The sequence below is a fragment of the Gymnoscopelus microlampas genome, assembly GCF_963454915.1.
Source record: "Gymnoscopelus microlampas genome assembly, chromosome: 10".
In the NCBI taxonomy this organism is placed as follows: domain Eukaryota; kingdom Metazoa; phylum Chordata; class Actinopteri; order Myctophiformes; family Myctophidae; genus Gymnoscopelus; species Gymnoscopelus microlampas.
The window spans coordinates 5,546,183-5,783,814 of NC_139947.1; the positions used below are offsets into that span (position 1 = coordinate 5,546,183).

The 237,632-nt window shown below is 41.8% G+C and overlaps 4 protein-coding genes and 1 pseudogene across 5 annotated transcripts; 1 reads left to right on the forward strand and 4 right to left on the reverse strand.

Annotated features, from left to right (window-relative positions):
* Nucleotides 1-2,260: 2,260 nt before the first annotated feature.
* Nucleotides 2,261-140,648, reverse strand: LOC311054056 (acid-sensing ion channel 1-like; the record flags this gene model as incomplete). Its single annotated transcript, XM_084069936.1, has 10 exons — nucleotides 2,261-2,388; nucleotides 13,511-13,590; nucleotides 15,592-15,683; nucleotides 17,217-17,370; nucleotides 18,271-18,327; nucleotides 19,626-19,776; nucleotides 22,923-23,050; nucleotides 23,357-23,507; nucleotides 121,955-122,150; nucleotides 140,311-140,648. 10 exons carry the CDS (start codon nucleotides 140,646-140,648, stop codon nucleotides 2,272-2,274), a joined length of 1,464 nt encoding a protein of 487 aa, XP_083926062.1. The 3' UTR covers nucleotides 2,261-2,271.
* LOC311053222 (zinc finger protein RFP-like) lies at nucleotides 7,925-9,229 on the reverse strand (the record flags this gene model as incomplete). Its single annotated transcript, XM_084068680.1, has 1 exon — nucleotides 7,925-9,229. The coding sequence occupies one exon, from the start codon at nucleotides 9,227-9,229 to the stop codon at nucleotides 7,925-7,927; it is 1,305 nt and encodes a 434-aa protein (XP_083924806.1).
* LOC311053223 (thimet oligopeptidase-like) lies at nucleotides 86,902-88,784 on the reverse strand (annotated as a pseudogene). The gene is made up of 2 exons: nucleotides 88,606-88,784; nucleotides 86,902-88,367 (listed from the first exon to the last, which is right to left on the reverse strand). The product of its transcript is annotated as a thimet oligopeptidase-like (transcript).
* A 3,650-nt stretch (nucleotides 140,649-144,298) lies between the features above and the next one.
* spryd4 (SPRY domain containing 4) lies at nucleotides 144,299-155,229 on the forward strand. The gene is made up of 4 exons (XM_084069122.1): nucleotides 144,299-144,447; nucleotides 149,396-149,461; nucleotides 151,443-153,925; nucleotides 154,322-155,229. The coding sequence occupies exons 1-3, from the start codon at nucleotides 144,312-144,314 to the stop codon at nucleotides 151,922-151,924; spliced, it is 684 nt and encodes a 227-aa protein (XP_083925248.1). The 5' UTR covers nucleotides 144,299-144,311; the 3' UTR covers nucleotides 151,925-153,925; nucleotides 154,322-155,229.
* Nucleotides 155,230-158,409: 3,180 nt separating this feature from the next.
* LOC311053544 (glutaminase kidney isoform, mitochondrial-like) lies at nucleotides 158,410-222,646 on the reverse strand. Its single transcript, XM_084069150.1, has 18 exons — nucleotides 222,321-222,646; nucleotides 218,012-218,099; nucleotides 200,097-200,215; nucleotides 189,340-189,469; nucleotides 187,634-187,713; nucleotides 185,482-185,645; nucleotides 181,367-181,425; nucleotides 177,925-177,957; nucleotides 177,774-177,832; nucleotides 176,511-176,577; nucleotides 174,899-174,949; nucleotides 174,621-174,797; nucleotides 173,207-173,338; nucleotides 172,870-172,959; nucleotides 163,404-163,465; nucleotides 162,032-162,108; nucleotides 160,910-160,973; nucleotides 158,410-159,065 (listed from the first exon to the last, which is right to left on the reverse strand). The coding sequence occupies exons 1-18, from the start codon at nucleotides 222,500-222,502 to the stop codon at nucleotides 158,849-158,851; spliced, it is 1,851 nt and encodes a 616-aa protein (XP_083925276.1). The 5' UTR covers nucleotides 222,503-222,646; the 3' UTR covers nucleotides 158,410-158,848.
* Nucleotides 222,647-237,632: the final 14,986 nt, after the last annotated feature.

A 237,632-nucleotide genomic window follows, 5' to 3' on the forward strand; every position in this document is an offset into this window, starting at 1 on the left:
ACACTTTGAGACCAGAATGGAACATAGCCTTAATTAGTATTATATATATTGGTAACACCTGTTAAGGAAGTAAGAAGAGGCCCAATTTCTTTCTAATATGCCTGCTATGCATAGAGCCTATTTCAAACAAGATTTGATCTTATATTAATGCAAGAACAAGGGCATCTATATCAGCATTAGGGATGGGATGATAATCATTATCCTTTATGGTGATAAAAAATCCTATCGCAGAGATTTTAAGTTATCGTGAAATTGTCCTCCTTCACACACTAGGAGTAATTCTCTTTTGTTGAGCTGCAAATTCAGTAAAACTTCCAAAAGTAGCAGATCTACGCGTTGCAACACGTTGTGAGCTTGTAAATCGGCTATTTTTGGCGAACGTGCCCCCCCTCAGAATGGGGATGCTGGGGGGGTTCAAGTGGTTTAACAAAAGTGGCATTTTAAGTTTTAAGCATATTTTGATTATCGCGATAATATCATTAATCACAATTATTTTTGCCACAATAATCGTGACATCATTTTCATATCGTCCCAGCCTTAATAGCATGTTAACATGCTAACAGGAAGAAAGGCTGTGGAATCGTAATTGATGATGTCACTGGTAGGCAGGTTTCAGCCCTCCTCTGAGACACAGGGTGACTGGACAGAAATTGTACCACCTAATGATGAGCATTCATTTTGATTATGCGCACCAAATATCCTTTCGGGTCCATTTGTACACCCAGAGTTAACCTATAGACCTGTATAGGTCCATTTGGTTCCTAACTATCAATCGTTTTGCAGGGGACCCCCTGGAATCCTCTGGGGGTCCCCGGGCCCCACGTTGAGAACCACTGCTTACAGGGCTGGTGCAGGGTTTCTACCAGATGAAGTGTGGTAGTTGAATGGCACAAATGGAGAGAGGATCATTGCTGGCAAACAGTGAGAAAGTAGAATGACTACAACTTAAGGAGAAAAAAGAGATTTGTTTAGTTTTATTAAAGCCGGACAGATCATGCAGTACAGTCATGCAAATCCACCAAGACACCTAATGACCTTAAATAAAAGGAAATAAGGATATTCTCTAAGGAAAAATATATTGACCACACAACTGTTTCATAGATGACACCATAGATGACACCAATTACTGTTATTACATGGAGAGCCTGTCGATTTATCGGTTTGGCGATATTGGCTATTATTTGACTTTTTTGAAGTCCTCAGTGACCAGATTTTTAACCGTTAAAAATTAAAAAAGAAAAAAAAAACTTGCAAGCTTGCTACAGTATGTTTGAGCTTGAAGATTGACTGTTTTTAATTTTTGAATAGGGCTTAAGTGGTTAAATAAAATAAAAGTTCAGTTTATGTATGTACTTTTTTATGTGCTTGTTCATTGTATAATGAACAAGCTTCTATAATGTAGAAGTAAAATATTTGAAGTCTAATATCCTAATATCTTAATTAAAATATCAATCAAAAAAGTATTCATGATTTATTTACTTGTTTGCCTATGAGTTGATTTTCTCAAAATTCAAATTGATTTCAAGATTTTGCACCTTTTTCCCCCTATTTTTTTCTTCTTCTTTTATAAAATTGGATCGGCCCCAAAACTGTGTCATCTGTCAGGCTCTAGTTCTGTGTTCTTATGTTTACTGACCACTATGGAGATATTCTGACGGTGTGGAATGAACACTAACATGAACGAAATCCATAATGAACAACATGTGGATAAGGGCTGTCCTCTTCATCACAGCCAATGCCTTGTCACTCACAAACCATGTAAACCACTTAAATCTGGAGTTCCCCCAGGCAAGAGTCTATACTAGGCCCCCTCCTTTTGTCCCTTTACATCTATGCTGAAAATCACTGATTCACAAGTTTGTGTTGCGACGCGGCTATTTTCGTCGAATGTTCAACCCATTTGATTGTTGGCATCATCATACATAGAAAGTTAAACGACAATCTAGGATAAAAAAAAGAAAAAACACAGTAAAGTCATGGACTTATTTCCACTGTGGTCCCCTTACGCTGAATTAAAAAAAAAACATAGACATGGGTCCATTTTTGACGCTAATAGGGTTGATGTGATTAATCCAGGCACAAGTAGGACACATTCTCTTTTGTACCAGCCAACATTAGGGTTAATGCAACGCCACTTGCATGAAGAACAGAGATGAAGTTCCATGGCAGTCCCAGTCCTCTCCACATGGCAGGAGCAGGAGGCTCAGTGGAAGATGAAGTTCCACGGCGGTCCGGTCCGCTCCGCTACACACGGCAGGCAGGGCAGGAGGCTCAGTGGAAGTTGGTGACGTGACATTTGACGTCGTCCAGGCTCAGCACGGTGCCCTGGTCATTGTTGCTGCTGTGCGGCTTCTTCTCTGAGCAGCGACACAGCTTGTACTTCAACACCTGATAGGACAAAACGTACTTGAGACCAGTGGTGTAAAGTAACTAAGTACATTTACTTAAGTACTGTACTTGAGTAAAGTTTTGAGGTATTTGTACTTGACGGGAGTATTTCCAATTTCCAGTACTTTTACTTCTACCCCACTACATCTCAGAGGCAAATATTGTACTTTTACTCCACTACTTTTATTGTAAGTGTTACCAATTATACTAATTACGGTTGTGTTCCATTCATGGTCAAACAGAGTCAGGGTGCTGATATTGTGCATGTTCTCACTTGAAACACTCTGCTACACCAGTGGGTCTCAAAGTGTGGTCCAGGGACCCTTGTGGTTCATTGTGGTGGTTCCAAAGGGCCCCTTACGGTTGTGTAACTCTGAGAGTGTACACATGGAACCAAATGGGTCCATTTGCACACTCTGAGAGTTATAGTGGTTCTTGAAATTAAGAAGTCTGAGAACCACTGTGCTACTCTAAATGGAACAGAGCCTTCATTAGTGTCATTGGTAACACCTTAGAAGGAAGTAAGGAAGAGGCCCAGTTACTATCCAATATTGCCGGATGGTATCAAATGGGGATCCATGGCCTAATGCATATCAGGGGTCCTTAAAATAAAATGCTGGTTGCCTGTTTCTCTCCCGACCTGGCAACCTGGGGCTGCCATGCAGAGAGATAAGCAGCCCCAGCATTAGCTCGTTCTGTTATTAGCCGTTAGCTTCTCGGAGTTTTAGCGCCTGTTACATTATCATGGGACTCAACAATGAGTACTAGAAGCAAAAAAACAGACTTTGCATTTGTTAAAATAGGCGAATTTGGGCTATCCAGCATCCTACTATCATGCCAACGGTGGGGGTCGATAGGGGGATTTGTGGAGTCACACGATTTTCATTTCTACGTCGGTAAGTGATTTGACGCACATCAAACATAACACTTAAAATGACCGGATGTCTCCTTTAAAGGAGACACACCATGAATTAAAAAAAATATATTTGATATTTAATATATGGTGTACTGTATGTCCCTCAAACCATTTTCAAAAGGTTTGAGCCTAAATCAACACTCAGATATACTCATCCCAAGTCAATTCTCTCAGGCTTATAAAGCACTTTCAGCTGCAATAGCAAAACGTCCTGTTGGGCAGAGGGGTGCTACTGAGCAATTCTGTCTGTCAAAATACATGGGCAGAATGTTTCGTGATGTAAGCAAACATGCCATTCTGAGATGGCCTGTTCAGACACGCCCATTCTGAAAATCTCTGAAATGAGAATGAATGACTGAATGTTAAAAAAAAACAATTTTGGGGGGTACAAGAGACACTGGGGAGCCCAAAAACTACAAAAAAAATAAAAATAAAGTGAAATTCATGGTGTGTCTCCTTTAACCAATGAGCTAGACTGGCTGCTTGCCTTGCAAGGTCTCATAGACACACACGGCCGGAAGCGGAAGGCCTACAAATTCACGCCCACTTTTGACACTCGGGGTCCGTTAGAACGATGAACTGCAGCTCTCAATGCAATCTCTATGAGAGGCATTGTAAAATACCGTAATTTCACTGGTTAACTACTGAAGCTGTAGCGATTTTTTTTGTGTTCTAATAAACTGTCCCATTTGTTTAATTTATCCTTTTTAATGTCCCATATCTGTCATCTCGATATACTACCCACAATATACTATAATATATTCCATCAGTATGTCAAAACCGCTAGCATCGGAGAGTTAGAGTTTAAGTGGTCGCATGGTATATACGTCACGGACGCATCCCTTGAGGTTTTCAATACCCAGAAAACTGGCGAAAGTGTCCGTTTTCAATATGTTTTGGTCATTATCTCTGGAACAGAAGGTCCAATCTGCTCAATTCAAAGCTTGTTGGATGCATGACTTTGAGGACATTAAGCACACAATGACGGGAGGCATGCGTTAATCCGACAGACCTTTTCTCCGACTATGTGGCATCCGCGTGCGGTTAGGGTTAGGGTGCGGGTTTGGTTCGGGTTTACTGTTTAATGTCGGAGCACTGCGCTGTCGGAGGAATGCGCTGTCGGACTAACGTATTGCACCCCACAATGACACATTTTCGGGTTATTATTTTTTTTTAGGGGAGGCGAGCCTTAGTTGGGCAGGCAACCGCCTGTCCTGTCTCTACAGTGGGTACACCACTGGTCAGCGCTCGGCGCGCTCCGGGCTCGTAAAGGCAGTGATGTCACTGAAATGCGACAACTTGTCTGTCTGCCGTCTACCCTCTGCTGTGTTAACATTATGGGTAACTTGTTAAAGTGGCAAATTAAATGTGAAACACATCAACTATTAAGAAAACAAGAAGATATGTTGACAAAGACACTCCATACATTTGGAAACAATTTTTTATTTAAATCAATATCGTCTCCAGTTAATGTAGGAATATTTTAAAAGTAGGCTAACTCTCATATCCTCTCATAGGGAATGCATTGAGAGCTGCAGTTCATCATTCTAACGGACCCCGAGTAGTATCTCAAAAGTGGGCGTGAATTTGTAGGCCTTCCGTTTCCGCCCGTGTGTCTCTATACTCACATGTACAAGATGGTGGAGGGGGCGGAGCTATAGGTGATGTCCATTACAACCCAACTGGCACATTATTGATTTGGTTCACTTTCATTTAGGTGACATCATAAAGCAGGGGTCTTCAGCGTTTTTCATCATCAGGGGTTTGTGTAAAAAAAAAAAAAAACTCCCCTCAACACCACAATAAGCTCACAACGCTCTCAACACTATAATCTCACAACGCGTCGAGCTGAGACACGTTGTGAGATGGTCTATTTTCGGCGAATGTTCCCCTCCCAATACGGATGCTAAGGTTTAAGTTGTTAATGTAAAAATCACACCCAGTGTGAAGTGGGCGGTGTGTGGTCATCACAACATGACTCACTTTAAAAAAAGGATCGATGACTTTTTTTAAAGTCCATACTGCTATTCATAGGGCTGCACATGTGTCATGTGTTTCGCTAGCCAATCACAGTCCTGAATTTGCAAAGTCAGCCAATCACATTACAGTTAGTGGTGATGACACTAGCTGTAATGTGATTGGCTGATATGAAAAAAGTATCGATTTGCATTAACAATGGAAGGGTTAGGGGGTACACAAATTTTTTGGTCGGTGTCCAAAACTCACTTATAGGGGGCGGCTACACCGCCCCCCCCCCAAAAAAAAAAGTTCCTTCTAACATATAAAGCATCCTGTAGTAACTTTGAGGACCTCCTAGGGCTCCCGGACCCCCTGTTGAAGACCCATATGTTGGAACCGTTTTTTTGTGATTGCATATTGACTAAGTCCTTGGCTCCGTTTCATCATCAGTGTTTTGTGTAGAATGTATGTTTTTGTGCTGTTTGTTTGTTTGTTTACACATTATCTTTTCTATTAATATGTTGGATTTTCATATTAATGTGTATGTTCAGACATTTAACCATGTAAACCCTCAATACTTGACCTTAGGTTCTGTACTTGTATAATACTAGAGGGTCGGGGCGCTGCGCGCCCCTCCCCCCTAGCCGCTGCGCGGTGCTTTGTGTTTGTTGGTCTCTATAATATATAAAGCCATAATAGGAGATGTTCCCAATGGAGCTATGCCCAAATATGGAGTGTGTTGTCTGACCTCACTTGGGTCTCGTTGGTGAGCTATGCCCAAATATGGAGTGTGTTGTCTGACCTCACTTGGGTCTCGTTGGGCGGTTATATAAAGCCATAATAGGAGATGTTCCCAATGGAGCTATGCCCAAATATGGAGTGTGTTGTCTGACCTCACTTGGGTCTCGTTGGGCGGTGGTCGGCGATGACGCTAAGGAACAACATGGCCGACTGTAATGTTGTGAGTTTGTGTTGGCCGCAATTAATTATGCTGCGAGGGGGCAGATGTGTGCTGAGCAGTATGAAGTGGCCTACAGACTGCGCGTAGTAATTCTGCACGTTGTGGCGTGTCTTGTTAGTGACATTGATATGTTGTTTTTGTGTTTAGTCCCACACAGTGGCAGGGTTTTTTTGGGGGTTTTGGGTTTAGAAATGTATATAGTTTTTAGTGGTCTCCGTATATGGGCGTGTTAAGTTTGTGACGCCCATCCATGGTCCACACACCGTCCACAAATGTCAAAGTGGTCCCATATATGGGCATCTTACGTTTTTGACTACAATCGTCCACCCACCCACAAGGAAATGTTAATATGCTAGTCGGGCTTCTTCTGTCATTGACCATCTAATTATATAAACGACAAGTTACTTCCGCGCGCCGCTGACGCTATAGCCACAGCTCTGTAATCGAGTAAACACAACACGGACATAGCACATGTCCGTGTTGTGGTAGCCACGGCCGACTTTCACAATTTACGGGTGGCGTAGGGCACCCGTCATTGCTCACTCCACAGTTTCCACGTCGCAACATAATTTATTACACTCACCACATTTCGGACAAAACGGAAGGTGAATCACTTTCTTACCGTTTACCGTGCGCACCAGCGGGAGGCATGCGTTAATCCGACAGACCTTTTCTCCGACTATGTGGCATCCGCGTGCGGTTAGGGTTAGGGTGCGGGTTTGGTTCGGGTTTACTGTTTAATGTCGGAGCACTGCGCTGTCGGAGGAATGCGCTGTCGGACTAACGTATTGCACCCGCACCAGCGACACCGAACGGCGACGGGTTTCGCCGAAACAACACGAACGGCCGCCATTGAAACTCCACAGCTCTCTCCGTTGCCAGAATAAAACAACAGCAGCGCCTCCTTCACCTCCCCTTCACCGTGTCTTCTGCTTCCACGCTCAATTAAGGTGTCTACAATGCTAATACATTCACGCTCAACCTCACAATCATAAGCTTCTCCGTTTAGTGTTTCATTTGCGCGAGCGTGGAAAACAACTACAGCGCGCACCGTTACGGCATCTGCTAAGGGTAAACATCAGGGTTGCCAGGTTCAGGTTGGCATGCCAGGTTCTCTAAAAACAAGCGGCAGAAACAAGCAACCACCTTCATGAAAAAAAAAAACACCGAAGGGGTCCGCCATGTTACAGGGGGGTCCCCGCGCGTCCCAACACTCCACAGGATCCGCGGACCCCCTGCGGACCCCCTGCAACATAACAAATATAATTTCTTCTAATTTTTTTTTTCATTTTTTTTTCACTTTTCCACAGTTTTACTGCGGCGATTTGGGTACCCCAATATACACACGCCCACGCTGGGCCCCGTGTGCGGCTGGGGTTGAGGGGGGCATAGCCCCCCGAAACTCTAGTGTTGTAGAAACGTCTCGCGAAGCTCTGTGATCCAGCCAATAACCTTAGCTTAGCCAATAATAAACCCACACACACGTGTTGCCAACCACGTACATATTATGACCTTTTCCATGCTCCAATTAGGCCTCTTCCCTGCCTATCACTCAAGGTGTCTGACCTACCAGAGACGCCTATAGAACCGGTGCCATATAGAATGATGATGAGGAGTATATTTTTTAAATTACATAATTTAAGGTGGACAAACTTCATGTTTTTCTGGACAGGGACACCGTTCCCATCAACCCCCCGAGATCAGCGCGTCATGTTGACAGGAGAAATGATCAAAGGAGCAGAGTTTTCACTTTTGCATGTGCATGGACTGAAGAAAGGATAGAGTTTCTCAGTGAAGGTGCAGCCGGTGAAAGAGTAGAGGTGAACTCCGGTCTCCACGTCATAAAAGGAGACCAGACCCTCCTCATAATCCACAAACACTCCCACTTTCTGGACCTCCTCTCTTATAGGGAGGACGACATAAGGGTTAGCAAGAGCCTGGTACTCATTTCCTTCGCTCAACCTTATAGTCCAGTTCCCATTGTTGGGGCTCAGTGCAAACTCCTTCCTGTTCATGGACTCTCTGGCCACTCCTAAAATCCAGTTAGTCTTCCCTTTAACCTGAACCTCATAGTAAAACCTTCCTGAGAAGAAGTCTTGTTTTCCTAAGACACAGCCATATTTAGAGAATCTGTTGTTGTTGTCTGGGAGATTCTTCTTTACGAGTCCATTACTCACTTGTTTTCCATCCTCAGACAGGATGAGATTGGGATGTGCTGTATCAGGGTCCAGAGTTACATCCACTGAATATTTCTGGATCCATCTCAGATCAGCGTCATCCCACATCTTCATCTCTTGACTGAGTTTAATCTTCAGTGTCTCATCCAGCTGAGCCACAGCTGTCCTCACAGTTCCCACATGTGAAAACTGATGGACATTGACCGTTGTCCAGTCCTTGGTGGGTGGAGGGGTGTTGATGGATGTGAAGTTCTGGGGGAGGTGGTCTTTAGTGTGTGAGAGCTGCTTCAGCTCAGAGATTCTCTTCTCTAACTGAGAGATTTCCTGTTGCAGCTCTTTGATGAAGCCTTCAGCCTGTTTCTCTATTGTTTTCTGCTTCTCTTCAATCACACCAATGAGCTCAGCATGGCTTCTCTCCATACAGCTGATCAGAGCAGTGAAGACCTGCACGCTGTCTGCTATAACTCTGTCTGCTTCTTTCTTGCTAAGCTCCACTGAGTGTTTGACATCCTGAATCTTCACTATGCTGTCCTGGATCATCTGCTGAACCTCAGTCTCTGTCTTTCTTTCAAATTCCTCTTTCAACTTGTGCCTCCTGCACTGATCAGCCATCTCAGACATAACTTTATTAACAGAGAATTTTGGTCTCTTATTGAAGGTTTCCGTACAGAGTGGACACTGACACACATCCTTACTGTCCCAATAATGTGTGATACAGGTTTTACAGTAGTTATGTCCACATGGAGTGCTGATTGGATCAGTGAACACATCCAGACATATAGAGCACAGGAAGTCTTCTGCAGACAGGAGAATGCTGGCAGAAGCCATTTCTACACACAATAAAAGTGAATGTGTAAAACACTTCAACTTTGCTTAACTGTACGTTTCACAGTATCAGCAGTGGTGCTGGTGTGTCCTTCAACCGGTGATGTCTTGTTTTATGATCAGGGATGTTTAAGATGAGACTACATACAATATTGTAGATATCCTTCTACCTGTGCCCTAATAGTATCACTTTCAATCTGATAAAGACTCTTATCTTTGACCAAAGCCCCTCCCACTCGGTGTAATCAGTTTTTAAGTCAAGCTGACTGAAATCTCGCATCATTAAATATGTCAGTCTTGTCCAAATATGGAGTTGGCCTCCAAGTAAATCGTCACTGTCGGGCAGAAATCTTATACCTACATGTTTCAATGACAATGTCCTCACATCTATTTCTCACCTCCAATCTGACCGATATTTCTGAGTCATAGTGTCGGGGCTTTGTCAAACCCGTTGTACCTGTCCGTCTGTGTCCCTTTTCTGCCCATAATGGAGATCCCTAATGTCATTAATATATGCCATACCCTGTATATTGGCATGCCTATATATGGGCATAGCGGTCGGATCTGTGGCTCTGGACTACTGGATCTCCCATATATGCCTATATATGGGCATATCGGGCTTGTTTATGGTTATGTTTGAGCCATAGTGACATGCCAATAAATGGGCGTATCGGGTTTGTTAATGGTTATGTCTGAGTCAGAGTGACATGCCTATATATGCCTCAATTATGACTAAAACTAAATCAAGATTTGCTGTCAAAATCAACACGGTCTCCAATGTGTAACACCCATCTCTAGCCCACACAGAATAAGACTTGGGCACAGATCTCTGAGCGTCTGGCTACATGAGACTACAGGTAACAGTTTGGGTCACTTTATGTTATTGGAGTGGGCGACCTGATTCTAGTATGTAAGATATACCACTGCTTCTCAACGACAGGTCTGGGGACCAGAAGGGGTCCAAATGGTTCCTTATGGCTGGGTTAAATTAACACTGAAGATTTTGCAGTGTAGATCAGGGTCCCGGTAGTCTCGCGTGGCCAGACTGCTGCCTCCCACAATTTTCAAATGTTTCCAGTCATACAGTCTGGGACTCGGAAGCTCTGATCATGATTAAAATATAAAGTGGATGTGAAGCCTCCTCCCCACTTCTGTTTCGTCTTTACAGTCGCACAAATTTTGTATATTTAGCTTGATGCTAAGCAGAAATGGAAATTAAAAACATAAAATGTAAAGATATTTTAAAATATTTTTTCCTGAACGGAAGTGCCAGTTTCCTCTCTCGGATTTTGTGTGTGTGTGTGTGTGTGTGTGTGTGTGCGTGTGCGTGCGTGCGCACACAGTTTCATGTCAATCGGGCCAACGGTGCCGGGGATTAGCTTCTCACGGACAGACGGATGGACAGGGTGCAAAACATAGTCTCGGCCACGCCTTCGGCCACGGAGACAAACAAAAAAGGTGTCAAATGGGGGTCCGTGGCCTAATACATATCAAACTGGGGGTCCTTGAAATAAATAAAAAAGGTTGAGAATCACTGAACTAAACTATACCGGAACCCCAATCCACACTGTAAAATCCTCAGTGTTCATTTCACTCTAAAGAATGTAGAAATGTGTACACTCTCAAAGTTGCAGACCTGTAAGTGTCCATTTGGACCGCCTGTGGGCCCCGGACCAGACTTAGAGAACCAGTGAGCTATACAGGCTACTTGCCTTGGAAGGTCTCCTACTCACAAGTACAAGCTGGTGGAGGGGGTGGAGCTATACTGCCCTACAAAGCCAAAGTGCAGTAACTACGTTTTTGGACACACAAACTTATTTGTGTATCCCAAAGGTCAAATTAGCCTTTGTGATTTTGGGGGGTAAACAATTACCTCAAGAACAGATATACAATTAGTGTAAATATCATCCGATATCTCATTTGGCTGACCAGTTGAAACACTTTTAAACCCATGTATGTAACCCAATACATTTTACTGCACTTTGGCTTTGAAGGGCATTATAGGTGATGGTCCATAATGTCCATTACAACCCAGCTAGCACATTATTGATTTGTTTCACTTTCATTTAGGTGACATCATAAAGCAGGGGTCTTCAGCGTTTTTCATCATCAGTGTTTTGTGTAAAATATATGTTTTTGTTTCTGTTTGTTTACACATTATCTTTTCTATTCATAGAAACCGCCCTGTTTTCAGACCGTCATAATATCTTCCTTCACAGGTGTCACCAATAATACTAATTAAGGCTCTTTTCCATTTTGTGTGGCATAGTGGTTGTCTTATTTTAAAAGGCCCCCATAACTCTGAGAGTGTACAAATGGACCCTTACGGGTCCATTTGGTACACACCCACCATAAGGGGCCATTTGGGAACCAAAATGGTGTTTCTAGTGAGCCAACATGCACGATATTAGCACCCTGATCAGAATGGAACAGAGGCTTCATTAGCATCATTGGTAACACCTGTGAAGGAAGTAATTAGAGGCCCAATTTCTTTCCAATATGGCTGCTGTGCATAGAGCCTATTGACATTTATGTAATTTCTTCTTGTTAGGAAAGTAGACCACTGCCTGTTGGACACGGGCCTACTCGGGAACGATGCATAACAGGAATGTTTGCCCCACCCGGTTATGCAATACCTGTTATACCTGTCAGTTGTTGTGTGTAAACACACAATACAGTTTCAGTTAGTTATTGTTTTTTTTTCGGAAAGACTTGTTTTTATTTTAATATCGGTTAAAGGGGCACTTTATTTTCATATAATTGCTCCTCAATAATGCTTATTATAAGATGGCACCATTTCTGTCTACCCACTCTTTGTCTCATCGGTGGGCTGTGGACAGTTCAGAAACCTGCCCACCAGTGACATAATCGATGGGGATTCCAAGCTAATACAAATTGTTCTCGCATTAATGAAAATATATAATCATTTGAAACAAGATTTCAGAACATTTGAAATCTTGTTTGAAATGTGCAAACCTGCCCAGTGAGTAGACAGAAATGGTGCCATATCCTACTATAATTCTAGTAACCTCTGTGCGTTTGTAGTGGTGGTGGTGGTGAAGCTACCCGGTTCTCCCCACTGGCTGGACCAATTGCTCTGATTTTGCACACAGCCATTGACCATTACCATCTGAACTGAACTGTGAAGCCCGTTTTTCAATTTAATCAAATCTCAGCTTCTTATTAGCGTTTTTGTGTCAAAGAATGTCGTCCCATAGCTGCGGCTGCCCAGCTATGGGACGAACTGCCTCCCGGGTTGCCAGATCATGTGCGCATATCCCCCCACGGATGCGCTGCGCCGACCGGGTATGGTCTAGTTATAATAATAATTAGTGAGGACCAATTATATGAAGATAGGTTGAAAATGGGTGAAGTGGTCCTTTAACATATTGACTGCCAATCGCGTAGAGCTACGCAAACCTATTTAAAGCCGCCACGTGCCAGTCGCGTAGACCTACGCGAAGTGGTGTTTTTTTTATTTTTTCGGATATAAGTTCACATTGCACTTTTTAAAATTTTCGATACGGCACATTTCATTGTAGCACCACCGGAAACGGAATTATCCGGGATCCGGTTTTGCCGATCCCGTCGGCCTCCGTTCTAATGACGAAACTGAAACGCCATTTTCTCTTTGTAGTTTTTCTCCTCGCTGATCACTGTTTAGCCTAACATAAACCGTTCTAACTACAAGATGGCGACCGTGTTTATCACTGCTCGACGCAGACACATCGCGGATGTGTTTACAAACACTTTAATGATCGATCTTAAGGATTTTGACGAGGTCTATGGCGACGTGAAAAAAACAAAAACAACAATAAAATGTTGGCACTGGTGAGTACATTATGAGATTAACCTCTGGCATGGAATGTGTTAACTAAAATATTGTATTTTATTTAATTTTTTTCAATTCTATTCTTAGTTATTTAGTTAGTTTTAACTACAATAACCCTGTTGTATACACATCATCATATCTATATTAAAGGGATAGTTCACCCAACAAATGACTAATTTTCTATCAATTACACTGTGAAGCCTTGAATTCATGGAATCTTTTATGTTTTTGTTGCATCCCTAAGCCGGCCGAGTCTCATGGTTGGAGACTCAATGCAGACTCTTTGAGTCTCCTACCGGAGACTCCGCCGGTCATCAAATTATTGGCTTAGGAATGCGACAAAACCAAAAAGATCTCTGTGAATTCAAGGCTCCATGGTGTGAGTAATAGATAGAAAAAAAGTCAATTTGGGGGTGAACTATCCCTTTAACACATTCTCTATGAATCCTTACCTCATAAATGTAGTCAAACAGCTCCAGAATAGTGAGTATACTTGCTCCAATGAAAAGGCCCATCTGACCACCAATGTCCCCTGAAATAAGACAACTGTGTGAGCTTTGTGAGGAGCAGGGCTTCTCAACCTTCTGTCTCAAAGGTTCAACTGAACCCCCTAAGACTTTTTATTATAAATATATTTTCTTTTTGCACAACAGGATTACATTTTTTAATTGCAGTTTTAAAACATAGGCTACACATAGTGAACAATTACAACTCTCATTCTCACTTTAGACTTTAGTCTCACTTTTTATTAAAGAGGTGGTGCCATGGTTTTGCACTTTTTCTGTTTTTCATGTATCTATGAGGTTGATAGAACTTCATTAAGCCCCCTGGTGGTGTTTTTATTGTGTTTTATGTCTTCTCTGACTATTTTGAGTTTCTACCTGGAGGCTGAAACCTTGAGGGTCAAACGTGCCAATAGAAAAACAGGCCTCCCCCTCATTATCATAACACAACAGGTGTGGGCATGAGGAGGAGGAGCGACTAAGACAGGTGGGTGGTGCTAAGGTGGCGGAGGAGGAGCTAAGTTGACCAGTTAACCAGGTATACTTAATGAACTGGAGGCGTGTCCACATAAAAACATAATTTTAACAATTTCTGTACACTTTTTTGAAAAAAAAACTTCCTCCTAGTATAACCATAATACCTGATGATTATGTTTTAGGGGGGGAATCACTGAAAATCACGGCACCCTGTCTTTAAGGGGGGGGGGGGGAGGTTCCTCAACAAAACATTTCACCTGTGTTTACCTGCAGAAACACATTGCTGTTTTGATAGAGATGCTTTTTGACAACCAAAACAAACAGTGAAAACATTAAAATACAGCAAGAGGGCAGTGTGTATCTGCAGGTAAACACCACCACACTACTCCAGTGGCTGACGACTGCTGGTACAGTATAGAGCAGCGCTACTCAACATGCGGCCCCAACGCAGCGTCTCTGCGGCCCTTCATGGTCAACCCAAAAAAAAAAAATAATAATAATAATAATATATATATATATATATATATATATATATATATATATATATATATATATATATATATAACTAAAAGGAAAAACATAGCACCTTAAGAAGCAAACAAGCGAAACGCGTTGTGCAAATAAAGAAAGCAAAATCAGTCCTGGAGTTGTGCGGTCCCTTCTTTTGAAGGTTTTTCCTTTTAGTTATATACATCTCTTGCACTGACCTGCACCTCCAGTCGAGGTCTTACAAAGATGTGCACGAGTCTTATTTAGTTTATATATGTATGTATATATATATATACATACATACATACATACATACATACATACATACATACATACATACATACATACATGCATTTCCGTTCAAATATATGGGTTGCTTCCTCTTTTTTTCCAAAAACAAACAGACATACACAGGGGCGTCAATTGGGTATGGCAAGGTAGGGCAGGTGCCATACCTTGGCTCCAAAACATTTTTTTTTATAAAAAAAAAAGAAAAATCATGAATAGTAACCTAATGCAGGTGTAAGACCATTGTGTTTCTATTGTGTTATAACTGTTATAAACTATGCATTATACCATAGTTTTCTATGCATTTCGGGGGTTTTGGGGGGTTTGACCCCCCAAAATGTTTCGGTGTCCCTTATATTTCAATCTCTGGGAGTTGGCAACCCTAACCTTGCCATGCCTTAGATTTTGCTGTAACTGACGCCACTGAACATACACGCAAAATAAACAGGTACAGTGAAAAGAATATGATGTCAAAATGTACATTTTCTTATAACAATAGCAATGTGTAGTGTGTTACAAAATCCAAAATAGGACCGACATTTTTAGCTTGCGGCCCTTGGACTTTTGGTATTTTGCTGAGTGGCCCCTGAGCCATCTTAAGTTGAGTAGCCCTGGTATAGAGGGAGACGATGTGTAAAACATTTTATTCATGTTTTGCCATGTAAACACAGGGCAAAATGACTTATATGTCGTTTTCATTCTGAAGATGCACTCCCATGCATCTTCAGAATGAAAGCAGTTCATTAACACACTTGTCACAAACACGGCTGTGTTACCTAAAAGTCCGGCTACTTCGTACGCCTTCCTCTGCTCGATGGTCTCGTAGTTCAGAGCCTCGAAGAAGATGTCTAAGACCAGGATGTTGTCTCTGTTGAGAAAGAGTCAAGAGATTAATCCACTAAGACCGGGAACGCATCCGTGTCATTTTACGATGTCTTTGGCTATTCAAAAATAGCAGATATACAAGCAGAATACTACACAAGTAAGACGCGCGAACGCGGGAAGCGAACGCAGCTTGAAAATAACAATAAGAAGAATAGAAAGGAATGAGCAATTGTAGAGAAGTGGTGTTTTCAACTTGCCATCCGGCCTGAAATATGCACAAATTACATGTGCATTCTTAGATATCCCAATAGATGAACTCGTGTAGATGCTTTTAGATGTGTTATTTTTGACTGTAGCTGCTATATTTCTCTCAGAGGAGTGTAATTAGTCACCCAGGGGCAGGCGGATTTCAGTCACACTGTAGCACTCTGAGATCTGTCAGCAGCCAATGAGAGCGTGAGTCACATGGGGGCGTGGCTGCACACAGGCAGTGCACACAGACAGACACACACGCACAACCCGAGCAGGGTTTCATAGTAAGCTCCACTTGCGCGGAGGCGCGCCTTCGGCGCGTCTCCTTCCGCTGCGTTCGCAACCATGCGCTCATAGCACGGCACCACCGAGTGCCGTGCTATGAGCGCATGGTGTAGTATTCTGAAATGAATGATGACACTTGCGCGATCGGTATTCTATCACTTCTTTGTCGTTTGCAAGTCACATCACTGTTTGCATGAGTGAATTAACCTTGTGATACTGCCTGTCTGTCTGTCTGTCTGCTGCTTGGAACTGGTGGAGCTGTGGAGGGGGGAGGGGGGAGTAGGCCTGTAACAATTATTGCATAATCGTCTAATCGCAATTATTTGAGATGATCGCTATAAGTTTTGCACAATCGTCATGATCGTTTCCATGTTGAAAAAATTTCACACATTTTCAAATATTAAAAAGGCAGAAATGGCAGATCTGCAAGCTTACAACGTGTCACAAAGTGACGCGTTGTAAGCTTGTAGATCAGCTATTTCTGCTATTTTTTACATGTATAAAATTATTAAATATGTCAATAATTTCTTTGTATATTTCAGTTATTTGTCATATCTGCCCCAGGTGTGCATTTTTTTTATTACAAAGCCTAAAAGGCTTCATATGTTCAGCTCACCTCTCTGCTCTCCCCTATTGTTGAACAGTCAAGTTAATGCAAGTAAAACCAGTCAGACACACTACAAAATGCTACCAAATAAACCACCATCAGTGCTGCAGTTTTGAGGAAATAAGGTGATAAATGCGTGCTATTTTGTGTTATATGTAGCTGTTGATATTTCATGAAGGCAAAAAAAGGAGCTATATAAGGAGCCATTTGCTTGTAGATCTGCTGTTTTTGAAAACATGTGAAAGTGTGTGCAAATCTTATATTGTTTTAAAGCGAACATCTTTGCTCCTGACTGGAGGTCACTGGAACAAAATATTTTGAGATGGGGATGTGTACATCAGTTTTTTGAAAAAACTTCAGAGAAAGCTTGCCTGCATGGAGCGGCAATTGGGTCTGCACCGGCCCTGACCACTGCTATGAATAATAACTCACGCGATGTACTGCTCTGTCTTGTTGTACTTCTTGGCGAGGTACTTGGCGGAGGCCTTGCTGGGGATCTTCACGAAGCTCAGCTCCTTGCTGTAGCGGGTCATGTTGCACGGAGTCTCACACACACAGAAGTCGTTGTCTCTCTCCACCAGGAAGTCTGTATAGGCAGTGGTGGAAAAGGTACTCACATTACTTTTTTACTTACGTAAAAGTATCAATACTGCAATGTAGAAATACTCCGTTACGAGTAAAAGTCCGGAATTCAAAATCTACTTGAGTAAAAGTACAAAAGTATTGGCATCACTTCAAGTACCGAAAGTAGAAAGTACTCATTATGCAGAATGTCCCGTTTCACAAGTTTTCAAATGTATGAAATCTATACAAATGTTTTGAAAATAGTGTGCGTGCGTGAGGCAGAAACCTTCGTCGGGCAGAAATGTTCATATTTTAACTTTTTGTGCTTTTTAGTAAATCAACGCCCTATACTTGATCATACTACAGCGTCACACAAAAGTAGCAAATCTACAAGCTCGGAACAACCTAGCCCTGGTTCAGAGCGTTAGTGAGTAAGTGGAAGACCCAGGGCCCACCTTCTCTGTAAAATACACTTTTTGGTTAGAAAATAAAATGTCAGCGAGACGGAAATTATTTGTATTTACTCCACAGTGCCCTCTACAGATTTTGGTTAATGGTAAGTTCAAATCCTCCAGATCTGTACAGGGCACTGTGGAGTAAATACAAATAATTTCCGTCTCGCTGACATATTTTATTTTCTGCCCAAAAAGTGTATTTTACAGAGTAGGTGGGGTGCTGAGAGGCTTCCCACCTCCGAGAATAGACTTTCAACAACACAAAACAGCCTTTGCTTCGGTGTGTAGCGAAATGGTTTTGTTTATTTTCACTACTCTTGAGCACTCGCAGGGCAGTGGAATTCCTTGTATAAGCGCAGAGCCATGGGTCTTCCAGGGCGTTAGAGGGAACTCACTAACGCTCTGAACCAGGGCTAGGAACAACCCTGACAGAGACGATAGGCATTCAGTAGAGATGGCTGCCTTACCGAGAGCAGGATCGGCACACTCTTTGTAAAGCTCGGGGGTGCAGTAAGGTGCATCACCTGAACAAACACAACAATGAGGGTTCATATCAGAAAACATGTTCAATAACAGAGTTTACACACCAAACACAATACCTCAACAATAACCAAAACTCTCTCTAGCTCTAATTAACCCATTCAATCCGGGAACACATCTGTGTCATGTTAGATTTCTTTTGGCTATTCAAAAATAATAGATATAAGAGCTGCGGCCATAGCTGAGTAGGGGCGGCCATAGCTGAGTGGTTAGTGAGCCCGCCTGGGGAGCCAGACCCCTAGTTGTCCCAGGTACGATTCTGGGCCATGACAGCAATGTGTCGATGTGTGTTTCCTTGAGCAAGACTCTTCACCCCTAATTGCTCCCCGGGCGCCAATGGAGGGAGAAGGCTGCCCACTGCTCCTACTGTAGTTGTTATAGGATGGGTTAAAAGCAGAGGACGAATTTCACGCTATGTGCATATATATATATACACATAATGTGACAGAATAACACCCCAAAGGAGTGGGGACTATTCTATTCTATTCTATTCTAGCTTGTACAGTAGATCTGATATTTTTGAAAAATAAATAAATAAATGTGCAAATCTAATGTTTTGTAAATCCTAGCCGTTTTTTGAAAAAAAAACGTATGTTTGCTATATCAGTGGTTCTCAAAGTTTTTCATGTCAAGGACCCCCAAAATGATATGTATTTGAACAATGAACCCCATCTCAAAATATTTTGTTCCAGGGACCCCCAGAAGCAAATATTTGAATTAAAGCTGTGATACAGCACAAACTAGTGAAACTAGAAATGATGAAAAAAAACAAAAAACGAGCAGACACAATTTGAATGGGAACACTATAACATTGAAGATAGACTCGTTCCGAGCCTTTTCTCATCTCCGAGGAGAACAGCCTGTTCACAAGCTAATGCAGAGCGTGTCTATAGGGGGGCGGGACTTCTGTCGTACATATTTGCCCCGGAAACTATATTTTTCAACCAATCACAACACTCGTTTCATTCACAGTGAATGTAAACAGATTTGTAAAGCGTCAACGTCATTTCCTTGGGCAATACTTCTGCCACATTCTGGTACTTCCGTTTAGACACTCAACCGGCTATAGTCTTGCCCAGGTGACGTTGAAGCTGAAAATGGGTTGTGTGTGTCCTGATTGGATGAAATTGGTGTTACACCTGAAAACATATTTTCTGTTTAGTAACGAGCTGGAGAGACATGGAGAGACCCCTGTTACTGAACAAACAGTCAATTATAACTATCAGAATATAGAACTTTTTTAACAACAAATGTATAACTTTTAAGATAACAGCTTTCTTACCAGGCATATGCACCATGCGACAGTTGCAGTTGTCCACCAAGTAGCGCGTTTCACAGTCGATGCGGCACGCTGTGATGCTGTACGTCTCAAAGAAGTCTGAGTCCATTGGAGTCACTTTACAGTCTCCCCAGGGTGGGGGCAGGTATATGAGCTGGAACAGAGAATATTTGTCAAATATACTGTACATCATGTTCTCCAGGGTGGGGGGCAGGTATATGAGCTATAGAACACACCATCAACTGCATCATCAAATATACTGTATCCGGTAGGGTCGGGGAAAATAAATTAGCCGGCCGCGATCCTCCATTCCAGAGCTATGGCCGCTTGAATGTGGCTTTTACGTCCTTGGCAGAATTGTCATTTGGACGAAGCATTGGAAAGGTATAAGCAATGGCTTATGGGAGAAGTATTTCCTTCATTCTTAAAATATGTACACAGTCTTTTTTTGAGTTTTCCAATTATTTTTATAAAACAAGTATTAAAAACCTAGCAAGTTGCAACTAGTTGCGTAGGTGTGCACTGGGCTTTAATATGAGGATTGACGGAAACGTGTTTCTGTAAACGTTTGCACAGACTTCTCACGACGTCCCCGCTTGTTGATATCAGGTTGCCATGGTTACGCAATATTTCCAATCCGAGTACTTGGGCGGGGCGGAGCCACATATTTGGGCAAGAAATACGTCACTGGGACAGTTCCTAGTTAACCTGTTTGAAGTTGTTTTTACATTCCAGTTCTCACACTTCATTCTCAGTGCGTAGAAATGGCGTCTGCCAGCGTACTTCATTCTGAAGAGACGTTCCTGTGTTCTATCTGTATGGACGTGTTCACTGATCCAATCACCACTCCATGTGGACACAACTACTGCACAACCTGTATCACACATTACTGGGACAGTAAGGATGTGTGTCAGTGTCCACTCTGTAACAGAAGATTCGATAAGAGACCAGAAGTTTATGTCAATACTTTTGTTTCTGAGATGGTTCAAGACTTCAGGAGGCACAAGTTGAAAGAGGAATTTGAAAGAAAGACAGAGGCTGAGGTTCAGCAGATGATCCAAGAGAGACAATCGAAGATTCAGGAGGTCAAACACTCAGTAGAGCTCAGCAGGAAAGGCGCAGACAGAGTTATAGCAGACAGTGAGCAGGTCCTCACTGCTCTGATCAGCTGTGTTGAGCAAATCCAGGCTGAGGTCACTGCTGTGATTGAAGAGAAGAAACTGGCAGAAGGCTACATCAAGGGCTGCAACAGGAAATCACTCAGTTAGAGAAGAGAATCTCTGAGCTGAAACAGCTCTCACACAAAGACCACCTCCACCTTCTCCAGAACTTCACATCCATAAACATCCCTCCACCCACCAAGGACTGGACAACACTCACTGTCTGCCTGCCTTCATATGTGGGAACTTTGAATACTTTGTTTCGGCTGGTGAAGATGCTCAGTCAAGAGATAGAAGCTGGGAGGGGCACGGTGGCACAGTCGGTAGCACGGGGGAGCAGTCGGTAGCACTGTCGCCTCACAGCTAGAAGGTCCTGGGTTCGATTCCCACCGGGGACGCTGTGGGCGCTGGGGTCTTCTCCTCCGCGTCATAGCGCCCATACCCTAGGTGGGGGTGGCGAAAGGGCCTACTCTGTGTGGAGTTTGCATGTTCTCCCCGTGTCTCCTAGGGTAGTTAATACCCTCACAAAAACATGTAGTAATCCTGGTCGCTATACCTCCTCCCTCCCCCATGACAGCTGGGGCGCCTGATGGAGGGGAAAGGAACTGGTTGGAATAACGTGTTCCTTCCACGCGCTACGTCCAACCAGGGGAAACTCTCCCCTGTCAGGTGACAAGAAGGTCAGATGGCTCTCATGCATTGAAGGAGGCATGAGCTCGGCTCTGGGCTCCCTAGGCTGGCGGGGGGGGGGGGGGGGGGGGGTGTAGTGCCTAGGATTATTACTTAGATAATTGGCACCGGGTGAAAAAGGGTTACAGAAATCGTGAGATAAAAAAAACAAAACAAAAAAGAGATGTGTGATGTTGAGCTGTGGACAGCCGCCTATCCAAACAACCCTACGCTGGGCACCGCACTCCCTCAAGTCCTCACCGATACACATGGCGAGTTTGAAGTCCGTCGGTCCCACATATACAAATGTCCATATATGGGCATAGTGGTCGGATCGGCGGCTCTGAACAACTGGATCTCCATATATATATATATGCCAGAGTCAGAGTGCCCATTGTACCAGTCTGTCTGACTGTGTCCCTTTTATGCCCATTGTCTATGATGTCAAATGAATGACACCAGCATACTCCATATGGGGATATGCAGATTCATTGATATTCATTGGAGATCCGACCGACTTCCCACTCGGCGCATCACGTCCTTGGTCCTCGTCAATACGCATTTAGCCTGGAATCCAGACTGATTCGCTCCATTCAGCTGACTTTTTTTTTTTGCTCAGACTAGCCTCTCAAGAACAACTTTCCTTACGTCACCTGTGACGTCGGCACGTCATAGCTGATTGGATAGTGCTCAACGAATCACAGTAAGATAGGAAGTGGTTTGAATTTCACATTGGAAGGCTCCGATCCGTCCCACCCATAGACCAATCAGAAACCGTGGCGACTTTGCTTGTAGATCTGCTACTTGGCTATTTTTGTATTTGAATCCTTAAAAGTAACAGTTTTGGACATATGAGGTTCAATGTTTCTCAGGCCAAGATGAAGCAGGGACCCCCACTACATATTGATAAAATTGTGTTGCATATTCAACTTTTTCATTGATTTCATAGAAATCAAGAAATACAAACCCATCTGTTCCTATTGTTTTCTACAGAAAACAGGGTACAAACCCATACGCACCCTCTGTTCCTGTTAGAAAACAGGGTACAAACCTGTATGTACCCTCTGTTCCTGTTGTTTACTACAGAAAAAGGGGTAAAAACCCATACATACCCTCTGTTCCTGTTGTTTACTACAGAAAAAGGGGTAAAAACCCATACATACCCTCTGTTCCTGTTGTTTACTACAGAAAACGGGGTACAGACCCATACGTACCCTCTGTTCCTATTGTTAGAAAACGGGGTACAAACCCGTACACTTACCCTCTGTTCCTGTTGTTTACTACAGAAAACGGGGTACAAACCCGTACACGTACCCTCTGTTCCTGTTGTTTACTACAGAAAACGGGGTACAAACCTGTACACTTACCCTCTGTTCCTGTTGTTTACTACAGAAAACGGGTACACACCTGTACACTTACCCTCTGTTCCTGTTGTTTACTACAGAAAACGGGTACAAACCCGTACACTTACCCTCTGTTCCTGGCAGGACACAAATGTCTGGAAGCCGGGTGCCACTCCGAAGCCCAGCTGGTCGATGAAGGAGGGCTCGTCCTGACTGTGGATCTGAACTTTGATCCCAGCTTCAAACGATGTCTCATCTGTCAGGACAGCAAACACAGACCTGGGATCAGCACATGATTCCTCCATGGGTTATTCATTCATCCAGGGTCGGATTCATCGATATTATACTGTACATGTACGGTAGATACCAGTGGTGGAAAAAGTACTTAAGTAAAAGCATCAATACTGCAATGTAGAAATACTCTGTTACAAGCAAAAGTCCGGAATTCTAAATTTAGTTGAGTAAAAGTACAAAAGTATTGCCATCTACAAGCTCACAACGTTGTGAGCTTGTAGATCTGCTATTTTCAGAGCTCAAGTCTGGTAAACTGGACCAGACTGACCTGTTTCTCCCCAGATGGGCAGGTATTCATCCTGCTGGATGTCCAGCATGAGCTCCAGGCCGTTCCCCATCCCTCCCTTGGTGGTGATGAGTGGAGGCCGACCCTCTGAACCAGCGTTGAAGGTGTAGCATTTACCATAACGAGTGAACACCTGAAAGAACAGTTAGGAACATCAGTCACTGAGCAGTTCAGTTAGAACTGTGTTTCACAGTTTTTATGGGTTTTTATGGGTCACGGGGTGAATATCCCTTTTTTTGGTTTCCTAAATTCTATTGCGATTATTTCAAATGATTTTTTTTCCCATACATAAAAACGTTTTCCCAAATAATTTCATGAATAAAAGAAAAATAAAGGAGTGAAAATAGTATAGCAGCCCTACAGCTCACAACACGTTGCAATGTGACCCCTTGTGAGCTTGTAGATCTGCTATTTTAGATCACTAGTTTTGGCCACAGGGAGACGATCACATTTATTTCTTTTGTGTCTTGAGCTAAAACGTTTAGGAACCACTGAGTTAGAACATCAATCACTGAATTGATTTTTTTCCCCAGAAAACCTTTCTTTGGTTCATAACCGTCCCATCCACTGGGGGTCAGTGTTAAGGTGTGTGTGTGTGTGTGTGTGTGTGTGTGTGTGTGTGTGTGTGTGTGTGTGTGTGTGTGTGTGTGTGTGTGTGTGTGTGTGTGTGTGTGTGTGTGTGTGTGTGTGTGTGTGTGTGTGTGTGTGTGTGTGTGTGTGTGTGTGTGTGTGTGTGTGTGTGTGTGTGTGTGTGTGTGTGTGTGTGTGTGTGTGTGTGTGTGTGTGTGTGTGTGTGTGTGCGTGTGTGTGCGTGCGTGCGCGAAGGAAACAGAAAGACAGTGTGTGTATGAGAGAGAGAGCTAAATTGAGAGATAGACAGAGAGAGGAGAGCGAGAGAACGGGGAGAGTCGCCTTACGAGAGAGAGAGGTTCAGTGAGGGGACAGAGACAGACAGGCAGATATATGGCAGTGAGACAGGCAGGGGAGGTGATTCCTCATTCTCTAGCATGTTCCTTATGCCACTTATAATGGACCTGATGTTACCATGGTTACCCCACATCCCAGTTAGCGGAGAGGAGGGGAGGAGAGAACGTTAATTTTTAAGGAAGATCAAGAATCAGCTTCAAGCAGCAGCATGTTTAAACAGCCAGGACCTTTGGACTCCCTCTGGCGTGTTTAAACAGCCATCCAGGACCAGACAGTTACTGTAATTAATAATCAGTGTCTGTATGAAATGTCTCAATATTGATGGTTCTTTGAGATAATTCAAACAGGAGGATCAAGGCCACGGCCTGAAGCGTTTGGGAACGCTTGCAGTAGTCAATAACGTTTCTACGGTAAGAGATGTACACAGTTATTCCACCAGAGGGGAAGACTTTGTACTTGGCAGATTCAAAAGCTGTATGGGAAAGGACTCCGTTTTTATCTCCGCCAGGCCGGAAGGGCCAAAGGCAAGGGGTTTTCGGCAGTGGTGGAAAGAGACTAAGTACAGACTTAGGCCTAAGTACAATTTTGAGGTATTTGTACTTTACTTGAGTATTTCCAATTTCCAATACTTTTACTTCTACTCCACTACATCTCAGAGGCAAATATCATACTTTTACTCCACTACAATTATTTGCAAACCTTCGTTACTAGTTACTTTTCAGATATAATTATGAAACATACATTAACCACTTTAGCCCTAGTTTATACAAAGGCTATTTGAAAATAGCCGATCTACAAGCTCACAACGTGTCGCGATGTGACGCATTCTGAGCTTGTAGATCTGCTATTTTCAAACATTCTAGTACTTTTACTTTTGGTACTTTAAGTATATTTTGATGCCAATACTTTTGTACTTTTACTCAAGTAACATTTTGAAAACAGGTCTTTTACTTGTAACAGAGTATTTTTATATTGCGGTATTGCTACTTTTACTTAAGTAAAATATCTGAGTACTTCTTCCACCACTGGTTTTCGGTTCTATGAGTCTGTCTGTCACTTTCCTATACTCTCTCTCTCTCTCTCTCTCTCTCTCTCTCTCTCTCTCTCTCTCTCTCTCTCTCTCTCTCTCTCTCTCTCTCTCTCTCTCTCTCTCTCTCTCTCTCTCTCTCTCTCTCTCTCTCTCTCCACGTTTCAAATGAGGCACAGTAGCGACCACACCAGAAGGGGAAACCCTTTAGCACACCGTTTAGCGTTAGCCAAAAATGTGTAATAGTACTTATACATTATGTCTTTGCAGTCACCGCGGTAATGTCCCTATTCCCACCACCGTCATGCTAATATGTCATTTTCTTGCCATGTACATCCCAAACAAAACATTAATACCCATGCTATCGCCTTAACGTCTATAAACAACAATTCTGCGTGACCAAAAGTGAGGTTGCCAGATTCTGCGAGAAAAACAAGCAACCAGGTCTATGAAAAGAAGCTCAAAAAAAGGATCCGTTAAGCGCTAGAGTGGTCTAAGAAAACTATCCCTAAATAGGCGAGCAAATAAGCCCTAAATCGCTTACAAAATAAGCACTCTGGCAATGCAGGCTAAGCCAATCACGTGCGACAAACCTCTGCTGTGTGTGTGTGTGTGTGTGTGTGTGTGTGTGTGTGTGTGTGTGTGTGTGTGTGTGTGTGTGTGTGTGTGTGTGTGTGTGTGTGTGTGTGTGTGTGTGTGTTAGGGGTGTGCCGATATATCGTCCCGCGATATATCGCGATACGTTTTCGCGACGATATGTATCGTTTTGGGGAAAAAAAATATCGTTTTGAATTTTTTTTTTTTTTTTTTTTTTTTCAACCAATCAAAATAATCAGGCATGCAAACAGCCCCGAGGTGAAAAGGGTGACAACATGTTGTTTTTTTTCGGCTCAGGTGTCACACTATTGCCCTATTTGGATTCAAAACGGCTGAAAAGCTACAAGTTTGCATGTCTGAATAATGCAAAAACAGAATTATTTGTTTGCATTTCCTTTTTTTCTCCCCTATTTATTTTCATAATAAAAAAAGTGCGTATCGTATCGTATCGAAATCGTATCGAAGTTGTGAGCCAAATATCGTATCGTATCGTTTCGTGAAATTAGTGTATCGGCACACCCCTAGTGTGTGTGTGTGTGTGTGTGTGTGTGTGTGTGTGTGTGTACGTATCTACATTGCAGTATTGATACTTTAACTTTTAAGTAAAACATTTGAGTACTTTTTCCACCACTGTGAAACTACATTATAGAGTATAGTGTCGTGGTATGGACTCTGCCATCCACTTGAATGAGAACGATTTCTAAAATAAAACGATATAGTTATAGTGCTAGGTGTGGATGGCCCATAGAACTATTTTAAAGCAATATCTCTATAATTATAGTTCTAGTCCTTGCTGTGGACGGCCCTTTTCTTTGTAGCGACTGGCCTTTAATATTCACTCGTGGCATACTGTGCCAGTTTCCAACTCGAAATGGATTGAAATGCACGCCACATCGATGGGCAAATTACAATTTATGTGCAATGGGTGGGATTTCAGATAAAGCGAGTCTGAAAAAGAAATGGACTTGGTCTTCACTAAAAGTGGCCACCGATGGCAGCTGCTTTAAAATGCTGTATTTAAATGGCAGCGTGGACGCCTGTTTAAAACTCTGAGCAGCATAATAAGCAGTGGTAGGCAGTAACTAAGTACATTTACTTGAGTAATGTTACTTAAAGCTGAACTGTGTAACTTTTTTGAATGAATAAACCTTTTGGTCTCCCTGCTCTTCTGTTGAGACATTTATATCGTGTCAAAGGTCATGTCTCACCTAGACACAGGATCTGACACACATTTTTACCTGATGGTCAAAATACAATTTATCCCCTGAGCAAGCAGGCAGGCTCAATAGGCTCTATGCACAGCAGCCATATTGGAAGGAAATTGGGCCTTCACATGTGTTACCAATGATACTAATGAAGGCTCTGTTACATTTAGTGCAGCACAGTGGTTCTCAAACATTTTAATTTCAAGGACACCCATAATTCTGAGAGTATAGAAATGGAACCAAATGGACCGTTACGGGTCCATTTGGTTCCATTTGTACACTCTCAGAGTTACATTTGGAACCCCCTCAAGGAACCATGAGGGGTCCCTGGACCACACTTTGAGACCAGAATGGAACAGAGCCTTAATTAGTATTATTGGTAACACCTGTTAAGGAAGTAAGAAGAGGCCCACTTTCTTTCTAATATGGCTGTTGTGCATAGAGCCTATTAGCTCAATGGTAAAAATGTCAGCAAAGTTCCCATCGTTCTTTTTTTCTATGGAAATAACGATACGATGGGAACGATGCACGAAAACGAGTTTCACCCACTTTTTTACTTCTGTAAACCTGTGATGTGACAATAAAGCTGACAATAAACCAAGTTCAAATCCAGGGTAAATGGTGCTGCTTTAAGTATGTTTCGATGCCGATACTTTTGTACCTTTACTTTAAAAACAAGTTGCTTTTATTTGGCAACAGAATATTATCTACATAGTGGTATTGCTACTTTTACTACGAAAACAAAAAACACACCGAAAAAAAGAGTGCTTCTTCCACTACTGGTGTTCTCGTAGGCCAGCTGGTTTTAAATCCCCTCTGTCTGTATGTCCAACACTGTTCCTTTTTTATTATTATTTTAAGAACATCAAAAAAATACGTGGTGATGCGCCGCGTCGTGAGCTTGTGGATCGGCTATTTTCACTACTTCATTGACGCTTTAGACACTCCTTGTATTATGAAGTAGGGCCGTTCATTTACGAAAACACATACAAAAGTTGAAATGCCCGACAGCAAGTGATGGGCTGCATTTATACAGCAAGGCTGTTTAACCCATTCAATCCGGGAACGCATCCGTGTCATTTTAGATTTTAGCTTTAACCATTATTTTATACTTTGGCTATTCAAAAATACCAGATCTACAAGTTCATAGCAAACATTTTTGCAAATCTTTGAATACATGTATTTTTTGAAACAACATTTTTAATCTTTGTTTGTGGAGATCCCTGGAACAAAATATTTGACAAATATTCGCTTTAGAAAATATATATATTCAAAGATTTGCACAAATTGTCACGATTTTTTCAAAAATGGCAGATCTACAAGCTCATATATCTGCTATTTTTGAGTAACCAAAGAAATCTCAAAATGACACAGATGCGTACCCGGATTGAATGGGTTAAAAGTGTCGAGCGGCATAACAACAGAGTCGGTCCTGTTGTGCTCCGACTGGGACTGTTTTTAAAAAGTCTTTGAAAAACTCTAAAATAAAATCATAACTACAACACAACACTAATGGATTGAACACGGTCTGAGACGTCTTTGAACTGAGCTACACACAGACACACTTTACTCACATCTCTCTAAACGTCCGGGAGAGTGTTGGAGTTTTATGTTTTTAAAGAGTTGATTTATAAGCTGCAGCCTGTGTAAAGATAGATATATCCTCTTTGAACAAAGCTCACACACATTGAACACTCTTTTTTTCCCCAGAGATATCTAAATGTCCGGGAGGGCGTTGCAATTTATGTTTTTATTTTTAGGAGTTGATTTTTAAGCTCCAGCCTGGGTAAACATTGATATCTCTGCTGTCCGGCAGGAACCAGCTAACTCCAAAATGTTCATTTTTCAGGAAATTTAAAAAACTAAACAAAAATGGAGTTAGGAGGTTTTGTTCATCATTGATAAGAACAGCTGAACGGACCTCCAGGCTCAATGAGGTTGGAGGTCAAAAGGTGGTGGAGCCTGGAGTCAGCAAAAGCAGCTAACTCCACCCCCCTTTGCTGGAGTTAGCTGCTTTTGTCAGAAGTGCTTTTTAATACTTTTCAGCAACGAATACATAAGCATGTGAGCGCTGTTGACTGAAAACTATGTTTGTTTGAGTGGAAGCTTGATTGATATATATCGCTCTGTCCCAGAGAGGAGTGGATTTGATCCTCAGGGTGCTTAATAACTAGGGCTGCGTCTATCCATTATTTTCTTTGTGATTATTCCATCGACAACTTTTTCCGGAACGTCGCTGCCTGGTTACGTCCTCAGTGTCACTTGCCTGGTCTTTGCCTGTTCTGTTGCTCAGGTGACTGATAAAGAAATGAGACGAAGAAATGACACTAATAATCTTTACAGAACAAGCATGTTACTGCTGGATTGAGTGCATGGTTGCGATGAAAACGATGATTATAGGAGAACATCAAGCTAGTCTCAAGGCCTTGTACACGGAAAACATCATCAACACTCCGATAAGAATATCCCAAAATGGCTGATGTACAAGCTGACAACGTGTTGCACTTTTTTATGTCAAGGACCCCCAAATTGATATTTGTTTGGCTGTGGACCCCCATCGCAAAAATGTCTTGTGCCAGGGACCTCCAGAGGCTTTGAGTTTAGATTAGCTTTAAGAGAGATTTGAGTTTAAAATGTTAGCTTACATTTTTTAAATATATATTCAAAGATTTGCACAAATGTTTTCAAAAATAGCAGATCGACAAGCTCATAGCGCGGCATAAAGTGACGTGCTATGAGCTTGTATATCTGCTATTTTTAATAGCGAAAGTATAAATATTATGTTAAAGTGGTTAAAATGTAAATTTGCTATATTGCTATATTGCATAGACCCCACTTTGAGAACCCATGCCTAGGCTACTACTGTATATGCAGTGGTCCACCCAATTAACTCATGGAGTGCCATTAACGTGTTTCACGTGTTTTACCGCTATGGTGCAACGTGCCATTAACATGTTTTTGAAAAAAATAGAACCCAAGATATCATTATCCGAAGATTTGCAGCTCCATCCACTCCTTGTTTAACTTATAACTGAAAAGGCTGTATCTCGCTTCCTAAGCACTTTTTCTTTACTTTGAAAAAAAAATTAAAAAATCACACCGGCCAGAAATAGCCAGAAATAATTCGGGCACTCAATGAGTTAAGCAATTTTAATATGGGATTTAAATCTTCACTTATGGTCGATCCCCTGGCACAAAATAGTTCCACGGCCAAATAATATACATACATTTTACATGATGATGTATGGAAAATAACATGGAAATGTCCACTGATTTGTTCAACAGCCTGTCCTCATTAAAAAAGGTCCTTTCTCCTTTGACATTCTCTCCATGACTTATTCATCAAACAGGAACATGCAGAGCATGTAAAGCACGCTACAAACACAGGACTAGTGGTGGAAGAAGTACTCATATTTGTTTTACTTAAGTAAAAAGTGTCAATACCCTATTGTAGAAATAGTTGGTACAAGTTCGGTATTCACAATTTACTTGAGTAAAAGTACAAACGTGTTGGCATCAAAATATTCATAAAGTACCGAAAGTAAAAGTGCTCCAAGTTCCTATTTCACAAGTTTTCAAATGTATAAAATATATAAAAATCCTTTAAAAATAGCCGATCTACAAACTCACAACGCGTCGCAAAGCAACACTTTGCCAAAGTATATATAGGTCTGAAGGGGTTTTGTAATAATAATCTAAATCTACAAAGTAATTAGAAACTAAAGTTTTTAAATAATTATAGTGGAGTAAAAGTACAATATTTGCTTCTGAGATGTTAGTGGAGTAGAAGTAAAAGTATTGAAAATTGGAAATACTCCAGTAAAGTAAAAAGAAAAAAAAACCTCAAAATTGTACTTAAGTACAGTACTTGAGTACATTTACTTACTTTCCACCCCTGCACAGAACAATGCATGCAAACCTGTTTGATAGCACCCTGTCTCATTCTATATGCAGTCATTTATTCATGAAGAGAGTACAGTAGAAAACAGGACACCTCTTCACATCCATCTATTGATCAGCGATGAAGACCTGCCACTCATGTCTCTTTACATTTATGCAATGACTTACTTATTCATAAGGTGCAGGTCTTGCGTGACCTTATGCTGTACGTTGTCAGTTGACGTCTCTTTAGATGCTGACATACATGTCCTACAGTAGCCAGTGGTGGAAAAAAGTATTCACATTTGTTACTTAAGTAAACGTATCAATACTTTAATGTAGAAATACTCTGTTACAAGTAACATTCCGGAATTCAAAATTGACTTAAGTACAAAAGTATTTGCATCAAATTGTACTTAAAGTACTAAAAGTAGAAAATACTCATTGTGCAGGATGTCCCATTTCACAAGTTTTCAAATGTATACAGATCTTTTGAAAATAGCAGATCTACTAGCTTGTAGATCTGCTATTTTCAAATGTAGTAAATAGGCCTACTATATATAGGGCTGAAGTGATTAATGTATGTTTTGTAATAATATTAAAAACTTGCAAAGTAGTGAGATGTAGTGGAGTCAAGCAAAAGTACTGAAAATCGGAAATACTCCAGTAAAGTAAAAATACCTAAAAACATTACTTAAGTACAGTACTTGAGTACATGTACGTCTTAGTTACTTTACACCACTCCTAATTAGCGATGTAACACTAGGAAACAAAGTCAGAATTGTGTACAAAGGCTTCACACGTACGCGTGCACGCACACGACACACACACACACACACACACACACACACACACACACACACACACACACACACACACACACACACACACACACACACACACACACACACACACACACACACACACACACAGCTACAGTGTGGAGGAAAGGCTGAGTCAGTGAGGTATGAAGAGCAGCTCCCAGAAGATGGTATAGATGATCAAAGCTCTCGACCAAAGAGATCAGATGAATCATACTCTACTATACAGGAGTGAAAGCCAGTGGTGCTGCAGGACATTACTGTGTGTGTGTGTGTGTGTGTGTGTGTGTGTGTGTGTGTGTGTGTGTGTGTGTGTGTGTGTGTGTGTGTGTGTGTGTGTGTGTGTGTGTGTGTGTGTGTGTGTGTGTGTGTGTGTGTGTGTGCGCGTGTGCGTGGTTTGATTTGTAAAAAACGAAATAAAAACAGGGGTGGAGGCAGTTTCTCAATCACTTAAGCCCTGTACGAGAAATGGCAAAAATAGTCGATCTGCGACACATTATGAACATGCAGATCAGCTATTTCTGATGGACCCTTACCCTTACGCGTCCATTTGGTTCCATTTGTACACTCTCAGAGTTACACACCTGTAAGGGGCCATTTGGAAGCCCATGAGGGTCCCTGGACCCCAACTGTAGACCCACTGGTGTAACAGAGTGTTTCTAGTGAGCCAACATGCACAATATCAGCACCCTGACTCTGTTTGACCAGAATGGAACAGAGCCTTCATTAGTATCATTAGTATCATTGGTAACACCTGTGAATGTCTTCATAATACGGTTGCTGTGAATAGAGCCTATCGGACGCTGCGTTCATGATTTAAAGCATTTTGTTGAAAGGGAGCCACTCCTGCAATCTTTAGATGCCAATCTTAGCCAATCAGGCATGAATAATCAGACGGATCCATCTTGATCACATGACTATAGTGTGTACCGAGTTGCGTGATGTTTGGACAGAATCTGTAGGAGTAATGTTTTGCAAAAAATCAATACATCTTTAGCAGATATTTCACTCAACCCATTCAATCCGGGAACGCATCTCTGTCATTTTAGATTTCTTTGGCTATTAAAAAAATAGCAGATATACAAGCTCATAGCGCAGGCTGCGTGGCACCAAGTGCGCTTGTAGATCTGATATTTTTGAAAAGTCGTGATTTTTTTCCAAATCTTTAAATATATATATTTTTAAACTGAACATTTGTCAAATATTTTGTTGCACAAATTTTCATGATTAAAAACTAATTGTAGACCTACAAGCTCATAGTGCGGCACTCGGTGCCGCACTATGAGCTTGTAGATGTGCTATTTTCGAATAGCCAAATAAATCTAAAATGACAGAGATGCGTCCCCGGATCGAATTGGTTAAAAGACAGGTACACTATCTGTTTAGCAGATAAATCTCTTAAAGACGGGTACAATATCTTTTTAGCAGCAGTGTCATGAGGCAGATCACATCAGACTCCTGAATCCGCTGCCTTCCACACACCCTCCCGTCTTGAGCTCTGCAGTGTAGTTATTGAAAATGATTTGGTATCTGGATTCCTTTCTTCCTCCGTGATGTGGTCCTGTCCTGTCCCCTCATCTCTACTGAAGCTGTGATGTTCTAAGTCCCCACAGGCTATATTGTTCATCTCAACCCGCAGCTAACCTCCCCTCCTCTGTTTGATGAATATTTCACAGGCCAGTAGAGACCGTCTCCACCGTCTCTCCTCTCATCCTGTTCCCAGCTCTCTGAGCACCTCTCACCTTCACATTACAGCTTCATAGCCACAGGCAGGGGCGTCACGGCCATTCACTGTGCGTACGACGCGACACCCTCACTCTCACAGATCCGTGTTTTCATACCCCCCACTTTTTGAAAAAAAATAATAATAATAATTTTTTTAAACTTTTTTTTTTTTGATAATAAATCTGTAAAATCAGGCAAAAATAAGAATTAAATAACCTAACCCTAACCCTAAAACCGAAATAAAGTAACCAAAACACCAGAAAAAAACAAAATCTGCCCAAAAAAACTCATTTTAAAAAAAAATACAAAATGTGTTTACATTTGACAGTTACAAATGTTAGCTTGAGAAAAATGATATGCAAAGATTTGCAAAAACTAGCAGATCTATTTTTTCAAAAATAGCAGATCTACAAGCTCATATAGCGCGGCACTGCCGCGCTATGAGCTTGTATATCTGCTATTTTTGAATAGCCAAAGTATAAAATAAGGGGTATAGTCCACCGAAAGTCCATCCCCCCACCTTCTGAGAGCCTGTGACGTCCCTGGCCACAGGCACAGGGACAGCAACGGGCCAGCCTATCATATGAGGGGAAGATGGAAGCCGGATTTAAATACTTGAACCCTCGCATCCCTGTTCTGGGTCGTGTCGTCATAATACCAGGGCTGTCAAAATGAGGATGCTGCATATGTTCTATCAGTCTGTAAGGGCTAGCAAGGATATTCAATTATTACAGATACGCCGTCCCAATTGGAGCCACTAGAGGCGAAATGGTACACAAGTGGGTTGCTTGTAGAACGGCAAAGAACGTGGCGGCCAAGGATAGATCCCTGGGGGATCCCAGTCAATGAAGTGTAAAGAGTTTTAAGTGGTTATCGGTGGAAACATTATGTCCAAAACTGTTACTTTTCAGGATTCAAATAAAAAAAACTGCAAAAGTAGCAGATCTACATTCTCCGAGCTTGCAGATCTGCTACTTTTTCTACTTTTGAGTGACGCTGTAGTATGATCAAGTAGGGCGTTCATTTACGGAAAAAACACAAAAAGTTAGAATATGGAGATAAGAGGTTTCTGCCCGACAGCAACATTATGTTATAGAACGGAATGCCGAAACGCATCCGTGTATGCTGCCTGTGCCTTCATTAATTACAAAGTACCAGAAGGACTGCGGAGTGCTGGCTATTATTTTCTTATTGTCAGACTGAATGCATTTCCTTTTGGCAAATGCAGAATGTTTGATATTTATTGAAAGAAATCACCAAAGTGGAAACACAGCGGCACACTAATGCATTAGCCTTGATAAAGAAATGTGCATTTCCTACATCTTGCGTTTTCATTTTTGCGCGTGCAGCTCTTTCCACTTTGGTGATTTCTCTCAATTAGTTGGTTTTGTAGCTGAGCACCTGCATCGCTAAAGAGACGTTCAGAGGAAGCACACACCATGCTCCATATATCCAGAGGTTTGATATTTGTGACCCAGCACGATAAAGTCATCTATGCTTTTTTCATTTTCGTTTTTTCGATCTGTGAGAATTTAACACCTATCCCAGCATGCATTGCTGAAAGGTGGGGGTCTGAGGGGGGCCAGTTAAACACCTCAGATGCTGTCCCAGGGTGCATTGTTCTCAATGGGGGGGGGGGGGGGGGGGGGGGGGCTTTGAAACTTGATAGCTTAGAGCTCAGCTCCCAGGGTCTTTTAGTGAACACTTCACAGTTTTAAAAGAAATGGCAAAACTTAGCAAATATACAAGCCATAGGCTAGTACTTCAATATTTTACCACTGCGCCATCCATCCAGCCCCCAGGCTGGAACAGTTATTAAAAAGTTGACGCTACAGTTCTAATTCATATTAAAAAAGGAAATGATAAAAATGCTGCTATTAATTCACATTTAGCCTTTATAAAAGTGAAGCTCACAAAGTGTCTTCCATCTTCACTATTTGAAACAGGGCTTAAGTGGTTAATTCATAAATGCACGTTTTCCCTTTTCACTACTGGCTTACTGTACCTAACATGAAAAAAATACCCAAATGGGTCCATTTAGTTTCATTAATGTTGCTACAGTAACCTTCTACAAGCTCACAACGCGTCGCAGTGCGACACGTTGTGAGCTTGTAGATCTGCTATTTTGGTTGTTGGTTACCTTTTAAAATGGTATATAGCTTGACTAGGTAGGTGAAACACACGCTAGAATATGATTGTTAGCGAGAAGACTGTCCGTCCTTCAAATCCAGTCACATTTGTTTGAAAATTTCAATTCAACAATTTGATTTCAAATGTATAACTCATTCACTGTCAGACTTATTTATGGCTGTGTTTTCCCACTGCCAGCAATTTGAGTTTTTACCTTTTCAACTGGTCACAGAAAATGTATATCCATTATGATAATTGGGGTAATTGGTCAAGTATTTAGTCAACATTCTGCACAGTCCAAAGCTCTAGAATGTGTTTTTGGAGGATAATTAATTAATTAAAAATCACTGAAGTTCAAACCCCCTAGAGCAGTGGTAGGCAACAGGCAGCCCGTGGGCCAGAACTGGCCCGCCAGCGATAATATCTGGCCCCGACAAATTACTTTGTAAATAATTTACAATAGCTGACTGACAGTCCGGGTAGGATATGGACAGCAATAGCTTTGAATTGATGAAATCAGGTATGAACAACAAATAGTTGAATGTTATGTTTTCACTGTCAACTTTCCTCTTGGGACTTTTGGATGAAAAACCCCTCTCACGTTTACAAAAAAACACCAAAGCTGTGTTTCACATGCCTCTCCATTCTAAGAGACCTTGAACCATGAAAGAGCTCTTTTTCGAAAAGGAGTACTCTCTGTCTCTAGATAAAATGTTCACTAAATCTCCTTGAAACATTCAAGGATGCACCTTCAAGCCTGCACAAAAAGGATTACATAAGCACTTCTGTGTGCACCTGTAACATTTGATTCCACATGCTTTTCTATCAATTGTTATACCACATCTTTATGTAGTAACTTTTATAACAATACAGTTATTATTAGTGTATATAAGAGGCCTTACTTGCCGACCCCTGCCCTAGAGTTTCTCTTAGAGGTACAATGTTACCATCATTTGATATTCAATAGGCTCTATTCACAGCAGCCATATTATGAAGACATTCACAGGTGTTACCAATGATACTAATGAAGGCTCTGTTCCATTTAGTGTAGCACAGTGGTTTCCACGACCAACTCTGAGAGTGTACAAATGGAACCAAATGGACCCTTACGGGTCCATTTGGTTCCATTTGTACACTCTCAGAGTTACACATCTGTAAGGGGCCATTTGGAAGTCCATGAGGGTCCCTGGACCCCAACTGTAGACCCACTGGTGTTTCCAGTGCGCCAACATGCACAATATTAGCACCCTGACTCTGTTTGACCAGAATGGAACAGAGCCTTCATTAGTATCATTGGTAACACCTGTGAATGTCTTCATAATATGGCTGCTGTGAATAGAGCCTATTAACTGTAGCCTAACCTCATTACTTAAAAGTGAATATCTCTGTATGATTGCATACACTGACCACACACCCCAAGTGGGGTGTTTAGGGGTCCTGGGGGTCCTCCCCCCGATTTTTTTTAACATAGTAGATGTAATTTCCTGTGTTCTGGTGAATTTTGGGAGTTTGATACCAAATCCAGGAGTCCAGAAGGAACTATGGTCGAAATCCAGGAGACTCCTTCATGATCCTAGGAGGGTTGGCAGCCCTGCGTAAACAGGAAGTGGACAGAGGCGGAAATCTTCGGATGACGTGATCTCCGAATCCGTGTGGAGTGGAGAATGAAAATGGTCACTCAGGTGATAGAGAGCAGACCTCATATGTCCAAGACTGTTACTTTTCAGGATTCAAATGAAAAAGTAGCAGTTCTACAAGCTTGTGGATCTGCTACTTTTGATGCTTTTGTGTGACTCTGTACTGTGATCAAGTAGGGCGTTAATTTACAACAAAAAAAACGCAAAAAGCGACGATATAGGACTTACAGTAAGTGGTTAAAGGAGTGGTTCACCCAAAAGATAGACTGAAAGAACGAGCCCAATCGATGGTCTTGAAGGGCGGAGCCAAACCCAGGCGCTGGATTCCAGCGCCTGGGTTTGGAGCACTCTGATTGGTTAGGAGATAACAAGGTCCTAAGACCAGCGTTCCTGCAAGGTTCTCCCAGGCTTTTTTTCTTTTGAAACAAAAAAAAAGGCATGGGTTTCCGAGGCTACCCAAAAGATGACTTATTTTCTATCAATTGCACACCCAATGAAGTCAAATTATTAGCTTAGGAATGCGACAAAAACAAAAATAAATCTCTGAATTGAAGGCTTCATGGGGTGTGCAATTGATAGAAAATAAGTCATTTTTGGGGTGAACTCCTCCTTTAAGAAAATAACCCCCTTCTCTTGTTGTTGTTTTTTTTTGTTTTTTATTTACAAATCCTATCCTGAAGGGAGTCTTTACAACAGCGTTGTACTGTTTACTAATTAGAGCTTCATCAGACTCTGTGGCGATGCTGGGCCCAATCACAAGCCCTGTGAACACAGCTTCCTTTTCCTGTGGATTTACAACAAAAGAAACGACACAATAGCTCATCAAAAGGAGACAGTGTAATCTGCAGGAGAGCTGCCTGTGTGCCTCCATGGACAAAACAACCCAGAGATCATCAAAAAGAAAAGAGCCTCAGTCTGCAGGATGTATCTGTGCCAGTCCTGTCTCTCCACGGAGCACTGATGGAACTGTTGGCTTAATGCGATCCTCTAAGTTATATCGTGAACGGCTCTATTGTAACCCTAAAGTGTGCTTGTAAAACATAATGTTGTTGTCGGGCAGAAACCTTGTATCTCAATATTTCAACTTTATTACATTTTGTGTAAGTTAACCCATTAAAACCGGGAAAGCATCTGCATTTTAGATTGTTGCGTTGGCTATTAAAAAAATGGCAGATGTACAAGCTCACAGCGCGTCACTTCGTGCCGCGCTGCGAGCTTGTACATCTGCAATTTTTTAAAACATTTTTGAAACATCTTGAAAGTGTGAGGTCTACCGATTTAGAAGGTATTTGTAGAATCAGCCTCAGGTAATGGGTATATGCCCCACTTCATTGTACAAGAGTGTCGTGCAAGACAATAGCTGATCTACAAGCTCACAACTCGTTCTGAGCGTGTAGATCAGCTGTCTTTGCTATTTCTGAAACAAGAGCTTGCGACGAACTACATTGGATCCATTAGAAGTTAGAACACATGTTCTGTATTTCCACGTCCTGAAATGTACCAGTTTTGGACATACACGGTTTACACGTACCGACAGTGACAGAATTATCTGTAGGGGGCATTAAAGTTTTACCCTGCACTACTTAAACGAGGACTTAGGACATTAGACCTTTATGCAAATGCAATTTGTTCTGTCTAGAGGCTGGAATGTTCTTTTCTCCAAATTGGAGTGTTGGTAATTGTCTTATCAAGTTTTAAGGTTTGGCTTTAATGTCACAACAGGGGAAATTGGCTTTGCAGCATCAACTAGAATGGGGCGCTCAACAGAGTGCATATCTCCGCCAGGCCAGGCTGCCTACCCGAGGACTGTGTAAGTCGCGGGTTGCAGCCCGGAGGAAGCTGTGGGGGGGTGGAATAGCGTTTCTACGACATATACTTTTATTCTACACGCATTTGTGGTGCCTCCTATGGGCAGAATTGAAGGTTTGGGGGTGTGATCTATAGAGACCCCCCAACATGTGATTCCAATTTGGGGATGATTGGAAGTCTTGAGGCAGAGCTCTTTCCTCAAAACGCCACCGCTACAATACTACTCCCTCAAACGGGGGCTAGTTTGTGTGTGGATTTTATCGTCCACTTTGTGTTATTTTTAGATCCAGCACTTGACTTTTTTATTACGTGCGTGTCCTTTGTGGTGGTTCTTACCACCACACCACACCACAGAAGAAACAGCTGTGAAGAATAGATTAGCAGCATCTCCACCTTTTGGCTGCCACTATTTATTGAAAATATTAAGCAAGGGCACACTAAAATAGTTTAGTGTGCGCTGTCTAACTGCTCTCTCTGTCTCTAGAGAGAACAATGTGGACTTGAAAGCCCACTGTGAATGTGTTTGCTTTACCGGTGTACATTCTGTCAGAGCTGCTCAATGTCCTATTTTCCTCCAAGTGAGCACATTTACACTATGAGTGTGTCAAATAGCTCAGGACTGAACCATTCACTGCTGTCAACCACCTGTTAATGTGAAAACATGCTATTTGTTTACATTCGGGATGTTTGATATTGACTTTTTTTTACCGATATCCGATATACCAATATTGTCCAACTCCTAATTTCCGATACCGATATCAACCGATAGTGATATATGCAGGCTTTTTCACCAAAAGTCAACTAATTGTCAGGTAACAACATCACACATCTAATCAAATAAAATAGCTATAATATCAATATAATATCTAATAAATCTTATGCAATACAGTGATGTTGTTAGGTTTTCAATGAAGTGAGAGCTGGGACTCACTGGTGGTCATTTGAAAGAGTCCCACTAATCTTACATTAGATGTTGGCCTATTTGATAGTGCAGAAGCATAATTGCTTTGATGCCTATGAAATTAACGAGCGCCAATGAGCGTAGCCTTTTTTTATTTATTTTTTATACCAATATTTTCCAATATTACATTTTTACACTAATATCGGACGATAATATCGGACATCACTATATCTATTTTTATATCATATCTATGTAGTCTACGTTACGTGATACAGGCCCTATCGTTGGTCAGTAAAATGTGTTTGTACATTATACTGTATAATGTCGGAATATTAAACTAATGGACTAAAGCAGCGGTTCTCAAACTATGGGTCGCGACCCAAAGTGGGGTCGTGGGAAGGTGCCGTTGGTGTTGCGCATTGGCTACCGAAAAAAATACGATTATTTTTTCTAAATCAAGAAATGGAAAAAAGTGCAGAGCAGCAACTAAGGAAAGAGACAACACACAGGCCCTTGAAGAGGCACATATAACGGATGTAGCTGTTCATAGTTAAACAACAGTGGGGATCAAACCGGGGAGTGGGGATCAAACCGGGTTGATCCCCACTCCCCCTTGGTTAACGTCAAAGTGTCCTAGCGTTGTAAAGGCGCTTTGGATAAAGGTGCCGCTATATAAATGCACCATTTACCTTCACTACACACTCCAGCGGTCAGGGGACTGTGGTCTGTGTGGTCGTCAACGTTGTCATTTCATAAACAATAAATCCATGCAGAGAGAGAGGGAGAGGGGGAGAGGGACTCATTATGCCTCTCTCACTTTGCTGTATCTCTCAATCATTCTCAGAGCTTACAAATCACTGGGTGGTCAGCCAGCCCAGCGGGGGCAGCGCCCACGCACTGCCCTGGAGATGTGGAGAGATGCCAGCCTGGCATGATGCAGGCAGCGCTGGAAGAAGTGCTCTGAATTTTTACTAGCAATTAGCACAATATAAAATATGCTCTGTTACAAGTAAAAAGGCTTGTGTTCCAAACTGTACTTGAGTAATAGTACAAAAGTATTGGCATCAAAGTATCAAAAGTACCAAAGTAAAAGTACGCAAATCTTTTGAAATTCGTCAAACCTTTTTTTTTCGAAAACAGCCGAGCCACTAGCTTGTGAGCTTGTAAATCTTTGAAATAGCCGAAGTATAACATATGCATGGCTTCAGCGGTTATGTTTTGCAATAATAATTTAAATCTGCAAAGTAACTAGTAACTAAAGCTGTCACATAATAGTGGAGTAAAAAGTACAACGTTTGCCTCTGAGATGAAGCAGACGTGTAAAGAATAAACAATGGAAACACTCAAGTAAAGTAAAAGTACTCAACCCATTAAAAACGGGAAAGCATTCGTGTCATTTTAGATTTTAGCGTTAGTTTAGAAGGCATTTGTGTTAAGTACAGTACTTGAGTAAATGTACTTAGTTACTGTCCACCACCACAGCAGCCAGGCAGGCAGGCAGGCAGGCAGGCAGCTCTAGCTGCCTGTTAAGTGTGCATGCATCATGCTTCTCTTCCTTCACATCTGAGTCAATACATGGAGATAAACAGCCTGAGGCTAAATCAACAGGCCAGGAGGAAGGAGGTCAATAGTTTGCCTTCACAGCGAAAGTGCGGAAATAATGCAGAGGTCTGCAGAAATCATCTCAGCACAGAGTGTCAACATGGGAGCTTAACCACTTAACCACATCTATGCTTTATGCTACCCCCCCCCCCCCCCCCCCCGCCCCCAAACACATGGCACTCAGTTTACACACACATTTACGCTCAACGGACCTTAATGGAAATAAGCGAATAATTGTCTTTATTGTTCCCTCAGGGATATTCATCTTCACAGTGTGTTCCAACAGAAAAGAAACACATAACCATATACTACCGTAGCACAGAACAACATAACACCAAGACAATACATGAAGTCCCCAGTATACACATAAACCATCCTATCAGCGAGGCAGTTTGTTTAATGCGCCACAATGGCTAAAGGGACGAAACTTCTACTAAAACACAACGTTTTCCCATTTTAAAGCTCTGGAAAGCTCTCGAGCTCCAAGTGTTTCATCCATTTCAGACAGACAGACAGACAGACAGACAGACACTTTATTAACTCTTTAACTGCCAACGTTTTTCAGAAAAATGTCAAGCCACTGCAGCGAATCCGAGCGATTTCACTAACCTTTGAAAAATCGTGGAATATTTTCCTTGATCGCCGTCCACACGGCGATCGCCTCATTAAACGCACAGGGGTCTCGTAGAATCGAGGGGAGAAAATGGTAATCCGAACGAATAAAAAGGAAGTGAACGAGCTGTTTTTTTTTGGGTCAAATACATATCATTGTGGGGGTCCTTGACATGAAAACCAGTTTGAGAACCACTGATAAAGTAACGTAAGTTTAAAAAAAACTAAAAACTGTTAGGATTTAGAAGACATTTGTAGAACCCCCAGAAGCAAAGATTCTTTTCCCCAAGAATTGCTGATCTACAAGCTCGCTATGAGCTTGTAGATCTGCTATTTTTGAATAGCCAAAGAAATCTAAAAATGACACAGAGATGAGTTCCCCGTCTTAATGGATTAGACTCACATTTGTCAAAAAGGCTGAAGGGGAAGCAAGGGCGAGTGTTTACCGCTTTATATCAAACGTGTATGAAATATTAAATTCAGTGTGGAATAAAAAGTCTCAACTGTGGAAATGAAACGCAATTAAGAAAAACTATGAAGGACATTGCTTCAGTGTATGTCTTATGTATTAGAGCAGGGGTCTTCAACAGGGGGTCCAGGACCCCTAGGGGGTCCTTAGAGTTACTACAGGGGGTCCGCCAAATCTTGTGTGATATATGATTTTTCGTTTTTACATTAACCACTTGAACCCTAGCATCCCTTTTCTGAGGAGAACTTTAGCCAAAAATAGCAAGCTCACAATGCCTCGCGCTGCGAGGCGTTGTGAGCTTGTAGACCGGCTATTTTTGGCAATGAGTTATATATTGTAGAGGGGGAAAAGAGCAGCAAAGGTTTATCTGAAACACAATTGTATAATATAGAGGGGGTCCCTGCTTCATCTCTCTCTCAGCTAGGGGGTCCTTGGTCTGAAAACGTTGCAGACCCCTGTATTAGAGCAGTGTGGTTCTCAACCTGTGGGCCTGGGGCTGTAAGGATATTTGTAATTGGGCCTCCAAATAATTGTCAAAACACTATAGATTTTAATGGTAATAAACATTAATATTAAAAAGTGAGTCCAACAAATAAGAACTTATTTCCATGGATCCGAGGTGAATAATCATATTTGAATTTAGTTTGACTCGGTTCCACAGATAAATATTGCGAAAATAGCCGATCTACCGAGCTGAGCGTTGTGGGCTTGTAGATCAGCTATTTTCACACTATTTGCCTCGTTCTTGTGTAATATTTGCCAATTTGGTATTCAAAAGGTCTTAAAAGTCATTAAATTGTAACTTTATAATTGTGCAGATACCCTGTATACACTTACACTGTATGTTGGTTTGTTTAGCTGTTAGTGAGAAAACAAGGTAATAATAATTTGGGGACCCCCTGAGGGTCTCGAACCCCCAGTTTGAGAGCCACTGTGGTAGAGCACTGTCTCTCGAGTCTCAAATAAAATCTGGCCCAGAACCGTTTACTCAGACTCAGCGGTGTCTCGTAATGAGATATGTTATTATTTGTTGGTGTTTTTTTTTATCCCACGTATTTGTAACCCTTTTTCACCCGGTGCCATTTATCTAAGTGATCCTGGGCGCTACACTCCCCCAGCCAGCCTAGGGAGCCCAGAGCCGAGCTCATGCCTCCTTCAATGCATGAGAGCGAACTGAGCTTCTTGTCACCTGACAGGGGGGAGTTTTCCCGGTTGGACGTAGCGCGTCCATCAGGCGCCCCGGCTGTCATGGGGGCGGCGGTATAGTGTTTCTAATAGGATTCCTCCTCCCCACACCCTGCCGAGTTTAGCCTTGGCATAATTTCTCCTAATAAGCCACAATACTGTATAAGGTCGTGCTATATTGAGTGCGTGCGTGGTATCGGGTGGTGTGTATGTATGAATGAAAGTGTCTTTCTTTTGGCTGCTTGGGCTTTTGTGTAAGTTTCTTCTATCCGTGTAAGAAAATGCTTTGGATAATTATAAGTCTTAAATCTACTTTTCTTCTGTATCTGTTCTAAGCTGCTATGCTGCCTCTGGCAACGGTAATTCTGTCTGTCTGTCTGTCTGTCTGTCTGTCTACACAGTATGAGAGAGAGAGAGAGAGAGAGAGTCACTGAGTAAGAGCATTATAAAACTATTCAAAGTGTGTACTGTATGGGTTCCTGGCTTTTCTAATCACGTTCTGACTTCAATCAATACATTGTCCTGATACTTAATGGAACGGGGCATCATTTTCATTTGTTCACAGTTAGTTGGCTTTTAATTGCCTTTTAGACCGGATGCAATGAAACCTATAATTAAGTAACAAATGGAATGGGATGTCCTAGAAATCCAGTGGCTCTCTGGATGTTCATGAGCAAATACAAAACACTACAAAAGAGATGGGAAAATGACATTTACCGCCCCGTGTGGTCTCCTGGTACAGTAGGCGTTCTTTTTGAAAGAAACCAGTGTTACACAGTCATGTTTTAATGGATGGTGTCAGGTCATTCCACATTGTGGTGGCAGAGCAGTAGAATGAGAACTTGCATGTTTGTTCTATGTTTGGGTGGTGCACCTGTACATTTGTTCCTTAATTAGGTTTCCTTGGATTGGGTCTAAAAAGCAATTAAAAGTCAACCGAGTGTGAACAAATGAAAATGATGCACCATTCCATTAAGTATCAGGAAAATGTATTGATTTAAGTCAGCACATCTAGGAAAGCATGCAGCACACAATTGGAATAGTTGCGAGCATAAAGCAGGTGAAATGTCTAATAACGAATTGCATTTCCTTGGTGGACAATTTCCACCAAAGTGTTTTTGTTTTCCAGCACTCTTCTAAAACGTTATAATAAGCCTATAATTAATAATATTTCAACCATCTGCGATCATAACGCATTCGGTGCAGAATCGACACTGAATGGTTTCCAACCAGTGTCTGCCTATTATAAGTGACGTTGGGCTTGTTTTTATTCATGTAGCATGGATAAGAAGCATGCTAGATAAAAATGGTTTCTATCACTAAAGGGTTCAGAATGGTTACTTGGCTATCTGAAGAACGTTAAATAGCAAACTGCATGTTGTGTGGTGTGTTGCAACTATGTCTAGTTATCTAAAGTATGACACTAATAATAATCGTGTTCTATCCTAATTGATTTATTAACTACTTAAGCCCTAGTTTGTACTTTAGTCATATAATGGTGTCATGCAAAAATAACAATCTCCAAGCTCACAAGTCACAAAGTGTAATTGCACATTGCATTTGTTGTGTTCTTGCAGATCTGCTATTTTTTTTTGCAATTAATGAACATTTCTGCCAATAATGATATCCCCAAAACCAGGGTTAAAGCCCAGGAAGCCAATATCGGCTTAAAAACATTTATAACAATATGTAGGCAATCTAGGCATCACACTATTATTGTTTCAGTCACAGTGTTATTGTTTACTGACATTTCAAAAATGTTCACAGACTTTTCTGTTATAAGTTAAGCATTTCCTGTTATGCCGTCCTCATACAGCCTATAGATCTATAGATTCTATAGCCTATAACATATGCATTCTTAGATCATTATAGCCTACCCTACTTTTAAATACTTTAGCTAACTAGCCTAATTGTAATCATGTTTATACTTCACCCATTCATAATACTGCTCATGTCCAGGTTTGTAATGGGTCCAATAGCTGGAGATGATCTCCCCAGAGTAGAGTAACTTGCTGCCAGTGCCATGATGTGCTTTAGCCTGCATCCTCCTTATAAGAGCAACACACTCTGCTTGTTTGTGAGTACTGTAGGCTACAGTAACTATCATATTTATGGGTTGTGCAGTTATCATTTATTTTACTCAAGGCTCCAGAACATGGAGGGATGTTTTTCAGTAAAAGTGGTGGTATTAGGGCTGGTTTGTTTCTGTTTGCCTCGACGGAGCGGGGCGGCAGAGTATCTGCTACTGTATCTGTGTGCCGGTTGCGGTGGGCCGGTCTGGACCAAAATGTCAGGGCCGAAATGTTTTACCCAGTCCGGCCCTGACCCGGTTGCTTATTTCTCTCACTAAATCTTGCAAACACAAGTTTCCAACATAGCGTCCAGTGCTCCCATTGAAAACAATAGGCCCTATGCACAACAGCCATATTGGAAAGAAATTGAGCCTCTTCTTACTTCCTTCACAGGTGTTACCAATGATACTAATGAAGGCTCTGTTCCATTCTGGTCAGGGTGCTGATATCATACATGTTGGCTCACTAGAAACACTCCATTTTGGTTCCCAATATGGCCCTTTATGGTGGGTGTGTAACTCTGAGAGGGTACAAATGGAACCAAATGGACCCGTAAGGGTCCATTTGGTTCCATTTGTACACTCTCAGAGTTATGGGGGTTCTTGAAAATAAGACAACCCAACCACTATGCCACACTAATTAGTATCATTGGTAACACCTGTGAAGGAAGGAAGGAAGGGGCCCTATTCATTTCCAATATGGCTGCTGTGCATAGAGCCTATTGGAAACAAACAAAACGCTTTGGTGGACATCATCAGCCTCTAACAAGGAGGGGGAAAAAACAGCACATCAGTAAGTCAGGCATGCTGTGTACTGTACTATTAGTGACATGGAAGCCCATGTACCCGGTCAGATGCTAATAATAATGTCAAAGGCTAATAGACATAGAGTATTATGCCCAGATGCACAATGAAGCAAACACGCGTGGATGAAAGCAGGGAGCAGCCCTCCAAGACACAGAGAAACAGTAAAATGGAGTACAACTCATCATACTTATTTTAAGAAACGACTCCATGATTCAACATCCCAGTGGCTCCAATAAAGCCATGGAGCCTCTCTGACGTATATATATGAGCTTGCGGGTCGGCCATGGCAGTAGATCCGCCCCACGGCTGTATTCTGGACAGCAGAAGTCATGGCAGCCGGCCCGGTGCTTTTGTTTAGGGGATAAATTGACACAACCCCCCTCCCAGAAAAACACTTCCAGCTAAGCAAGGGAAGAGGAGGAATAAGCTACCGCTCTCATTAATAAGAAAACATCAGAAGACAGATAGCAGCACCACGGGAGAGGACATCAACTCTCTCTCTCTCTCTCTCTCTCTCTCTCTCTCTCTCTCTCTCTCTCTCTCTCTCTCTCTCTCCCTGCTCAGCTACTAAACAAACCCCTCTTTTACACAATTACCCTTCATTTTAGGACTCCAAATATATCTGCCCACGGACAGGGGAGGTGGGACTCACCTCAATTAACCACATGAACCCTATGTCCCTATTCTGCTCTGTAATTGTCTCCGCCAGGCCGAAAGGCATGGCGAGAGAGTATGTTTTGCACCCTGTCCGTCCGTCTGTGTGTGTGTGTGTGTGTCCTTCTATCTGTGAGCACCTGATCTCCCCGCACCGATGGCCCGGTCACTGCGAAACTGTGCAGAACCTCAGAATTCAGAACCTCTGATTGGCCTTTTCAGATTGGCCTGTTATAGCGCCACCAGGATGCCGATTTGTGCAAAACACATTTTTTGATACTACTCCTACAGATTTTGTCCAAACATCACACAAATCGGTACACAGTTTCTCTATAGTCATGTGATCAACACGGATCTGTTAGATTTTCCATATTCCATCCTGACTGCCTAAGATTGGCTTCCAAAGTTTGCAGGATTGGTTTGTTTTGAACAAAATGCCTCAAATCATGAACGCAGCATGCAATTTCAGTGACTTTTTGCACGCATATTCCCACTAAGCCGAGGAAGAAATTACACCCTTTTTACATTGGCCTGTTATAGTGCCACCAGCAGGTCTAATTCAGAAAAAAAAAAAAAAGAAATACCTCAACTCATGAATGCAGTGTCCGATTGCCGTGAAAGGCCAAAGAAATGCCACCCTTTTCACATTGGCCTATTATAGCGCCACCAGGAGGCCACAATAACCAGGGATGCACATAACTTTTTAGGTCTAGTACTCAGAAGAGCACCTGGAGATGTGACTTGGTGCGCACCAAATAATTGGTCCCGGGGGGGGGGGGGGGTTCAGCACGGTGCCCACCGGGACAGTTTTGTCAACGGGGCGGGTGGGGGTTGCTGCGCCAGAAAAAAGTACGCTCTGCTTTCAAATTCCGCCGATTTTCGCCGTTTTTTTAATTCACTCACGCCGTTTGGTGAACCCCCCAAGGTTGGTGTCCTGTGCTGCGCTGCTTTTATCCACCAAATTGGGACGTTCACGGCATATTTTGCACCATTACGGTGCGTTCATCATCGGTGACGAGTGCCTCTAACAGCCGCTGCGTGCAGCGAGCTGCGAGTCGCAGCCTGTCTGTGTGTCAGGATGCGAGGCTCACACAATCACAGCATGCGTCCCCCTGCGCCTATGGCTGTACATGGGGCAGACGCGTGCTTTAGAGCGATTGTGTGAGTGTGGCTTCAGGAAGTAAATTCCTAGCCTCGATCTCCAGGCTTTTATTTTTTAGTTTTGCTAAAAAATAAAAGCTTGGAAATTCATGTCCCAGCTGTTGGTACGCAAAAGCGCCTCGCGTCGTCTGATGTGGTGTGCATTATTTATTTTGGGTGCGCATGCGCACCTGCGCACCAGTTATGTGCACCCCTGACAATAACGTACCTGACCTGGCGGAGACCTGTGCTCCGAGGAGCACTTTTTCTTGTTGTTGTATTTACTTTACTTCTGTAAATGTTAATATGGTACCATATGGTTCAGTACTGTTCAGTTGTGTTTTGTAAAAGAATCCTGATAGAGACCTTAAAATAATATAAAATAGGGATAAGACCGGATAAGCATTATGCTTCATTCCTACAAAAAAAAGTCTATTGTGTGTTGCTATTTTGCTTTGTTGTTTTTATCATAATGTTCAAAATATTAATTCAGTCATCAGTCAGTCATTCACTCTTTCCTTTCTTTCTTCAGTTTCCTGAATTCAAATGTCATTTTTTATACATTTGGCGAAAATAGCCATTCTACAATCTCACGACACGATGCGTTGCGACGCATCGTGACATTGTAAAAGGGCTATCTCTCTCTTCCTTACTTCCTTCACAGGTGTTTCCAATGATACTAATGAAGGCTCTGTTCAATTTCGTGTAGCACAGTGGTTCTCAAACTTTTAAATGTCAAGGACTCTCATAACTGAGAGTGTACAAATGGAACCAAATGGACCCTTACGGGTCCATTTGGTTCCATTTGTACACTCTCAGAGTTACACATCGTGACATTGTAAAAGGGCTATTTCCGGCGAAGAGATTTGCTGTAGAGGGTAAAGAAGTAGTGAGCCACGCATAGGCCCTGCATGGGGGACCTGGCTTAACTGAGCATGGATTAAGTGATTAATGAATGTGTTAATTACTGGAGGGATCCTGATGCGTTTTGATGCAGTTGAGAGGAGGAGGATGGGGGGATTGAAAATCAGTGGTGTGAAGTAACTAAGTACATTTACTCAACTGTACTGTACTGTACTGTACTTAAGTGCAATTTTGAGGTATTTTTTACTTTACTGGAGTATTTCCAGTTTTCGGTACATGTACTTGTTTTACTACCACTACATTTCAGAGGCAAATGTTGTACTTTTTACAATTATTTGAAAACTTTAAACACGAGTTACTTTGTAGATTTTGATTATTATTACAAAACATACATTACCCACTTATGCCCTATATACATTTGGGCCATTTGAAAATAGCAGATCTACAAGCTCACAATGTGCTGCGATGCCACACATTGTGAGCTTGTAGATCTGCTATTTTCAAAAGACTTTTTATACATTTGAAAGCTTGTGAAATGGGACATTTCCTTCACAGGTGTCACCAATAATACTAATTAAGGCTCTGTTCCATTTAGTGTGGCATAGTGGTTGTCTTATTTTCAAGGACCCCCATAACTCTGAGAGTGTACACATGGAACCAAATGGACCCTTACGGGAAATACAGAGTATTTCTATATTGCAGTATTGATTTTTCATTCAAGTAAAAAATAAGAGTACTTGTTCCACCGCTGTTGAAAATTACCCCCCCCCCCCCCCCCCCCCCCCCCCTGCAGCTTCCCCCCCTGGAGTGAAGCTCCCCGGTGTGACAATATTTCACACCCCGCTGAGAGACACAGTGTGCTGAGGCTGCAGGCACAGCAGAGAGCGCGCACACACACACACACACACACACACACACACACACACACACACACACACACACACACACACACACACACACACACACACACACACACACACACACACACACACACACACACACACACACACACACACACACACACACACACACACACACACACACACACACACACACACACACACACACACACACACACACACACACACACACACACACACACACACAGAGAGAGAGAGAGAGAACACACACAACATTCATTCATTTCCCACAGAGACACTGTAAGCACATCTGACAGAGAGCAGATCTTAAAAGCTATACGTCACTTTATACCATGAGTAATGTGAAGGACACAGCTGGAGAAGAGACATGCTGGGCCCTGAGATAACACACTGTACATCTACTGTACAAACATGCATGCATGCATGTTTGTACAGTAGATGTACAGTGTATGTACAGTAGATGTACAGTGTCTGTACTGTACGTACATACATACATACATACATACATACATACATACATACATACATACATACATTATGGTTGCAATCGACATTAGTCAAACAACACTTTAAATCTGGTCTATTTCCAAAATTCACAAACTGTCTACTGCAGGGGTCTTCAACAGGGGGTCCGGGACCCCTAGGGGGTCCTCAGAGTTACCACAGGGGTCCGCCAAATCTTTGTGTGATGTCATTTTTATTTTATTACATTAACCACTTGAACCCTAGCAATCCCTTTTCTGAGGAGAACTTTAGCCAAAAAACAACGCCTCGCAGCGTTGTGAGCTTGTAGATCGGCTATTTTTGGCAAAGAGTTATAGGTGTAGAGGGGAAAAAGAGCAGCAAAAGTTTATCTGAAACACAATTTATACAATATAGAGGGGGTCCCTTCTTCATCTCTCTCTCAGCTAGGGGGTCCTTGGCCTGAAAACGTTGAAGACCCCTGGTGGACTGTATGACGTAAACAAATCAAACAAGAACAATTCATATAGCTCAACACAACTAGTTTTCTTTAATAGCCTACTTAGCAGAGCCTCCTTATTTTTGCTGTTTTGACCTGCTGCAAACGTGATGCATCTCCAGACACCAGGTACTGGCAGTGTTCCTGAGGAATCTTAGCCCATTCCTCATGTGCAATATGGCCTCCAGCTCACTAATAAGCATACATACCCGTCCGTACCAATGCTGACTCTGTTGTTTGCACCATAGACAGTAAAAATGTATGGACAAAGTTACGCCCATAGACTCTACAAATGAAGCCCATTCTTCTGCCATCTTTCTATATCCGGTATGAAAAATGTACACAGACATTAATGCTATTGGTTGGGACCAAAGCGGGGGTGGGGAATTAATGCTATTGGTTGTTTAGCTAGCATGTCAATCATCAAAAGGTTGCTACGTCCCTCCTACGGCATACCCTACTTAATCATCAATTTTAAAATAAATGGGACCATCATTTACCAAAACGCATACCATGGTGATTGAAAGAAGACTTTAAACGATCCACTTGAATGGAGCTTATTTGCTTCTGACACCAGCTAGAGACTACAGGTCATTCATATGAACTGTCACTTCCTATACGGCCTCAATAGGCTCTATGCACAGCAGCCATATTGGGAATGAATTCCCTTCCTTACTTCCTTCACAGGTGTTACCAATGATACTAATTAAGGCTCTGTTCCATTTAGTGTGGCATAGTGGTTGTCTTATTTTCAAGGACCCCCATAACTCTGAGAGTGTACAAATGGAACCAAAAGGGTCCATTTGGTTCCATTTGTACACTCAGAGTTACACACCCACCATAAGGGGCCATCTGGGAACCAAAATGGAGTGTTTCTAGTGAGCCAACATGCATGATATCAGCACCCTGACCAGAATGGAACAGAGCCATTAGTATCATTGGAAACACATGTGAAGGAAGTAAGAAGAGGCCCAATTTCTTTCAAATATGGCTGCTGTGCATAGACCCAATTTATAACTCAGAAGCTGGCCCCTTGGCATGCACACAGTAGGGCACAGCCCCCTAGTGGCCAATAATCTGGATGAATAATGGACTGTTCATGGAAAGTGTACAGATTCTCTGCTAATGGCACATCTCTGTCAGACCCCTGAGAGAGATGTGTGCCAAGTCTGGAGGCAGTTGGACCGTTCTGCTATGTGGACACACACACACACACACACACACACACACACACACACACACACACACACACACACACACACACACACACACACACACACACACACACACACACACACACACACACACACACACACACACACACACGCACAGGCACAGGCACACACACACGCACACAGACACACCAGTGGTAGAAAAAGTACTCACATGTTTTACTTAAGTAAAAGTATCAACACTGCAATTTAGAAGTAAAAGTCAGGAATTTACAATTTAAGTAAAAAAGTGCAAAAGTATTGGTATAAAAATGTACTTAAAGTACCAAAAGTAGAAAGTACTCATTATGCAGAAGGTCCCATTTCACACGTTTTCAAATGTAAAAAATGTATAAAAGTCCTTTGAAAATAGCAGATCTACACAAGCTCACAACGCGTTGCGAGGTTGTAGATCGGCTATTTTCAAATTGTCAAAGTATATATAGGTCTGAAGTGGTTTTGTAATAACAATCAAAATCTACAAAGTAACTAGTAACTAAAGTTTTCAAATAATTGTAGTGGAGTAAAAGTACAATATTTGCCTCTGAGATGTAGCGGAGTAGAAGTAAAAGTATTGGAAATACTCAAGTAAAGTACAAATACCTCAAAAACATCTCTCTCAGACTGAGATGTGTGCCAAGTTTGGAGGCAGTTGGACTACTGGTGTGCTGTGGACACACACACACACACACACACACACACACACACACACACACACACACACACACACACACACACACACACACACACACACACACACACACACAGAGACAGAGAGAGAGTGCCTTTTCAATTATAGGAGTGGGATGGGAGGATGGGAGAGTAAATGAGTTTTTGGAGAATGGAGCTACATTATAATAATGTAGCTCCAGAAGTGGCCAGAACCTAATGAAGTTATTGTGATGAATATTCCTCCATATCTTACAGGACCAGGCGGGTTTGGTTTGTACACTGTAGCCACATTTCAACAACAAGGCCATTCCAAAGTGCTTCACATAAAACATTAAGGGAGCACTTCACCCATTTTCAACCTATCTTCATTATAATTGGTTCTCACTGATGCTCATTTTAAGATGGCACCATTTCTGTCTACTCGCTGTGTCTCAGAAACCTACCTGTAAAATCATCGCAGGTCATTTAAAAGAGGAACAATTTCATCATTATTAAAGGTCTAGTGAAATGAAAAATATGTTTTTTCACAATTTCAGAGCCTATCTGTGGTCATCATATGGGCATACCTAGAACAATAGATGCCAAAAAATGTGAATTTGGGTATTTTTATATCAAAACTCCCTAAAAAGCCAAAATTAATTACTTCCTGTGAACGAAACATGCTGCCTGATGACATAGTTCATTTCGTTCACCTGTGTGTTTCCCATAGCTGCACGTTCTTCCAAACACAGCTGATTTCGATTACAGAACTATTCCGTTTTGAATCTCATTCAAGATGATATCCAGACGGTGTATTACTCATTGTAAACTTAATCAGCGCACTAAAATATGTATCTGAAAACATTATAGGTTAGAAATAAGCAACTTGTTAACAAACATTCTGCGCATTGACCATATCTCTCTCCTTTGGCTAGCCTGCTCCTGCAGGCTACAAACAATAACACTGTGTGAGTGAGGTTCCACCGTGCCATAGCCTGAAGGGATGGAACCTTCTGATTGGTTGCAAGGCCGTTTCAGACTGAAACTCTATTTCAGCACGCTAACTTTCCAGGAAGAGAAAGGCTGTGGTTTGCTTGGAGTCCCCACCGATGATATGTCATTGGTAGGCAGGATTCTGTACTGTCCATAACAATGTCACGCCCCCATAAGATGGGGGGGGGGGGGTGACACGCAGCAAAGGTCATCGGGAACGGGGGACGAACCCGCGACACAGTGTCAGGCTGGATTACCAGCCCAGGTGCCCAGACAGTTACGCCATCCATCCGGGCCCATGTTTACTATGTTGATCGGTGTCTTCCATGGGTCTATACTAGGCCCCTTCCTTTTTTTCTTCTACTCACAAATAGCTGATATACAAGTTCACAACGCGCCCAGAATAGGGATGCTATAGGGTTCATGTTGTTAAAGGAATTGAGAGTGGCAGCAGACCTTAGATTTTCTGGGAGTTTGTTCCAGATATGTGGAGTACAAAAAAGCTGTCCACCTGACAGAGACTGTAAGTAATGCAGTGCTTCATAAACCAACAGTATTTTTTTTGTGTTTTACCATTTTTCAGTATCAATTATTTGACAGACAGGAAGCCGGTAAGATCAAAGAAGGCCTGGAGTGATATGATCTACTTTCTCAGTCAGAGTAAGGACTGGAGCATCAGCGTTCTGAATCATCTGGAGCCGTCTGATCCATGTAGTTTTAGACAGAGCAATCTGTCTGAGGTAGAGAGCAGTCTGCTGTAAATCATTTGTCAACGTTGTCATAGCTGCTGGCCAGCTGTGATTTCTACAGTAGGATGAAACGCAAGATATCCATGAAGAGAAATTTATGACTGGCAATATCCAAACTATGCTTGGTGAAACTAAAATACATGTTTTATTGCATGGGTCTTCAACAGGGGGTCCGGGACCCATTAGGGGATGTGCTCACAGTTACTACAGGGGGCTGCCAAATATCTTTGTTTTAGGAATGTTTTTATTTATTTTTTACAAATTACAGGGTGAAATGTTTTGCCTTTTTGGCTGATATTATTCTGAAGAATCAGTCTGAAACGGAAGCCTATTTGTGTGTCAACCAATCCTAAAATGTTTTCAGATACATATTTTAGTGCACTGTTTAAGTTTAAAACGAGTAATGCACTGTCTGGGCGTCATCTTGAATGACATTTCAAAACGGATAATTAAAATCAGGTGCTTGGAGGAACAGGCAGCTCTATTGGGAATCACACAGATGAATTAAATATAATTAAAGATTCATATTTATTCATAAGGGCCTGCCTATGTCATCATGCAGTACGTTTTAGTTTGACAGGAAGTAATTACAATTCGACTTGGATCGAAATGGATTAAAAAAAAGACGTGGGCATCTTTTGTTGGTATTATGACCAGGGATATGCTCTAAAAAATGTTTAACCACTTGAACCCTAGCATCCCTATTTGACAGTGAAGAAAGAACAGAGTCAAAGGTCTAGAATTGCTTCCCGCTCTGTGTGTGTGTGTGTGTGTGTGTGTGTGTGTGTGTGTGTGTGTGCGCGCACACACGCTCAATCTGTCGCAAAACAATTGAGGCCTCAGAAGCTGACACTATACAGCCTCCCTGCTGTGTCACACACACACACACACACACACACACACACACACACACACACACACACACACACACACACACACACACACACACACACACACACACACACACACACACACACACACACACACACACACACACACACACACACACATACATCATAGTGCACTCAAAATGCTTTGTACTTCACTCAAACCTTCACTCGGTCAATTTCTCGTCTCACCGGGCCAGTTTCTCTAAAGAGATATAATGAGTGTGTGTGTGTGTGTGTGTGTGTGTGTGTGTGTGTGTGTGTGTGTGTGTGTGTGTGTGTGTGTGTGTGTGTGTGTGTGTGTGTGTGTGTGTGTCAACCTACACACACACACACTTGTGTGTGTGTGTAGGTTGACTGGGTCACTAATGCAGCCTGAGATGGATTCTCAGTCTCCGGTGGGAAATAAATGAGTTGCTTTGCACAGTGGGGGGGACGGGGGGGGCGGCGAGACGGGAGATGGAGCGACATGAAAGACATGCTTTAGAGCGTTCAGGGGTCTTCAGCGTTGAAGTCATGTTAATATATTTATTTTCAGACCACTTAAACTGTCAATAATTTGTAAACTTGACCTTTCACTCCGTACACATGGTCTGCTCTTTTTTCCCTCTAAGCCAAACCTCTTTGCCGAAAATAGCCGATCTACAAGCTCACAACGCCTCGCAGTGCCTCGCAGGCGTATGTGTGTGTGTGTGTGTGGGGGGGGGGGTTAAATAATGTACAGTATTTATATGAGTAAGGTGCTATGTGTGCGCTGTAGATCCTGTCTTCATAAATGAAGCATGTGTGTGTGCATGTACAGTGTGTTCCCTGTGTGTGCGTGCGCGTTAGGTTTTTTGGATTTTGATCGTTTGAAAATAGATAATTATGCATTTATAGCATTTATTATGATTATGCAAGGGGGAAAAGATCTTCACATGTATAATGAAAGCATTAAAAAAAGAACATTTCAAGCACTATATTCTTACCCACTTAAACCCTACATCAGGGGTCTTCAATGTTTCCAGCCCAAGGACCCCCTAGCTGAGAGAGAGATGAAGCAGGGATATCGTATAAAATTGTTTCAGATTCTTTTTTTTTTTTTTTTACGTGGTCTGCTCTTTTTTTACCTCTTACGCCTCTTTGCCAAAAATAGCCGATCTACAACTGCGAGGCGTTGTGAGCTTGTAGATCTGCTATTTTTGGCTAAAGTTCTCCTCAGAAAATGGATGCCAGGGTTCAAGTGGTTAAGGTAAAATAAAAAATCATATCGCACAAAGATTTGGCAGACCCCCTGTAGTAACTCTGAGGACCCCCTAGGGGTCCCGGACCCCCTGTTGAAGACCCCTGCCCTACATATCTATCCTTCGACACCAAATCTCGTTGCCATAAATAGCCGTTTGTAGTTTCCTTTGCATAATGTTCATGTGCTTATATAGTCAGTAGAGTTTGAAGTGCTTGACATGAAATAAAATAGGTTAAAGGAGCACTTCCCCCATTTTCAACCGTATCTTCATCATATCATTGGTCCTCACTAATTCTCATTATAAGATGGCACCATTTCTGTCCTGTGTCTCATTGGTGAGGCTGGATGCATGTGGACGGTTCAGAAACCTGCCTACCAGTGACATCATCGATGGGGATGCCAAGCTAATAGAAACTACAGTCTATAGGTCCTTACACACCGGGGCGATTTTTTCGTGCGAATAATGCGTTTTTTTTTAAAACCTTATAAAGTCAATGGCTCCGTACATGGAGCGAAAAAGCGTCTTTTAATTATTCGGAACGAGTCCGAATTTTGCGTATATTCGCTATATTCGCCGGTATGTAAGGACCTTAACTCTTCCTGGAAAGTTAGTGTGCTGAAATAGAAGCCATTGCTGTTGCATTGATACAAAAAAAAAGTTTGGAATCATATTTTAACCCATTGAGACCGGGAACGCATCTGTGTCACGTTAGATTTCTTTGGATATTCAAGATTTTTCAAAAATAGCAGATCTACAAGCTCATAGCGTGGCACTTGGTGCCGCGCTATGAGCATGTAGATCTGCTATTTTTGAAAAATCTTGAAAATGTTCGCAAATCCTTGAATTTATACATTTATGTTATAAAGCGAACATTTTTAACTCAGATCTGTGCTTCTGGAGGGGTCCCTGGAACAACATATTCTGAGAGGGGGCTCCGAGGCCAAATACGTTTTGGGGGTGACATGAAAAAGTTGGAGTTTTCAAGATTTTTCTAAAATAGCAGATCTACAATCTCGAGGGCCGCGCTATGAGCTTGTAGATCTGCTATTTTTGAATAGTCAAAGAAATCTAAAGTGACAGAGATGCGACCAAACCTGCCTACAGATGATGTCACTGGTAGGCACGTTTACGGCAGCTTTCCAGCTTTCCACTGAGACACGGATCAAATAGACAGAAATGATCCCTATCTTATAATGAGCAATACTGAGAACCAGTTATATGAAGATATAGGTAGAACATTGGTAAATTGCCTGTTTAAACAATAAACATGCCTGCTTAGAATGAAAGGCACGTGAAAGGCAAGGTTATTTTTTATCCCGCAAGTTTTAGTCAACAGTTATAACCTTGGTGTGCAGACGGTACGTTTTCGGGTACATTCGCAAAATATCAGAATAGAATGTTGGCCTTGAAATAGTTTCAGCTTTTTATTCTAATGTCAGGGGCCAGATTCAACGAGGTCAGAAGAATAGCAAAATAGCAGATCTACAAGCTCACACGTTGCATTGCGACACGCTTGTAGATCTAAAATTTTTGAAGATTTTGAGACCTTTTATCTCCAATTTTAGTTAGTTTTAGTTAGCTAGTAAACACAATACAGTTTTAGTTTCATTTCGTTTTTTGTGAAGCCTAATTTTCTTCGTTATTTCATTAGTTATTTTCAACTATAATAACCTTGGTGTGCAGATGGTACATTAACGGTATAAATCCTTTTTTGGTTGCATTCCTAAAATATCAGAGTAGTTGTTGGCCTGGAAAACCCATATGGGTCGACCTCTATCTGGTAAAGATGAGTGTTGTTGTGGGCCAGAGCATATATACTACGGTTACAGTCAAGTACTAAAATGTTTGACTTAAGTAAAAGTATCAATACAAAGTAGAAATACTCTGTTACAAGTAAAAGTCCAGAATTCAAAATGCACTTGAGTAAAAGTACAAACGTAATGGTATAAAAATGTACTTAAAGTGCCAGAAGTAGAAGTACTCATTATGAATGTCCCATTGCACAAGTTTTCAAATGTATAAAAAATGTACATGTAAATGTACATAGGGCTGAAGTGGTTAATGTGTGTTTTGTAATATTAATCAAAATCTACAAAGTAACTAGTAACTTAAGTTGTTCAAATAATTGGTCTGGAGTAAAAGTATAACATTTGGAACGGAGATGTAGTGGAGTAGAAGTACAAAACATTGGACATTGGAAATACTCAAGTTAAAATAAAAAATACCTCAAAATCGTACTTAACACTTGGGGTGCCAAAACCGTAAATCTACGGTTTTTGCAAAAAGTGACGTTGAGTGCCAAACCGGGCTAGCGCAGCTCTGGAATCAACCCACGGTGACTCTGAGAAGGAAGGGACAGATGGATCTCCTTGCAAAAAAAACTCCATATTTCCTTTTTACAGTGGGGAAAACCACTCATTTTCGATCCGAGATCACTCCGCCACTCGCATGAGAGATGTTATTGTTCCAGGCGTTAGCCAGGACCATCCACCATCGTGCACGCATATATTGTTTACAATCGAGTGCTCGTCGTGGAATATGCAGCTGTAAACAGCGTAGCGTTACAAACGGTGAGATCTCTGGCACTCAACGTCACTTTTTTTAATACAACTCTGGCACCGATTGTGCAGTACAATACTTGAGTAAATGTACTTAGTTACATTACACCACAGTTACAGTAGGTCTCCAGTTGGCTTGTAGACGGATCAGTGGTGTGGCTCTGTTTGCCTCGAGGCAGCCTCACTGCAGTGCAGCCAACCAGCCAACCAGGTTCTATTTTCAGCGGCCCAGTGATCTCTTCTCTGGCCCAAAACGTCTTCATAAAAAGCTGCATGGTTTATTTATCCTGTGTGAGCGTCGTGGAGGTGAGAGAACAGAACAGAACGGATGGAGGCTGGCTGGAGCCTTGGAGGCACAGCCAGAGGGGATGTTTCTATTGAAGCTCTGACTGCCTCCTCCTGGCCATGAAGGTCCAGGGTTGTTACACAATAACCAATTGAAAAAGCCTTTTAGTGAGCTGAAATAAAAACTAAAAACAAGACATGCGTGCGCGCACACACACACAGGTACACCACCATACAATGCTTTGCAATCCATTGCTGTCAGGACACATGGTTTGTGAGGCGAGAGAGAGAGAGAGAGAGAGAGAGAGAGAGAGAGAGAGAGAGAGAGAGAGAGAGAGAGAGAGAGAGAGAGAGAGAGAGAGAGAGAGAGAGAGAGAGAGAGAGAGAGAGAGAGAGAGAGAGAGAGAGAGAGAGAGAGAGAGAGAGAGAGAGAGAGAGAGAGAGAGAGAGAGAGAGAGAGAGAGAGAGAGAGAGAGAGAGAGAGAGAGAGAGAGAGGAAGAGAGAGAGAGAGAGAGAGAGAAATTTAAACCCTCTGTCTTGTAGCGACGCTTTTCTTTTTAAGGTTTACATGTAAACAAAAAAGGTTTTCAGTCATTTGCTATTGAAAAGAGGATAAGCGGAAACACAGTATTGCAAAAAATAAAAGAGAAGAAAATACTGGATTTGTGTAAGAGAAATAAATAAAATATTCAGTCATTTGTCTGGAAAATAATTTTGTGTTTTAAAAAATCTTGAAAAATCCTATCGTGAACCTAGTATCGTGATTCGAATCGTATTGAGTTGAGTGAATCGTTGCCAGTGGTGTAAAGTAACTAAGTACATTTACTCAAGTACTGTACTTAATGGTAGGGTGATTTACTTTGGTTAAAATAAGTGTTAAATAGCTCTCTATTCTGATAGTACTCATAGAGTGTTTGTTCAGTAAAAAGAGTCTCCCATGTCTCTCCAGCTCTTTATTAAACAGAAAATGCATTTTCAGTGCTCTCTCCTGATTGGCTAAAATGTTGTCACCTACCTGAAAATGTACATATTTTCTGTTTACTAAAGAGCCGGAGAGACCGCTGTGACCGAACAAACGCTCTGTAGCAATGATTACTATCAGAATATAGTACTGTACCTTAACCTTTAAACAAATAAAAAATTACCCAAATGTATCACTTACCCTACCGTTAAGTACAATTTTGAGGTATTTTTTCTTTACAGGAGTATTTCCAATTTTCTGTACTTTTACTTCTACTATTCCACTATATATCCGAGGCAAATATTGTACTTTTACTCCTCTACAATTATTTGAAAATTTTAGTTACTAGTTACTTTGTAGATTTTGATTATTGTTGCAAAACATATACAGTATTAACCACTTCAGCCCTATACAGTACATCGGCCATTTGAAAAGAGCCGATTTCCGCACAGGGTAGGATTATACATTTTTGTTCATATACATGGATTGCTTCCTTTTTTTCCCAAAAACAAACAGACATATACACAAAATAGACAGGTAAAATGAAAATAATACACTCAAACTTAAGCAAAAAAAGAAAGGGACCCCCCCGCCTCCATTCCCCCTCCCCAGAAGAGGATTAGCCTTTCAACCTTTAAGAAAGGAGACTCGCGCAAAACCTGGCAATACTGTTCAGAGATACGTGCGTCACTCACACACACACACACACACACACACACACACACACACACACACACACACACACACACACACACACACACACACACACACACACACACACACACACACACACACACATACACACACAGCTCCCTCTCTCTCTCTCTGTGTCTGCAAGCCCTATTCCTCTAATAATAAACAGCCCCGTCGTCGTGCAGGCTCGCTCCCTCTATCAATCTGTTTATCATGTTTAACTAATACAGCACTGGACTGTCTGTACGGTAATATTGCGGTTCTATGCGGGAGGACTAGCCACGGTGCGTCTCTGTTGTATTAGACTGAACAGTGAATCATGCTGATAATAAAATAGTTTTGCCACCAGCTAGCTCGCTGGCTGGTACTGAGCTCTCATCGGATCCGACAAACCCAAATATCCAACATGCTAGAAAAGTAAAAATTATCGGTAATCGCTCGCCGAGCGCAATTTATCGGGGTGTTTCTTCTCGGAGTACCTTACACACCGCGCGATCAACACCTCGCCGAGGAACGCCCGATCTGGACTGAGATCGGTGGTTTTCTCGGCGATCACCAGAAAATATCCCCGAGAGCCAAATCGGGTCAAATATCGTACAGTGTGTAGACGTCATAAAGGGCCGGCTTCCAAAGCTTTTCAGAATCTTTCAGTTTGTCTTTGAGTATAAATCTGATTCTTTCTAAATGTAAAGATTCCGTCATCTCGTTGAGCCAGAGTTAGATTGTGGGGGCCTCTTTCTTCTTCCAAAATAAGAGTATAATTTTTTTTGCAGCGATAAGGCAGTATGAGAGAAGGCGCTGCTGAGATAGTTGTAATTTCTTCATCCCTTATGATACTCCCAGGATGACTAACACTGGGTCTGGATCTATCTCTACCTCTGGTATATTGGAAAATAGTCTCAATATCTCTATCCAGAAATTCTGTAGGTTGGGACACAGGGCATAACTGTAGCAGTAGAGTTGCATCTGCTGATTTACACTTATCACACTGGGGGAGATGTCTGGGAATATTTTGTGTAATTTTACTTTTGAGTAATGTAACCTATGTAATATACAACAATGTTGTGCATTAACCCATTAAGACCTGGAACTGTGGCATTTTTAGATTTGAGCTAAAAAGCATTATTTTACACTTTGGGCTATTCAAAAATAGCAGATATACAAGCTCATAGCGCGGCACCGAGTGCCGCGCTATGAGCTTGTAGATCTGCTATTTTTGAAAAATCGTGAAAATCTATGCAAGTCTTTGAATATATATATTTTTAAAGCGAACGTTTTTAACTCAAATCGTTGCTTCTGGGGGGTCCCTGGAACAAAATATTTTGATGGGGGTCCGCGACCAAATACATATAATTTTGGGGGTCCTTGACATGAAAAAGATTGAACACCACTGATATAGAAACATACGTTTTTCAGAATACTGTTGAGATTTAGGAGACATGTAGAATCGGCTTCAGGTCTCAATGGGTTAATCAAACACGTATTCCATACTCCTATCCCAGATGTCTTCAGTCAGTTGTACGCCCAGTTCCGCCTCCCAGTTGGCTTTAATAGAGTCAGTCGAGACCGGAGCCACGTTATGTAAAGTGTCACACCAAAAATAGCCGATTTCTATGCTCACAATGCGTCGCATCGAGAGCTTGTAGATCTGCTATTTTCAAAAGATTAGTCTACCTTTTATACATGTGAAAACTTGTGAAAAAACGGGACCTTCTGCACAATGAATACGTTCTACTTTTGAGACTTTAAGTACATTTTGAAACCAATACTCTTGTACTTTTACTCAAGTACATTTTGAATTCCAGACTTTTACTTGTAGGTATTTCTGCTGTACATGGCAGTATCGATACTTTTACTTTAGTAACAAATGTGAGTACTGTTTCCCGCCACTGATCGCTACATGGCTAATAAAAGCAGTCCTGAGCACGTGCAGACGGTGCTGAGGTCGTGGAGGTGGTGAAGGTGAAGACAGCAGCAGATGGAGCGTATAGCCGTGGCTACGTGGTGAAGATGATGATGATGATGATGCAGGCACCAGGGGGGGGTCGGCGTGTCAGACACCCAGCATAGACGTGAACTTGGCCTGAACCGCACAAGGACACACAGATGGAAACGCATTGCACTTGCAAATGTATTCATTCACGCATTTCTGTCACTGTGGAAACCTTGTATGTGTTCCAACGGATCTAATACAGTGGTTCTCAAACGTTTTCACGCCAAGGACCCCCACATTGATATGTATTTGGCCATGGACCCCCCCCCATCTGAAGATTTTCTTGTGACAGGGACCCCCCAGACAAGAAGATTTATGTTAAAAATATATATTCAAAGGTTGCCAAACGTTTTTGATATATATTTTTTGAAACATCTAAAAATAGCAGATGTATAAGCTCGCAGCGTGGCACGAAGTGACGCACTGCGAGCTTATATAAATGCTATTTTTGAATAGCCAACATATAAATGGTTAAAGTGGTTCAAATGATTGTGATTCTACATTGACTATATTGCTGTGGACCCCCTGGAACCCCCCCCCCCCCCCCCCCCCCAGGGCCCCTGGGGGTCCCCAGGGCCCACTTTGAGATCAAATGGATCTGATCTACTTTATCATTTAGTAACGACCTCTTGTTAATCATTTTTTCATTGGTGAAATATATATAAAACCCACACGGACACACTTTCACTTTCAAAATGAAAAGAAAATAGCGAAAGTGGCCGATCTACAAGCTCACGATGCGTCTCATCGCGACACATTGTGAGCTTGTAGATCGGCTATTTCCGCTATACTTTTGCATGACAAAGTATAGCGTTTGTTTTACACAAAAAAAAAAAACACATTAAAAGTTGAAATATGGAGATACAAGTTTTCTGCCCAACAGCAGCGATATTTCATATTCTGTATATTTTCCTTTGACTCATGCTGCCACATACAGTTATATACTGTATCCTCCTTCAGTAACCCAGGGAAATGCTATTCTAAATGGTATTATGTATTCCATGCTGGTCTATGGTCTGTCTCTACACCAGTGCCTGTGGTGTATATTGATGCAGTTGTTTTGCACACCGGCAAGGTTATTTACATTTTTTACACACATTATTATACTTATCAATACTAGCCTTAAATAATAACTGTTATTACCTACTTATATTTTACTGTAACTTTTTATTGTCGCTTTGCGATGTGTCGATCAGCCTGTTCAGATTACTGCATGGTTGAAATAGGCTCTCTGTCCCTCTCCTTTATTCTCTCTCTCTCTCTCTCTCTCTCTCTCTCTCTCTCTCTCTCTCTCTCTCTCTCTCTCTCTCTCTCTCCCCCCTCCCCCAGTAGACTTTAATAAGAAGGAGGAGGCGGCACAGCTCGTAGCCACCATGCAAAAACGTATTTCCGTCAGTAGCAGATATACAAGCTCGAAACGTGCCGTGAATCGGCGTGTTTTGAGCTTGCCGATCAGATATTTTTACTATTTTTTTTGCGGTCCTTGGTCTGAGACAGGGGGTAGCAAGTTCCAGTTTACTGCTCCTCCATTATCTAAATGAGCATTTTTCCTGCATCAGTTTTGAACTTGGACAAGGACAGGTCTGTAATGCTGGCTCTGGTGCGTTCGGGAATGAACTTCTCCACTCTTCTTAAAAAGATTGCTAAGGTACACACTGCTGTTGCAGATGTTATGTACCAAGTTCAGCTGTAATTAGCTGGCAGAGGAAGCACAGTATAAGCACAGTGTGGGGGAATTAGGGATGGATGGGGGTCGAGGATCAATTCTATCGAGAGAGTCATATGTCATTGACATCAAATCTACTGGTACAAATACCGTTCTGATAAAGAGTTTGACTTCTGTTGAGTTGCCTACCGGTAAAAACAAGGAACATGAATGTAGGCCTATGCATGCACATATTGCTTCAATGTTGCACATCAGTTGAAGCCAATTATGTTCTACCTTGTCTGTGGAAATGAAATGAAAGTGACAGAGTTCCCCAGATGAATTGCCAACAGCTACCAATAATAGAAAATGATCGATAGTAGGATTGATAAGCGAGATTGATGAGTTGATCAAAATAGATAAAAAATGAACGATCCCCATCCCTAGGTGAAGTCAGACTGCACAGCACATACTCCACTATGAGCATGTGGGGAATCAGTGTACATTTTTTGTCATAGCCTTTTGAATAAAATTCTATTTAGTTTTTGTCATATTGTAGTCATTTGAATATTGTAGTCATTTGAAAAAAACGAGTCTAGTTTTAGTTGACTAAATATCATGAGATTTGAGTTGATTAAATAATTGATTTTAGTCAACTAAAATGTATTTTGGCAGGCTGTGATTTTCGGAGCGCAACACCTGTGCACAACCAAGCATAAAGTGACTCGTCTTAGTTAGTTTTTACTTAGTTTTCGTCAGTGAAAAAGTTGTTTTAGTTGAGGAAATGAACACTGTGGGGAACAGAACCTACTGAATGATCAAAGAAATTAAAGATTATTATGAACCAAAATGTGGGAGGGTCAACGATGATGAACTTCCCCAAATGTGTTGGATGGAATGAGGAAACCCTGTGACACTGAGACCCAGACAGAGAGGACGGCTCCTAGGGTTTCAAACTGACAGAATCTCAGAGCACTTTAATGAGCCTTTCATTTTTAATATTTAATATGTAGAAGGCCACTTAAGGCTTTAATGCTGCTATTAAAGGGTTCGATATGGTCAGAGGAAAGTTATGGGATACAAAGTCACTCTGAGAGAGTATGATTGGTGTGTGTGTGTGTGTGTGTGTGTGTGTGTGTGTGTGTGTGTGTGTGTGTGTGTGTGTGTGTGTGTGTGTGTGTGTGTGTGTGTGTGTGTGTGTGTGTGTGTGTGTGTGTGTGTGTGTGTGTGTCGGCGGCCAAAATATATATATCATTTTGAGGATCCAATGGAGTAAGCTGGTTTTGTCAGAAGCACTTTTTAATACTTTTCATTGGTTCAATATTTTCTTCACCAACACACAGACGTAAAGGGTGTTCAATAGCACTGATTTATGGAAAACAATGCAAAAGCGGAAAAATGGAGTTAGCTGGTTCCAAGGGGCAAGGCTGAGATATTTACGATGAGGCCGACAAAATGGCCAGAGTGGCGCTGTTTTACCCTGCGCCGACCTGTGAGTTCAGAAAGAATTTATTTTAGCGCAAGTGAATGGGTTTTTTGACAAACTTTAGACTAGATTTTCTTACTGTAATAAAAATTGTCATAAATTCTATATGCTTCCAGTCGCTAGTTTAAAGTCTCCTTTCAATCATCAGGATATGCGTTTTGCTAAATTATGGTTCTATTTATTATAAAATTGACGATAAAGTAGGCTATTCTCTAGGAGGGGCGGGATGATTTGATTGACACGCTACACAACCAATAGCATTCATTCCCCGCCCCCCGCTCTTGATTGACAAGTTACCCAACCAATAATGGTCTGAACTCATTCTGACGCATATTGAAAGATGGCGGACCTACAGTCTTGCAGCAATCGGCTTCATTTTCGGTCTGTAGAAAGCAGCGGAGGGGGTTTGTCCATCTCATTTATACAGTCTATGGCTGGTTCCTGCCGGAGAGCAACAAAATCAGGCATAACTCTTAACACATGGGGTGCCAAAACAGAAGGGTATTCGTTTTTGCTAATAATTACGCGGAGTGACAAAACCGAAGGGTATTCGGTTTTGCTGTCTTTTTTTTTTCTTTTTTAGTTTTTCTCCACACGGGCGGGGCTGGAGCTGCTCTGGGAGTACCCATTGTGATCCTAAGAAGGATAGGCCAAATGGATCACGGGAAACAAAAACATGGCTCCCATCCGCTTCCTGTCTATTTCCTTCTTTAAAACGCCTATATCTCCGAATCTGTTTCCGGTGGCGAAAACCGGTCATGCGCGATCCCCCCATTGTAACTCGCGAGTGAAATGTTATCGTTCCAGGCTGTAGCCAGGGTTGTCGCGCTACATGAATGGATGCTTTTTTTTACGTGGATTTGCTGGTCATGGAGTCTAGAGCTATAAACAGCAAAGCGCAGTCAACGGGGAGAATGCTGGCACCCAACGTAAGTTGTTATGAAAAAATGCTGGCACCCACTGGCTGCTGTTACATGGACAGTTTCATTCGGAATGAATACACTTCTATTCGGAATGAATGAATGGATGAATTTATTCAGAATAAAAATGCTCATGTAAACACGTCAATTGGAATAGAATATTCCATTCCAGTCTGACCCGAATGAATTTTCATTCGGGTTTGGAGGGGTGGTATAGACCGTTTGAATCAGGATATACCAATCGGAAATTAATTGACCATGTAAACACTTTATTCCGAACGCTCCTCTCTGTTTGGAATACATGCATTCCTTTGCGCATGTCCGCGCTTAGTAGTGCTGTCAGAATTGTCCAAAAATTACCTATCAAATCTCTAATTCGGCCACGGTTGGTGCTGAGAAGCGCTCGCTCCTGCCGGATAAAATGAATGATTCTATTCTATAGCGTCATTTAATAAGCCTTTTTCTAAACGGGTATTTTAGTCCTCAGTTTTTAAAAAGAATCCCTGGCCACATTATTTATTTTATATATGAGGGGCCAAATACATATACATTTTAATCACATGTTAAGGCCCAATACTGCAACAGCTGCATCATTTTAATAGCATACGTGTCGTGAACAAAAATAAATGAAAACAACATTATTAGGGCGCAGCTGCAGCGAAAACAGATGAGTTTTACTTCATCAATTCATTACATGGGCAGCCGGAACGGTCGTCCCAAAACACCCCGCCCCGCGCACCTTTTGAGTGGGCCATCCACGGCTGCTCCATATGGTCGCTGGATTTTCACCCGGGGCGATTGTGTTTTAGGACGACAGACCCCGCATTCATCCCGTGTGCGCTACGCGGCGCAGAAAGAGGGTTTTCGTCACAGTGAATGAGTTGCAGCATGTTTCAAAGCTTTTTCATAATAATACAAGAAAAACGTGACACTCAGCATAATGAGTAGCTTATACTTTCTACTTAAGTATATTTTGATGCCAATACTTTTGTAGGCCTACTTTTGCCATAAGTGAGCATGCCTTGTTTCACAGACTGAAGTGTTGCTCTCTCTCTCTCTCTCCATTTATTATCATAATGACCATGAGCGGTCCGGTGTTTATGTATTATTATTTATTATTATAATGACCATGTGCGAATGCGCGATGACGTCATCGTACCTACATGAGAAATGTGACAAATCGTATAGGCTAGCCTACGTTTTACCGTGTCTGGTACCAATACAAAAAAAGAAACTGGTCTGAACTTGTAGATCTGCTACTTTTGCATTAAAACGGTGATAGCAAAGGAACACAGGCTTGCACCGCATACAACGCTGCCTGGCCAGGAGTCGGTGCGTTGCTTACCGGCCTGTCTACAACCAACAGACCTCCGCCGAGGAGGCACAAGGGGGCTATTGCCTCCTCCCATGCCCACCAGGGGAAGCTCTGCTCCGGGTAGTGGCCCCTGCCCTGGTCCATGCCTAGGCGTAGGCGGGAACCACTTTGCGCATGTCAAAAGTTATATTCCGAATGAATGCTTTGGTCATGTGAACGAGGAATACTTTTATTCGGGTCTCATGTAAACATATGCAGGTGAGTGGAACGGATTCCTCTATTCGGAATGAGTTCTGAATGAATACATGATGTCCATGTAACTGTGGCCATTGTGTTAACATGGTGGTTTTCAAACGTTCATGTCTTGGACCCCCAAAATGACATATATGTTGGCCGCCGACCCCCATCTGAAAATATTTTGTGCCAGGTACATCCAGAAGCAAAGATTTGAGCCCTGTGCGACGCGCTGTGAGCTTGTAGATCTGCTATTTTCAAATAGCCTAGGTATAAAATAGGTTTAAAGTGGTTAATGTATGTTTCATTATATCATTATTTTATATTATATCTGAAAAGTAACTAGTAACTAAAGTTTTCAAGTAAATGTGGTGGAGTAAAAGTACAATATTTGCCTCTGAGATGTAGTGGAGTAAAAGTATTGGAAATTGGAAATACTCAAATAAAGTACACATACCTCAAAATTGTACTTAAGTAAATGTACTTAGTTACTTTCCACCACTGTGCGTGTACAATCACACGCACTCTACAAGCGGCAGTCTTCAAGGAGGCTTATTAGTATCTCCTCCATGTCAGTTTAAAGGTTCACATCAGCACCAGACTGCTCCACCACGGCTCAGCTAATCAATTAAACACTGATGGTCGTGTCTCCGACCGGCGGGGGTTTTCTGCTCTCTGTGTGTGTGTGTGTGTGTGTGTGTGTGTGTGTGTGTGTGTGTGTGTGTGTGTGTGTGTGTGTGTGTGTGTGTGTGTGTGTGTGTGTGTGTGTGTGTGTGTGTGTGTGTGTGTGTGTGTGTGCGCGGCTACGCACGGCACGTACATCGTGCGTGCGTGTGTGAGGGAGAATGAAAAGAAAGAACACAAGGGAGACTGAAGTGATGGATGACTTACAGACACAAACAGCGAGAGAAAGAAAGAAAAAATGAATGAAAAAGGAGTGCAGCTATTGTATTTTTGTTGAGGTTCTCTTCTCTTCACTTTGTTCTTAGGCCTTACACAGTTATTACGTACAGTTTTTATCGCCTAATCGCAATTATTTAGCATAATCGTTTCATAAATGTTTCAAATACGTTTTAAAAAATGCAGAAATAGACGATTTACAAGCTTGTAGATCGGCCATTTCCACTATTTTTTTGTTTGTTTGTAGCGACAGTGACAAACTCATAAATGGATCTATACCTGTTCTTGTGAGATGGTAGATCCAAATGAAAAACTGAATCCAATTATACAAACAGTGGCAATATCAGCCCTTCTAAAAGAGAAAGTACTGTAGGAGGATTGAAGGTGTACTGTAGGTATACACAGGGCTCCAGGTTCACTGCTGCACTTGTAATAGTTTGTAATAGTGCTTCCTATATGCATTGGACACGGTGAAGCATAAGTATCCTCATCTCTGGCCCTGGTAGCATTGTGATGGCTTTGAAGGTAGTGCTCTGGAGTGCTTCACATCTTGTCTGACGGAAGGTTTTCTGTCAGCCTTGGTGATACTGTATCCTCCATAGTGCCTCTCTCTTGTTGAGTCCCTCGGGGTTCTATTCTTGCATCAATCATTTCCTTTCCTTTATATGCTTCCCTTAAAGTCCATGTTAAGAAAAACATAATGGCATCTGGTGTCAGTGTTATGCAGATGACATTCAAATCTACCTGCCTTTGAAACTGAAGGATACAAACTCCTTAAAGCCATTGTTGGATTGCCGTCTTGATGTAGAGTATTTTCTGCTGTGAAGAGTACAGAGACTCCTTGAAGGTGATGTTGCACTGTAAACAAATACATCTGAACTGAACTGCCTGTTTTGCCCCTCAGATTGACCTGTGTTCACTTGAAACATAATACAGTATAAAACCCACGGCAAAGACTCGACAGTGATTTGAAATTGTACTACAGATCAAATCGGTGATAAAATGTGGCGCTCGCTTGCATTTCCATGAACAAACATTCACACAGGAGTTTGACATAGAATCCCTTTGAACACACCCCCTCGTGCTGTTATTGGCTGGAAGCTCTCAAAAGGTAACGCCCAAATACGTCTCTCCGTCTACCAAAACAAACACCACAGTGAAAACACCAAAATACAGCAAGAGGACAATGTGTTTCTGCAGGTAAACAGCATAGTTGATGACATGTATTATTGTATTTTTGTGTATTTTTCCGTTTATTTTTTTTTCCCCCAGCTGGGGGCAAAGAAAATATATGAACATATATGTTTTCATATTATGCAACATATATGTTTATCATATATGTGACATATACGAAATTGGCCTCCTGCATGTCTCTACATATATATCCATATATGTGGCATACATGTGGACATAGAATAGACATATATTTCCTATATCCAGTGCCCCCATGCCCCCTGGGACTGAAGTGTGGTGGAATAGAATGTGGGCATGGCCAGGGCAGAGAGCCAGGACAGAAAGAGAGAAATAGACAGGCAGAGAGCCATACTGTGACAACCACCTGCTGCTTATATTTATGACTAATAAAGTATCAATCAATCAATCACACTACTCCAGTGGCCAATACTGTAATTGAGAGAGGTAAGTGATGGGTAAAACAACATTTATATATTGTTTTGTTATGGTAAACACAGCACACAACGCGTTGCAGATGCAACACGTTGTGAGCTTTAAGGTCTGCTGCCTTCGGTCTGCGACGGCATCGCACGACAGATTATAGATCAGACATCAGACATGTAACCCTTTCTCTACAACGATGGATTCATTCCTTCCCTTGCTAATTATGTTTACCACCCACTATCACGTAAATGAATGCCCTACTTGATCATACAAGAGTGTTGCACAAAAGGAGTGAAAATAGCTGATGTACAAGCTTGTGAGCTTGTAGATCAGCTATTTTCCACGTTTTTTTATATAATAATAATAACAAATGAACGGTTTTGGACATAAAAGGTTTCCAGCCGGCAGCAACGATGATGATGCGGCTCTCTTTCGTTATACGCGATCAATGAAATTAAAGTCATCAGTCATCACACTCCGTGTTGACGCTAGACGCTGGCTAAGATACGCATTAACACCTCGCTGACGGATGCTTGGAGGCACGTCTGGAAACAGGACATCACTCACTGCCTCCGTGCAGCCGTGCTGGAAGAAGTAGAAGTAAAAGTAGTACCAATACCACAATGAACAGTAGAAATACTTTTCTTCTTTGTTTACCTGGTATCCTATAGTTTCAATGTACAGATTATTTTTCCAATAGTATTGTTTAGAATGATGCTAGGTTCTGGGTTTAACCTGTGACCCTATAGTTTACTGAGGCACTACACTGTCTCTCTGCATTCTATGTACATGTGTTTACCTTGCTTACTGTAATTGTCTGGATAAAGAGCGTCTGCTAAATGCCTAAATTGTAATTGTACTTTGTTACAAAATAATCGTCACTTCGTGCCGTGAGCTTGTAGCTCTCTATCGTATTGAGACTATCTCTCATATTTCATATGTATGGGGAATGACCCCACCTCACTTGTGTGACATGGATACTTCTTTAAGACGTCTTGCTGGCACACACGGGTATACTGTGTACTGTATAAGGCCCAGGTGTGCGTGATTACACAGATGTTTTGATCTCCACCAAGCAGTCCAAGATGTGGGTGGTCTTAGCGGAAGTGTAGAGCAAAAGTATCAAAGACAGAGTTTTTGAAAGCTTTTTTTGAGAAAACTACTTACAGTATGAGTTGCAGGTTAATCCACTGCATTGTGCAGTTCAGAGAGCTGGTGTTGAGTCACGGCTCGTTTGTCGGTAAACAAACAAATTCCTTGGGAATCAGACTCAGCCTATTCAGCGCACCATATGAGCGTATTGCTGGCGGGTTCGGGCAGCTTCCGCTTTCAGGTGTAGTTCTGTCTGTGGATCTGGGTCAGTGAGCTCCCTCCTCATCCCGAGATAATCGCGTTGCTGCTACGCTGTGGATCCGACGCGGCGGGGCGCGCGTTCCAAAACAAGGAAAGGTTTGGAGCACTCCAGTGACACACCGGGAGTCCTGTGTCACAGGGATGTCATAGGCCACAGTATGGGAGGCATAAGGCCATTTCAATTCATTCCCTGTGGAACTCACATGGTTTGATAAAACTGACTTGCCTTAGGGGAGGGGGGGGGGGGGGGGGTAAAGCCAGAGAGCGGTGAAGCAAGTCAGCTTTACCAAACCATGTGACTTCCATAGGGGATGAATTGAAATGGCCTTATGCCTCACGTACTGTAAGGCATAAGGCAGCCATGAAACGCTTGTTTTAACTGTGTGAGGAAGGCCTTAGGAAACCTGTTGCCTTGATTCGTTAATGCAGGCAGTGTGAATTTCTGCATAGGGTAAATTGTCACCCCTCACGTTTTACGTTCCACTTTGACACCCAATGGACTAAATAGTGCAATACTTTCCTCTGAGATGTAGTTCCGTCGAAAGTAGAAAGTATTGAAAAATGGACATACTCGAGTAAAGTAAGAGTACCACAAAATTGTACACCAGTACAGTACTTGAGTAAAAAAAAAGTACTCTCCATCAGTGCTGTGCAGCCATGGCCTGGAGGAGTGACAGCTATTATCTCTAACGGCAAATTGCCTTTCTTCTCTTTTCTCTGTGTTTGGTGTTTACTTCTGAGGCGCTCATAGTTTTTCTGTGCTGCTGTGCTGATAAGTGACTGTTGGAGGAGGGGTTGTCGGGCCTGTTTTATTAGACTGTGTTCCTGTGCCCTTGAGCCTGACAGGGACACAGCTGCTTAAAGGGAGTTTAAAGCTCTGGCTTATTATCCTCGCTGTCGGGTGCAAACCTTGTACGTCCAAAACTGTTGCTTTTTCAGAAAAAAACGGTGGTGTAAAGTAACTAAGTACATTTACTCAAGTACTGTACTTAAGTACAATTTTGAGGTACTTTTACTTTACTGGACTATTTCCAATTGTCTATACATATTTACTTTTACTCCACTACAATTATTTGAAAACTTTAGTTGCTAGTTACTTTGCAGGTATAAATGATTACATTATAAAACATACATTAACCACTTCAGCCACTACACCCTATTGTATACATAGGCTATTGGAAAATAGCCAATCTACAAGCATCGCGACGCGTTGTGAGCTTGTAGATCTGCTATTTTCAAACATTTTAGTACTTTTACTTTTGGCACTTTTATACCAATACTTTTGTATTTTTACTAAACTACATTTCCATTTCAGAACTTTTACGTGTACCGAGTAAAGAGTACTTCTACATTACAGTATTGATACTTTTACTTAAAGTAGTACAAGGCTACTCCAAAAAAACAAAACGTTTTTTAGCAGCCTCTACTGGTCACTACCGTCATTGCAGGCCTATAGCTGAGTCCTGCATTACCCAGAATTCCATTCGTTTTCACCAGAAGGCGGGAGCGTTTCAAAAAGCATTCTTTTAATTGTTTCTTACTAGGCTATCTACGGATTGCTTCTCTTAGCCAGTGGAGCTTTAGTTACCGTAAGCTGTGCTTTCTTTTGCCGTTGTTTTTCCATCTTCAAATCATAATGTCTTAAAAACAGCGTGAGATTCCTTTTTGCCAATAGCGCGGTAGTTCCTGGACAGGAAACCAGTGCATTCTCGTTTCCGTTTCCGGCCAGATGACGTCATTCTCTCGAAAGAAGCCCCTGTCCACTTTCAATAGAAAATATGTTTATAAAAGGCTTTCGGGGGTGAAATTCATGTTGAGGGTGTTGTGAAACATTTGCCACTCACAAAAGATATACAATTCAACTTTTTTTTTTTTTTTTTAATGTTACCTAGTATTACTTTAAGTAAAACATTTGAGTACTTTTTCCACCACTGGTCACAAGCTCTTGTTAATACATCATTGGTGAAATATTTATAAAACACTTTCACTTTCAAAATATTTCAAAAATAGCTAAAATCTAGCCGATCTACAAGCTCGACAGCTCAGCTTGTAACACCGGCTATTTTCGCTACTTTTTTCGCGACGCTGTTGTACGTACACAACAACGTAGAAAAGTTGACATACAGAGATACAAGCTTTTTGCCCGACAACAAAACGTTTATGCTCAGCGAGTCTGCAGTCCCTGCGGCTTGGCCTGAAGAGTGTGTGTGTGTGTGTGTGTGTGTGTGTGTGTGTGTGTGTGTGTGTGTGTGTGACCCATCCACTCACCCTCCCTCACACACACACACACACACACACACACACACACACACACACACACACACACACACACACACACACACACACACACACACACCTTCATGACCCTGTTGCACTCATTCCGAGCAGACAATACAATATGTTCTCAGTCACAATGGAAGTCAGCCAAGCAGACTGCAGCAAACACCCTCTGGTCTGAACTACTCCACCGGCTCTGAGTGCCACGCTATGAGCTTGTAGATCTGCTATATGTATTTTTTGCATTTTCTTTTGCAAATCTTTTAATATATATATATTTTTTTAAAGCGAACATTTGTAACTCAAATATTTGCTTCTGGGGGATTCTACTTCGTCTTCTAAATCCTAACCGTTTTTTGAAAAAACTTATGTTGCTGAAATATCAGTGGTTCTCTAACTTTTTTCATGTCAAAGGACCCTCAAAATTATATGTATTTGGCCGTGGACCCCCCCCATCTCAAAATATGCTGTTCCAGGGACCCCGCAGAAGCACAGATTTGAGTTTTAAAAAATTGCTTTAAAAAGATATATATATATTCAATGATTTGCACAAATCAAGTAAAATCGGTGCCGCTATGAGCTTACGTATATCTGCTATTTTTAGCAGATATATTAGGTTAATGTGGTTTTAAAGGGTTAACCACTATGAGCTTACGTATATCTGCTATTTTTAGCAGATATATTAGGTTAATGTGGTTTTAAAGGGTTAACCACGTCCCCAATAATCTGGAAGCCATCATTCGGCAAAGAAAAAGCTCAAAACAAGGCTTTGTGAACTTGTGGATTGGTGAAAGAATTAGGGGGGCTAGTAGAGAGCCCTGGGAGACTCCAGCCAACGAGATATATTGGGCAGAAGAGGTTCTCAAACTATAGTTTGGGAGCCACTGCTTTAAACTATGCTGTAAAAACTCAATGATAACGATGAGACACAACATCAGCAGGAACCACAGCACTGTAAATGCATGTTCTAATTAATATTCCTATTAAAAGGCTGCAGACGTATGCTTTATTTTTTAAACGTGCTTTAATTCAACTTTGAAATTACACTGAACCAAGTGTGAGGCCGCCAAAAGATTTAGCCCATAAAATAGGGTCTTTCTATACAAAAATTAAAAACCTAATATAGGGTTTGATTTGATTTATTTAGCACCATTTTAAAAAACGGTACACAATGTGTAGCTACTCACATTATTTAACCCCTTCAATCCGGGAACGCATCTGTGTTATTTTAGGTTTCTTTGGCTGTTCAAAAATAGCAGATATACAAGCTCATGGCGCGGCACCGAGTGCCGCGCCATGAGCTTGTATATCTGCTATTTTTGAAAAATCTTGAACATTTGTAACTCAACTCTTTGCTTCTGGGGGGGGTCCCTGGAACAACATATTTTTAGATGGGGGGTCCGCGGGCTAAATACATAATCTAAAAATGTTTTCTAAATCCTAACAGTATGTTGCTACATCAGTGGTGCTCCAACTTTTTCATGTCAAGGACCCCCAAAATGATATGTATTTGGCTGCGGACCCCCATCTCAAAATATGTTCCAGGGACCACCCCAGAAGCACAGATGTTCGCTTTAAAACATATATTGTTTTCATATATAAAATTGGCACCGGGTAAAAAAGGGGCTAAAAAATTGTGGGTTAAACATTTTTGGAAAAAAACACATATATATATTCAAAGATTTGCACACATTTTCCAACATAAAAAAAGAAAACCAAAGCAATGTTAAAATGGCACAGATGCGTTCCTGGTCTTAATGGATTAAAAGAAAAAGAAAAAGAGAAGTCCCAAGGGCTTGTACTGTACAATATGAACTCGGTAGATGCATGATGCATTAGTATAATGTAGTACATGATTACACATGACAATAACCCAACATAGTTGATTATATAATTATGATTACAAATGACATGATTACGTAAATGCGTCAACATAGTTGACTGACATGCGTGATTAAACCTGACTACAAATGACATGATTACTAATGACAATTAGACGAACATGGTTGATTGACACGCATGATTGTTTTGATTGTGTTATAAGGAGATGTATGGAACCTCCACTTTTTAACTGCCCAACTAACCCTCTGTGTCTCACTCCATGCTGTGTGGACTTTAATGAGAGAGAGAGAGAGAGAGAGAGAGAGAGAGAGAGAGAGAGAGAGAGAGAGAGAGAGAGAGAGAGAGAGAGAGAGAGAGAGAGAGAGAGAGAGAGAGAGAGAGAGAGAGAGAGAGAGAGAGAGAGAGAGAGAGAGAGAGAGAGAGAGAGAGAGAGAGAGAGAGAGAGGTCAACAGAGCAATCACACTGTTGGCCCTTATGTGCTGGCAAATAGTTTTCACTGTGATAACCCAGCTCATTATATCTCTATTGTTGCTTGGTAACGGGGAATGTGTGTGTGTGTTGCAGTGTTATTACAGAGTAGTTTTAATTACTCTGACAGTTGCTGCTGTAGAGATAATGAAGGGGGGGGCGGGGTAGTCATTCACTTTGCATTCTATCAGCGTTCTAATATTTGACATTCTCAAATTACTTCCATTTCACAATAAGTGGAACAGGTCCAGATACGGGGGGGAAAAAAGCTGAATACAATAAACATTATGAGTGATTGGAGGACGGCTGAGAAATACAAATAAGAACGTCAAAAAGAGAAGAGGGAGAGAACGCAGACCTTATTAATCACGTCTCAGCTTCGCCCCGGCTGATGGCTGCTCAGGCGGTCATATCGGAGGGGAGGGGGAGAAATTAGGGATGGGTGCTCGGGGACACCTTGACACAAAGCCGGGGCATTGAACCTGGCAGTGTTGATTTTGACAGCAAATTTTGATTTAGTTTTAGTCATATTTTAGTCATCTGAAATGTTTTACTGTTAGTCTACAGTCGACTAAATATCATAAGATTATAGTCGACTAAATCTACAGTTGATTTAGTCGACTAGAATGTATTTCGGCGGTGCCCTGATGGAGTCGTAAAGGCTGATTTTACACTTGGTTGCATGCTGAAAATAGCAGATCTACAAGCTCACAACGCGTCGCAGCGCGGCGCGTTGTGAGCTTGTAGATCTGCTATTTTCAGAGCGCAACCAAACATAAAATGACTTGTCTTTTAGTTCTACTGGATCTCTTCTCCACTAGTCCCTCACTAACAATTTAGTCTAGTGTTTATTTGTTGACGAAATTGTCAATATATTTAGTCATAGTTTTAATCATCATAGCTTAGTTTTTATTTCGTTTACAAATGTCTTCTAATTCCTAACAGTAAAAAATAAATACCATTATTGGAAATTATGTTGCCATAATATCAGTGGTTCTCAAACTGTTTTCATGTCAAGGACCCCCAAAAGGATTAGCATTTGGCCACGGACCCCCATCTCAAAATATTTTGTTCCAGGGACCCCCCCAGAAGCAAAGATTTGCGTAAAAAATGTATACAGTATATATTCAAAGATCTGCACACGTTTTCAAGTTGTTTTTTTTGGAAAAATAAAATCAAAATGACACAGATGCGTTCTCGGATTGAATGGGTTAAGGCAGGGGTCTTCAACAGGGGGTCCGGGAACCCTAGGGGGTCCTCAGAGTTACAGTACTACAGGGGGTACGCCAAATTGTGTGATATATATATTCTTCTTACCTTAACCACTTACCCTAGCGTCCCTTTTCCGAGGAGAACTTTAGCCAAAAATAGCCGATCTACAAGCTCACAACGCCTCGCGCTGCGAGGCGTTGTGAGCTTGTAGATCGGCTATTTTTGGCAAAGAGATATAGGTGTAGAGGGAAAAAAGAGCCGACCACGTAAACAAAAAATGTTGAATCTGAAACACAATTTTATACGATATAGAGGGGGTCCCCTGCTTCATCTCTCTCTCAGTTAGGGGGTCCTTGGCCTGAAAACGTTGAAGACCCCTGGGTTAAGGGTGTCAACTCCTTGCCGCTGTCGGCCAACCATCTCTGCTCATCCGAGGTGGGGTGAGGTTCATTAAAGCCACTCAGTTGCCCACGAAAGCAATAAAGAAAGCATGTTCAGAAAAAGAGTTCAACTCTTGGTAGAGGAGTGGGGAAGCCCACTCATCAATGTCACTTGCCTCTGCAGAGCGTTGGATCCTCCGTCACGCACAGTGGGGACATGATTTTCAAAGCGCTCTGCAGTCACTCCAAAACAAAATATATATTTCTGTGGTAAACGGGCCCTTAACCCTTTAAGACCGGGAACGCATCTGTGTCATTTTAAGATTTCTTTGGCTATATATAAATAGCAGATATACAAGCTCGTAGCGCGGCACCGAGTGCCGCGCTATGAGCTTGTAGATCTGCTATTTTTTTTTTTTTATTGTGAAAATGTGTGCAAATCTTTAGGTTGAATATATATATATACTTTTTTAAAGCGAAAGTTTTTAACTCAAATCTTTTTACAAATTCACTCAAAAAAAGAACTCAAAATTTTACAAATGTCTGTAAAGTTTTTTTTACTACTTTTTTTTTTACTTATGTTGCTCATTATTATTATCAATGGTTTTCAAACTTTTTGTGTCAAGGACCCCCAAAATAATATGTATTTGTCCGTGGACCCCCTCCCATCTAAAAACATTTTGTTCCAGGGACACGATTTTTCGAGCTTGTATATCTGCTATTTTTGAATAGCCCAAAGAAACCTTAAAATGACACACATGCGTTTCCTTCCCGGCCTTAAAGGGTTAATGGGCTCTACGTTTGTTTCTTGTGTTCCCAGAGGAACATCATCTCCAAAAATCTCCTCGTTACTTAAAAAAACAACTTCCTCGTTTCTCTTTCTGTTTCCTGGTCTGTCTGTTGACGTTTCCTGGAAAAACCACACATGTTTTGATGTAGAGAGCTGTGTGCGTTTATTCTTTTTTATAATGGCCTCATTTGTGCATGTTTCAGCCCCGACCGATGCCTCACTAAGGCATCGTTGTAGAGGTAAACATCATTATTGTTACTGTATATCTCTCATTAGCCATAACTCACAATTCAACCCCCCCCAGCAAAACCAACACAAAAAAGTGAAATATGACCTTTCTTTAGATTTTTTCTCCCTGCAGTGGAGGGATTTAACACATTGACTGCCAGCATTAAAACGTCGTTTTTTTATCCCCATGCCAGAGTTTTTTTTACCTTACATTGACGATCCACGGAGACCCACGGCCGCCGCGGTGTGTACACAGATGTCAACAAACCGGCCGTTGAATAAGGCTTGTTTTCACAGCGAACAAACAAAATCCGAGCTACTTGTGTTTCCCTACAACTGATAACATAGTGGACGGAAGTGTCATTTTTTTGGGATGACGTCACACCGTCCATTCCTACACTCAGCTTCAATGGATCATTCCTATGTTGTGTTAGAGCGCCCTCTTGGGAAATTTTCCTTTAAAAAAAAAAAAATCACACCTTGTGTGAAGGAAGCGGTGCCTCTCCCATGCTCAAACAAACGGCCCGTGCTCAAACAAACGGACGGACACGCAGACAGAGTCAAACGTAGAGCAGTTGGCACCGCTAAAAACATCCTTGGCAGGCAATGTGTTACATAAGGGCGCGCTCCCACCGCCCTTTTATTTTACCTCTGGGGCAGAATCTGCCAATGCTTTGTCAATGTAAATGTGTGGATTCACGCAAGAGCGGATTTTTCCGCTTGTCGCGCAGACCTTGCGTTTATCCGCTCTACACGACTTGTCTATTTGAAGCATATAACTGCTGGAGGCAGGAGCTGATTTTCCTCCTCTGTCCAATTGGGTGAGTGGAAGGTGGACGGTCCCAAGACTCAGGAAGCACCATGGTGCTCAAGGCAGAAGGCGGTGCGGGCTACGGGGGGGGGGGGGGTCCTGAAAGTGAGTGACAGGTGTGTCACGCCCGTTTTTTAGAATCCGCTGGCTGCAAAAAACTGTGGCCGCGCACAACCTGCGTTTAACGCTAGCCGACCATGTTTTGGTGGGAGCGCGCCCTAAGCATATAATCACTGCCAGGTCAAAACCTTGTACTGTATGTCAAAAAGTGCTACTTTTTAGGAAACAGAGAAAAAAAAGCTGTATTCCAATGGATCCAATGTAGTTATGTTTTTAGTCATTTTAGTTATCAGCACATGCAGCACATACATTCCATAGGGCTAGACCACACATGGACAAATGACATCATCAACTTGCGACGGGAGTTGTCCCTATTGAGTGAACTGTTTTTAAAATAAATACAATATTCAAGGTGTTTTACATTTTAAACTTTAGTTATAGAGGGCAATTATAATGTATTAAGGCATATAAGGATTATCAGCCAGGGAGCCTTTAAATGCTTTGCATTGGTTAAATATTTATAAAACCCACTGAAACACGACCACTTTCACTTATCACGGAAAATTACTAATCAGCTATTTGTTGCTACACTCGCGTGACACTTTAGTAAGTAAATACTGCATTCAATTACGGGGGAAAAAAACAAATTTATCGTCTCTCTCAGGTGGAAACCTCCAAAACTGTTACTTTTCAGAATTCAAATTCAAAAGTAGCAGATCTACAAGCTCAAAACATGCCGCGTTTCGAGCTTGTAGATCTGCTACTTTTGATGCTTTTGTGACGCTGTAGTATGATCAAGTAGGCCGTTGATTTATGAAAATAGCACAAAAACAGTTCGAATATGGAGATAGGAGGTTTCTGTGTGGAATAAAAGACGGTAGTAGAATTCATTTGAATGGCAGTGAGTCATATCCAGCAGACAGGGTCGGTCAGCATCTCCTCTGACCATTTGTACGTTTCTATGGCAACCCCAGCTTGTTAAGAGCTTTTCATTGTGCGTGTGTGGTTCGGACCTCCGGACCCTCAGCGCTGTCGTCCACGTTTCCAAATGAGATGAAATGAGGCGGTGGCATTAAGCCATTGAGACCGGGAACGCATCTGTGTCATTTTAGATTTATTTGGCTATTAAAAAATAGCAGATCTACAAGCTCACAGCGTGGCACGAGTGCCGCGCTGTGAGCTTGTACATCTGCTATTTTTGAAAAATCATGAAAATGTGTGCAAATCTTTGGAGATATATATACTTATAAAAATTAACGTTTTTAGCTCAAATCTTTGCTTCTGGGGGGTCGCTGGAACAACAACATTTTGAGATGGGGGTCCGCGGCCAAATACATGTCATTTTGGGGGTCATTGACATATTATAACATACGTTTTTAGTATTTTGTTAGGATTTAGAAGACATTTGTAGAATCCCCAGCAGCAAAGATTTGAGTTAAAAATGTTCGCTTAAAAAAATATATATATAAGATTTGCACAAATTTACACAATTTAAAAAAAATAGCAGATCTTTTTTAAATAGCCAAAGAAATCTAAAAATGACACAGATTCTTTCCTGGTTCTAATGGGTTAACCACGTTGAACTCTGTAGCCTCACTTCCCTGTTCTGGAGTGAGCAATTGTCTTCCACCCCGACATGTCTATTCTGGGCTTCATGTCATTATAGCTCATGGCATCATCCAGGACCATGCACCGCTAGTGATGGAAAACAGTACTCACATGTTTTACTTGAGTAAAAGTATCAATACAATGCAATGTAGACAATGTATACAAGTAAAAGTCCGGAATTCAAAATTGACTTAAGTAAAAGTACAAAAGTATTTGTATCAAAATGCACTTATAGTACCAAAAGTAGAAAGAAAGTGCTCATTATGCAGAATGTCCTGTTTCACAAGTTTTCAAACGTATACAAATCTTTTAAAAATAGCAAGTTCACAATGTGTTGCGGTGCGACGCATTGTGAGCTTGTAGATCTGCTATTTTCAAATGGCCAAAATGTATATAGGGCTGAAGTGGTTAATGTATGTTTTGTAATAATAATCAAAATCAACAAAGTAACTAGTAACTAAAGTTTCCAAATAAATGTAGTGGAGTAAAATTACAATATTTGGACCCGAGATGTAGTGGAGTACATGGAGTCAAGTTTTGGAAATTGGAAATACTCAAGTAAAGCACAAGTACCTCAGAATTGTACTTAGGTACAGTACTTACAGTAAGTACATCTACTTAGTTACTTTCCACCACTGATTCTATATGTGAACTCTCACAGAGTTACCAATCAAGCTGGGGACCGTGCGGAACCCCGCTTTGAGATCCACTGAACTCAGTATAATAGGGTTTAAGCCCCTCTGCCTACATGGATTTCTGCCACCCGTGATTGAACACAGAGGGAAGCTGTTCCATGCTAAACCTTCCAGAGTGAATCAGGAGAAATCATTCATAATTCATAGACGCAAATCAATGTCATATCCGCTTGTTGTGTTCTAGTGAAATGCTGCCACTCAAACATGCTTTTGATTGTAAGAGCAATTATTTAGAATATTTTGCAGATGTCTGCAGATACAACCATGGCATGAGCTTTTCATGCCAGTCCAACAGTGTGTAAAGTACATTTACTCAGGTGCTGTAAAAAGGCTTTTACTTTACTGGAATTTTACTTTTACTTAAATTTACTCACTACAATTATTTGAAAACTTTAGTTAGTAGTTACTTTGTAGATCTTGATTATTATTCCAAAACATACATTAACCACTTCAGCCCTATTTACATTTTGGCTTTTTGAAAAAAAAAGCTACATGCAACGCATTGTGAGCTTGTAGATAGGTTCAAGGTTCAAGGTTATTTTATTTTGTCTCCCGTAGGAGAAATTTGTCTTGGACACACGGACCATCAGCATAAACAATACCATACAGTCTATTTTTTTTACATTTTGAACTTGTGAAATGGGACATTATGCACAATGAGTACTTTTACTTTTGTGCTTTAGGTATATTTTGATACCTATACTTTTGTACTTTTACTCAAGTCAATTTTGAATTCCGGACTTTCACTGGCAACAGAGTATTCCTACATTACAGTATTGATACTTTTACTTAAGTAAAACATGTGAGTACTTTCTCCACCACTGCATGCTACACATAAACCCATTATCTATAAATAGACGCAGAGGGATCAAACATGGTCCCCATCACAAAGACCCTGTAGTAATAGCTGTGACAGGTTTGGTTGAAATATATCGAGGGGTGTGTGTGTGTGTGTGTGTGTGTGTGTGTGTGTGGTGTGTGTGTGTGTGTGTGTGTGTGTGTGTGTGTGTGTGTGTGTGTGTGTGTGTGTGTGTGTGTGTGTGTGTGTGTGTGTGTGTGTGTGTGTGTGTGTGTGTGTGTGTGTGTGTGTAACAATGTTTAACCCTTTAAGACCGGGAACGCATCTGTGTCATTTTAGGATTTCTTTGGCTATTTTTTTAGAAAAACGCTCCTGATTTCGTGTATAGAGGGGCGTGTGTATAGAGCCTCAGAGAGATTGCGGCTGCATCCCATTGGTTCACCGATCTGTCCGTCAACCCCCGCCCCGTTAACGCAACATTACGAGCGACGCCCACTGCACTCTGGTTGGTTGGGGAAATGAACACTTCCTCATACCGGGTACACCGATGCGCTGGTCCAGGCTTTTATTTTTTAGCAAAACTAAGCAATAAAAGCCTGGAGATCGAGGCTATTGTTGGGGTAATTCAGGCTTATAAGCATAGACCGTAAAAAAATAATGGACAGAGTGACGCCATTGGTTTCTACAGGCCGTAAATGAAGCCTATTTTTCAACGATTTCAATTGGAGTAAAATCGCGTCGTATCCTGGGCAACCGGAAATGATTGCTATTGGTTGGGTAGCTTGTCAATCAAGAGCGGGGGCGGGGAATGAATGCTATTGGTTGTGTAGCGGGGTCAATCAAATCACCCCGCTCCTCCTACAGCATATCCTACTTTATCATCAATTTTAAAATAAATGGGACCATAATTTACCAAAACGCATATTATGGCGATTGAAAGAAGACTTTAAACTAGCGACTGGAAGCATACAGTATTTATGACAATGTTTATTAAGGTAATAAAATCAAGTCTAAAGTTCGGCAAAAACCCACCCACTTGCATTGAGAGTTATTTCTTCTGAGGGGTAAAACTGAGAAACTACAGGCCATTCATATAACTGTCACTTCCTATATAGACTCAATTTCAAAGGCGGATGCTGGGCGCTTGCTTATAAGACACATCAGGCAGAGACCATCCAACAAACAAACAAGGACCCAGTACAAGCAGCAGGGATGTGACACTGGTTTATCAGGCATATTGTTCTGCTCATTTAGGTGATGACCATGATTAAATGGACCACGGTTTCTTTCATTCAGAGTGACTAAGCAGTGGAGAACTGTAGTGACACTTTCACACGGCCTGAAGCCGCCAGCCGTCACAAGCCTTTGAACAAACCGTGAGGCTGATTTAATTGAGCCGATAGGAATTCTATTACAACTCAACTAACTGATGGCTATAATTAGATCCTGTTACAACTCAACTAAATGATTGATGTTTTTTTCAAAAGTCTTTATGAGAGAGAGAGAGAGAGAGAGAGAGAGAGAGAGAGAGAGAGAGAGAGAGAGAGAGAGAGAGAGAGAGAGAGAGAGAGAGAGAGAGAGAGAGAGAGAGAGAGAGAGAGAGAGAGAGAGAGAGAGAGAGAGAGAGAGAGAGAGAGAGAGAGAGAGGTCAACAGAGCAATCACACTGTTGGCCCTTATGTGCTGGCAAATAGTTTTCACTGTGATAACCCAGCTCATTATATCTCTATTGTTGCTTGGTAACGGGGAATGTGTGTGTGTGTTATAGTGTTATTACAGAGTAGTTTTAATTACTCTGAGATAACGTGTAGAGAACTTTGCACACACATCACAATTAAGTGGCAAAAAAATCACAAGTGGCAAAAAAATACGTATTTTAATGGTCTCGAAAAGGGCCGTGGCCTAATGGCTCGATAGCGCCCCCTACTAAATACGGTTTAGCCCCCACCAATACGGTTTCCCCTACTTGTACGAAAATTGGTACACACTGGCACCTGTACCATGTCCCGACTTACAAAAAAGTCTCTTGGATCCATGACCTAAACCAAACAGGAAGTCAGCCATTTTGAATTTATTGTGGCGTTAAAGCGCTTTTTTTTTCCATTATCACAGGCTATGCTTTAACAAACTCCTCTTAGGAGGATGGTCGGAATTACCTCAAACTCACTCAGCGTACACAAGAGACCTCAACGATGAAAATGTATCAAAAGCGTGAGTTTTCATAAAACGGTGTGACCATGGCGAAGCGTCAAACTTCCATGTTTCACCGCCAAACAAGAAGGGAAAATAGCCGATCTACAAGGTCAAGTTTTTCCTTTTTTTTCTTTGTAATTTTTAAGCTGATTGCCATACAGACTTGTGGATGATGTCATTGGACTCAGATCACATGTCCATGTTTCTCATGAGTTTTCCTTCGATATTGTTACCTAGCTTTACTCCCTGTTCTGATTGGTCGATATTTGGCCCTAACGTGAACAGAGGTGCGAGGGCCCGGTCATCGCTGCTTGCAGCTTTAATACATTTTTATGTTTGAACGCCGAACTTAGAACTTAGGTGTTCTTATTGATCATTTTGTAGGCTACCCATCTATGGGCTTATATTAGAGATACTTGCTCGTCAGTGTTGCTGAGATTGGTGTGGTGGGTCGCTGTGAGCATGTTCCAAAATTGCTGACCCTATAATTCTTTGCTAATTCCTTCTTGTCTTTACTTTTATTTAATGTCTTTGTCTTTTCGTTTATTTATTTTCCTTTTCTTTGATGTTGAAAGTCCCTCTCTACCTGGGATGGACTGAACACGTTGAAACTTTTAGTCCTCTGCTCAGGAGGAACGCTTCCTGATTGGGTTCACGACCCAAGAAGTTCTTCAGCATCTCCTCGGCATCCTTAGAACAACCAGGCTTCAGGATGCAGTTCCTGTAGTCCAAACCCACCTTAGGGTTCATGATTCCTTCCTCTTTGAAACGGCTGTAGAACATGTCCGTGGACAAGACCTCACTCCACAGGTAGCGACACAACAAATGGCACCAAAGCCGCCTTCCACGTGGTCACAGATAGCTGATATGATGGCCCTTGAAAAGCAGGGACTCCTGCTGAGCCTCATGCATTCAGTAGCCGGGTCCAAACCAGTCTGGGTGTGACGAGCCTGGTCCAATTTAGCCAGAACTACCTTAGGTTGACCATACCGGTGTTGGCGAGACGAGACTTGATGAGTTTGTCCAGCAGGTCGTCAGGAATCGGAGCTCCTGTCTTGTAGTGTTTAGACATTCTCCGTAGTGGTTCCTTCTCCCAAACCCAGTTCTCCAGCATCATGGATGGAGAACTGTCTCCGCATTGAATGCACTGAATGCAGCGTAGTCAACCTAAACTCACAGCCATCTGTCTGCTCCCGTCAGACAGCAGACAGCCGGGCTGCAGCGGGAAGAAATATCCAGGGCTTTGAGTTGCTCTGATGTCCTTTCCCTCTCTGGGGAACAGGTCGAGGTAGAACTGTCCGACTGTCTGTCCAGAGGACTGGTCGGTGACGCAGTACAGAGTGACGTCGGGATGCCACACGGGGGCGCCGTGCACCAGGCTGAACGACAGACCCAGCAGGTCCTGGCAGAGGTCCAGCAGACCCTGGGTCACAACCTCCAAGGGAAAATACTCCTTCAACTGGTTGTGATCCACTCCATACTGGTTCTTCGTCACCTGGGCCATGTAGTACGGCAGGTCCCATTCATGCAGCTCCCCATTGAATGGCAGACCTCTCTTCTGACACTCATCCTCCTTTAGTTTAAGGAGGTTCGCTCTCTCCTTGTCTCCCAGTGGCTTCAGCTTATGGGCCAGCTCCTCCAGGAAGATGGAGACCTTCTTGGCAGACTTTGCCATATCTGTCTTCAGGACAGAGTCGACGTAGGTCCTAGAACATGACTTCAACGACTCCTTCATGTACTGTACAGAGCGAGTCAAATGCTTTCCCAAGTTTCTTGCGTGTTCCAGGAACAAAGCGTTTCTTCATGGTGGTGAAATAGTCGTTGTACGCCAGCGTGATCTTCAGCTTGTCTCCATCTGCCTCCAGGGAGCTCAGGAAGTCCTCAGACCTCCCAGTTCATCCCTGCCGAAAGTCAAACTGATGCATTTGATCTGGTCTGGTTCCTCTTTGGGGAGATGCACTCCATCCCTTTTTTTTCTTTTTTGGGTCACTGTGCTGTTGCACATATGAGGAATTTGTCCTGCCCCGGTGTGCCGCCATTTATTTATCCTTTGTATGACCACACAGATTACTTAAATACTTAATATTCTTATTGTTGTCTTGTGTCTCTTGGCTAGTTTTCCCAACCAGCAGTCTCTCCATGTATCTCTTATCCTTCGCAGGAAGACTGTCTTCATCCACCTTCAATCCCAGAGCAAGAATCCTCGTTCTCCACGTCGTTTGTCATCCTCATGACCACTTGAAAGACAGACAGCTTCTCACATGCATATGTGCTGGCGGCCCTCACCTCCTTACTGGGAGACATATACTGTACATGGGGAAGATCAACATGTTCTCCTGGACGGTGTACTCAGCTTCCAGGTCAGCCAGGGCCTTCAGAGTGTTGTTGAAGGTGACACTGTCCAGCTCCAGGGAACGCACGGCATCATACACCTTCTTGGTCTTGGCAATGAGCTCGTAAGACATCTGCTGGATCTATTTAGGGCTCAGATCCCAGCGCAGAAGGTTCCCGGTGCAAACCCGAGTAGGGCTGCTGAAACCCACCTCTCCTGTAGCGCCCATGTTCGTGGAAATCAATCATAACATAGTTTGAGCTCTGTGAGTCTGTTTGGATGTTACTCATTTGGTTCGGGAGTAGATGGTAAAATGAAAGGATTTCCCTGCACCTCCCTCTGTTTGGATCAAAGGGTGTCCATCTCCAAAGGTCAGAACACTTATACTGTAGATGCTCTGGTGTGTCCTCTAAGTAAAGGAATGCAGTTCAGAGATTCACTCTAGACTGTCTGTGATGTCAAAGACATCTTTGAACTTCAGCTGAAAGCCATATGTTGAGATTTACTGTGATTTTTGCTGTGATGTCCATGATGTAGAATAGCTAGAATTCCATATATGGTGCTACATGCCATCTGATGCCATCTCAGAGGCAAATGTTGTACTCCACTACAATTATTTGAAAACTTTAGTTACTACTAGTTTGTTGTGTCCTACTGTTACTCACTGTTTAATGCATGTAGTTACTTTTCTACACCCCTGGTGTCACTGTACTGTAGGTAGCCTTCACTAAAGAGGTGATATAATAAAGAAGTGCGGAGAGGAAGTGAAATGCAATGTATGCCATGCTGTGAAGCCAATGCTGAGAACTATCAAAGAATTGTCAATGTAAATGGATCCATGCTCTCGAGTGTTTTATTCATTGCCATCCACCTCTACAAATTGGTGAGAAGGTAACCCACCTGCTATACTTTGACTACAGATGACATTTTTTTTGCAAAGATGGCAGTAAATGTGCCTTGTCCTGCTCCGTTTTTGCCTTGCCCTGGAAAGCCTACAATTCCATTCAAGTCATGGATGCAAATGTTTGACAACTACCTACTGGTCATAAATGCAACAGGGAATGCATGGCCTGCTGCAAGAAAAAGGGCTGTACTGCTTCACTGCCTTGGAACGGAAGGACATTTTCACTCACTGCCAAATACAGGTGATACTGGTGTTACTGAACTAAGAGCACATTTCTAATGTGGTAGTGGAATGTCATACGTTCAGAAAACGAGCACAAGGCCCAAATGAGACTGTCACCCAATATGTGGTTGCTCTCAGAGAGCATGCATCATCATGTGACTTTGGTGATTAGACTCATGAGATGCTCCGGGATCAGCTTATCCAATATGTCACAAATGCACATATTAGGGAGACACTCCTACTGGAGCCTAACCTCAATCTAGATAAGGCTATCACGCTTGCTACACAGATTGAGTCTGCAGCTGAACGAGCTAAATGCATGGTTGGAGATAAATCAAGTACAAGCAGTACAAAATAAATCATTTTGACCACGGCCCCGTACATGTTTCAGATGTGGATCTGTCAGTCGAATGCTCCCTCATGTCCTGCTACTAAGGCTACTTGCAAATCCTGCCACAAGAAGGAATATTTTTCCAGAGTGTACTGGACTCAGATCACAGTTCTTGTTCTTCATTGGTTTTACCTAGCTCTGTTTTCTGATTGGTCGATATTTGATAGTACTATTTTTTGCTATAACTTTTGAACGGTTTGTCGTACAGACTTGTGAGTCATGCTAAGTGATTTGGTAGAGAGTCCTTGTCCTTCATTGGTGTTACTTAGCTCCGTCCCCTCTTCTGATTGGTCGGTATTTAATCGTTTCTATCTTTTGTTATAACTTTTGAACAGTTTGTGGTAGCCACTTTTGAGTCGTCTCATTGAACTTGGTTTAAAGTCCTTGTCCTTCATTGGTTTTACTTAGCTCCACCCCCTCTTCTGATTGGTTGATATTTGATAGTTCCTATTTTTTACTATAACTTTTGAACGGTTTGTCGTATGGACTTGTGAGTCGCGTCACTTCGGTTGAGAGTCCTTGTCATTCATTGGAGTTACTTAGCCCCACCCCCTATTCTGATTGGTCAATATTTCATTGTTTCTATCCTTTGCCATAGGTTTTTAACAGTTTGTTGTACAGAGTCATGAGTCACCTCACTGGACTCGGTTGAAAGTCCTTGTCCTTCATTAGAGTTACTTAGCTCTTTTCCTGTTATAATTGGTCAATATTTGCCCCTAACGTGGACAGAGGTGCGAAGGGCCCAGTCACGTATTATTATTATTATATTATTATTATTAGTAGTAGTAGTATTAGTATTAGTATTATTAGTATTATTGTCTCCGCCGGGAGACTATGTTTTCGTTCTCGTCCTTCCGTGTGTCCACCAAGCTAACATTGGTCAAGCTTCACGTGACACTTGACAATACGTTGAAAGGGTGTGCTTTGATTGGCTAGCGAGACGCATGATGAAATAGAGACCTATACATAGGTGTGTCACTTCAAAAGATCATTTATATCTTTTGAAGTGAGGTAAGACAGGATTAATCAGGAACAGTACTGGCGGAGACCTGTGCTCCGAGGAGCACATTTTCTAGTTAGTATTAATATTAGTATTATTATTGCCTTAGTGTTTAGCTGTCACTTTAATAGAAATTAGAATGTGGTGTCTTGTACGGTTCTGTGTAAGGTGAGGTTACTTAAATCAATGAGGACATGAGTTTATGGCTTCTTCACTGCTGTGAGATGAATGTACAATTCTCTTTCTTGTGTTATTTTGCTTTTTAGAGGCTTTTTAGATTGCGTTGTCAAATCAATACATTTTATTTCAATATGTAGGTAAGTGATAGTTTGAGATGGTGGAAGAGCCTCTATGTGTATGTCCTTGATGATATGTTTTTGTTCTGTGTTGATGGATTGTTTTCTGTTTTCTGTTGTGCTTTGAAGATGCTGCATCTCAAGGGGCTTAATATCCTCCAGCGAAATTTCTAAACAAAATAGCAATAACAGAATACAAACATATTGTATGAAAAATCACCATTTCATAATACTGTCTGGAGAGAATAGCACTTCTTCTTCTCAGCCTCTGGAGAGGTTTTAGTCATTCTCCTTCACATTGTATGCTGTATCTTTTTTGTTGCTGATGTGATATTAACACAAAAAACTAAACATAAAACAGTGTTCTCATACAGTGTGTGTGTGTGTGTGTGTGTGTGTGTGTGTGTGTGTGTGTGTGTGTGTGTGTGTGTGTGTGTGTGTGTGTGTGTGTGTGTGTGTGTGTGTGTGTGTGTGTGTGTGTGTTCCTGACACAGCAGGGAGGCTGTAGTTTCAGTCTCTGAGGCCTCATTTGTTTTTCTGTTTGCAGTCTTCAAAACAACAGCCTCAATACGTACAGGCACGCACGCACGCACGCACGCACGCACGCACGCACGCACGCACGCACGCACGCACGCACACCCACACACACATGCTGCTTTCACACTAGCAGCTACAAAGCTACAGGCTACCGTATTTTCAATGGAAGCCAGCCACATGAAGATACAAAGATACATCCAACGTTTGTAGATCTGCTACAAAAGCTACAAATAAGTAGAGCTGGTTTCAACTTCAGACACAAAGCTACAAAGCGACAGATGCTGTCTGTTTGTATCTCTGTATATTTTGTATCTGCCAGTGTGAACACAGCATTAGAGTGTCAAAATGGACCCAGTCAGTTTTAGTTAAAGATGATTGTAGAATTATCCGGGCCTTCCAGCAACGGAAGTTGCGTATAATCATATTATAATGTGTGTATTTCCTGCTTAGTTAGGAACATGATAGTTGCTGTTTCTGTTATAAAACATATATTTGTTTCATTCATTATTTTCTCTATTTTTTTCCCCCCTTTTTCTTCAGATTAGAGAGTGTAGATATACCCATGGGCGGAGAGGCTTGATAAGACGGGAATTGGATTCAAACCCGGGTCCTCGCAGGTGCTGTGGTCTGTGCAATACCACTCATACTTCTACATTAGTATTTTGGCATCAAAACATACTTGCAGTACTGTATCACATGCAAAAGTGCTCACCCTGCAGTATGATCCATTACGCAATCATATTATTGGATTGTAATTAGTAATGCATTTTGTGTTCATCACTTTAATACTGTACCTTCTAACAGTGGGGAGGATTTTAATTACTTTTACTTTACTTTATAAGCTGGGTAGCTGAACCTATACGTCATAATTTATCACTTAACGTATATTTTGTATTAACATTTTTAATCAGCAAAGTATACTAATAGTTTTCAAATAGTTGTAGTGGAGTGAAAAGTACAAGTTAGTGCAGTGCTTGAGTATGTGTACTTAAACCAGGGTTGGGCAACTTTGATGATGGAGACTTTATTTCCAGAGGGCCACATTGCATATACTGTCGGGCTATTCTATGTCACACAAAAGTAGCTAAAATTGCCAATCTACAAGCTTGTAGATCTGCTATTTTTGCTTTATTTGAATTATAATCCTGTTTTTTTGTTGCTAGTTTTGAATCGGAATCCTGAAAAGTAACATTTTTGTTTAATTTCAAATGCATTTAGTTATACTTATGTTAACTTTATGAACTTAAATACATTGGACATAAAAATACATTTTATTTTAATACTAGTCATTAAGCTGCTAATTTAGACTGAAGTAATTAAAGCGGGTCATGTTTGCATGTTTGGAATTGTAACAGCTGAAATCAATAATATATCAATATTCTGATATTAACCTGTGGGCCGCATTAAGTGAAGGTGGGGGCAGCATGTGGCCCCCGGGCCGCAAGTTGCCCATGTATGACCCACTTTCCACCTTTGGCCACCTCCGCTTATCGTAGCACTTTGAGATTTTCACAAATATAAAGTGCATTATAAATAAAATCCATTATTATTATTATTATTATTATTATTATTATTATTATTATTATTATTATTATTATTATTACCACCAGGCACCGGCCTTAAGTAAATGAATTATCCAATTCATCAAATTATCTTTATGGATAACGGAGCTACATGTAGACCATAAATCAAAGCTTACCAGAAAGTAAGAGAATCCACACTAATGGTATACATTCCTCATACAGAGACATATTCATCAAAATAAATGTCATTATGTTCTGGCCAGGTCTGGGGCGGTGCTCTCCAAAACTCATTTACTATCCAACTAATGGAGAACTCACAGACATAGCAGTGTCATGGAAGAAATATCAGTTTTATGTTTTATTACGTTTTATGGTGTTACAGGATCACAGTAACTTCAGTAATAACCACAAGGCTATCGAGCAGCTATTTGAATGTCCCTTTACTTGTCATACTTATAATGTAATAATAATAAACTTTATGCGTATAGCACCTTTTGAGAGCAGAGTCACAAAGTGCTTAACAGAAGAAATCGCAAAACAAATAAACCAATAGGCATGACAGGCAAGTTTTGAAAGAAAAACACAACTCAAGAAATAGATCAATAAACATAACAATAGATAAACACAAAAGATACATCAAAACTGCGAGTGTTGTTAAAAGCAACTTTGTAAAGGTGGGTTTTCAGATTTTTTGCACATCTACAAGCTCATAGCACGGCACCGAGTGCCGTGCTATGAGCTTGTAGATCTGCTATTTTTTAATAGCCAAAGTATAAAATAATGGTTATATAGCTAAAATCGAAAATGACACACATGCGTTCCCGCACAGTTATTGTTCTTCATTGGTTTAACTTCGCTCCACCCCGTCTTCTGATTGGTCGTTATTTGATAGTTCCTACTCCCCCCCCATTTGTGAGGGCAATATGAGAAATAGACATTGTGAGGAACATTTTCAATGACAAAGAATGGTTGTTGTATCATTAAAAACAGGTTTTGTTTTGTTTACAATTAGAAAAGGATTCAGGTTGTGGTTAGGACTAAGCATTTGGTGGTTTAGGGTTTTAGGGTTCGAAGTATGCCTGATTTATACTGTGTGTGTGTGTGTGTGTGTGTGTGTGTGTGTGTGTGTGTGTGTGTGTGTGTGTGTGTGTGTGTGTGTGTGTGTGTGTGTGTGTGTGTGTGTGTGTGTGTGTGTGTGTGTGTGTGTAGTGTTATCTCAGGGCCCAGCATGTCTCTTCTCCAGCTGTCACCTTCAGATTGCTTCAGGTAATATAGTGACGTTAGCTTAACCCATTCATTCCGGGAACGCGCATCTCTGTCATTTTAGATATAGCCGCACTATGAGCTTGTAGGCCGCCCAGAAGCAAAGATTTGAGTTACAAATGTTCGCTTTAAAAAACTATATATTCAAAGATTTGCATAAAATGTATGTTAACGATTTTTCAAAAATAGCAGATATACAAGCTCATAGCGCGGCACTCGGTGCCGGGCTATGAGCTTGTATATCTGCTATTTTTGAATAGCCAAAGAAATCTAAAATGACAGAGCTGCGTTCCCGGGTCTTAATAGGTTAAGCTCTGCTCCTTTGTAGAGTCACAGTTGCTTACAGTGGCTCTCTGGGAAGTGTGTGTGTGTGTGTGTGTGTGTGTGTGTGTGTGTGTGTGTGTGTGTGTGTGTGTGTGTGTGTGTGTGTGTGTGTGTGTGTGTGTGTGTGTGTGTGTGTGTGTGTGTGTGTGTGTGTGTGTGTGTGTGTGTGTGTGTGTGTGTGTGTGTGTGTGTGCGCGTGTGCGCGCCTGCAGCCTCAGCACATTTCTCTCTCAGCAGGGTGTGAAATATTGTCACACCGGGGAGCTTCACTCCAGGAGGGAGATTCTTTATTTCCACTCAACACAAAACATCAATCTCTGTATGAAATAACATACAGAGATTGTAATAGAAAGAGAAAAGGGGAGAGAGAAAGAGAGAGAGTGTGAGAGAGAGAGAGGGTGCACATGTGTGCACTTTATATTGTTGTATTGTCGACCTTTTTGATGTTTAGTTGTGGTCTTCGTTGTCTGAGGTCAGATGGCAGGAACATGTATTAGTGTTTGTCCCCTGCAATATCTCGTTGCATTGGTTAGGGACTATGGATCAAAATTAGCATCCTTGCTAACGCTGACCAAAAGGAGACTTTTGGCCTAGCCTTTTTCTTACCTTTATATGATGTTATTATATCGTAGGACGAGTGGTACATCGTAGAACATTTTTATAACTCCATCCCGAGTCCACCGCAGCTAAAAAAACGAGCAGACAGTCCATGTGCTAGATCTTTTTCTTTTTTTTTTGTGATATCTGACTTTCATAATAACAGAAAACTCTCCACAGTGTTTGTGTTAGATTTCAGATTTTTGGAAACCACTGCGCTACACTAAATGGAACAGGGCCTTCATTAGTATCATTGGTAACACCTGTGAATGAAGTGATAATATGGCTGCTGTGCATAGAGCCTACAGTATTTCATCCAAGTCCACTTGTAAACACTACGGCGGCCTATTTGTGACAAAAACACTGTGGCGAGGTTTCTGTCATTATGAACGATAGACATCAACCAATTTTTTTTTTATTCAAGCGATAAAATATGCGATCTAGCACATGGACAGTCCGCTCGCGTTTTTACCTGCGGTGGATTCGGGATGGAGTTATGATTTGAGAGAGACACATTGCAAGGTTGTGAGGTCCTGGGTAACACCTGCCAACCATGCATGTTACAAAATGGGAAAAACACCAAATTGAGACTCTTAATCTTAATCGCATTCAGAGTTCTGCAGATCCATTCGCCACAGCCGAAAAACACCAACTAACACCCGCAGAGCAGAATTAGGACGATTAAGCGCATTAACTCTTTCACTGCCAGACTTAGTTTCTGGCTGCGTTTGCCCGCTGCCTGCATTTTTTTTTTTTTATCCTTTCAACTGGTCACAGAAAATGTATGTTCATTATTATGTGTGTGTGTGCATTGCCCAGAGAACAAACATTCCCCACGCGATCGGCCCCTGCTGTTCTAGCAGCACGTTGAAAATAACATGGCTCGCAAAATCCAGGGCAAAAAGAATGAACTCAAGATAGAGGCGTTTTGATCCATTTGGGGAAAAAAACACGTCAATTACGTGCTTGGCAGTGAATGAGTCAAGACTCAAGGGCCAGTGTTTAAATTTTACAATCAACTAAAAGAAAGTGACCCAGACACGCTCCATACCAAGGGACTCTGGTTCCCACACAGCAGGTCGGGGCCCGACCTGCTGTGTGCGTCGGGGACCCATTTTTGTGGGTCACAAGTAAATAGTCCTTTATCTTTCGTTTCCTACATTTTGTTTTTCATCATTTCAAAGGATTTTCAAAAATGTCTCCTAAAAGAATCAACATTTTTTGATCAATTTAAAACGAATCATAACATTTTTCTAAAGAATATCATGAATAAATAAATCAAAGAAATTCTAACTTTTGAGAAAGTAGTGAAAATAGCAGATCTACAAGCTCACAACGCGTCACAACGTGACGCGTTGTGAGCTTGTAGATCTGCTATTTTTCGGGGTAGTTTGGGTCCTGGGGAAACAACAAATGTCTTCAAGCCACCCTGTAAAAAAATACGATCTGTCTCATTGGAAAGAATGGACCTAAAACCCAGAGCAAATTGGAACGCCATTCGTCCCTAAACAGAGAATACACACAGTGGCAGAAGACCTGAGCGCTCGGACTGATCCAAAGCGAAAGGAAATCGGCGTGTACAGACTCAGTGAGAGCCATGGAGAGAGAGAGAGGAGAGAGAGACTGCCTACAGAGCAGGCCTGGATCCCAACACTAAGACAGACTGTCATCTCTGTCGGGGAGGAAACCTCATTATGTTCAAAACTGTTACCTCACTAAAAGTGCGGTGGGAGCGCGCCCTTCTGCAGAATGTTTCACAAGTTATCAGATCTAAAATGTATAAAATCTTTTGAAAATAGCCGATCGGCTATTTTCAAATGGCAGAAATGTATGTAGGGCTGAAGTGGGTAATGTATGTTTTGTAATAATTATCAAAATCGAGTAAAAGTAACTAGTAACTAAAGTTTTCAAATAATTGTAGTAGAGTAAAAGTGCAATATTTGTCTCTGAGATGTAGTGGAGTAGAAGTAAAAGTAACGAAAATTGGAAATACTCAAGTAAAGTAAAAAATACCTAAAAATTGTACTTGAGTAAATGTACTTAGTTACTTTACTCCTCTGGTTTCGAGCTTGTGGATCTGCTACTTTTGGTTATTTTGTGTGAGGCTGTAGTACCAGTGGTCAGCCAGCGGATTCAGGAAAGGAGAATAAGGTGGAAGGTATCTGGAAAATGTGGGTGGTCCTGGGACCTCACACACTTGAATGTTTGGAAATTTGAATATGTGTGTGTTGTAGGTCGATGCGTTGAGATTTTACGTGAGAAGTGTGTGCAACAACTGAACATTGTGTGTAGTGTTTGGACAACAAGGTGATGTGTTATTGACATCAGAGTGTAAAGAAGGAAAGTCAGAGTCTAATGCAGATAAGGGAGTGTGAAGTATTGTCAAATTGGGTTCAAGCGATTAGTACATGAAGTGAAGGGTGTGCAAATTGTGTTCACTTTTTGTGTGTTAACAATCGTGAAAAACTCATATTTTATATATTTTTTCATATTTTATTCTAACTTGTAGCGCGACTAGCGAGACTAAACAAATTGATTCGCATTATGTGGGGAACAAAAACTATGTGACGCCAACCTGGAACTAACCACCAGAACCACCATTTTTTCCCCCCTTTTTTCTAAACCAGATCACACGACTTGGGGTTTCGAACAAATACCAGGCTTTCCTCCGCGGTGGAAAGTCTGGTGACGCGAAGTTACAAAACGTTAGAATATGGAGATGAGAGGTTTTGTCTCCCGCTGCACGACAAAACGAGGTGGCAAAAAAACAGCTGTACTTTTTAACTACCTGCCAACTGTACCAACACACAGGCTTCCCACAGATTACAAACCTCCCCCCCAAAAGATTTTTGAAAACATGACTAATATCATAACAAAAAGTCCCATATCTGCAGGGTGAGCTACAATAATGTGCAAACACAGCAGCCACATTGGAGCTGTTGTGACAGAACTGGAATACAAGCGACCGTAACGTCAATCATGTGAGTGTTGCTGCAGTATGTGCACCGTACTGATCTCTGTATAAACACCTACTGTACACTGCTTAGTCTCTCTCTCTCTCTCTCTCTCTCTCTCTCTCTCTCTCTCTCTCTCTCTCTCTCTCTCTCTCTCTCTCTCTCTCTCTCTCTCTCTGCTGTAATTTCCACTACCTTTGCAATATCTTGAAAGTGGTTAAAGCGAAAGACCACTCATCAAACTATGTCTTTAATACACCTTAGAACTGTTGTGTGGAAATAAGAAAAGAGCCCCCCCCTTCTATGTTGCCTAGAACTGGATAATTGATTGAGATCATGTGATCAGTGACATAAGCAAGGTGTACTTTTGGCTCCGCCCCCTCAGCCAAAAGTACGCCTTGTGAATGTCACTGATCACATGACCTGAATTAATTATCCAGTTCTAGGCAACATAGAAGGGGGGAGACTTTTTCCTTACTTCCACACAACAGCTCTAAGGTGTATTAAAGACATAGTGTAGAATAACTACGGTCAAGTATTGGACAGGACGTCGAAAATATGGAGTTAAAGTTGGTACTTTATATAGGAAAAAAAGTGTGATACAAATGGTACAAACAGGTCTTTAGACTGGTTAGCTTAGCTTTTGCAGTTTTCACGTAACCCCTCGTTAGATATACAAATAGAAATGTAACAATACAGTGTCAAACAATGTTTCTCAATAAACAACATCAATAAACTCTATTAAATGAAATATTTCCCTTTTAACTCTGCTTTTAACTGTAAATAGTACTTTATGAATTTACCAGCAATTAAATCAATCATGCAAATTAACTGTAACCCATTAAGTTACAACACATAGTTCAATGTTGAAAATGAGTGGTATTCCCCTTTAAGTCTGTCTATTTTATGAATATTGAACCAATGAAAAGTATTAACAAGAGCTTGTGACAGGTAAGAGTTTTGGACAATTTCTGCCCAACAGTGTCATCACTGTTGGGCAGAAATTGTCCAAAACTGTAATAAAACAATAATAATGATAACAATAGTAATAATAATAATAATATAATGTCTCAGATTCATGTAGCGCTTTTCTAGGCACTCAAGGTCACTTTATTGGGGAAGGGAGAAAACAAAACGTTAAGTTTTGTGCAGAATCAACGTTATTAGGAAAAAAAGTTATGTCTTAGAGTAAAATCAATAAAAACACTATAACACTAAAACAATGGGTGAGCATTTAGCTGCGGACAGCAGGATTGAAGAAGAGGTGGGATTTGAGAGCGGTTTGGAAGGATGGGAGGTAGGAGGCTTCTTTATGGTTGGGGAGTGCATTCCACAGGAAAAACCCTATTGCCTCATGTTGGGAGCTTGGTCTTGGGGACCACCGGGAGCTTGGTCTTGGTGGTCCCCAGAACTGAGGGAGCGGATGGGGACATGACGGTGGAGGTGGTCGGAGACTGAGGGAGGGATATGATAACCTACAGTCAGTGGTGTAAAGTAACTAAGTACATTTACTCAAGTACTGTACTTAAGTACAATTCTGAGGTATTTTTACTTTACTGGAATATTTCAAATGTTCTGTTCTTTTACTTCTACTCCACTACATCTCAGAGGCAAATATTGTACTTTTATTTACTACATTTATTTGAAAACTTTAGTTTCTAGTTACTTTGTAGATTTTGATTATTATTACAAAACATACATTAACCACTTCAGCCCTATATACATTTCGGACATTTGAAAATAATCTACAAGGTCACAATGCGTCACAATGCGACTCATTGTGAGCTTGTAGATCGGCTATTTTCAAAAGATTTTTATACATTTAAAAACGTGTGAAATGGTACATTCTGCATAATGAGTACTTTCTACTTTTGGTACTTTAAGTACATTTTGATACCAATACTTTTGTACTTTCACTCAATTCAATTTTTAATTCCGGGCTTTTACTTGTAACTATTTCTACATTGCGGTATTGATACTTTTACTTAAGCAAAAAATTGTACTTTTGAGTATACACCCACAAGCGATACACCCATCGCTTCTCAGGGAGAGAATTTATTTGAATCTCAGCGTTTTGAAACACAATGCTGATAGTTGAACTTGAATGGCCCTACTGTGCTCCCAATGCTGACAGATATGTGTTTTGGTGAACAGGATTAGTCTGCATTATGAGCTGTGAGCGTTCACCTGGTGGTCTGGGTCAGTGCCTCTCAAAATTTTAAATGTGGCCCCGGAACCTGAAAACATCTTTTGTTTCATTAGTTTGAGTAACTGTTGCGCCGCTATTTCACATTATAGCTCTAATTAGCTCCTTATTAGGGCAAGGGAATACTGAGACAGTATTTATGAGGAAGTCAGCGGCTCTAAAGAGGGTTAGGGGTACCGCTGACAGAGAGACAGAGAAAGACAGAGACAGAGAGACAGAGAGACAGAGAGGCAGAGAGACAGAGAGACAGAGACACGCACGCACGCACGCACGCACGCACGCACGCACGCACGCACGCACGCACGCACGCACGCACGCACGCACGCACACACACACACACACACACACACACACACACACACACACACACACACACACACACACACACACACACACACACACACACACACACACACACAGAGAGAGGTAGAGAGAGAGAGAGGTATAGAGGTAGAGAGAGCAGGACATAAAGCATAAGCAGCATGGTGGTGCCCGGAGGGGGGGGGGGGGGGAGTGGAAGTGGAAAATTGCTGGAGGGAGGAGAGAACGAGGGAAGGAGTAAGAAAAAGAGTTAAACGCTGCTTGACTTGTGAGCCCTGAGGGTGGACAGGTGTCACTGCAAGGTGACACCAACCCCCTCCCACAGACAGACAGGTGGCGTGTGGACAGTCTGGAGAGCAGTAGGGGAAAGTAACTAAGAATATAAAATATCCCCTCCACTCCACTGCCCACAAAGCCCTGCTCCAGCCTGAAGGCTCTGCAGTCTTTTCCTCTGCATGTCTTCCCTTGAGGACTCTAACCAGAACAACCATGGCTTCACTGCCACAACTTGGTTTCTTTCCAGCTTCCGTCAACGTTCCATGTTGTCAGGGGGAAACTCCATTTAGTTTCACTCTTTTGCAGTGCTGCAAAAAGTACTCAAATATTTTTACTTAAGTAAAGGTATCAATACTGCAATGTATAAGTACTCTGTTACAAGTAAAAGTCCGGAGTTAAAAATTTACTTGAGTAAAATTGAGTAAAAGTATTGGTATGAAAATGTACTTAAAGTACCAAAAGTAAAAGTGCTAAAATGTTTGAAAATAGTAGATCCACAAGCTCACAACGCGTTGTGAGTTTGTAGATCTGCTATTTTCAAATAGACCAATTAATTGTTTACTAACATTGAGACTGGATGCGCAGGTGATTGTTTCACGCAATCAATTTCCAACCTGTTGTTTCGGGGTGCGCTAGTTTCAGCACACCCCAACCCCCTCTTGTGTGTTGGCTAGTGTGGCACGTCCTGGCGAGACCTGATAGAATGGGTTTCATTTAGCGCATACTGGTTCTTATCAGTGTGACGTCGTCTGTTAAGGGGTCTATAGCCTAGGTATAAAATAGGGCTAAAGTGGTTAATGTATGTTGAATAATGTAATATTTATATCAAATAATTGTAGTGGAGTAGAAGTAAAAGTATAGACAATTGTAAGAAATACTCCAGTAAATTAGAAGTACCGCAAAATTGTACTTAAATACAGTACTTGACATTTTTTTCCAACCGGACGTAAACAAGCGATGTCTCGGTGGAAGTCTGTCTTCTTTCCACCGGGAAAAAAACAACATTGTAACCGCGATCGTCTGTTCTGTAGTTATCGGCATGTTGAATATAGCTTGTTTTCACCAAAAACACAATCTGGGAAAAGAAATCCGAGATAAATGTATTTTTATAAATCTGATAACATTGTAGTGGACGGGGTGAACATGTTTTAGATTATGTCATTTCTGGGTGGATCCTTCTCTGGAAGTCAAGGCATCATTCATAGGTTGGCGAAGGTCTAGCGTAATCACTAAAAAACACCATGATGACGTAATATTATACGTCTTTGGCAGTGAAGCGTTTGGATTTGAGAATACTTAATATTACGTCCTTGGCAGTCAATGTGTTAAAATGTGGGCTGGCCAATTTCTTCTATATCTCTCCTGTTGTAGTTTAGCATATTCCTATCAGATTGTAAATGTTACAGACATGACATTTACCCCAATGATGTGTTGTTTGCAAAACAAATACCCCAGTTGACCTGATGGTGGCGCTATTATAAATAAACTTGTGTGTGTGTGTGTGTGTGTGTGTGTGTGTGTGTGTGTGTGTGTGTGTGTGTGTGTGTGTGTGTGTGTGTGTGTGTGTGTGTGTGTGTGTGTGTGCGCGCGCGCACGTGCACTCACAAAGGCAGCTTGTAGATCGGCTATTTTTAGCCGATCTACACAACCTGCACAACCTGCGTTTAACGCTAGCCGACCATGTTTTGGTGGGAGCGCACCCTAACAGAGTATTTCTGCATTGCACTATTGATACTTTTACTTAAGTAAAACATGTGAGTACTTTTTTCCACCACTGCTGTTTATGTACTGTGAGTAAAACTGCATTTTACTCTCTCTCTGTGAGTAACCTTGCTGTCCTAAAGCCTGTTGATTACACTGCTGGATGCTGCCTGTGTGTATAAACCTGAACTACCCCCCGAGTTATACAGTTGTGCAGATTTCACCCTGTTTTGCGATAATGAAAAAGAATATATATATTTTTTTACAATGAATGTATTTATCAGACACTCTTATTTCTTTGACTGCCAGAAATAAAACATTAATTTGCTATACTGCCAGTGATTTTCGAGTGTTTTCACTAAGCTTTAAAAAAGTCATAGAATATTCATCTCCTGTATGATCGATCCCCCGATCACTTTAAACAACGTATCTGAGCCGCAGAATCGGAGGGGGGGGGGGGGGGAGCGAGTCACGCGATCATCTGTTCCATAGTTGTGGGCAGTTGAATGTAGGCTGAAAACAGCCACAAAGCAACACACACAGAGAAAAGGCCACTCCTCCAACTCGAATTACAAGGAAGGGAATGGACTTTCTTTTTTTGCGATCACGTGACCCCCTGCTTCTCTCCTTCACAGGGAGCCAAACGGTGACCCATAGGCGAGTGAACAGCGCCATCTAGTGGAAAACCACTGAAAACACTAAATCCCGTCATTCTCATCATTGGCACTGTGAGCCGTTGCAAAATATAACGAGAAATCCCACCATTGGCAGTGAAAGAGTTATCCAGAGTGACTTACAACATACCCCCCCAAAATGGACTCGATTTGGTTCAGTTTGTACATTCTCGGATAACAGGGTAAACTTGAGAATGTTGAGAACCAATACTCAACCACTGGCAAACAGTCAATTTCCAGGGTATTTTCCCTGTCTACATCTCTGTGTATCTGTCTGCCTGTGTCCTTTTCTTCATATGTCCACATATGGATGACTGATGTCATAGTACTGACAAACAAATCTTAAACACATTTCCTCACAATTATAGTGTTTCCCCAATGGCCCCATTCTGTTTTAGTAACGAGTAGCGATTCTACATAATGATGTCATCAGGAAATGACATCACATCATTGTCATCACAACCCTGTAATTGTCCTTTAAAATGAATCGTCAAACACATTGTTTGTCAGCTACCAATTTTACCTGGTTTCTTAAGCGCTTCATCTACAAAGCAGTTGTCAGCAGCGTACCGGTGATGTGAAATGTTTCACTGGACGGTGTGTAAGAAAAGACAGAATCAGTCTATAAGTGCTGCTGTGGTCGCTGGGCATCAGGTGTACACCTTTGGGGGGTTAAACAGAGTTCAGATTGAGGTACACATATTCAACACAGTCTCCATGCACTGGTTGAAGTTGACCCCAGTGACAACTGGAAGAGGACGACGTCCCGTTGAGGTTCCCGTCTGGCGCAGGCACCTCACTGCTGTGCTGATAGAAAGTATTGTCTACATCTGGGGGGGATTTGCGTACTGCAGTGTGCTTCATGCCTTTGATGTCGACACCCACAGTTGGTTCAAACCCAGGGTTTCTGGGACCGTTCCAGAGGGAAGGCAGCGCCACTCAGCCTGTGTCTTAGGGAAGGTCATGTATATCCATGGAGGATACGATGGTGCTGAATGCTATAATGACATCTATAAGATGGACACCAACACGATGGTCTGGTCTTTAATTACAACCAGAGGCAATACACCACCTTTTACATCACAACACTCTGCCACCATAATCGGGACAAAGATGTTTGTATTTGGAGGCCTACAAACGTTCCGGTACTACTACAACTACATCAGTGTGTTTGACACAGAGACCAACTGCTGGCTGAGCCCGTCTTCTGCAGAGCGTCTTCCAGAAGGACGCTATGATCACTCATCCTTTGCCTACAATGGAGAGCTGTACATATTTGGTGGCAGAAATCGTACCAGGATCTTAATTGATCTGTGGAAATTCATTCCAGAGACCTTATCGTGGAAGAAGAAGGTTAAGCCCAAGGGGAAAGGGCTGTGTTCCGGCCCCGAGATGTACTGGACGTGCTGTTGCATGGTGGGAGATCGTATCGTCCTCTTTGGAGATGACGTGCACATCGTGGACTTAAGTCCTAGTATGAAGACGTTATGCAAGATAGCAATTCTTCAGTACGGTCTGGATCAGTCTGGACTCCCACACAACATCAGGTGGGAACTGGCAGCCATGACTACCAACAGGAAGACATACAATAGCATACGCCTCTAAACTAACAAAACAATAAAACGAAACAGTGAGTCAAAATCAATCGATCAATCAAATTGCAAGTTGCAACAGGGTCCAAAAAGAAGAGGAAGAAGTGAAGGAAGTGAAGAAAAGATGATGGCTTTCAGGAGAAGATGGAGATGAAGAAGACACATAAAACCATAATTAGGTCGTTCACCGTGAGAATTTAACTCGCAACTCTACACGTAGTGAGATAGTATCGCCCAGGGCTCTGTACTTGGCACCCTCCTTTTCCCTCCCTCTACACCAAATCTCTACCAAACATAAACTATCAACATGCATTGTGAGCTCATGTGATTAGATACTGTATAATCGTATCTGCATTTTTATTTTATTTTTTCTGTCAAAATTCCATGAAGAATATTCAGCTAGGATCCCCTCTCACCTTATTCACCCATGTCTATTTTCATTGCCGTGATGACAAAAATAAAAAGAACAATGCCAGGCATCAACGGTCAGAGTTAATCGCAAGTAAAGAAGAGGTAACCTATTTGGGATATATTTACGAATAACAAACTTTGTGGAAAAATGGCAACTAAAAGTGATTATGAAAGTCAACCAAAGAACAAGATTTTTGTGCAGGAGCTCCTCTTTTATCAACAAGAGTGCAATGAGGACGCTAGCTACCTCATTCAATACTTTCGAATACACTTGCACCTCATGGATATGGTTCACTAACATCTCAACGTCACTTAAATCAAACTACAGAAGACAGTCTGCAACATCTCTCAATGGGTCTGGTCTTTAAGATACTCAGAGGATCAATGGGTCTGGTCTTTAAGATACTCAGAGGATCAATGGGTCTGGTCTTTAACATACGCAGAGGATCAATGGGTCTGGTCTTTAAGATACTCAGAGGATCAATGGGTCTGGTCTTTAAGATACTCAGAGGATCAATGGGTCTGGTCATTAAGATACTCAGAGGATCAGTGCCCAGGTACCTGTCAAACTACTTCTCTAGAGTGAGTGATGCCCATGGGCATAACACCAGAGGGAGCTCATCTGACCCCGTTCCCCCAAAATTCGGCTCAAACATGGGAAAAATGCATTCTACTATGCTGCCACCAAAATGGAATTCCCTACCAAAACACATTAAAGAACTCGACTAAGTGGTCCTGTAATCCTGTAAGACATGACGCTAGTATGTCACAGGGACTTACCCCCAATCCAACCTTTGATGCTGAGTGCCAAGCAGGGAGGCATTGGGTCCCATTGTTTGAGTCTTTTGCATAAAAAAAAAAACCCTAAAAGAGTGGCCGACCTTAATAAAAAAAACAAAAAACGATTGGGATTAGTTTAACACCTTTGAACAATCCTGAATAACAAAAGCAGTTCTGCAGACCTGAAATCGCTAGCCTCGCATTCAGGGTCTGGTGACGCTGTAGAAGGCGGGGTTTTCTCGTTTGCAAATCTAAACGACCCAATCGCCAAAGAGTCCCACTTTGGCCACGCCCCCATCTCAGAAAACGGCTGCACTGAGAGGGCTTTCAGACTGAACAATGGAGTGAAACCAAATGAGAATTCAGGCTGAGTGTCAGGCTAGTGCGGTCATGTACTGTACATCAGTGGTTCTCAAAGTGGGGTCCGGGGACCCCCAGGGGTCCTTGTTGGGGGTTCCAGGGGGGTCCCCAGCTTAAATTAGTTACCCCTATGTTATACTCCTGCTATTCGAGAATAGCCGATCTTTGAGCTGTGTATACCTGTATACTTTTTTTTTTATTTAACTTTTTTTTATTCTTCAGAACTTTAAAAATATATATATAAATCTCTTATAGGGGTCACTGGCCCAACATCTTTTCAGATGGCGGTCCGTGGCCAGATACAAATACATTTTGGGGTTCCTTGACATGAAAATGTCCAAAAAACATTGATATACACACAGGAATATAAATATACAGGAATATTGTCATGATGTCCTCTCACCTTACTCATCCTGTCTATTTACTGTACATTTACATGATAAAGAAAAATGTAACAATGCCAATGACATCAAAGCGTATCTTCAAAGCCTGGGTGTGTTGCAGACAGTGTGTGCATGGGAGCAGTGCGGTCATGCAGATAACAAAGGAAGCAGGGAACAACGGGAGGAATAAAGGCTGTAAAGCGTGTCTCCCGGGGGAAAACACCTCATCACAGCCGCCGTGCTCTGAGTCTCACTGAGCACCACGCTCCTCTTCAAAGAGAGGACGGAAAATTACTCCATCGCAGCAAGAGGGCTGCGAGGCCGTGTGTGTGTGTGTGTGTGTGTGTGTGTGTGTGTGTGTGTGTGTGTGTGTGTGTGTGTGTGTGTGTGTGTGTGTGTGTGTGTGTGTGTGTGTGTGTCTGTGTGTGTGTGTGTGTGTGTGTGTGTGTGTGTGTGTGTGTGTCTGTGTGTCTGTGTGTGTGTGTTGCGATACTTGCCCAAATGTCCCCACAAATATAATAGAATAAGAGGGGGACTCCTCACTGGTCAGTAGGATACAACACACACATGTGTGTGGGGAGGAATTAATTGGCATAACAAATAAATAGGGGAGAAAAAGCGAGTAAAGAGCAAAAAAAAAAAAATCGCTGTCCAATAATGTTGATGGTATATTTGAGTATTCTTTTTATAGAACACGTCATCATCTGTTTTTACATCTGGAGACCCCTTTCCAGAACAGGCTCCAGACGCGCCTTATTGGCTCAGATCTGAACCCATTTGATGTGTCGTTAGGAACCTGTTGCGACCCCAGGCAGTACAAAGAACTCTTGAATTTGTACGTTTTAAGTATTTGAAAAACTTAAAGTTAGGTGCGCCCCATCAATGCACCCCTCTCTTTCATAAGTTTTCAATTTTGCCCAGTTTTATCCAGAAGGCTCTGCTTGCAGCGTCAAAGCCAAAGAGGCACAGAAAAAAAAAATCACACCCTGTGTGAAGGAAGCGGTGCCTTTGAGGCGGGCCTTAACTCATTTCAGTTCGTCCCTATTGGTGGTGTGAGTCCACTTACCAAATGTGTACTTGGTAGCATGCTGCAAACTGGAATGATGGCTGTTTAAAGCCCAGCCAATGGGCAGACAGAGGGGGCGGGGCTTAAGTAATGACAGTTAGTCCCTATTGCTGGCTTTAGTCCATGTACAAAATTTGTACTCCATAGCATGCTGCAAACTTGAGTTATGGCTGTTTGAAGGCCAGCCAATGGGAAGACAGATGGGGCGGGGCTTCAGCAATGCATGCTGGTCCCTATTGGTGGTCTAAGTCCACAAACCAAATGTGGACTTGGTGGCATGCTGCAAACTGGAGTTATAGCTGTTTAAAATCCCGTGCTCATCCCGTGCTCATACGGGCGCTGGGGGTCCCTGGACCCCTCTTTGATAACTTCATCAATTCATGCTCGTGCCTATTGGTGGTCTAACTGCACATACCAAATGTGGACTTGGTGGCATGCTGCAAACTGGAGTTATAGCTGTTTAAAATCCCGTGCTCATCCCGTGCTCATACGGGTGCTGGGGGTCCCTGGACCCCTCTTTGATAACGTCATCAATTCATGCTCGTCCCTATTGGTGGTCTAAGTCCACATACGAAATTTGGACTTGGTGGCATGCTGCAAACTGAAGTTATAGCTGTTTGCTTCTTTGCCGTGCTCATCCCGTGCTCATACGGACGGACGGACGGACGGACGGAGGGACGGAGGGACGGACGGACGGACGGACGGACACGGAGACTAAGTCAAATGTAGACCGTGTGTGTGTGTGTGTGTGTGTGTGCGCGTGTGTTTGTATGTGTTTCCTCTTTGCCGTGCTCATCCCGTGCTCATACGGACGGACGGACGTACGGACGGACGGACACGGAGACAAAGTCAAATGTAGAGCGGTTGGCACCGCAAAAAAAAAAAACATCCCTCTTTACAAAAATGTCATTATCTAAAAATGTTATTTTATACACCCTTTAATAATAAAGAAACTATAAAAAAATGTTAACCCCCACAAAAAAATCCTTCCCCTTTAAAAAAAAATGTCACCCCCTAAAATTATTTTTTTATAGCCTCCTCTTTTTTTCTGCCAACATACGATTTTTTCCCCCCATACCACAAAACATAAACCGCCAGCTTTTAAAAATAAAGTGACCCTTCAAAAATGTTTACCTACCCTTAAAACAATCTACCTAGTCCCTTCAGGGGCTCCGTAGCACAGAGTATAGCAGAAACATAACAGTCTAAGAGCCAGTGGGATGTACAGAGTAGCGGTCCAGAAAGCAAACAGGTAAAGGGTCTTGTAACAGTATTGATCTACTGTCGAATTTGTAGTCTTATTAGCAGATCCACACATGACCAGCGATGAACCAACAGAAGAGGAAAAGAGAGGTCAAGAAATTCAAAGTCTTGACGAATTGGCTGAAGAATTGCCTGAGGGGGTTGACGGTGCCATCCTTTGGCTCCAGGGTATATTGCAAGAAGGAAAGCACATTCTCCAGCAGGCCAAAAGCTCCTGCCACCAGCAAGTAGATGGGTATAATGGGCTGCCCGGGGCATTCACCCAAGTACATTGCACCTATTGCAATCTGTGAAAGGGGGGTCAAGATGCTGAGAATGGAACATGTCATAGCTTGGGTGTTGGAGGCCGAGGAGGATGTTGAATGTGATGTAGCGGTCGTCTGGTCTGTTTCGGTGTGTCGCTTTCGGATCTCGTTGTCACTCTTGTAAACGTCGATGACTCTAGCCGTACGTGGGCAAACACGGCAGATATTCCACTGAACTGAACGATTGCTTGATTTGGGATTTGTTGGCTGAGCCAAGACTCGTCGCAGTGGTGTTCAATTAGAACCTTACTAGAAAGATGTCTCGCCAATGAGAACTGGAGACGGTCTGTTGCAAATTGCAAGAGTCAACTAGAAAGGTCTGAAGAGATGTTTCAGCTCTGCGTTTCTTCATCGAAAGAGAGTCGGTCGCTGTGTTACCCTTAGCTCTCTGATGCAAAAGTGGTCGTCCTGTCCCTTTTATACTGTGCCTAGTGGGAGGCCTATTACGTCCCGGATGAATTAATTAAATAATACCTGGCAGGGAATGTGTTAATAAATAATAATAATAATAGGCTATAGGGGGCGCCAGGTAAAATCCTGCCTAGGGCACTAAATTGCTCAGGGCTGGTGCGCACATGCGTGTGAACTGTGAAGACATGTTCCGTGGCTCGGAAAGGGCCGACCTGATTGAAAGACTACAAATATATTCCATTATTCTCAATTTGGTGAGGAAAACAAGGTGAGGTTAATGAGATGGACAAGAGACAGTGGGCGGCTAATGATGCACGTATGGCATGCACGTACGTACGCGCGCACGTGCACACGCTGGCAAGAGAGCAAACAACAAATGGCTTTAATATTCCACTGTCTGTCATGCAAACTCTATTTCCCCCCACAGCTAACTCGTTATTATTATCATCATCATCATCATCATCATAATCATTATTATTATTATTATTGCTGCTACAATGTACAATGTCTGAGGAACCCAGAACCAGTGGTGGAAAAAGTACTCACATGCTTTACTTAAGTAAAAGTATCAATACTGCAATGTAGAAATACTGTTACAAGTAGTCCGGAATTCAAAATGTACTTGAGTAAAAGTACAAAAGTATTGGCATCAAAATGTACTTAAAGTACCAAAAGTAGAAAGTAACTCATTAAGTTTTCAAATGTATAAAAATCTTATTCACGCATCTTATTTACGCATTGTGAGCTTGTAGATCGGCTTGTAGATTTTCAAATGGCCAAAATGTATATAGGGCTGAAGTGGTTAATGTGTGCTTTGTAATAATAATCTAAAGCTACAAAGTAACTAGTAACTAAAGTTTTCAAATAATTGCAGTGGAGTAAAAGTACAATATTTGCCTCTGAGATGTAGTGGAGTAGAAGTAGAAGTACTGAAAATTGGAAATACTCAAGTAAAGTACAAATACCTCATAATTGTACTTAAGTGCAGTACTTAAGTAAATATGCTTAGATACTTTGCACCACTTGCCCAGAACAAAAGCATTTTACTCTACAGTAAAATGTTTTTATACACCACATATCTGGAACAAACTTCCAGAAAACTGCAGGGTCTGCTGCCACTCTTATTTATTTTAAAACACAACTAAAGACCTTCATGTTTGCCGCTGCCTTTGATTGAGCTACTTTTTATTTATTTTATTTCTCTTCTGAATCTGCTATGTTTTTACTTCTTTTGTTTTATGCCTCCTAACGTCATTGTATAATTGTGTTTCCTTTGCTTGATGTTCTGTGTAATTGCACTGAATTGCCTTGCTGTTGAAATGTGCTTTACACATAAAACTGCCTTGCCTTACTCCTGTACACTAAAACAACTAGAAAACTCAAATTAAAATTCCCAAAACATTGTACATAAGTCTGTGGGTGTATTGGGACCTCTTAGTTACGAATAGTTAATTATGTATTCATTGTTATGTTGTCTGCCTCACTGTTGGGTGGAAACCTTGTATGTCCAAAACCAGAACTTTTCGGGAAATGGGAAAAGAAATAACCTGTGCTCCAATGTAGTTATGATTTAGTCACGAGCTCTGGGTTAATATTTTTCATCGGTTAAATATTTATAAAACCCACAGACATACTGTACTTAACCACCAAAGTAGTGGAAATAGCCTATATCTACAAGCTGAACACGAGCTTGTAGATAGGCTATTTCCACTACTTTAGCGTGACACTGAAGTGCGATGAAGTACGGCATCAATGTACGAAAACAAAATCATAAAAAGTTGAAAAATGGAGACACGAGGTACTAAACAGCACTGTGATGGTAATATCAAAAACTTTCTCCTGGCGGCTTCATAAAACATTAATGTTTACACCAGTAGTAATTACCTCCTCTATACGGAGCACTGGCAGCAGCACTGTGAACAAGCAGCCAGTGGTGTAAAGTAACTAAGTACATTTACTCAAGTACTGTACTTAAGTACAATTTTGAGGTACTTTTACTTTACATGAGTATTTCCAATTATCTATCCTTTTACTTCTACTCCACTACATCTCAGAGGCAAATATTGTACTTTTACTCTACTACAATTATTTGAAAACTTTAGTTACCAGTGACTTTGCAGATATGAATGATGACATTATAAAACATACACTAACCACTTTAGCCCTATTTTATAGCTAGGCTATTTTCAAACATTTTACTTTCATTTTACTTTCGGTACTTTAAGTACATTTTGATACCAATACTTTTGTACTTTTACTCAACAAAAGTTTTAATGCTGGACTTTCACTTGTAACAGAGTATTTCTATATTGCAGTATTGGTACTTTCACTTGAATTTGAGTACTTTTTCCACCACTGCAAGCAGCACAGAGAAGCAAACAGCCAGGACCTCAGAAGCCCTGCTAGTATAAATGAGGTTGTCGAGGAGAGCTGACTGTTAAATAATCTAGGTTCTGTGCTCCACATCTCAGCCCACTACACCCACTGTGCTGTATGTACTGTATGTGTGCAGCCAGAGAATGTGTTGGGTGGAGGGGGAGGATCCATGCCTTGTGACTTATTTGCCCATGACTTATTTCTGGCTGTGTGCAGCCACTGTCAGCGATTTTTCGATTTTCTTACCTTTTCAAGTAATCACCGAATATCTGTCTCCAGTATGATCGATCCCCTGATCGTTGGTAATCACGGGGGGCTTTGAATGTGCTTCCGCGAAAAAAAAGAAAGAAAGATACGTCATCGCGACCCACCGTTCGATTGTTATAGGCTGTTGAAAATAGCGTGTCTCGTCAAAAATGCATAGTAAAACCTCCTGGTTCTGCGTGCATCTGGGGATGAAATGGTCACTCATTTGTTAGTGAAGAGCGCCATCTAGTGGAAACACCCCAAAAAAAATCTTCAAAATCGTCCGTGGAAAAAAAGTTGTGAAAGTCATCCTTGGCAGTGAATGAGTTAAGTAACTATTTACTACGATTAAGTAAATAGCAAAAGGTTGTTCCTGATCTGTTGCCTATACCCTTTTAAAACACTTATGTAATAAGAATACTGCTCTCTATTCCAAATAACCCAATTACTTTTAATTCCTGTTTCATAATTAGGCTTCATATTATGCCACTCTGCAAGTGAGATGCCATGCAGAGAGAGTTCCTAGTTGGTGGCATTATGATTATATGCACATATTATGTGTTAGATTAAATTATACTTCTGCCTTCTGTATCAGATCATCTTCTCATTTGAGTAAGATGATGCCTATGTAGCTGTTTAATGACATGATGCCAGACAGTGAATTAGAGGTGTAGTGTTTCACAGTTAAAGATAATTGAGTCAGTCGCCTGGAGCTGCATATCTAGTGACAATAAAAAGACGGCAGTTATAACAGTTCATTCCAGGTTTGGATTTGCTGAGGGGGATGGGGAGGGATACATACATACTGTACCCCCCCCCCCCCCCCACCCCGTCTGGTCATTCATTTTTCGTTGGAGATATTATGTTTTATCCCTGCTCCTGGTCAGACTGAAGAAGAATAAAGTTCACATTGCGTCGCGTCTGCGATGCATTGTGAGCTTGTAGATGTTTTGCTATTAAGTACCTTTTATATAAGTGGTTAACACAATGTCTGCCTGCGGAACAAATTAATTCAATACATTCTCACACCTGTGCTGTCAGACGGGTGACAGCTGGGGACAAATTTGACCATGAGGCAACATGTTGATGTGAGGGGGACGGCCCCCTGCTGACGGGGGGGAGATGATGATTTACGATTCTGTCCCTGTCAGGACGCAACTCGAACAGCGCTGAGCCAGCTGAAGTGGACTTCACAACGTCTGGGACAACACTCCATGTGTCCCAGACTACTTCTCCCTCCTGGCTCCCAAACTGTGGAACGAACTCCCCCCATTGCAGTTAGAACTGCAGACTCACTCCCAATAGGCTCTATGCACAGCAGCCATATTATCACTTCCTTCACAGGTGTTACCAATGATACTAATGAAGGCTCTGTTCCATTTAGTGTAGCACAGTGGTTTCCACGACAACCATAACTCTGAGAGCGTACAAATGGAACCAAATGGTTACGGGTCCATTTGGTTCCATTTGTACACTCTCAGAGTTACACACCCGTAAGGGGCCATTTGGAAGCCCATGAAGGTCCATGGACCCCAACTTTAGACCCACTGGTGTAACAGAGTGTTTCCAGTGAGCCAACATGCACAATATCAGCACCCTGACTCTGTTTAACCATGAATGGAACAGAGCCTTCATTTGAATGTCTTCATAATATGGCTGCTGTGAATAGAGCCCATTGCAGACTCACTCCCAATCAGTGTTGATTTTGACAGCAACTTTTGATTTTAGTCAGTCTTTTGAATAAAATTCCATTTAGTTTTAGTCATATTTTAGTCATCTGGAATGTTTTAGTTTTAGTCTAGTTTTAGTCGACTAAATATCATAAGATAATTAGTCGACTAAATCTACAGTTGATTTAGTCGACTAAAATGTATTTTGGCGGTGCCTTGATAGCCTGGTTCCAGACAAATCTGCCACTGCAAAAAATAAATTGCCCTCGGCAGATTAGGTCTGGCCCCTCTCAATAGAGATTGGAGATTTCTAGTGATATTAGTCTGGCCATGCCAGGCTAGTGCCTTGATGGCGTCGTAATGGCTGATTTTACGCTTGGTTACTTGATGAAAATAGCCGATCTACGAGCTCACCGATCCAAAAGCTCACGGCGCGTTGTGAGCTTGTAGATCTTGTCTACGCAAGCCACAAGATGCTTTCACGGTCTAAATGGGTTAATCCTTTCAATCCGGGGATGCGTCTGTGTCATTTTTAGATTTTAGCTAAAAATAATTATTTTATACTTTGACTATTCAAAAATAGCAGAAAAATAGCAGCGAGTGCCGCACTATGAGCTCGTAGATCTGCTTTTTTTTTTATCGTGAAAAATTGTGGGGGGGAACAACATATTTTGAGACGGGGGTCCACGGCCAAATACATATTCTTTCCTTCTTTCCCGGTGGGTAGGACGTAGAGCGTGGAAGGAACATGTTATTCCAACCAGTTCCTTTCCCCTCCATCAGGCGCCCCGGCTGACAAGGGGGAGGCAGTATAGAGACCAGGATTACTGCATTTTTTTTTAGGGTACCTACCCTAGGGGACACGGGGAGAACATGCAAACTCCACACAGAAAGGCCCTTTCGCCAACCCCACCTAGGGTATGGGCACTGATATTGCAGAGGAACGAACACGCCCTCAGCGCCCACAGCGTCCCCGGCGGGAATCGAACCCAGGACCTTCTAGCTGTGAGGCGACAGCACTACCGACTGCTTCCACCGTAAATGTATGTCTTATAAAAACATGAAAGAAGATCAGTCTACAATTCTGAAATCAAGTATTTATAATGCAAAGCAAATACGTAGAAAATAGGCACGATACAGTGTGTGGGTGTGTGGTTGTTTGGGTGTGTGGTTATGTGGGTGTGTGTGTGCCGTATGCATGTACTGTATGTAGTGGGTGGGTGGTAATTAAAGGGCAGCTTTGTGAATGTTTTATTTTACTTGACTCCTATCATGGGAACGTGACATAACACTTCCCAGTGCGTTTGTTGTGTATCTCGCTCTGAAGAGACGCTGGCACATCAGCGCTGGCCTACGTGAAAATGACCTGCTTCTTCTAGGCGTTCTACAGTTGCCCATTAAAAGCACTTTAGCGAGCCGAGCCTTCTCCACATGAACGGCGGCGTGTACAGTGATGTATAATTACACACGTACTGTATACGACCCCAGCTGTCACCACCCACGCATTGTTGCCATTGGGTGGAAACCTCACGTGCAACATAAACAACTGTTACTTTTCAGGAATCCGTTATCAAATGTAACTCAATATCATAAATGACACAGAGTCACATACATGACAAAATCGCCGAGCTGATGTATTTATTTTTGGAACACAGTTCTTATATGACGCGATCTAAGATTCGCCTACGGGAAATCCAATAGGCTCTATTCACAGCAGCCATATTATGAAGACATTTACAGGTGTTACCAATGATACTAATGAAGGCTCTGTTCCATTCTGGTCAAACAGAGTCAGGGTGCTGATATTGTTGCATGTTGGCTCACTGGAAACACTCTGTTACACCAGTGGGTCTACAGTTGGGGTCCAGGGACCCTCATGGGCTTCCAAATGGCCCCTTACAGGTGTGTAACTCTGAGAGTGTACAAATGGAACCAAATGGACCCGTAATGGTTCCATTTGTACACTCTCAGAGTTATGGGGGTCGTGGAAACCACTGTGCTACACTAAATGGAACAGAGCCTTCATTAGTATCATTGGTAACACCTGTGAAGGAAGTGATAATATGGCTGCTGTGCATAGAGCCTATTCAAGAAATGACTCCGTGACCCCAGGGATAGTGGAATGACGTCAGGACTTCAGTTCTCTATCGCGTGACACTGTAGTGTGATGAAGTAAAGGCGTTAATTTACGAGAAGAAAAAAAAACATACAAAGTTGAAATATGGAGATAAGATAGAGGTTTCTGCCCGCTGGCGACTGCTTGCGTCCCCCTCCTGTCAAACATGGTTTATCACCACAGCACTACCACATCAAGCCTGCAGCGGCCACGAGGGAGATATATGTACAGCACTCTGTCAAAACCTCAGAGTCAGTGGTGGAAAAAGTACTCAAACGTTTTACTTAAGTAAAAGTATCAATACTGCAATGTAGAAATACTCTGTTAGGCCACGGTCACACAGCACTTTTGTTCTACCTATGAGGGCAGATTCTGCCAATGCAATTTAATGGGAATGGAGCGTTTTTTGTTTTTTTTAAATCCGCGTATAGGGCTGAAATGGTTAATTAATGTTTTTTTAGTAATCAAAATCTACAAAGTAACTTTTTACTTTTTACTTTTCAAAGTTAAAGTACTGAAAACTGAAAATACTCCATTAAAGTCAAAATACCTCAAAATTGTACTTAAGTATAGTACTTGAGTAAATGTACTTACTGTAGTTACTTTATACCACTGCTCAGAGTTAATTTTAGCGTACATGAGGTAGAGATATACAGCACTCTGTCAAAACCTCAGTGTTAATTTAACTCACACAGAGGACAAAATGGAACTAAATAATGGATCTGTTATGTGTCCCTTTGCTTTTAGGGGGTGTTTAATCAACTGTCAATTAATAATTTAACCGCTTGAAAGCTAGGGGCTCTGTTCTGTAGATTGGCTCTTTCCCACAAAGATATTTAGTGTAAAGGGAAAACAGGAGGGGACCTAGCACAGAGCCCTGGAGGACTCTGGTCAACTATTATAGGTTTAAGTGGTTAATGTATTTTAGTTTAAACTAGAAAAAGTGCTCTTTGAGCACGCCGTCCAGCCAAGTAATTCCCCAGGGAGTTGGACGACGTCACCAGCTCAGACCCCGGGGGGTCGCGCCGCCAGGGCGAGTTAAGTACATGTAATATAGACACTGTATATTGTGTGCACATAAGTACACATGTATTTTAATAGGAACGTTTTTTATTATGGGGAATGTTTATTTGTAGTTAAAGGAATAGTTCACCCAAAAAAATATGGCTTGACTTATTTTCTATTAATTACACACCCCATGAAGCATTGAATTCATGAAGATTTGTTTGTTTTTGACGCATTCCTGAGACAATAATTGTATTTCCGGTAGGAGACTCAAAGAGCCTTCTTTGAGTCTCCAACCGTACCATACATAAGCATATTTCTGCTGGTAATCACATTATTGGCTTAGGAATGTGACAAAAAAAAACAATCTCCATGAATTCAATGCTTCATGGGGTGTGTAATTGATAGAAAATAGGTATTTTCTTGGGTGAACTACTCCTTTAAATGCCTTTATATATGAAGTAGTGTAACACTGTTTTGCCTCATCCTTTTGTTATTCTGTTGCCCACTGAGTATCTACTTTAATAAAGATCACTCTATCATATATTTATATCCTCTGTCTGCAGGCGCGCGGGAAGTACTTAATAGCCAGGGGGTCTGAGCGTCGGGGGAACCCGCTTGACACATGCACGCGCGCGCGATTTTTTTGCGGTTTCGGGTCGAAAAATGTGCGGGTTTGGGTGGGTTTTGGCACTTTTTTTCCTTTACTTTATTTCGGGGTTAGGGTTAGGGTTAGGTTAGGGTTACGTTATTTAATTCTCTTTCTCATAAAAAAATTAATAAATCCCTTCCCATCACCAGGGGGGCTGCAGCCCCCGTAGCCCCCCCCCCTTCCCGCGCCACTGTCTGTCTGTGGTGCTTCCAGGTTCTGACATTATACATACAATGTGTACAGTAGTAATCATAGAAAACCCACATTTATTACAATACTTTGTTAATCCCGAAGGAAATTGAATCCATATTTTGGGCAGGTCATTATAGGGGAAAGATTTCCAAATAATACAAAAACATTTGCCGATCTACAAGCTTGTGTCGTGATACCATCATACGACAAAGTAATAAAATACAGCTTGGAATTTCTTAGGGTAAGTGATATTTTTTGGTTAAAACAAAAAGTATTTTGTTAAAAGGTTAAAGCACTATATTCTGATAGTAATCATTGCTATAGAGTGTTTGTTCAGTAACAGGAGTCTCCCTGTCTCTCCAGCTCTTTAATAAACAGAAAATACATTTTTCGGTAGGTGTCAACATCTCAGCCAATCAAGAGAGAAAGTACCCATTTTTAAGCTTAATTTGTATAGTGTTCCAGGTCCAATTTTGTCTGCTCATTTCTTAGTGTCATCACTTCCAATTTCACTTGTTTAATCTATATCCTGATTGAGTTCTCTGTCCTGATTGGATAAAATTGGAAATGAAACTGAAACTGAAACAAAAATGCATTATCTGTTTAATAAAGAGGTGGAGAGACAAGGAGACTCCTTTTACTGAACAAACACTCTATAGCAATGAGTACTCTCAGAATATAGAGCTATTTAACACTTATTTTAACCAAAGAAAATCACTTACCCTACCTTTAAGTTGACTCCGGTCAACTTAAGTGGTTAAGAAATTCCTAGCCTATAAACCATGCAGACGAATCTGCCTGTGCAACAAACAAAAAAATAGCCCTCGCTCGGTTGTGATTGGATTGCCCTGCCCCTGAAGTTGTGGTGGGGCACCAATAAGGGCCCAGTATGCAAATATGGGGCGGGTTTATCACCAGAGGCTTTTTCTTTTTTTTCTCCACTTGGACATGCAGGTTCCACACAGAGATTGCGTCACGTTGCAACGTGTTGTGAGCTTGTAGAACAACCTCAGACTCCACCTCAGCCCCTCAGCACTTGACCTATATGATGACCATACAGACATACAGTACCTTGGTGGCAGTGGTGGAAAAAGTACTAACATTTTTACTTAAGTAAAAGTATCAATACTGGAATGTAGAAATACGCTGTTACAAGTAAAGGCCCGGAATTCAAAATGTTCTTAAGTAAAAGTATAAAAGTATTGGCATCAAAAGTTACTTAAAGTACCAAAAGTAGAAAGTACTCATTACGCAGAATGTCCCATTTGAAAATAGCCGATCTACGAGACAATGTGTCGCATCGGGACGCATTGTGAGCTTGTAGATCGGCTATTTTCAAATGGCTGAAACGTATGTAGGGCTGAAGTGGTTAATGTATGTGTTGTAATAAAAATCTAAATCTACCAAGTAACTAGTAACTAAAGTTTTCAAATAATTGTAGTGGAGTAAAAGTACTATATTTTCCTCTCAGTGGAGTAGAAGTAAAAGTACTGAACATTGGAAATACTCCACTAAAGTAAAGATACCTAAAAACAGTTATTGTACTCAAATACTTACAGTATTTGAGTGCATGTACTTAGTTACTTGACACCACTGATGTTTAACTTGCTTATTGTAAGTCGCTCTGGATAAAGACTAAATTGTAGATCGGCTATCCCTGAGAAATGATTGGCCCAGAAATAGGGACGGTATATACAGTATATAGAGAGGGTTCATGTGGTTAAAATGTGCATCCCTAATATGGTTTCATGTGTGCTCTGTGGGAGTTAAACTACCACTGTGGGTTTGACAGTGTTCTGCAGCAGGAGAACACATGTGTGGTTCCCAGCGGAGTTAACCCCGCACGGTGCTGCTACCCATCAGCCAGCTGCTGTGTTGACATGTAAAGCTCCCAGAGGCAGTGTTGCCAGATTCTGCGAGAGAAACAAGCAACCAGGTCTATGAAAACAAGCCCAAAAGAAGCAACTATAGGGCCACATGAGCACAGACACACACACACGCACACTCGCGCATGTAAGCACACACACACACGCACGCACGCACGCACCCACCCACCCACCCAGACAGACAGACAGACAGACAGACAGACAGACAGACAGACAGACAGACATACGCTATGTATATAGTGGCTATTTGAAAATAGCATATCTACAAGCTCGCAATGCGACGCATTGTGAGCTTGTAGATCTGCTATTTTTTAAGAAAATATGAAATATCTGGAATATTTTTGAAACATTTTAACAACACAAATCTTGTATGGGGGTCCCTGGGATGAAATATTTTCAGATGGGGGAGTCCGCAGACAAATGAAAATATTTGAGAGAAACACCAGTTTAAACAACATTAGGAAACGAGCCCAAATAAGCAACTACACTTTAGAAACAAGGCTAAAAAAAACGCAAGACGCAACTACCAATATTTTACAAGAGACTTCACAGAGAAAACAAGCCCAAAGTGGCTTATGATGAGCAGACATGGCAACGCTGCTCCCAGGCCATGGATGCGGTACATGTAACATGTTATGTATGTATGTAAGGCCAGATCCCAGGCAGCATGCCGTACAATATGCTACATTGGAAGACCCTTACATACTGCCTCAGATCTCACAGATGAGACCATCCATCCATCCATCCCATTCTGAACTCCCAGAGAGTCCACAAACGTAACCAAAATGGTAAGGGGTCCATTTAGTTTCTTTTGTGCACTCTCTGGTTCTCTGGCATCCACATTACACTGTAAACTCCTGAATAAAAATGTAAAGGGATAGTTCACCCCCAAAATGACTTTTTTCCTATTGACTAGTCACCTTAGAGACTTGAATTCATGGATATTTTTATATTTATATAAGCCAATAATTTGACAACCGGCAGCGGTTCCGGTAGGAGACGCAAAGAGTTGTGTCTCCTACCGGAACCGCTGCCTACCGGTCCGCTGGTTTTCAAATTATTGTCTTAGGAATGCGACAAAAACAAAAAACATATCCATGAATTCAAGTCTCCATGGAGTGACTAATCGATATAAAAAAAAGATTCTTTTGGATGAACTATCCCTTTAAGCCAGAGATGATTTAAAAGTGTGCACTGTGTTGTTGTATTGACATTTGGACACAAACAAACTGTTGTGCAGCGATTCTCAAACTCTGAGAATCCAATGGAACCAAATGGACCCGGCCCATTTGGTTCCTAGCTATCACTAATTTAGCTGGGGACCCCCTGGGACCCCTTTGAGGACCCCTGGGGGTGAGAACCGCTGACCCATAGTGGATAACATGTGAAGCGGAACTGACCACTTTGAAGTCTTCGGGCCGGCACTCGGCTCCTCTGAAGTGACAGGCCAGCAGCATGTCATGGAGGTCGTGGCCCGTCCTATCGTAGAACTCCATCATGTTGAAGGGGCGGGGCTTGAAGTTGTGGAAGTCGGCCTTGACCTTCAGGGCCTCGAGGACGCTCTCCTCCACCAGATGGACGTCTCTGATCTCATACCTACAGAGACAGAGGGGGATTGGTTGGTTGGGTGAATATTTTATTGATGATATTTGTAAGAGTTCAACAGTACAAAAAAGACAACAAATGGATAATAACCCATTAAGACCTGAGTCCGATTCTACAAATGTCTTCTAAATCCTACAGTTTTTTGAAAAAACATTGTTTCTATATCAGTGGTTCTCAAACTTTTTCATGTCAAGGACCCCCCAAAATGATATGTATTTGGCCGTGGACCCCCATCTCAAGATATTTTGTTCCAGGGACCCCCCAGAAGCAAAGATTTGAGTTAAGAATGTTCGCTTTAAAAATACATACAGTATATTCAAAGATTTGCACAAATTGTTAAGATTTAAAAAAAATATCAGATATACAAGCTCATAGCGCGGCACTCTATTTTTTAATAGCCAAAGAAATACAGAAGAAAACAACTTTATTAGGGAAAAAAACGATAAGCAAATACGATATCCCCCCCCAAGGGGGACAAGCCAGAGGCTTGTTTCCATTGTGGTCCATTAAAAATTCAACCGTCTAAACAGCTGGACAAAACAACAGACGACCAGACAAAACACAAAATGTCAAAATACGGTTTTAAGCAATTCATGATGGAGAGAGGGAGGGGCGAGACAAAGAGAGAGGGGGGGGTGGAGAGAGAGAGAGACGGGTAGGGAGAGAGAGTGACAGGGAGAGGAGAGCGAGAAAGAGAGAGAGACACGAGGGGAAAGGGGGGCCAAAGAGAAGGGGGGAGGAAGAGAGATGAGAGAGAGAAAGAAAGAGAGAGAGAGATGGCAGTGTAGAGTGGTAGTTGGTTGGAGAGAGAGGGGGGAGAGATAAAGAGAGGGAGAGGAGGGGAGATAGAGATAGAGAGAGAGAGAAGTTGGGGGCCGTGAAGGCATTCTAGAGAGCTGGTGAGACGACGTTTTATGGTGTCAGATAATTACATCATTTAAAATCACTAACTTTATTTCACACCATCTGATACGGCTTGTTGAACATAGTGTGACCATGAAAAGTGATGAAAATGTATTTACTGTTCCATATAAAGAAAGATTAATGGTAAAGAATTTATATTTCATTCACCCCTTAGGAAACAGATTTTTTTCAAAAGCAGGCCTGGAACCCTCAATTATTTTCTTAGCTGTTATTATATCGATTACTTTATTCAATAAATCCAACAATCATAAAGCGTGTTTTTTGGATTTGTTTATGTTTTATATTTCAACGAATCGACGACAACAATTCGAATTGATTTTTAAAAATGTTTTAATAAACTAGGAGGTTAACTTGTAGATCGTCTATTTTCGATGCATGACATCAGCTTCTTCTTCTTTTCTCGTCTTTGAAGCATGTGGTTATATGACAGTCTCACATTTCTTCACACAGTCCTTTGGTTTATTATTGAACTCTGCGAGATCGTTTAAGCTGCACTGGTTGGGTAGTAGAGGACAGACGAGGCAGTGCTGCATCGTACGGTCCTCTTCTCCACATTCACAGACGGTTGGGCCGGTTTTGTAGCCCCATCTGGCCATACTCCATATTCACACGGCGGCCATTTTGGAATTTAACATTGCGTTGCTGTGGCAACTGGGGTGGCATTTCATTGACTTAATGGCAATATGGCCGCCGTGTGAATATGGTCTATAGCAGCTTTTGATCGCCCCATTCCTGTTCTCAGGCGGCTGAGTGTCTTCCACTGGACCCATGGTCTCTTCTTCTTCTTCGTCCGGGACACAGTGGTGCTTCTTTGGCGCAGTCGGTAGCGCTGTCGCCTCACAGCTAGAAGGTCCTGGGTTCGATTCCCGCAGGGGACGCTGTGGGCGCTGGGGGCGTGTTCTCTCCTCCGCGTCATCAGTGCCCATACCCTAGGTGGGGTTGGCGAAAGGGCCTACTCTGTGTGGGGTTTGCATGTTCTCCCCGTGTCTCCTAGGGCAGGTACCCTCACAAAAACATGCAGTAATCCTGGTCACTATACTGCCTCCCCCTGGCCAGCCGGGGCGCCTGATGGAGGGGAAGGGAACTGGTTGGAATAACGTGTTCCTTCCACGCGCTACGTCCAACCAGGGAAACTCTCCCCTGTCAGGTGACAAGAAGGTCAGTAGGCTCTCATGCATTGAAGGAGGCATGAGCTCGGCCCTGGCCTCCCTAGGTTGGCAGAGGGAAGGTAGTGCCCAGGATTACATAGACAATTGGCACTGAGTGTAAAACATAGGGGTTACAAAATCGTGGGATGAAGATTTAGAAGAAAAAAAAGAAGAAAAAAAGAAGGGAGGGAGGTCTTCAGAAAGGGGGGATTCCCATATCAATAGGTTCCATAGCTGGAGTCTGGTTTCTTCCCTAGATGTTGTTAGGGGCTGGACATGGCTGAGGAAGCTTCTCCTTGACCTCACGTCGCTGGGCCGGGGGTTCACGTCCATGAAGGAGGAGGCGCTCATCACTGGTAGTTTTTGTGATCGCTGCAGGGGCGATGCCAGCGAGGAGGTTCAAGTTGGTAGGCTTCAAGCAACCAGTGATCAAGCGGCAGGTGTTGTTCAACTTACTTACTTACTTAGGCCTTTAAATTCCCTGAGGAACATAGGCCATTGATGAAACCCCTCCATCCCCTTCGGTCTTGTGCCCTCCGCTCCAGTTGTTGCCATGACAGCCCTTGCGCCCTCATCTCCTGCTCTGTGGTTCTTCTCCAGGTGGCTCTAGGCCTTCCTCTCTTCCTCTTGCCTTGCGGGTTCCATGTTAGCGCCTGTTTTGTAATAGATTTATTGTGTCTTCGCAGTGTGTGCCCTATCCAATTCCATTTCCTCCTCCCGATTTGTGTTCCTATTGTGTCCTGTCTAGTGAGGTCCCACAGGTTGACATTGGAGATGGTGTTGGGCCAGTATATTCCTAGGAGGCGTCGGAGGCAGCGGTTGAGGAATGTCTGTATTTTGTTGAGTATGGTGGTTGTTATCTTCCAGGTTTCTGAACTGTAGAGTAGGGTGGATTTGACGTTTGAGTTGAAGATTTGCAGTTTGGTCTTGCGTGAAATGTCTTTTGCTTTCCAGATTTTATTTAATATGTTAAATGTGGTCCTGGCTTTGCCTGTTCTAGCACTGACATCCTCATCCGTTCCTCCGTCCACCGCGGTTATGCTTCCTAAGTATGTAAAACTGGTTACCTCCTCTAGCTGCTTTTGGTCCATGATTATTGGGGTGTTGTTCTTATTGTTGATTATCGTATTACCTTAGTTTTTGATGAGTTGATTTTAAGCCCAAGTGAAGCAGCTGCTGTCTCTAGTTTGCCTGATTTTTCCTGCATCTGTTGGTGTGTGTGTGCTAGGAGTGCTAAATCATCAGCAAAATCCAGGTCTTCCAACTGTTCGGTCAGGCTCCACTGTATGCCAGTTCGGCTATTGTTCGTTGTTTGTATCATGATCCAGTCAATACAGAGGAGGAACAGGAAGGGCGAGAGCATGCATCCCTGCCTCACCCCAGTCAGGACCTCAAAGGCCTCTGATAGGCATCCTTCATGGAGGACACGGCACTGCATCCCTTGGTAGGTGTTCTTAATAATACTGATCAACTTTGAGGGAATGCCATAGTGCGCCATCAGTCTCCACAGCATCTCCCGATCCACACTGTCGAAAGCCTTTTCAAAATCTATGAAATTGACATAGACAGGAGAGTTCCATTCGATCGATTGTTCGATGATAACCCTGAGTGTGGCTATCTGGTCTGCACAGGATCTATTATTCCTGAAGCCAGCCTGGTTTTCCCTCAGTTTCCCATCGACTGCCTTTTGAAGCCTCTCAAGTAGGATGCGGTTGAGCACCTTCCCTGGTGTTGAAAGCAGCATTATACCTCTGTAGTTCTTACACTCCCTGAGGTCTCCTTTCTTGGGGATCTTAACAATGATGCCATCTCTCCAATCTGATGGGACATTTTCTTCCTCCCAGATGGTTTGCATGAGCTGGTAAAGCATGTTGGTGGAGGTTTCGATGTCTGCCTTGAGGGCTTCGACTGGGATCTCGTCTGGCCCCTCTGCCTTGCCTCCTCTCAGGGCCTTGATGGCCTTCTTGATTTCTGTTTTGGTGGGAGGGTTGCAGTTTATCTCCAACAGGTTTGTGGCTGGTGGGATCTCTGCTGTCTGTTGGGGGGGCTCTCTGTTGAGCAGTGTTCTAAAGTGTTCTGTCCACCTCTTTAGTTGGTCTTCCTTAGTTGTGAGTAGTGTACCCTGTGTGTTTTTAATGTGCGCTTGTGTCTGTTGAAACTTGCCTATGAGTTTTTTTGTAGTCATGTATAGTTCTTTAAGATTGTTTTTTCCTGCTGCCTCCTCTGCCTGTTGTGCCAGATCCTCTATGTACTTCTTTTTATCCCTTTTGACACTTTTCTTCACGTCTTTGTTTACTGCTTCATATTCTCTTTGTGCTTTGGCCTTTGTTGCTCTGGTTTTACTTCTGTTTAGTACCTCCTTTTTCCCCCTTCTCTCACCCACTTTCTTGTACGTCTCCATGGAAAGCCACGGTTTGTTGTTTACCTTCTTTCTCCCTACCACTTCTTCACATGTCTCTTTCCATATCGTTTTCAGACTAGCCCATTTATCTTCCAGTGATCTAGGGGTTTCTTGGTTTTGTAGACCTTGTAGTGCTTGGAACCGATTGTGTAGTGTGACTTGGTACAGTTCTGATGTGCCTATATCCTGAAATTGCTGAATGTTGAATTTGACTCTACCTTCTCTATGTGTTGTGCGTTTTAATTTTAGCTGGATTTTTGCTGTAACTAGGTGATGGTCAGATCCAGCGTCAGCTCCCCTTTTCACTCTGACATCCAGCAATGAGCGCCTAAACTTTTGGCTAATGCAGATGTGGTCAATCTGGTTTTCTGTTACATGGTCAGCAGACACCCATGTTGCTTTATGGACATCCTTGTGTTGGAAAATTGACCCACCAATGACCAAGCTGTTATCTGCACAAGCCGCTGCGAATCTTTCTCCGTTTTCGTTCATGGTTCCTAGTCCCTGTCTTCCCATGTTCAGTTCATAGCCATTGTTGTTTCCTCCTATCTTTGCGTTCATGTCTCCCATCAGAATCATTATGTCTTTTCCTTTTTTGGTCTCAAGTATGTGGTATAGTTGGTTGTAGAAGTGTTCCTTGATTTCATCGTCTGCGTCGTTTGTGGGAGCGTAGCATTGTACTACCTGAAGGTTTATTTTCTTATGTGTAGTTTGGAATTTGGCTGTAATAATCCGTGAGTTGACGGGTTCCCAACTGATGAGGGCCCTCTGCGCTTCTGTGGAAAGCATGAACGCAACTCCCTCTGTATGTGGTGCCGAGTCGTCTGGGTGTCCAGAGTACAGTATGGATTCTCCGCTTGCCAACTTGACCTGCCCTGACTAGAGCCATCTGGTTTCACACAGACCAAGGAGAGATAGTCTGTACCTCTTCATCTCCTCCGCTATTATAGCCGTCTTTCCGGCTGCGTACATAGTTCTCACGTTCCATGTAGCCATGTTGGTGGGTCGTCTAGGGGTCAGAAGCTTCGGACGCACTGTCTCCTTGCGGTTTTCCATGTACGTCGTCATGTTCTCTTCGGTGTGGGGCACTGAAGAGGCTTCCTTTCCAAGACGTTGGGGTTTTAAGTTTTTCATCAATGTTTCTGTAGCATAAGAGTTTTTTTACAAGTTCAGGTTGCTAGCCCAAAGCCCAACCTTCCACCAGTTATGGCTTCTGGAGTTTTGGAGTTGGTTTGTTAGTCCCCTCCCCCTAACCTAAAGTCTTCCGGGCAATGGATTACAGTCTCATACCACGTGAGACCAGACAGGTTTTGGGTCGTGTACAAGCTGTCCCGGCACGTCAAGCCCAACCAACTCCTGCTACTGTGTAATGAAAGCTGCGGCTAAGGCAAGCATTTCATACCAGCAGCGCGAGACTGTTGTTCAACGCTGAGTCTAATTTCTTGGCATGGGTTGATCTCTCCCAAACAGGACACGCGTACTCCGCAGAGGAATAGCACAGGGCCAAAGCTGTACATCTTAATGTGTGTGCTGTGGCTCCCCACTTGGAATTGCTCAGTTTCCGTAGGATGTTGTTTCGGGAGCTGACTGAATTTGGTATTTTTTATGTCGCTTGATTGCCGAAATTCAAAAGATCGCATATATGTGTTATTTTGTCTTTTCATTGTTTAATCTGTGATCGCGCTGTTCTGTGAATTTTTCATCGTCAGTTTCGCTTTCTGTTTACTTCACACTCACCGGGTTCCGGATTCATGGCGCAGATTCCGTTTCCGGTTCTCGGAAGGCCTTTTTAGGCATTTTAGACCAGAATAGGGAAAAACACGTTTTTTCACCCGGTATAAAAACGAACGGAGAGCTCTAGTTCTATTTTCTTTAGTTTGGATGACGAACAGTTATTGCCGTCATGTATACCATCAAACTGAAGCCCGATCGGCGATCTGCGAAAACGTCACATCCCGATATGACGTATGGACTGTTTCAGCCTGTTTGGGGGGGGGTCGAGCGAGTGAGCGAGTGATCAAGAGGTCGATCTGCTGCTCTCTGCTGGTCGATCTGTCGCATGTGTTTAAAACCGCAGCCAGACAAACTATTTGAATGAAAAATTACAAAATAACAACAAAAAGAACACGAAAATCGCTGGCACAGGGGTGAGTACATTATGAATAAACTCTGGCAGTCAATGTGTTAAGAGGTCGGTTGGTTTCCCGGTTCCTGAGATGGAACGAGTAGACTTGAGTCTTCGCAGGGTTTGCGTGTACAGTAGGTGGTTGCGCTCGTAGTAGAGGAGTAGCTCATCTAGGGCTGAGGTTAGGTTTGCTTCTGCTGCTTCAAACGTACTCTTTTGGGATGTTACACAGATGTCGTCAGCGTAGATGAACCTTAGCCGCACAGCTTTAGGTATAGGCCTAAACCAGGCTATATTCTATGAACGGTGGCTCTCTGAGGATAATGCTTTCAGTAACTCACTCACAGACCATAATATAAAGTTTACTTGCACATAATGGTTCACACAAACACTGTCTGGGTCCCTAATGTCACTCTCACAATCACTGACAGTCACATAGCTGGAGGCCATAGACGGTTCACTCTCCGGTTTGTTTTTAGCCACAAAAAACAAACACATTATATTCACAAGCACCGACTGAATGGTCCTGTAACATGAGCTGAATCACTAATGTGAATTTGGATAAGAAATGGCCTTCTCCTTTTTTAATATTGAGCTCAGTAATGAAAATATTAATAATATAAAGGCATGGCAAGAACAAAGAGAATTACTGAGGTGTTTTTGTTTTGGTCTAAGGCTTACAGCAGTGAATTAATGTCTTGTACGTGTCCCAGTCACACAAAAACAAACCACATTTGTCCAGTGGTGGAAAAAGTACTCACATTTTTTACTTAAGTAAAAGTATCAATACTGCAATGTAGAAATACTCTGCTACAAGTAAAAGTCCGACGCATTTTGGTTCCCAATGGCCCCTTATGGTGGGTGTGTAACTCTGAGAGTGTACAAATGGAACCAAATGGACCCGTGAGGGTCCATTTGGTTCCATTTGTACACTCTCAGAGTTATGGGGGTCCTTGAAAATAAAACGACCACTGTGCCACACTAAATGGAACAGAGCCTTAATTAGTATTATTGGTAACACCTGTGAAGGAAGTAAGGAAGGGGCCCAATTCATTCCCAATGTGTCAACTGAAATATTAATAAACGTCGGTTTGAATTTGCCTCATTGTCCATAAACCTGCCAGTCATGCATCCTTCAAAAACAAGCAATAGATTGATTAACAGACATTGTTTTTAAATGTTCTTTTATGTTTTGACAAATGTTTGGCATATAAACATTCTGTTTGAGGTTTGGCACTATTGCAATTGATCTAGCAGGAAGGCTTTTCTAATAACTGTCACGCATGGATTCTGCCACGTACAGTACGAGTGCCTCAGAGCAGATAAGAGTGTCTCTGTACCTAATGTCACATTCAGATAAACATAATGATGAATCAGACATCAAACGACAATGGAAACAAGCCTCTGGCTTTTTGTGTCATCCATTTGGTGTGTTTTTAACTTGTTGTACTGCTTGTACCTTTAAAAAACGTTAATAAAGTATTGAATCAGTCAATCAAACTATGCTTGTGGAAACTTGTAACAGAGCAGTGTTAATTTTGTTGACTAAGACTAAAAGACTAAGGTTTTGATATTTAGTCGACTAAGACTAGACTAAGACTAAACTATTTCAGATGACTAAAATAGGACTAACACTAAATGTTGTGTTATTCAAAAGACTAAAGCTCCTTACACACCGGGGGCGATTTTTTCATGCGAATAATACGTTTTTTTTTTAAACTTTATAAAGTCAATGCAAGCTTCCATGGAGCAAAAAAGCAAAGCGAAAAAGCGTCTTTTAATTATTCGGAACGAGTCCGAATTTTGCGTATATTCGCATAATCGCCGGTGTGTAACGACCTAAAGACTAAAACTAAATCAGAATTTGCTGTCAAAATTTACACTGTAACAGAGTACTTTTATATTGTGATATTGCTAGTTTTACTTAAGTAAAATATCTGAGTACTTCTTCCACCACTGTACTTTAGTATCAATCTAAGTGCACAGAATATGCTTTCGCAGAATAAAAGCATCTATGAGTTTGATGCGAAATTCACCAACACATTTTGGCTTTGTTTATTCGTCCAAAAAAATATACAAAATATTTGACAAATGAAAGGTTTAAAAAATATATATTCAAAGATTTGCAAATGTTTTCAAGATTTTTCAAAAATAGCAGATCTACAAGCTCATAATGCACTCGGTGCTCGGTGCTATGAGCGTGTAGATCTGCTATTTTTGAATAGCCAAAGAAATCTAAGATGACAAAGACGCGTTCCTGGTCTTAATGGGTTAAGGTATCAGGCTTAAAGCGTTGGTTTAAATCTTTGTTCTGAACTGGGCTGAACGCTCAGGGTGGATCATATAATGCATCTTTGTTTGGAGTCAGGCTCATCAAACTGAAAGCTTCCGTGGGCATTAAATCAATCATGGCTCAGCTTCAATATTTACAACATAAATTCATTTTAGCATAAAAGGTGAGAGGACAGCCGCCCACGGTGGGAGTGGTGAGATGCACTCTTCCTCCCTCGCTGCCATGCGGTTGTCTTAATGTACATTAACCCTTTAAAACCGGGAACGCATCTGTGTGTCATTTTAAAATTTCTTTGGCTACATAAAAATAGCAGATATACAAGCTCATAGCGCGGCACCGAGTGCCGCGCTATGAGCTTGTATATCTGCAATTTTTGGGGGGAAAATCGTGAAAATGTGTGCAAATCTTTAGTTCGAATATATATATACTTTTTTAAAACGAAAGTTTTTTAACTCAAATCTTTGCTTCTGGGGATTTTACAAATGTCTTCTATTTTTTATTTTACTAATGTTGCTATATTATCAATGGTATTCAAACTTTTTTCATTTCAAGGACCCCCAAAATAATATGTATTTGTCCGGGGACCCCCTCCCATCTAAAAATATTTTGTTTCAGGGACCCCCAGAAGCAAAGGTTTGAGTTAAAAATGTATATACACATTTTGCACAAAATTTCACGATTTTTCAAAAAAATTATCTGCTATTTTTGTATATCTGCTATTTTTTCTTGAAATGACACATGCGTTCCCTTCCCGGCCTTAAAGGGTTAAAAGGGAACATAGCTTATGCACTGTAATTGAGGTGAGGCTATTTACTCCCAGCTGTCGGTAGGGTGGGCCAACCTGCCAAGAAGACACTTATGAAATAACATCCAATAAGCACACAATGCATACTATAGGCTGACACGATCAGCAGAGTCCACAGACCAATGACTCCACTACAGTGGAGGTAAAGAGGAGAGGCCACACTTCTCAATGGAATCTAACTCTACTTTGGCTATTAAACAATAGCAGATATACAAGCTCATAGCGCCCGTGGAACTAAATATTTTAAGATGGGGGGTCGGCGGTCAAATACATTTAATTATGGGTGGTCCTTGACGTGAAAAAGTTTGAGCACCACTGATATTATAGCAACATTAGAATCAGAATTGGAGAAGACATTTGTACAGTAGATGCGTTCCCTGATTGAATGGGTTAATGTCAAAAGCACTCTATTTTTTTGGGTTTAGGGCCCAAGAGCATATCGGAGACTTCAGTCACTGCTTCTTGCTGTTCTATTTACTACAGCAGAGGACTAAAGGGACGGGTGTACAGTGCATTCCATAATTTGACATGGCATAAGGTATCCTTTCTGAAGAATATGACATTCCGGATGACAGCCAACACTCGTCAGTCAAACCGGCAGCCACGCTCACACACGTGTTCCGTTTAGTGTTCAGCTCAGGGTTAACATGACATGTAGCTGAATGATTGATTGATGACTGTACAAAGCCACATGACAGTGGCTGTAGAAACACACATGACAGTCAAAAAATCCCCCACAGATGTGTGTGAGGCTGTCTGTGGAGACTCGTCCTATATCTGTTGAACCACTTAAATCCCAGCTTCTGTATTGTGGGGAAAATGTTCTCTTTGTGTCGATGGGGCGAAAGCTTTCCCTACAATATCAGAAAACTGAAAAGATACCAGTATTCACCTTATTCCTGGAAAAAACGCCCACTGTGGGCCTGGCCATGCCCACAGTGGGCGTGGCCAGGTAGGGGAGGTGGGGACATACATGTAGAAACCTAGATACCTCATTGGCATCTGCAGTTTGTTGGAGCAACTGGTATCGAGGAGACAAAATCTTTTTTGTCTCCATTCATTGACAGACTACATGAAATATGCTGGCCACATTGCAGAATTGCCTTTATCCAACATCCTTAATGTTAGCTATTCAGGTCAGAATAGAGCTATCAACTTTGAAAGACTGAAATAATTGTTCATTTGAGAATTTTCTTTGACAAAAACAGCAACTACAAATTAAATGTCTGTGTTCCATATTTTAATGGCACTGAAAGCATAACAAAGTATAACACAAATACTCCAAGACAGCCAAAAGCATATCATTCCAAAGTCACAGAGCAGTATCATAATGGTAATGATAAAATAATACTATACTACTAGCTGAACACAAACTGACCATGTCTCTATAGGAACCTGTTTAAACTGTAGAGCAGTAAAAGACCATTTATTATTGCACAAATCCAGAGTGTAGAGTTTGCCAAGTTCCAACTAACTAGATGCTGCGCAGCTGCTGCCTTTTAAAGGTTTAAGAGCTGGGTTACAAAAAGACCCCCCACCTGGCTCTGATTGGCCTACCGAACGCCCCCTTCTGTGACACACGTGGAAGCTTGCCTACAGCTTTCCTACGCTATATGTCTATGGGTGGGGAGCCCCATATCAATGAGTTTCCTGTTTGCCAGTGAGCCATGTCTGCTTATAATAAGCAATTTGGGCCTTTTTTTAATAAGTGTAGTTGCTTAATTGGGCTTGCTTTCTAATGTTTTTTAAACCAGTGGTTCCCAAATGTTTTCTTGTTAAGGCCCCCCAGATTAATATGTATTTGTTTGCAGAGTCGCAGACCCCCATCTGAAAATATGTGGTGCCAGGGACCTCCATACAAGATTTGTGTTGTTAAAATGTTTCAAAAATATTCCAAATATTTTACTTCCCCCCCCCCCCCCAATATTTTTAGAAAATAGCAGATCTACCACCTCACAACGTGTCGTGAAGTGACACATTGTGAGCTTGTTGATCAGCTATTTTCAAATAGCCGATGTAAAATGGTAAAACTGAGCCTAGTTGCTTCTTTTGGGCTTGTTTTCGCGAGCTTTAGGAATGCACTGCGGATTTGTTGCGGAAGTTGAGAGTTGTGTAAGTCCCGGGAAAGACGCGCTGTGATTGACCAGTAGTCACTTTGAGTGTCAGTTGGGGCAAACGCAGTCCCCACAACATCATTTACTATTCTGTGCCTATCGGTACATAACTTGGACGGAGCTGAGTAGGCTCACAGCGAACTTCGCAACGTTCGGCACGGCAACTTGCGCGCTTTAGCGCGCTCGGTGGTGCCTCTCGTGGCTCAAGTTCGCTTGAGACTGCGCCCGGTCCAAAACTATACTTATCGGCGAAAAAAAGTAGTCCGCGGTTGTTTGAAAAAGTATTGTCCCAAGCAAGAGTCCCACCTAGACTCCCAGTGGTAGTGGATTGGGAGTCTAATGATTAGCAAGGTGCACCTCTGCGGCCAGTGCTGAGATTGGGTATTCGGGCTCTATTAGAATGTGACGTCCTAACTCTTCTAATGTAGAAGAAAGAAGTCCCCGTGCGGGCGCCCGCCCAAAAGTCCCCACCCACTACAAATCCGCCGTGCACTGCCATATCTAGCAGTAGCCTACTAGGGAGGAAGTGAACAGATATTGAAGGAAGCAGCATTGGTGGCGCCCTAGAGAATGCCAGGAATAAGGTGAATAGAGCCCTGAAGGACTCCGCTCAACCATATAGGGTTTAAGTGGTTAACTGACAAGCTTGTTAAGGTTCATTCGCTCATCTCACATCCCCTCCCTTTTATGCTTTTTTCTGTTCTTTTTAACTCATTCAATGCCAATGACGTCTTTTGACGGCTGTTTTCAATTGGCCATTAGTGCCAATGACGTCTTTTGACGTCTCCTAAAAAAAATTTTTTTTTTCCAAAATATATATATTTTTTTTTGGTTATTTTTTTTTTATTTTTATCTCAAAGGAACTAGGAGAAAACGATTTTCAAAAACTTATTGCTCCATCCACTTCAATGTTAAAAAGGAAACGGAGAAAAAAAAAACATTTTTCCTACCATTGTAAACCCTGTATTTCTGAGTGTGCCATGCCACATTCAAACATCAAAAACAAATGTCAACGAGGTCACAATGACCTCGTTGAAATTTGTGAAACCACACCTGAAGTGACTCAGTGATTAGCAACCATCAGGGGATCAATCACACTGAAGACAAACACTCTGTGACCAATTGAAAAGGTAAAATAATAGCCTTTTCCATGGCACAGGGATCAACAGGCTTGAAAAAGCCTGGCACTGAATGAGTTAAAACACAGCTAGCATCGTCATTCTAGGGTGAACATTTGGTGAATATACATTATAGGAGATCTACAAGCTCACAACGTCTTGGTGATAAAGGAGCAAACCTAGTACAGAGCCCTGTGGGAGCCCGATCAACTGAAGTATATGGGTTTTAACCCTTTAAGACCGAGAACGTATCTGTGTCATTTTAGATTTTAACCACTTCTACCATTATTTCATACTTTGGCTATTCAAAATATAGCAGATCTACAAGCTCATAGTGTGTCACTTCGTGCCACGCTATGAGCTTGTAAATCTGCATTTTTTGAAAAATCGTGAAATTTTCTGCACATCTTTGAATATATATATATTTTTAAGCGTTTTTAAAACATTTTCTAACTCAAATCTTTGCTTCTGGGGGTCCCTGGAACAAAATATTTTGAGATGGGGGTCCGCGGCCAAATACATATCATTTTGGGGGTCCTTGACATGAAAAAGATTGAGAACCACCAACATAGAAACATATGTTTTTCTGAAAACTGTTAGGATTTAGAAGACATTTCTGTAATCGGCCTCACACAACAACATATTATACCATCTGTCCAGTCAGTGATGATGATCCACTGTCTCAGATGACACTGGAGATAGCATTACAACACCTAAGGGACCAACTACATGTCTATTATCACACACACACACACACACACACACACACACACACACACACACACACACACACACGTGTGCGTGTGTGTGTGTGTGTGTGTGTGTGTGTGCGTGTGCGCGTGTGTGTGCTCATCTTCAGGGAGCCCGATGCACCGCGTTAATCACTGAAAATGTGTTAATCAAGGCTGTATAAGTCTGACGGGGGCGGGGCTATCACCGCTCAGCACGGAAATAGCTCCTCTACTCTCTCAGGACCCTGACGAGGAGGGGGGGGCGGGGGGGGGGCTTCACTCCACTCCCTGCCAGTGGTGGAATGTGACTAGTATATCGTTGTCGGGCAGAAACAACTTATCTCCATTTCATCTTTACTTGTCTCTGTAAATCAACGCCCTACTTGATCACACTACAGCGTCACACAAAAGCATCAAAAGTAGCAGATCTACGAGCTTGTAGATCGGCTACTTTTGATGCTTTCCGAATTTGAATCCTGAAAACAAACAGTTTTGGATCAATGAGGTTTCCACCCGACAGAGACGAAATACTCAAGTACTGTTACTAATGCACGAATTTGAGGTCCTTTTACTTACTACCAATTTTCGACACGTTATACTTCAACACGGCTTTAGTTACTACATGTAGTTACTTTGCAGATTTAGAGTATTGCTGTGAGCTTGTACATCTGCTATTTTTTGAAAATATCAGAAAGAAATCGAAAATGTTTGGAAAATGTTGAATAGTTTTTTAACACAAATCTTCTCTTCTGGGGTTCCCTGGCGACAAAAATGTTCAGATGGAGGTCCGCAGCCAAATATATACAGTACATCAATTTGTGGTTCCTTGACATGAAAAATATTGAGAAACTGCTGGAGTATAGCCTACTTCCTCCAGGCAGCTCTGCTGCTCCACTGAGCACACCGTGGGGACTTCCCTCGCCTCCCCTGCAGGGGGGGTGGGGGCGGGGCTGAGCACACCGTGGGGACTTCCCTCTATTCACAGCAGCCATATTATGAAGACATTCACAGGTGTTACCAATGATACTAATGAAGGCTCTGTTCCATTCTGGTCAAACAGAGTCAGGGTGCTGATATTGTGCATGTTGGCTCACTGGAAACACTCTGTTACACCAGAGGGTCTACAGTTGGGGTCATGGGCTTCCAAATGGCTCCTTACAGGTGTGTAACTCTGAGAGTGTACAAATGGAACCAAATGGACCCGTTTGGGGTCCATTGGAACCAAATGGACTCCAAATGGAACCAAATGGGTCCATTTGGTTCCATTTGTACACTCTCAGAGTTATGGGGGTCGTGGAAACCACTGTGCTAGACTAAATGGAACAGAGCCTTCGTTAGTATCATTGGTAACACCTGTGAAGGAAGTGATAATATGGCTGCTGTGAATAGAGCCTATTACGGACCCCCATCATCACTACAGTGGGTTGTCCCTGTTGTCCCTGTTGACACCGTTCCTTTGTTAGTATTTTTAGTGCAACACTCATATGATGAAGTAGGCCGTTAGTTTACAAAAAAATAAACATAAAAAGTTGAAATGTGGAGATACAAGGTTTCATGCCTGATGGCAATGTTGTGCTGCTGTGGTCAGACAACCCCCTGCATGGTGACAATCTTCCACACAGTCAGAGCTTTATCCGCCAGGTCGACCGTCTATAACCAGTGGTGTAAAGTAACTAAAGTACATTTACTCAAGTACTGTACTTAAGTACACTTTTGAGGTATTTTTTACTTCACTGGAGTATTTCCAATTTTCAATACTTTTACTTCTACTCCACTACATCTCAGAGGCAAATATTGTACTTTTACTCTCCACTACAATTATTTGAAAACTTTATAGTTACTATAGTTACTTTGTAGATTTTGATTATTATTACAAAACATACATTAACCACCTCAGCCCTATATACATTTCGGCCATTTGCGTCGCGATGCGACGCATTGTGAGCTTGTAGATAGGCTATTTTCAAAAGATTTTTATAGATTTTATACATTAGAAAACTTGTGAAATGGGACATTCTGCATAATGAGTGCTTTCTACTTTTGGTACTTTAAGTACATTTTTTAATACTTTTGTACTTTTACTCAAGTTATTTTTTTATTCCGGACTTTTACTTGTAACAGAGTATTTCTACATGTATTGATACTTTTACTTAAGTAAAACATGCTAGTACCTTTTCCACCACTGTCTATAACCACGCTCAACCTGGGTATCCCTGTTTCCGACATAATTATGATTACAGGCAAAAAAAAACTTCAAACACCCACTCACTCCATCGTTCCACCTCTACCCGTCAATGATGCTCCCTAGCCTGGCTACACTCCTTCCACTACTGTAGCTTCACCCACTTGAAAGCACTTGTTTTTAATTACTCCACGTCCTGCATTATGTGCAGTTTCTAAACAGGTGATGTACGCAGGACCGTTGATTGATTTACAACAAGGGTTTCCCTGCTCAAACACACAGAGCTACATAGAGTTTGTTGACATAGTTGCTCCTAACATGTCAACGGTGGATAGTTTTTTAAACTAAGACTTGACACAGACCGTACGGCTGCAATATTGGTGAGTTTGTCGTCGTTTTGAAGTGGTGAAATGGAAAATCCACTTTTTCACACTTTTGGGCATATCCGCGGTCATTTAACACATTCCTGCCAAGAGCTTTCTAATGCTGGCAGGTAGCTTCTGCCAGCATTTTTAAGCATTCTGACTCATTTTTCAAGAACCACCGAATATTTATCTCCAGTATGATCGATCCCCCCTGATGGTTGCTAATCACGGAGGGTTTCACTGTGCTTCCGTGAAAAAAAAATATATATATATCATCGCGACCTCCCATTCGCTTGTTATAACCCAGTTGAAAGTAGCATGTCTCGCCAAAAATACATAGTAAAAAACAGGAGCCGAGATACAGGATTTTAAAGTAATAAGTTAACCAGGTAGTGAAATCTTTGGATTATGTTATCTTGGGTTCTGGACGTTTTTCCTACAAAAAATAATAAGTATATATTTTTTAATGACGGAGATCTCCGTCAATGGCAGGGAATGTGATAATATGGACATACCTAACAATAAATCTTAATTACTTCCTGTCACACAAATACGTACTGCGTGAGGACATAGATAGACTCTCATGCATATAAATGAATCTTGATTTCATTCACCTGTGTGATTCCCATAGCTGCACGTTCCTCCTGACACACCTGATTTTAATTACAGAGCAACTCAGTTTTGAATCTCATTCAAGATGACGGCCAGACAGTGCATTACACATTGTAAACTTAATCAGCACACTAAAATAGGTATCGGAAAACATTTTAGGTTGGAAATAAGCAACGTAGTAACATACATGCTTCACACTGGCCGCCTGAGCGGCAGGCTACAAACACTAGCCCTCTGCTGCACACAGGTGCAGTGAGATTCCAGCGTTCCATAGCCTGAAGGGACCAGATTGAGACAACGTTTCAGACCGAAACTTCAAAATAAAATGACCGAAAAGGCCATTTCACCACAACTTTAAGCTTAAAGCCCAGTCCACACAAATGATTCGCAACGCAACGAGTTGTACCTTGCAGCCAGTTGCAGCGGTCTGAATTGAACCGTTGCAGGTGCGGATTCTGTTCCAAACGGTTGCAAGTGTTTGCAGTTGCAACGTGTTGTCTTGTGAGTCATTGATGTTGACTGGGCTTAAGTTGCTTGCAAGCTAGGTCTATGTACCTGTGCCATATCACGGTATCAATAGATATCATATCGCAACATCAATAGGTTGTCATATAGGATTAGGAACGAGTACATCAGAGGGACAGAACATGTTACATGTTTTGGAGATAAAGCCAGAGAGGCCAGACTGAGATGGTTCGTTTGGACGTGTACAGAGGAGAGATAGTGAGAATATGGGTATAGAATGATGCTGGGGAGATTTATGGGTGCAGTGAAAAGAGGACATGAAGTTAGTTGGTGTGAGAGAAGGGCAGACAGACAGAGGACAGGGTGAGATGGAGGCAGATGATTCGCTGTGGCGACCCCCTGAAGGGAACAGCCGATAGGCTCTATGCACAGCAGCCATATTGGGAATGAATCTGGCCTCTTCCTTACTTCCTTCACAGGTGTTACCAATAATACTAATTAAGACTCTGTTCCATTTAGTGTGGCATAGTGGTTGTCTTATTTTCAAGGACCCCCATAACTCTGAGAGTGTACAAACGGAACCAAATGGACCCGTAAGGGTCCACTCTCAGAGTTACACATCCACCAGGGGCCATTTGGGAACCAAAATGGAGTGTTTCTAATGAGCCAACATGTCAGCACCCTCCCTGACCAGAATGGAACAGAGCCTTCATTAGTATCATTGGTAACACCTGTGAAGGAAGCAAGAAGAGGCCCAATTTCTTTCCAATATGGCTGCTGTGCATAGAGCCTATTGGAAAAATAAAAGAAGAAGATCGTTATCACGACATATCGCTATAACATCGACATAGCGGGGCGTCCTCCTCACCTCTGGTTGAGCAGGGCCAGCAGCTCCCCGGCGTGGTACAGGTCGTTCCTGGTCACCCGGCTGAAGCGGAAGGCGTTCAGGTTGCAGAAGGTGACGGCGGGGAACACCATGTTGGGCGCCGACACCTCGTCCAGCCTGGTGACGTGGGGGTACTGCAGGTAGAGGCTGATGCGGTCCACGGTCACCAGCAGCAGGAAGGTCAGCGAGCCCAGGAAGAAGACCACCCAGAGCACTCGCTTCACGCACACCCGCTCGTACGTGAAGATGTGGGAGATGCCGTGCAGCGTGGAGCCGTGGGCGAACACCTCGATGGGGGGCGGCGGCGGCTGGTCGGCCATGCCTTCATGGTATAGGTATATAGCGGGCATGTCATCGTCAGGACGTTTTTTTTACTTGATGATTAATTGTCATGCATTGCGGTTTTAAAACAGATTAACCACTTAAACCCCACATGGTTGAGCAGAGTCCCTCAGGGCTCTGTACTTTTCAGTTTTCTGTTATTACAAAATAGCAGAAGCTTTCCCCACAATACTGATGCTGGGGTTTAAGAGGTTAAAACTGTTTAATTGTGTTTTTGTCATTGAACATATAAATACAAATTACATTTCTGATTGCATTTTAGGTGTTGTAAACAAAGATATGAGGAATGACTGGCATAGGCTATTTTATATGTTAATCTTGCGAAATACATTTAAAATAGTGGAGATAGCCAATCTACAAGCGCTCACATGTGTTGCATCACCACAATGTTTGACAAGTGATTATGCTAAAAGAATTGCGATTAACTCAATTAATTGCGATTATGTAATACGGCGGTAATCGTGACAGACCTACCTTGAGGTTCCACTTTCAGGTCCATTGTCATCTTGCGTGGGAACAAAATCTCCAATATAATCCCGAATACAAGTCCAGACGATTTTAATCCAATGCAGAAAACAAACTGTCCATCATAATAAACTACATAGCCCGTTATAATCTTATTAGCCACTGACTAAAACGTAAGTATTCATATTGGATGGAGCATTTTTTTAAAAAGTGATCTATCAAATCAAATCAAATTACATATGCACCTGTGGCAGTGTGGCATATATCCCATGCACGCTCTGTCTGTCTACACACTGCACACACACACATCCACATGTCCATAACTCATATCGTTGCAACACATAACTCACACACACACTGATGGCATCAAGGCATAAACCACGGAGGATCAATCCAGCTTCTACAAGTCACACCAACACGGCTGGTTCAGTAAAGTGGAGGAAAATCATACCCGGTATTTATGAAATATGTAAAGAAAAAGAAAATCACAGTTCTGGTTGTCATTCGATTATAACAGCAGTATTAAGGCTTATTATGTCGAAAGGCAATTCATGAATGAGCCTACAGTCGCCTATATAGGTCTCGCATCCAAATCAGTCCACTATAAAAGCAGCCTACTGTAGGCTATAATTCCTGAATGATGCCAGTAGAGGAGAACAGCTTAATAAATAAATCCCAGCGGAGTGCTGTTGACATGATGATGAATCCTCAAGTCGTTTGGACAGAAAGAGTTGATGTGTTTCTGTTCGGTCGGATCAAGTCCGATGCTCAGTGGTTGGGTTTCTCTCGGTCCGGGAGCCTGAACATATATTGTGTTCAGATCGGTTCGGTGATGACTGAGTCGTGAGCAGATCTCTGGGTGTGATGATGTTCCACACTGGTAGCACACACTACCACAGAACCTCAGCAGAACCCAGCCAGCAGCGAGCAGGAGGAGGAGCAGCTAGAAGACCACCGCCTGGGTTAAATCAATGGACCGAGACCCTCCTCACTTCTTCTCAGCTCCCCCACCGGCGGCACCGAAGTGTCGGATCCACTCGCGGAACCCGCAACCCACACACTGTGCAGGCATGTCATTGAGTATGAAGCATGTGCACAGTGCATGCGAAAGTGCGTGCGTGCGTGTGAGAGAGAGAGAGAGAGAGAGAGAGAGAGAGAGAGAGAGAGAGAGAGAGAGAGAGAGAGAGTGTGAGAGAGTGTGTTAATTGCGCGCGAGGGGTGGGGGCTTGCGTGCGTGTTCATAGCTCTACTGTCTGTACTAGGCTGTAGGCTATACTCATCATGATTTGTGTGCATGGGGATCTCATCTTTGTACTTCCATGTACTGTTATGTACTGTCATGTACTGTTCTCATGTCTTACTAAATAAAGTACATCAATCAATCAATTAATCAATCTGGATGTAGCCTAGTTATAATTAATAACCATCAATTATAGTTGACTTGTAACAGGATCAATTACATTAAAAATAGAGTCGTAACAGCTTCCATATACAGTTCCCATGTTGTTCTTTGATATTTTACCAGTCGATTATGTTAAAATTATATGAATGTATTTATTTTTTACTATTTGTCTTTATGTCTCTGCTGAAATCAGACCTGGGGTCTCAAACAGCTGTTTCATGTGAAGGACCCCCGAATCAATATGTAGCTTATTTGGCACGCAAACCCCCCCATCTGAAAAGATTTAGTTCCAGGAAAAGATTTAGTTCCAGATTCGTGATTTGTGTTGTTAAAACATGTAAAAACGTATTCTAAATTATCACACTTTTTTTTCAAGATTCTGGAACCCCCCCCCCCTCCATGGACCCCTGGGGAGGGGGTTACTTTGAGAACCACTGGGGTATAGCATATACACCACGTGACAAACCCAATGTGATAACAAAGGTGACTCAGGCTCAAGTGATTATATAAACTGAATATTCATTACATTTAATTAAATTAAAAAAATCTCCCATATCTCCCCCCCCCCCCCCCCCCCTCCCCTTTCTTACTCCACTTCCTCCCCGGTGCTTCTCTGTTTATTCCTACTAACAACACTACATGTTTAAGGCAGTAGTGTGTTTATTCCTACTAACAACAACACTACATGTTTAAGGCAGTAGTGTGTTTAATCCTACTAACAACAACACTACAGTACATGTTTAAGGCAGTAGTGTGTGTATTCCTACTAACAACACTACATGTTTAAGACAGTGGTGTGTTTATTCCTAATAACAGCATTACATGTTTAGGGTAGTAGTGCTGACAGATTCTGCTGTTAGTCTTGAGAGATTCCAAAGGTTGAGACTCACTGAATAAGACAACCGTGAACCTTCTATTCCATTCCATTCGCAATGTGACAACAACTCATCTGTGACATGTTGACAGAAAGCTACAGTGAGTGGTGGAAAAAGTACTCAAATGTTTTACTTAAGTAAAAGTATCAATACTGCAATGTAGAAGTACTCTGTTACAAGTAAAAGTCCAGAATTCAAAATTTGCTTGAGTAAAAGTACAAAAGTATTGGTATCCAAATCAAATGTACTTAAGTACCAAAAGTAAAAGTACAAAAATGTTTGAAAATAGCAGATCTGTTGTGAGCTTGTAGATATTTGCAAATAGCCTAGGTATAAAATAGGGCTAAAGTGTTTAATGTATGTTATATAATGTAATAATTTATATCTGCAAAGTAACTAGTAACTAGTTAGTTTTCAAATAATTTTAGTGGAGTAAAAGTACAATATTTGCCTCTGAGATGTAGTGGAGTAGAAGTAAAAGTATTGAAAATGGGAAATACTCCAGTAAGTGAAAAATGCCTCAAAAGTGTACTTAAGCACAGTACTTAGGCTCTATGCACAGCAGCCATATTGGGAATGAATTGGGCCCCTTCCTTACTTCCTTTACAGGTGTTACCAATAATACTAATTAAGGCTCTGTTCCATTTAGTGTGGCATAGTGGTTGTCTTATTTTCAAGGACCCCGATAACTCTGAGAGTGTACAATTTGTACACTCTCAGAGGTCGCTCTCCGTGGTGCTGATTCGGTAAAAAAAAAAACATTGTTTTGGGGCAGTGCCATGTGCGTTGCAGTGCACTCTCCGGGACGTTAGATGGCGCCAGGACACGGCGCCGTAAGCTCTTTATGAGGAGGAGGAGGAGTAGGAGGAAACAACAACAATGCAGCAGCAGCAGTAAAGATGGCGATGCCCGGTGGCTTGTTGGCACATTTCTGTCGACAGGCAGGACGATCCGCCTGTTCCCTCTCCAGCAGACATGCACGGATCAACACGCTGCAGGCCAGGAGGTCTTATATATCTAGAACCACGGGGAATGGTGAGTTTGTATCCATGCTGTTACCGTTATGTTGTGGTTGTTATGGGTCGATGCAAAGTAGAGGTCGCAGGCAGCATAGACAGCATAGCCATGGATCAGACGACGGTCTTCTGTCTGTGACGACAGTCATGGATGAACATGAACCTGGTGTTTGCACTTTCTCCCTTTGTGATCCGTACATCTACATAAACGTTCAGATTTCAAATATAAAGTGCTTACCTCGTGGCCACGGATGTTGCAATTATGTACGGGCCCTTTAGAAGTACCGTATCTTCCGTATTGTTCAGTAAAAAGGATTTTAGTCCGATCGGTGGCCATTTCCCCCGTATGCTTTCAACGACTCGGCCCTATCGGTTGGGAGGTGTACTGCACTCTGATACAGTACAACTCTATTAGAAAATGGCCACCGATTGGATTAAAATACTTTTGATTGAAGAATACGGGACATACTAGTACTTCTGAGGGCCCGTATATAATTGCAACAGCCGTAGCCATGGGGTAAGCACTTTATATTTGAAATCTGAACGATAATGTAGATGTACGGGCCGTTAATGGAGAAAGTGCTAAAACCAGGTTGAAGTTTCGTCATGACTCGTGATATGACGGTCATGTTTCAGGGCTAAGTTGTTGTTATGGTTCGATGTAAAGTAGAGGTCGCAGCACGGGCCTGTCTCCAGTGGTGAAAAGTAATTAAGTACATTAACTCAAGTACTGTACTTAAGTACTATTTTCAAAATATTTTAATGCATTTTAGACGTATGATAACTTGTGAAACAGGACATTCAGCATAATGAGTACTTTTACTTTTAGTGCTTTAATTATATTTTGATAATTCTTACTTTTACTCAAGTACATTTAGATTACCAGACTTTTACTTACAGATTACAGTAACTGATTGTTTCTGCATCACAGTATTGATACTTTTACTTAGGTAAACAAAAGAAAGTACTTTTCCACCACTGCCTCTCTTTACATAGTGCTATACAAGCCCACCTTACCTATTATGTTCCATGCACATTGATTCATTGACGTTCTTATTGACAAAACGTGCACATACATGAACATATGTTGTTCACATATATCTTTCAAAAAGAGAAGTCACAAAAAAAGCTCAGAGCTTATTTGCTTTGAGGTAATATGAGTGCTATGGGTGTGTGGGGCAGGGGGAGGGGCATAACAGATCCATATAGAACTAGAAAATGTGCTCCTCGGAGCACAAGTCTCCGCCAGCAGACCCGTGCTATTTTAACCAAAGGAAATCACTTACCCTATCTTTGACCATAGTTTTGCTGGCTGATGGATATGTGTGGTGACTAAATGTTAGCTTGGCTGATGGCACTGATGTCACTTCGAAACATGCAATGCAATGTTTCGAAGTGACTCACCTATTTATAGGTATGTATTTCGTCATGCGTCTCGCTAGCCAATCAAAGCACACCCTTTCAACATATTGTCACGTGTCACGTAAAGCTTGACCAATGTTAGCTTGGTGGAACCAAAGGAAATCAAATGAAAACATACTCTCCACCATGCCTTCGGCCTGGCGGAGACAAAAATCACACCCAGTGTGAAGTGAGCGGTGCTATTTATGAGTTAATTTCATCATGCATCTCGGTAGCCAATCACAGCACGTCCTGCGAAGTGTTACATTTTTGTTGTCTCCGCCAGGAGACATTGTTTTCACTTTCCACATGTCAAGCTAACATTGGTCAAGCCTCACGTGACACGCGACAATACGGTGAAATAGTGTGATCTGATGGCTAGTGACGTATAGCGGCCTATAAATACATGTGTCACTTTGAAAGAGTCTTAGCCTCTTTCAAAGTGAGGTAAGACAGGAATAATCACGAAATGGCTGAGAAATGGCGGATACTGTAACAATTGGATAGGACACTTACACAGACAGGACAGATAGGACACTTACACAGACAGGACGGATAGGACACTTACATAGACAGGACGGATAGGACACTTATACAGACGGATAGGACACAACACAAGTCTGCTGGCGGAGACTTGTGCTCCGAGGAGCACTTTTTATAGTTTACATTATTATTAATTTCATCATGCGTCTCGCTAGCCAATCACAGCGCGTCTGCAAAGTCTGAAGTTAATTTCATCATGTGTCTCGCTAGCCAATCACAGCACGTCCTGCAAAGCACATTTTCACAACGGAAAGAAAAACTTTCATCACGGATAGGTCCTAAACCCTCTTATAGGAGCGGTTGCACCGCTCAAAAATATATAATAATCTATTAATCAGCATAAATGATTTAATGTGACTAAGTGATGATCAACTTGGGCACATTACTAACAAGCCATTTTGAAAGTTAGATATAATTGAATGGACTTTCTTTTGTCCACTCATCTTAAATCAGAATTGGAAATTGCCACAATAAATAAATCATTGTATTAATTATTTAATCAATCTTATTCCTATCTATATTCATAGATGGATAGAATATTTTACTTTCTTGTTTGTTTGTTTGTTTGTTTAGCTTGTAACTCTGTGTGATTTATTGTATTATATATATATGGTGTCTGATTGTACTCATGTATTTTTCTATTTACAGTACTTTAAATCAGGGGTGGCAAACTCATTTTGGGGTGAGGGCCGGATTGGTCAAATGGTGACTTGATGGGGGCCGGAACCAGTTGCGGGCGCACATGCGCGCTCACACGCACTCAGACACGGCTACTAACTATGCATATCACTTTTTTTTTTTAATGTATTAAGAAGAATAGCTACTTTAATTATTGACATTAAAAACAAACAATGCAATTTGTAATAATAATAGTAATAATAATAATAATAATAATAATAATAATAAACCATTTTAAGTAGAATAATTCAATTTGAAGTGGGTGGTTAAATAATTAGATTCATAGAACAACAGTGGTGTAAAGTAACTAATTACATTTACTCAAGTACTGTACCTAAGTAAAGATTTGAGGTATTTTTACTTTACTAGAGTATTTCCAGTACTTTTACTTCTACTCCACTACACCTGAGTCACTGCTATACAGTATATCAAATTCTTGGCCGAAACCGAATACCGAATATAGGAAACACTTGGCCGAATGGCTGAAAATGATTATTTAAAAAATATATAGTATATACATTTTCTTAAATATTATTTTGTACCATTGCTGTCATGGCTATGCCTCTGTTGTAGAGCTACATGATTATGGCAACACTTATCATAACTATAATCCATAGATCAGTTATTTAAAGCTTATTTTTAGAATTATTTATTTACTATTGTGTAGTAATATAATGCAATATGTCTCAAAACCTTAGCATGCCATACAGTTGCAAATTAAATAAATATGATTTCAAGAAATTAAAACTAACATTGAATAGCCTAACAAAAGGCAATATAATAAATAAATAAAAAATAAATAATCAGGCCTGGAATTTCGTCATTTTAGGGGCAAGGCCACTTGGCCTTTGGTGTTGTAATTTTGGCTATTTGCACGATTTTAAATTGTTTTAAATAATAATTTAAAAAAAAGGAATATACAAGATTTCCAACGATAATATATTAGCCTGGGATCCAGCCTGCTTCGCTACGTTCGGCAGACTTTTTTATTCTCTCTTGCTTATCAGTCTGGAACGCCTCCGATTGACTCGTCTTGCAGAACTACGCTGGAACTACATATGTTACGTTAGGCAACGTCGTTGCTGATTGGATGTTGTTCAAACGAATGACGAATCACAACGATCACACCGTTTTTTATGTCCCGCCATGCACCACAGACCAATCAGAAGCCACGGTAGGTTTGGAACCTTGGCTGCTGTGTCCCGCCTCCTGGAGATAGGAGGCATTCCAGACTGATAAGCGAAGAGAGAATAAAAAGTCCGCCGAACGTAGCGAAGCAGGCTGGATCCCAGGCTAATAATATATAGCCAATATATGGTTCTGTATCAGTATATGAGTCAGTTTTTGCAGATTTCATTCTAATTGGCTACTATGCCTGCATATGAATTTCATGGGTCTGTTGGTCACCCTGGCTTGGCGAAGATATGCCCTGTTGCGCACTCTCCGCACAGCAACAGCAGGTGAAAGCGATTGACTTAAACGAGGGCTGTGTTGCGCACCAAAAACGGACTAAAACTGACACACACACACACACACACACACACACCGACACACACACAGTCAAGCGTTCACAGCTGGTGTTAATTATTTTGCCCTGCGCAGGCTCTTAACTGTCGCTGGTTATCCTACTAATGTCACACCCTCTGACAAATGGATTCTAGTTTTCAAGATTAGAACAGCAACACTGGTTACAAAGTGGGGGGCGGGGTGTGGGGAGGAATGCAGCCACTCTCTACTCCTCCAAATGAGAGACGCAACTGGTATATACTTCTCCAAACAACGGTGTTTTACCGGATTTGTGATGCTGTTGAACAAGCACTCTCTCCAGTACAGGTAGAGTTGAATGGTGATGGTCCTCTATATGTTAATGACCTTGGCTGTGGCTTCACGGCTTGTCCATTGTTCGCACATAACAAGTTTGTCCAGTATTCAACCCCCAGGCAGCCTCAGTAAGGAACTGGCGGGCGCTGGCGTTTTTTCCTGCCTTTTTTTTTTCTCTCTCGTTTTTTTTCCCATTAGAGGTAGTATTAAATGCCGTTTTTTCAAATCACCTCGCGGGCCAGATTTGACGACGTTGCGGGCCGGAATTGGCCCCCGAAACACCAGTTTGCCACCCCTGCTTTAAATGAAATTAGATAGATAGAAAGAAAGAAAGATAGATACATAATGCATAGATATAATTGTTTCCCACGGGGATCAATAAAAACGTATAGTTTTTTTCTAAAAACTGGTGCTTCTTGAAATGAAAAAGGTTGATAATATGTGTTGATAACATTTTATGCCATTGTTTTTAAAATGTCTTATGTGATTTAAAAAGTAAATATTCTTTGTCTTTTGACCAACAGAGTTGCAGTTCCGTCTGGATGAGCGGACGGCCCACAGCAGCCTGGACCTGTACAAGAAGGACACAGGTGTGTAGGAATGGGACCATAATGAATCATTTCATAGTATCGTGAAAACTCTGACTTCAAATGTTTATTGTCAACTCTTTTGTTTACCACTGGCGCCCCAGCATGCTACATATTCCGGTTGGAACATTAGCCAAAAATAGCAGATCTTCAAGCTGCTGTTTTTGGTGTAGAGATTTGGTGTTAGATCTGGGGTCTTCAACCTTTTCAGGCCAAGGACCCCTTAGCTGAGAGAGAGATGAAGCAGGGACCCCCTCTAAATAGTGTAAACAATTGTGTTGCAGATTAATCCTTTTTACCTTTTCATAGATTTCATCAGTGTTGTGTGAACTCATGTTTTTTGATTATTTCACTTAAAACCTACTTAGTAATCTTGATCGTTGGCTCTGTACTTGATCTGCTCTTTTTTCCGTCTACACCAATCCTCTTTGCCGAAAATAGCCGATCTACAAGCTCACAACGCCTCGCAGCGCGAGGCGTTGTGTGCTTGTAGATCTGCTATTTTCGGCTAATGTTCCCCTCAGAAAAGGGATTCTGTGGTTAATGTAAAAACAAATCACACAAGGATTTGGCGGCCCCCCTGTAGTAACTCTGAGGACCCCCTAGGGGTCCCGGCCCCCCTGTTGAATACCCCCGGTGTAGACGAAGAAACAAGCAGTCCAATTACAGAGCCAACTCAGGTGCAGTTGTATGAAGGACAATTAAAATCTCCACGATTGATTGAATACTCTGTTAACATGATTATTAACAGTAGAGGTTTGAGCCGAATTATGGGGGAACGAGGTCAGATGAGCTCCCTCTGGTGTTATGCCCATGGGCATCACTCACTCTAGAGAAGTAGTTTGACGGGTATCTGGGCACTGATGCTCTGAGTATCTTAAGCCATTAAAACCGTGAACGCATCTTTTAACAATTATTTTATACTTTGGCTATTCAAAAATAGCAGATATACAAGCTCAGAGTGTCGCGCTATGAGCTTGTAGATCTGCTATTTTTGAAAAATCGTGAACATTTGTGCAAATCTTTGAATGTGTGTGTGTGTGTGTGTGTGTGTGTGTGTGTGTGTGTGTGTGTGTGTGTGCGCGCGCATGCATGCGGGGGTCCCTGGAACAACATATCTTGAGATGGGGGTCTGCAGCCAAATACATATCATTTTGGGGGTCGTTGACATGGAAAAAGTTGGAGAACCACTGATTATAGCAACATATGTTTTTTTCAAAAAAAATGCAAGCTTAAAAAAATACAAGCTTATTCAAAAATAGCGGATATACAAGCTCATAGTGCGGCACCGAGTGCCGCACTATGAGCTTGTATATCTGCTATTTTTGAATAGCCAAAGTATAAAGCAATGGTTAAAGTGGTTCAAATCTAAAATGACAGATGTTTTACCGGTCTTAATGGGTTAAAAAAGACCAGACCCACTGAGAGATGTTGCACTCTGTCTTCTACCCTGAGCCAAAACAGACTAGCAAAGTGAGTTGGGAGAAGGTGAGTCTTGGGGGAGAGGCCTTTAGTACTAGTCTCAGTTTGTTTTGAGAGATCTGCAGTTTTGATTTGAGTGACATTGAGATGTTCGTGAACCATGAGGTGCAAGCATAGTCGAAAATGACATTGGGCCCGATTCACCAAGCTGTTTACACCCATATTTTGAGTGTAAACAGCTTCATGGTCTTAAATGGGGGCGTGGAGCAATGCAAAGGATCTTCCATATGAACACGCCTCTGACCTTCAGGCAAAAATGAGGAACAACGGTGATCTGCACATATCAGGGATTTACACACCCCTTTTGCTTAGAGAAAATACACCCTCCTTTAGTCACTTTATTTACTTGTTATTTACACTGATATTTACGACCAGCTTAGTGAATGGGGCCCATTGAATGAGAGCTCCAGCCAAGAGTCCTCATTGCACCCTTATTGATAAAAGAGATATGATCATATTTTTATCGCGATAATAACGATTATTGTCCCATCCCCACCGCTAGGCGTGATCTACCGCATGCTGGGCATTGACCCCAGCAAGGTGCGGCACAACCCCGAGCGCTTCCGCGACTGGGCCGTGGTGTTCGCCGACGAGACCATCGGCGGCGGCCGCCACTACTGGGAGGTGACCGTCAAGAAGTCGAGCGAGTTCCGCCTGGGCGTGGCCGAGGCGCTCATGTCCCGCGAGGACTGCGTGGGCACCAGCGCCTCCTCCTGGGTGTTCGGCTACGCGCAGCGCCGCTGGTTCGCCATGACCAAGAACACGGTGGTGCCCGTGACGCTGGTGGGCAAGCCGGACCGCGTGGGCATCCTGCTGGACTACGAGGCGGGCGCGGTGGCGCTGGTGGACGTCCAGAGCCTGCGGGTCATCCACACCATCAAGACCCGCCGCGGCTTCAGGGAGCCGCTGTGCCCGGCGTTCGGACTTTGGGACGGGGAGCTGCTCACGCACTCTGGCATGGAGGAGCCTCCGGGGTTGAAGTGAATGAATTGACGGACCCCCGCAGCATGGGCTCAAAGAGTTTCAACACTTTTTAATCCTCTGTCCGAGTGGATCAGATTTGGATGTGTGGGTGTTAAAGAGGTTATTTGATGAACCCATTAACTCGTTCACTGCCAGGAATGAATTAATTAATCCATCTACCAGCGATTTTACTGTAAAAATCATGGAATATTCTTCGTGACCGCCGTCCTCACGGAGATCGGCTCATTACACGCACGGGGGTCTGGTAGTGTAGAAGAAAAAAAATTGGCCAGTCGTAATCCTCAATTCCAGAGCTATGGCCGTTTGAATGTGGCTTGTTTTTTTGAAAAACAGCAGAAAAACAACAAAGCCGAGGAAAATTGACTTTTATAAATCCTTTAACATGAAAGGAGCCTAGCTTTTTTTTTTATTGTGGTCACATGATTTCTGGACGTACTCTTAGGTGGTGCTTGGGTCATTCACAGCCCCCCCTCCCACCAAAAAAAAGTCGCCATAGTCGTCCTAGGCAGTGAAATGAGTTAAGACCTGAGGCGGATTCTACAAATGCCTTCTAAATCAGTGGTTCACACACTTTCAAGATTTTTCAGAAATGTTCCAAAATAGCAGATGTACAAGCTCGCAGCGCGGCACGAGCTTGTACATCTGCTATTTTTGAATAGCCAACGCAAAAATCTAAAATGACACGTATGCTTTCCCCGGGTTTTAATCAAACAGATATTTCTCATTGACATAATGTAACGTTTGCCGGGATCATTCTATGATCACAGATCGGATATCATCAAAGTGATTAGATTTTTGGTTTTGAAACCCAAAAATCCAGATCCGATCGACTCGGACAGGGAGTAAAAGCTTTGAACTCTTGAGCTTTGGAGAGGTGGATATCACCAGCGGTGTGGTTGGGTGACGGGGCTCTGGGCTTCACTGTGCATTACAGGGGGGTGTACGTAAGTGAACGTTTTGGTTAAAATAAGTGTTAAAAAGGGCTCTGTAGACTGTAAGATGATCACTGTTATAGAGTGTTTGTTAAATGGGGGGGGGGGGGTGTCTCCCTGTCTCTCCAGCTCTTTAGTAAACCCCATTTTCAGGTCGGGATACCTATTTCGTACAGGATAAACACGTGCAATTGGAAGTGATAAAATGAAGACATTAGCAGACATTTTTGTTATTTTGAACACTTCAAAATTGAAGCTGATAAATGGGTTCCCTTTCCTGATAGGCTCTATTCACAGCAGCCATATTATGAAGACATTCACAGGTGTTACCAATGATACTAATGAAGGCTCTGTTCCATTCTGGTCAAACAGAGTCAGGGTGCTGATATTGTGCATGTTGGCTCACTGGAAACACTCTGTTACACCAGTTGGTCTACAGTTGGGGTCCAGGGACCCTCATGGGCTTCCAAATGGCCCCTTACAGGTGTGTAACTCTGAGAGTGTACAAATGGAACCAAATGGAAGGGTCCATTTGGTTCCATTTGTACACTCTCAGAGTTGTGGGGGTCGTGGAAACCACTGTGCTACACTAAATGGAACTGAGCCTTCATTAGTATCATTGGTAACACCTGTGAAGGAAGTGATAATAAGGCTGCTGTGCATAGAGCCTATTGGGTGAAATTCCCACCCAGAGCTGAAAATGCTGTACAGAGACGACGGAGACCCCTGTTATTATTACTGAACAAACACTATCAGAATATAGATCTTTAACTTTTTTTAAATACCAAAAACCTTTTGTTTTAACCAAAACAATATCACTTTTACACTTACTTTTTTAAAATTGGGTGACTTGGCAGCAACATAACTGTGTCTTTAAAATCACATAACGGTGTCTTTAAAAAAAAGTCTTTCCAGAAATGAAAAAGCAATATCTGTCTTAGAACTAATAATAATAATAATGGGCACAACATGTCATTGTCCATGACTCAGTGGGTCCATAAACAGGGTCACAATGCTGATTGCTGACTGTATATCATACAAAGCCTCAGGCTAATGTGTCACAAATGCTGTTATAGGCTCTATTCACAGCAGCCATATTATGAAGACATTCACAGGTGTTACCAATGATACTAATGAAGGCTCTGTTCCATTCTGGTCAAACAGAGTCAGGGTGCTGATATTGTGCATGTTGGCTCACTGGAAACACTCTGTTACACCAGTGGGTCTACAGTTGGGGTCCAGGGACCCTCATGGGCTTCCAGATGGCACCTTACAGGTGTGTAACTCTGAGAGTGTACAAATGGAACCAAATGGACGCGTAAGGGTCCATTTGGTTCCATTTGTACACTCTCAGAGTTATGGGGGTCGTGGAAACCACTGTGCTACACTAAATGGAACAGAGCCTTCATTAGAATCATTGGTAACACCTGTGAAGGAAGTGATAATATGGCTGCTGTGCATAGAGCCTATTCTGTAATGTCGCTGTTGTCGGGCAGAAACCTCATCTCCACAGTCAAACCTTTTGTGTTTTTTTCGTAGATTAATGTCCTACTTGATCATACCACAGCGTCTCACAAAAGCATCAAAAGTAGCAGATCCACTTCGAGCTTGTTGATCTGCTACTTTAGCTATTTTTGAATTTGAATCCTCAGAAGTTTCCACTAGAGTTAACAACAAGCCTGAAAATTGAGGCCCGACCCTAACTGGGCCCTATTGGGCCGGCCCGAGGCTCGGCCCGGCCCGACCAATTACCATACTTTTAGGCCCGAAAATGTTGTGCTTAATGTCCTCAAAGTCACACATCCAACAAGGCTTGAACTGACCAGATTGGACCTTCTGTTCCAGAGATAATGGCCAAAACATCTTGCAAATTGCCACTTTGGCCGATTTTCGATTGAGTTTTGGCCATTGTCGCCCGTTTTGGAAGGTGGACGGCGACAAACTAGATACCTGAGTAAAGTTCACTTTGAGTTGCATCCATCACATCCACTGCCATTTCCGTCGGCCTTACCATTAGGCCGCTAGGGGCAGAATTTTTGGGGGGTAATACATTTCTTCCCCCTTTTTTTTTGTTTTTTTCCCTCACAAAACCCGAGGCTTGGCCCGGCCCAACTAATTGACATAGTATTGGGCCTGCCCCAAAAACGGCAGATAGGGTCGGGTTTGGGCAGTATTTGAGAACTCTAGTTTCTACCCGACAGACGATATCATGTCTAAGATTGTACAAACAAGATTGTCTTAATGGGAACATTCATGCCATGTTCATTTAGCTTTACGTTTTGATTATAATGCATTATTATACTGTTCTCTTACAGGCAAAGCCATATTTCTCACGTTCATACCGAGATTTGTTTAATTAAAACAACTTAAAAAGGTTTTATTTCCCTTTTTGTCTTTATTTACAGCAAGATATTTTACATTGAGAGAGAGAAAAAACTTTGAAGTTATAAAGAGGAAGGGTTTCATTAAAGAAGTAGTTCACCCAAAAAAGTACTTATTTTCTATCAATTACACACCCCATGAAGCCTTGAATTCATGCAGATCTTTTGAGTTTTTGTCGCATTCCTGAGACAATAATTTGATGACCGGGTCATCGGTCAATAGGAGACCTACCGTAGACTCCGCCGGTCATCAAATTATTGGCTTAGGAATGCGATAAAAACATCTCCATGAATTCAAGGGTTAATGGGGTGTGAATTGATAGAAAATAAGTAATTTTTTGGGTGAACTATCCCTTTAAGCAGCAAAAAGGTTGTGTACTGTTAGTGGCATACAGTACAGTAGGCGACATATAAAAACACATACTGAAAACAAAAAATAGCATAGATAGCACAAAGTGTTACGTTGTACCTCGAAGCTGGTATAAGTATTAAGTGCAGATGGTCACCTAGAAGAACGGGGATATACTCATCTTGACAAAACTATCCTGCATAGTAGGGGTGCAACCATTAATCAAACTAATCCATTTAATCAATAATCACAAGTGATTTTAATATCTTTTTTATAGCATATCTACAAGCTCACATGTAGATTGTTTATTTTCCTTATTTGTGCACAAATCAGCCAAATGAATCATACAAAATGTATTAGAATTTGTGACGATTCCTTTGATATATACAGTACACAATTTCAAAGTGTATCCAAAAGAAATTGCTCTTGTGGATTATTCAATTAATCTAAGAAGTGATTAAGAAGATGGTGGATGGTTGCAGCCGTACAGCATAGTAATGGTAATAATTGCAGACATAATGGTCTTAATAATGCAGACATAAAGATAAATGAAATACACATTTTCACATCAAAGAGAAGACAGCAATTTCTCAGGCAAAAAGCTCTCCAATCATCACAATCACAATTACAAGCTCTCAACAGGGAATATATCTAGATTAGGGGTGCAACGGTTATAATCGGACTCATCGATTTAATTGATTATACAAAAATTATCGATTTTAATAAAACAAAATACAAAACAATAGCAGATCTACAAGCTAGCAGGTAGAAACTGTACAGTGTACACATGTACCCTTACGGTTCTGTAACTCAGCGTTACAAGCTAGCTTGTAGATCTGCTATTTCAGATATTTGTAGGGCGTAAGTGTCAGACCAATCAATGTATTTTATTATAAAAAGATAACGACTTTTGTTGATTCCCAATCAACGCGACAAACACACTCGCTTAAAAGGAAAAAAGTAATCACTACAATAATCGCTAATAAAATAATTGATGCGGTTGCAGCCCTAATCTAGAATGGGACCAAGGAGACATGCTTGTGAACCGAACACATTCAATGTCATTATTCTACATTCTTGAGCCGTTCTCTCATTTTGGTGAGGTAGGATCATTGGTGCAGCAGAAAACTTCCGTCTCCCAACAGGAAAACATTTCTACTGCCGGAACCCAGTTCCAGAATCAAACAGAAAGATGGACTGCATTGACAAAACAAAAAATAATACATCACGTTGGCTTCTGGAAATAAATAAATTCCTGCAGGACAAACTATTTACATCAAAGTGGCAATTCTTTTGACAAGTGGCTCGCCAAACTTTATACTGTTGTGTGTTTCAAGCCACGTTTCTGCTTACAGTCAGAGAGAGTAAAATTCACCACCTCTCCCTTCATACAAGCGACTGATTTATTGTTACCATCTGATAAAGTGCTATGTGGATATTTACTTATATTTGTTTTAACTATTCTTTCCGTGTCCATAGTTGCAATATACAGTACAGTACATGTTTTGAAACGCTTGATGGCCGTGAGTGGTACTTTCAATAATTCTACGGTTGCTACCAGCTTTCATTTAATCCATTTTTCTATGACATCAACACGGTTCCATAACAAGGGACCAGGAGAACACAGGGCAAGACTTATTAAATAAGTCAATGTTTTACAGAAGCTAAGTGAAAAATGTATTCATGCACATGTATGTCTTATCCCAACGCTGTCTCAAGCTGTAATCACACTATAACGTAGCATACAGCAGAGGTGGAAAAAGTACTTCATTTTCTTACTTAAGTAAAATGATCATGTAGAAATACTCTGTTACAAGTAAAAGTCCGGTAATCAAAATTTACTTGAGTAAAAGTACAAAAGTATTGGCATCAAAATATACTTAAAGTACCAAAAGTACTTATTGTGCAGAATGTCCCATTTCACAAGTTCAAATATATAAATGTATAAAAATCTTTTGAAAATAGCCAATCTACAAGCTCACAATGCGTTGCATCGCAACGCATTGTGAGCTTGTAGATCCGCTAATTTCAAATGGCCGAAGTATATAGGCCTACTGTATATAGGGCTGAAGTGATTAATGTATGTTTTGTAATAATATTCAAAACCTTCAAAGTAACTAGTAACTAAAGTTTCCAAATAACTGTAGTGGAGTAAAAGTACAATATTTGCCTCTGAGATGTAATGGAGTAGAAGTAAAAGTACAGAAAATTGGAAATACTCCAGTAAAGTGAACATACCTGGTGTCATTGGTAACACCTGTGAAGGAAAGAGGCACAATTTCTTTCCAATATGGCCGCTGTGCATAGAGCCTATTGAAGACACACACATCATTCCATCATCATTCCACACTATCCCTGGGTTGCTGTTCAGGTTTGCATGGTGCAAAACTGTATATAGATCGCTGGTTCCCAACCTTGGGGTCTCCGGGCCCCCCTTAATTGGGGCGCCAACAAGGCCTTGTCTGTTTCGAGGTAATCCAAAATTTGGATTTTTGGGTCATAATATTGTAATTTTATTAATATTGTTGTGGGTGTGAGCTTGTTGATCTGCAGTACGTTGCTATACGTTGTACGAGAAGTACAGTATAAAGGGCTTAATAGGCTCTTTGAACAGCAGCCATATTGTAAGACATTCACAGGTGTTACCAATGATACTAATGAAGGCTCTGTTCCATTCTGGTCAGACGGAGTCAGGGTGCTGATATTGTGCATGTTGGCTGACTGGAAACACTCCCAAATGGCCCTTTACGGGTGTGTAACTCTGAGAGTGTACAAATGGAACCAAATGGACCCGGGTCCATTTGGTTCCATTTGTACACTCTCAGAGTTATGGGGGTCGTGGAAATCTGAAATTCAAAAATCTGAGAACTACTGTGCTACACTAAATGGAACAGAGCCTTCATTAGTATCATTGGTAACACCTGTGAAGGAAGCGATAATATGGCTGCTGTGCATAGAGCCTAGTGGTCAACAGGTCTGATAAACACGTGTGTGTGTGTGTGTGTGTGTGTGTGTGTGTGTGTGTGTGTGTGTGTGTGTGTGTGTGTGTGTGTGTGTGTGTGTGTGTGTGTGTGTGTGTGTGTGTGTGTGCGTGCGTGCGTGCGTGCGTGCGTGCGTGCGGGGTGAGGGGGGGTCTCAGCTTGAGTAAGATGTAATTAGTGAGGGGGGCTCCAAGGGGTAAAAAAACTGGTTGGAAACCACTGCTTATGATACAGTCCCGTTTCCATGACAATCATGACATCATTGTCCCATCCCATGGTTCCTAAACCTTCATGGAGTCCTGTATGGATTTCTGTGTCTCCTCGCTGTCAGACTGCAGGGGGTCCTGGCTGCTCGGGGTGGGGTCCCGGCTCCGGGTGGGGTCCTGTTGTTGGGCGGCAGGGTTAGGGGGCCGGTACATGGGCTGGTACTCTCTCAGGACGGTGGCCACAGCATCGTGACCAAACTGCATGGCGTCGTCCAGAGGGGTGTTGCCCCATCTATACGAACCACACCACAACAATGAGGTTAATGTGAGACAAAAAACCCGCTTCAGCCAGTTAAAGGTAGAAGGGCTCGGTGCTCAACAGGGACAACTTGAATCAGAAAGTAAAATACCTGGGCACTTCAGGAGAGACTATACCCAGATAAAATACTGGAGCACTCCACTGGTCTGCACGTATTTATTATTTTGCTGAGGTGACTGACGTTTCGACTTGCGTCTTCCTCAGAGTCAGAATAGTTTGACCCTGAAGAAGAAGCAAGTGGAAGCTAGCCCCCCCCCATGTGGAACCTCTCCCTCCGCTCTATATATCCTCCGTTCCTTGGTGCTGAGCCAAACTGTAAGAACAGAATCATAAGAACAAAGTGGGGCTCGCAACTCACTTGTTGAACGCTCCAAAGGTCAAACAGCAGATATGACGTTTCGACCCTTTCGGTCTTTTTCAAGTATAAACAAGAAGCAGGAAATGACATCTCTTCATACAAAAAAGTGAATAAATTGGCTATCAACCCCACCTGGTGATCAGGACTCTGATAAACACACCACAACAAGGTTAATATGGACTCTGATGACCTGGTCATCATGGGGTGGTCATGACATTCAGCGCAGTGACATTTTTCTTTAACAGTCATCCACGTAAACCCCAAATAATGTCCCAGATGTGGGTGGCAGAACTGCAGAAGAGAAATGGATTTTCAACCACTTGCGCGCGCGGGTGCGCGCACACACACACACACACACACACACACACACACACACACACACACACACACACACACACACACACACACACACACACACACACACTCTTAATGACAACGCGAAAAGACTGTGTTCTTTGATTTATTTTGAGTTCATTTGAGACTGGACCCTGTTCTTTGTTTTGTTTTGTTTTGTTTGCCCCCCTTTTGATTTGAAATTCGACACAGCCAGTAATACTCACAGCTCCTGTCATAAACGACTCATTTAGGATTCACCATCAATCAACATCATCAAACAGTGAGTAAAACAAGACAGCCCAAGTCAAGTGTGAGATTGAAATTCCATATTCTGGCGTAGATCGGCATATTGGCTCTATGCAGTTCCTACTCTGGGGTGAACAGTTGCCTAAAGTAGCCTAACTACAAGCTTGTGAGCTTGAAGATCGGCTATTTTCGGTGAAGAGATTTGGTGTAGAGAGAACTGGTCATATTTAAGTTATTTGTCATATCATATTCTGGTCAGACAAGGGAGGAGCCAGGCCTGGAGCCAAACCACAGTGCCTAGAGCCTCCTAGTGTCGCCAACAGCTGCAACATCTCAACTTTCCTGGCCTGGCATCGGCCGGACTGATGGTGTGGATTCACTCACATGCATTCCACACCGTGTGTGGTGGGTGGGTGGATCTGTGTTGTCGGTCTGGCGAGTGCCAGGCTAACCCTAACCCCCTAATTAGCACTGTCTTTATCTACCCCCAAGAGACAGTGGGGGCAGTAGCATACCACTTGGACACAGGCCGGGGTCTGATCAGCCTCGGTCGGGTCGCCTGGAGGAGGGTGTCTGTTGCAAAACCCGAAACACCCGGTGACTCCAGGTAACAACACTGATGATGTGTCCAAGTGCATCAGTCAATGTTTTATTGACTATGCTCCAAACCATTTTTGTTTACAAACCCTAAAAGGCTAAATTAAATGTGTATTTATATTTTCCAATGCCAAAAACACAATTAAATTTATCACAATTAATTGTCAATTTATTATCAACTAAAATGTAATGATCATCACCAAATCCTGACTGTGGTGCAGAAAGGATCGCTGTCTGTCTGTCTGTCTGTCTGTCTGTCTTTGAATGTTTGAATGTTTACCTGTCTTTCGTGTTGGGATTGACTTTAGAGACTTCTGTGAGGAAGATGACTGCCTCCAGATGACCTGCAATAAACGGAAAATCATTTCAATAAGAGCCACATAAGAGCAAGTCTTCCAATGTCACCACATGTCCACATCACCAGCCAGTTAAATGTTAAATTGCACTTTCTTCTTTCACAAATAGTGTAAATAACATCCACAAGCTCACAACGTGTCGCATCACACACAGCTCAGCTATTTTTTGCTATTTGTCGTACAACATATAATAGGCCATGTATCGTGTTGTCAGCTTGTAGATCTATTCTTTCCTGTATGCAACCTGCATAAATTGAGCTCCACGCCCACAGTTTGTGCAGCACAGCAGTACATTTTAATATGTTACACTGTTTAGACATGTTTCGGGACAAAATCAATAGCCAAATGTTCCGAGACATTTGATTAATTCCAAACCTTTTCCAGGCCTGGAAAACTGTTGTTCTAATCATGTAAACATGTCCAGGAATGTAATGACTGGAAACCCTGAAAGTGTCTTTTTGGTTTAAGTGTGTTTAAGCCATTCAATCCGGGAACGCATTTGTGTCACTTTGGATTTCTTTGGCTATTCAAAAATAGCAGATATACAAGCTCATAGCGCGGCACCCAGTGCTGCGCTATGAGCTTGTAGATCTGCTATTTTTGAAAAATCGTGAAAATGTGTGCAAATCTTCGAATATATATTTTTAAGCAAACATTTGTAACTGTCAAATGTCAAAACAAATGTCTCAATTTTTCTGAAAAACTGTTGCTCCTATATCAGTGGTGCTCAAACTTTTTCATGTCAAGGACCCCCAAAAATTATGTTTTTTTTTACACCGATCCCCATCAGAATATGTTGTTCCAGGGACCCCCCCAGAAGCAAAGACTTGAGTTAAAAATGTTGTTTAACAAAAATTGTGTGGACAAAATATATGTATTCAAAGATTTGCACTCAATTTTGAGATTTTTCAAAAAATAGCAGATCTACAAGCTCATAGTGCGGCACTTGGTGCCGCGCTATGAGCTTGAGCTTGCTTCCCGGTCTCAAAGGGTTAATATGCGGCATGTAATAACTGAAGAATGAATGAATGATGATGGAGTGTCACCTTCTGCAGCCGCCACATGCAGGGCAGAGCGAGCGTCATAGTCCTTCTCCTCCATGTTGACGTCTGAAAGGGCAAACCTGAAGGAGCATCAACCATGGACAGAGAACACATGGAAAGGTTAACCATTAGTGATGGATGCTTTGCTGCTCTCCTGAATAACATTGAAACTATAGGAGTAAAAAAAACAAATTAGATTATAATAAATATGGAACAAACAAATTAAGACTTCTCTAGTCTGCATGGCGCCGGAGCTTTATGATAAAAACGAGGATAGTTACGCCTGTGTCACAATAGGCTCTATGCACAGCAGCCATAGTATCACTTCCTTCGCAGGTGTTACCAATGATACTAATGAAGGCTCTGTTCCATTTATTGTAGCACAGTGGTTTCCACGACCCCCATAACTCTGAGAGTGTACAAATGGAACCAAATGGACCCTTCCGGGTCCATTCGTTCCATTTGTACACTCTCAGAGTTACACACCCGTAAGGGGCCATTTGGAAGCCCATGAGGGTCCTTAGACCCCAACTTTAGACCCACTGGTGTAGCAGAGTGTTTCCAGTGAGCAGCACCCTGACTCTGTTTGACCAGAATGGAACAGAGCGTTCATTAGTATCATTGGCAACACCTGCGAATGTCTTCACAATATGGCTGCTGTGCATAGGGTGCATTATTACATAATTGTCTAATCGCAATTATTTGAGATCATCGCAATGATTTTGTCATAATCGTTTTAATCGTTTCCAAGTTGAAAAATGTTCAATAGATTTTCAAATATTAAAAAAAGCAAAAAAGGCAGATCTACAAGCTTACAACGCTTTGCGTGTTTCCTCAATTTAAAAAAAAAAAGTATAAAATGATTAAATATGTCAGTCATTTCTTTGTATAGTTCAGTTATTTGTCATATCTGCCCTGTGCAAGAAGGCTAAAAGAAATGTCATTTTTATTCATAATGTTACAGCCCTAGTTACACTGCAGTTACAGTAATCAAACTGCTCCATTTAATATATTTTTGAAAAAATAACTGATAATCGATTTTTTTTTATTAAAATAACTGATTGGGGGGATTAACATAGTTTTTTTTTTTTTTCAAATTTCATGAAAATAGCCGGTTCTGTAGATTTTCGCTATTATTGTGAAACACTGTTGTACAATGAAGTACTGATTAATAAGGCCTAGCTGGTTAATATGACTGAATTGATTTACTTGATAATAAAAAATCGGATAGATTTTTTTCACCTTGTTCTGTTGATATATTACATAAAATATAATAGATTACCAAAAAAAAACACACTTTGTGGTAATTGATATAGAATAATCAATAAGAAGTGTAATGGATAGTTGCAGTGCTAACGTAAGAGTCTTCACTCACCTCCTCAGAGCAGAGACATCTCCGTTGTAGGCTGCAAACATCAGGTTGATCACTGACTTGTTCTAATGGGACAAAAAGACAAATCATAATTATGATCATGGATTTGATCCTGGTTGTTGAGCGGTGCAGCCGCTCCTATACTGTAAGTGGGGTTGGGACACCTCATTAGTACACCCTTCGCTGTACTGTGATTGGCTCATAATAGCACACCCTTCTACATTAGTACACCCCTAGCTGTACTGTGATTGGCTGACTATTGGCTGACTCTATTCAGCACTGTGATTGGCTAGCGAGACACATGATGAAATTAATAACCTATAAATAGGACTATGCACTTGAAAAAAAAGATCTTTTTTTAAAAAAGTGAGCTTCCATCACTGTGATGACCACATCGCTCACTTCACACTGGGTGTGATTTTTTGTATGCAGCAGTGTTTCCCAACCTAGGGTCTGGGCCCCCCTTTGTGGGACGTCAAAGATCACAGGGCCTTGAGGCCTAATTGTCTGGTTGGAGGTAGTCCAACATTTTAAAGTAGCTACAATAGCTGAACTACAACCTCTCGACGCATTGTGATAGGTTCATAGCAGTGGTGGAAAAAGTACTCACAATACTAAGTAAAAGTATCAATAAATGTAGAAGTACTCTGTTACAACTTAAAGTACGGAATTCAAAATGTACTTGAGTGAAAGTACAAAAGTATTGATAACAAAATGTACTTAAAGTACCAAAAGTAAAAGTACTAACATTTTGAAAATAGCAGATCTATGCGATGCGACGCGTTGTGAGCTTGTAGATCGGCTATTTTTAAATAGCCTAGGTATCAAATAGGGCTAAAGTGGTTCATGGATATTTTATAATATAATGATTTATATCTGCAAAGTAACTAGTAACTAAAGTTTTCAAATAATTGTAGTGGAGTAAAAGTACAATATTTGCCTTTGAGAGTAGAAGTAAAAGTATTGAAAATTGGAAAAACTCCAGTAGAGTAAAAAATACCTGAATTCTTTACTTAAGTACGGTACTTGAGTAAATGTACTTAGTTACTTTACACCACTGGTTATTACACTGGCCCGGGGCGCAGTCCGGAAGTCAAAGACTAGACTAGGACAACAAGAACTCAGTCAGTCAGTCAGTCACAACAGGAGGGAGTAGAAACTCACACACCCACAACCCACAACCCACAAAACACCAAACCAGCAAGTGAGCCTTAAAGAGTCCTGTACAGTGAGAAGGTGGGTCTTAAAGGTTTCATGACATGCTGGTTTACAACACATTAAAAGTCTTCATCATGGTCCTTCAAACGTGTATTAAAAAGTTTTAACTGAAAAAATCCACTCCAGTGAGCCATGACATGGTTCTTTTCTCTCTGTGTTCTGAAGCCTTTTGAGCTGCAATGCAAAACAAAAAACTATTTGCCTGCGGGTGTCGCCGCTGTTGAAGGATTTGGTAGCACTTTACAATAATGACCCGTTATAAAGCATTTATAAACGTTTATAAGTAGTTTGTAGACTATTAACAAATCATTAACAACCTGTTTGTTGACATTTGTAAATGATTACTAAAACCTTTATAACTACAGTTACAAATCATCTATAAAGGTATTAGTAACTATTCATGAATAAGCCATGTATAATACATCTGTAAATGATTATTAAATCATTTGTAACTGATGTTACATAATATATACAAGCTATTGGTAGCTTGCTCATGTTTAACATATGCTTTGTTAAACATTCCTAAAGTATCTATAAATCCTTAGTACATGTTATTATGTGCCCTATAGTAAAGTGAAGACAGTTCATCATTTACAACTGTCTGTTAATGTGTTTGTTCATGTTTAACATGCTTTGTAAAACATTCCTAAAATATCTATAAATCCTTTGTACATGTTATTATGTGCCCTACAGTACAGTGAAGACAGTTCATCATTTATGACTGTCTGTTAATGTGGACTTCCTCCTTACCTGTTGCAATCTACCTGGCTTTCATGAATGCAGACACCAAACAATTACTAGAATTATCATTCATGTTAAGCAAATGATGCGTAAGACATTCGTAAAGAGTATGTAAACCATTTGTGGTGTTAGGGACCAAAAAAGTCACTACAAAGTACTACCAATCAACTCTAAATTGCCTGAAACATACTCCTAACAGGTTTTTGGGGGGACGATTTTGGCCTCCACACTTAGTGATTATTTCGGATTTAACTTTCGTTTCGGTGGTGACCAACTTTCGTTTCGGTAGTTTGATTACAAAATGTAAGTTGTGTAAAAAATAATCTGACTATACTAAGTTGTTATTTGTTTGTTTAAGTCAGGCTATACTCTACTCAGAGTCATAAGTTTACAAAATGTACTAAAGTACAGTGAACGTCTGTGCGGTTTGTCTTCATCACTGAAAATAACGTACATGTAAACTGATGTCATGTGCAGTTGGGGTGAAGAAACATAACCATTTCACTCCTAATAATACCTATTTGATTTGACATCCTGACTTGCTGCTGTAACTGAGGCTTGAACCTGTTACCTGCGGCTCACTAGTCAGTGACTCTATCCATTCACCTACAGCTGTTTCCTTGGAATCTGTGGTTCTGAAACGTTTTGTTGTCAACCCCCCAAATTGACATGTATTTGGGCAGTGGACCCCAATGTGAAAAGATGTAGTGTTAGGGCCTCCCATGAAAAAGATTTATATTTATGCTGTAACACATTTTTTTAAAGTTATTTGTCTTGTTTGTTGTTCAAGTCAAAGCACCAGGAAGGCTGTACTTGTCAGCCATCTGTTAGCTCAATGGGTTGAGACGCAGTATTCATGATCCAGAGGCCATGAGTTCAAATCCCGTTGATGTCTTTCCTATGATTCTTTCCTTTGCAGACTGGCCTCCAGAAGATCAACTGAAAACTACCAGGAAGGCTATATTTGTCATCCAACTGTTAGCTCAACGGGTTGAGACGCAGTATACATGATCCAGAGGCCATGAGTTCCAATCCCATTGATGTCTTTCCTATGATTCTTTCCTTTGCAGACTGGCTTCCAGAAGATCAACTGAAAACTACCAGGAAGGCTGTACTTGTCAGCCATCTGTTAGCTCAATGGGTTGAGACGCAGTATTCATGATCCAGAGGCCATGAGTTCAAATCCCATTGATGTCTTTCCTATGATTCTTTCCTTTGCAGACTGGCTTCCAGAAGATCAACTGAAAACTACCAGGAAGGCTGTACTTGTCAGCCATCTGTTAGCTCAATGGGTTGAGACGCAGTATACATGATCCAGAGGCCATGAGTTCAAATCCCACTGGTGTCTTTACTGTGATGCTTTCCTTTGCAGACTAACTTCTAGAAAAACAAGTTAAAACCACCAGGAAACCTGTAACTCTCAGCCAACAGCTTAGCTCAACTGGTAGAGCGTCTGTCCAATAACATGACTTGACTTGAGTGGGTTTGATTCCCACTCGAGTCAAGTGTCCCCGGTAACTTGAGTCAACGGATAAATTGACTGATATCCTTAGTGATGCTTCCCTTTGCAGACTAACTTCTAGAAAAACAAGTTAAAACCACCAGGAAACCTGTAACTCTCAGCCAACAGCTTAGCTTAACTGGTAGAGCGTCTGTCCAATAACATGACTTGACCTGACTTGAGTGGGTTCGATTACTCCTCCCCCTATTCCTACTCCTCCCCCTACTCTGGGCCCTTCTGGGACCTACTCCTACTCCCCGACTATATTCCCTCTTTACTCTACCCCTACTCTACTCACTACTCTACTCCGCCTACTCTACACACCCTCTATCTATCTCAGTAACTGAGACCGAATTGGCCAGATTCGGTTTCAGTTACTAAGGTGGTGACTGGATTTGAACCAGGACACTCCTACAAGTTATTCTACGGATATCAGTCAATTTATCCGCTGCCCCAATTTACCGGGGACTTGACGTTAGTGGGAATCGAACCCTGGGTTGTACTGGATTTGAACCAGCACACTCCTACAAGTTATTCTACGGATATCAGTCAATTTATCCGTTGCCCTAAGTTACCTGGGACACTTGACTCGAGTGGGAATCGAACCCACTCAAGTCAAGTCAAGTCATGTTATTGGACAGACGCTCTACCAGTCGAGCTATGCTGTTGGCTGAGAGTTACAGGTTTCCTGGTGGTTTTAACTTGTTTTCTAGAAGTTAGTCTGCAAAGGGAAGCATCACTAGGGATATCAGTCAATTTATCCGTTGCCCCAAGATACCGGGGACGCTTGAATCGAGTGGGACTCGAACCCACTCAAGTCAAGTCAAGTCATGTTATTGGACAGACGCTCTACCAGTTGAGCTATGCTGTTGGCTGAGAGTTACAGGTTTCCTGGTGGTTTTAACTTGTTTTTCTAGAAGTTAGTCTGCAAAGGGAAGCATCACTAAGGATATCAGTCAATTTATCCGTTGCCCCAAGTTACCGGGGACACTTGACTCGAGTGGGAATCGAACCCACTCAAGTCAAGTCAAGTCATGTTATTGGACAGACGCTCTACCAGTTGAGCTATGCTGTTGGCTGAGAGTTACAGGTTTTCTGGTGGTTTTAACTTGTTTTTCTAGAAGTTAGTCTGCAAAGGAAAGCATCACAGTAAAGACATCAATGGGATTTGAACTCATGGCCTCTGGATCATGAATACTGCGTCTCATTCCATTGAGCTAACAGATGGCTGACATTACAGCCTTCCTGGTAGTTTTCAGTTGATCTTCTGGAAGCCAGTCTGCAAAGGAAAGAATCATATGAAAGACATCAATGGGATTTGAACTCATGGCCTCTGGATCATGAATACTGCGTCTCAACCCATTGAGCTAACAGATGGCTGACAAGTACAGCCTTCCTGGTAGTTTTCAGTTGATCTTCTGGAAGCCAGTCTGCAAAGGAAAGAATCATAGGAAAGACATCAATGGGATTTGAACTCATGGCCTCTGGATCATGTATACTGCGTCTCAACCCATTGAGCTAACAGTTGGATGACAAATATAGCCTTCCTGGTAGTTTTCAGTTGATCTTCTGGAAGCCAGTCTGCAAAGGAAAGAATCATAGGAAAGACATCAATGGGATTTGAACTCATGGCCTCTGGATCATGAATACTGCGTCTCAACCCATTGAGCTAACAGATGGCTGACAAGTACAGCCTTCCTGGTGCTTTGACTTGAACAACAAACAAGACAAATAACTTGTGTTACAGCATAAATATACATCTTTTTCATGGGGGGCCCTGACACTACATCTTTTCACATTGGGGTCCACTGCCCAAATACATGTCAATTTGGGGGGTTGACAACAAAACGTTTCAGAACCACAGATTCCAAGGAAACAGCTGTAGGTGAATGGATAGAGTCACTGACTAGTGAGCCGCAGGTAACAGGTTCAAGCCTCAGCTACAGCAGCAAGTCAGGATGTCAAATCAAATAGGTATTATTAGGAGTGAAATGGTTGTGTTTCTTCACCCCAACTGCACATGACATCAGTTTACATGTACGTTATTTTCAGTGATGAAGACAAACCGCACAGACGTTCACTGTACTTTAGTACATTTTGTAAACTTCAGATTTTTTTTTACACAACTTACATTTTGTAATCAAACTACCGAAACGAAAGTTGGTCACCACCGAAACGAAAGTTAAATCCGAAATAATCACTAAGTGTGGAGGCCAAAATCGTCCCCCCAAAAACCTGTTAGGAGTACGTTTCAGGCAATTTAGAGTTGATTGGTAGTACTTTGTAGTGACTTTTTTGGTCCCTAACACCACAAATGGTTTACATACTCTTAACGAATGTCTTACACATCATTTGCTTAACATGAATGATAATTCTAGCAATTGTTTGGTGTCTGCATTCATGAAAGCCAGGTAGTTTGCAACAGGTAAGGAGAAAGTCCACATTAACAGACAGTCATAAATGATGAACTGTCTTCACTTTACTGTAGGGCACATAATAACATGTACAAAGGATTTATAGATATTTTAGGAATGTTTTACAAAGCATGTTAAACATGAACAAACACATTAACAGACAGTTGTAAATGATGAACTGTCTTCACTTTACTATAGGGCACATAATAACATGTACTAAGGATTTATAGATACTTTAGGAATGTTTAACAAAGCATATGTTAAACATGAACAAGCTACCAATAGCTTGTATATATTATGTAACATCAGTTACAAATGATTTAATAATAATTTACAGATGTATTATACATGGCTTATTCATGAATAGTTACTAATACCTTTATAGATGATTTGTAACCGTAGTTATAAAGGTTTTAGTAATCATTTACGAATGTCAATAAACAGGTTGTTAATGATTTGTTAATAGTCTACAAACTGCTTATAAACGTTTATAAATGCTTTAGAATGGGTCGTTACAAATGATTTAATAATCTTTTACAGATGTATATAAATGGCTTATTCATGAATAGTTCACTACTTACTAATACTTTACAAATGATTTTTAACTGTAGTTATAAAGGTTTTAGTAATCATTTACGAATGTCAACAAACAGGTTGTTAATGATTTGTTAATAGTCTACAAACTACTTATAAACGTTTATAAATGCTTTATAACGGGTCATTATTGTAAAGTGCTACCAAGGATTTTTGCCTGTCAATCATCGCCTCTGCTCCCCCCCTCCCCCCAAAGGAGGAGGGGAGGGGAGGGGAGGAGAGGGGGGCGGGATTAATGGACTGTGACATCAAAGTCCACGGGCCAATCGCCGCACTTTTCTGAGCCTAATTATTCCGAAAAACCCCAGACCACAGCAAATCCACTAAATGTTCAAAGTTCTGTTTGTTTGGGTGTAATTGAGGTCAGAAAACAAAAAAAAACAAACAGAGAATAGATTAGAAATTTGACGTCATGAAACCTTTAAGCACGTTTGGGTGGGGGCAGCTTTGAGTTATGGGGGTCGTGGAAACCACTGTGCTACACTAAATGGAACAGAGCCTTCATTAGTATCATTGGTACCACCTGTGAAGGAAGTGGTAATATGGCTGCTGTGCATAGAGCCTATTCGTCATGATGCCACATGCAGCCTAACCTGACACCGTCCAATGGAAGAAGCTTGCGACACACATTTTGTTTCACAGCCCTGAAATCAAATGCAAATGAGATTTCCGGAGGGAGGGGGGTTTACCAGGCTACATGCAGCCCTCACCTTCACTTAATGCGGCCCGCAGGTTAATATCGGAATACTGATATATTATTGATTTCAGCTGTTACAATTCCAAACATGCAAACATGACCCGCTTTAATTACTTCAGTCTATATTATAGTAGCTTAATGACTAGCATTAAAATTGTCTTTTTTATGTCCAATGTATTTGTATTTAAGTTCATAAAGTTAACATAAGCATAACTAAATGCATTTTAAATCAATTAAAAATGTTACTTTTCAGGATTCCAATAAAAAAATTGCAAAAAAAATAATTCAGGATTCCAATAAGTAAATTGCAAAAATAGCAGATCTTCAAGCTGAAAACGCGTCGCACTGCAACCACCCCCCCCCCCCCCCCCCCCTGGACCCCCCTAAACCTGGGGTCCAGGTTTAGGGGTTGTGAGCTTGTAGATCAGCTATTTTCAAATAGCCAAAGTATAAATAGGGCTGAAGTGGTTAAAGCATGTTTTGTAATAATCTATAAAGTAACTAGTAACTCAAGTTTTCAAATAATTGTAGTGGAGTAAAAAGTGCAATATTTGCCTCTGAGATGTAGTGGAGTAGATTGAAGTAAAAGTATTGAAAATTGGAAATACCCCAGCAAAGTAAAAGTACCTCAAAATATTACTTAAGTACAGTACTTGAGTAAATGTAGTTCGTTACTTTCCCCCACTGATTGTCAGGTGTAAGAATGGGGAACCACTGATGTATTGGAGGCCTAATCACACAGGCGTGAAGCACTTTCATTTCACAACTTCCGACCCAGATAAAGAGACACAATCCACCTTTTAAGTTGGACAAACATTTACAATAAGATAAGATAAGATAAACCTCATTGTTTCCCTGGGGAGCGATGTGTTCTGGACTCTGTAATCAGGCCATGTAGGACAAAAGAAAACTAATAAGGCATCTTGTTTGACAGCTGTAAATGTACATTAAGTAGTTCAGAGATAGAATGTTCCGCTATGCGTTCCTTCTGCGTTTATCAGTGACCAGTTGGATCTGTGGATACCGCAGGTCCTATATTTGTTATTTACTACCTATGGTAGTCCATTTATTTCTTGAGTCATTTATTTATTCATTAAAAAACAAAATCCCTTTTTTCAATGTACCTGTATTGTAATATCCTACTAGGCCTATAGGGGCGAGTGGGGGTCAAGTTGAGCCCCCAAACGGCGCCTCTGCAGTTACCTGGTATAGGGTTAGTGCAGTCACAGTGTTGATTTTGACAGCAATTTTTTATTTAGTTTTAGTCATAGTCTTTTGAATAAAATTCCAATTTAGTTTCAGTCATATTTTAGTCATCTGAAATGTTTTAGTTTTTGTCTAGTTTTAGTCGACTAAATATCATAAGATTATGGTCGACTAAATCTACAGTTGATTTAGTCGACTAAAACGTATTTTGGCGGTGCCTTGATGGCGTCGTAATGGCTGATTTTACACTCGGTTGCATGCTGAAAATAGCCGATCTACAAGCTCACAACGTTGTGAGCTTGTAGATCGGCTATTTTCAGCATGCACACCCTAGCGCAACCAACCATAAAATGACTTGTCTTTTAGTTCTTCTGGATCTCTTCTCCACTAGTCCCTCGCTAACATGTTAGTCTAGTTTTTATTTGTTGACAAAATTGTCAATGTATTTAGTCTTAGTTTTAGTCATTGTAGCTTAGTTTTTATTTAGTTTGTATTTAGTTTTCACCAGTGAAAAAAGTAATCGACCAACATTTTTACCTGGTATAGGGTTAGTTTTAGGGTAGTGTAACACAGTTAACTGGTATAGGGTTAGTGTTAGGGTAGTGTAACACAGTTAACTGGTATAGGGTTAGTGTTAGGGTAGTGTAACACAGTTAACTGGTATAGGGTTAGTGTTAGGGTATAGTGTAACACAGTTAACTGGGATAGGGTTAGTGTTAGGGTAGTGTAACACAGTTAACTGGTATAGGGTTAGTGTTAGGGTAGTGTAACACAGTTACCTGGGATAGGGTTAGTGTTAGGGTAGTGTAACACAGTTACCTGGAAAGGGTTAGTGTTAGGGTAGTGTAACACAGTTACCTGGTATAGGGTTAGTGTTAGGGTAGTGTAACACAGTTACCTGGTATAGGGTTAGTGTTAGGGTAGTGTAACACAGTTACCTGGTATAGGGTTAGTGTTAGGGTAGTGTAACACAGTTAACTGGTATAGGGTTAGTGTTAGGGTAGTGTAACACAGTTACCTGGTATAGGGTTAGTGTTAGGGTAGTGTAACACAGTTAACTGGTATAGGGTTAGTGTTAGGGTAGTGTAACACAGTTACCTGGTCCTCAGCAGGTCTTCTAGGATCGTGCTTCTTGGTGAAGTGCCTCAGGTTGTCATAATTGTGGAAGTTGAATTGAGACACCAGCTCCTAAACAATGACAACTTCAATAAGAACTGGATGCACTTTTATTATTTAAAATGTTTTTAATTAAGGGTTATTTCACTTTTCTGGAATGGAATATAATGGAAATATTATTTTTTATAAATTCTTGAAACAAAAAAACCCTGTCTTAGTTATATCGCATGAACATACTCTACCATACAGATCAAACATTTTATTCACACAGAAATAATTATGGATTGCAGTTTTAAATGAAACGACTGATGCCACATACTTCACAGAAATGGATGCCTCGTACACTGTTCCCCACTCTGTCTAGTGCCGGGGACCAGCACATCATTCCCATCACGTTGGGGACCACGAGTAGGACCGCTCCTGAAACACCAGACTTAGCTGGCAGGCCCACCTGAATGACACACAGCACAGGCACAGCATGGAGTCAATACTTTGTAACAGTGACTCTTAAACCGTTTCAAAATTTCAAGGACCCCCATAACTCTGAGAGTGTACAAAGGGAACCAAATGCACCCATGGGTATGGGTGCATTTGGTTCCATTTGTACACTCTCAGAGTTACAGACCTGTAAGTGTCCATGAACCCCTCTCAAGGTACCCTGAGGGTTGCTGCTTGGACCTCGGACTTGGACTTTGAGAACCACTGCTTTGGAAAAGCATCATTGCATCATTGTTGCATCATTTTGTGGATTGAAGCGTTGAACCAAATGTCAAACATTTTGAGCAACTTTCAAAATATACGTATATATTCCATTTTTATTCTATTTCTTAAACGTTTAAAAAAGTAACAAAATAAAACAGGAGTTCTACAGTACAAGCTCACAAAGTGTTGCATTGCGACGTGTTGTGAACTTGTAGATTGTCTTTTTACTGCATAACAGGGGCCATCACCATGCTGGCTTGTGGTGGACCTTTTTGACAAAATTCTATTTTTGCCATGGACATACAATATAGATAAACACATAAAGAGCTCGCCCTAAAGGACCATTACAGGTCTGTAACTCTGAGTGCGTACAAATGGACCCTTACGGATCCATTTGGTTTCATTTGTACACACTCAGAAAATAATCCACTGCACCAGTGGACTCATAGCTACTATGTATTGTATGTGCCATACAATATAGTTAGGGGTGTACACTAAACGATACGATATGATATTGGGCTCACAACAGCGATACGATATCGATACGATACGATATATGGCACTTTTTTATTATGAAAATATATGGGGGGGGAGCAAATGCAAACAAATATTTCAGTTTTGCATTATTCAGACATGCAAACTTGTAGCTTTTCAGCTACAATAGCCGTTTTGAATCCAAATAGGGCAATAGTGTGACACCTGACCCGAAAAAAAACAACACGTTGTCACCCTTTTCACCTCTGGGCTGTTTGCATGCCTGATTATTATTATTGTAATATCAGCACACCCCTAAATATAGTCATAGTAAATCAGTGTCATGCATATTCTGAAGAAAACCTGGAGTGTGTAAAAACAAAATCAAACATTTGGCACAGACAAGGCCAAGTCTTGCCACAGACACATGTGTCCGTGTACGGACACATTGATGACCCCTGCTTTATAAGCCTGGAGGCATGTTGCTGTGACTGCATGCATGGTGAGGCTCTGCGCTGTTTCTGTCAGTATAAATGGATGCTCTTGCTGTTACGTACATGAAAGGCAAACTCTCCAGAGAAGTCGTACATTCCACACGAGTGCATCAGACTCAGTGTGTCGCGCACCGCCTCCGTGCTCAGCACGCGCTCCCCTGTGATTGGGCAGATGCCCCCGTTGGCCAGCGTGGCGGCCATGACACTGCCGGACTCGCACGTCACCTCGATGGCACACAACTGGAATGGACAAACACACCAAACTATTAGACATCTGTTAAAACAGAGATACAGTAATGTAGGTGGGTACTGCAGACAGACAGACAGACAGACAGACAGACCTGAAAGTAGCAGTCCAAAGCTGCCATCATGTCTGCGTTCTCAGGGAAGCACTGCAAAGACAACAGTTTATAAATCAGTGCATATTGCAGATATTGACTGTTATTTTTCGTTTAAGTTTACTGTATATAAGTCCAGTCTAAAGTCTTTTGGTGCACGTCCAAGCCAAGTCTTAAAGTTGCACAAAGTGATATTGTCTTGTTAAAATAAGTGTTAAATTGCTGTATTCCCATAGTAATCATTGCTATAGAGTGTTTGTTCAGTAGCAGGGGTCTCCCTGTCTCTCCAGCTCTTTAATAAACAATTGTGTAATGGTACAGTAGTTGTGAGATATGGCGTAGACGTAAAAGCAAAAAAAAAGGATCTGACCCAGTATATATCCCTGGGGGACCCCGGTCATGTGGATTAAACGTATTTATCTTATACCCAGCCTGACCCGCTTCAAATACATTCTGCACCCAAATTAAAATCCTTCTACTACATCAGTTGATTCAATTATTTTAATGGCTCACAGGTCACCCTAAAGCAATCAAACAGGTGCGACCCGAGTGGTTAGGTTGCGTACCACATGGGCTCAAATGCCTAACAGTAAGTCCCCAGGTTCGATTCCCAGCTGAATCGACCATTTTACTGCATGTCACTCCCTTATTCTCTCTCTCTCCCTGTTTCCTGTCCCTCTCCACTGTCAAAAGGAAAACATCAAAATGCTCCAAAAATGACACTAACTGGAAAGCAATCAAACAAACGTTCAAAACCCTTTGAATTGAATAAAGCTAATTGACAACAGTAGGCATAAATCTGTCCCAAACACGTGCCTGTGCTTTTCCACAACACAACACAACTCAGTCTGAGTCTGGATAAACAATATATTAAACATTAACCTTTATGTTTTCCTGTGTTATGATAACCTGATGTAAACCTTCCACTGTAAATCTATCGATGTCTGGGTAAACATTATATTAAACATTAACCTTATGTTTCACTGTTATTATGATGATATCCTGTTATTGATGCAAACATTATACTGTCTATACATCTATCCATTTAGGGCTAGGCTAATGTGCTTTACCACAAAACTAGTCATCCCGAGTGTAAACATTACGTTAAACATTAACATTTATGGGTTGCTGCGTTATGATAAACCTGAATAACCTGAAGTGGAATAGACTTCCGCTGTCTATAAATCTATCATAAAAATTCTGCACTAACGTGCTTGTGTTTTTCCACAACTGGGAGTCTGGGTAAAAATGGGTCAAAACTAGCAAAAGTAGAAGTTCCACGAGCTCGAAACGCTGTAGTATGATCAAGTAGGGTGTTAATTTACACAAAAAAACACAAAAAGTTAGAATATGGACATAAAAGGTTTCAGGTTTCTGCCCGAGAGCAGAGATATGTTAAACATTTACATTTTACAGTCAGTTGGTACATGAGGCTGTCTGCTTCTCAACATAATTCAATGTTACTTAACTCCGCAGTATACAAGCAAAAGATTGCAGCTATAGGGCTGGGGCGATTAGGGTTAGGAGTAATGGAGTAGGAAAGGTTTGTCGGTCAAGTCCACAGCTCTGTATATACAGTAGGTCCATTCAACCCCCAGGCGCTGTCATCACTCACCTTTTTCTCTTTGAGATAATAACCAATGGCATAGTTCCGATCCCCCGTCTCCTTCTCTGACTGGAATCTGTTCGATTAAAGAGGGGAGACTAATGTTTCATACAGTATATGACACATAATCTGCAAGATTATACAACTGAGACTAATGTTTTATATGACAACACAATAGTCCTTCTTCATGGTAGCCATATATATTGAAATAGTATATGTATGGTGACATTTCGATGTCAGAAGTGTTGCAGCCAGCGCACGTATCAATAGGCTCTATGCACAGCAGCCATTTTTGGAGAGAAATTGGGCCTCTTCACAGGTGTTACCAATGATACTAATGAAGGCTTCATTTGGTTCCATTTGTACACTCTCAGAGTTATGGAGGTCCTTGAAATTAAAAAGTTTGAGAACCACTAAATGGAACAGATCCTTAATTAGTATCATTGGTAACACCTGTGAAGGAAGCAAGGAATTGGGGCCCAATTTCTGTCCAATATGGCTGCTGTGCATAGAGCCTATTCTGCATGTTGTTAGGGTTACGACCCTGGACCCTCTATGAGGAGAAATAAGGTGCTGTGTTGTTCTGACGTTACGGGACTGTTGCTCGCTCTATGCTGTCATTCACCAACATATACCTTGCAGTATGTTCATTCCCGCTGACGCAAGTCTTTGATAGTTCTCACTCATACCTGTACTTTTGTGTGCTTTTTTCTGTTCGGTTGTGAACGTGTGGTGGAGTTAGTAACAGGGGTAGATATTCTAAATGCCCGGGCGCGCCGTGCTGGCTCCGACAGTGCAGGGCAGCAGCCAAGCAGGAACAGACAGGATACATGGCACGGAGACGAAGGCACGTCAAGAGGTCCAACCTCAAAGTTCACCAATGTTGAACTCCACGCTTCAGATGCCGTGAAAGCGGCACCTCGAAGCGCAGCAACCGGATGCCCCGCCCCCTCGCTCCCATAGGACGACGTTAACGTGGCGCTGGCGCTTCTGTGCCCCTATGCTCAATCATGTACAGGTGTTACTAATGATACAAACTAAGGCTTTGTTCCATGTAACAGAGCCATTCCAGTGAGCCAACATGCAAAATAGCAGCATGCATCCTGACTCCTGGCTCCACTGTCGGGACGAAATCAGCACTGATCCTGACAGTCGAACACAACCATAAATACTGTCATTTGTTACAGGATGCCAACATTACCCTACTATTTACACGTATGTGGCTAAAGTATTAGTCTAGTGTGTACTATTATACTTTAGCATAACACTCACACTGCGTTGTTGAAGCCCACAAATTCTCCACCAGCCATGGCGTTCAAGAAGTCCATTACCTACAACGAAAACACAGAAATATTTGTTGAAACAGCGTGCAACCAAAATATTATAATAAGACTGTGAAATACAAAACCATTTGGGTACTTACATAGTCAAACCTTGCAGCTTTATTTGTCTGAGGCTGTAAAAAGAAAAGAAAAAGACAGAATAACGTTGGCTTTGTTTTGAAGCTTTAAGTTAATTAACACATATGTCAACAGTCATACAGGCCCTATAGATGGCAGTGTTGGAGTATTCTGAGACTAATGGCATGCATGACACGTATGACATGTCTGCTTTGGTCTGCCTGCTTGCCAGAGGTGTAAAGTAACTAAGTACATTTACTCAAGTACTGTTCTTAAGAACACTTTTGAGGATTTTTTTTTACTTTACTGGAGTATTTCCCATGTTCTGTACTTTTACTTCTACTCCACTACATCTCATGGGCAAATATTGTACTTTTACTTTTCACTACATTTATTTTGTCTGTCTGTCTGTCTGTCTGTCTGTCTGTCTGTCTGTCTGTCTGTCTGTCTGTCTGTCTGTCCATGTTATAATGTGGGCATCTGTGTGGCGACCACGAGGTCTTCTTGGATTTCAAGACTGTGGAAAGTATCGTTGACAAGTAGTAAAGTGTGACTAAATGTGGATTGTACGTAGTGTGCTCTCTCTTTAACGACCTCACAGATTATTTATAACCGGAGGAGATGATGTAAGACTGAATGCGATGATGCTGTGAGGTCATATTTTGCACGACTCTGTTATGCATCAAAGCATGGTTAAAGTGGTTAATTGGTTCATTGATATATATATATATATATATATATATATATATATATATATATATATATATATATATATATATATATATATATATATATATATATATATATATATATATATTAAACAATTTAATATTAAAACTTTTTTTTTTAATGTATTTTTATTTAGCATTCCTGACAATAATTCAATATTTGCTAATGTTGCTGTGGTAGGAGACCAATACAAAACGATATAAAAGTATAATATAAACAACTCTCCCAGTGTAATCACTGAGAGGCCTGCTGATGATCCAGGTTCAAAGAGAATGTTTTAAATATGGTTTTGCTCTTGTTAAGATTGGCGTCCTATTAACTTCAATATAGTAAAATATTGGATTATTGGCTGAGGAATGTGACAAAAACAAAAGCATCTCCATGTGTTCAAGGCTTCATGGGGTGAGTATATTGATAGAAAATATGTAATTTTTTTGGGTGGAGTATTCCTTTAATTGAAAAAGTAGAATAATAGGCTTTATGCACAGCAGCCATATTATCACTTCCTTCACAGGTGTTACCAATGATACTAATGAAGGCTCCGTTCCATTTAGTGTAGCACAGTGGTTTCCACGACGCCCATAACATCTCTGAGTGTACAAATGGAACCAAATGGACCCTTACGGGTCCATTTGGTCAATTTGGTTCCATTTGTACACTCTCAGAGTTACACACCTGTAAGGGGCCATTTGGAAGCCCATGAGGGTCCCTGGACCCCAACTGTAGACCCACTGGTGTAACAGAGTGTTTCCACTGAGCCAACATGCACAATATCAGCACCCTGACTCTGTTTGACCAGATTGGAACAGAGCCTTCATTAGTATCATTGGTAACACCTGTGAATGTCTTCACAATATGGCTGCTGTGAATAGAGCCTATCCCTAATAAAGTGATGGATAGTTGCAGCCCTGCTTGGTTCCAGTGAGGCCTCTCTGCTGTAACTCTCACTGACATGCCGACTGTTTGTTATCAACAAGACTTGGCTGACCTTTACATTCTGTTGGCACAACCGTTGTCACCTCACCGGTGCACAAAGTTAACCCATTCAATGCGGGAACGCAGTCTCTGTCATAGATTTATTTGGCTATTCAAAAATAGCAGATATACAGATCTGCTATTTAAAAAAAAATCTTGAATGTCAAATCTTTCAATATATACGTTTTAAGCGAACCTTTGTAACTCAAATATTTTTTGAATAGCCAAAGAAATGTTAAAATGACACAGATGCGTTACCGGTCTTAATGGCTTAAAACCTTGAAGCATCTTTCTCCTACTCTGTGTGTAAATAAACACAAAGTCCCTGTTTGTAATGTAATGGCTTTCAAAGAAAATGATAAACAAACACACACACACACACACACACACACACACACACACACACACACACACACACACACACACACACACACACACACACACACACACACACACACACACACGCACACACACACACACACACACACACACACACACACACACGAGACACCACCCCTCCCCCCCTCTCTCTCTCTCTCTCTCTCTCTCTATAACATGTAAAGCCAGTTTATCTGACACACACCTTCCCCGGTGGGAGCCGTTATTGGCCAGACAGACACACGCCCCTGTTGTCAGCATAGTGTCTCAAGCACGCGGTCCTTCCCCCCACATAGAACCTGACCTACATAAGATAACAGGCCTATCTGTGGCTGTCAGCTGGCAGGGACAGTTCAGCGGGCAGGGGGGGGCAAAGCATCGCGCCGGCAGAACAAGGCATACATGCACCCTCCTACAGTGCTATGTACATACAGGGGGTGGATGCCCCCTGCACCCAGTTGGATGATGATTATTGATTAATATACGTCACTGAGTCAGCAGCTAATGGTGCAGGGTGAAGTTTCGCAACTGATCATTTGTTTTGTTTTTTTGTTGTTGTTAAAGCTCTATATATTCTGATAGGGGTCTACCTGTCTCTCCAGCTCTTTAATAAACAGAAAATTTTTGTTTTTTAAGTCTGGACTCGGGATACCAATTTTAACCAATCAGGAGAGAGAACCCCTCCCCCCCCTTGTTTACCCATCACATCCGAGTTCACTTGCCTATCCTGCTGGGTGACTTCTCACTCCTGATTGGATCAAATTGGTATCCTGGCCTGAAAATGTACTTTATGTTTATTAAAGAGCTGGAGAGACATGGAGAACCCTGTTACAAAACAAACACTATTATAGCAATGAGTACGATCATAATATAGAGCTATTTAACACTTATTTTAACATGCACTCATACTGTACTGTGGTGGTTTGAAGGACCCAGTCAACCAGACTCAATGGGTGCTGAATGCCTTGACATTAGATAATGGTGCACTGTCTGCAGTCTAGAGCTGTTAGGTGGACAATAAGCTGCCATGTCCTCCTGATAACAACACAGACTCTATGCTAAGTGCCAATTCATGGAACACTGTTATCACTTTTCCAAAATGTAAAAAAAGAAAAAATGCTTGGAAAATGGTCTCAAGTAAAGTAAAGTATACATGTCAAGAGCATGCTTGAACATATGACTATTAAGGTTTAATATTTTGTAAATAGTAAAAGACACATGTGTGCAGGTATCTTTGTACACATAAATGAATGGCATTATGGTAAGCAGATATATAAGCTCACTTGTGTGACCTCGTAGATCGACTATTTAAAAACAGATCACCTTGATCACCGTGTGACTATTTAAAAGAAAATCTTTGAACAATGTTTTGATGTTCTTTACCTTTATAAGAGAAGTGATGACTATGGCTCCAGCGTTGACCATGGGGTTGTGTGGCTTGTCTGCAGGAAGAATGATATCATCTCAGCTTAAATGTTGTAATAGTTATAGCATGAATAACAAATGAGAACATTTCATGATTTACCTTGTTTGAATACATAACATTTTCCGGCTGAAACCAGCTAACTCCATTTTGACGCTTTTGCATTTTTTTCCCCATAAATCAGGGCCATTGAACACCCTTTATGTCTGTGTGTTGGTAAAAATATACTGTATATTGAACCAATGAAAAGCATTAAAAAGCACTTCTGACAAAACCAGCTAACTCCATTGGATCCTCAAACTTTCTGGGTTTTGCTGACTCCAGGCTCCACCCCCTTTTGACCTCCAACCTCATTGTGAGCTTGGAGGTCCGTTCAGCTGTTCTTATCAATGACAAAACCTCCCAACTCCATTTCCTGAAAAATGAACATTTTGGAGTTAGCTGGTTCCTGCCGGACAGCAGAGATATATACCATGTTACTTGGTTATGACTTGGCAAGACATAACTTATGATAATAGCCTACTTATTGACCATTGTACATTTGTACATTGTACCACTGTACATTGTACATTTTGCTAATGAGAACGGGCTCACTGGGAATACTAGACTCAATGCATGGATGCATGTTTGTACTATGAGAGGAAAATATATACTATGCTGTACTAACGTAATCTGATGTCTCTTATCCTATATTAGTCACTTGAACACAAGAGTCCATATTCTGGGGGTGAACATTCAGCAAAAATATCAGCAAAAAGATCTACAAGCTCACAACAACACAATTTGTCGTGAGCTTGTAGATTGGCTATTTTCAGCCAAGGAGATTTGGTATAGAGGAAAATACTAGTGGATCTACGTGGAGAACCCTGGGGGACCCCGGTCAAATAAGTATATAGGGTTACTGTAGTTCATTTCTTGCACTATTACAGTAGCTGCACTGTGTTGCCAGCATCTATAAGGAGTGCAGATGAAAAAGCTGACGCTGACAACATTCCTCAATAAGCAGACACAATCTGGGAACACAATCATTAACTATACAGCCAGGATTAATAACACCTTAGGCTGCACATTACTGCTTCCGACTGGCTGTTGTGCAACAGAACAATTAGTGTTTGCCACAGTATAGAGATTGCACCTATACATTGTATCCTATGTCTTAAACAAGCTGATAAGGTGGTTCCTTGGTGCTGCGTTATCAGCGCTGCCCAGCGCTGGCCATCCATCAGGGTGTTCAGGTTTCAGTACCCAGCATTGGCCAGGTTATTGCATTATAGTTAGGGAAAGTTAGCTACGTTTCTGACCAATCTGCAAAATAAATGCTTACCAATAGCTTTCTTCACAAATGTGTTCATAAAGGTGTCTACTAACCCTTCAATTTGTTTCAACCCAACTCCCATGGGAAACTTCACGGGAGCCCATCAAAGTTTGGGTAGCCGGAGGGCCTGGGCAAAAAACTGGGGGTCCTGAATCCTTTCCAACCATTTGTTTTCAGTTAAAAAAAAACTTCTGGCCATAAAATCGGCCTCACCTACTTTTCAGGGGGCCTATCCATCAGATTGTGGTGGCCGTAATTGTCACTTATTTATCGTTGTTGAGTGGTGTATTTTGACTCTTGGGGTTCTTAGAAAGTCAAATAAAGATATCTCCATTTTCTACTGTTGTGTTTAGTTTGTGTAAGGTGCAGAATTAGCTAATTATTGGCCAAAAACTGGATGTCGCCATAATTTTGCTTCTAATTATCTTAGTAGTAATCCAAGAGTCTAAGTCCATGTTTGTGATGTCCAGAGATTAATGAATTTATTATTAATAAATTATGCAAAAATACAATACAAATCCGGAAATTACTGCATTTTTCACCTTTTCCAACTTAAGTCTATATTTACATATGCAGACATTATTACCTTGCCATAACTAAATCATGCGACCCTTTGTCATTAGCATAATTGGCATAAATGATGTAATACATAAGCTGAAACCTGGCTGACCAGGTGTGAATTGAAGGATGGTCAGAGATCAATCTGAAAGAAGCTATTGACCAGCACAAGTTCACCGCCCACCTACAGTACGTGCCCTCTTCACAGTGAGTGGTGACCTGCTGTGCGCAGACAAGATCCGCTAACGACCATACTCAAGAAACTGCCCAACCAGGAGAGTACTAGTACTAGGTAGATCAATAAAGTGTATGACCACTACAATCTCCCATCTTTACTGAAGGAGGCCACAGAGAAGAGATTCCAGGGTGGCAAGCCTTCAACTACTTATACAATGTGGAAGACGACACATCATTGGGGAGAGTTTCAGCAAAACAGTTCCTGACAAACAGGATGAAAGCTGAGCTATTTTCTATCTCGCCAGGAGGCCACACGGAAGAGTATCCAGGGTGGCAAGCCTCCAACTACTTACCATGTGGAAGACGACACACCATTACGAGAAATTTTCTCAGTTCCTGTTCCTGTTTCTCCTATCCTGTTCGACAGTTCCTGTCGAACAGGATAAAAGATGAGCTGACTGTCTACCTATCTCGCCAAAGAGGCCAGACGGAAGATATTCTAGAGTGGCGCCTCCAACTTCTTACCATACGGAAGACGATACACCATTGTGGAAAGTATCAGCAAAACAGTTCCTGTCAAACAGCATCAAAGATGTCTATCTCGCCAAGAAAGCCCTTCTACTCTTTCAAGGGAAAGCCAAAGTTTCCATTGTCACTTCAAGGCAGGATATCCACTCAAACTATACGGATGTATAAAGTCTCCATAGTACGCACAAGTAGTGGTACACCTTGCCGAGCCATGTGGCCCATTGGGCAGTAGCATGAGTCAGCTTGATGAACAAGTACATCCCCCAGTCATGATGTACAAGTATACCCCCTGGACATGACGCAAGTATGTCACAGGGACTTACAGTACCCCCAATCCAACCCTTGATGCTGAGTGCCAAGCAGGGAGGCATTTGGTCCCATTTGTATAGTCTTTGGTATGACCCGGCCGGGACATTTAACCCCGAGCTGGTAGCTCGCACAAAGAGGCTGGATAATCCTGATCTCCACAGCCTTGAAGCTGACTGAAGAGGGGCAACAAATCTCTGTATTCAGTTCACTGACACTGATAACTGATACCTCCAACTCACCATGTGGAAGATGACACCATTAGGGGAAACTTTCAGCAAAACAGTCTCTGTCAAACAGGGTTAAAAATGAGCTGACTGTCTATCTCGCCAAGGAGGTCACACGGAGGAGATTCCAGAGTGGCAAGCCTCCACTGACACTGATATCTTTTGTCTTGCAAACCGATGGTACCATCATCAGCTATGCAAGCACACCTACTGTACGTACTTCATCATCGGGAACAAGAAACAGATCATCAGTATCAATGCACTTGGTAAGGGGATGGCTGCAACCTTAAAAGGGTTCCATGCCTTCTCTGTAGCTGACAGGACATTTTGCTGGTGGGCATTGATGATTCTTTCTAAGAACCCCAATAATCAAAATATAACACTCAACAAAGATAAATAAGTGACAATTATGGCCACCACAATTTGATGTGTCCTGGGCATGACGTTAAACTGCCCCGTTGTAACTACCATCGTCAATGTAGTAGGTGCAGTGGATGCATTTGCAATTTCTGTGGACTATGTAGCTTGCATACAAGAAGACTCTTCTCACCGGTGGACTCTCCCAACAGCCGACGCTATCTGACGGCCCCTCCTTCCCGTGAACAGCTACCGGGAAGAAAGGCAATAGACCCGGCGGCCTTCCAGCGGCATGTCCGTCCGCTGTCGTAATAGCAACGGTTGGACTTCCAGGCCCATGAGAACAACTACAGAGAGTGCTTTAACACAGCAGTGCAAGACTAAGCAATTTGTTTCCTCTGGTGATCAAGCCTAGGACATTATACCCACGGACTGGTTGTTGGAGGGTTTGTTGAGGTCAGAACCTTTTTCGGTTGTTTGATTAAATCACAATGCTTGCATTTGTGGTTGAGAAAAAAACATATCTACTGTATGAAACAAAAACACATCAACACTCTTTGGCAAAAAGAGGCTTCATGTTGTTAAATGTTAAAAGTCCTCAGCTCACCCTCCTCATCCAGTGACAGCTTATTGAACCTCAGTCCACTGGGCTCCTTGCCGACGTACTGATGCACCAGATCTGTGCCGTGGTCGTGCACGGCGATGGCGTACTCCAGAGGCTTCACACACGACTGCAGGCAGAACGGGATCTTGGTGTCGCCCACAGAATGTCTGCACCACACACACACACACACACACACACACACACACACACACACACACACACACACACACACACACACACACACACACACACACACACACACACACACACACACCACATAGAGAGCAGAGAGGCCAAAGGAGAAGAGGATTGTTAAGGAAACAGCGAACGCGAAGAAGAAGCATCATTAAGGGTCCACAGAAAGCGTTTAGTTTTTTTTAACTGATTCACTGCCAATGATGACTTTGACAACTTTTCCAAAGGCCCAGAGTGCCAAGGACGACTTTTTGCTTTTTTATCTGTTTCCACTAGATGGTGCTCTGACATGAGTGACCACTTCATCCCCATATACACACAGAACCAGGAGATCACGTGATCCCAAGATTACCTGCTCCATTCACTTCCTGGTTAACGTATTTTGGAAATCGCCTGTATCTCGCCACCTGTGTTTTAGTATGTATTTTTTTACGAGACATGCTATTTTCAACGGCCTATAACAAGTGAACGGGGTGTCGCGATGACATTTTGAAACCCGTGCTTAGCGACGATCAGGGGATCGATCATACTGCAGATAAATATTCTGTGACTACTTGAAAAGGTAAGAAAAAAATCGCTGGCAGTAGATGATTTATTTATTTATTTATTCTGGCAGTGAATGAGTTAATTTGCCAGTGTCTTTCTGCCATGCACTTGTATGGTAAAGACGCTGGATCACTCCTCTTCCCAGAGTGTGATGTTTCAGCACATTCTTGGCATGATGACGCTCTTGATGCTTCAACAGAAAACAGTTCAACGTGTAGAGAGGAGAGCTGCTCATTGCAATGTCAACGTTTTGATCCTCCTGGCTGTGTCTGACGTAGGGTTGGGATCTGGAGGAGACGGAGGACACGAAGGAACCGGTTCCATCACATTCGGAACCGTTTTCCAGAACCGTTTTGTATCTACATTGTCAGAGCTGGTACATGGACTTCACGTCTGCTATACAATTACAATACTGGTAGTTCTCAAACTTCAACATTTTAAGGACTGTCAGAACTCTGAGAGTGGACCCTTGCGGGTCTATTTGGTTTCATTTGTACTCTCTCAGAGTTACAGACCTGTAGGGGTCCATTTGGAACCCCCAATTGGCAGGGACGGATTATTGTTGTGCACGTGCACAAGGGCCCTGGAGCCAAGGGGGCCCTGGAGCCGACTGACTAATACTGTAGATAGGTTGATTTCAGGTGGCAGTGCCAGGGACGGCACTGCCACCTGAAAATCAACCTTTCTATTAGTCAGTCGGAGACCTCTCTGTCCGTTTCATCTACTTCCACTGGGCAGATTTCAAAATAAAACCTGTGTTGTCTAATGACATTACACGTTTTCCACTAGTGTGAAATAAAATACACTCCCAGTTGTAGGAGGAAATCTATTAAAGCCATTTGACAAGCAAAACAACGGACCCGGATTAAACGCAAGAATTCGGCAAAACTTCAGATTTACGATAAGAAAACCATGTGCTTGTGATTTACACAATGTAGACACTTTGAAAGTGCGTTCTCGCTTTCGACCGCCGCTCCGTGGCAGCAGGTGAGTCTAATTATCTCATCTGGTTAACTTACAGTATAGCCCAGCCCTAGACGTGTGCTCAGAACTACTGAACACAATCTGCACACAGTCTGTTGCATTGTCGTCAATTAAAACAAATGTCTGCCGTCATAGTTGTCTGCATGAATATTCATACGGCTAAAAGAAATGCCTGAACATTTAGGCCATATTTTGTCATAAAGACAAAATATTAAAATCCTGAATCTGATTCGACCTAATGATTAACTTTTGGGGAGAATGTGACTCCTAAAGGATCCCAACCCTATACCGTTGTTTCAGTTATGGGTATTATTTGTGCTAATGACGCAGATGGACATGATATCCAAAGCGCTCCTCCTCTCCTGGGCTCATTTAAACGCTGTCTGTGGACACGTGGCCTGTAAAGGAAGAACTCCAGAGGCTCCGTTACCTCTGAGCATCCACGGTGCATAACGACACGCCCCACAGATCAGGGCTGAATTTAGCCAGCTGAGGAATGTAATCTGCTACCTATACAGAAAGACAAGAGATTCACAGCACACATGACCTTTATGAGTGGCACTACTTGGATACTCAAGGAACATACAGCAAATGTGACCGAATGCGACGCTTATAGTGCCACGTGTAGGCCATCGAATAGCGAGTATGGCTGATCTACAAGCTCATATAGTGTCAAGACTCGTTGCACACGTTGTGAGCTTGTAGATAAGCCATTTTAGCTATTTTTTGAAAATGTTGACATTTTCTGAAGATTCTATGAAAGATTTTGCCTATGACAGTGTTAATTTTGTTGACTATCTGAAAGACTAAGATTTTTATATTTAGTCGACAATTTCAGATGACTAAAATAGGACTAAAACTAAATGGTGTGTTATTTCAAAAGACTAAGACTAAATTAAGAATTTGCTGTCAAAGTTAACACTGCTTGGATACTGAAGGAACAAACAGTAAACGTGACCAAATACAAGGCTTATTGCCACGTGTAGGCCAACGAATAGCGAATGTAGCTGATCTACAAGCTCACATAGTGTCAAGACTCACGATGCAACACGTTGGGAGCTTGTAGATCGGCCATTTTAGCTATTTTATTGAAAATGTTGACATTTTCTGAAGATTCTTTGAAAGATGTTGTCTATAATAACATGCCACACAAAAACACAGGAGAGTCCTCGAGGGCTCCAACAAAGGCAAAGATCCAAAGCATAACAGAACACTGTACAATGAACAAAGGATTATAATGCCTTCAAAAACACATCCCTTTACAGCCAGGAAGAGCCGTTTGTTTTGTTTTTAACCGCTTTTTCTCCCCCAATTTAGTCGTTATGCCAATTGATTCCTCCCCACACACATTTCTGTGTTGTCACTGCTGTTGTGTCCCACTGACTCACCTGTTAGTGAGGAGCCCCCACCGGGAGGACGCGTAGAGCCTTCGTCCTACTCCTCCCGCCCAACACTCCCCGCTGACAGGTGCCGCCACCCAGCCTGTAGGATTACATGCAGTGACAATTGTACCCTCTCTGCCCGGCTTCCCTCCTCCGAACACGGGCCAATTGTGTTCGTGTAGACGCTCGACGAAGCCGGATGCACCGCGATGGATTCTAACCCACAACCTTTTGACTCAAAACGTGCTGCCTGGGTAGTCTGCATGTTTTTAAGATCTTTTTTGTTCATATTGTATGCCTAGATAAGCGCTGTGAAGCGCGAAGTTGATTATTATTATTTTTTTAGTCATAGTCTTTTGAATACAATGCGGATTTTGTTAGTTTTTTTCTGTGTTTTGGTTACTTTATTTCGGTTTTAGGGTTAGGGTTAGGTTATTTAATTCTTATTTTTGCCCGATTGTACCGATTTATTATAAAAAAAAATATATATTATATATATATATTCTTTTTTTTTTTTTCTTTTTTTTCAAAAAGTGGGGGGTATGAAATCACGGATCTGTGAGAGTGAGGGTGTCGCGTCGTACGCACAGTGAATGGCCGTGACACCCCTGCTGTGAAGTGATATGTGTAAAATCCTTTTTGCATTGTACAGTGGTCTCCCTCCCTCCCTGTCTGTCTTGCTTTGGATGTTTGCCTATAATAATAGCATGACAAGAATAGTGCCACCAGGTGTACAGCGGTGGTGACTACTCACGTGCCCTGCGTCCTGCAGCTTTGCACTGGCGTGCATCTTGTTGATTCCCTTCCTGAACTCCTGGAACTCTGGGATGATGAACTTCTTCTTGAAGGCCTTGGTCAGAAGCATGATGTTGTTGCCCACACACCTAGGAGACACAATGTCATAGTTTTAGGCAACAATAGGCTCTATGCACAGCAGCCACATTGGACAGAAATTGGGCCCCTTCCTTGCTTCCTTCACAGGTGTTACCAATGACACTAATGAAGGCTCTGTTCCATTTAGTGTAGCACAGTGGTTCTCAAACTTTTTTAATTTCAAGGACCCCCCATAACTCTGAGAGTGTACAAATGGAACTAAATGGACCCGGAAGGGTCCATTTGGTTCCATTTGTACACTCTCAGAGTTACACCCTCTCAAGGAACCATGAGGGTCCCTGGACCACACTTTGAGACCCACTAGTATTTCCAGTGAGCCAGAATGGAACAGAGCCTTCATTAGTATCATTGGTACCTGTGAAGGAAGTCAGAAGAGGCCCAATTTTTCTCCAAAATGGCTGCTGTGGATAGAGCATTTTAATATACTGTGTGTGATGTGTGTAGAAACTTCTATAACGGATGACAACATGAATGTAATCCCAGCACTACAACTATTCTGTAGATCAGTGATTCTCAAAGTGGGGTCCGGGGACCCCCAGGGATCCTTATGGAGGGGGGTTCCGAAGGGCTCCAGGGGGTTAAAACGATGATTAATACATCGTTTTAACCACTTTATCCATGTATACGTTGGCTATTCAAAAATAGCAAATCTATAAGCTTGTACATCTGCAATTCGTGAATTTCTTTTTTTTTTCCCATGAAAATGTTGACGCAAATCTTCTCTTCTGGGAAGAAAACCGTTTGAAAACCTTTAGTTACTAGTTACTTTGTAGATTTGGATTATTATTACAAAACCTACATTAACAACTTCAGCCCTACAGTATATACAATTCGGCCATTTGAAAATAGCCGATCTACAAGCTCACAATGCGTCGCGATGCGACGCATTGCGAGCTTGTACTGATCGGCTATTTTCAAATATTTTTATACTTTTGAAAACTTGAATGACATTCTGCATAATGAGTACTTTTACTTTTGGTACTTTAAGTACAATACCTTTGTACTTTTACTCAAGTAAAGACATCTGCTTTACTTTCTTCACACATTTTAGTGCTTAGTCTGAAACATTTGAACATTGTGTGAGCCTAGAGAGATAAGCCCGTACTGTCTTGTTATCTCTTCCAGCCTCTGTCTTACATGTACTCTATGATACTGTATGTTCAGACATCTCAATATTATTAAAACAAGATATCCCGGCACACAGGGTATTTATTGTTCATTGTTCTTTACTTGTACGTTGAGGTATTGATACTTTTACTTAAGTAAAAAAGGTAAGTACTTCTTCCACCACTGTTGAACAGACTGCCCTCTTATCTGAGTGTAGTGTGTATAACTAACTCCAGTATTTAACCTCCGACCTCCGAGTGTTTCATGCACTTCTTCCTGTGAGCTCATGTAATAAAATAAACCTTTATCTTATCGTCGGTGTAGGGTGAACATTTTTTCTAAATGTAAAAACAGAACCCGTGTTTCAATGGATCCAATTGGCTCTATGCACAGCAGCCATATTGGGAATGAATTGGGCCCCTTCCTTACTTCCTTCACAGGTGTTACCAATGATACTAATTAAGGCTCTGTTCCATTTAGTGTGGCATAGTGGTTGTCTTATTTTCAAGGACCCCCATAACTCTGAGAGTGTACAAATGGAACCAAATGGACCCTTACGGGTCCATTTGGTTCCATTTGTACACTCTCAGAGTTACACACCCACCATGAGGGGCCATTTGGGAACCAAAATGGAGTGTTTCTAGTGAGCCAACATGCACGATATCAGCACCCTGACCAGAAGGGAACAGAGCCTTCATTAGTATCATTGGTAACACCTGTGAAGGAAGTAAGAAGAGGCCCAATTTCTTTCCAAAATGGCTGCTGTGCATAGAGCCTATTGTTTAGTCACACAAGCTCTTGATGCCACACAGCTTGACTCCAGTGGAAACTGCAGCCGTGGATGGTGGGACCAGGAAAAACATGTACAGCTGCACCCCAAATAGCCGACTCAAAGTCAGTCACTATGTACATTCACACGGTTGGGTGCCAGGTTCTTCATGGCCGTGAACACTGCAACATAGTCACGCTTCTTCTTCCTTGATGCCATTAGGACAAATGTCAGAGGGAAATGGAACAGCTGGTAGAAGGCAAATACACTCTTATGTTGTACTTTTGACCTCGTTGTTGTGTTTGAGGGTTTAAAGAACAGTGGGTTAAATATCACTTACCAACAAGGACGCAGAGGGCATTTTAGAACCGAAGGGGACACATGCGTGTGCGAAAATGTGCGTTCCGTGAGTGTGCGAAAATTAGCGTTACCAGGTTTGTTACTTTTTGGGGTGTTTTTGTTACATTCATTTGGTTAATTCGGTACAAAAAAATCTACTCCATGAAGTGTAGATGTCGGAGGTTTCTTCTTTTTCTTTTTTCTTCATCCCAAAAGTGGGGGGGGATATCCCTCCCCCCAATGGAACTGAGTATGTCCAAATTCGTGTCAGATCCTGTGTCTAGGTGAGACATGACCTTTGACACGATCCAAATGTCTCAATAGGCTCTATGCACAGCAGCCATATTATCACTTCTTTCACAGGTGTTACCAATGATACTAATGAAGGCTCTGTTCCATTTAGTCTAGCACAGTGGTTTCCACGACCCCCATAACTCTGAGAGTGTACAAATGGAACCAAATGGACCCATTTGTACACTCTCAGAGTTACACACCTGTAAGGGGCCATTTGGAAGCCCATGAGGGTCCCTGGACCCCAACTGTAGACCCACTGGTGTAACAGAGTGTTTCCAGTGAGCCAAAATGCACAACATCAGCACCCTGACTCTGTTTGACCAGAATGGAACAGAGCATTCATTAGTATCATTGGTAACACCTGTGAATGTCTTCATAATATGGCTGCTGTGAATAGAGCCTATCCACCTGTTTCCTAGGCTTGTGTTTTCCACTTCCTGTCGGATTTCATTGGATATCATTAATCATCTGACCGGTTTCATTGGATTTCATTGGATCAAAAGACAGGAAGTGGAACACAGTGAAAAGCCTAGGAAACAGGTGGATATATACGGTTCGCCTCGACCTCTTCATGTGATCAAGAATTCCTTGACCAATGTTCTAAATATTAAATAAAGCAAGTGGCAACTTACCAACATAGTTATAGTGGACTATTAAAACTGCAATCTTGAACATTTACACAAGTACATGTACTCAAGTACCGTACTTAAAGGAGGAGTTCACGCAAAAAAAATGACATATTTTCTATCAATTGCACACCCCATGAAGCCTTGAATTCATGGATTTATTTTAGTTTTTGTGGCATTCCTAAGCCAATCATTTGATGACCGGGTGTGTATCCGGTAGGAGTCTCCTACCGGATACATTAGCCGGTAGGAGACGGGAATCAAATTATTGGCTTAGAAATGCCACAAAAACAAAAACAAATCCATGGATTCAAGGCTTCATGGGGTGTGCAATTGATAGAAAATAAATCATTTTTTGGGTGAACTACTCCTTTAAGTACATTTGTTTTTCATATTTTTTCTTCAGTATTTACAATTTCCAATACTTTTACTTTTACTCCATTACATCTCAGAGGAAAATATTGTACTTTTACTCCATTAAAAGCATTTGAAAACTTTAGTTTCTAGTTACTTTGTAGATTTTGATTATTATTACAAAACATACAGCCCTACGATCATTTGAAAATAGCAGATCTACAAACCACGAGCTTGTAGATCTGCTATTTTCAAAAGATTCTTATACAATGTATACATCTGAAAATGTGTGAAATGGGACATCTGCATAATGAGTACTTTTACTTTTGTACTTTAAGTACATTTTGATACCATTACTTTTGTACTTTTACTCAAGTACACTTTGAATTCCTGACTTTTACTTGTAACAGAGAATTTCTACATTGCAGCATTGATACTTTTACTTAACTACAAAAATGTGAGTAGGCCACTTTATCCGCCACTGGTTATCCTACAGCAGCCTATAGTGTATGAGTCATGTCATCCTGTTGTTATTTATAAAGGTTCTATTTGGAACATGGTCTCAATAGAAAGGAATGAACATTCTGTCCCAACTGGCCATAGCTCACAACTACTCACTAATCCAAGGTGATGCAAGTGTGAGTTCTGGGAATAGTGAAGAGAGAGGTTGTATTCAGGGGTGGGCTGCCCATGGAGCCTAGCGGAGCGCAGCTCCACTAGCTTTGAAGGTACGCACGGTCGCACACACGCACGGTCGCACGCACGCACGCACGCACGCACGCACGTGCACCATTCACAGTTTTCGCACCTCCTGCCGATCGACGCTGAGTGTCACAGCTTGAGTACCTGGTTGGATGCATATCAATGGTCCATTGTGCGAGCTGCTAAGTAGCCTGTAGGTGTCAGGTGTAAGAGTAAATCAAAGGTGATCAAAAGAGTAAATCAGAGAACCAGAATTTTGGGCATAATTTCCTCTTTTGTCAACAAAAGTGCTATCAGGACTCTTTCAGGAGCCGCTTTTTGACTATGCTTGCACCTCCTGGTACTCCAACATCTCAATGTCACTAAAGAATAAGGGCCCCTACACACTGCCCGACATTTGAAATGGTCGGCGAGTAAACAGATCGTTAAGCATTTCACATTGCACGAGTTTCTCTCTTGAAATCGGGCTATATATATCGTTGTGGTTCTCGCACGATAGATTGGTCGGCGACAGGGGTTCACTCATTGCAAGATATTTCACCACGATGTGATCCCGACCCAATACATACATTTGTTTTTATGCCAAACGTCTCAAGGAAACGTGAAAGGCTCCTGTGATATATGCACGAGACCGAGACAGGACGCTAATGATTGACATTTGATAATTCCTCTATTTCTCTGCATGTCTCTTGCTCTCTCTCTCTGAAACAAACGTTTCAAAAAGTTAACCACGGTGCAATTCAGATCAGAAGCAGTGTTGCCATGTCCGCTTATTATAAGCGAGTTGCTTGTAAAAAATATTGATGGTTGCGTTTTTTTTATAGCTTATTTCTAAAGTGTAGTTGCATATTTGGCCTTGTTTCCTAATGTTGTTTATTTTCTTTGAAAATAGCTGCGACGCGTTGTGAGCTTGTAGATCGGCTATTTTATTTGTATATAGGTTTAAAGTGCTCATGCGGCCTAGTCGCTTTTGTTGGGCTTGTTTTCATAGACCTGGTTGCTTATTTCTCTCACAAAATTTGAAAATACTGTTCAGAGATACGCACGCATGCATGCACGCACGCACACACACACACACACACACACACACACACACACACACACACACACACACACACACACACACACACAGCTCTCTCTCTCTCTGTCTGCAAGCACTATTCCTCTCAAATAATAAACAGCCCCATCCTCGAGCAGGCTCGCTCACTCTCTCAATCTGTTGTATGTTTAAGTTAATGTTTAACTTAATACAGGACTGTCTGGATGGTAATGTTGCGGTTCTATGCGGGACGACTAGCCACGGTGCGTGGCTGTAATGTGCCCTCATTGCCTGTAGTGTGGCTCTAGATCGGGTCCGATAGCCCCAAATATCCAACCTGTTTTAAATCTTAAACTTGTTGGGAACCCCTCGCCGACCGCGTTTTATCGGGGTGGATCTTCTCGGAGTAGGCTACCTTACACACTGCACAAGCAGCACCTCGCCGAGGAACGCCCGATCTTGATTGAGATCGGTGGTTTTGTCGGCGAGCACCAAAAAATATCCCGACAGTGAAATCGGGTCAAATATCGTACAGTGTGTTGGGGTCTTAAGCTTCAAACCTCCCAAAAAAAAATGTATTCAACTACTTCTCGGCCTGGGGCCCATGACCCACCTTTTTCCCACACATGTTGCTAGCCTAGGATGGCTCAGGGTAGAAGACAGGGTTAAACTAAAAATGGGATTGGCTTTCAAAATAGTCGATGCGACTTTGCCCTCAATGCCCTCAATACCCGCATATCTGACTAAATACCTCCAAAACATTAGCGACACCCACAGCTTCAATACTAGAGGGAGTGTAAACAACGATCTGGTACCACCCACCCATAAAACAAACATGGGTAAATTCTCCTTCTACAGCACTGCCACCCAGGTGTGGAATGCCCTGACCCCATCCCTCAAAACATTTAGATCACACTCGTGCATGCGACGTAACGCTCCACTAGCTAAAGTATCCACACAGGAGGCACAACCCTGGTGGTATTATTCATATTTTCAACAACAGAAAAAAAGAAAAGGAGTTTGTTTTCTCTAAGGTACTGTACATAGATATTTATAGAGAGCTCTTGAGCATTCTTTGGGAAGGGAAAACTGTGTCACCTCACCAATTTAAGAAGACAAGCGAGCCACTGCAAGAACATACATACAGTACAGTAACCACTTCAGTCCTATATTTTGGCCATTTGAAAATGAGCTTGTAGATCTGCTATTTACAAAATATTTGTATACATTTGACTATAGACCAATTATTTGTTTACAAACATTGGGACTGGACGCACAGGTGACTGTTTCATGTAATCAATTCCCAACAGATCCCCAAACCTGCTGTTTTAGGGTGAGCTTGTTTCAGTTCATTCAACCTCCTCTGTGTGTAGGCTAGTGGGGTGCGCCCTGGCGACACATATACATACTTCATCGCGTAACGGTATTGCGCAACGAGAACAGCTGACATACAAGCTCACAACCGCGTCACGGATGTGACCGCTGTGAGCTTAGAGATCTGCTATTCTCGGCCGTTAGGCTCTGCGCGCGACACCTTCGCGGGACGGAGCATAAATTAGTCTTGACGGGCTGCAGCTGTGCGAGCCAAGCAGGTTCTGGTGCCATGATCATAGAGCGCTCCCTCTGTTCTTATGACAGCCACTGGAGGTGGAGTTTTGAGGACAACTGCTTTGAATTGTTATTATTGTTTACACACAACAGAAACCAAGGATTATATATTTCAAGAGCGAGAGATCACAGTAAAAAATCCTAAGCATTCTTCCTCCACACTGGGAGAAAAACAGGATCTGAAAGTTTGATGGGATGCATTTTTACACGTGAGACTGTGACCACTTTTACATTGCATCTTATGAGCGGTGGGGTTCTTTTGCTGCCGACCTGCGCGCGCATACTGTTTCGTATCAGTGTGACGTCGTCTGTTAAGGCGTCTATGAACTAATAACTACTATTAACTATTAAAATGGGACATTCTGCATAATGTGTACTTTCTACTTTTGGTACTTTAAGTCCATTTTGATACCAATACCTTTGTTTTTTTGCTCAATTACATTTAGAATTCGGGGCTTTTACTTGCAATGGAGTATTTCTACAATGCAGTATTGTTACTTTTACTTAAGTACAAAAATGTAGTCGTTTTTCCACCACTGGTCTATGCACAGCAGCCATATTGTGAAGACATTCACAGGTGTTAACAATGATACTAATGAAGGCTCTGTTCCATTCTGGTCAAACAGAGTCATTGTGCTGATATTGTGCATGTCGACTCACTGGAAACACTGCTACACCAGTGGGACTAAAATGTGGGTCCGGTTCCAAATGGCCCCTTACGGGTGTGTAACTCTGAGAGTGTACAAATGTTGGTTACATTTGTACACTCTCAGAGTTATGGGGGTCGTGGAAATTGAAAATCTGAGAACCGCTGTGAACTGGAACAGAGCCTTCATTAGTATCATTGGTAACACCTGTTAAGGAAGTGAAAATATGGCTGCTGTGAATAGAGCCTATTATAGCTATAGGCTAATATAGGTTCTAATGAAGAGCTGGGAGTCTGACCATGTCGCCTAGTAACTTGTGTCACAGACGAAGAGGTCACAGGAGTAACCCAGTAACCCAGAGTCTATTCATTAACCCATGTTTGACCATTACTAAAATAATGCTGTTTGGCTGGCAGCAGAAAGCTAGGTGATCCACTATAGAGGCTGGTTGATAAGCTGAGTGCTTTAATATAAGCCACTCTGTCTGAAGTCCAACCTGAGTGCCACCTGTCCCCCATGCGCCCCCGCGTAGCCCTCCAACCTTCTGTGCTGTGCATACATACATTCTGTCTGTGGCAGCTGTCTGCCATAAAACTCCTGTCTCTGTCAATCCTCACAAACACACACGCACGCACGCACACACACACACACACACACACACACACACACACACACACACACACACACACACACACACACACACACACACAGGCCTCTGGCTGAGTGTGCAAAACCAACAACACCCCTTAACCTTGCCTAACCTCTCGGCTCAGTCACACACGCAAAACTTTCAGAACATTTCTGAAGCAGCTCTAACACAATGCAAAAGCCAACACCAGGGGCCAGGCAGGGCACTCTGACACAATGTGGCACTATGAATCAACTGGATTTACAAGAGTGGGGCGTAGAAACATACTTAAATGATACCGTTTGTATTTACTTACGCCCTAATAGTATACTATTATTATTAATACTTTGGAACGATACAAGTTGGGAACAATACAAATACCAATTTTAATGGCTTAAAACAGGAGTGTCAAATGCACGTTTTAGGGGCAAAATGTGGTCCCCAAAGAGGTCCAATGTCGCCCCCAACATGGTTATCAGAAAAGAAAAAACATACTACCTAATACTGTATGACTCCCCTCCTTCCTCTTAAAGGGATAGTTCACACCCAAAATGACTTTTTTTCCTATTGATTAGTCACCCCATGGAGACTTATTTTTAGTTTTTTTGTTCCTAAGCCAATAATTTGATGACCGGCAGCGGTTCCGGTAGGAGACACAAGTCTCCTTTGTGTCTCCTACCGGATTAATGGCTTAGGAACAAAAAAAACTAAAACATATTCATGAATTCAAGTCTCCATGGGGTGACTAATCGATTAGAAAAAGTATTTTTTTGGATGAACTATCCCTTTTGTAACACAATTTGTAAATTGATATACTATAGTTATGGCAATGACTGAGACAGCAGGTTGGAAAAAGACAGTGACAGCAGTGTAGGTGAACGTGCACAAGCATGGGTGCATGTCCGCAACTGACCACGGGCCCCTAATCAAGTCACCTTTCGCCCCAATGCGGCCCTCACTCCGAAATAAGTTTGACACCCCTGGCTTAAAACATGACATCTCGTCTTTAATTTTCCAGGGTATTAAAAAAAGTGATTCTGCCAGTGAGAGGTGATAACGTTGATGAAATTCTTAGCAGAAGGGGAGTTTATTGGATTTATATAGTTTACAAACTGTACTCGCCGAAGGATTGAATGATGAGACTCTATGGCATGTCATGATGTAAGTGTTCAACTAAATTAAGACTCTAGGTGGTGCGTCCAAGACACACTTTGTACATTACGCACATTTTTGAATGATTTATGAAAGCTGAAAAGCCAATGTTTACAGTTCCTAGCTGTGCACGTGCATAATGTATATGGTCTCTGTCGGGTGGAAACCTCACATGTCCAAAACTGTTACTTTTTAGGATTCAAATTCAAAAGCATCAAAAGTAGCCGATGTACAAGCTCGAAACGTGGCGCGAAGCTACTTTTGATGCTTTTGTGTGACGCTGTAGTGTGATCAAGTAGGGCGTTCATTAACGAAAAATCACAAAAAGTTCAGATAAGAGATAAGAGGTTTCTGCTCGACCACAACGCTATGTAAATGATGTGTTGTGTGGACATTGTGGTGTGTCTATATGTCATGATGAGACAGAATCATCCATGTGTGGTTAGGGTGATCAGTCACACACAGGTCACACACAGGCCACACACAGGCAGTGGTGGAAAGTAACTAAGTACATGTACTCAAGTATTGTACATTTTTTGGGGTATTTGTACTTTACTCGACTATTTCCAATTTCCAATACTTTTACTTCTACTCCACTACATCTCAGAGGCAAATATTGTACTTTTACTACACTACATTTATTTGAAAGCTTTAGTTACTAGTCATTTTGTAGGTTTTGATTGTTATTACAAAACATACATTAGCCACTTCAGCCCTATTTACATTTCGGCCATTTGAAAATAGCAGATCTACAAGCACAATGCTTGCGATGCGATGCATTGTGAGCTTGTAGATCTGCTATTTTCAAAAGATCTTTATACATTTTAAAACTTGTGAAATGGGACATTCTGCAAAATGAGTACTTTTACTTTTGGTACTTTAAGTACATTTTGATGCCAATACTTTTGTCCTTTTACTCAAGTACATTTTGAATTCCGGACTTTTACTTGTAACGTGTAACAATTTCTATATTGCAGTATTGATACTTTTTCTTAAGTAAAAAGTGTAGAGTACTTTTTTCCACCAGTGCACACAGGTCACACTCAGGTCACAGACACTCATTGAGAGACACTCCTACAGGAGAGTGTGATTGTCTCACACCTGTGCACACAGAAGGGGACGAGCATCTAAGATCATGGTGGTATCATTTCTGTAAGACACTAGATGAAGGTCCAGAGGAAGCCAAACGTCGGTGTTTGTATAAACGTGATGCTTCTGAGCAAGAGCAGTGTGTGGGATTATTGACATTATTTGAGATATTTATACATTTAAGAAAAACAAACAAAACAAAACATGGTCTTGGCCACGCCTTTTCGGCCTGGCGGAGACAACAAAACAAAGTCATTTCTCACTTCCTGAAGAGCTCGTGGTCGATGATGACCGGTCCACTGTCACGTGACGACTGGCGCATCTGTTGGATGGTGTCACGCAGGCGGGGGTCAGTGGGCAACAGACCTGTCTTCTTCAAAGCCTGCGGAGGGTGAGAGAAAGGCCATGTTTACACACTCACACAGTTAACACACGCACACACACAGATAACACACAAGGTCAGAGATGACAATATCGTACGATGCTAGCTGGGTCAAAAAGGTGCCAAGTATATTTGAGGAGGTGGGACCCTGCTAAGATGGGGGGGAAGTGGCAGGTGTTTCCATTTGTGTCTACTGTTTTACTCCAGGGGTCTTCAATGTTGTTCAGGCCAAGGACCCCTTAGCAGAGAGAGAGATGAAGCAGGGACCCCCCCCCCCCCCCCCCCGCACTACATATTGTATACAATTGTGTTGCAGATTAAACTTTATCCTAGATTTCATAGATAGCTTCATAGACGTGTTTGACAGCACTATCATCAGTGTATGTTTGATTCATCTTTATTTTTAAGTCGACTGTTCAACCACTTATCCCTCAATATTTAGTAAACCTTTCATTCTTTTTTTCCCTCTACACCAAATCTCTTGGCCGAAAATAGCCGATGTACAAGCTCGCAACGTTATCAGTTGTGAGCTTGTAGATCTGCTATTTTTGGCTAAAGTTCTCAGAATAGGGATGCTAGGGTTCAAGTAGCCGCAAGCAACTCTTAGATTCAATTTTAAATGAATCTATATCTATGTTGCAACACCAACCCTTGACAGCCCATACATCCAAACAGAAAAGTCCTGTCTGATTGTATTAAACAACGTTGTACGGAAAGCTTGGATTATCCTCTTTCTGTATCTGCAAAGTTTTTGTTTCATAAAAATCCACAGTAGACATGAGTGTGAGTTTTATGTCTGTGCGAGGCCATTAGACAAACTGAGACTGCATCTGTCTGTCTGTGGCCTTGATAAGGGAACCCTCAGTAGCAACTGAGCGTCCTGCAATAGTAGGATATCAAAAAGGGGTGGATTGAGATGTGTTTTTGCACAGTCAACTTCAACTCAAACTTCAACTTCATTGTCACAAGTAACACGTTCACAGGTGTAAAAAGAGTGGATAGAAAACAAGACAAGCTCCCAATGTTTGCAGTTTCAAGCAAATTAGTCATAAAGGAAAGAATGAACAAGGGAAACGATGTCAAATAGCACAATGAGAAATATAGCCATCAGGTTGTGTGGTCAAAATAGAAATACAATGAGGCAGAATATGTCTAATTTAAGAGTCAGCACAAGTTCCCCTGGAGTGGCTGTTAGCCAGCCTGGAGGGGCTGTATGTAAGCCAGCCATGGCTCACGCTGTAAGTTATCAGACAGTTTCTATTTCAGGAGAGCCTCCACACTGGCCTGTTGGTTCTTTTCAGAGTCTTTGCTCTAAATAAGTGATAAGTGAGTGAGCTCACACTCCACAGTGGTGTTTGCTTTATGTAATATAATGTAATGTATGTCACTGGGCCACTGGACACTGACCCCCCCAGCACCGGAACACTAAACATATTATGTAAGTAAAGTGAGTAGCCTTGGGAAGCAGCGGTAACAGAGCCATATGTGGCCCATAGGTCAAGACAGGAGATAGATAGCATCTCCTGTTTCTGTAGCGTGAGACAGCTTGATGTATTGTACGCCCCGCCCCCTGGACATGATGCTGGTATGCAGTGGGGGGAAAAGCACGCAAAAGTAAAAGTATCAATACCGGAATGTAGAAATACTCTGTTACAAGTAAAAGTCTGGTATTCAGAAAGAATACAAAAGTATTGGCATCAAAATGTACTTATAGTACCAAAAGTAAAAGTATTCATTATGCAGAATATCCCATTTCAAGTTTTGAAATGTATACACATCTGTTGAAAATAGCAGATCTACAAGCTCACAATACGTCGCATCGCGACGCATTGTGAGCTTGTATATCTGCTATTTTCAAATGGTCGAAATGTATAAAGGGCTGAAGTGGGCAATGCATGTTTTGCAATAATAATCAAAATCTACAAAGTAACTAAGTTTTCAAATAATTGTAGTGGAGTAAAAGTATATTCTCCTTGCGCTCCCTCTCTGTGCCCCCCCCCCCCCCCCCCCCTTCTGAAAACTATGAATGAATGGAGCACAGGAAAAGAATTTCGAACCTGTGTGTGACAAAGTTGACACAAGCACAGACTTTTGTGTCATTCATTGTAGAGTCTTGGTCTTGTGTATCTGTGTATCACTACCTGGTCTTGTTTTCTTGGTTCTATGTTTGTTTGCTCCAGCTGTATCTAATTTGTAATCACCCCTAACGTGTATATATCAGTCTTGTGCCCCGGTCAGTCCTTGTCGAGTCATTGGACCCCATTCACTAAGTTGGTTGTAAATATCAGTGTAAATAATGTGTAAATAAAGTGACAGGGAGGGTGTATTTTCTCTAAGCAAAAACCGACTCAAATGGGTGTGTAAATCCCTGATATGTGCAGATCACCGTAGTTCCTAATTTTTGCCTGAAGGCCAGAGGCGTGTTCATATGGAAGATTCTTTGCATTGCTCCACGCCCCCATTTAAGACCATAAAGCTGTTTACACTCAAAATATGGGTGTAAACAGCTTAGTGAATCGGGATTGTCTTGTGTCACCTACTATATTCTGTAGTTCTTGTTCACCTGTCTTCTTTATTAAAACACCCATTAATGGGTTTTGAACACCACCTTGCCTGGCCGTCCTGCGTTTGGGTTCTCACCTCACCAACACATGACATTCTGACACGATGCAGTACCAGTACATCCCCTGGACATGATGTACAAACGTACACCCCGTGCCCCGTGGACATGACGCTGGTATCATGTCCCAGTGACTTATCCCCCCAGTCCAACACCCTTGATGCTGCGTGCCAAGCAGGGAGGCATTGGGTGTCATTTTTATAGTCTTTGGTATGACTCAATAGACTCTGCCAGGGGATTGAATCCTGGCCTCATGGTCACAGGTATTCTAAGCACCGCTGAGCTGTTGTTGTCAAACCAGCTCCTCCTGCCTCAATGTAACCCTGGCAGGGTTTATAATGATTTTATTATAGAGACACACATATGTTGTTGTATGCTGTAGCACAGTAGCCTGGTAAACCCTCCCTCCGGAAATCTCATTTCCATTTGATTCCAGGAGTGAGTCTGGCATGATCGCCCATTCTGCAATATTGGCTGCGGGCTGGAGTTGGGCGGGAGTAATACCGTTGACTGACAACCCCTTCAGCCAATGATCGTTTTTCCCCTTCAGCCAATCAGCAGTTCATTTTTACCACCTCCAAACTATGTGACGCAACGGGACTTTTGAGACGGCCATGCCCAAAATAGGTTGCCTTATTGGGATACATGCGTGTCACTCCCCGCCCCTGCCGGTTCTCTAAATTTATATTTTTAAATAGGCTCTGTCATGATTAATTGACCACATATATGAAGTTAAACAACTAAATTCTATGCAAACGATATCTTAATAGTAAATTCCGTGCCTCAAAAAAGCAGTTTGAGACCGTCTTAAGAACGAAACTAAGAAGTGAAGGCACTCGGACAACAACAATGGCTGCCGTTCGTCTTTTGTCGGCGGCACTCAGGCTGCACTCTGCTTCATTCGGGCTCACTCGAACTCGCCACCTGACTGGCCAACGTAAGCTGTCAATCACAGAACGATGAGCGACGACGCTGATAGGCGCGGTTAGTTGGTGATTTCGCTAGAAACTCCCCAATATTGCAGAATGGGCGTTCATGCCAGACTCACAACTGGAATCAAATGGAAATGAGATTTCCGGAGGGAGGGTTTACCAGGCTAGTAGCACAGCGGTTCTCAACCTTTTCAGGCCGCGACCCCCCCAAAATATTTGAACTGGTGACCCCCCCCCACCCTGACAAGCACTTGGAATGTAGGAGTTGAGGCATTACGTTCCGCAGATAAATATTGCCTCTTTTTTATATCATTTGACCGTTTTTATAGTATAGTTTGTTGATTACTTTTGATGCAGTTATGGTCTTCTTTCTTTTCTTTTTTTCTCCTGCTTTTTTTAAGGTATCAAAAAGGTATTAAAGGTCCTTAAATTGTCACTTCACCCCCTCAGGGTAGGATTTGCTGGGGGGATGGGGGCGGGGCGGGGGGGATGGGGCCGGGGCGAGTTCCATACCTCTGCTTTTTATATACCCCTCTCTGGTCGTTATTTTTTATGGCTGGTTGTGACAGTGATTCTAGGATCACCAGGATTCTACTTTCTAGCAAAAGTAGCAGATCTACAAGTTAGAAACTTGAAACGAAGCTTGTAGATCTGCTACGTTTGATGCTTCAGAATTTGAATCCTGAAATGTAACAGTTTTGGACATATGAGGTTTCCCCCCCGAAAGAGATGATAATATTTATTTATAGCTGATCTGCAAGCTCACTACGCATTGTGTGAAAGTATACAATTATATGGCCTGTTTTGGCCATAATAATAAAAAAAATAGATTATTGGTATTGTCATACCAATATATATTCTTTGTATATTTAAATTGTATCTGCTGTGTGAAATGTTTGTTTACACAGCCTAAAAGCTCAACAGAAACATAATTTATATGTTTCAATGCAAAGTACATTTAACATTATCGTTAATCACAATGATTTGAATGACAATCGTCAGTTTTATGATCGTGACCGCCCTAGCATTAGGGGGGATCAGCTCCTAAAACAATGGTTCCCTAACTGGGGGTCAAATGATTTTGGGGGGTCCCCGGATGATTAGCTTAATGTGCATTGTTTTCTCACTCAACAGTTAACAAACAACGTACAGTATAAGTGTATACAGGGTTTTGCACACTTGTTAAGTGACAATTAAGAGACTTAAGACCTTTTTAATACATCTAAAATTAAGACCATCACTACGTCAAAAGTAACCAACAAACTTGCAGGCCAAATTGTCAAATATTACCTAAAATATCCGATCTACAAGCTCGCTACGAGCTTGTAGTTCAGCTATTTTCACTATGAATCTTCGGAACCGAGTCAAACAAAATGTAATGCCTCAACTCCTACAATTCCAAGTGCTTGTCAGGGTGGGGGTCCCCAGTTCAAATGTGATTTATTTTAAGTCACTGGATAACTATTAATACTAATAGATAAATGAATACAACATACATTAATACATGGTCACCCCCTGCCCCATTAAGGAGATAAAATGAAAGTGTCTCAAAACAAAAGTGCACTGATGTTATTAAGTTACAAAACTCATCTCATCTATCTTTGGTCAGAATGACCTTTCCTAATGAGCATCAGCTGACGTGGACTATGTCAACAGCAGGCAACACTATTTATTTTCTTGCATGAAGGCCTGTGCCTTATTAACGTTGGCTTGATCGCAGCGAAACTGTGCACACACACTCCCTGAGTGCCAGAGCAGAACCTTTGCCCCCCAAATATGGACTCCTACAGGTTTTGTCCAAACATCACGCAAATCGGTCCAAAGTATCTATATAGTCCTTACAAATTCTCAGATCCAGGGCCATCAACTGTGACCATTCAGCTTCAAAGATTAGGACATGGAGCTAACTTTAAACTGAGGCCATCTGTTTAAAAACATGTATTTTTTAAATGCATAGAGCTGTAATGAAGGGCGTTTTGATTACCGTGATTACACGTATTTTTTCACCAGGTATGGCTTCAGGTATTTCTGATTAAGGGGTTAAAACTTGTGTGTGTGACTTGTTGTTGAGTACCCTACCCACCCAACATAAATCGGCATCCATGCCTGCAGAGATGGTGGTTGCAGAGAGGCAGGTGTTTGCAAGGCATGTGGTTAGACATCAGACTATCAGTGCTAGACATGATCTACAACCTTCTTTGTGACCTTCATATCTACCCACACGCACAACCGTTAACTTCACCTTGTCAAAACAAGATGATGCCGACATGCGCAGCAGAAAACTTCACCCTGTCAAAACAAGATGGCACAGAGACAAGTCGACTTGCTGTGTCTCCAAACACACAACCTTTGATTTCCTATACTAGAGACATGACCTTTGACACGATCTAAATGTCTCAATAGAAGAGCAGGGAGACAAAGTAAGTTATATTGTATTAACATACTCTACCATACAGATTGGACAAAATTACATTTTATGAATTAAAAAAAAGTTACATAGTGCCTCTTTAAGTAGATTTAAGTATATCTTTTTTTTCTAAAATGTTGTCCAAACATCACGCAAATCGGTACACATTATCTCTATAGTCAAGTGATCAAGACGGATCCGTCCGATTTTTCATATTCCATCCTGATTGGCGAATTCCGAACATTGCTGACCCACAATAACATACCTGACCTGGTGGAGACCTGTGCTCCGAGCAGCACTTTTTCTAGTTTTGACCTGCATCTTTCCTGTGTTTTGTTGTCCTTGCTATCTCTCTCAGGATGCTGCAGATGTTCTATCAGTATAGTGTAAGGGCTATCTTTCTTTGCGATTGCCTGCTGGTGGGGTCACATTAATGCCGGGGACCCAAGATACCCTGGACGGATTATTAGCTTATCTCCTCCTCTCCTATTTCCTGAAAACGACCCTAACCTTTCACCCGCTTCTTTACACCTGTAAACCTGTGACGTGCAGGGACTTTGTTTTAAATGATACGTAGCCTGCGAGGTTACTTCAGGCAGTATACGTACACTCGAGAGGTTACATGCATACTACGAGGCTGTATACAGTGTCATGCAAGACCCATACGCATCAACTGACCAATTGGGCAGGTTATTTAAGTTCACCTAAACTCTGCGTTCCTTCCGCTTTGTGTGTTCTGGTTTGTTATGTGGCTGTTTGCTCCCACCACCACCCCAGCACCACCAGTGGGCTCTGCTATTGGTTCTGTTCCCCATGGGGGGTTGTTATTATACATCTATCTCCCTGCTCTTCATGGTTAATGATGGTTGACTAATAGGCTCTATTCACAGCAGCCATATTATCACTTCCTTCACAGGTGTTACCAATGATACTAATGAAGGCTCTGTTCCATTTAGTCTAGCACAGTGGTTTCCACGACCCCCATAACTCTGAGCTCCCCCATAACTCTCAGAGCTCATTTGGAAGCCCATGAGGGTCCCTGGACCCCAACTGTAGACCCACTGGTGTAGCAGAGTGTTTCCAGTGGGCCAACATGCACAATATCAGCACCCTGACTCTGTTTGACCAGAATGGAACAGAGCCTTCATTAGTATCATTGGTAACACCTGTGCATGTCTTCATAATATGGCTGCTCTGAATAGAGCCTATTGTGCTGAGCAGGGAGAAAAATGTAGCAGAGCCTGAACGCCAAGATAAAATATTAGATCCACACTTGTATTCTCATTCTATAATATTGGTTCAATCTATTCGTGAGTTATCTGACTCACAAATAAACTATATTTATTTGTATTATTATTATTTTTTAATTTGTAGGGGTGCTGATATGGAATGTAGGGGTGCTCGGGGCTGCAGTGGAAAACAAAATAGAGTGAGTAGAGTTTAGTTGAGCTGGTATAGCACCATTATTATTAGTGAGGGTCCATTCACTGTAGCAGTTAATGTGCCATCATGCCATCACAGTGTTGACAAGGAAGGCAAATGCCGTTCAATAAGCCCATAATCTCCCTCAGCGTTCCTAACGGCTGTGCTTTGTCCACGATGATAAGTATAATAATGTCCCTCTGATGCCAACAGTAGGAGGCCCTTCCACACATCATTACCAGCATACATCATCCTCACACATTATTAATATGCTCTTTATCTACTCATCAGTGGTTCACAATCTGTTCTGGATCAGAGGTCCCACTTGAGGCCCGTTCGGCTGCCGTGTTAAAGGAATAGTTCACCAAAAAAAAGTACTTATTTCCTATCTATTACACACCCCATGGAGACTTGAATTCATGGAGATTTTGTTTTTGTCGCATTCCTGAGACAATAATTTGATGACCAGATGTATTTCCGGTAGGAGATCTTTTGTGTCTCGTACCGGATACATTAGCATTAGCGTCTGGCTGTGAACTGAACTGTCCACAGCCCATCAATGAGACACAGACGAACTAGATTTATTTTTTACCATATTATGAGCATTAGTGAGGACCAATTATATGAAGAAAATGGGTGAAGTCGTCCTTTAAGAGTTTATTCTAATTTAGTTGATGTCTTGAACTGTGGTGTTTTTAACGTAATTTTGTCCTGCTGTAAATGACTGTTATGAATGACAATAAAAAGGAACTTGAACTTGAACACTAATACATGCTCAGGTTTTCTGCAGAGAGAACCGCCATGAGAACCATTCAAATATGATATATATATATACTTATAGTAAAGGGTAATTCACACCAGCACTATAACTATAACAGTATAGTTTTAATCCACACCATAACTTATAATGAAGACAATGGTAAATGATGTAGTTATCGTTATACTGTAGAATCTATACATTATACATATACTCAGTGGTGGAAAAAAGTACTCAAATGTTTTACTTAAGTAAAAGTATCAATACTGCAATGTAGAAATATTCTGTTACAAGTGAAAGTCTGGAATTCAAAAGTTACTTGAGTAAAAGTACAAAAGTATTGATTAAAAACAATGTAATTAAAGTACCAAAAGTAGAAAGTACTCATTATGCAGAAAGTCCCATTTCACAAGTGTTTTAATGTATAAAATGTATACAAATCTTTTGAAAACAGCAGATCTACAAGCTCACAATGCGTCGCATCGCGACGCATTGTGAGCTTGTAGATCGGCTATTTGCAAGTGGCCGAAATGTATATAGGGCTGAAGTGGGTAATGTAATTGTAGTGCAGTATTAAGTATAATATTTTCCTCTGAAATGTAGTGGAGTAGAAGTAAAAGTACTGAAAACTGGAAATAATCCGGCAAAGTAAAAATACCTCAAAATTGTACTTAAGTACAGTACTTGAGTAAATGTACTTAGTTACTTTACACCACTGCATATACTACAGTGTAGATATACTGTACTGCTTGGTGGGAAACTGTGAATGACCCTTAACAGAAAAAAAGAAATGTAGACATACCGGTATTACAGCCCTTTAACACAGAAACATCCTCAGAGTTACTGTGTGTGTGTGTGTGTGTGTGTGTGTGTGTGTGTGTGTGTGTGTGTGTGTGTGTGTGTGTGTGTGTGTGTGTGTGTGTGTGTGTGTGTGTGTGTGTGTGTGCGTGCGTGCGTGCGTGCGTGTGCGTGCGTGTGCGTCTCCTGTTGGGCTAGATATACAGCCTCCCTATGAAAATAGCTGAGTTGCCAGAGTCACAAGATAGCCATTATTCACTCCTGAGTGGGACTAGTATCTCCAGTGCAGTGGTGGAAAAAGTACTCAAATGTTTTACTCAAGTAAAAGTATCGATACTGCAATGTAGAAATACTCTGTTACAAGTAAAAGTCTGGTAATCAAAATGTACTTGAGTGACAGTATGGGCATCAAAATATACTTAAAATACGAAAAGTAAAAGTACTCATTAGGGTGGTTAGCCTAATGAATACGTTAGGTTATCATTATGTCTAGTAAGTTAGGTTATCATTATGTCTAAAATGTATACAAATCTTTTGAAAATAGACGATCTACAAGCTCACAATGCGTCGCATCGCGACGCATTGTGAGCTTGTAGATCTGCTATTTTCAAATAGCCAAAGTTTAAATAGGGCTAAAGTGTTTGTATGTTTACACAAAGTACCTTGTCTCTGAGATGTAGTGTATAGAAGTAAAAGTATTGAAATTTGAAAACACTCAAGTAAAGTAAAAAATCTCAAGTACGTACTGTACTTGAGTACACTTTTGAAGATTTTTGAGTACATGTACTTAAAGGGCAAGACCACTTTGGTAGAGGTTTGGGTTGTGTAGTTACCTTGCCATGATCTAACTCCAAAGGTGGACAAGAAATAAAAAATAATTGCTCCATTGATTAGAAATTGATAATTCAAAATATGCTCCTCATTGACTTACATTGTACGGTAAAACCGCTCTCAAAGTCACTCTTTTAGCACATTAATGAACACAAACAAAGTTGATTTAGACAATATAGAACATCACCAAACCCAGTACTGTTTTTTTTTTTATAAAAATGTTAACTTCCTGTTGATTTTGCTATTTTATTAAGAAGAAAACCTGGACTGGATTCGCGGATCCGGATCCGGATCTTCAAATAGTAAAATCAGCAGGAAGTTAACATTTTTATTAAAAAAACAAACAGTACTGGGTTTGGTGATGTTCTATATTGTCTGAATCAGCTTTGCTCGTGTTCGTTTACGTGCTTAAAGAGTGACTTTGAGCGCTGTTTTACCGTACAATGTAAGTCAATGAGGAGCAAATTTTGAATTATCAATTTCTAATCAATGGAGCAATTATTTTTCATTTCTTGTCCACCTTTGGAGTTACATCATGGCAAGGTAAATACACAACCCAAACCTCTACCAAAGTGGTCTTGCCCTTTAATACTTTACACCACTGCTCCAGTGGCATCTGAGCCACATGAGGTCCTATAGTGAGACATTTCAGCAGCCATGGTGCTAGAAATGCTCACTTTTTATTCACTGCTAGCCGCAAGCAACTTAGATGCTATCTGCAGCTTAGATAGAACACCCTCCATTGACAGCTCATTCTTGAAACAGAAAAGGACTGAGCTCTGGGGTCTATTGTCGTGTTGAGTCTTTATAGGCGTCTTTACCATGAGTGTGTATGTATCCCTGTGTGTGTGTGTGTGTGTGTGTGTGTGTGTGTGTGTGTGTGTGTGTGTGTGTGTGTGTGTGTGTGTGTGTGTGTGTGTGTGTGTGTGTGTGTGTGTGTGTGTGTGTGTGTGTGTGTGTGTGTGTGTGTGTGTGTTACAGATGGGCTTGTGTGGCCACGCGTGTGTGCTGAATTAGACAGTTAATGCAACCCATCTGGTGCCATGGGTCCATTGTCATCAAGTGTCCTGTGTCCATTGCCATCAGTATTGGAGGTGTGTGTGTGTGTGTGTGTGTGTGTGTGTGTGTGTGTGTGTGTGTGTGTGTGTGTGTGTGTGTGTGTGTGTGTGTGTGTGTGTGTGTGTGTGTGTGTGTGTGTGTGTGTGTGTGTGTGTGTGTGTGTGTGTGTGTGTGTGAGACACATAGCGACACCATATAAAGTAGCGACACCACACCATATGTCGCTATGTGTCAGTTATCTATGTCCGGTGACCTATCAGTGTCGTCTTGGCTTGAAATGTATACACTGTAGTGTGTATGTGTGATTATAGTGTATGTGTCCTTGCTATGGCGATGTGTGCTCAGACACGACATCTCTGTTAAGACTTTGTTTGAAAATAAAAGCCACTGTTGTCATAACTAGCTGGAGCACTCATCCAGTGTCATTTTGATTATAATGCACCTCATGGTACTCTAGTCTATAGCACCTCAAAGGCACTACAATCTAAACTACAGACCTCTCAAAACAAACTAGTCAGATTACTACTAGACCTCACACCTATACTCACATAACCCTGCTCATTATGCTAGGGTGGGATGGCTAAGGGGAGAGCAATGGTTTTCAACCTGTGGGTCGAGACCCCCAGGGGGGTCCCCACATGATTTTCGGGGGGTCCCCAGATGACAGTGAAGTGACAATTTAAGGACTTTTAAGACATTTTTAGTACTGAAAAAAATAAAGAAAAAAGACCATAACTGCATCAAAAAATCAACTATACTATAAAAACTGGTCAAACATAGGCCAAATTGCCAAATAATCTAAGAAAGAGGCGAACATTTTGAAAATAGCCGATCTACAAACTCACAACGCCTCGCACTGAGCTTGTAGATCGGCTATTTTCACAATATTTATCTGTGGAACCGAGTCAAACTAAATGTAATGCCTCAACTCCTACATTCCAAGTGCTTGTCAGGGTGAGGGGTCCCCAGTTCAAATATGATTATTTTGAGGAGTCCCCAGTTCAAATATGATTATTTTGGGGGGTCCCCTGTTCAAATATGATTATTTTGGGGGGTCCCCTGTTCAATTATGATTATTTTGGGGGGTCCCGGCCTGAAACGTTTGAGAACCACTGGGATAGAGTACATAGAAACTTGCAATGAGCCTTGTCTACAAGATACTGAAGGGACCAGTACACCTGTCTAACTACTTCAAAAGTGTGAGACACACTCACGGGCACAACACCAGAGGGAGCTCCACTGATGTCTTTATCTGTCTTGATGTAGAATACATAATAGGACTACAGTGGGAAATACGCCCTCAAGGCTTTTTGCATAACTGTACCTCTGTACTTTTTGCAAACTGTTAATAAAGTATTCAATCAATCATCATGAGAAAACCTTCTGTCAGTAAACTTTGTGCAGTCATGATGATGTTGTATTCAAAGTTTGGAAGCACTGGTTGTAAATCACTCCACGACCCGCATAATATATGCAATTTAGAAACGGGTTATATGGGCAGGGCGTTGCAGTAGTCTGGGAGTCTTCGGCTTGGATCCTGGACAACAGGGGCGTGGCCACTGAGTTCTGATTCAAATCAACAGCCAATGAAGAAAAGGGGGCGGGATCCACATGCAGTGGGTGTTGCATCTAAATAGGATCGATGGGAAGCAATTTCCCCTTGAGAAATTTCGGCCGCCATTGTTGTGTACTGCTGTTTGCCTCTCGTCTGACTTTTTAGACGAGTTGCACAGCTCTCAGACCGATAAGAGGCGTGTCCGCTCAGATTCTGAGCGTAAGTTACATCCCGCCCACAAATACCAGGGCTCTGGCCCAGAAGTTCCTCACCAGAGCTGGCGAAAACTTCTGGGAACTCAGATTAGGCGTTGAGTGACTTTCAACGAGTGTATATATGCTTCCAAACAAAAGCATGAGCGGCACATGCCGACAGAAATTGTCATAGCTTAACAGAGACAAAGAGGATAATCCAAGCTTTACTTAAGGTGCAATGTTGGTGGATTCATCATCGTTTAATGCGATCAGATCAGATAGGACTTTTCTGTTTCATGAACGGGCTGTGAATGGAGTTGTGTTGTAACGTAGCTGCAGACAGTTGCGGAGCTAGTTAACTACATGAGACCTGTCGAAGAATTCTGAGACGTGAACATGTGAACTCAAATATACTATACAATAAAGTCCTGTAGGCCTAATGTACGATCCTCCCTCGTCAGCAGGCGCTGAAAGTTTCGTGAGATCTACATGTCGTCTTGAGGGCAAGGTATTAATGTTAAAGGTATTTGCTGCTTGTCGTGACCAAGAACAGCTGCATAGTTTAGAGCTCGTCTGAAGACCTGTGTTTTCTCAAACAGAAACAGCAGTATGTGTGTTCACCCATTAAGACCTGGAACGCATCTGTGTCACTTTAGATTTATTTGGCTATTCAAAAATAGCAGATATACAAGCTCATAGCGCGGCACCGAGTGCCGCGTTATGAGCTTGTAGATCTGCTATTTTTGAAAAATCTTGAAAAGAAATGTTTTCGATTTTTTTTCAAAAAACTGTTAGGATTTAGAAAACATTTTTAAGAATTGTCTCAGGTCTTAATGGGTTAAATATGACAGTATGTAGAAACTGCCTGCGTGCGTGTGTGTGTGTGTGTGTGTGTGTGTGTGTGTGTGTGTGTGTGTGTGTGTTAAATATCCCAGTATGTAGAAACGGCAATGGGTCTTTTAATAGCCCTGCTGTGCTGCAGTGTTCATTTGAGTGTACATGTAAAGGTGTTCATTATGGCACAGCGGGTAGACTGCGGTCCCCCTCTGCCCCCTCCGTGCCCCTCAGGACCTACATTACAAGCGAGGGTGTGTTCAAGGGTCTTGGCACATATAGTCTATAGGCTTACCTTGCCAGAGCTCTCTCTCGTTCTGCATTATGTATGTCGTTATTTATTATGTATGTGATGCATAGTTTTTGTTCTTCTTTGTGTTGTGGATTCTTCTGTCAAGCACTTTGTGACTCTGTTCTTACTATACAAATAATGTTTATTATTATTATTTGTGTTCTGCACCAGGCAGGATGATTGCTGTATAGGGAGCAACAGTTTTCTGAAAAATGTTGTTATATCAGTGGTTCTCAAATTTTTCACGTGAAGGACCTCCAAATGATATGTATTTGGGCCACGGACCCCCATCTCAAAAATATTTTGTTCCAGGGACCAAATTTTCATACTTTAAAAAAAATGGCAGATCTACAAGCTCATAGCGCGGCACTCGGTGCCGCGCTATGAGCTTGTAGATCTGCTATTTTTAATAGCTAAAGTATAAAATAATGGTTACACAGATGCGTTCCTGTTTTTAATGGGTTAACTTTGCTTGAGGGTGTCTTCTATGTCTACTTCTATGCCCCGTATCTGTAACTTTTACTGCTGCGCTGTCTCTGGCACCTTAATTTCCCCCGCCGTGGGATCGATAAAGGTATCTATCTTTAAGCTAGCTAGCTTGGCGCGCTGCCATCTGAGCGGCCGTGGCACACAGTAGCTGAATGAACCTTTAGACTGGGTTGCTTTGGCCTTGGGTGAACGCGCTGAGAGAAAGACATCACGTGCCGAAACCATGCAGCGCGTTTAACTCTGGCGTCCCTGTTTTGGGCATGATAGCGTTGCTGTCGGGCAGAAACCTCTCATCTCCATATTTTACCTTTTTTTTTTTGGGGGGGAAATTTGTCAATTCAACCCTACTTGATCATACTACAGCGTCACACAAAAGCATCAAAAGTAGCAGATCTACAAGCTTGAAAACGTGGCGCTTTTGAATTTGAATCCTGTTTTGACAACCGACATACAGTATGAGGTTTCCAACCCGACAGAGACGATATGTTGTTATGGGCGAAAATATTCAAATATGAGTCTTCAAAAATAGCAAACAAAGTAGCAGATCTACAAGCAGATATGCAAGCAGAACGCGATGCAATGCGATCTGCTATTTTTGCTATTCAGGACAACTTGACCCATTTTCAGTGGCCTTGTGGCTAGAGTGATCCAGCCCTGAGATTAGGAGCTCTGGGGTTCAATCCAGTCGAGACTATAAAACTGGGACCCAATGCCTCCCTGCTTGGCGCTCAGCAAGCATCAAGGGTCGGATTGGAGATAAGTCATCACCTGATGAAGGCCAACTGTGGCCGAAACGTTGTGTCTACCCCCTGGAATGTCAGTGTTGTAAATAAATGAAACACTGAGGAGCAAAGGTGTTGTGCGGACTCAATAGGCTCTATGCACAGCAGCCATATTTCAGAGAAATTGGGCCTCTTCTTACTTCCTTCACAGGTGTTACCAATGATACTAATGAAGGCTCTGTTCCATTCTGGTCAGGGTGCTTATATTGTGCATGTTGGCTCACTAGAAACACTTGTAATGGAAGTTTTTACATGTTACTTTATGTAAGGTAAACAGATCAGGAAATCTCATCACAGCAGAGAGAGACTAATGTCTCCCTCTGGAGCTTCCCCCATCCCTTCCCAACCCCAATCTCTCCCAGACATTTATACAAAAAGGAGAAGTACACATGCGGTAACAACAGATGGTCACTCCTTACATGGGCTTTATTCTATAACTGACTCGCACCTAGTCGGCACGTTTGAAATAGTTTAGCATGAGTCGGCTGTTTGCAAGGAGTTTGTCAAGGAGAGGAGTTTAACAAGGAAGAACAGGTGATGATTGGTGCATCTACCAATACATTCAATTTATCAATACCACAATGACTGTTATATGAATTTTATCCACCACACACTCCATTTTGGTTACCTAATGGCCCCTTATGGTGGGTTTGTAACTCTGAGAGTGTGCAAATGGAACCAAATGGACCCGTGAGAGGGTCCATTTGGTTCCATTTGCACACTCTCAGAGTTATTCGGGTCCTTGAAAATAAGACAACCACTATGCCACACTAAATGGAACAGAGCCTTAATAGAGAGCTGTGCATAGAGCCTATTCTTTTATATTGTCATTTTGTGTCCAGCACCAGCAAGGAACTGGATGTGCGCAACCCACTTGTTTTGAACTGCTTGCCTCGAGTCACCTGGAGCTGACATTGCTGGAGCACATGTCACTTATTAATGGTGGTAGGCTATATTAATAGGCCTGTCTTTATGAAATGATACTCTCCATGACGAAAGAATGTAATGGATGAATGAATGAATACAATGTTATTGTGTTAGGTAATAATAGATTTAGTGTTTTGCAACTGGAGCTTTAGCCGACATATATAGATATCGTATTGTATTCATAACTAAGTAATGTTGTAGCCCCATGACAACACCTCGGAAAGAAACCAGACTCCAGCTACGGACAAAAAAGCTTGAGAATGACCCCCCCTCCTACTGACATGGGAATCCCTCCTTTCCTGACTCAGAAGCACCACCAAGACACTCAGCCTGAGAAGAGGAATGGAGGCAATAGGCTCTATGCACAGCAGCCATATTATCACTTCCTTCACAGGTGTTACCAATGATACTAATGAAGGCTCTGTTCCATTTAGTGTAGCACAGTGGTTTCCGCAACCCCCATAACTCTGAGAGTGTACAAATGGAACCAAATGGACCCTTACGGGTCCATTTGAATCCATTTGTACACTCTCAGAGTTACGCACCTGTAAGGGGCCATTTGGAAGCCCATGAGAGTCCCTGGACCCCAACTGTAGACCCACTGGTGTAACAGTGAGCCAACATGCAACAATATCAGCACCCTGACTCTGTTTGACCAGAATGGAACAGAGCCTTCATTAGTATCATTGGTAACACCTGTGAATGTCTTCACAATATGGCTGCAGATAGGGATGCAAAACTGGCCCAACTACCTGTGAATGTGGCACATGCAGCACTGCCCTAGTCTGCTCTCTACTACCCAACTCAAGCTTAAAAGAGCTTGCAGAGTTCAATAATATTACAAAGGACTGTGTAAAGAAATGGGAAACTGTCATACAAGACGCTTCGAAGACAGGAAAAGAAGGAGAAGAATTGTATTGTCTGTATCGTATTACTGATGAATTACTGATGAATTGAGCACAATGGACCAACGTGGAAACAAGCCCCCTCTGTCTTTTTGTGTTATTCTTTTAGCATAACTCTTTATTGTACTACCTGTACTGTTAACAACCGTGTTCATGAAGTATTCAATAAATGTAGCTCTGTATGTGCACATAAGCGCATTTCTGAATACTTTTTTTTATTCATTAAAAAAAGTTACATAGTGCCGCTTTAATGTAAAACAAAAGGCCTCCTAGTGTGAACGCTACCTCATTATGCTAATTAGCGAATGGTTGAACCCTGTTGCCGTCACTATATTTAGTGCAGTTACATGAAGGACCTAAATGTGTGTAGTGCTGGTTGTGATGTTATAGATTCCTCTAGGTGCTTGTGTTTAAACCGTCACGTCAACCAGGAAGCAGCGTGCGTCATGGAACTGTATGTTTTGTATATATATCGCTGTTGTCTGGCAGAAACCTTGGATCTCCATATTTCAACCTCTTTTATACTTTTTCATAAATGTATGCCCTACTACAGTGTCACAAAAAACAGTAGCAAAAATAGCCAATCTACAATAAGCACACAGCAGGAGCTTGTAGATTGGCTATTTTTGCTTTTTTTTTTTAATGGTCAAATGTTGGTCTCTGTTAGGTGGAAACCTCATATGTCCAAAACTAACTTTTCAGCATTCAAATAAAAAAATAGCTAAAATAGAAGATAGACAAGCTCTAAAGGTGTCGCTTCACGCCGCGTTTCGAGCTTGTAGATCTGCTACTTTTGATGCTTTTGTGTGGAGCCGTAGTGTGATCAAGTGGGCCGATAATTTACGTAAAAACAAGAGGTTTCTGCCCGACAACAACGACTTGGAAAACAGGTTATTTTTCCCCATTCCTGGACCGTGAGTGTGTGTCAACAGTGAGTGTGTGTCAACAGTGAATGTGTGTCAACACGGTCACCAGGCATGCAGGTGACTCACTGTGATGAACTGGGACAGGGGGATCATCTCCTTCCCCTCTGTGATGGTGTAGAAGAGCAGGTCCTCAAGGCCACAGATCAGCCTGTTTCTGCAAAGGCAACAACACACATGACAAAACAATCAAGTCACGCTCTCTGTGTGTGTGTGTGTGTGTGTGTGTGTGTGTGTGTGTGTGTGTGTGTGTGTGTGTGTGTGTGTGTGTGTGTGTGTGTGTGTGTGTGTGTGTGTGTGTGTGTGTGTGTGTGTGTGTGTGTGTGTGTGTGTGTGTGTGTGTGTGTGTGTGCGTGCGTGCGTGCGTGCGTGTGTGTGAAAGAAAGAAAAACAGAGCAAGCACTCAGTAATGTCCTTTCATTGATTTATTTGCCTCACTCGGGACTCATGTAATGGACGCGTGTTCCTCGGTGCTCGTGGGTAATAAACCGTGGATAGATTTATTTTTGCAGGTGCACAGCAAAGAAAAGAGTACATGTTTGATTGGATGGGCCATAAGACAGCGCTAAAAGTCAGCGCCCAACTTCACTCAGTAATATGTTAATGCTTAATCCATTAAGACCGGGAACACATCTGTGTCATTTTAAGCTTTCTTTGGCTTCTTTTAGCAGATATACAAGCTCATAGAGTGGCACCAAATGCCGCGCTATGAGCTTGTAGATCTGCTATTTTTTTTGCAAATCTTTGAATATATATGTATATGTTTTAAAGCGAACATTTTTAACTCTGAATCTGTGCTTCTGGGGGTCCCTGGAACAACATATTTTGAGATGGGGGTCCGCGCCCAAATACATATCATTTTGGGGATCGTTGACATGGAAAAGTGGGAGCACCACTGATATAGAAACATACTGTTAGGATTTAGAGAACAGAAGCAAAGATTTCATTTACAAATGTTCGCAGATACATTATTATAATAATCAAAGATATGCACACATTTTCAAGATTTTTCAAAAATAGCCAAAGAAATCTTAAAATGACACAGATGCGTTCCCAGATTGAATGGGTTAATGCTTAAAGCTGCTAGCGAGATACTTGCTCTGTCTACTAACATCAGCATTTGCCACATTCAGAGAAGGCGATGGTGATGCTACTTCCCAGAAACCATGGTATAAAACACAGTATTCAAAGAGATTTTATACTGTACCGTATGAACATGATAAAACACAGTATATCTAGGAATACTGTATATAGACTACCATAGTATAGACACAGTATAGATAAGGTATAGACAGCCTATTGAAGTTGGGACAAAACTAAGGTTTGGGAGACACAGGACCATGCCTGCAAGATTTACTCCATCCACACCAATAGGCTCTATGCACAGCAGCCATATTATCACTTCCTTCCCAGGTGTTACCAATGATACTAATGAAGGCTCTGTTCCATTTAGTGTAGCACAGTGGTTTCCATGACCCCCATAACTCTGAGAGTGTACAAATGGAACCAAACTCAGAGTTACACACCTGTAAGGGGCCATTTGGAAGCCCATGAGGGTCCCTGGACCCCAACTGTAGACCCACTGGTGTAACAGAGTGTTTCCAGTGGACCAACATTCAACAACATCAGCACCCTGACTGTTTGACCAGAATGGAACAGAGCCTAAATTAGTATCATTGGTAACACCTGTGAATGTCTTCATAATATGGCTGCTGTGAATAGAGCCTATCACCCTATCCAAACGACCTATAAGTGCTTTTAGCATCCCTCTCATACCACCCCCATGTGTCTCCCCCTTTCTCCCCTCTGCTCTCCCTTCCCCTCTCCCCCCCCCCCCCCCCCCCTCTCTCTCGCTCTTTCTTTACCCAGTCATGCTGGGGGGGCGTCTCCATCCACCTTGCCAGTGATGATGCTGCAACAACCTTCACTCCAGTGACCCCATCCTCCTAAAACTGTCATCCCTTCACCCCCCCCCCCCCCCCCCCCCCCCCAGCTCTTGGAACTCTCACTCACACGACTTCTGAGAAATGTCACCTCTCACACCCCTCACATACCATTAACCACCCCTCCCATCCTTTCAATAAACTCCTTATACTTAGACCTTGATGGTATAGCTCTGTCACAGTTATTACACAATAATCACCTGATTATAAATGTTTGAGATAATCGCAATTATCTTTGCAATTTATTTTCAAATGTTTGCAATTATTTCTGAAACTTCTACAGTCACCTGTATACTTTCATCTCTCGTGTGTGTGTGTGTGTGTGTGTGCGTGTGTGTGTGTGTGTGTGTGTGTGTGTGTGTGTGTGTGTGTGTGTGTGTGTGTGTGTGTGTGTGTGTGTGTGTGTGTGTGTGTGTGTGTGTGTGTGTGTGTGTGTGTGTGTGTGTGTGTGTGTGTGCGCGCAGGGCAAAGTTGGAGCCCGAAAATGACATGCGACTGTGTCCCTGACCGCCACTGTAGCCACGAAAAGACAGACATGGGCCACCTGTAATCATGCCATGGACCACCACTTGAGAAGCAGTGCACTACATGACCTGGTGACCTAAGATGACGAGTCAATGAAATCAGTTACTGGGTAAGTCTGAGGTCAAGACATTCCACAGGGAGTTAGAATCTCAACACGGGAAAGTGTCATCATTATTAGGAAATGTGTCTGCTCACTCATACTGTAAATGTTACAAATCAGTATCAGTTAACATGAGTTTAATATGAAAGGTTGGATAAAGTAAGAGGAATATAAGTAGTTGGTTCTCAACCTTTTTTGAGCTCTGGACCACTATTCAAGCAATCTTCAAGGGCCACCCCAACCCACCTTTAACTAACTTAGCCCACATATCCCCACCCAACACAACAGTGGTCCCCAGGTTGATTCTTTAGTCAGGGTGGTGGTCCCTGGTTCACAATCAGTTGAAAATCGTAATCTTTATTTATAGAGCACCTTTCAGACATGTAAGTGTAGTTCAACCTGATACGACACCAACATACTATATTAAAGGTGCAGCAAAGTGAGGTTTTTTGTTCAGATAAGTGTTAAAAAGCCCTATTGTGATAGTAATCATTGCTATAGAGTGTTTGTTCAGTAACAGGAGTCTCCCTGTCGATTCAGCTTGAGAAGACAAAATTGGAATTAGAAAACTATATTTAAAAAAATAAAGAAATTAGCTGATAAGTGGGTTCCCTCTCCTGATTGGATGAAATTGGTAATCCACCTGAAAATATATCTTTCTGTTTACTAAAGAGCTGGAGAAATGGGGAAACCCCTATAACTGAACAACAGGGGAGCCTTAGCCTGGAGTGTTTCCAGTGAGCCAACATGCACAATATCAGCACCCTGACTCTGTTTGACCAGAATGGAACAGAGCCTTCATTAGTATCATTGGTAACACCTGTGAATGTCTCCTTAATATAGCTGATGTGAATAGAGCCTATTGATGAGGCATTTAGCTAATTACTGTATGGTGACCTAGCTTTGAAAGCCTCTTGAGTCTCCAAATGTAAAATGCAACACAATTTCACTACGTAGTGGGGGTCCCAGCTTCGTCTCTTTCTCAACTAAGGGGTCCTTGGCCTGAAAATTGTTGTAGACCCCTGCTCTAAAAGCAACTATCAGAATAAAAGAGCTTTCACATTTTAACAAATAACTTTCTTGTTTCAAACAACAAAAATCACTATAATATATAAAGTTCTGGAAAACTATGTAGCATGCAGTGGTGTGAAATAACTAAGTACATTTACTCAAGTACTGTACTTAAGTACACTGTTGAGGTATGTTTTACTTTACTGGAGTATTTCCAATTTCCAGTACTTTTACTTCTACTCCACTACATCTCAGAGGCAAACATTATACTTTTGCTCCACTACAATGATTTGAAAACTTTATTTGCTAGTTTTTGTAGATTTTGATTATTATTACAAAACATACATTACCCACTTCAGCCCTATATACATTTTGGCCAATTGAAAATAGCAGATCTACAAACTCACAATGAGTCACAACACCACGCATTGTGAGCTTGTAGATCGGCTATTTTCATACATTTTTAATTAATTTGAAAACTTGTGAAACGGGACATTCTGCATAATGAGTGCTTTCCACTTTTGGTGCTTTATGTACATTTTCATGCCAATACTTTTGTACTTTAACTCAAGTAAATTTTTAATTCCGGACTTTCACTCATAACAGAGTATTTCTACATTGCAGTATTGATACTTTAACTTAAGTAAAAAAATATATACTTTTTCCACCACTGCTCTTAAGCAACTATCAGAATAAAAGAGCTTTCAATGTTCAACAAATAACTTTTTTGTTTTAAACAACAACAAAAAAATCACTTTAATATACAGTATAATGTTCTGTAAACACATTGGTAACCTACTTGTAGTGACCATCCTCATCCATGCCATGGAAAGCTCTGTGTTGCTGGCAGAGCAGAGATGCTGCAACAGGTTGCTGCGTCCAGTCCGTTATTCCTACTCCCACCCGGCTGGACTTCACCGTGTTCTGGACCAACTGACGAATCCCCCCATTCACTGACCTTAAAGTCTTTAAACAATGCATTTTTAAACCAAATGTATGATTGTAAAATGCAATCAAGTCAATATAATAACCAGTCAGTGGAGGAACCTCCTAGTTCCTAAGTTAGAGCACTTCTTAGAGAGTATTATGTTCAGCTGGTGTCCCTCCTCAGTCTATAGTCCTACTACTGTAGCACCTGTCATGCTCTGCCAATAAGTCACCATGCAGCCTAGCCAACTGTAAAGCCTGCTGGGTCCCTAGGGGGTGGAGCAATGACAGTTATAGTTCACAGCAGTGGAGGAAAAAGTACTCACATGTTGTACTCAAGTAAAAGTAGAAATACTCTGTTACAAATAAAAGTCTGGTATTCAAAATGTTACTTGAGTAAAAGTACAAAAGTATTCACATTAAAATATACTTTAATATATACTTTATATATACTTAAAGTACTTAAAGTAAAAGTACTCATTGTGCAGAATGTCCCATTCCACAAGTTTCCAAATGCATAAAAATGCTTCAAAAATAGCCTAAGTATACATAGGACTGAAGTGGCTATTGTATTTTTTGCAATAATAATCAAAATCTACAAAGTAACTAGTAACTAAAGTCTTCAAATAATTGTAGTGAAGTAAAAGTACAATATTTGCCTCTGATATGTACTGGAGTAGAGAAGTAAAAAGTATTGGAAATTGTAAGTACTCCATTAAAATAAATTGTACTTGAGTAAATGTACTTAGTTACTTTACACCACTGATTAGTTCACAGTGACAGTTAGTAAAGTAGGCTGATTTCTCCAACACAACACAAACAAAGAAACAAAATCGAAACTGGAGCAGTAGTAATTCATTGATGACTCAGTCAGTCCATGGAGCCAGGTATTTGCTGTGTTGTTGCTACAGGTCCCATTAATTAAGATCACCTGCTGCACCAACCAGCTGGTGTGACTCCCAAACATATTTTACCAAAACCTTTCCACAATTTAAAAATAGAAATCCCTCCTCCTCTACATTTTTCAAATCATCTAAGATGCCTTGTAGATCGAGTCGTGTAAAGCAACTAAGTACATTTACTCAGGTACTGTACAATTTTGAGGTATTTTTACTTCATGTGAGCTTGTAGATCTGCTATTTTCAAAGGATTTCTACACTTTTTGAAAACTTGTGAAATGGGACATTCTGCGCAAAGAGTACTTTCACTTTTGGTACTTTAAGTACATTTTGCTGTCAATACTTTTGTACTTTTACTCAAGGCCTAAATATTGAAAACCGGACTTTTACTTGTAACAGAGTATTTCTACATTGCAGTATAGGCCTATTGATACTTTCAATTAAGTAAAAACTGTGAATACTTTTTCCCCCATTGGGTTTGTGTTAATAACCATGTTGTTCCATTCAGGGGGTCGTGGTGGAAATGATAATGAAGCTAATGGCCACCTGCTGCTCGCTCTACAGCTGATCTACAGCGACACCTTGTGGTGAGTCAGTCCACCATGCAGTTATTCGAAAGGCCACCGGCTGTGCTCTCTGCCAGTCCAGTAGGGGGCGTCCTCACTCCAGAACTTACTGCTCTGGTGTTTTCAGTCACTGTCAGCACTGACAGTCTATTGCAGGGGTTTTCAACCGATTGTGAACCAGGGACCACCACCCTGACTAAGAATCAACCTGGGGACCACTTTTGTGTTGGGTGGGGATATGTGGGCTAAGTTAGTTAAAGGTGGGTTGGGGTGGCCCTTGAAGATTGCTTGAATAGTGGTCCAGAGCTCAAAAAAGGTTGAGAACTAACCACTGATCTATTCCTCTTACTGTATAGTGTATACTGTATACAATTCTTTGGAAATAGCAGATCTACAAGCTTGTGAGATTGTAGATCTGCTATTTTCAAGTATATATATACTGTAGGTCTGAAGTGGTTAATGTTTTTTTTTATAAAACTAAAGTTTTCAAATAATTGTAGTGGAGTAAAAGTACAATATTTCCCTCTGAGGTGTAGTGGACTAGAAGTAAAAGTATTGAAAATGGGAAATACTCCAGTAAGTAAAAATTAAGTACAGCACTTGAGTAAATGTACTTAGTTACTCTACCACTGGGTAGAACACACCACTGAGTACACTTAGTGAGTTCCATAGTCTGGTGGCTCTGATTATGTGGTTAATATGGTCGTGTGATGAAGTTACAATTTAGGCTGAAGAGGCTGCGATTCCTTTCTTGTATTTCAGTTGCTGTTTGCCAAACAATATGCCTGTACTTCTCTCTCAGAAAGCCAGATATTGTATCAGTTGTCTGGGTGTTAAATGCAAGGAGACCTGACATTCAACGCGCCACAGCTAAATCAGTTTAGGGTTTCACTGTAATAGGATCTAAAGCTGCTCTAAAGGGATTAGACAATTCAAATATAATTCATATAGAGTGTTTGCACAAAGTAACAGGGGTCTCCCCATCTCTCCAGCCCTTTAGTAAACAGAAAAGACTATGTTTTCTGGTCGAGATACCAATTTCATCCTGAGAGAGAACACATAAACAAGTGAAATTGTAAGTAATTAAATGAATATATGAGCAGACACAATTGGAATGGGAACATTATAAAATTGAAGCCGACAATCCTGACTGGGGAGATGTTACTGAACACACACTATAGCAATGATTACTGTCAGTGTATAGAGCTTTAACTTTTTAACAAAAACCTTTTTGTTTTAACCAAAAATATCACTCTAACTTAACCCATTAAGGCTGGGGAAGCATCTGTTATTTTAGATTTTAACCACTTGTACCATTATGCCGCTATGAGCTTGTAGATCTGCTATTTTTTTGTTGATAAATATTGAAAAGTTGTGCAAATCTTTGAATGTATATGTTTTTTAAAGCAAACATTTTTAACTCAAATCTTTGCTTCTGGTGATTCTACAAATGTCTTCTAAATCCTAAGTTATGTTGCTATAATATCAGTGTTCTCAAACTCTTTTCATGTCAAGGACCACACAAAATTATATGTATTTGTTCGCAGATACCCCCATCTCAAAATATTTTGTTCCAGGGACCCCCAGAAGCAAAGACTTGAGTTAAAAATGTATATTCAAAGATTTGCACAAGATTTCAAGTTTTTGTCCCTCAAAAAATAGCAGATCTACAAGCAAGCTTGTATATCTGCTATTTTTGATTAGCCAAAGAAATCTAAAATGACATAGATGCGTTCCCGGTCTTAATGGGTTAATATTTCACTCTTTCTGACTGTGTCCGCTAGTCTGTCTATCGCTCAGTATTTCTGTCTTGTGCCTCTTTGCTCATAATTGTGTCTGCAGGGTGGGAGTGGGGTGGGGTCTTCCTCTTTAAGGCAATTTACATTCTTTCAGGAGACACAGTCAAGGATGTCGGCGGCACCCCCCCAAACTCACCTATCCTGGCATGGCTCGCAATCCACTCCCATATCATGTTTCTGATCGTACAGATGGTAGCCATTCAAGCCCTGCCCGTATCTTCCTCGAAGTCCACCTACGGTAGTGGTTCTCAAATTGGGGTCCGGGGACCCCTGGGGGTCCTTTTGGGAGGTTCCAGGAGGTCCCCAGCAAGTTTGGGACCGGTTCCACCACTTAAGCCTAAATTTACCCATTAAGACCGGGAACGCATCTGTCATTTTAGATTTTAACCACTTTAACCATTATCTTGTGCTTTGGCTATTCAAAAAGCTCATAGTGCGGCAGAGAGTGCTGCGCTATGAGCTTGTAGATCTGCTATTTTAAAAAAGAATTGTGAATATTTGAGCAAATCTTTGAATATATATATTTTTTTAAGCGAACTTTTTAACTCAAATCTCTGCTTCTGGGGATTCTACAAATGTCTTCTAAAACACTTTAAAAGAATACTTATGTTGCTATAATCAGTGGTTCTCAAACTTTTTCATGTCAAGGGCCCCCAAAATTATATGTATTTGGCCGCGGACCCCCCCATCTCAAAATATATTGTTCCAATTTTTCAAAAATAAAGTGGTTACACATACAGTATGCGTTCCCGGTTTCAATGGGTTAAAAAAAAACAAAGAAACTAGACCTACATTGCGCTTGTCAGAGCAATGGTCACAGAGTTGTGACTATTTGAAGTGTTAAACACTGCTGTAGTGCCGCTTATGTGAACAATTTAGTTTTTTTGGTGTGATTATTCTCATGCCAGACCCCTTGAACAGTGTTTGTGTCAAGTTTGGTGTGGTTTGATTCTTGGTGTGGTTTTGTTTGTGTCTCCACCTACAGCATAGACAGTTGTAGAATTCTGTACTATAATCTAATCTAACAAATAAGATCTTCTCCTATGGGGGTCCCTGGCAACAAATCTGTTCAAATGATATCTATCAATCAATGTGGAATCGAAACAGGCGACATTTCGACCTTCATTATCAAACAATATATTATGCGTGACCTCACCTCATCAAGTTATGGCCCTGAGACCAAGCATTGGTTCTCAAAGTGGGGTCCGGGGACCCCAAGGGGTCCTTGAGGGAGTTCCAGGGGGTCCCCAGCTAAATGATAGATACTGCAGTTAGGAACCAAATTGACCCTTATGGGTCTGTAACTTATGGGAGTGTACAAATGGAACCATTTTGTAACTATTTGTACACTATCAAAGTTAAATTAACATTGATTTTACAATATAAATTGGGGTCCCAGAGATAGAAATGCCATTAAATGGGGGTCCATGGCCTAATGCATGTCAAACTGGGGGGTCTTTGAAATTAAAATGGTTGAAAATCACTGCTAGAGCCGTGAAAACCTTCTCTTACGGGCATATCCTTGGCATATCTTCTCAAATGGGGGTCCGCGGGCTAATAAGTGTCAATCTGGGGGTCCTTGACATGAAAGAGTTTGAGAACCACTGCTCTAAAAGGTCAGGTGACTTCTCAGAAGGGTCTCAGGGCTAAACCCATGGCCTCTCTCTCTCTCTCTCTCTCTCTCTCTCTCTCTCTCTCTCTCTCTCTCTCTCTCTCTCAGTGCCTCCGCTCGGCCCTGGGTGTAGCTTCTCTGTTTTCAGGAGAGAAAATGTTTTCCATTCCTGGGCTTCAATGAATGCCAGCTTTGTCCCCCTCTCTGCCCTCATCTTGTGAGAAATACCCCCCCCCCCCCCCTCCCACACACCCCCCGCCTTTCCCCCCAGCCCTGCCCCGCACCATCCGGCCGGGCCTGCACAAACTTACCTCCCAAACCCACCCCACCTCAACCAAACCCACCCCCCTCCCCCCTCCCTTCTGGTCTCACACAGGAAGAGAAACACACAGGGTGGGTCTGGGGTCTGGAGGGGCTTTGATTCTGCCTGCAGTATCCTCAGGGTCTGAAGAAATGCCTCAGCTTATAGAGCTATAGTGGTTCTCAAAACATTTTCATGTCAAGGGGGTTGCCATATACTATACAACAATTGCGTCATCCTTTTAGCTTTAATGTCTTATACTGTACCACGTGCTGTTTACATTTCTGGCTAATTATTCAGTGTAGCTTATGTATGAGTGAGCAGACACATGCAATTACATGGCACGTTTCCTAATAATGATGACTCCATCAGGCCGGTACACTTTCCCTTCTTGAGATTCTAACTCCCTTTTCTGTCGAATTTCTTGACCTCCGACTTCCCAGTAACTGACGACATTGTCATCATAGGTCACCTGGTCATTAATGCACTGTTCCGTGGAACAAGAAGAAACATTTTTAAGTTTCCTACATTACTAAATGCATGGTCAGGGACCACATGCAATACCTTCACGGACCACAAGTGGTCCACGGACCACCTGTTGAAAACCCCTGTTCTTTAGGGTTGGTTTCCCGGTCCAGCATTCACTGCCATATAGGAGAACAGATTCTACCGTTGCATAGAAGAAGCTGAGTTTGATTTGACGGGGGGAGGTTGGAGTTCCATACACTGGCCATGCCGCTCAGGGCCCTCCATGCAAGTGCCTTCCTCACCTTAAGATCTTGCTCGGTTGAGTCGACCCATGAGCCCAGGTACTTGAAGACCTTGACTTCCTTCAGAGCAGTGCCTTCTGTCGTTGTCAGAGGTGGATGTCCCGATTTGAGCCTGGTGGTCAAATCTGAGAATGCACTTAAAATGCTACTGCGCGTGCATCTCCGGTTTGTGCGCATGCTCACGACGCGTCACGACCCATGGAACCAATGGAATGGATCCATGGAACCAATATGGAACCAATATTTCTTACTTCCGGGTGCTTCAAAACGCCACTGAGCAATTTCATTGAAATGAATAGCTGGGGGCGGGGCAATCCGCCCTCTAGTTATATTATACCTCTATGTGATAACCTCAGTTTTCTTGGCATTCAGCCGAAGGCCAACCTTGGCACACTCTAACTCCACTCTGTTCAGGAGCTCCTGTGCTTGTTCCACGTGGTCGGTGAGCAGGCTGATGTCGTCCGCATTGTCCAGGTCTGTCAGGACTACTGTGGGGTGTTGTCTCGACCAGTTTACTAAATTCTAGAGGGCTTAAGTGGTTAACAACCTGTAGTATATACAGTATGCACTGTATATGTATAAGAGCTGTTTGAACGTAAGATTTGTGTCAATTGATTCCCCAAAAATAAGGAACAAAATGTGTCAGTTCAATATGGGACACGTCTTTTACTCTTAAAATAAGCGATCATTCTGTATTTCAAGGGATGGTTGAGTCAGTCCTATAAGCCATGCAGGGACCCCATTTAAAAAGGACTTATGCCAGGGACCCATGTTGTTAGATTACACTTAGGACAGGATTATACTCTACAACTGTCTTTTGCAGATGGAGAGAGTGATAGTCCTGTTGTTTGTTTTGCCACAGACTGTACCCTGAGCCCTCATTGGAGTCTCTACTCAGGCTAGAGAGCAGAGACTGCTGCAATGACTTGGCTTTATTATGGCCTAGTTCACATCCAACATTTGCAGAAGTCAGAATGGCCTTTAGTGTCACATCACAGGTTTACCAGTCTAAAACAGTGGGTGAGAAATCTTCGTTTTTGTTGCCAGAAAGAGAACAAAAAAGAACAGGGGGGGGGGGTAGCAAGGGGGAAAAGAAAGAAAAATCCAGCAATGAGACAATGTTAAGCCCAATTTATACTTAGCATGAGCTTGTAGATCGGCTATTTCCAGCTCGCGACACCGTCACACAACGGATCATAAATTAAGCTTTAGGACATTTTGGAGAATAAGCACAGCAGTCTTATCCCTCCTCCACCCCACACACACACACGCATGCACGCACGCACGCACGCACGCACGCACACACACACACACGCACACGCACACGCACACGCACACACACACACACAAGAAACACAGAAAAAGTTGCCTGAAAACATCTTAATGTACTCAGTTTCCAGTTTCAGTCGAGTCACCTCCACTATGAAACTTTAGATTGCCTTTATGGTGATGACTTTCTATTGAGCAGAGCTACTGTGCGCTGAATGGTGATTAAAGCCTTCATTAGAGACCCAGTTAGGTCCTTTCAGAGATGTAATGCATCATTTAATACATGCTTCAGATGAAAAGGCTACAGGCCACTGGCAACGTGTCACTGAGGCTAAATGGAATTCCTCCCTCTTTGCCAAACTGACCCTCATTCACATTCCTCCACTTTGGTGACACTGTGTGACACAACCCTGGCTGTGATACAGTGGAGGTAAAAGGTATTCTTCTCTTTTTACTTAAAGTAAAAGTATCAATACCACAATGTAGAAATACTCTGTTACAAGTAAAAGTCCGGTAATCAGCATTTACTTGAGGAAAAGTACAAAAGTATTGGCATCAAAATATACTTAAAGTACCAACAGTAAAAGTACTCATTATGCAGAATGTCCCATTTCACAAGTTTTCAAATGTATAACATCTTTTGTAAATAGCCGATCTACAAGCTCACAATGCGTCGCGGTGCAATGCATTGTGAGCTTGTAGATCGGCTATTTTCAAATGGCCGAAATATATATACAGTATTTGCCAATGAGATGTAGTGGAGAAGAAGTAAAAGTATTGACAATGGGAAATACTCCAGTAAAGTAAACATTCCTCACAAGTGTACTTAAGTACAGTACTTGAGTAAATGTACTTATTTACTTTACACCACTGGCAGTGAATAGAGATACAACAGACACACACACACACACACACACACACACACACACACACACACACACACACACACACACACACACACACACACACACACACACACACACACACACACACACACACACACACACACACACACACACAGTGCGAAACAATGGTATAGTAAATAAAGCTTTGTATCTGGCCTAGAGGGCATTGAGGAGGTGAATTCTGGGTACAGTAATCCTACGGAGGTCATAAGGTCATAAGGCAGCTGATCATTGCTTCTTTCTTCAGTCAGGAACACTCTCCTCATACTGTTGTTGTCAGGCAGAAACCGCTTATCTCCATATTCTAACTGTTGGTGCTTTAGTAAATGAATGCCGTACTTTAGGGGTTTACAAATGATTGTGAACTGAGATTGTTAAGATTAGTTAAAGGTGGGTTGGGGAGGCCCTTGAAGATTGCTTGAAATATGCTAGTGGTCCAGGGCTCAAAAGAGGTTGAGAACCAACCACTGATCTATTCCTCACTTTATCCAACCTTCCATATTGACAGAAGTTACTGGGAAGCAGGGCTGTATTATCCATTGGGCCGCCGGGGCCGTGGGCCAGGGGCCCTTGGCGCTCAGGGGCATTTCGAGGGAACTGGGCGCGGCCATCGACAATGTACTAAAATGAAATGTATAGGTTAATCAATTATCAAATGTGTGGGCCCCTCCTCTGTATTTACAGCAGTGGTTCTCGCTGGGTTTGAGGCCCTGACACAGGCTCCTGGGGCCCTTCAAGGCCCCCCTAGGGGGACCCCTCAAAGTGGGCCCTTTGAGGACCACTGCTACACCGTACAAAGCCCAGCTTTGTACGGTGTAGCAGGGGCCCTTGGGGGGACCAGGGCTGCGAGGCCTAAAATGAAGTGTATAGATTAATCAAATATCAAATGTGTGTGGGCCCCTCTTCTGCAGTGGTTCTGGCTGGGTCTGAGCCTGAAACCCAGGCCTCCAGGAGCCCTTCAGGGCCCCCCCAGGCTGGGGTCCCCTCAAAGTGGGCCCTTTGAGGACCAGGCTTTGTACTGAGGTCCCTTTGAGGAGGGGCGCCTTGAAGGCCGTAAGTTAACAGGACCCCCACCCGTCCCTTGCTAGGGTCCTCTGACCACCAGGAGTATATTTCCTTGAATAGAGCCACCTAACAATTAATAGCACAGTTCAAGCTCCTTCCTGAAGCTAGGGACTAGAATACTATAGATTATGTTGATATAATTGATTATACTTGTTTCAGGCAGCATTGCAATTCAAATGTTTTTACCTCAAATATATTATGAATATTGCTTGTGACACATGATTTGTGTCACGAATCAGATTATTGTTTTGTCGAATCAGATTATTGGGACTGATTGTGGCGGCCGTTTTCCAAATTGTGTTTTACACACAAAAAGATATACAATTATACATACAAGCTTAAGGAACAAGTGAAGTAAGTAACTTCTCACTATAAACCACATTGTTTCAGAGGACATATAGACACTAATAACAAATATAATAAATACTGCATAAAGATAAATTCCACTAAAATCAAAGTCATATTCTTGTCATCTGGACTTTACCAATCAAGTGTAGCCTAGTTATTAACAACAGCTTGAACAAAATATCTAAGGCAGAGAGGGTCACTTGTAAAAGCTTTGGCTTTGACGCGACAGGGCAGGAACATAATCGCCTTCCTTGATGCATTAACGAGCGTCAACGAGCATCAGCTGGACACAGACACACACAGCTCCGCTCTGCAGTGCTGAACTGAAAGTGACTGAACTGAAAGTGACTGGAGTCTCATTTCTCTCCAAAAGCCCTTGAATATGATGGAATATACCAATTATTTGTTTACCAACATTGAGACTGGACGCACAGGTGATTGTTTCATGCAATCAATTCTCAACCTGTTGTTTCGGGGTGCGCTGGTTTCAGCTCACCCCAACACCCTCTTGTGTGTTGGCTAGTGAGGCGCGTCCTAGCGAGACCTGACAGAATGGGTTTCATTTGGAGCCAGTGTGACGTCGTCTGTTAAGGGGTCTATATGATTAAGGATTACTGTGATTATGGTAAGCTCACATTTAATATCATACACACCATACCTGTAACTTTCACTAGCCCAAAAGAAAAAACGTTTTTGCAAAAAAAAAAAAATCTTTTTTCAAAAATGTATTTTTAGGGGGGGCCCTAAATGGCTTAACCCCTGTGCGGGGGTTAATCCATTCCTTCTGGGAAATAGGAGCTCAAGAACTTCCACAGAAAAGGGAGTTAGAATCTCAAGAAGGGGAAGTGTACCGGTCCGGATTGCCTTAGATATCATTATTAGGAGATGTGCCCAATCTGCCCATATAATAGGGTGTGTTTGTTCACTAATACATAAGTTACACATCAGTATATCAGTTAATATGAGTTTGGTTCCTCAATTGTTGTTTGTCAAACTTTTTGGGCTGACCCCATGTCCAGCTGACCTTTAGTCTAGTTATCTCCCATCATCACTCTAAAGGGTAATGTTTCAACCAAACTGAAATGCAGATGTCCTTTGTTAACATAAAACAATCAGTCATGATTGAATTCCACATTTCTATTATAATAAACAATTAATTCCATCACTCACTGATCGATACTGTTGATTAAATTACATTATTCAAATAATCATAATTTTCATCATGTCCAGCATTAGATCTCCCACTCTGCTTCATTACAGTCAAGATCTTCTTTCTTGACGCCCCTGTGGTTTTGTAATGGCCCAGTACCTTTCCCATATGCGTGTGTGTCTGTATCACAGCATTCGTGACTCACACCTAATCTAAACTGCCCACAAAAAGTTCGGAAACGTAACTTCGGTCGAATACTATACTGTATAGTATTTTCTATCATCTTTATCGTTGATTAGTCACCTTTACAGCTTCTAAGGCTCAGGCATTCGTGGAATGTGCAACACAGCTAAACGTGTGGGTAGCGCCCCACCAAAAAGTGCCAACATTTCCCAATATGCTTATGTTGGTAATCGCTCTTGTTTTGAGCGACCTGTCAGCACACACCTGCTGAGAGGTGTGTGCCAGTCACAGGTGTGCAATTGGCACCTGAGCATGGGTCTTGCAACTTTGTTGAGTTTGTACAGTATGCTCCAAGCAGCAACACTGCCCCCATGGAAAGATGCCACGTTTGTCCCTTCAGGATAAGGCTCGTGCAATAGAGCAAGTGAAGCTGGTGTTCCGTTACGCAGATTACACATTATTTGGTGTCAGCCCTGGTACCATTTGCAGGCAGGTGTGTGCCAGTCATAGTTGTGTGACTGGCACCTGAGCATGGGCCCTGCAACTTTGACATCTGTCTTTGGTACCGTTGTGCAAATCTTGCCTGTACATCTCTGGAAGAAAACCTATGGTTCCTCTTCTTGGGTTGTTGTCTTCCTTTGACTTCACCAGTCTCACAGAACTTGGTCCTAAGTTTGGAAATGGTACCAGGGCTGACACCAAATTAATGCTGCCACTCTGCATGACGGAACAACAGCTTCCACTTGCCCTACTGCACGGGCCTTATCCTGATGGGACAAACGTGGCATCTTTCCAATTCATTCTTCTCTTCTTTGACCATCGTTTAGTAGGCCTAATAGGCAGACATGGAGACCATTATCACCTGCCCTGGGCTGGGATTTGCCATAAGAGAACGGATATTCTATATAAAAGTGAACTATATTTAACCACTTAAATTCTATATGGTTGACCGGGGGCCCTTGTGGCTTAAGATGTTAGGTACGACACCTAACAGGTTGACAAGTAGCCTTCCCTGAAGCCCCTACGCCCAATATCTCCCCTGCCAAGTGAGGGGGGTGCTCCTTCCATTCCGACATCTCACCACTCCGACTAGTGGCTTCCGCGTGCGGTTAAGGTTAGGGTTAGGGTTAGGTATAGGGTTAGTCAACGTCGGAAAGGCGACATGTCGGAAAGGAGAAATGCACCCCAAGTGAGGATTCCCTCTTGGCTCCCATGCGGAAGACCCATGCAGGTTCAAATCCCGGGCCTTACAGTTGTAATTAACCACTTGAATCTTAGCATTCAGCATTCAGGAGCTAACAGTGAACATCTGATCTACAAGCTCACAACGTGTCACAACGTGTCACAAGTAACGTTATCATGCATGTTGTGAGCTTGTAGATCGTCCACTTTCGGTTATTTGGTGTACAGAAAAAAACAGGAGAGGGACAATTATAGAGCCCTGGGGAATACGGTCAACTAAGTACGTATATGGTTTGTTTGTAAGTTGTTTAGTCTCTCCATCAGTAGAGGACATAAAAGGTGGGATTACAGCTTTATTTTGGGGGGTTGGAGGGGGTGATATTATTCAAGTCCCTTGCATGAACAAAAATGATGTTGCACGTTTTCTAATGTAACACTGTAAAATTGTGGATTTCATAGATGTTAGTAAGGTTGTGATGTCTATTTACACAGCTCTGCTGTGACCAGATTATATTACAATCCAGGTAGCTCGCTAGCAGTTTGTATGTTAAAGCGGCACTATGTAGCTTTTTTTAAATGAATAGAGTGTAATTGTGTCCAATCTGTATGGTAGAGTATGCTAATTCGATTTAATTTATACTGTACAATTGTATTTTGTCTCCCTGCTCCTCTATTGAGACCAAGGTCATGTCTCACCTAGACACAGGATCTGACACTAATTTTGACCTGCTGGTCAAGATTACATTTATCCCCTGTGCAAGCAGGCAGGCTCTATTAGCTCAATGGTAAAACATGTCAGCGCTTGCGCAGGAAACCGGGTTCAAATCCGGGGGAAGAAGAGGAAGGTTACATCAAGCCGATGAAACACAGATATTGACCAAATCATCAGCAAGTTAAGTGGGAGCTTGCTAGCTAATGCAGTAACATGCCAGCACAAGCTAACATAAGCAGGCATGTGCTTTACAATATAACCAAACCATTCAGCATTGGAAAATATAGATGACTGGATTTTCAGCCTGCTATGTGGTGTTCAAATCCAGTCCTATCGCGCTGGTCAGAGCAATGGTCACCGAGTTATGGCCATTTGAAATGTTAGACACTGCTGTAACACTGCTGTAGTGCCACATAATGTGTGCAAATTATTATTTATTTTTGTGTGACTATAGGCTCTATTCACAGCAGCCATAGTATGAAGACATTCACAGGTGTTACCAATGATACTAATGAAGGCTCTGTTCCATTCTGGTCAAACAGAGTCAGGGTGCTGATATTGTGCATGTTGGCTCACTGGAAACACTCTGTTACACCAATGGGTCTACAGTTGGGGTCCAGGGACCCTCATGGGTTTCAAAATGGCCCCTTACAGGTGTGTAACTCTGAGAGTGTACTAATGGAACCAAATGAGGGTCCATTTGGTCACTCTCAGAGTAATGGGGGTCGTGGAAACCACTGGGGAGGCATGCGTTAATCCGACAGACCTTTTCTCCGACTATGTGGCATCCGCGTGCGGTTAGGGTTAGGGTGCGGGTTTTAGTATCATTGGTAACACCTGGGAAGGAAGTGATAATAGGGCTGCTGTGCATAGAGCCTATTGGCAAATGCCTATCTTCTCTGAAATCCCTCCTGTCTAACTGATTAGTGGCATTGCCCACCTGGCTGTAATTGCCATGGGGTGGGGGCAGTCCAAGCACACATGTGGATCTGCAGGTATTTGTGAGTGATTCTCAACAAAAGAGTGTGAAACTTGTCTCAAAACTGAATGCGTGTGTTGGTGTACTCACACATGCAGATTCAACAATTCACACGCATAATTGATTATTTACAAATGATATTTTATGTTAAATGCAGACATAAGTATAATTATTTTTTGTACAAATTACAAATTCATTTTTACAAAAGTCACAAATGAATAATTTGTGTTTGCAGGTTGCAAAACATTTGTAAATCATGGAATATTTGTGCATCATGGTATTGGATTCACAAATAATTTTGAGACCCATACCCAAGACCCATCCCACTTCATATAGCCTGCAGCCTTCAAAGTGCATGGCCACATCTATTGAATTCAGTTTAAACTTTGAGACTTGACATCCTAGAAAGGTAGAGGCTGGGGTTGAGGAGGCAAAGCTTTAGCGTGTGGCAGCATTGGTGTTACAGAGACCAAGCTTATCCACTTAAGATTTGTTTTATACTTTGTCGTATGATATTGTGTGATATTGTGTTGTTTGTGAGGTTATACTGTAGATCAGATATGCTCACTATGTGTTCCTCTGAGTATAGGGATGCTAGGGTTCAAGTGGTTAATGTAAAAGAAAGTTCCTATCACACAAAGATTTGGCGGCCCCCCTGCAGTAACTCTGAGGACCCCCTAGGGGGTCCCAGACCGACCCCGTGTTGAAGACCCCTGTCCTAAGTAGCAGTTATTCCAGGCTTCCACTAGGGGGAGTTTTTTTTTATACCAACACACCTTTGGGCCTAAAATGAAATCAACAAGATGTTTGAGTTATAGCTCATGCCTTAAAATACACACGTCTGGAGCAGCTAGTAGTACCTTTATACATGTTCTAATAATGCAAACTTGGTAGTTTTACATCCTTGCCATGTGACTTGCTCGGCCGTTCTTCCTAGACTCTAGTCAGCTTCTAATGAGCAAACGGAATGACAGAGTTTAATGCCTTATTTATTCTTGGTTGTGCCGCGTCGTGCACTGGATAATAACCTGAGTTTACAGATCGGCTATTTTCCGCGAACAACGTATAAATCAGCCCTTAGCAGCCAGGGGTGATCCGTTGCCGTTTGGTGCAGCAGACATCACTGTGTGTGTGTCTCTAATATAGTCTGTGTGGACGGCAGACCAGACCAACACTGTGCCCAAAACCTAGACACCCTCTAGACCCCTGGAGCCTCGTACAGAGTCCTGAAACCCCCTCCCTCTCCTTGTCTCTCCCTCAGTGGTGGGAAAAAGTACTCACATTTCTTTTACATAAGTAAAAGTACCAAAAGTAAAAGTACTCATTATGCAGAAATCTTCCATTTCATGGATGAAAAATGTATAAAATCATGTGAAAATAGCCAAAGTCTATACAGGGCTGAAGTACTTAATGTATATGTATTGTAATAATAATCAAAATCTAC

Excerpts from the sequence above, each read along its gene's own strand:
- spryd4 (XM_084069122.1), top strand. The coding sequence starts at position 144,312 with ATGGCGATGCCCGGTGGCTTGTTGGCACATTTCTGTCGACAGGCAGGA. Across the intron at positions 144,448-149,395 it reads ATCTAGAACCACGGGGAATG|AGTTGCAGTTCCGTCTGGAT; the intron begins GTGAGTTTGTAT and ends TTTGACCAACAG. Across the intron at positions 149,462-151,442 it reads CCTGTACAAGAAGGACACAG|GCGTGATCTACCGCATGCTG; the intron begins GTGTGTAGGAAT and ends CCCCACCGCTAG.
- LOC311053544 (XM_084069150.1), bottom strand. The coding sequence starts at position 222,502 with ATGCATTGTTTAAAGACTTTAAGGTCAGTGAATGGGGGGATTCGTCAG. Across the intron at positions 218,100-222,320 it reads GATGAGGATGGTCACTACAA|AAACAGGCTGATCTGTGGCC; the intron begins GTAGGTTACCAA and ends TTGCCTTTGCAG. Across the intron at positions 162,109-163,403 it reads GATGTCTCTGCTCTGAGGAG|GTTTGCCCTTTCAGACGTCA; the intron begins GTGAGTGAAGAC and ends ATGCTCCTTCAG.